Source organism: Ostrea edulis, chromosome 10 (genome assembly GCF_947568905.1).
Source record: "Ostrea edulis chromosome 10, xbOstEdul1.1, whole genome shotgun sequence".
Taxonomy (NCBI): domain Eukaryota; kingdom Metazoa; phylum Mollusca; class Bivalvia; order Ostreida; family Ostreidae; genus Ostrea; species Ostrea edulis.
Genome location: NC_079173.1, coordinates 20,032,959 through 20,321,316, shown reverse-complemented (window position 1 = coordinate 20,321,316; position 288,358 = coordinate 20,032,959). Strand labels below are relative to the sequence as shown.

Genomic DNA, 288,358 nt, shown 5'->3' with positions numbered 1-288,358 from the left:
TAGGTTATACTTTACAGGGACTAGGTTATACTTTACAGGGACTAGGTTATGCTCTACAGGGACTAGGTTATGCTCTACAGGGACTAGATTATACTTTACAGGGACTAGGTTATGCTCTACAGGGACTAGGTTATACTTTACAGGGACTAGGTTATGCTCTACAGAGACTAGGTTATGCTCTACAGGGACTAGGTTATACTTTACAGGGACTAGGTTATGCTCTACAGGGACTAGGTTATGCTCTACAGGGACTAGGTTATACTCTACAGGGACTAGGTTATACTCTACAGGGACTAGGTTATACTTTACAGGGACTAGGTTATGCTCTACAGGGACTAGGTTATGCTCTACAGGGACTAGGTTATGCTCTACAGGGACTGGGTTATGCTCTACAGGGACTAGGTTATACTTTACAGGGACTAGGTTATAGTCTAAAGGGACTAGGTTATACTTTACAGGGACTAGGTTATACTTTACAGGGACTAGGTTATACTTTACAGGGACTAGGTTGTGCTCTACAGGGACTAGGTTATGCTCTACAGGGACTAGGTTATACTCTACAGGGACTAGGTTATACTTTACAGGGACTAGGTTATACTCTACAGGGACTAGGTTATACTTTACAGGGACTAGGTTATACTTTACAGGGATTAGGTTATGCTCTACAGGGACTAGGTTATACTTTACAGGGACTAGGTTATGCTCTACAGGGACTAGGTTATGCTCTACAGAGACTAGGTTATACTTTACAGGGACTAGGTTATACTTTACAGGGACTAGGTTATGCTCTACAGGGACTAGGTTATACTTTACAGGGACTAGGTTATGCTCTACAGGGACTAGGTTATGCTCTACAGAGACTAGGTTATGCTCTACAGGGACTAGGTTATACTTTACAGGGACTAGGTTATGCTCTACAGGGACTAGGTTATACTCTATAGGGACTAGGTTATACTCTACAGGGACTAGGTTATACTTTACAGGGACTAGGTTATGCTCTACAGGGACTAGGTTATGCTCTACAGGGACTAATCTATGCTCTACAAGGACTGGGTTAGGGTTTACAAGGATTGGATTAGATGCACGTGAACTGGATCATATCCTAATTAGTGTTAGAATAAGGCCCGTGAACTCAATCACATCCTAATTAGTGTTAGAGTCGGGCCCGTGAACTGGATCACATCCTAATTAGTGTTAGAGTCAGGCCCGTGAACTGGATCACATCCTAATTAGAGGCCCGTGAACTGAATCACATCTTAATCAGTGTTAGAATCAGGCCCATGAACTGGATCATATCCTAGTTAGTGTTAGAATCAGGCCCGTGAACTCAATCACATCCTAATTAGTGTTAGAATTGGGTCCGTGAACTGGGTCACATCCTAATTAGTGTTAGAGTCAGGCCCGTGAACTGGATCACATCCTAATTAGAGGCCCGTGAACTGAATCACATCTTAATTAGTGTTAGAATCAGGCCCGTGAACTGGATCATATCCTAGTTAGTGTTAGAATGAGGCCCGTGAACTCAATCACATCCTAATTAGTGTTAGAATTGGGTCCGTGAACTGGGTCACATCCTAATTAGTGTTAGAGTCAGGCCCGTGAACTGGATCACATCCTAATAAGAGGCCCGTGAACTGAATCACATCTTAATTAGTGTTAGAATCAGGTCCGTGAACTGAATCATATTCTAATTAGTGTTAGAATGAGGCCCGTGAACTCAATCACATCCTAATTAGTGTTAGAGTCAGGCCCGTGAACTGGATCATATCCTAATTAGAGGCCCGTGAACTGAATCACATCTTAATCAGTGTTAGAATCAGGCCCGTTAAATGGATCATATCCTAGTTAGTGTTAGAATCAGGCCCGTGAACTCAATCACATCCTAATTAGTGTTAGAATTGAGTCCGTGAACTGGGTCACATCCTAATTAGTGTTAGAGTCAGGCCCGTGAACTGATTCACATCCTAATAAGAGGCCCGTGAACTGAATCACATCTTAATCAGTGTTAGAATCAGGCCCGTGAACTGGATCATATCCTAGTTAGTGTTAGAATCAGGCCCGTGAACTCAATCACATCCTAATTAGTGTTAGAGTCAGGCCCGTGAACTGAATCATATCCTAATTAGAGGCCCGTGAACTGAATCACATCTTAATTAGTGTTAGAATTAGGCCCGTGAACTGGATCATATCCCAATTAGTGTTAGAATCAGGCCCGTGAACTCAATCACATCCTAATTAGTGTTAGAGTCAGGCCCGTGAACTGGATCATATCCTAATTAGAGGCCCGTGAACTGGATCACATTTTAATCAGTGTTAGAATCAGGCCCGTGAACTCAATCACATGCTAATTAGTGTTAGAGTCAGGCCCGTGAACTGGATCATATCCTAATTAGAGACCTGGTAACTGAATCACATCTTAATTAGTGGTAGAATGAGGTCCGTGAACATGATCATATCCTAATTAGTGTTAGAATAAGGCCCGTGAACTCAATCACATCCTAATTAGTGTTAGAGTCGGGCCCGTGAACTGGATCACATCCTAATTAGTGTTAGAGTCAGGCCCGTGAACTGGATCATATCCTAATTAGAGGCCCGTGAACTGAATCACATCTTAATCAGTGTTAGAATTAGGCCCGTGAACTGGATCATATCCTAGTTAGTGTTAGAATCAGGCCCGTGACCTCAATCACATCCTAATTAGTGTTAGAGTCAGGCCCGTGAACTGAATCATATCCTAATTAGAGGCCCGTGAACTGAATCACATCTTAATTAGTGTTAGAATTAGGCCCGTGAACTGGATCATATCCTAATTAGTGTTAGAATCAGGCCCGTGAAGTCAATCACATCCTAATTAGTGTTAGAGTCAGGCCCGTGAACTGGATCATATCCTAATTAGAGGCCCGTGAACTGAATCACATCTTAATCAGTGTTAGAATCAGGCCCGTGAACTCAATCACATGCTAATTAGTGTTAGAGTCAGGCCCGTGAACTGGATCATATCCTAATTAGAGACCTGGTAACTGAATCACATCTTAATTAGTGGTAGAATGAGGTCCTTGAACATGATCATATCCTAATTAGTGTTAGAATCAGGCCTGTGAACTCAATCACATCCTAATTAGTGTTAGAGTCGGGCCCGTGAACTGGATCACATCCTAATTAGTGTTAGAGTCAGGCCCGTGAACTGAATCACATCCTAATTAGAGGCCCGTGAACTGAATCACATCTTAATCAGTGTTAGAATCAGGCCCGTGAACTGGATCATATCCTAGTTAGTGTTAGAATCAGGCCCGTGAACTCAATCACATCCTAATTAGTGTTAGAATTGGGTCCGTGAACTGGGTCACATCCTAATTAGTGTTAGAGTCAGGCCCGTGAACTGGATCACATCCTAATTAGAGGCCTGTGAACTGAATCACATCTTAATCAGTGTTAGAATCAGGCCCGTGAACTGGATCATATCCTAGTTAGTGTTAGAATGAGGCCCGTGAACTCAATCACATCCTAATTAGTGTTAGAATTGGGTCCGTGAACTGGGTCACATCCTAATTAGTGTTAGAGTCAGGCCCGTGAACTGGATCACATCCTAATAAGAGGCCCGTGAACTGAATCACATCTTAATTAGTGTTAGAATCAGGTCCGTGAACTGAATCATATTCTAATTAGTGTTAGAATGAGGCCCGTGAACTCAATCACATCCTAATTAGTGTTAGAGTCAGGCCCGTGAACTGGATCATATCCTAATTAGAGACCAGTGCACTGAATCACATCCTAATTAGTGTTAGAATGAGGCCCGTGAACTCAATCACATCCTAATTAGTGTTAGAATTAGGCCCGTGAACTCAATCACATCCTAATTAGAGGCCCGTGAACTGAATCACATCTTAATTAGTGTTAGAATCAGGTCCGTGAACTGGATCATATCCTAATTAGTGTTAGAATCAGGCCCGTGTACTCAATCACATCCTAATTAGTGTTAGAATTGGGTCCGTGAACTGGGTCACATCCTAATTAGTGTTAGAGTCAACCCCGTGAACTGGGTCATATCCTAATTAGAGGCCAGTGAACTGAATCACATCTTAATTAGTGTTAGAATCAGGTCCGTGAACTGGATCATATCCTAATTAGTGTTAGAATCAGGTTCGTGTACTCAATCACATCCTAATTAGTGTTAGAATCGGGTCCGTGAACTCAATCACATCCTAATTAGTGTTAGAATCAGGCCCGTGAACTCAATCACATCCTAATTAGTGTTAGAGTCAAGCCTGTGAACTGAATCACATCCTAATTAGTGTTAGAAGCAATCCCGTGAACTCAATCACATCCTAATTAGTGTTAGAGTCAGGCCCGTGAACTGGATCATATCCTAATTAGAGGCCCGTGAACTGAATCTTATCCTAATTAGTATTAAAGTCAGGCCCGGAAACTGAATCACATTTTAATTCGTGTTAGAATCAGGCCCGTGAACAGAGTACAGCATCATATATAGGAAAACGAAAGTAGAAGGTATGACGTATGCAATTTGTGTGTGTTTGAGTGCACAGAGTTTCCGGTCGGATCAGTTCACGGGCTTATAGCCTTTCCCCTTCAATTTGTTTGAATATGGCGACTTCCGCCTACCCTTGGTCCGTTGCGTTCGTGACGTTACATTTCTCTCCTGTTTATAAATTTCACTTTCTGTAGGCCTACAGGATGTCTTTCACCTGTTTCACATTCCTGTTCTCGTTTCGCACTGCCTTATAATTTATTTATTTTTTTTTTTTTGCCGGTTTTATTTTTCTCAATTTCAGGACGAAACTGTACGTTGATTCAGAAATGAGGCCCTTCAGCTTCTAAGCAGCTCTCAGTCTCATAGATTCCCGGTCCTTAAAGGAGCTGAACTTTGCTACGATTGTACCTAGAGCGATGCTGAATTTCATGCCATGTACCCGTGCTCAAACGATATATTGTGATCAGATCAACTATCACCTTACCTCTTAAGAACAAGAACCTGTGCAAAACTTCCTCACAAATGTTTTTGGTTTTTTTTTTTGTTTTTTTTTAGTTTTTGTTGTTTTTTATTGGGTTTTTTTTGGGGGGGGGGGTATTCCGGTGAACATTTATTTATGTCTCGTTTACCGGGCTTTTAAATCAATAACCGATTAATGCATTTCAATCTCTTTTCTTACCTTTTTTCTATATTTTTTTATGGGTCTCCTTTTCTTCCTATCTTTATCTCTCTCTTTCTTTCTATCTCTTTCTCCCTTTCTTTCTATCTCTATTCTCTCTCTCCCTTTCTTTCTATCTCTATTTCGCTCTCCCTTTCTCTCTATCTCTATTTATCTCTCCCTTTCTTTCTATCTCTATTCTCTCTCTCCCTTTCTTTCTATCTCTATTTCTCTCTTCCTTTCTTTCTATTTCTCTCTCCCTATCTTTCTATCTCTATTTCTTTCTCCCATTCTTTCTATCTCTATTCTCTCTCTCCCTTTCTTTCTATCTCTATTCTCTCTCTCCCTTTCTTTCTATCTCTATTCTCTCTCTTCCTTTCTTTCTATTTTCTCTCTCTCTATCTTTCTATCTCTATTCTCTCTCTCCCTTTCTTTCTTTCTCTCTCTATTCTCTCTCTCCCTTTCTTTCTATCTCTATTTCTCTCTTCCTTTCTTTCTATTTTCTCTCTCCCTATCTTTCTATCTCTATTCTCTCTCTCCCTTTCTTTCTATCTCTATTCTCTCTCTCCCTTTCTTTCTCTATTCTCTCTCTCCCTTTCTTTCTATCTCTATTCTCTCTCCCTTTCTTTCTATATTTATTTCTCTCTCTCGTGTGTAATCTTACACACCATATGAACACGAGTCGACTTTATGCACAAACAGTCGTTTGGACCCACACTCCCTTTGATCCGCACCCTTGTTTGAAGTGTAAATATAAGTGCCCTACCAATGCATGGTATATTGTATATACTACGAGTAGATGACTTCTTTGCTAAAAATGACATTTTATTGGTTAAAAGTTCCGAAGAGAAAAGCGTGACAATGTCCCAGATCCACCCGGCTTCTGTGTTTATGAGAGTAATTCGGTATTTCTCAAGAGGGTGGGGAAGATCTCCAACCGGACATAAAGGCAACACTCAATGGACGACACCATTCGAAAGTATGAAATATTCAAATATACGTAAACAACAAGACACTTAAAACGATTGAGACCAATGACCACACACGAACGGCCACCAACAAAGTAGATGATGTTGTTATCCGGATTACCAGTCCGCTGAACCTCCCACATGATACTACCGTGAACCTGGAGTTAAACTTATCGCCAAGGAAATCTGTGGAAAAGTATGTAATACTTGCGTACAATAATAGCTGTATATTCTTTTACGGAAACGTAACAACACTTTTTGAGGAAAAGTAAAAACTACATTTTTCAAAATTTGCGAAAAAGTACTACGCCCGAGAATCTTTGGTTACGTTATATCTTCCACAGTCCTGTCTTCTTGCGTTATTTTCATTTTCAATCATCTCATCAAAATGAAGAGCATCTATAGTATTGAATATCTTATCATTACCACGGTTCTTTCTCAAATTATTTCAAAGCTTAAATTCAGTTCATTAAATAAAAGTTAATGAAGTGCGAATTACATCAGGTATTCGATACACGAGTCTCTGAGAAAAATAACAGCTTTCGTTCAAATTAAAGCAGGATGGAAATTCAGTTTATGAAAAGACGTCTGTGCCTTCCGTGCGATGTGTCTTAGATAAAGAAAACTTTCATTTTGGTCGTGTGGTTTTTTGTGGAGTTTTTTATATCCAATTTACTGTGTTGCTAGATCTCGTTTCATCATGGTCACGATGGTCCACGGTTATTGATTGACTGACTGATTGATTGATTGATTGATTGATTGATTGATTCTACATGTATATTAACGTCCCGCTCGAGAATTTTCCACTCATATGGAGACGTCACCATTGCCGATGAAAGGCTGCAAAATTTAGGCCTATGCTCGACGCTTCAGGCCTTTGAGCTGGGAGAGATGCAACATTATATTTTTTATGACCACGGAAAAAAGAATTCATGGTATAATATGTATATCTTCCGACTATGATTTTTAATTATTATATGATTGAATAATTCCTAGCTCTCTAATTGGCTGAGATCCAACAATGTAGAAATCATACTACGTTATGTTTACCTGCACGTGACCTTCCAGGTGAACATAAGGAATTATTTTTTTCCACATAGGACCAAAAATAGGTCGTTGAAACTTACAATTAAAGCAAAGAACAATCTTGAAGGTTTTTTTTTAATCATTTAATCATATAATAAAACAATTATTGCTGTTTTTGAGGTCAATACGATGATTTAGCCACCTTCGAAGTACGCTCGGGCTCGGTGAATATTGTACTCCTCAGGTGTCTAAATCATCGTATTGACCTCAAAAACAGCAATACATGTAATTGTATAATGTCATGATCTTTGCACTAGATGCATTTCTCATAGCGAGACATTCTATAATTAGAAGACAGAATGACGAGCGTATGTGATATAGACGCCACGCCATCACGCTGTAAGTACACGAATTGCACGAGAATTGGACACGGTCATAACATGTCAAACTAGAGCATTGCATTGAGTATCGAAAAAAAATTGCCAAGACTTTTATCAAATTGTTGGGTTGGGAAAAGGAGAGTGTTACAGCCGTATCTAATGTTTATTTCTGTCCAAGTTGTAATGTACAATATGAATCCCTAGAATTTTAGACTTCATGTAATCTTTAATAGACAACATACACCTGGAAAGAGGGAGGGGCAGCCGGAGAAGAAATTGGTTTCACAATTGTCTAAAAATTCTAATCTCTTAAAATTCAAAAATGAAATCAAAACTCTAAATCTAAAATTTTTGGTGTAAGAGGACAGGTGTTGATATTTCAATTCTTCGGTTAATTTGATTACATTTCCACTACAATTCACTACTACTATTCAAAAGAAATCTCACTAGCCAGCCTTCAATCGGAACTCCTCGAATATCTCGCGCACTTGACATAGATCTCGGATGTAATACGATGGCATCCATGAGTGAATTTGATGCATTGCGAGTGCGCGAGACATTCGAGGAGTTCCGATTGAGCCAGCCTTAAAAATGACCAACTTGGCCTGTAATAATAGCGGGGAAACAATGATGTCGGAAACGTGTGGAGCTAATCCCCACCTCCACCCCCTAATGCTAAGTAACTCAGTGCAGATCGAGCTGTTTAATGTATTAAAAGTTGAATTGAATAAGAAAAATATTTTCAAATTATTGAATCACACGTGAAAAACAAACTGAACCAAGATTTCAACGGAAAGATCGCATTAGATAACGGAGTCAATGCACATGTAATTGACATTGTTCAACACGGATCTAAAACATTTTGGGGGGTGGGGGGGTGTTGAACCAGAGGATTAAGTTGTTGATATCATGATTGATTGATTGAATATTGATTAACGTTCCTCTCGAGAATCTTTTAGTCATATCGAGATGTCACTATTGCCGTTGAAGGTCTGCAAAATTTAGGCCTATGCTTGGCGCTTCTGGCCTTTGAGCAGGGAGGGATCTTTATCATGTCACATATACTGTGACACGGGACCTCGGCTTTTGCGGTCTCATCCGAAGGACTGTCCCATTTAGTCGCCTTTTACGACAAGCAAGGGGTACTGAGGACCTATTCTAACCCGGATCCCCACGGGACTATCATGGTATGTATTTTCTTATTGTCTGCATTGGATTTTATAGGTTAGGTACCAACACTCTTTAAAACGAATTTGAAATGACAAACAAATTTACAACGTTTATTGCTAAGGGGTATGATCAGTATCTCAATGTCTGACAAAAAATACTAAATTCACATAGTTTTCATTAACACCCCACCCCACTCAATCTAAATTTGATGAATGTTGAATAATGATAATCAGTTTGTGAAAATCGATGTCGGATGACGTAAACTTACAGGAGTTTTTAACCCCTCTCCCCTAACTATTGAAATTTAAATTTTATCCTACAATCAATGCAATGCAGTAATGATGTTCCCGAAAAAATATAAATACCATATTCTGATATCTCTCTCTTTCTCTCGGACTCTTTTTTAAACCAAAATCAAAGGTGTGTGTGATGCAACCCCTGTACCTCCCACCCCCACCCCCCCCCCCACCCCCCGCCCTCTAGATCAGCTAATATAATGCACATGCGTTGGTTGTACTTTCTGCATATCTAATTGTGTATTGGTTGTCTAACATATTGAAGAAGTGATAATATGCTAAAGATATCGTGATCCTGATCTAAATAAGTAGATGACTAATATTTACAGAATTAGTTACATCATGACAGGGCCAACATTGCCTGCGTCTACAGTGGGGAGGGGGTTTATAACAATCAGGCAAGAACCAGCCCTGTAGCATAATAACAAATGGTCAGTGAATAAATGTGCCAAATGCATAACAAAAAGCCTTTTTTGCTTAATTATTGGTTAAAATTGTATTGGCACCAAATTTTGCATGTTATGCAGCATGGTCAGAAAACATGTCCTCATCTGATAGGAAATGACTGTACCATCAAGTTAGGGTTTGATCATGAGGGAGAAAGGGGCGTATATTTATACCTGTCCACCCATCTCGATTGCGTTTAATGTTAGTGCGTTTTAGTGCATGTGTCAGCCACTTTATTGTCTATGTAGAAATTAATACATTTGTATTGTTACATTTGATTTACATGTGGATTGATCCTTGGTACACATGTAGGTGGTACATCAAGGTTTAGTTCTTAGTAGGTTACTGTAACAAATACATGTATTTTCGCTTGGGTGTCTCTGTTAAGTTGACGAATTTGCGCCATTTTCTCATTGTATAGCCTTGATATTTCACGTGTTAAATCAGTAATGACGTATTATCTGTATTTAATAGCATCATTGGAATGGTTATCGGTACAATGTTCTACTATTATTCGAAATGGCATGTCGAGAAGCTACAGTTGTAGCACGTGAATTCATCCATGGTATCTGAAACACAAATATAAAATTTGGATTCAATGAGGGCTTAGATTTTTTAAATGTTTTCGAAAATTCAAATTTTTAGAAAAAAAAAGTTTTTTTACTCGATCATTTTATAACTTTACATTAATCCAAACTCCCTCTTCCTAGTATAAAATGTCCCATACCTTACATGTACTACCTTGCCATTTTGTCTGACAGCTAATCATACCTATGCAAATTGCCCGTGTAGATCTGGGTTCGAGTAAGTCCTCAGTACTCCCTGCTTGTCGTAAGGGACGACTAAATGGGGCGGTCCTTTGGACGAGACCGCTTAAACCGAGGTCCTGTGTCACAAAGTGTGGCACGATAAAGATCCCTCCCTGCTGAAAGGGCATAAGCGCCGAGCATAGGCCTAAATTTGGCAGTCCTGGTGACGTCTCCATATACGTAAAATACTCTCGAGAGGACCGTTAAACAACATTCAATCAATCAATCAAATTGTCACCAGAAAAAAAAACACTTTCATTTCCATTAGATCCATCAACTCGGTACCCAGCCAATGCGAATTCGAATGACGCAACGCAGATACTATGATTATAAATCTCTATTACTTCGTTCCGGACACTGAAGGTAGCGACGGATAGCAACCACGTGATCAGTAAAAATTGTGTATTTTCACGTGAATTCATTTTCCGGAATTCCTTACTCCGTCATAGAATAGTCGAAAAACAAAAAGGTGTTCCGAAAGTGTTTTGTTGCTGTGACTGACTCGCCTAGAGAAAATATGCACATACCACATAAGTATACGTCAATATCTGTAATAATGGTAGATCAAATGTTTCATCTGTGTGAAACTTTTTGCTAATCGAAATGTTAAACCAACCACCAATCCATGTACATAGATGCGCTACGTAAACAAAGTTGTTGATTGATGCATCGTAATGTCCGAGTGTAGCATGCTGCGAGATTAAATACTGTTTATACAGTCATTGAGAGGCTAAACAAAGTTTCTTGCAAGAAGAGGAAGTTGGTGGATGCATTCAACTTGGACAACGAAATCATAGTTTCGTTTGGTGAGTGAAAAAAATGCTATAAATTTGTATTCAAAAGTTCAACTCACATTTCCTCTGCTATTTCACAACGCGATTTATAATAACATCTGTAAGTTTAAACACACGACATACAGTAGATGTATTATTTTGTATGTATATATGTATTCCATGTGTGCTTAAAATATAACTCCCACCTGTGCATGTGATTGTAAACGAACGGATGTCATGTAAATGCATACCACATTTGTAAACATGGGCTCTCACAACTCTTTTATTAAGAAAATATCGTTATGAAAATAACCGTTACGAAAATAACATACCTTGAACTACATGTATAAAAGTAATGAAAAACAAATATCTGTATAGACCTACTATCTAGGGTATGAGGGAACCGGATAGAAGGGGGGGGGGGGGGGGGGGCATGTGTTGAATTATAATTCCCTAGACTATAGTATACATATACTATTACTTTGACATTTCAGTGACCTAAGAAATATATCAAACCTGAGGTTTCATGTAGGTTGGCAAAACCTTTTTAAAAATAATGTAAATTAATCACAAGTCTGCATATGCCCTCTCATAGGCAAATGTATGCACTGTATGTATAAGTAAAATATGTATACTACGCGTATGTCCTTCTCTTGACCCACATTTTGTAAATAAAACAGATATGATAAGTCTATGGCAGTTTATGAAAACATATATACATGTCATCTCATATTGCAATTTATAATTTTGAAACATCAGTATTTAAATTTTCACTGAATATGTGTTGAGACACAATTTTAAAATTCACATTGTCTCACGCAGTCTAATTACTCAATGGTATAATATAGACCTAACTGTGCAGATATCAATTATGATGATCTTTTTTCTAGGCATCAGCCTGAAGACCAAGGGAGGTTAGATAGGACCAGTGCAGGTTGAAGTGGATTTCGAGTCAACAAGTATAACAGCAAGAGAGGTACTATATTTTCTTTTGATAAACATTTGTAAAGACAATTCTGAGTATATCAGATATTCATCTTTTTTGCTATATCTAAATATATTTATCTATATTTTGAACAGGTACTCCATTTACAGTGATGATGACATATCCCCTGGACCCCCACAACTCCACAAATTTAAAAATGTTTGATCAAGTTCAAAGATTAAAGAACTACTGCAAAATTTGGGACTTGGATGAAAAACATTAATTCACTTATATGAGCTCAGAGCAGTGGATGTTGTACAACATACTTTAAACTAAATTGTGAATTTAAGGGAAAACAAGTACATGTACTCGTGTATTACATGTACATGTCTTTTGAAAGACAATAATATTGCATAAATTTCAATGTTGATTATTCTTTCTTAGATATATTAGTAAAAAATGTGCACATGATAGAATATCAATTTTATAACTTCAATCAATGTGTTTGAATTTTCCTTGTAATTCAAAATTTAGTTGAAACATACATCATTGATACATTAATGTATATCAAATTTTTAGAAATGTTTCATAATGGAACTAATTCACCACTCATAGAAACTTCTAGTATTGCGAGTTTGAATGCTCAATGTGGTAATTTGGGAATGCTTAATCATTTAAGGTCAATAGTTTATCTCTGCTGACTGTATCTCTTAAAATTCATTTTTAGAAAGGAGGGGGTAGGGTTACAAAATCTGACATAGTTTCAGATTAAACCTCATTTGGTATATTTTTTTCTATTCAATATTTTAGATACTACTTGACTTATTGTAAAAATGAAATAAAATCAGAAATTTTATGAGCAGAATTTTGTTGTTGTCAGAAAATGTATGCCTGATAGTATTTGAGAAACGCCATATTTAGGGTAAATTTGGCCAATTGCCAAGTCGAATCATCCCAATGTTTTCCTTAGATGCATTTAGAATTTCTAATCAATATTGATTTTTTATCTGTTTGTGTTTAATTTACACAACTATATATGACAAGCAATATTTCTGGTGTCAATAAAATTTTTATTGGCTTCTGTGTTAATTTGCTCAATTTTGGCATTTTTTGCCTTTTGGGGCTGTAAAAGAGGGGATTTCAATCTCGCTTTCCTCGAAAATTAACCTGATTACTTTTGTTGATTTTTTTATATGTTGTAGGATAAAGTCAAAATGTTATAATAAATAAAATTGAAAAAAATTCAATGAGCGGTTTTTTGGGGGCTAGCTATCAATAGCTACCTTAACAGCACGAGTTTCACGAATTTTCTATCACTAAAACACCAATTTATGGTCTAGTTAATGCTGTATAAAGTATTTCGAAACACGATGAAAACCTTATTTCCGATAACATATGGATTAATAAATTCAGAAAAACCGAATTTTCCGATAACATTTACGTACCTTATTGTCGATAACATGTTTTTATCCCACCCGATGTTTTTAATAAACTCTACTGTTCTCTTACTGTAAGTTTATTTCGATCTATCTTTTCCTGAAGGATTATCTAAGTCTAGAAATGCAAATGAATATCCCCTCTTGAATAAATACAATTCCTCACTGCTCTAGTATAACATTTTTGGTAGATTTTTACAGAATACATAACGAAATTTCTATTTTCGGTGCTGTTAAACTCTTAAACGGGAATTACTTGAAATGAGCTTTTAGCTGTTTAAAGGATGAGCAGATACCTAAGTAGAATTACAATTACCGTTGCACAGAATGTGTCTTTATCAATAGAAACCACGTATGAAATTACCCTATGTTTCCCAAACATACAACATCATTGAACCGAATGTCCGATAACAACCGAATAGCCGATAACGCGTTAACCCGTGTGTTTATTGATCGGACAAACGTATTTTTGTATCGATCGATCGGACAGGCGTTAACTCTATGCATACACTATATTTCCATATCTGATGACAAAAACAAAATGATATATTTTGCCGACAGCCTGCCGTTGTTATTAGACGCCGACTATTTATTAATATATGACATCCACTTATAATTCATATTCAAACATAACAGTGTCTATACATTGTGCAAAATTCATCTTCACAATTATTCTCGGATATTCTATGGGGAAAAAATTATGTAATATACGAAACCCAGGGGGAAAACAGAGATGAAACCCCTTAAATTTTGGGACCAAAAAACTCTGAAAACTGGGCATCCTATATTATTCCAAATCCTATTTCAGCACATTTTCATTATATTGAAAATAAAAAAAAAAATTGAGTTCACAGCTGGAAAGGCGGCTAGAGAATGACCACCTCATGCACACAATCGAACACTATGCATCACAAGCATTTTCATTGGCTGAAAATTATCAGCCCACGAATAACATACATCACATGACTAAAAACCCGTTTATCAATATTTTTCCGCTATATTTCGAAACGCGGAAAAAATTTAATAGCCTGCTGTTGACTTTGGTATTGTGAATTAATAAAATCTTATATAAGAATAACTGCATTTTTGAGCTTCCAATAAATTGTTACTTTTCACTTAGCTCGTTCATCTCCGGATTTGATCGAAATTTCTCTCAATTTTACCAGCCTTCGTGTTGTAATTTTCTTGCACTTGAAATAAACAATGTCAATATTTGAATAAGTGTTTTAATCTAAGGTACACCAAATTGAGAAAACAGAACAATTGTGTTTAATCTGAGATTGTGTATTATGTTACATATACAATGTATATATGCTGTACGCATCATGTTTGATAACCGTCAATAAATTTAAACAAAAGAATTCTTTGGAACGCCTATACTCTGAAAATATTTAGTTCTTACTTCCTTCCCAAAAATGTTCCGTACTTGCACCCATGTTTCTGGTTTGATTATTCTATGAAATCAAACAACAGTAGTATATGTAATCACGATAGAGAGAGGGCTGAAATAGACTATGCCTGCTGCCCAATCCCACTCACTTATTAGTGAATAAAATATTATTTGAATTAAGCACGAGTTTGATAGATAGCATCAATAATTTTCGGTATACGGAATCCGTTAACTCTCGCTGAAAGAGACAATTTCACTTTATGGTTTTATTTCAAGTAATTATTTTTAGTAAAATTTGTAGTATTCATTTTCTCTTTGTTGTTAGCTGCAGAACTGTAGCTCTCTGAAAAAATATTTTGACATAACAAAGAGCTACAGAGCCACCCCTTATAAAAACCTTCGATTTACGGCGCACAAAAAGCTGCGCACGGTTGAGACCTTATATCGTTGTATTCTTGAGTTGCTGTCTCATAAATGTAACAGGTTTGTAGTTTCATAATAAGCAACTCCTGTATGGGTTCAGGGAATTTAATATCGCAGTGAAGGATATCTCACATGCACATATTTTTTTTTTTTACAGCCCTGCAATACAGGTAAAATAACTAATATGATATCACAGAGTGCATTAATTAATAATTGACAATATTACTTATATGATTAATGAATGTAATTTCCATCAAGATAAATGTATTACTTGTATCAAAATCACAATAAAGGGAGACAACTCTTAAAGTTACATATACTGGTATGAACAGATTTCTCCCATAGTCATAAGAATACATTATCATTAAAACTTAAATCATATATTTACCATTCTATGGGAAGAGGCTTCCACATACAAGTACAGGGTATATATATCTATGTGGATATGTACATGGACTCTGTAATTTACATACAATAGTCTAAAAATACTATTTATTAAAGTTAGACTCAATTGCTCACTCCGAACAAGTTAATCAAATATTCTGATTATAAAATAAAGTGTAACTTGATAGATTCACCAATTTACTCTAAATATAAGCAATTGATTCATGAAATCAAAGAGCTTTAAACAAAACTATCATTCTTTGTAGATCTAGCCTTTCTCTCAGTTAATATTTAGTGCAAAAGGAATCTCATTAAATCTGCAAAAATATATAGACTGGAAATATTAATTGACATTTACCAATAAGGATAATTAGTAATGAATTACTTACCAGAAAAGAAGGAAAAGTCTTTATAGAAGGTCTTAGTCAATGTTGTCGATATGAAGTCTGTCCTCTCTCAAAACTAGACAAAGAATGCTCAATTTTGGCGGTAAAACCCAATGACCAAAACAATAAAAACCAACCAAAAGCAACTTCACAAAACACAACCAATGAAGTTCAAGAACACTACAAGACCTTTGACATATGCCTTAAGGTAATGACTATTAAATGTGTTCACCTATATATGTACATGTAAGGGCTAGAGAAATAAAGGAGTGGATCTAGGGTTTTCTAAAGTAAAATACATTGAAGCATATATCTATAGCAAAATTTATTCATTAACCCAAAGATCACTCTATTACATAAATTTAATATCAAAAAATTCTTAACATATTTTCCTACTATACTTGTGTCTAAACATACCTTCAAATATTCATTAAAGCCCCATACGACCTGAAAACTGCCAGCTTCAAATGATTTCGTTTGTTGACGTAGCCATGTCAGGTAGCCGGTCAATTCGTACCCTGTTGCTGTTGGTATCTATTCATAAAATTCGTTATATGTTATGTATTCGCTCTTCATTTATTATCAATACGAATAATTTATAGAAATTAAAAAAATAAAGATTTTCTAAAGGTAAAATAAGCTCTTGATTCATGAAAATGCTACTAAAGTCCTTAACACTCATGTAGCAGGGATGGAGAACGGACCAAACTAATGAAAGCCGCATTGACGCGAGTCTAGCTATTTGAATAATTATTATTTAAAGGCACTGGGGTGATATATTATTTAAAATATTTAGCTGAAATATTTGTGGGGATATTAGTTCACATCTAGACGTTATTGTGCAAGTATGGAAATTAACCAGGATTCGAATTGATCGGCTACCTAACATGGCTACGTCAACAAACGAAATCATTTGAAGCTGGCAGTTTTCAGGTCGTATGGGGCTTTAATAAATATTTGAAGGTATGTTTAGACACAAGTATAATAGGAAAATATGTTAAGAATTTTTTTATGTTAAATTTATGAGACAGCAACTTAAGAATACAACGATATAAGGCCTCAACCGTGCGCAGCTTTTTGTGCGCCGTAAATCGAAGGTTTTTATAAGGGGTGGCTCTGTAGCTCTCTGTTATGTCAAAATATTTTTTCAGAGAGCTACATTTCTGCAGCTACTTTGTTGTATGCTCTATTTTATTCTTCTTTTTTCTATATCCATACGTCACTTTTAAAAACAACACTATTCATTACAAACTGAAATACGTGTAGTTTTTTATAGTTAAATATAAATGTATTCTACATATGAGTATCATTTATTTCTTTAGAGATGAAATTTACTGTTAAATAGATGCAATGGGATATTATCTGAAATTAGCCTACCAGACTGAACTATATAGTGAAGAGGACTTATGCAGGAAAAAATAAACTTGGATTTAAAAACACAGAGGTGTCTAAATGGTTTGCTTAACATGGTTTTGATAAGTTACATGTAAAAGAGGAAGCTTACTCCAAGACCCCCCCCCCACCCCCCCCACCCCCCACCCCCCCGATAGGTCCATTGGGCAGTGTGTTACCCTACTCTTGATTTCGTATTCTTCCTGGTATTTATGAGATTGATCACTGGTCATTTTTATGATTTTTTCACTGTACATAGTTTGGATAGCGACAAAGCAGTTGTGGCTGAAATGGACTCTTGTCCAATGTTCAATAAGTTTTCTTGATTAATCTGTTAGACTTATAAAAACAATCTTATACGGTGATGTAGGACTGACTTATAAAAACAATCTTATACGGTGATGTAGGACTGACTGATAACAATAATCTTATACGGTGATGTAGGACTGACTGATAAAAATAATCTTATACGGTGATGTAGGACGCGGCACGTGTCGTCACGTGTGATATCACATTGTTGTCAAAATGCAGAACGACAAACATTGATGGTTTTAAAGCCAAGGCCAAAATGTTCAATTGTACACGACTCGTCAACCGCTAGGGGTTCAGTATTCATAACTATAAATATGCTGATTTTATGGTACATTTAAAATCAAGCGAAGCATTTAAATTCTATCGAAAGACGGGGATCTCAAACGCCGCGTCGGAGTCTTATTGCCCGAACTTTTCGTATTTTTACTGCGACTTACGTTGAAGGGATTCGATTGTGAAACTGTCGCGGTTTTGTGTGCAGGATAGGTATGTTTTAAACCTTTCAGATACTTTTCTATTTTTCTCTATATGTGTTCTGTTCTACTGAATATTAAGAGCGCTGTCGTCATTTTATTGTCAATGTTTTGTTTTAAGCTTTAATGTGTTCATCTAAATTTATAAATAGCACAGAATTCCGTGTCATAGTAAATTAAAGGCATAGAAGACAAAAACCGCATTTGCAGGCTGATTGAAGATAATGACGTACTTCGTGACTCCGCATGAGCTGGATTTTATTTATGGTGATACAAATCAAGACCATATGGCAAAGATAGTGACGTCGAAAAATAAATATTAACAACAACAAAACGTTATAAATACAACTCGTTTGAAAATTCTGTTTATTAAACCTAAATAAAAAATGTGTTTCCTATCTTCAACAGTTTTGGAGAAACTGTTCTACCTACAAATTTTTTTTATCACTGTTTCTCTTATTAAGAAGCAAATTATTATTGGTTTCAAAGATCGAAACAGTCACCTTAATGTTCAAAGTATACATTGTACCTAATAGTGATCATTGAGCCACTTATACATCAACAATGATAGTTTTCTTACCTACCGGTTGACAGGTTAAATAATGTAAATAGAATGTTGATGAAGATGGCAGCAGAAAGCAGGATGCAGCATGGCAAATAGAATAGATAAAATGGGTAGCTTGAGTGTTTATTGAAAATCAGTAGAAGGGTGGATGCATTCCCTGTTTCTCGTGTAGAAACTCGTGAGCTGCTGGAGCTCCTACCGTGTCTGTGTACAATATACGCTTAAATATATCGCATAGAGCGGCATGCTTCCAAACGCTGTGAATCCCGCACGTGTAACTTTTGAATGGATCAACACACTTAAAGATATACAGGTTAGTTCCTCCCACTGTTTTCGACATTTTCTTTTTCTTTTCTTCTAAACCAACGATCCCGTCGCGCCAATAAGAGGCGTAGATATACATGGAAGTTGTCAGGAGTGTTTGTTAATCGTCGTAAAATAAATAAAGTTTTAACTTAATCCAAACAGTAGCGTTCAATTCATCCCAAACAGATTTAAATGTTTCACACCCCGACATCTGATTTTTTACTTTCTGTAACAGAGAATGACCCCCATTTTATATCTAGGTGAAGTCAATGCGTACGTTTACACGTTGCTCACGCGTCCATTTAGTGAGAAAATATGCGAAGACGCGAGAGTGGAGAGATTTCCCCCCCGAGACCTTGCATATATAAATTGAAATGCTGCTTTGGAGACCCGAGATAACATAATCTGATTTGCCATCTTGACGTCTCTCTGCATAAAACATTTCCACTTTGATCTCCTTTTTGTTGGAGTTCTCTAGACACCTGAATTTCTGCATTTGTAAATAAAAAATGATATAATTCAAATTAAAAATTCTAACCATCTCTTGTGGGTGCCAATGACCTTAAATGTAAACATGTACCACAATACATTGTTACGTGTTTTAGAAATTGAATCGTACTGAATATGTTAAATGTATCGCGAAATGAATTGCATTGAATTACTATTGTGCAAAATTATACAACTCGTTTGCAGAGATATTTTTTTCTTCCTTCTGTTTGCCTATTCATTTAAGATATAATTTTTTTTCATTTGGTTTCATCACTTACTGTTGACAAACTTTTAATGTTCGCGCTGTAGGATATATATCGTCATGGTAACTGTAACTCGAAACTTTTGTAAATCGTCTTGCATACGTAGAAAAATATCTGTATAAACATTGTGTTTAGTTAAAGCCATTCAGTGGCTGTCATGTCCGTGTCCTCGTCGTCTCCAGAAATAAAACTGAAAGAGTTTTTAAAATGAGCCCTTCTCTTGAGAACTTGATCTCCTTTTAATCATGATCTGTATAGACCCGTCCTTTCGCATTAACTTTAGATCCGGAGCCTATGGTGGCATATTTCTGCCATCACTTGTCAGATAATTATTGACTTGACAGATATCTATGTCGACTCGCCAGATACTTATGTCGATTTGTCAAATATTCATGTCGATTTGTCAGATATTTATGTCGACTTTTCAGCTAATTATGTTGACTTGTCAGATGATTATGTTGACTTATCAGATAATTATGTTGACTTGTCAGATAATTATGTTGACTTGCCAGATAATTATGTTGACTTGTTAGTTGATTATGTTGACTTGTCATATAATTCTGTCGACTTGTCAGATACATGTAATTATGTTGACTTGTCATATAATTCTGTCGACTTGTCAGATAATTATGTCGACTTGTCAAATTATTATATTGACTTGTCAGATAATTATGTTGACTTGTCAGAATATTATGTTGACTTGTCAGATGATTTTGTCACTTTGTGACTAAATCAACACATCAAGTCTTCACCTTAATGCACCGAACAAGATATTTTTTCTTGTTTGAATTGTAACTGAATCAATATGATAACTTGTACATGTAGTTCATCGCAAAAACTTTCAGCCAATAGAATAATGGTCGTCCTGATTACCACACGACTTTTGAGAGATATTTGTTGTAATCCACCGAAAAAATGTTGACAAGTAAAGCTTTGCGTTGTTATGTATACAATTAATCTGTGTTTGGAATGTTTTGAAGAGGAATATTTCAAGTAGTCTCTCAAAAGATATCCTAAAACCAATATTTATAAATGAAGGTTTTACGTGCTGGAATTATTCAAATCAGAAAACATTATGCACAATTAAATGTTAATCCAATGTAAACAATATCTTATCAATAAAGTGGTGGAATTGGGCAGCAGGCTTTTTTTTTTTTTTTTAAATTCTTTTCTTTTTTTTTTCATATTCACATAATCACCAGTAAAAGTAATGCATGAAGATACATATTAATCATTTTATACATTCTCACACCATCTCGCACTCTTTCACACTAATATCATACAGCATAATTGGATAAATACTTCTTATTCTAGGTTACAGATCAAAAATAGTTTTCCAGTTTTCCCAAAGTTTGTCAAATTTCAAAACTTCACATCATTTAATTGTTACAAATTTTTCAACTTTGTATTTGAAAAAAAAGAAGATAATATATTAGCCCAGCAATATGAGAAGGTTTGTTTCGAACAATTGAAAATATATTGTTTGGTATACAGAATTATGAAATTAACAGCTTTATTACACAAACTGTTTCTACATTTTCTTTACACATCTGAAATGATACTGATTTTCTTGAGGTAATATTTCCTAGGAAGAAGCTTGTTAAGAATTCGGTACTGCAACCACTAAACTAATTGGGTATCAATGCTTGTTTTAAAACAAACTTTAACAGAAATATTGCTTTCTAAAGACAGCGATAACTCACTGTTCCATTTTTGAATTGAGATGGGTATGTGATCATTACTATTTATCATATCATTGGGTAGCAGACTTAGCTTATAAAAGTCCTCTCTCTAATGATAGAACAGTATATGTACATGTACATAGATATCGGTTTTACTTCAAAATTCGTTTTCACTGGTAGAGCGTTCGTTTCGTAAATGGTAGTTCGAGCCCCGCTTATGCCATGTGCGCGTTGAACAAGATTCGACAAACATGTGACATTTGGAAATGAATCCAGTATAGGTACGGTAACTCATATTCATTCAACCCATTGACTGGGATATTAAATCTGTCTAAAACTGAAGCATGATTTTGAAGAATTTCATCTTTTCAAAGGGCAGTTGGAGTATAAGCACGATTTCCAAACGTGGAATTAATACCAAGTTCGTTTAAATACAGTTGTAATAATGAGCCTTATAATGAGCCATATAAATCTCATATGACATCGTATTATTGAGATATAAACACCATGTGAATCCCATACCGATCCAGGTGGCGAAGCTTATTACATTATCTTTCTTTGGCTCACTATTACAACTGTATTTCAAACGAACTTCGCTTAAATTTGGTAAATCCTATTCATTCCTGCTAATACTCCAAGTTCTCTTTCAAAAGATGCTTCAGTTTAAAAACACAATTAAGGCACCAGGATGACCAGTGTATTGTCCTAGTTCATCAGAGGCAATGAAAGTCTTGGTGACCTTAAAAATCTAATAACGTTGAATAAAGGACATGGCATCTTTGCATATAACCTCATAACATCGATTTTTTTTTTCTATCGCAAAGTTCATGTAATAACCCGGTAAGTTTGAATAGGCATACAGAAAAGGTTATTCCTACATTGTATAAAACCCCACTTTACTTGCAGATGGTATAAGATAGTGAGACTATTTGTTGCGATCAATTAACTTTCATTTCAGGTATGTCGGCTTCCTTCGACTCCTCTACGACTTCTTTGACAACTTCCGCGCCCACCACATTCCGGAAGAGGCGTTCCTGGAATGATCGGATCGGGATCGGTTTCCTCGTGGTCACTTTCGTAGCCATCATCCTCGGACTAGCCATCGGACTCCCGCTTTCAAAAAGAGACACGGGAGGGGGAGGGGGAGCGCCCCCTTCTACAGATCTCCAGAAGGCGATCAATTTACTGGCAAATAATCCGCTCATTGACGGGTACGTCAATTGACATTTAGCTTTGACATCAGTCATCGGCTTTACAGATGTAAGAGAGAAAAAAAGAAATACAAAAATATGCGACGAATTTCTCGAAGAACCATTGATGCATCACTAGTACTCCCTATAGAGGAATGACACACCTGACCAGGGATCAGTCGATGCCCGGTTTTGAGTCATCTTGTTTGAAATGTAACTGGCGAATATCACTCAATCTCTTGCATTCCAAGCTTAAATATTCACCTGCTCAATCTTTTGTGTTTTGATATATTTACAAATTTTGACGATAACCATTTCTTCATGAATGCACTGAAGTTGTGAACAATGCGCGTATGAATCTTGATAAATACAGTACATGTACATGTACGTCAATTATAACAGCTAGGAATTTCAACAGAAATGAAAGTTGAATGTAAATATCCCATGTGTATATATGAAAATTTGTCATTAATTGCAGACATAACGACTTGCCCTGGCAATTCCGACAATACGCCAATAATTCTGTGTACTCCGTCAATCTCGGACAGGACATGCGCAATACCTGGACTGAAACGTCACCGATGGATGACACGAGTTTTCCCAGAATTCCGTCACAGACGGATATCGGGCGGCTCCAAGCTGGCAAAGTTGGCGCGCAGGTATTGCTTGTTCATTATCAAGTAGTTTCAACGAACTTTTTATACACCAGTTCTCAATTACTAAGCTCTGGACAAGACAAACATATTTATCTTTTAATTTTAAACAATTATAATTATTTTATTTGTAAATATACATAAAATCATTACATTATTATTAACATTATTATTTTATTCATTTATAAAGCGCAAAATTACATATATTATGCATGTATTCAGAAAACAGTAACAAGCTTTTATATGTATAAAAATCATGACTATCATAAGAATTACAGGCAGAAGATAATGTTTGAGGAATCCAGTGTTAATGATGTGAAATTTGAGTAAGGTCACTGATAAAATATGTTGTGTTTCCGCTAACCCGACCGACCCTAAATTATAGCCCCGACCCTAGAAATTTTTTCCGCTAATTTGAAAAAAAAATCGTCATTTTTCCGGAAAAAATATATTCTCGATTCTTGGTTTTCTTTTTAGTTAGACATTGAGATGAAGTCATTCAAACGCTTTAACGATGTACAAAATTGCATGGTATTGTGTCAAGCGTTTAAACAACATTGATAATGTTTGTAACTAACAGCATGGCATGATGGTTGACTTAGTACTGTACCTTCATGCTTGCCTCACGCAACGGTGCTTTGACAATTGAAGTTAACAGACAGCCGAAAGACTTTGCCAAGTGTCATGTTTCCATAGAAGACTTTCTTTTGTTAAAATTGCCAACTCCTATGGTGTTTTTATGGAGGTCATGATGCAGAGTGACAGACATTATATAGTGCACTTGAATGTCCAGTCTATCAAATTTGTATGCACATCCATGGTTTCTGCTGCAGTTCTAACTGAATACACTATGAAAAAGACCACAAATAAAGCAGTGAACGCATCCGAGTTGTTGATGGCTGTTGAGAGCCGAGGGGGAAAAAGATGTGCAGACTTTTTTTTTAAATAAAAATTTATGTCCGGTAAAAAGTTTTAGCTGGAAGAGAGTTGGATCCCATTAGGATAAGTGGGATCTGCCCAAACTGTCTTCCTACCCTTGTTCCATTTAGATTGTGAAAGTACATTCAGAAATGAATTAATAAACTTAAAATATGTTAATGATGTTGATATTTTGGTGATTTTTTAATATATTTTTTTCAAAATCATCATATTATTTTCCTGTCAAACATATCCAATAGTAGTATTCCCATGGCAACCAATCTAAATGTAGAAACAATATAGCTGGTACTTGTTTAGCATAGGGGCATAAAGGAGTTGACTTTAATTTGTGTTTTATGCTATATGTTTCATTGAAAAATATTGTTTCTTCTAAAACATCTGGAAATAATCCTCAGCCAATAACAGGTGAAATGCTAAGATTGAAAGTTTACTTGCAATGCAATTTAAGCGAATTTTATATTGAAAGTATAACATTCAATAGATCATTGAACTTGTTAGAGTTTACAATGTTTTCGCATACTTTGAAAAAATAAAATTTATTTCCTACCTACCTACCTTATTTTTTTCTGGAACGTTAGCGGAAACTCAACAATTTTTGTCGTTGGCCTAAGGCTTCAGTTGTTTCATTATCAGTTGTTTCTTCTTTTTTTTTGTCATGATTTTTTTTATGTTTTATGATTTTTGTGCCATGATGCTGGGCTGGGGTGAGGGAGTGAGGTCGTAATTTGTTGTCATGTAGTCGTCGTTATCATAATTTATGATTTTTGTTTTGTTTGTTGTTGCAGTTTTGGGCGGTATTTTGCAGCTGTGCATCCGTTGATAAGGACGCCGTGAGAATGGGTTTCGATACTATGGATGTCATTCATAAATTCATTGAGAAGTACGACGTCTTCGAACTGGCCACTACTGCACAGGGTAATATTGAAAGCACTCCAGCAAACATACAGCATAAAATGGAATATTGTGGTTTCATTTATTTTCACGGACATCAACTTTCATGGACTTGCCATTAAATACAAAATCGACAGCATGTCATTAGCAGGCTGTCCAGCGGGCCTAAAATTCCTAAAAATTCCTAATTTTTTTCAGTTTTGCTAAAATTCCTTAAAAAAATGTAAAATTCAAGGGGAAATCCTAAAAAAGCCCTTATTTTTCATGTCAATTCCTACTTTTTTATCAGTCTTGAAAAATCAAAATGCATTCATACAAAATGTGTGTTATTAACGTAGATTGCAGTTCTTATTCAGATAATGCTGATGCAGTGAAAGGCAGTTGACCTGTGGATCCATGTGTCAAGCTTGTTTATTGGTTGTGACTTTGTGATAAAGAGTTGATATTTTAGGTATGTAAATAGTATAGCCAATAATAGCTGAGACCATGGAACACTGGAATACGCCCTTCCTGTACTTACATCTTATTTGTGTGTCATGTGAGTTTCTTTATTGTCAAATTTGACAAGGTAAGTCCTTTTAAATAATTAAAACTTCCGCAATTTGGTTAAAAATTCCTAATTTTAGTCCTAATTGTTTAAAATTTTACCCCTAAAATTTGCCCTTATTTTTTGTCCAAGGGTGCTGGACAGCCTGCATTAGGTACTAGATATTTATATTTTTCCTTGCAATTCTATTGCACTATAAAGATCCCTCCCTGCTCAAAGGATGTAAGCGCCGAGCATAGGCCTAAAGCAGCCCTTAACTGGAAATGGTAACGTCTCAATACGAGTAAATAATTCTCGAGCGGGACGTTAAACACCATACAATCAACCAACTTGATTCCATGGTCTCGTTAAACTGGTGTTCAACGAGTAATTATGAATCCCTCAGTACCTCAGTTTATTTAAGTTTGATTTTTAAAACTGATTTTGAATACAGATAACTCCATTTACCTTATCAATATATAGGGCTCACGGCGGGTGTGGCCGGTCAACAGGGGATGCTTACTCCTCCTAGGCACCTGATCCCACCTCTGGTGTGTCCAGGGTCCGTGTTTGCCCAACTCTCTATTTTGCATTGCTTATAGGAGTTATGAGATTGATCACTGTTGGTTATCTTCACCTTTCAAGACTCAAATAGGCCCTTCTCATGTTTCTTCTTTACATAGGTATTACCGATGTGTTCAATCGTGGGAAAATTGCGAGTTTGATTGGTCTAGAAGGTGGTCACATGATTGGAAATAGTTTGGGTACACTGCGCATGTACTACAAACTCGGAGTACGATACATGACACTGACACACAGCTGCGACACGTTATGGTAATGCCTTTATTATTTCATAATTCCAATGTTATTTATTACAAGTGTTTTGATTGGACAAAAATAAAGCTGAACAAGAGTTTATACATCAATAAATCCGAAAACGCGATGTATTCATACACGCCTGAAAACAAATAACATAGTGCGGGGAAACTATTAAAATTTTTGCAATTGTTAATGAAGTGAATGAATTGGAATTATAAGAATCAAACATTCTTTTTGAAGAATTTTTCGATGTGTAAACTGCGGCCATTTTACTCACAAACTTAACATAAAAGTGCTTCGCACTTTTATTCAGTTTGTGAGTAAAATGTCCGGAGTTTACACATCGATAAATTCTTCAAAAAGAATGTTTAATCCTATAATATGTATGTGATATATTTCGCTTGGGAATCACGTGATCTTCTTCTAGATTTTGAAGAAGAAAACCTTTACGTTTTCGTTGGCCATATGCCTATCGCTAGAAGTAGAAATGTATAGAATGAGTTTTTTATTTCAATTTGATTGAAACATAAACTGAGCAAGTTACACATAGTAATCAGGGAGTAAAGAAATATACATGGGGTCATTTTGCTTCTCTTTGGTGTGGAACGTCAGATTAACATGATGACGTCAAACCTAAGACGTTAAATTAGGTAGTGGCTGCCCCTTCGCCAAACGCTCGGCATTTAGAAGTAAGAATCACAGGTCTTTTGCATATGACCTTAAAAACGGAGATCCCGTGTCGCTGCAGGAGTTGTCATGTTAAAGAACCCTCATTGCTACGGCCCTGTGCTAAGCATAGGTCTAAATGTGGAACAGATGGAAACGTCTCAATATGAGTGAAAAATTCTCGACGGGACGTAAATCAATCAACCAAATTATGGAAATAATGATCTAAGGCATGGCGTTTCAAGGAGTTCAGTTGGACATGTAAAAACCATTTTGATAAGAGCTAAATTGTATCTGTCAAGTTTAAAGATTAATTATTGAGTAGAATGTAAGACGGCTGTGGAAATAATTTGTCACTCCTTTAGTTATGGGTATAATGTAAGAAGGCTGTGGAAATACTTTGTCACTCCTTTAGTTGTGGGACATTTCTTTATACTATCCGATATTGTTACATGTAGGTAAGTCATACCATGTGAAAGAAATTATCGGAATACATGTAATAAAATGAAAATGTTTTAAAGTATAATTTCTGTGGGAATTTGAACCATTGAAGAGATACATTGACAAGCCAATTGTAATGGACATCTCGACCCCAAAAATCTCCTTTAGTCATGATTCAATTACCATTGACTAGCAATATAGATTTACTTTGTAAGGAGTCGTATTCTCAATCGGGTTATTTTATTGTACCTTTAAATACCGCCATAAAATAAATAGGTGAAATCTTTGTACCAAAGTTGGCAGGATTTTGTCCCGTGTACACTCATCTGTTTAATGACAGATAAGCATCCGACGGGCGCTTGCGCTAACAGATCACTTTACTCCTATGTCAAACGAGTTATCGTGTTAATTTTTTAATTATCCTGTTGATTTTCTATACAATGAAGAGATTATCTCGCTAATTTTCATCAGCTTATCCAATGTTGGTTCCACAATCGCTTTTGATCGCCGGTGTCCAGATAGCTCAGTTGGTAGATCAGCTGACTAGAGATTCAGGGGGCCCGGGTTTGAATCTCGGTCTGGTCCGTTGCATTTTCTCCTTTCCTGTTACAAATATATAAAATAAATATTATGTAGAATCGGATTTTCTTGCCCTAGTCTTTAGCGCTCGCTATTATGTAGTTATCTTTCTGGGACATGTTGAAAATACTGGTAAATTAAATTTTCATTCGCACCGTGTTCCTTTCCGCGACTTAGTGAACAATGTTTTTACCTCTGCCATACATGAAGTATTGATTGAATTATTATATTTTTAGCTCACCTGAGCCGAAGGCTCAAGTGAGCTTTTCTGATCAAAATTTGCCCATTGTCTGTCGGCGTCGTCGGCGTAAACTTTTCACATTTTCATCTTCTTCACCAGAACCAATGGGCAAATTTCAACCAAACTTGGCGCAAAGCATTCTTGGGTGAAGGGGATTTAAGTTTGTTCAAATGAAGGGCCATGCCCCCTTCAAAGGGAAGATAATCACAAAAATAGGGTGGGGTCATTTAAAATTTTTCTCAAGATCCACTGGGCAAGAAAAGCTGAAAGAGGGTGTTGCACCGATGCGGGAACTTAACCTGATCGGAGCTCGGTGCCAGTACTCGTGAAGTAGAACTGACCTTCACCCATATACCTTTATTACGTATTTGCCATTTAAATACCTGTAGGATCCCCCCAGTACAAAGGGCAAGCCTGATACATTTTAAGTGTCAATACATTGATATATATGTAGTCTAAACAAGTTTTGAAATCGTGAAAATTAAATTGTAGGGGTTTTCTAAATATCAGAAACAATGTATACGGTTACATGTTACGAGTGTATCAAATATTTAATATTACATACATATGTACTATTGGTCTTATACTCTTCCTGTGTATTATTTTCTACAACCAACAGTTAGCAACTGTACATGACTCCGACTACAAAACAAAATATGGGAAGTTAAATACGCATTAATAAAGATCAACAAAATTATTTAGACATGCACCTGAAAACATTAATTCACCATAGCAATATGCTACTGGAATACATAACATCTTATCCACTCAAACTGTTTAACGGTTATTTACCTTGTTTGGCCTTAAATTTTTTCTTTTAGAGCTTTGCAAAGTTCATAACGGTTGTTCGTGAAAGACACCATATTATGCCTTTGTCAACATCTTTCACTCAGAAAAACCTACAAGTTCTCGTTAGCAACCTTCACTATTAAAACACGGGTATTACATACTGCATTCGGCACGTTTATAGTGAGTCCCATTTACAAACTAAACAGTGTCCAGGTTGGAAGCTTATTTCAAGTTTGTAAAAATCATTACCACTGAGGCTAGGAAGGGGCCATAATAGGGGATCAAAGTTTTACATGTCAAGGTATAGGGATCCAAACTTGGCACACAGCATGCTTAGATGAAATTTGTTAATATGAAAGTCCATATCCGTCTACAACGGCATATGATAATTGATGAATGTAGTCAAGTTTAATAATTAAGTTTGATAATTAATGAATTTTTATTCGTTACCTTTGAAAAGTTTTTTTTTTTCTGAACCAAGCTGTATGTATAATGATAGTTTTGCTAATTTCTAGGAACTGTTGCTCATGTGAGCGATGTGGCCCATGGACCTCTCGTTTAATCATTATCATCGTAAATTACATCTTAAATAATGACACACAGAAGCGTTGTAAATTCTTATAATTGTTTTACTTCACAGGGCTGATAGTGTAAAGGCAGATTCTGAAAACCCTCCGTCCACTAGAGGCTTGACAGAGTTTGGTGAGGTATGTAGGGGTTTAGAGAGTTGACAAGAGTTTGATGAGGTATGTAGAGGTTTAGAGACTTGACAGAGTTTGGTGAGGTATATATATAATTAGAGGTTTAGAGACTTGATAGAGTTTGGTGAGGTATGTAGGGGTTTAGAGGCTTGACAGAGTTTGGTGAGGTATGTAGGGGTTTAGAGACTTGGCAGAGTTTGATGAGGTATGTAGAGGTTTAGAGACTTGAGAGAGTTTGGTGAGGTATATAGAGATTTAGAGACTTGACAGAGTTTGATGAGGTATGTAGAGGTTTAGAGACTTGACAGAGTTTGATGAGGTATGTAGAGGTTTAGAGACTTGACAGAGTTTGATGAGGTATGTAGAGGTTTAGAGACTTGACAGAGTTTGATGAGGTATGTAGAGGTTTAGAGACTTGACAGAGTTTGGTGAAGTATGTAGAGATTTAGAGACTTGACAGAGTTTGATGAGGTATGTAGAGGTTTAGAGACTTGACAGAGTTTGATGAGGTATGTAGAGGTTTAGAGACTTGACAGAGTTTGATGAGGTATGTAGAGGTTTAGAGACTTGACAGAGTTTGATGAGGTATGTAGAGGTTTAGAGACTTGACAGAGTTTGATGAGGTATGTAGAGGTTTAGAGACTTGACAGAGTTTGATGAGGTATGTAGAGGTTTAGAGACTTGACAGTTTGGTGAGGTATATAGAGATTTTACATCCCATTCAAGAATTTTCTCCTGATAAGATACAGAGAACTGCTAGTAAATGTCACAAGTTTTGACCTTTGCATGGCGCTCAAGGTCGTAGAAGTGAGGATTCAATGTCGAACCAATGTCATCCGCGTCTCGGGACATTGTCTTTTAAGATCTCATCCAAAAACCCATGATTTTAGCTTTTGATGTCAGACTCGGAAATGTCACTAAAAGTGGCATTCTTGCCATTTTTTTTAAGTATTAAATTGGGACCAAATGACTCGTACAAGTCATTTCCTGTAAATAATACAGTTTTATGCATTCATCTGCATTTATTTCTAAGTTTCAAAGAATTATAATCTTTAAATTATATAATGTACTTCCCCTAAATTTTTGCTTCCTGGACAGAAATTCTATTTGCTTTATAACATGGCTCCCATCGTAACTTTTGATGGTCATACAATCATTTCAAAGTTGATAAATATCGTTCATTTATCTTTTATTAGAAATATAATATAAGATTATTTGAGATGAGGAAAAAAAAATTCACCAAAATGATCTATTCTATCCCTGTAAGGTTGGCCTTTTTTTCTAAACGCCTTGAGATACTGAATTAATTTTTTGTGTCCATGTGTATATTGATGAGTTACAGATCGAGTTTGAGTTTTGTTCGGGTTCGTTGATTTTTTTTTTTTTAGAGTTGTGCAAAAATTAATGTTAGGACCAGTTTTCCCGAACTTTTTTCCAAACGCCTTGAGATACTGAACTGATTTTTGCATGTAGATGTATATTGATGAGTTACAGATCGGATTTAGTTCCAGTTCGTTGATTTTTTTTATGAAGTTGCATTTATGTTATGACTGTTAAAACATATGAAGGATTGTTGTTCAATTCTTCATTGTAAATGCGTGTAACAGAGAATCTGAATGTCACACTCGATGCTATATGTATATATTTGCCTTTACTGCAGGTGGAGGCATTCGTGTCGTGCCGACACATCCAGTTTTCAATTTTGTATTTCACGATACAAGTTATAGAGACTCTGAACTAATTCAAATGTAAATTCATTAATTTGCTTGATATATTTTTCCAACTCGGAAAACCCTGTACATTAATTTAACGGAAATTTTGTATGGAAATGAAGTATTGTGGCCAATGATAATTTTTCCAAAAAAATTTGATCTATAACTCCCACCTTTTTAAAATTCCATTTTACATTTAAGGCAAATCTTATGTTTAGAAAGTGACAATACTCCTTAAATATTCTTTGAAACTTTCAAATTGTATGTGATGAATTTTTCGATATAGTAAGTGCAAAAAGACCATTATCTATTTTCAATTTCAAAGCATTAATTTTCTATATCTATATTGTTAGAGGACATGATGTAATGATATGTGTTGACTGTTGTTTTGACTCCAACAGACCAATCAAGTTTTTTGCGAAAAAAGAAAAAAATTGTTTTTTATGGTAAACTTTGTGAGTGCATAAATTCAAGTTAAACCACTGTTGCTCAACAGCAAGCATTGTAACCCCAGTTTGTCTTTTTTTCATAATTCTCTTCAATTTGGAAATTAAAAATATAATTGATAAAACTACAAAACTCTGGTGCGAACCTCCTTAAGGTGGGTAAAAGTTCACGTTTAATTTCTTCGAACTGAAAAATGATAAAATTAGTCAGGGAGTGCTATTGAATGAGAATGGTAAGAAAGTTAAAAGTTATCATCAGAAATTAATTTTAAATGAGAATAGTAAGAAATTTATCATCAAAAATTAATTTTCAATGAGAATGGTAAGACAGTTAAAAGTTATCATCAGAAATTAATTCTAAATGAGAATGGTAAGAAAGTTAAAAGTTATCATTAAAATTGATTTTAAATGCGAATGGTAAGAAAGGTGGGTAAAAGTTCACGTTTAATTTCTTCGAACTGAAAAATGATAAAATTAGTCAGGGAGTGCTATTGAATGAGAATGGTAAGAAAGTTAAAAGTTATCATCAGAAATTAATTTTAAATGAGAATAGTAAGAAATTTATCATCAAAAATTAATTTTCAATGAGAATGGTAAGAAAGTTAAAAGTTATCATCAGAAATTAATTCTAAATGAGAATGGTAAGAAAGTTAAAAGTTATCATTAAAATTGATTTTAAATGCGAATGGTAAGAAAGTAAAAAGTGATCATCAGAAATTGATTTTAAATGAGAATGGTAAGAAAATTAAAAAAATTATCATCAGAAAGTAATTTTAATTGATGATAACAAAGTTAAAAGTACTAGCAAGATTCTAGATTTGGTAATCATGAAATTTATGGAATCTTGTAGATATGCGCATCTCGTGCATCAAAATTGGTACCGTATATTAAGTTTTACATTACGACCCCCCTGGGTCGAGGCCTCTGCTGGTGGACTGTTAGTCCTCGAGGGTCTCTACAGTCCAGTAGCTAAGTACATGTACTTAGTTACTACCTTGAAAATACGGATGTATATTTAATTGCTGGGATAAAATTTAATTTAGAAATTTATTTCAAAATTAAGGATTATCTCCCTCATGCATAGCGCTATCCTTGGACGAATTTTGCTCCAGTTTTTGGCACTCCAGTTTTCCTTTTAGCTCTTACAAGTTTATTGTTATTTCGAATTTCCAAAATTTCGGCTTGAGCATCACTGAAGAGATATTATTTGTCGAAATGCGCATCTGGTGCATCAAAATTGGTACCGTATAAGTTTTACATAAATAACAAATCAAATTATAAGAATGAGGTCCACATGAGATTGACGCTTATTGTTTAACGTCCAATTCCAGATTTTATCACGCATGTAGAGACACGCCAGTTCTAGCTGAAGTGTCATTTTTACATACGTAGCACTTATGACTGTAGCAGAAAGGGTTTTTACCTTGATACGGCGCCGGACCTCTGTTTTAGGGTCGAAAAATCGGTGTCTCTTCTAATGGCGGTCACTTGACGAAGGAACCAGTCAAAGTATATAATAAAAACAATAATTCAGGAACTATGTTTTTAAAAGCTGTTTATATTCTAGAAAATGAAAAATTGAACATGCATTACTTCATGTTCCCGAGTAAGTAGGGAACGAATACGTTGGCTTTCAAAAACACTTATTGCCGAAGATGCACAGCTCTGATAACACCATGTGCAAAGTTTTCTCCCAATATAATTTTCGGAACCTCAAACCCGATTAGATATTTATCTCCTGGACACTTTATTCATTTACAAATTTACGCTACGGTGGTCTAGAGGTAGATCGTTTGCCCCGCATTCGGAAGTTCCGGGTTCAAATCCCGACCACAATAAACCTAAGTCGTTAAAACAGGTAATGACAGTTCCATCGCCATACGCTCGGCATCAGGTGTGAATGTGATGGGTCCTCGGAGATGACCTTCAAGGTTGCCTCGTGTCACAGTAGGTGTGGCACGCTAAAGAACCCCTAATGGCCGTAAGCACCGAGTATAGGCCTAAATTTGAAGCCCTTAGCCGGTCTTGGTGATGTCTCCATATCAGTGAAAAATTCTCGAGACGGACGTTAAACAAGATACAATCAATCATTTAGAATTTTTTTTTTTAATGCAGAAAGTCGTCAAGGAAATGAACCGTCTAGGGATGATTGTGGATCTTTCACATACTTCTGTACAGACACAGAAGGACGCCATAAGACTGTCAAGTGCTCCCGTCATATTCAGCCACTCGTCAGCCTACACTCTTTGTAACCACAACCGGAACGTTAGGGACGAAGTCCTGAATCTCACAGTAAGTAGTACCTGTATCTCACAGTAAGTATGATAGTACCTGTATCTCACAGTAAGTAGTACCTGTATCTTACAGTATGTAGTACCTGTATCTCACAGTATGTAGTACTTGTATTTCACAGTAAGTATGATAGTACCTGTATCTCACAGTAAGTATGATAGTACCTGTATCTCACAGTAAGTATGATAGTACCTGTATCTCACAGTAAGTAGTACCTGTATCTTACAGTATGTAGTACCTGTATCTCACAGTATGTAGTACTTGTATCTCACAGTAAGTAGTACCTGTATCTCACAGTAAGTATGATAGTACCTGTATCTCACAGTAAGTATAATAGTACCTGTATCTCACAGTATGTAGTACCTGTATCTTACAGTATGTAGTACCTGTATCTCACAGTATGTATGTATATCACAGTAAGTAGTACCTGTATCTCACAGTATGATAGTACCTGTATCTCACAGTAAGTAGTACCTGTATCTTACAGTATGTAGTACCTGTATCTCACAGTATGTATGTATATCACAGTAAGTAGTACCTGTATCTTACAGTATGATAGTACCTGTATCTCACAGTAAGTAGTACCTGTATCTCACAGTATGTAGTACCTGTATCTCACAGTATGTAGTAAATGTATCTCACAGTATGTAGTACCTGTATCTCACAGTATGTAGTACCTGTATCTCACAGTATGTAGTAAATGTATCTCACAGTATGTAGTAAATGTATCTCACAGTAAGTAGTATCTGTATCTCACAGTAAGTAGTACCTGTATCTCACAGTATGATAGTACCTGTATCTCACAGTATGATAGTACCTGTATTTCACAGTAAGTAGTACCTGTATCTTACAGTATGTAGTACCTGTATCTCACAGTATGTATGTATATCACAGTAAGTAGTACCTGTATCTCACAGTATGATAGTACCTGTATCTCACAGTATGTAGTACCTGTATCTCACAGTATGTAGTACCTGTATCTCACAGTATGTAGTAAATGTATCTCACAGTATGTAGTAAATGTATCTCACAGTAAGTAGTATCTGTATCTCACAGTAAGTAGTACCTGTATCTCACAGTATGATAGTACCTGTATCTCACAGTATGATAGTACCTGTATTTCACAGTAAGTAGTACCTGTATCTTACAGTATGTAGTACCTGTATCTCACAGTATGTATGTATATCACAGTAAGTAGTACCTGTATCTCACAGTATGATAGTACCTGTATCTCACAGTATGATAGTACCTGTATCTCACAGTATGATAGTACTTGTATCTCACAGTAAGTACTACCTGTATCTCACGGTAAGTAGTACCTGTATCTCACAGTATGATAGTACCTGTATCTCACAGTAAGTAGTACCTGTATCTCACAGAAGTAGCACCTGTATCTCACAGTAAGTACTACCTGTATCTCACAGTAAGTAGTACCTGTATCTCACAGTAAGTAGTACCTGTATCTCACAGTAAGTAGTGCCTGTATCTCATAGAGACGCAAAACATACTTTCGTCCACACGCGGTGGGTACAAATTCTTATCGCTGCCTTCATATATTGCCTAAAGGATGATTATCAGACATCATGCAACCACTTAAACTGCTGGGACACACAATTTTAGTAAGTTTACGATTATTTAATAATGAAATAGCTCAAATAAAAATCGATAATCACAATCTTTTTTGATTAAAGTATCACTCGTGCTGAAGAGGAAATAAATTCATATTAAATTTAATGCCTGATTCAAATCAATATCATTTATCATATGATCAGTTTAACATATACCAACGGCTGATATAAACAAAATTTACGCTTTCATAATTTTTATTCTTATTTACATTGCTAGTTTATAATATATGCGTATACATCTTGTACCTACCCAAGCGTTCAACAGAATACCGAACGTACCTTCATCACAGAAGAGCTGATATCTCGGAACTTGCGAATCACAACCTGTCATTAGGTCGACTGCTGTCTAAGATGATTCATACCAATTGCTATGCCGTTCTTTACACACTGATTTTGACTACAGATTTCTCCATTCAAGATAGAGGGCTAACAGAGGGTGTGACCGGTCGATAGAGGACGCTTTCTCCTCCTAGACACCTGACCCCACCTCTGCTTTGTCCAGAGGTCCGTGTTTACCCTGGGCTTGATTTTGGTATTCTTTATAGGAATTATGAGATTTATCACTGTTCGTTATCTTCACCTTTTTCATTTGAAGAAAAGCTGAAAATCAGAATGTTCCGAGGCTGCTTACACAAGCAAGCATTTGTAATCTCTCTTTTGAATTAATCTGTACCTCGATCTGGTGTCCGCCAAACATCGATTTTAATATTTGATAAGTTTTTGTCAGTTATTAAACCATATTTCAAGTGAGCTTTGCAGTTGAATCATTGTCCGTCGCTCTTGTTGTTGTAAACTTCGTACATTTTCAAATTTTTGTCCATATTAATTTTGCCAATTTCAAATAAACTTTGAAAAAAAATTACCTGCAGGAAGTTTGTTGAAGTGAAGAGCCATGTATCCTTATAAGGGGCGATAACTGCGAAAATAGGGTGGGTGTTTAAAAAAAGCTACTTTGTCCGAACAGCCAAAATTTGTATGAAAGCTTCTTTATACAATAATGATTAAATCGATTTTTCGAACCATTTTTCTTGGAGCTAGTGGGATCACATATGGAGTTTAAAATTGTATTACAGTAAATTTCTATAAGTCTTTTCTCATAGTAGTACAAAGCTAATGTAATCAATGTGCAAATATTCTCATGTAGTGCATGTTCAAGTTTGCTCAAGCCATGAAATTTGAGGTCAGAGTGTGGCATCAGTTCGGGAGACTGGCTTTACAGAGGAATATGCAGTAAATTCAAATTTACCAAATGTGAAATTAACATGTAAATACTCTCTAGTGTAAAATATATTAAAATTGTTCAAACCTTGAACCCCTGGTAGGGCGGGGACACAGTAGGGGTTATTAGTTATACTCCCTTTGAAAAAGAGGGGTCGTACTATTTTGCATCGGTCAGTCTGTATACCAAGTCTTCTTTGCTCAATATCTAAAGAAAGCCTGACACTTGGCACAGTTGTTGTCCCTAGAAAGTAGGTGATCCCTATTGATTTTCAGGTCATAAGGTCAAGGGCTGGTCTGCAGACCAAATCTTATATGCTTAATATCTAGCAAACCCTTTTGCTTGACAGTTAGCAAACTTGGTACAATGGTTGCCCCTAGAGACCAGTCGGAACTCCTCGAATATCTCGCACACTCGGCATAGATCTCGGATGTAATACGATGGCATCCATGTGTGAATTTGATGCATTGTCAACTATGACGTCACAGCCCACTGCAATGCGTCACGTATGTCATAGCTAGCAAGACATCAAATTCATTCATGGATGCCATTGTATTACATCTGAGATCTATGTTGAGTGTACGACATAGTAAGATATTATCTTCTAAATATCTCAAGAATGCTTGCTTGACTGACATAAAACTTGTTACACTGTTTCTACTTCAGAAGTAGACGACCTGTCTCGATTTTGAGATCACAAGATCAAATGTCAAGGGTGAAGCTGGACATGATAAATCTTCATCCACTCAATATCTCTAGAACCATATGCTTAACATAGAAATGACTATACTCACTTCTCCTAAGAGGTGTGTGATCCACACTGATTTTCAGGTCAATTATTGTTTGCCTCTGACGAGTAGATATCCCATATTTTTTCACTATCACTACAGACATCCTTTTTCAATATATTCCAACACGAGGGGCAAGTATGTTTCTAAATCGTTTCTTGTTTTGCATAAAAATATATTAGGGACAATTCCCTTAAAATATTCTCTACCACAATTCGATGATTTTTCGGATGAGTATACAGGTTTCCTTATGGAGTATAGATTCAGGCTGTTCAAACTATGATTCTCATTACCTGGTCAGAACAGAGCCACAATGGAGATTTACAATTTTGCATAGTAATATACAAATAAAATCTTTTAAAATCTTCCTAAGAACCACAATTTTGCAATTTATAAGATTTAAAATTGCAAAGGTAGATTGAAATTTGTTTAAAACCTGTTGTCCAGCCTAACCCTCCAGGTCAAGAAGACATTAAAATTTACAATGGTTTATTTCAAGAAATCAGCAATTTCTGTAATGTTTTTTCATGTTTTTGTCCCAAAATGATTAAAATATACATTTTTTGAAAGAAATAGCTAATATGGTATATACAAAGCACGATTTATTAAAAAATCGATAAATTATTGCTTTCAATGTTGGGCAAAACTTAACCATTATTTACCCTTGTTCTTTGTTAAAACAAAATTCCTTTTAGGGACCTCATGTTTACAATATGTCAAATTGATATGCAAGCATCCTCATGTAGTTCAGATTTAAATTTCTTCAAAACATGACCCTCTCTCCCCGAGGCCACAATTGGGTTCAAGGTTTAACAAAAGATTCGTGTGCAGTGCGGGCTAAATTTTACGTATAGCAATTTCGCTGAAATAGATCCACATCCAGATGAAATCATTGCTGACGTAGGAAAGATTCTTTGTTCATGCGATGATCTTGGTCTACAATAAGCATTAGTATCTATAGCAGCACAACCCAGGAGAGGGGTATGGTCCACATACCTCTTGCTTTGTTATAGCGCACATACGAATAGCACCAAAAGCAATGTTTTTGCTAGGGGTAGCTGAGTAATTTGCCATAAGTGGGTATGACCCGGGTTTCTATACGCTCGTCTTTAGACGGGACGTCTTATATCTGGTCTTCCGTCTGTCCGTCTAAGGTCATGTTTTCCGAAATTTGTTCTGTAACGGATGCATGCACAGTGTTGACGTTTGGTCACAATTTCTCCCTCAAGAATCGTAAGAGTGAGCTTGCATTTCAGCTGGAGTGGTGCAACGTGATCTACCATAAGGCTAAACGTAGATCAAACAGTTTTCAAGATTTTTTTTCGTTATGGATACAGGTATTGCCTTGAAAACAGTATTCAAAACCTTTCTTCTCAGAGAAATACAGATTCAGTTTACATTTCAGCTTAATTGGTGCACCATGACCTACTTTAAGGCTAGAAATAGGTCAAATACTTTTCTAGACTTTTTCTCATTATGGATACAGATATTGTATTGGATTTTTAACGTCACTGTCCGACGTTACCGTTATCACATCCTGCATTCGTAGAACATAGGTATTGAGATTTACATATTTTTACACCGAATTTGTGCACATAATCCGAAATTTCCAGAAACTTCTTACGAGGGGTGATTTAAAAAAGTTCGCAAATTTGCACAGAACACTAAAAAAATTAAGTGATGTATGGCTATAAGATTAATTCTGAGTGTATATAGGCTGACGTTTGACATATATTGAAAATAACTACAACATATACAAATTATTCGCAACTATTGGATATGCATAGTGTGAATCAATCATGATATTTTTATTTGTTTGTACGTGTACATTGAAGAATTTATCTAAGGTGCGTGCAGAATTTAATACCCTGCACTTAACATTTAGTTCACCTGAGCTGAAAGCTCAAGTGAACTCACATTTTGCCTGTCTGTCTGTCTGTCCGTAAACTTTTTCACATCCTCTCCTTCTGTTGAACCACTAGGCCAATTTCAATCGAGCTTGGCACAAATCATCCTTTGGTAAAGGCATCAAGTTTATGCTAAATGCTCTCCTTAGTTAACATTGTAACGATGTTTTAGGACCAATACGTTAAATGGATCCCTTGTTCCAACATTCAATAATTCATTTTTGGAAAATAAAAGATGATTTTATTTTACAGAAAGAAAACGGAGGCCTCGTCATGATTAACTTTTACAAAAAATATATCGACTGTAGTCCAGGCGACTCCAACGGCACGATTTCCGACATCGTCCGTAAGTACATGTAGCATCTTATAAAAGACGTGTCCCACTAAACCTCACCTATCCCTGTCTTCCTTCTGAATTTACACATTAAAATGGAAGTAGATATGCATGGAGTCTGTTCAAAAGATAACCTTACATCACGACCACTTAGAGAAAAAAACATGCCAAAGGAAATATTATCTTCCCCAAAAAAGCAAAACACCCTTCTTTGTAAAACCCCTTGCTGTATTTAAATGCAGTAGAAAGAAAACCATTTCTTGTCTACAATGTCTCAGAGTATCGTTTTATTTTTCGCTAGCAGATAGAATTCTTCCATATTTAAGGTAATTGGTAGCAGGTCAATGTAAGCCGTAAGTGCATTATATGTGCCTTTTCACACTCGTATGCATTTCACCAATTGACGCATTTGCTTCCATGTTGCATGTACTTGCACGAGATAAACAAACATAACAGTTGGCGCTCTCTCCCTGAATAATAAGATATCAGAATATCAAATAGCATGTACCCAGGAATAAAGAAAAAAGGGAGGTGATAATTGTTTCTTTAGGTCGTTAAATTTTTAATTACACAAGGAGGTTAAAGATCATAATATTGTACTCATAAAAAAGAAACACATAGTACAATTTCATATTCATTTAAGGCATGAATGATTTATAGTAACACACATCAGTCATTGGTCTTTTTCCTTTTTCCACGAAAGCCTAATCGATGTCGGGTGACAGAAACTTACGGGAGAGTTTACCCCCCCCCCCTTCCCCCTAACTATTTGAATTTAGATTTTTATCCGACATCGATCTTTTGATCTCGCCCCTAACACTACCCCTCCAAACCGGTCAGCCTCTTATATGCAATTTTGCGTAAAACGTTCACTTTGGTGCCTGTACACTTTTGAGTCTTCATCAAGCTTCTGCAGTAAAAATCAAAATTTCATCGCTGAACCAAACTGTTCACCAGCGTTGCCGCGGCCATACTCTAGAGTATGAGACTACTGAAGTCGGTTTGGTGATGTTGCAGGGTCAGAACAATGCCAAGTACAGGTCGGCACGCTCTAATCCCAGAATTCCGTAGTTGACTGCGAATCTCTGGAATGACAGATGCTGCATATGACATGGTTGTGATTTGTTGACGAAGATGACACAATTGGGTAAAGTGATCCTGTGCTCCTGACGTCACGTGTGGTCTACCTGCTCAATAACGATCATTTGTTGAACCATGCTATTGATATCTGCTCTAAAGGCGAGATAGGGTACTTTTGCACAACATTGAAATCTCTTGCAACTGCAAATTTTCACATCTGCTTCCTGTCGTCCTGTAAACACAACACAATCAAATTCGGGAATCAGTGCCTGAATCACGTGCATTTAGACTATCACGTGCATTGAGAACTTACAACAACCGAGAGTTACAGGGACCGATTTTTTGGATTTTTTTCAAACACATTTTACTGTACACAAATTCTATAGAATATCTATCCTGCATTCCAGTAAACACATAACTAGGAGTAACAATCAGGCGATTCATTCTACACAAAAAAATGTAGGAAAACATTATTTGAAACGATTCCGCGAAAAATAGTAATTTGTGACGTCACCTAAAAGGTTCAGCGAAAAATTACTGCTATGCGCTTTCTTCTCCTTCCTTTGATAAATGTAGATGTTGCACTTAATAACATGTGCAACAGATTAAAGAATCACCACTGCTGCGGCCTTGAACGTCATGCATCAAGCTTCCGCCAGAGTTCGCTTGCTTAAAAACCAATACGTGGGTGACATAATAAGGCCTCGACGGGGAGTTTACGTCATGCATAAGTTCTTTGTGACGCCATCTAAAGCTGGTGACGTCTGCACATGAATGAAAAATTATTGAATGGAATGTAAATCGTTAAAAAAAAAAAGTAAGAAAAAGACAAATATCTGATCACGCTTATTTGAGCATGATAAATTCCAATACGAGTACATGGTTTAATGGAACATGTTTAAAAACAATAGCCATCAGATAATTAGGACGCCGGGCTTGGCGAGTGTTCTGTTTGACTGATCATAGTATACAGTTTAACAAAAATTTTGGAGGAAAGTTTAGAATGCACACAATCACATTAGAAGTTCACATTTGATGGGTTGCTCTTTCCTTTGTACTCTCAGTGGTGATGTAATTGTTTCATTTTCTTCACGTGTAATGGCGGGTGAAGGTATATGATTGTATCTTACTTAACTTTCCTCTCGAGAATTTTTCACTCGTATGGAGACGTTACCAAGACCGGTGAGGGGCTTCCAATTTAGGCCTTTGCTCGGCACTTACGGCCTTTGATGTACTATAGTACACCCCATATCGTCGTCCATCCTAAATCGTCGCCTGCCAATATTCTATAATTGACGTTTTTAGGATACATTACACAGAAGTTATTTTATTGTACCCCTCCTATATGGGGGTACATAGGTCTCACGTGATCTGTTTGTCTGTCTGCCACTCATGTCTCTGGTGTTTTTCGATGTATTTGGATGGGGCGACGATTTGAGGTGTAACACTCTTAATGTTACCAACACTTCGAACCCTTAACGCCTACATTGTCTAATGCAAACGTATTGCGGACGTGGAAATCGAATACTGTAAACAGATATGTCCGTGTGTTGTTACATGCAATACTGTAAACATAGATATGTCCACGTGTTGTTACATGTACTGTAAACATAGATATGTCCGCGTGTTGTTACATGTACTGTAATGCTGTAAACATAGATATGTCCACGTGTTGTTACATATCCGCGGTGGCAGTGCCTTCAATTAATAATCTGCATAATCATGGGAATAGTACGTGCCGGGGGTGGGATGTTACATTGCGATCTTCTAATCGCGTATATAGGGTAGATACATGTAACTCCCACGTCTATAGTATAGGGGGTTTCCTAGGACTAGACATGAATTGTCAGTGGATTATTAATTCTCGCTACGCTTTATTCAGGCTTGTGATATGAACAAAATAAATCCCCATCGGCATGATCATGTTATTCGATCCGCGGACTTTACGATAGCAAAATGTGACTTAAAAACGGAATAAATAGCATGATTAGTTAACATGTGTAAAAATATAAAAGTACTAGTAACTAGTTAGTCCGTGTGCCGACTATCTATAATCATATATCTTTATACATATAACCATGATAACGATATTGTTAAGTCCGCGGATCGAATAACATGATTATGCCCTTTTGTTAACCCATGTGTATGTGGGCGTGTCTTGCAAAGTAGAGGTTGCTTGGAAAACTTTCGGAGTGAATGAACCGACATTTGCGTGCTTGGTTTGGTGTGCAAGAAAAAAATCAATGGGGACGTACTAAATACTTAACCTTGCAAGGACGCAAGAGGGGTTGGGGCTTTTATGTTGTCCAGTGAAGTTTGCGATGGGAACTGGGAAACGTGTAAATGCCGGAACCGGTGACGGTTTACGCTTCGACCGATACTTCGAATCAAATGCATGTATTGCTGAATTTAAGTAAAAGACAATTAATTTCCACTATTTTAGCATTAATGAAATAAACACTTACTCGCTGTTAATACATTTTCATGTGCTCTCTGTCCCGGGTTTAAATTGCGAGTAACCCATTTGTTTATCTTTATCGGTGGTAGAAAAAAATCCAAAATCAGAATTGGGAAAAATAAGTAAACACGCAATTTGTTTCTCGGAAAGGGGTTTGTCATTGTAAAAAAAGATTATTCTTACTCACATCAACAGAAAAATATGTTTGATAAAACGCGAAATTTTCAAAAGGTTTACCGAGAAACAAAATGCATGTTTAAATAGAGCCAATCTCTATCCAGGGTTATCGTACCTTGCATTCAATAAGATTCTTGTAAAACGGTAAAAATGCTCAAATAGAATAGAGTTTCGACTTCAGTTGTAAAAATATACGTCAAAGAATTAATGCTAAACAGATGTAAAATCTTTCTGTGATTCATATGAAGCAGAATTTATTCAAAAACTTATACGCGAGAAGAAGAAATATCTTGCTGTGGCCTTCAATTCGACATTTAGATATATTGACGACGTTTTGTCTATTTACAATGATAACTTTCATTCATATGTCGATTCGATATGTCCCTGTGAGCTCGAAATAAAGGACACCACAGAGTCGTCCACTTCTGCTTCATACTTAGATATTTTATTGAAAGTAGACATTAACGGCAAACTGACAACCCAACTGTATGACAAACGGGATGATTTCAGCTTCTCCATCGTCAACTTCCCATATTTATGTAGCAATATTCCATTATCACCTGCATATGGTGTTTATATATTTCAACTGATTCGATATGCAAGAGCTTGTTCTGCGTATAGTCAGTTTTTAAATCGAGGTAACCTACTGGCAAACAAGTTGATGGTACAGGGGTTTCAACAGTCTGGATTGAAGTAAGCATTTCGTAAATTCTATGGTCGTTATAACGGTCTAGTTCGTCAATACAACCTATCATTGGGTCAAATGCTGTCTGACGTGTTTCATACTGATTGTTAAGCCGTTCTTGGCACACTGATTTTGACTGCGGATAACTCCGTTTACCTGATCAGGATATAGGGCTCAGGGTGGGTGTGACCGGTCGACAGGGGATGTTTACTCCTCCTAGGCACTGATCCCACCTCTGGTGTGTCCAGGGGTCCGTGTTTGCCCAACTATCTATTTTGTATTGCTTGTAGGAGTTATGAGATTGATCACTGTTCGTTATTTTCACTTTTCACAAGAAGCATTGCATTGTAAACACGGATATTGTGTAATTGCACTACACACATGTAGGTAGGCATGCATTGTAATTAGAAATAAAATCAACAATATGAGATTGACCAGGGAACAAGTGAATATAGATTATTAACAGCGAATAAGTGTTGATTTTCTATCCATTCATTATTGTTAAAGTTGTGCAAATAACTTGTATGTTGCGTAAACCCAGGTATATTTGAGGAGAAACGTCGGTCGAAGCGTAAACTGTCACCGGTTCCGGCATTTACACGTTTTCCAGAATAAAAATAAACGTGAAGGTTTGCGAAGAAAAGTGAATGTAAGCTATACTGTCCACTTTTTAAGCAGAATATCTCCGCAGCTTCTTGTAACTTTATAGAAGTGGTAATGGGTGTTGATGTGTGCTGTATTTTTCAGGTCACATTGAGTACGTGAGAGATCTGATTGGCGTGGACTACGTGGGCATCGGCGCTGATTATGACGGAGTCGACGTGTAGGCAGCTAATTATAAACTATATCAAACATTGTAAACCAACAGTCTTGTTTAAAATCAGCATTTCGTAAATTCTTCGGTCGTTATTACGATCAAGTTTGCCAATACACCCTATCATTGGGTCAAATGCTGTCTGACTATTTCATGCCGCTTGTTGGGCCGTTCTTGGCACACTGATTCTGACTACAGATAACTCCGTTTACCTGATCAAGATATAGGGCTCACGGCGGGTGTGACCGGTTGACAGGGGATACTTACTCCTCCTAGGCACCTGATCAGGTAAACGCGTCAGACAGCATATGACCCAATGATAGGTTGTATTGATGAATACATTTTTGTCAAGCGAGACATGTTTCTTTCATACATTTATATGAAGTTCATTTGAACTGAAATCTCACAACTTTTTTATGTTGTTCGATAGTTTGAATGCATGTCTTGGTTTAAGTGTAGTGGGGGATATGATAAGGATCTTCAACATTAAAATGATTGAGTCGGCAGTTTAAAAATACGGACGTATACCACCCTGATGGTGCGTAGAGAAGTGTGATGTAAGTCAAAAGTTTTTATAACGGCTGTACCTGTCCCTTTCTGCTTTAACACACACACACACAACCCCCCCCCCCCCCCCCCAGAAAGCTGACAAGTTAGAAACCTGTTACACCATGAACTGAAAGTTCTGTGAGTGAGAAAGATAAAAATTCTAGATAAAATTTGCACTTAGGGGGTTGGGAGTTATAGTGTTTCTCACAATTGCGATGATAATTGTCAATGCTTATTCCATGTCTACAATGCTACCATGGTTTTATTCATCATCTTTCCTTATTGAATTACAAACAGGTTCCCGGATGGAGCAGAGGACGTGTCAAAATACCCGTATGTATTTGAGGTTCTAATAAATAGGGGCTGGTCCGACAGCGATCTCATTAAACTGGCTGGAGGGAATCTGCTGAGAGTGTTTAGGGCGGTAGAGACGGTGAGTATGCCTTATATCCATTCTATTTATAGAACAAAAGAATTAAGAGACATGCTTGTCGGATATTCTGTAAGATTTCACAGATGAAATGCTGGCCTTATTGAAAATCCACTTCCTTGGCGTTGAAAATTTGTCCATCTCATCAAACTTAACAATTGTATAAATAATATACTGTAGATGTATATCATATAGTCACACCAGTAGAATATCTTCTACATACACGTCATCGTGTTGATAAGGACTGAATCTAATACTCGGGCACATGTGTGATGTAACCAGGTTTGGGTCAGTTTACGGGGCACATCGTGTGATGTAACCAGGTTTGGGTCAGTTTACGGGGCACATCGTGTGATGTAACCAGGTTTAGGTCAGTTTACGGGGCACATCGTGTGATGTAACCAGGTTTAGGTCAGTTTGCGGGGCACATCGTGTGATGTAACCAGGTTTAGGTCAGTTTGCGGGGCACATCGTGTGATGTAACCAGGTTTGGGTCAGTTTACGCTCTGCAATCCGGATGTGTCCCCATACCAAAGCAGATTATGCCAAATAAATTGCATATACTAGTTTGCATTTGACCAATCAGAGACTAGAATACAATCAGAATAAAATTATTTTGAAATTAATGCTTTCTACAAGGAATGGTTTCGAATGTCATGGTGGATTTTTTAAATTATTATTTTAATTTATTTTGTCTTGCAGATTAGGGATGGTTTATCAAGTGAGAATCCAGAAGAGGATATAATTGATAAAAGTCTTCGGAATCAGAACTGCACGACAGGATACTAATGTCGAAAAGCAGTCCTTGTTTTATTATTCCACTACGTCCTAATAGGCGTACATTAATCAGACAGTATCTCATTACAAGTCCACGTCTTCTTTATACATATATACCTATAGGCGTACATTATCAGACAGTATCTCATTACAAGTCCACGTCTTCTTTATACATCTATACCTATAGGCGTACATTATCAGACAGTATCTCATTACAAGTCCACGTCTTCTTTATACATATATACCTATAGGCGTACATTATCAGACAATATCTCATTACAAGTCCACGTCTTCTTTATACATCTATACCTATAGGCGTACATTATCAGACAGTATCTCATTACAAGTCCACGTCTTCTTTATACATCTATACTTTCAGTGTACAAAGCTGCAGTTTTCCTCTCATTATCACAAGTTTAAGTTGATGTGTTCGTGGGTGTGAATATGTGATGTCACTATGACATTGTTTTCTGCTCTGTATGTATTACATGTTATATAAACAGTGATGTCAATATAACGAATATTATTTAGTTAGTTGATGATTTATGAAATAAAAGCATGCCTGGGGTATATACCCCCACTCTAACAACTTAGCTCCGGTGACTGGTCTCTGGGCATACCCTAATGCTAAAATCTACTGTCACTCCATCACATAGTTATGACCTTCACCTTAACCAAATGACCTTGGTTCGAGCACGCTGTGTGGTCACAAGCAACTCGTCTTTTATAACTTTAAAATCTTCAGTTGGCTAATTTGATCTTGGTTAAGGGACGGGCTCATAACTCGTTGCCTGTTCTTAAATCGTCGCGTGCTGAATATGTAAATTATGTAAAATTAATAATTCTTAAAGTTAGACAGACGCAAAATTTCGATAATTGTTTTGATGATCTTAGTCAATGGCTTCAGGATCAGGTTAAAAAAAAGTTTTAGAATGATAATGACTCTATGCCTAAAACAGTCTTGAGATCAAACATGACCTACTCACTAGAAAAAAACCTACTTTCTAAAAATACTGTACATAAGTTATTTTTCGGCCCGTGTTATTTTCGCCTTTCTACGCTTGCTGGCGGTTTTGCTCCGTTTTAAATTCACCCAGACACAGATATGTTATAAGAGAGATAATAGAAAAATCAGTTTCGCCCAGTCTTAAATTTGTCAACTAACAACGAGGGCGAAAATCAAACGGGGGCGAATATTTCCCTGTGTACAGTACATCTGCATTTAGAAGATTACACAACTCAAACATTTAGAAGATTATACAACTCATACATTTAGAAGATTACACAACTCAAACATTTAGAAGATTACACAACTCAAACATTTAGAAGATTATACAACTCAAACATTTAGAAGATTATACATCTCAAACATTTAGAAGATTATACAACTCAAACATTTAGAAGATTATACAACTCAAACTCTGTCTGCAGGCGTTACGATTTTACAGACACCCAGTCTACTCCCTCGATTTTAAACAGTAGCTATTTGTCTCTGTTGTTTTAAGTCCCATTCGAGAATTTCGCAATTAGATAAAGCCGTCATTTGCTGTAGATGATGTGCTACCTTTTTTTTTTCCTGCAACATGGTGCCAGAAATGAGTAGAACTGTTCATGCTAAAGAGGAAGCACAGTGCCACTCGTTGGATCGGTAGTCCAAGCCCTTAATATCTAGAGAATCCTTTGCTTGACAAACATCAAACTTGATATACCGAAAACCCTTAAGAAGAGGATAATCCCTCTAGAATTTGATGTCACAAGGTCAGAGGGGGTAAACTACTCACGGCATAAGAAAATATTGTCCGCTCAATATCATGAAGTATTTGCTTGATAAATATCAAACTTGGAATACATATAAACCCATTCCAATAAAAAAAAATCGTCGTTGATTCTGAGATCAGGATTTCTCTAAATAAGCTGAAGTCAAAATTTGGACTTAAGTTTCAGATTTTATCAAATTTTGACTGCTCAAATAAAGGAAAACTCAAACTTAAGTTTGAAACCAGGCCAGAGATCTCGCTTTTCTGTACATAACGAAATATTTTCCGCTCAATAGCTTGAAAACCGATCCCAGATAGACTTCAAAGGTATTCTTATACCCCCTATAGAGTAGACGACCCCAAGTTATCTTGAGGCTTTTCGATGTTGCCTAGCTAAGAGCTTGCATGGAATATGAACTCGGAACAAGATGTGTTCGTGAAAAACTGATATCCGTCCCCTACATGTACGTAATCCTGACACCAAACGGAAGGTCGTGACACATGACATACACACGTGACATATGAAAGCGCTAGCACTAACCGTTTAAAAATTATGTCAAGGTTAAAGTTTTTGCGGACAAACAGACAGATGTAACAAATGATATATGCCCCCCGAATCTCCGGCATAAAAACTACATTCTTAGGTACCTGACCCTACCTCTGGTGTATCCAGGGGTCCGTGTTTGCCCAACACTCTATTTTGTATTGCTTATAGGAGTTATGAGATTTATCACTCTTCGTTATCTTCACCTTTCATAACAAGGCTTGACAATGATTTACAGCAAATAGTAGCCAACAAATATGGAAGAGAGCCCTATATTTTCGAACACGATGATGGACCCTGTCATAGGTTATGGGCTATGAAAAGGCAAAGATAACGAACAGTGATCAATCTCAGAACGCCTACCAAGTATACAAAATTAAGAGTAGGGCAATCATGGACCTTAGGACATACCAGAGGTGAGATCAGGTGCCTGAGAGGAGTAAGTAGCCCCTATCAACCGATCTAACCCGCTGTAAACTCTATGTCTTGATCAGGTAAATGGAGTAATCCGTAGACAAAACCAGTGTGTAATAAACGACCTAGCCATTGATATGAAACACGTCAGACAGCATTTGACCCAATGACAGGGTGTATTGAAAAACTTATTGTAACGACCATAGCTTTGTGTTGGAAAATTAGATCGTTATATCTATCTTCCGAGGGGCCTCCGTGGCCGAGTGGTTAGAGCATCGCGCTCAAAATCACACGTGCTCTTACCTCTGTCGGCGCGGGTTTGAACCCGCTCGCGCCGATAAGTGAGAAAGTTTCCCAGTTTACTTTCGGACGGTCGGTGATCTCTTCCCAGGTACATTGTATCTGGGTTTCTCTCTTCCACCAATAAAAACTGGGCACCACCAGATAACTGTAAAATTGTTGAGTGTGGCGGAAAACATCAATCAATCAATCTATCTTCCGTAAAATTGTCAGATATGAAGCAGATATGGAGACTCTGTGATGTCTTTTATTTCGAGTTCACTGGGATATATCGAATCAACATATGAATGAAATTGAATATTGTTAGCAGACAAAATATCGTCGATATATCTTGAGTAAATGACTAGTTGAAGGCCACAGTAAGAATTTTTTCATCCCGTGTAGATGCTTTTGAATAAATTCTGCCTCATAAGAATAAAAAAAAAACAGGTATAGTGCTCCCAGCGGTTGTGAGCGGTCAACATAAGATGCTTGCTCCTTCTAGGCACCTTGTCACATCTCTGTGTTCCGTGTCTGTCCTTCACTGGATTTTGTATTCTTTATAGGATTGATTCATTTGTTCAGTAATAGAACTCTGACTTCGTGCTCCTGACCGATGATGATATTTTATGCATGCTTATAAGTTCATTAATACAACTGCTGAAATTGTCTGGAAATTTCTTTTATAAGATATAAATGATTAACAGCTTTGCTCTGTGTAACACATCCTTTGATGTTTGTAATCCCCGCAACAGGTGGTCTCAACACGTCATCGATAGCAACTGCAAAAATACCTTCCGAAACAACCCATGTAAGTAACTACTAAGATTTCAATACTGATGTGATAAAAAAACACAAGCCTTAGATTAAACAGTGAATTCAATTCATAGTAAGTAACTCTACACGTATATTTGTAAGAATAAGTGTTCCCGCTCCATTCTGTATATCCTTACATTCGCTGAGTGTTTTCTGCTTTTCTATTGATATCTATTGCTTGTCGTTTGCAACTATGAACACACATTCTGGTTCAGTCTAGTTAGATCCGGTTTCTTTGTGCTCTCTGTCCGTGTATGAATATTCCACGAACTCTGCGACTAGCTGCAATAATGTAGCCCTATCCAATTTTTTTTTTTATTCTGACGTTTTCGGGATAGGGCTACAATTCCATAGGATCTCCGTAATGGTGCAAAATAATTTTATGAATAACCGATAATAAACTTTGTGTATTAGTCCCAAATGTTGTTTACACCTAAAGGAGTACCAACTTTGTGCTCGGGCATGTCTAATAAAGGTGTTTTTCATTAAATATAATGTACAGCATGCAAAATTTCTCGTCTGCTCCGCCATGCTTGTTATCGCGAGATCTCGTAGGTGGATCTAATGAAAAGCCTAAACATTGACAATCAGCGCGAAAATGTAGTTACTCGAGCCACTTCGACAAAGAAAGGAAAATCATATTGTTGCAGAAAGAATTTACACTCTGCTGTTCGGTTTTTAACTTGATATTAAATTCAAACCTTTTCAATACCGACGAAATAGCTTTCGCCCCCATACTTGTCCATTAATGTAAATATTACCTTATATGGCATATGCAAATGACTTGACAACCGGAAGTTGAAACTTCAGTACATCAAACATGGCGCACAAATATGAATCGAGAAATTGGAATTTATCGAAATTGTTGAAAACGGTAGAATAGAGCCTCACAAATCTAAAGTTGCAGGTTGTAAATTTATATATTGACTAAGAAACATAGAATATCATTTATTTACGTAAAGAAAGTCAGGAAATGTTTAGAATGAGCGCAAATGTAGCGGGAGTGAATCACTCCCGCATTTGCACCATTACGGAGATCCTAAGGAGTTGTAGCCCTCTCCCTAAAAAAAAAAAAAAAAAAAATCAGAGAGGGCTACATTATTGCAGCTCTCTGCGACCTATTTCACGGCATTGTTGAAATTTTTGAAAAATGTTTTCTCATTTATTTTTTTACAATTTATTTGAAGAATAATAAATAACGCTTACCAAGATGTATCTTATACAATAGATTATTTTACAGGTATAGAGTTTGTCCTTGGACTATTTTGCTTTACCATCGTTCAAATACGGAGACAAGTCAAGGTCAAAGTCAGGTCATCATTCGTGCGTCAAAGTATTTTCTAAGAAATGAATTTTATTTTTGAAAATACACGAGGGACGTGAACTGCGACGATACACTTCATAAAGCGCGTTAACTCTGCACTCTAGCGTGAAGTGTTGCAGTTCATAACCTCATGAATGCATTTTCAAAATTGAGATTTACTTTTATATTTACATTTTACTTTCATTTCTGTCGGAATTCCCAGCCGTCAAAATAGTCATACTATATTCAGTGGCGTAGCAAGGCAAAAATTACGTGGATGCTTTTCTAAAAGCAGGTGGTCTGGGGACGGCATTGAGGCCCCCCAGTGGATCCAGGTCAGTGCCCTAGGCCTGGTGGGGCCCAGGGGGTGAAGCTCCGTGAATATTGGCGTGTAAAATGGAGTCTCCGAAAGTGAATTTATGTACAGGCATTACTATCTCAAAGACCTAAAATATTTCTTCGCAGAAGAATTTTTTCTATGAAAAATACTAACAAAGAATAAAAGTTCTAATTTGCAGCCCACTCCACTCCGCCCTTTATTATAGCCTGTTGTCAGTCCGACTCACCTCTCAACTTAATTCGAGTTGGGCTCATAACAATATATATATATATATATATATATATACATAAGGAATAGAGATTTGTTGCGATATTGTTTTTGTGTCTACTGACTCACTCTCGTGCGAGTCCTTTTGAACTTCAGCGGGCTGTGATTCTTTGAGCTTTCTTGAAAAATTTATTCAACTTTAAACGACATATTTGTCAACCGGTTTATATCACCGGAAATAATCGAGGGTATACTAAATGTGGCGTTCATACTGATAAGATTTAAAAACAATATGGATCTCTCTTTGTCTCTCTCTCTCTCTTTCTCTCTATCTCATTTTTTTCTTTACTCATCGTATTTATCTTTCTCTATTGAATTGATAGCCATTTCCTTAGGATTGTGAAAAATGTGCTTATGATACATTTTGCTGGTTATGCATTTTTTCTGCAATGTTTGAGATTTTCATCTTCCACAAACCAAAGAAAGAAATTTCATTCTTTACATTTTTAAAAATATTTTTTTAAAAATATACATGTATTTACATTTCCAATGTTTTTGCCTTCCATATCTTTCTCAATTGAATTGATAGCCATTTCCTTATGAATGTGAAAAATGTGCTTATGAATCTTAAATAAATATCAGAGGCGTAGCCATCATGCATGCTTATATTCCAAAGTATCCACACACAACCCTCCAAAAATAAATAAATAAAATCATAAATATCTGCCAAATGAATCGAAAAGTGAAGATAACGAACAGTGATCAATCAGAGAGTTGGGCAAACACGCATCAAATCAGACTGATGCCATGCAGTTGTATAATGGTTCAATTGTCTCATCAGTAGGATATGAATATTCATCACCGGGTGGGGTTTTTTTTTTGGGGGGGGGGGATTACTATTCTCTGGATTATAATCCTTCTTGTCTGGGCGAATTTAAAGCGGGGAGAACCCGTTTAGAAGAGCGAAAAATAGATGAGCGAAAATAACCCTGTATTCAGAGGCTCCGTGCCTAGGCTATTCATTTATTTGAATTGATTAATCTTATTACACGTTTACAGTTTTAAGCTTTGGGAAAGGATCGCACCAGTGTTGGGATGGTTTGGGTAGATTTTCCATGGCGGCATTTTGTTCTGCTACAGCTCGCCCTCAGTGTAGTTCAGTCCGAGGACCAGCTCTCAGTGGACGATATCGTAGCCAAGGCTATCGACAATGGCTACAGAAACTTGAAGTTCGAACGAACGTGCGCCAATACAGACGACCAAGTTAAGTGTCTTAAAAGTTCCGCGCCTGGATTTCTCGAGAGAAAATTAAGTCAAAATTTGGACTAAGTCTTAGATTTTACTCAAATTTTGACTGCTCAAATAAAATAAAACTCGAACTTAAGTTATAGCTTTTTTCGAGAAATCCAAGTCGGGTCTCATTGCAACATCGAAATCATGTCCCTGGTATGAGTGAAAAATTTTCGTCGGAACGTAAAACAAAACAAAGAAAGGGAAATTATATTTTAAAGAGTAACTTAAACAAATAAACCACAAAAATGATAAATGTATCATCTACCATGTTTTGTGAGTAGATTTGTTTTAATTTTTTTTTGAATTTGAATAATTAAAGGTTTATGTTTGGTTCTTGTAATGTTAGTTTTAAGTGTGTTTTGAATTATGAGTATAGGTTTAATTTATATACAAAATTACAATAGAATATCTAAAGTAAATGGGTTTATGAAAACAATATTTTTAGAATCTTTTGTCTCAAATTATAATGGAATTTTGAAGCAAAATAAGACGAGGAAATAAATTCTAAACGTGTATTCTGTATATATACTTAAAATGACAAATCCAACAAAAGTTGTGCTTAACTTTTAGTGCTGACCATTTACCCCAATTACATGGGGTAAGTGGACATTGTTTTCTTATTCATCTTCAAAGGTCATATTTTCAAAACCATTTGAAGTAAGATGAATTTGTAAAATGTTTTTAAATTACAAAGGGACAAGAGTGACCTACAAGTTTTTATAACTAAGGAAAAAAATATTCTAAATTAGAAGCCCACATAATCTAATTAAGCCCTTAATGTGTCCATTTACCCCAATTGCTCCTATACATATATAATTCAGGCACTATATAGAAATATTTATTTCCACGGAGACATAATTTTGCGGTTTCTCCGCTGCAGTACGAGATTTCGCTTCGTTGCGTATGGTTTACATGAACATACATGACATACTTTAAGTACGCTGGTATGAAAGTACGCGGATTTTATCTTGCCGCGTACTTAGCGAAAAAGTACCGTAGGGTAGGCAGGCCCATCCGGTGTGTTTATCTGTACAGTGTAGACAGAACATCCTGTGTGTTTATATGTACAGTGTAGACAGGACATCCGGTGTGCTTATCTGTACAGTGTAGACAGGACATCCGGTGTGTTTATCTGTACAGTGTAGACAGGACATCCGGTGTGTTTATATTTACAGTGTAGACAGGACATCCGGTGTGTTTATATGTACAGTGTAGACATCCGGTGTGTTTATCTGTACAGTGTAGACAGGACATCCGGTGTATTTATCTGTACAGTGTAGACAGGACATCTGGTGTGTTTATCTGTACGGTGTAGACAGGACATCTGGTGTGTTTATCTGTAAAACTATCATCATCATAGTCATCGTCTTCGTCATCTTTATCATCAAAGTAACATTTCATATACAAAGTGCATGATTAATATAGCGTTTGAGATTGGTAAATTTTAAAAATCTATAAAAGATATAATTACACGAATGAGAAATAAACATGCATGGGCAATGTCAGCCACAATACCGAAGTTGCCATGGTAACCATGACAATCTCAAAATTTTGTATTTACATGAAAACACTATCATATTCACTATCTATTTTGCAAAAAATTCTCTAAATCCCTTTGAATTAAAACGAAATTCGAAATGATCCTGAAAAACGAGTATCCATTTATATTCTTTAAATTTTAATCGTCATTGAAGTAAATAAAGCGACCAAACGGCGCTTTTGAAAGAACAGTATTTGAGAAAATAGGAGACGAAATTAGATGAAAAAATATCGAACAAATTGTGACGTTTTTCCTGAATGGATAGAAGAGATGTTCCGCTAACTGTGAAACGTTCCATCTTATGTCGTGCAAACCTCACCTCAAAAACTTTACATTACGTTCAGTTACCATTTCCTCATGATAAACTTCTTCCAAATAGGTCATACAGTTACCAAAATAAAAATCCAATTTTAGGCCCAAAAATTAATCAATTAATAAATAGTTTCTCAGGCCCCGTCGCATCCAATGAAAAGGTATCGCATGATTGTGTTTCTTGCAATTTTTATATATAAATGAGGTAATTCTTGTATTTATATGAAACTTCCAGAAGGTTTTAATAAAATTGAAAGTATCTTTTTGATCAAATAATTATTGAATGTATAATCATTTAAGAATAATTGGATACTCATTTAAGAATAATATTATATAGTTGATAGTAAGCAATGTCAAGCCATCATTTTTTTTAATAAAAATAAAAATTCCATTGCTTATTCTACATAAATATATACATGATAAAGAAAGGTAACTCATGCTTCATTCATCATAAAAAGGAAAGACAACTCGTGCTACAGTCGACAGAACTTCCAAAAGTGCTACAGTCAAAATGTTTGGCCTGAGAAACTATATATTGTTGTTTTTGGCCTTATCTTTGAATTTTATTTTCAGAACTTCCAAAAGACGAAGATAAGTTGTTTACCTTCATTAGAAAACAAAAAGCATTCGAGGAAAAGACATCAAACGCTGGAAGGCTATTTATAGAAGTCAACAAAGAGTTAGTCAAATTGTAGGTAATATTACTCACAGCTACAGTCCCGCCAGTGACATAAGCGTTGTTGGGGGTCATACAGGTTTAACATAAACTGGTTCTCTTTCGTTGCTTTCAGTCGCTGCCCTTTGGACAACAGTCTCGATTGAAGTCAGCATTTCGCAAATGCTATGGTCGTTAGTTCGTCAATATAACCTATCATTGGGTCAAATGCTGTCTGACATGTTTCATACCGATTGTTAGGCCGTTCTTGGCACACTGATTTGAACTACGGATAACTCCGTTTACCTGATCAAGATATAGGGCTCACGGCGGGTGTGACCGGTCGACAGGGGATGCTTACTCCTCCTAGGCACCTGATCCCACCTCTAATGTGTCCAGGGGTCCGTGTTTGCCCAACTATCTATTTTGTATTGCTTGTAGGAGTTATGAGATTGATCACTTCGTTATCTTCACCTTTCACTATGCAGTGGAGGGACCAGTTTGGGTTTAACCATGTCTTAGTATTTCTGTACGAAAATGTTGCACGTCAAAAATCTTTCGATTTAACACTTTTATTCATGTACATGCCCAACGAATTGTTACTTTGCAAAAAAAGGATGGAGGGGGGGGGGGGGTACCGTGTTTGCTATTACGTAGTCTACAGTCTAGTCTTGTGTTTTAAGTAAAACAACAACAATAATTCAGCGCATTTGTCCACAGATCCGGGAAAAATATTCATCAGTTGGTCAGATCGAAGGCTTATCGGGAATCTTTTGCTCGACAGTTTTGTCGGCGCACATCACTAAGGTGCTCGGATTTCGTGAATTCACCGTATCGTTCCGCTGATGGCCGATGTAACAATGTCTTGTATCCCACACTTGGCTCCAGAGGGTCGATACAGTCACGCTACCTTCCACCTCAGTATGAAGACGGTAAACAAAAGTCACGTGCTCTTTATAAAACAACACCAGCAGTTCACACCCTAGGCTTGCTCATGTCTCTATGTTGTTTTCATTACTTTATCTTTTCGTCCAAATTTTACTGTGTTTCAGAACTATAAATCTCTGCACTGATTATTAAACATAGAGACTTGAGCACTTTAACTTCCTGTTGGTACAGGTCCGTGACCAGGATCTTTCAGGGGGTCCGAATGTAGATGACTTCCGAGAGGTTGGTGTGAATATCTGGACTGGGAAGGGGTTCGATCCTTAACATACGAAACTGAGTTACGTGTACAGTAAAAGAGACTAAAGGTAGAAATACGTATGAAAGTAATGGGGTTCGATGTTGATTTTGTGTCGATATTGCCCGACAGATTTCAAAGGATGGGGCTGAGAACGCACCCTTCTGGTTACGGACCTGAAATGTATCAATCCCATTCAGTTTACGAAGAATAATATTGGATCATCTCAGTGATCTTAAAATGGAGTTCGCTAGAGAGAGAGAGAGAGAGAGAGAGAGAGAGAGAGAGAGGGGGGGGGGGGAGAGAAAGAGACTGATATGCATGAATAATCGTGATTTAATTAAGCTAGAGTAATTTTATAAATTCGATGTATCTGTAGGTATCACTGAACCCAGATCAAAGTCCGGAACCGGAAAACCGCTATTAAATCCACGGATAATTAGTAACGAGATGTTCCGGGGTTTAGGAGCCACGGAGGTCACCCCTAAAGACAACAAATTGTCTCTGATGACCTTTACTTGGGGTCAATTTACAGACCATGACATAGTGCTGACCCCTGTGTCAACAAGTAAGTGGAACCATATATTTATTTCACGTTACAAAAAGATTAAATATAAGTTTATAATTATTTCACGTCACAAAGTGTAAATTATTGTTAGGGTAACTCCATACTCGCAGTTTTATCTGATACAAATTTCAAAAGTGTATTTATTTCCATTCATTTGAGTTAAAACCAACAAATTATCAAATAAAATACATAGGTCATCACACTTTTTACGATGTGAGACATACATAAACAGAATCATATATCAACGTCAGAAAATTGCAATTTTCCTTAAACAGCGTTATCAAAATGTCATAAAAAAACAATAGCATTCATAACAATTTCATAAAAGTGTATCTTCACAAAGATATACAAAATGTCTGTAAAAACTAAAGGAAATCCATCGCACAATAACCTTGATAAAGAAATGAATAGAAAGAGAGTTATTACCCTTGGATTCAATATTTTGAGACATATCATTGATTATTCATCTGTAGCTTAGACTTTTGAAATAGTTTACTTTTAGCAAGATTTTTTACAATAACTATCTGAAAATACTCCAACAAAATTTATGTTCCTATCATGCATAAATCTAAATAAATCATTGATTTTGCAAAATCTGATGACATCATAGGAGGTTGGAATGACTTTAAATGTATATTGTAACTATAAAAAAGATTAGATATAAGCTTATAATTATTTCACGTCACAAAGTGTAAATTATTGTTAAATGTATATTGTATCTATAAAAAAGATTAGGTTTAAGTTTATCGAACTTGTTTCTGAATCCTGCTGCTATTGATTATCATAGACAGCTATTAAACACGTATAATGACCGGTTACATGAGTGTTGATTATTATAGACAGTCAGTAAACACGTATAATGGCCGGTTACATGTGTATTGATAATTATAGACAGTCATTAAACACGTATAATGGCCGGTTACATGTGTATTGATTATTATAGACAGTCAGTAAACACGTGTAATGACCGGTTACATGGGTATTGATTATTATAGACAGTCAGTAAACACGTATAATGGCCGGTTACATATGTATTGATTATTATAGATAGTCAGTAAACACGTATAATGGCCGGTTACATATGTATTGATTATTATAGACAGTCAATAAACATGTATAATGACCGGTTACATGTGTATTGATTATCATAGACAGTCAGTAAACACGTATAATGACCGGTTACATGTGTATTGATTATCATAGACAGTCAGTAAACATGTATAATGGCCGGTTACATGTGTATTGATTATTATAAACAGTCAGTAAACACGTATAATGACCGGTTACATGTGTATTGATTATTATAGGCAGTCATTAAACACGTATAATGGCCGGTTACATGTGAATTGATAATTATAGACAGTCAGTAAACACGTGTAATGACCGGTTACATGTGTATTGATTATTATAGACAGTCAGTAAACACGTATAATGGCCGGTTACATATGTATTGATTATTATAGATAGTCAGTAAACACGTATAATGGCCGGTTACATATGTATTGATTATTATAGACAGTCAATAAACATGTATAATGACCGGTTACATGTGTATTGATTATCATAGACAGTCAGTAAACACGTATAATGACCGGTTACATGTGTATTGATTATCATAGACAGTCAGTAAACATGTATAATGGCCGGTTACATGTGTATTGATTATTATAAACAGTCAGTAAACACGTATAATGACCGGTTACATGTGTATTGATTATTATAGACAGTCAGTAAACACGTATAATGGCCGGTTACATGTGTATTGATTTTTATAGATTATAGACAGTCAATAAACATGTATAATGACCGGTTACATGTGTATTTAATGTGTCTATCACATGCATGTAAGTTTGTGAAGCAATTTTTGAAGTCGGAGAAGGTTACCGTCTTGCCACACCCACCATACTCTCCAGATCTAGCCCCATGCAACTTTTTCCTTTTTTCCAAAACTTAAAAAGTTAACAAGTTCTTATCTGGTTGTTCCATAATTTTGTAATATAGTATGTCTGTCTGTCGTCTGTAAACGAACTCATCCTTCTGTTTACCAATGTTTAATAAATCTAATCTACCTACATGTATACTGTTCCATTCTATTGTACCCCTATCACAATCTTATAATATTTTGACATTTTAGATATCACTATCAAAATCTTATAATATTTTGACACTTTATATATCACTATCACAATCTTATAATATTTTGACATTTTAGATATCACTATCACAATCTTATAATATTTTGACACTTTATATATCACTATCACAATCTTATAATATTTTGACACTTTAGATATCACTATCACAATCTTATAATATTTTGACACTTTAGATATCACTATCACAATCTTATAATATTTTGACACTTTAGGTATCACTATCACAATCTTATAATATTTTGACACTTTAGATAGCATCATTATAGTCTTATAATATTTTGACACTTTAGATATCATCATTATAGTCTTATAATATTTTGACACTTTAGATATCATCATTATAGTCTTATAATATTTTGACACTTTAGATATCATCATTATAGTCCTATAATATTTTGACACTTTAGATATCACTATCACAATCTTATAACATTTTGACACTTTAGATATCAGTAATTCTCATAATCTTTTAACAAAGTTTGGATATGACAAAGGCTTACCTTGGGGGTTCGCCATAACCGTATTTTACTGTGTTTGTCTATTTTTTAAAGATGAGAACGGAGACGAACTAGACTGTTGTGGAAAGGATGCCAAGTAGTGAGTGTAACGTACATGTTTCTTTCATGCGCCCCTTAGTGTATCCCTTAATGTGCCTCTTAGTGCCCCTTAATGTGCCTCTTAGTGCCCCTTAATGTGCCTCTTAGTGCCCCTTAATGAGGAATAATACTCCAGAGACATTGATATGAATGAGAAGTGGAAGATGTGTACAATGATATTTTGCAGTTGAAAACTAACAAATTTACTTTATTCAGTCCAAAAAAAAAAAAATGCAAAGTAAATCTGAATTTTTTTTAGAGCCCCTCCTAAACTCGAATTCACGATTTACAGATCAGCAGTTGACGTGTTAACCGACTGACCTACCTAGCTAGGCGATTAAAAACGAATATACAAGTATTACTAATATCTATAGTTTCTTTCAAAGGGAAATAAGCCATGATGACGATGTAATATATCTCATTAAGGAGGTACTCTACATCGTCATAATGGCTGACTTCCTTTTAAAACATGGATGAAAATATGAATATCAGCAATATTTGCATATTCATTTTTTTTAAAAATCATCGCATAGCTGACTAGCTCATTAGCTTAACATGTCGACGACTGAACTGTATATCGTGGGTTCGAGTACTGTAGGAGTTTTCTATTTTTTCCCAGATTGCTTTCTGCTAAAACTACATTTTTGACTATATAAAGTAAATTTGAAAGTTTTTGATTTCAAAATATTATTTTACATTTCCTCCTCTTCTCATCCATATCAAATTTATCTGGTGTAACATACATCCTTAATTAAAGCGCCACTATTTCTTTCGGGTGCACACTAGATGTTTTTAGAGTTAAGTATAAGTGCATTTGCACTTCGAACATACGATCAAAAATATGAACCATATCTACTAGTTATCATTTTTTTTAGTCTCGACTGTCTCCCAATTTCCATACCAGCCAGTGACCAACATTTCAGAGGACGCCAGCGCTGTATGACCTTCTCAAGGTCGATGCCAGCGGAGTCATTCGATGGTTGTGCTCCAGGTAAAACTATCTAAATCACATCAGAGCAATACTCCCAGCACAGGTCCGGGTATATCGTAAAATAATAACACAATCACAGAAACGCTAACGTATAGACATATAAAAAATGTAAGGTGAAGATAACGTACAGTGATCAATCTCATAACTCCTATAAGCAATACAAAATAGATAGTTGGGCAAACACGGACCCCTGGACACACCAGAGGTGGGATCAGGTGCCTAGGAGGAGTAAGCATCTCCTGTTGACCGGTCACACCCGCCGTGAGCCCTATATCCTGATCAGGTAAACGGAGTTATCCGCAGTCAAAATCAGTGTGCCAAGAACGGCTTAACAATCGGTATGAAACATGTCAGACAGCATTTGACCCAATGATAGGTTGTACTGACTAAGTAGATCGTTATAACGACCACAGAATTTGCGAAATGCTGACTTCAATCGAGACTGTTGAAATCCCTGTACCATCATCTTGTTTGTCAGTAGCTTACCTCGATTTAAAAACTGACTATACGCAGAACAAGCTCTTGCATATCGAATCAGTTGAGATATATAAACACCATAATTATGTAGGTGATAATGGAATATTGCTACATAAATATGGGAAGTTGACGATACAAGCTTCTATTTTATTTAAAAAAACGAGTTTATCATGCGTAATACACATAATATACAATGTACCTGTGATGCATCAGGTTCAGGGGTCATGATCAATTTCATCATTTTAGTTTTATTATGAAAATATATACTGTAATCCGATACCTAGAAATGAATGTTGAATTCCTCTCAGGTTATGAATCCAGATATTAGAATCCTGGCTCCACCGCCATAAAACTTACTAGATGAACTCACTTTTAATCTCAGTCTTAGTTTTTCGCTATTTCTTTCTTTCATAAAATTGAAACCTAAATTACAGTTGAGCTCCTCTAAGTTTTATAATCGGGGAGTCTGATCACGTGTTTGATTGTGTCACCAAAAGCGCAGGCGCAAAGGAATAGCTTCATTTCGATCGGTATCAACGCCACGACTACAGCTTACAACAGAACATTTAGGCTGAAAATTTATACCTTGTATCAGATCGATACATGATTATATTTTTACAGGTCATCGGGAGCAGGTGAACCGTCTGACGTCATTCATTGACGCTGGGAATGTGTACGGGGACAGCCTATCATCTCACGCCTTGCTTAACGCGCCAAATGGTATATATTCAATATTTCCTGTTGTCTGTTTACATCGTAACAAAATTAAAACTATTCATGTTGGGATTTTCTCTTCTTTTGTTGGAGATCCTTTCTCTTCAGGGAACTTTAAGTTGATGTTGAATTTCTCTGTGTAGGCTGTTTAAACACAACGCAAAACAATTTATTGCCACCGGGAGGTGTCTGCAAAATTCTCACCAATGACCGAGACCATTGTCCAAGAGCAGGTTAGAAAAGTCATATCTGTTGTTTCTTTCTTCGTGTTCGAAAATCTATTAATTTTTTTTCATATTCACAATACTTTGCCGAGTCCTTAAAGGGGCATGGACACGATTTGAGCTGAAAATGTTCAACTGTTATTTTTCCATTTTTTAATGTTTACAAACATTGAAAAATGGAAAAAATAAAACATGAAAATGTTCACTTCAAATCGTGTCCATGCCCCTTTTGAGATAAAATAATCAAATCTTTGGTAGGGGACGAGAGAGTGAGCGAGAACCCTTCTTTGGGAGGGATGCACGTAATATGGGTTAGGCAGCACAACCAGATCGCTCAACACCTGACTAATACCACAGCTTGGTCTTCCTTTAAAGTTTTCCAAGAAACACGCAAAATTATCGGAGCAATGATGCAGCGAATCACATACGGGGAATACCTACCCAAGATTCTGTCACCAAAGACGATGACAAGGTAAGCATTTTTAGCGAAGGTCATAACAAGGTTGAGATTGGAAAAAAAAGATGATGAGGAAGATGGTACCATGAAGCATTACAAGAGAGATAGTACAACAGAGCATGACAAGGTAGATATTAAAAAGGAACATAACAAGGTAGATATCAAATGAATATCAACAGAAAGTAGAGATGACCAAGTTTGAAATTATACCGAAGTTTCTGACATAGTAGATATTACCAAAGAACGGTACCGTAAAGATTACCAAACATTATATTAAGTTTGAAATTTCCAGTTGTCATAGCAAAGTAGAGACTGCCAAAAGTGTAACAAAGGAAGAGATTACCTATTGTAAAAACAAGACAGAGGTTATCCAAGATCATGATATGGTCCAGATTAGGAGTTTGTTTTATGTTCCGTTTGAGAATTTTTCACTCGAGTAGAGATGTAATCAGGTTTAGATTAGTGAGATGGTGAAAAGGCAATGAAATGGTAGCGATGACCAAAACCATGTTAAGGTACAGGCTAATCAGAGGTCACGAAAATAAAGGGTTTTACTAACATGGACTCACGGCGGGTGTGACCTGTCAACAGGGGATGCTTACTTCTCCTAGGCATCTTATCCCACCTCAGGTATGTCCAGGGGTCCGTGTTTGCTCAACTCTCTATTTTGTATTCCTTATAGGAGTAATGAGATCGATCATTGTTTTTTAATCTTAACCTTTCATGGTAAAGGTTTACCAAGAACCAACGCAAGTGTACCAGAGACCATAACAAGGTCGGGTTTTCCCCTCAATGCTACAGTGGAGCTTACCAACAACCATAAAAAGGTACGTTTACCACTCAATGCTACGGTGGAGCTTACTATAAAAAGGTAGGTTTACAGGGGGAAAACATAGCAAGCTAAACAAGCTAAAAGGTGTAAAAAAGAAAAAAAAAAAAAACTAAGGTGGGGTAGACCAAAGATTAAACCAGTCGCGGCAAACTAGTGGTAGTGCGCTCGTTTGGCAACCGGGAGTTCAGGGTTTGAGTCTGCGCATGACCAATTTTTCAACCCGGACAGGCCACTGACAAAAAAGTTCATGTTACAGGGTATTCAACAGTCTAATTTATATTCAACGGTTTGCAAATTCTATCGATATAATTATCTTGTTTACAAATGCAGTTTGTCGTTGAATCGAATATTGTCTGACGTATTGCATACTTAGTCTAGTTGTTTGGCCTTTCTTTTCGTACTGAATTTGACTACAGATTACTCCGTTTTCCTTATCAAGACAGAGGGTTTACGGTGGCTGTGACCGATCAATAGGGAGTGCTTACTCCTCTTACACACCTGTTTCCACCTCTAGAGTTTCCAGGGATCTGTTTTCCGTGTTCATTTTCTATTCTCTGCAGAATTTATACTATTGATCACTGTTCCTTATCTTCACCTTTTCCCTGCTCGAACCTAATATGATGTTTAACATAGTGACTGTTTCTTCGCCAAGCATCCAGCATTAGACGTAAAAGGTATGGGTCTTTCGGATATGATCTTAAAGATGGAGGCCTCTTGTCATGATAGCCGTTGTTACGAGATATGCATGCTGTTACTTTTAAGTACAGTATAAGAAATTGGGGTGCCACAAAATACACAGCCTTCACCCCAGCAGATAACGAATAATTGTGTATTTTATTGAACTGATTGATTCATTTTTTGTTTCAGGTGCAGCCTCTACCTCAAGAAATCGGGCTACGAGACACAGTATGACCAGGAGATTGACCCTTCAGTCAAAAACGTGTTCGCGGCAGCTGCCTTCCGATTCGGACACTCACAGGTTTATTCTCCATTGCTAATATCATCACTTCATTTCCCAGGAAAAATTTAAAAAGTCACGTGAAAGACCTTCATGTAAAGGTTTTCAAACTATACCTACCAGGCAGATGAAAATATCGTTGTTGAATAAAATGACACAAATTTCTCCCGAGATTTCATAAAAAGTAACGAGAGATCTTTTCTCTAACATTGAATTAAATACCTTACGCTTGATATGACAAATGAAATCGCCAAAAGGAAGTCAGAATTAATTTAAAATTTTTACCTATAAGTGGTTGTTTTTTTTTTTTTTTTCGTCCTGGGCTTTCGTCTCGTAAAGAAATATAGAATTAAATATAAGGAGAATTATTTAAGCGTCATTTAGTGCTGTTCAATGTCGGTTAACAACGTGGAAAGGATGTAGGTCTAACTACGCATGACTAAAAATTCAAATGTGGAACGAATGTAGGTCTAACTGCGTGTGACTAAAAATTCAATGTGGAACGAATGTAGGTCTAACGGCGCATGACTAAAAACTCAATGTGGAACGGATGTAGGTCTAACTGCGCGTGACTAAAAATTCAATGTGGAACGAATGTAGGTCTAACTGCGCATGACTAAAAACTCTCGCGGTTGAACTTCGCCATACTTTAGATAGACTCCCATCTGAAGTTTGTGATTTTTGGGGTTTCTTTCACTAATTATAAACCACGTGGGTGTAGTTAATAATACTAGATACACCCAGCAGGGATAAGGTTGACATCAATTTAATAATGATTAAAAATTACGTCACACATGTAACTTTGGTCAGAATGACACAATAAATTGAAATTAACACAATGTAACTTTTAATAATAGAATTTTGAAACTAACATTTTTCAAATGGGCGGATCGAAGAGGTTTTGGTTCAACAAGTGTTTGTGGATTGCGTTTGGGGCCTCAAAGAGGCGAAGCGCTCTCCCCATCTAGAAGATTGAAAGCTTTAAAAAGGGGGGGGGGGGTCAATCCAAAGTTTATTCAGTAACATGACCCGTCCATTTTTTAGATTCCACCAGAGTATTCATTCAGGGACACCGCAAGTCTCTAGATACCACCAGAGTATTCATTCAGGGACACCGCAAGTCTCTAGATACCACCAGAGTATTCATTCAGGGACACCGCAAGTCTCTAGATACCACCAGAGTATTCATTCAGGGACACCGCAAGTCTCTAGATACCACCAGAGTATTCATTCAGGGACACCGCAAGTCTCTAGATACCACCAGAGTATTCATTCAGGGACACCGCAAGTCGATGTACTTAGTCTATATAGATATCCCACAAAAGCTTGACAACATGATATTCTTTTGAAACTATTGGCTACCCATTCAGTTCCTGTAGTGTCCTCTAGATCCTTCACAAGAGGTCTACAACAGGAACATGAAAATCTGATGTATTATTCTTTAGATACCACCAGAGATATGAAAATCTGATATATCATGTATTCTCTAGATACCACCAGACACACGAAAATCTTGTATATTATGTATTATTCCCTTGATACCACCAGAGAAACGAAAATTCTGTATATTGTGTATTCTCTAGATACCACCAGAGACACGAAAATCTTGTATATTATATATTCTGTAGATACCACCAGAGCTTGGCTACCTATTCAAAGACATGACAAGGCGGACCTTTAAGCTGGAAGACACCCTTATGGATCCGCACCTGGTGGTGACGGAGGAGGGGGCGTATCTATCCGATCTCGTTAGATTTGTATTACAGAACAGCTCCAGATTAGTAGATAGGTCAAGTATACAGATTTGCCGTACATTTCTCAATATACATTCCCTCTTCAATATTTAACAACTGATTATATTTTTTTTTTTTTGGTCTCAGCATCATTGTTAAATCAACGCTTTCATTCTGAGAGTCCATGCGTTGTTTGGGGGGATCTTTTTTTTTTTTTTTTTAATTAACGCATGTCATGATAAAATTGATGCAGATTTTCTATATAGTGGTATGGACCCTGTAGTACTAAACCGTCATCAATTTCAAGTCAGCATTTGATACATTACTGATCAGTTCATATTATTAAAACTTTTCTTTTCTTTTATAACAAAATACCAGACATATTGAACCAGCGGTCCGAAATACACTGTTCGTGGATTTCAAGGGACGTAGTTTTGATCTTGGGGCCCTGAACATACAGAGAGGGCGTGACCACGGCCTGCCCCCCTACACCGCCTGGAGGAAGCATTGCGCCCTGTTTGTACCTACTTCATTTGAACAATTGGTGGATCATGATGTCCAAACACGTGAAAAACTCTCCAATGTCTACGAGTAGGTGAAGATATTATTCATAAACATTTTATCGTGGAGGTATATCTGTACCGGTATGCAAACTACAAATTGATTTTAAGATTTTTAAAAAATCAAAGCCATCGAAGATTCCGCTACGCTTTTTACAAATTCCGTGATCTGCACGATTGTGGCTAGATTGTGGAACTTACTGAATGGGTTTTAAAAACATCAAGTGTATATGGTATACATATATATGATCTATATAATCAGGATATTTTGCAAGAGAAAATACATCTTCTCTAGCCAACGCTTTTCGGTCCACTCCACTCCGCTCCGCATTTACGGACCGAAAATGGAGAAAATAATCTGTAAGAGAAAGTAATTAACAGTACTTAAAAACAAAGATATTGAGTGTATATCTTTGACATTTCGTGCTAACTGATCAAATAGTGATACCGGTATACCGAGGGATTTGTACCACTGTTCTTTGTTGGCATGAAGGCGCATTGCTTGTTGGCGTGAGAGCGCGAAGGCGCGTTGCTTGTTGGCATGAGAACGCGAAGGCGCGTTGCTTGTTGTTGACGTGACGGCGTGTTGTGACTAACGCGCAGTCACGCTTTTGCAAATGGCCCTATCCGGACACCATAGTCTCCCCTCTTTCAGAAGAGACATGTTTTTGTACTTTCCGTCCGTCCGTCTGTCTGTCACTAAATCTTGTGAACGTTTCTCGTCCTATATGGCTTATCGGATAGATTTGAAACTTTTTACAATATTTCATTGCAGATGTGCATATTATTGGAATAGAAAGATCCAATTATTTTCCTAAAAGTTATAGTGAATCTAAGAGGGGTGGAGGATGTTAGAATAGCTTGTGGACACTTCTCCTATATGGCTTATCCGATAGACTTGAAATGTTATACAATACTTCAATGCCATTTGCGGATGTGCATATTGCAGGGACAGGAGGATGCTAATGTTGTCCTTAATATAATGGATCTGAGGGGTGGAGGGGGTAGAATAGTTTGTGAACACTTCTCCTATGTTTCTTATCGGAGTTCATAATGACTATGTTCCTGCTTATGCTTTCTCCACCATACCGTGCAGTACATTAAGGGGAGGAGCTTTCATTTGGAGCACTTCCAATTTGGGGGCTGGGGAGACATCTGTTTTTCATAAGAACAATCTCTAGTTATTTCAAGTACAATATGTAGATGCATTTCAGTGATATCATACGTCAAATGCGTAACTGAATTTTTTTCTGACGTTAAAAATATTGACTTGATGATTAACTATTCTCAATTATTAATGAATCACAATTTGCTTAGCTTCTTGGGAAAAGAAAATTCAAACAATTTTGCATAATGAAGTGAAACATCATAAAAATTGGATTAATATTGGCCTCACAATAAGTTTTTTTAAATATAAAAATTGGTTTTTCAGTGTAATACGTATATATCGAGAAAAAATGAAATGATTACTGACGGACTTTTAACACCCACAATATTGGATAATTTTCTGCGTTATTTGTCGATTCAATAAGTCAATAAATGTCAGCGGTATTAATCTTTAATATTCATGACAAAAGTCTCTTTGATTTCTAAACGTCATTGTTATTCCCTGAGAGGTTACATATGAAAAGAATGTCAAGAGGGGTGCGTCAAAAATGTGGTTTCAGTCACTAGTACTGGGTACGCCCATCATTAGCTTAATAACGGCGTGTCGATGACGTGTCATTGACTGATAGACATTCCGGATGGTCCTTTGAGGAATGTCCTGCCGCTTTTCCAACAATACCTCCTCTCAAGTTCTTGTAGAGGCTAAAGCGGGTGGCTGTTGCACACGTCTAGCTACATCTTCGCTAGTCAAGGGTTTACGATCCGATCCGCTTCTCTACACGCATTTTCATTGGTTGAATATGATGTAATCCAAACAGAGTTTGTTTTCTTCATCCGCTAGAGGACGCCATTCAAAGCTACGAAAAACGCACTAACACAACCAAGACTTGTAAAGAAGCGAAGCGGATCGTAAACCTTTGGCTAACGAAGATGGTCTACCAAGCTTGTCCCACAAACCAATTCGGGGCATAGCGAGTCAATCAAGAACGTTGGTGTCGTTCGTTTGAAGGAAATTTTATTCGATCTTGTTGTGTGCGTGCGCGCATTGTCCTACTGTACCGTCACACATTCTCTCACCGGAGAGCGCGTTACGCAAGCTTCCCTTACACCTCTGTCAACGCTTGGAATCACGTGATAATATAATTACATGATATAAACAGTTATTCTTGTTTCCTTTCCCTTTAAAAGTTCTGGCAACAGGTGATGCGCCAAGCTCTTTTTATAGCCCACTGGCACTTTTTTAAAGTAAATTTTTATAATTTAGCTGTTTGTCTTTTATTTTTCAAGTTTTATCGTATTTTTTACAGCCTTTCTTACTTTTGATTCCATATTTACATTAAATATCCACCATGTGAATGCCCTACATTCATACGCATATTACTAAGTAGTTTCAAATTTAGGATATGAAAACAGCGATTTTAATCTCTTTACAATAAGCATCAATTTAATGGCACCAAAATCATTTCATAATATGATTCAAAACATAAGTGTTCGATATTAGAAACTTTCAAGATTTCTGTAAAAAGCCGTTGACTGAGCGTTGACAAAGATATAGTGCGAGCAGCGCATGGAACTCTCGGTAGAGAACGGTACCGGCAGTGGTACGGTTTAAGTTGTAACCCTTTGTAAGGTCTTCGGCAGCGGATCTCAATAGTTTTTCAATGTTCTGGATACTGTACGTTCTAGGATGAATCGACCTACCATGACGTCTAGTCGTTTACCTTGGCAGCAACCGTAAACCTACAAGTAACGTTGCCGGAAGTCGGTTGTTGACGCATCTTCCCAAGTCAGGAGCGGATCAGAAACCCTTGAATTGGGAAGATGTTGGGGACGTGACGTTGTCACATACGGTATTCGGCATGCAGAACACCGACCGCTTGATTGAGCATTCCATTGTTTAAGCGCCGTTTAATCTTCTTTTTTTTTAAACTCTACTGTTGGTTTTGCATCTACAAACATCTGCAGAATTGTTTATTACGGCAGAAATTGGTTTCACCTTTTCATTACTTTTGAATAGCGCCCGAAAAAGTTCGTAAAAAATCATCGAGCATCGAGCAGGACGTTAAAACCGATTGCAACCGCAATAGATATAAAGATATCAACAAAAAATATTTGAAAAAAAGATGTGTTGCGTTTTTTAAATTCCACAACGTATAAGTAAACATCACATGCTATTAATGATCAGAATCACCAAAGCCCGTGTCCCGGACATTGTACTTGTATATCAAATGTGGCACTTTTAAATTTGTATGGTCCGAATTTCGACATTTTTTTTTCCACCTTGCAAAAACGCTGTTAAATCATTGCACGTGTGTATTTATAAGGCTGTATGACATGTCACATTATTTCAACTGTTTTCACCAGAATTCCATGTTTACAAACAACCTTCACGCGGCCATTTCAGGTGTCAGTCACGTGTCCAGTCATCGGTGGTCTTATCGGGTAGAAAGCTGAGTATTTTGTTACAACAGTACCGTACCATAAGTTTAAAAGAAATAAAAATATATCCTAGTAATTCATTGTTTTAGCTCTTTCAGCCTGAAAGTTAGACAGTTGCGTCTGAGTTATATACATGATGTTGGGATTTCTTTGACGTGCGTGGTCCCGTGTGGATCCGGGTTAGAATAAGGCGAATAAATGGAGTGGTCCTTCGGATGAGGCCTCATAAACCGAGGCCCTGTGTCACAGCAGGTGTGGCGCGATAAAGATCCCTCCCTGCTCAAAGGCCGTAAGCGCCAAGCATAGGCCTACATTTTGCAGCCCGTCACCGGTAATGGTGATGTCTCCATCTGAGTGAAATATTCTCGAGAGGGACGTTAAACAATATACAATCAATGAACTGACGCGCGTGAGGCTATTTATAGACGCCTAACAGACAATGTATAATTTATGCCTACCCGCTTTTATTTACTATTTAAATAAAAAAAATTTTTTTTTTTTTACAGTTTTCTTTTACATGCAAATGTTTTCAAGCTTGTAATTAAAGGAAAGTTAATAACTCTAAAAACTTCTTAACCTGCTTTAAATAAAAGTAATTTCGTACAAAAACAATACATGAAGTATCACCCTCAAGATAGCAGGCTCGCAAAAACACTTGCTGTCTGATTTATATATTTATATTATTCAATACTCTTATATCATATCATTTATAGGTTAGTTACCGACATTGACGTATTTACCGGGGGGATTTCGGAACTACCGGAGGAGGGCAGTATCTTAGGGCCGTTATTTAACTGTTTGATTGGGAAACAGTTCCGTGATCTGAGATTGGGGGACAGGTACTGGTTTGAGAACCCAGGCGTCGGTGGTTTTACTCCAGGTAAAGTTTATCTATGATTATAAAATAATTAGAAAGACAGACGATGTAAATTCAAGCTACATTAGTTTTAGATATATGCAGAATTATGAACAATTTCTTGTACATATTATCCCGTGGGGATCCGGGTTAGAATAGGTCCTCAGTACCCCTTGCTTGTCGTAAGAGGCGACTAAATGGAGCGGTCCTTCGGAAGAGACCGCAAAACCGAGGTCCCGTGTCGTAGCAGGTGTGGCACGATAAAGACCCCTTCCCTGCTCAATGGCCATAAGCGCCGAGCATAGGCCTAAATTTTGCAGCCCTTCACCGGCAGTGTTGACGTCTCCATATGAGTGAAATATTCTCGAGAGGGACGTTAAACAATATTAAATTAATCGATCAATCTTGTACATATTCTTGCTATCAATTATCATTTTTAAAAAAAATCACTTTCCTTACGGTATTTCTAGTGTCCGTGGCGTCCTAAGGAATCTCGACGCAATATGCGATGAACACTCGACATAATTCCGTCATAGTTAAAATTAGAAAAAGTATATATGTCACGTGATAATATATATATTTTCAAAGTTGTTGCTTTCGATATCTCTACCAGTTGAATAACCATTTTCTCATGAATGTAAACAATATGCGTATGAATCTTGATAAAAATAGTACGACTATGTTAACTACTGGGAATATTCCGACAGAAATGGAAGTAAAATGTAAATATCAGAAATATATTTCCTTTTTTTTTTTTTTAAATGCATGACGGCATGAACAAGAAAGCTTCATGCCAGCATACTTTTCATGAAGAGCGTATGTCCATGTCCTCGTGTGTTTTCAATAATGAAATTCATATCTGAATTGACTGCTAGTAATTTGAAATATTTCTGTATAATTACATGTTTCAACGGAAATCACTGCGAAATATCGATACTGTTCAATATAAATGCTCGATTCAAATTTCGATTAACTGCCTCGATCTTCGTTTCCATACGTTTTTTTAAAATCAGGTTCGGTAAAAATACTAGTACATCTGGCTTGACCTGTACTTTTTCAAACTTCCACCAGAGTTCGTTTGCACACAAAGAACTATGGGTAGTATTGTACTCTTCTTTTTATATGCACAAGGGACAAAATGGCATCCGATAACCATCAGATTGTCGTTAGCCTCGAGTCTGACAAAAACGATGACCTTCAATCAGTTTAGACTACAGAATCAGCAGGCATCTTACCGTTTGGTGCTTTGGAAACATTTTGATTTAAAAATTGTGACTGAATCATCGTAATTAAATTTTTCTTCAGTTATTGTTGGTTTCTTCTGTGAAGTGTATCGTATCGCAAATATTGAATTGTGGCATAAGTATTGCAATACGTATCGTATCGAGAAAGGGGGCGTATATATCGTTTCAGCCCTAGAATTCACAATCATACATTAAATACAATTATAGGTTCAAACGTTGCAAGAAATTTCAAAATCCATGCAGTAACATGTAAAAGCTTATAGGAATATTGGTTTTCAAAAAAAAACTAATTACATTTCAAATTTTGAACCATGGTTAAAATGAGGACAAAGAAATTTCAGCCTTGAAAAGTTCGGTCTTTGATCGAATTTTGTAAAAATTATTTAACACTTTCACGCAATGGATTATTTCCTTCAACACAATTATTTTTTGCAGGATGTTTAAATTCTAGTATGTCAGTGGTGGTGATTTTATATGTCATGAAATATAGGAAAGATGATGAATCGATGATAATGTTATTGTACTTTTTACAGGACAGCTGCAGGCCATTCGTGGCGTCACCTTGGCTAGCGTCATATGCAATGCTCTCGATATTGGCGAAATTCAGAAGGATGCCTTTGAAATTCCACATGAAGGGTTCGCATAAATATCAAGAAATTTTTATATTTTTAAGAGAAAAAAAATTAGTTAAATCGAAAGAAAATTATGGAAATTAATTGGGAGGGGGTGTAACCAAATGGTAAATAATAAGTTGAAATAGAAGAAAAAAAAACTTCACGAAGAGTACTCTAAACTTTTTATCTAATTTCAGAAATCCGCTCGTTCCCTGCAAAGGTATTCCGAAATTGGATTTAGCAGCATGGAAGACATAAAAACAACAAATGTTTCTGTTCGTGTTGATAAATAAAAAAAATTAAAAAAGATATTTTCTAAATCTGTTTAACAGTGATGTAAAATAGTGTTTTCTGCTTCATTACTACGTCACGTGTAGTCGTCCGTCGTCGTGCGTAACGTTGAACATTTTTAACTTTTCTAAGATTTAACTGAAACTACCGGTATTAGATAGTAGCCTTTTCCCCTAGCCATCTTTCTCCCCGGAAAAATGGCTATATAGTCGATCTTACCCCCATGGAAATGTGGCTATATACATGTAGTAGCATTTCCCCCTTTTATAGCCAGATTACCACCCCACCCCCCACCCCCACCCCCGGAAAACCTACTATATAGTAGATTCCCACCCTCTTTTCATTCCGGTTACGTTTACGGCGGACCATTTTCATACATATTTTTTCCATTCTGAAATTAATCCTTTACTGGCTATTCATTTCTTTTATATCCTAGATGGAGAGTTAATTTCCGCTACTAAGGAATCAACCCGCTTTCTTGCTAGACATGATTCTTAACACCTCATGGGGGATAAATAGGGATTTTTCAATTGAATTAGAGGTTCTTGAGAGGAACACCCCCCCCCCCCCCCACCAACTGTTCTCCGGTCATTGGTGGATTAATAGATGTGAACATGTTATCGATATATAATCGTAACTATTCCAGGCGGTGCAACTCCCAGCTGTACTGTCAGTACTTTGATTTATACATATTCGTTTACAAAATTTCTCGAAAGATGAATTTATTTTGAATCTGACAGATGGACAACGTCATCATACTTTATTCCCATACGAAAAATATTTTGGAATTTTTTTTTTAATTTTTAACATGCACTCCTAAAACTTTTTAGCTCACCTGAGCTGAAAGATTAACTATTATTCATTTTGCCATCTCAATTTATTACATATACATGTTCATACATGTATATTACATGTATCTGCTATCCTAAAAGATTCTAGATTATTTTTAAAAAATGAAAACGAAGACTCGGGGTAGTATTTCGTCCATCTTATATTAAAATCTTTTGCGCAGTAACCCCCCCCCCCCCATATCTATGAAATTTCAAATTTTACTATATATTTACACCCACAAAATGTTGGACCCCCCGGGAAAATTGGGTCCATACCTAAAATATTTAGACCCCCTTGGAAATATTACCTGGATGCACCCCTGACTTAGGTTGGTTTCGTTTTGTTCCTACGTAGGCCTAGGCTCGTTTCGATTTCGTGGTTTTGCAGGTGCTAATGATCAACATATACAAACGAAAAAACAAAATGACCAAAGTGTCAAAAGAACGGCCTCAAACCATTTGTTTCATCTAAAAATTCGAAGTAAACATGTTTTAGACAATAATAATGCATTGTACATTCATTATTTCAAAACATTGAAAATGAATCTTCATGAGAATATAAAAGGTACGTAAAATGATGGTACATACAATCTTTCTTTTTATATATTGCCTTTTGTTCTCCAGTTCAGACTTTGTGTTACCATGGTTATCAGGAAACGTTTTCTTTCTTTATTTTTGTTCTTACTTATAAGTTTTTCTTATATACATGAACAAATTCTTTGCTAAGAAACACTTCTAATTTACAAACGATGTGTTAAAATAGCGCAGTTGAAACGCATGTATAGCTACTTACAACTTGTGTATCCATACCGACCGCCTCGTGGAGGCCCGTAAAATTTTCCATTCATGATCAAAAATTCTAATAATTATATGCGCTTTTCATTATATGTGTTCAAACATGGATATAACATTAGAAATACCCATTACCCATAATACACACACCCATTACCCATAATTATTTTACACACTCATTACCCATAATACACACACCCATTACCCATAATACACACACACACTCATTACCCATAATACACACACCCATTACAACTTAATTATCGCAAATTTTCGGCGAACGAACTATTGGAATTAATTACTATAAGCATAAAGAAGACAAAATGCATGTAATTTTGTATGCTTTAAGAACATGGGATGTCCTTTAAGGATTTTTATTGTTAGAATATAAATGGTGAATGGCAGGGTTCTGAATTGTCATTAATTCTCTCTCTCTCTCTCTCTCTCTCTCTCTCTCTCTCTCTCTCTCTCTCTCTCTCTCTCTCATATATATATGGGGGGGGGGGGGGGTGTTTGCTTATACATGTGTACTATGGGATGAATTTAATTGTTGTTATATATATTTTTTTCCCGTATGTTTCTCTGTATAATACCGTAAAGCATATCTCTAAAATTTGTCTCTATGAAAATACATGTACATGTATCTGCATTCAAACTATCGGCCACATACACTTTCGCTCCCGTGGGGATCCGGGCTAGACTAGGTCCTCAGTACCCCCTTGCTTGTCGTAAAAGGCGACTAAATGGGGCAGTCCTTCAGATGAGACCGCAAAAACCGAGGTCCCGTGTCACAGCAGGTGTGGCACGATAAAGATCCCTCCCTGCTCAATGGCCATAAGCGCAGAGCATAGGCCTAAATTTTGCAGCCCTTCACCGGCTGTGGTGACGTCTCCATATGAGCGAAATATTCTCGAGAGGGACGTTAAACAATATTCAATCAATCAATCAACACTTTTCGATACTCAGATCTATGCAATATCAATATTTGTTGTACAAAGCCCGACTGCCTTTCCATAGTCTGTTTTCTAAAATCAAAACCAAAAACGTGAGGGGGGGGGGGGTGCTATGGGGGAAGATCTACTATATAGTAGTGTTTCCCCCTAGGGGAAAGGCTACTATAGCCATTTTTCCGGGGGGAAAGGCTACTATACAACAACGGTTCTATTTGATTTGTACATTTCAAAATTCAAATAGCCTAAAATGAAGCAGTGCACATGCGTAGACCTATGGTTGAGTTCGTATGTCCGGCTGTGAAACTCCCTCCCCACACATTTGATGAAATGTACATTTTTTTAAAAGTGTGTTCTTCATAAAATCGTAAAAACTAAAGCTTGTTTTGTAGAGAAATTATAAAAAAGGTATTTTAAAATATATTTGACATAACATGATACGTGTATAAGCGTGATAGTGCACGGTTTGTTGATACAATTCATTTACAGGAAGCCGAGGACCGTCACCACAGACACACCTACAAGATTCATTCTCACTTAGCTAAAATTCTGAAATTGTTATTCCCACTTAGCTAAAACTGTGATTTTCACACCTGAGTGGTCCCTGGGTATAGTCTGTTTTAGACTAACTACCTGTAATTATCAGTCAGGCCTATGAAAGAAAATCATATACATATATGTATATTGTAAGTATATCTCTTCTTATCAGTATGAAATGACAAAGATTTAAATAATGTTTTATTATATAAATGACATTGTCTGGAGATGTACAAATATAAGTATATTTTTAAAGGATAAGATAGTGTAATTGATTGATGGTTTAACATATGCTTATCTATGTATGTTTAGTGTAAACTGTATTTTATTTCAAAGAGACAAGAGCATGGTTAAATATATAACATTCAAATTGCTGATATTGGAAAATAAGTGCATATGCACTTATATTATTGTAACTTGCAAATGGCGATCACGTTTTGACAGGAAAAAAGTGTGTAAAACAAGAAATGAACAATGTTCAGTAAATAAAAGTGATTCAACTGGAATGTGGAATGATTACTAATTGTAATTGCAATTGAAATAATTTGGATCACACATGTTACAAAATGTAAAGCTAAAACCAGTCACCCGTACAGATTTCAGAATTTTAGCTAAGTGGGAAGACACTCCTTCAACAGGTGACGATCTCGATAGTTCTCGATAATCATCTCGTAATTACGAGACACATTTCCTTGTAAGTTTTAAATATTATCCAGTAATTTCGAGATACTTTCTAATTTCAAGAAAATTCTCTCAAATTTTGATATCTTTGATCGTAATTATCTCGAAATTCGAGATTTTGTTCTCATAATCTTGAAATAATTATCTTGAAATTTTGAGATCGTAATTTCGAGATATTTTCTCGTAATATCACCAGAAAATAATTACGCGGTTGAGTTAAGGCTTTCCCCATAAAATTTTTAATACCAGTGCTGTACATAAATCTACTTTACCGCACTGGCACATTGCACGACGTCACAATGAAAAATACGTCATGACGAAGGTCATGACGTACATATCTACAGTCCTTTTGTGGTTGGAAATGTCAAAATATTTTTTCGTTATTTACCACCGCTGTCAAACGGTAAACTGCAATCGCGTAAAAGTATCTGTAAAATGGGTTATATTAATTGTCTTTGATATTGAAAAAGTTTCAATTTCTTCTTTATATAGCATACATGCTAAAGTAATATCCATATTATATTGTGAACTTGATATCGCCCCTAATCTCACGTATAGTTACTTTCACAATGGACTCATTTGCATAAACAGGGTTTCCGTACATAAAAATTTCATCATTGGCACGACACCCCGAGGTTTTTAAGTGAAAAATGTTTGATTTATGTGACGTGTGAACTTCAGTGCCAAAGGAAAGTTAGGAGAGCAAGTTCTGGCTTCAACAGAAAATATGTTTTTCAGGCTAGATTCAACTTCGTATGTGCAAAATTCGCTGCATCTTGCATATTCAATGCAAACATTAGACATGTTAAAAGTCACAATAAACTTGCTCTATAGGAGAATTTTTTTCTGGTCTGATACTAATCGGCTGTCGTATTTATTTGCTTCGTGGAGAACTCGGAGCGATAGCATCTCACTGGGATATCCCACGCAGAGTGCCCTAGTGGACTTTTGCGAGAACGACTGACTTTCACAGTCAACGGCTGACTTGGACATTTAAACCTGGGTATTGTATGGAAGCACGATATCGTTAAATATATAATGTACTGTCGAATTGTTAGACAGTATTTAGGGAACTTTTGCCTCGCTTTTGAACTAGCCACGTGAACACATCTATTGGTAAAACGAAGTTATTTACAAAGCACCAAGTCCAAACATATAAAACTAAATTACCGTAGTCAATGATACAAACGATTACATGGGAAAATGTTATTTTTTAACGTACGTGACAAAGAATTGAAATCTGGGCATAACCAGACAAAATCTTATATTAATTAATTGGTTGTTTTTATTTTGAGCAAAGATACCTGAAGTAAGAATTGTTTAAATAATAGTAATAAGCTTTCTCACACATCTATATATTATGCTGACGATGCAAGTTATCAATATCTTATATATTAAAAACCTTTTACCATTATGTCATTGATCAAATCACTACTACACATCGGATTTTTCATGTGATACTCTGCCCAGTTCCAATTCCAATATTCTTTCAATCAAACGTAACTCATAAAGATAACGAATTCTAATGTGAAAAGAAAATTAACTTTATTTTTTCATCTTCAATGTATTTCAGACATTTAGTGTACGATACTGTCATTCTAAGTGTGACAGTTTTACTGACAGGACACAATGCTTATGGGGTACCAACTGTATCGTTTCATAGATAGTTTGGTTTTACGGGTCCACCCATAAGTAAATCCTTCCTCGCTATCTCCCATTATTTGCTTTATGACTTGCCCTTTCTTAACAATAAGTTCTATGCTACTTCGAGCTTTGTAACTGGTTGTGACGATTACTTTTACGTTGCGCATCTTTCCAATATCTTCGTTCACCACTAAGTAATCTCCTTCCGCTCTTCTGCTGGGATGGCTGTTTTCTATCGTGTTGCACGTGTTGGCCTCATCCACACAAAATTGCTTGACCTTGAACGGATTTCGTAGACGACAGAATGTCTCGTTTGGTAGTTCTAAAGTTTCTATGTCATCTTCCGAATATTCTGTCACCAACGGTGACGGAAATTTCATGATTAGTTTGCATTTTATCATTGTATCAAAATTGGCAGGAGAGTCTATTGTGTTTTGAGCTGTGTTAGTACTTTTCTCTAGCAGGTCTTGCTGTCCACGGGGTAAAGAATGTGGTGGGACCGTTTGTCTCTTCCTGGTCTTTGTTCCCTCCTCTGTAACATATAAATCTTGATTCTCTTGAACAGAAGGATTGGTCACCAAGAACATATCAACCCCCGTGATAAGTCCAGCCTTCTTGAGCCTCGCCCTTTCTTCTGTTTGTTTCCAATTCTGATTGTGAATTTCTAGAAGATTCTTGACGAATTCCGGATTCTCATGTATACTTTCACCAACTGACTTATATCGCGGAGTGATTTCTTTCACAAACTCTGAAACCACTTTACAAATCACGGAATATCTGTCTCTGTCCAATTCCTTGAGTTGTAGAAACATCATCTGTAGGGTCTTCTTATTACTGACGAAGGACTGTAACTTTGCCCCATCTTCCATACATGCTGCTGAGGTTGTTTTGATTTGTTGTCGGAGATCAGACATCTGCGTATTCAAGGACTGTAACTTGCGCACGCTCTTGGCAGAATGTCTTCTGCTCCTTTTGGAAATTTTTTCTTCCATCTCGATCAATTGGCCTTTCAAGTTGTCTAACGACTGTTTGTGGTTTTTGACAGAGCTTTCTAAATCATCTCGCTGTTTGTTGTAGAACTTAAATTCCTCCTCTATTCCTGTTAACCTTGTTTCCTGCTCCTGCTGGGTGAGTTTTATGATATTTTGATAGGGACCATTCTTGGCCATGAGCTTATCATAAATATTTCTGTGAATCTCTACCAAGCGGTCTACATCTCCAGACGGGGCAGATTGGAAGAATTGAAGAAGATCTTTTCCGCCAACTTCGATTTCTTGTATATACATTAATTCAGCTTGTGCACGAGTCTGTATCATCTGACTTATAGCCTTCTGAAAACGAACAGAATCTTTGTTCTGCTTAATACCTCCTCCTACTAAGTGAAAAGCAATGGTATCAGCCATGGTTAACAGCAACACTGGTAGTTCCATTCTCCCACCAGAGGGCGCGCTACGCAAGCTTCACTTGTGGAGCGTAGCGTAACGCCCTCTGGTGAGAGATTGTGGTAGTTCAGGAAAGTGGATGATTGTGACGATTCATAATATTATGACGTTGACTATCTATGACGTCGTTATCAAATAGCGATTCTCCAAACTGGTGATTCTCGATACCGCGGCCGCGTCATGCTATGAAACACCCTGTAAACGCGAGATCATTAACTCGGACGCGATCGAAAACCCGGATTCAGTCGTGCAGAACGACACTTTGATAGCGGGTAATTTCCGATGTTATTATATAATTTCAATTTCATCTCTTCTTTTTTCTTTAAAAGTTTGCGGGCATATATCGTGTGATATATGCCCGGAAACATTCCGGCCCGCAAACATTACGTCACAATCAATACAAAAGCAAATTACTACGTCGTTAATTTTCAAAGTTTTCGTGTTTTTCATCTTTTACTAGATAAATCAATAAAGAAATTGTTAAAAATAAATTACTGATAGTTTCTAAATGAAATTGAAAGTATATAATAAAAAGGTTATAGACTTTGTGTGGGAAAATATAACGACCTCGTTTTTTGGCGCGTAGACGGACCGAGCTTCCGTCTACGCGCCAAAAAACTCGGCCGTCATATTTTCCCACACAAAGTCTATAACCTATAATTATTTATGTGTCGATACTTGATCTAGCTTAACATTTTACAATATATTAGTATTATAGTAGTGACAATTTATGAGCATTACACTGTAATTTGAAGAAATTGGAATATAACTTCTACTACATGTATACATATTGATCGGATCATTGTCTAAAAAAGCGCCCCCCCCCCCCCCCCGCCCCCCCCCCCCCCATTTTACATGACTAATCTTTATTCCACCAAAGCCTGGTTAAAAATGAAAGTAAAGTGGATCTATAGTGAACTTAATGAGTAAAAAAAAGGTTCAATATGATACATGTACTGTAGTCGTCACAGCAGCATGTCGACCGTGAACAAAATTATAACCACAATTCCAGATATCACATGAAAACCACGTGTTTACTGACAACATACATTAACAAGCATTGTGTTATTTTCACAATAATTTGTTCTATATAACTGCATTTTACCTAGCTGCGGAAATAAAACTCTCTGCTGAAAACCTTGCGTTATCAAACCTTTCTGATTTAAAGGGCCCTCAAGGGGCAGCATGAAAATACATACAAATAATGTATACATATAGGCCTACATATACAAGTGATTACATAACACATAGTTATATACAAATACAGTGTCATATATTGTTCAAAATAAATTTTCCAGTTATACTAGTATTTAGAATGGATGGCTCTTCAGAACATAGTATGTAAATGAATTTTTGTTCATCATTGAGTTTGGTAAAAAAAAATTAACTGTTTTTTCTATAGCACCACAAAAAGATTTTCTTTCATCAGCAAACTTTTCACATTTAATCAAACAATGGATCTCATCACCTAATAAACCGGAGTTGCATTTGTTACATATTCGTTCATTCCTAGTAATACCAGAATATCTATCAACTTCAATCATTAATTTATGAGGTGATATCCGTAACTTACAAATAGATCGCCTAATATCAAAATTTTTAATTTTGTTAAGACAGTTCTCAAAACCAAAGTGCTCCTTAAGCTTAAAATAAGTGCACAGTTTCCCATCAATTAATTTATTTCGATTATTGTACCAGGTTTCAGTGTATTTATCACAGAGTAATTTCTTTACCATTTTCTTAAATCTATACTGACTAAAATCTCTTAACGGATATCCAATTTTAATATATTCTAAAGCTTTTTCTACTAGTGAGTACCATGACAGTTTGCTGTTTAAATGTAAAGATTTACTACATAGATAAGCATCCTTAAGTAGTTTAAATTCATTTTGGTTTTCAAGCCTGTACCAATAACAAATGATTGATTTCAAAATATCATGATGTAGAGGAAATCTCCCCAATTCTGATAGTACAGCAAAATTTGTACTTTTCTTATGTACACCCAGAATACATTTAGAATATTTATGATGAAGATTCTCACAGTGAAGTGATTTAAAAAGTTTGTCTGGATCAATTGTGATGATTTTAATTTATTCCATGAACCTATGTATCCACCCCATATTTCAGAATTATATAATAAAATTGGTTTTATTGTGTGGTCAAAGAGATGAGTACTTGTTTTAATTCCTGGTGCTAAACATAAAAAGTCTTTTTTCAATTTATAAAATCCTTTGAGGGCTGTGTTATATAGTTCAGATTTAGCGGTACTAAAACTGCCAGATGCAGAAAAAAAGGTACCCAAGTATTTATAATAAGGTGTACATTCAATATGTTTGTTCTGAAATTCAAATTTACACTGCAGTATTCTCCCAGCCTTGTTAAAGACAATAACTTTTGTTTTCTTAACATTGACATTCAAACATCAATCATTACAATATGTTTCTAAAATATCTATTCTCTGTTGTAAACCCTCGGCTGATGTTGACATTATTACTATATCGTCTGCATATGAGTGAAAAATTCTCGAGCGAGACGTTAAGCAAGATACAATCAATCAATCAATCTCTGTGCATGTTTCGCGTCATATCTGTCCGTATTTTTACATCGCTATCTTAATATTTGAATATCAAATAATACCAAACATATTTTGCAACTACACTAGTGTAAAATATACCTTCAAACATTTATCAAAGGTCCATTCGAACTGAAAGTACGCAGGTTCAATCCCCCCCCCTTTTTTTTTTACCTAGCCAATGTCATATTCTAAAGGTCGTCATATACTGAGGCAGCGATGTAAAATAACGAAATCTTGCATATAAAAACGTTATTTGAACATAGTTATGACGTTTTCTTATCTCGACTTCCCAAAGAGTTTTAAAAATTCTGCAGCTATTTTTAACTACAAAACCACCGAGTCTACCCGGTACCTTTTTATGCAATATACAATTCCTGGATTTCTGATTAGGTTTACAAGGAATGTGGAATTTCTCTTTTATTAATTGACCTTGAATTTCTCTTTTATTGGCCTTCAATTTCTCTTTTATTGACATTGAATATATCTTTTATTGACCTTGAATTTCTCTCTTAATGGCCTTGAAAACCTTTAGGAACCAAGACAGCCATACTTACCTCAATTCCTTAAAGCTTGATAGATGTAACTAAAATATTGTATTTTCCAGAGTTCGGAATTTTCCCCTTTTATGCAATAACCTAGATTTTCTACATTTGACTTAAAAACCGACACACGAGTTTAAATCTTGTACATACATGTAAGGCCGAACTAGATCTATCTGCAATTGCGTATATTTTAAAACTTTATACGCAGAAAGCTGACGATAACGATATTATTTACATTTTTGCAGTAGTTGAATTTACGCTGCGAAATGGATCCTCAAAATTAAACTGCAGCAAAAATAACACATAGCAATACTAGTATTTGGAATTATAAACTGTAAAGGAGTGACAAGATATTCCATATGGAAAACTTGATTTCAAAGATGTGTACAGTCGACAATTTGCTTGAGATTTACGAAAACTGATAACTTCTTCAAACTAGAGATCACATTCGCGGTTTTTCTGATACAGAAGATTCTGGGAGTGAAAGAAAGTTTTTAATTGTTTAGAATATAATACGGCGAGTCTATGAAGAAAAAAAATCTTCAGCTCAACCTAGGACAACCTGACGTACCTTCATTGTGTGTTGAAGTTGAGAGTATGTGTGGATGTACAACGTCTATATTGCTGACTGATAGTGATTTATATGTGATGACGTATATTGCTGACTGATAGTGGTTTATATGTGATGACGTATATTGCTGACTGATAGTGATTTATATGTGATGACGTATATTGCTGACTGATAGTGATTTATATGTGATGACGTATATTGCTGACTGATAGTGATTTATATGTGATGACGTATATTGCTGACTGATAGTGATTTATATGTGATGACGTAGATTGCTGACTGATAGTGATTTATATGTGATGACGTAGATTGCTGACTGATAGTGATTTATATGTGATGACGTATATTGCTGACTGATAGTGATTTATATGTGATGACGTAGATTGCTGACTGATAGTGATTTATATGTGATGACGTATATTGCTGACTGATAGTGATTTATATATGTGATGACGTACACGTACCAAGGAGTGCTTTATAATCAATTACCAAGTTTTAAATGCTGAGCAGTGTAGGAGAACTCATTCAATGTGTAAAGTGTCACAGTTAGTGACCTACAAAACAAGCACGAGGAATTTCGACAGCCAGAATAAATGAAAGGACACGTGTAAATGAAGAAGTTTTGAGACCACATGTACTTTACATTGGGATGCTTTTCTGTAGTCTGTTTAATCTTTATCACGTGTTTTACTGTCTACATTTTTAAGATATTAAATTCTCCTTTTTTGACACGGTACATGTATTTAAAAAACTACAGACAAGGAAATTCCCATAAGTTATTAAGGTATACATTTTGTAGTAACGTGAACTCTTTGTAAACGTGAAGATTTTAAACAATTATTGTGACATAGCAATATCAAAGTACGACTCATATATTGATTTTCAATGTGGCGAAACACGTGACTTTTGACATGATGAATTACATGGCAAAAAGGCGACAAAAGTAAAAAAAATTCATACGTGAAAGTTGACACACGGGAAAATTCAAACGTGAAAGTCAACACACGGGAAAATTCAAACGTGAAAGTCAACACACGAGAAAATTCAAACGTGAAAGTCAACACACGAGAAAATTCAAACGTGAAAGTCAACACACGGGAAAATTCAAAAGTGAAAGTCAACACACGAGAAAATTCAAACGTGAAAGTCAACACACGGGAAAATTCAAACGTGAAAGTCAACCCAAGGGAAAATTCAAACGTGAAAGTCAACACACGGGAAAATTCAAACGTGAAAGTCAACACAAGGGAAAATTCGGACGTGAAAGTCAACACAAGGGAAAATTCAAATGTGAAAGTCAACACAAGGGAAAATTCAAACGTGAGTCAATACAATTCAAACGTGAGTCAATACACGAGAAAATTCAAACGTGAAAGTCAACACACGGGAAAATTCAAACGTGAAAGTCAACCCAAGGGAAAATTCAAACGTGAAAGTCAACACACGGGAAAATTCAAACGTGAAAGTCAACACAAGGGAAAATTCAAACGTGAAAGTCAACACACGGGAAAATTCAAACGTGAAAGTCAACCCAAGGGAAAATTCAAACGTGAAAGTCAACACACGGGAAAATTCAGACGTGAAAGTCAACAGAAGGCAAAATTCAATCGTGAAAGTCAACACACGGGAAAATTCAAACGTGAAAGTCAACACATAGGAAAATTCAAACGTGAAAGTCAACACACGGGGGAATTCAAACGTGAAAGTAACACAGGGGAAAATTCAAACGTGAAAGTCAACATACAGGAAAATTCAGGTCTACGTGAAAGTCAACACACGGGAAAATTCAAACGTGAAAGTAACACATTATCACTATTGTCTCATTACTCATATTTACATTTGAAGAATTTTCTCTCAGGAACAAATCTATACTAAAATGGTAGTTCTACGTGCGATAGAAGCAGAGAACATTGACATAGTTTTATGGCGGTCGAAAAGTTTTTGACTGAAAAAAACCCACAAAAAACAACCTTGTGTTGACTTTTTCTGTGTAATTGATCATGTCCAAGTCACATGATTCGCCACCGTGTATATATATATAGCTATTGCTGGACTGCCACGTGTGTTCTCATTTCGTAATCTGATGTTACGAACACGCATTAAATCGATAACAGTCACGTGATGGATTTCTCACAATTCTTAAGAAAGAATAAAACAGAATTGAAAGTTATTTTTGCACAAATCTCTTGCACGACCGTGTTCAATCGGCGCAAGTTTTCATTACATGACGTCAGTCTTTGAAATTTGTGGAGTATACCGGTATTACATATGTGCTTCATGTTTGGCCCGAGGAACTGATGAAATTAGTACAGGAATAAACGATAATGGGGTCAACAATTTCGCATTCTCTCGAACTAAGTCATGTCCAGATGACCTTAGTTTGAAATCACAACACCTCCATTTTATCATTGTGCAAATCATGAGGTTGTAATGCCTTTAAAATACGAAAATGTAAAATGGACAAATATTTCTAATTTTATTAATTAAAAACCTTGACCCTAGCAAAATGATCATGGTTCACGGTCACTACACAGTAAACGACCTTTGAACCAATTATGAGCCTCTACGGTTTAGCAGGGATTATTTCGAGATATAAATCTTCTCTCGTAAATGTTCATGAATAAAAAATAAATAATATGGCCATATCTTTGGATTGTTGTGGAAATAGAAAATTTTAAACATTTCAAATTTTATCACACACACTTAATCCAACAGCAATACAAACTACTACAGTAACTACAGTACTGTTCCTGGTCAAGACTGCACATCCGGGGATTACAGCATGTGCCAGAAAGATGAGAACTAATATCCAGTATCTACAGAGGGAATTAAATTCTTCCGGAAAGATTTGAAATCAGTACCATGGTTCTCAACCATTCAAAATCCATACACATTGGAATGTCACAGGTACTTGTCCGGGTTCCAGACATATTTCTTTGATCGGGATCGGGATCGGGATTTTGGTCGCTCTGTTTTTTGAGGTTTTGGAATCGGGTTAGGATGCCAAGGTATAGGGTTATAGAAAGATGGTGCTGGGTATGCGCCAGTGTCGTGGTAACCTAAAAACAAAATTAATATAGACATTATTACACCTACCATATATAAGATGATATAACACAGACATTATTACACCTACCATATATAAGATGATATAACACAGACATTATTACACCTCCCATATATAAGATGATATAACACAGACATTATTACACCCCCATATATAAGATGATATAATACAGAGATTATTACATCTTACACCTCCCCCATATATAAAATGATATAACACGGACATTATTACACCTCCATATATAAGATGATATAACACAGACATTATTACACCTTACACCTCCCATAAATGATGATATAATAGAGATTATTACATCTTCCAACTCCCATATATAAAATGATATAACACAGACATTATTACACCTCAATATATAAGATGATATAACACAGACATTATTACACCTTACACCCCCCATACATAAAATGATATAACACGGACATTATTACACCTCCATATATAAGATGATATAACACAGACATTATTACACTTTACACCTCCCATATATGATGATATAATAGAGATTATTACATCTTACAACTCCCATATATAAGATGATATAACACAGACATTATTACACATCCAATATATAAGATGATATAATACAGAGATTATTGCACCTTGCTTACACCTCCGATATATAAGATCGTATAAAGTTTATAATTTCTTTTATAATATAATATCTTCAGCAAATGGAATATTAAATATTCATTTTCGCATATATATCTGTATAGATTGTTAATAATAATAAATAGGATTGTTAAAATAATAAAAATCAACACTTCCGGTTTTACAAAAAAGTTCTTTTTTAAAAATAGAAATGATGAAATATTTTGTTTGTATCACATGATTTGGCTTTCCAAATAACACAATTCATCAAAAGGAATCATATCGGATACGAAACCTGCTTCCGTCTGAGAAAAAAGGTCTTTAGCCAAGTAACATTTTAATGACTGACTGATGTACGGACGAACGAAATTTAATGTTCCAGGACTTTCGTGAAAGATGATGCAAAAAAAAAAAAAAAAAAAATACCGCCGAGTATTATCGAAAAGAGGAATGGAAAAATCCAAACTTCCTTGTGTCTGACTTCAATAGCAGGATAGCTACTGTTTGTATATGTACATTACAACATGCCCCGTTGTAAGCATTCTTTGTTAATTTGGACAATTATCCATGTATCTGTTACCGCCGTTTTAATAAATTTTTAAAAGCCCGTAATACCGAAACCTTGGTGAAAGAAAGCACCGTTACCAGTGCATTTGTCGAGTAAAAATACACAAGAAAAATTGCCAATTACTTCGAACGATCTTCGCCTTTTACATTTTTAGAAACCTAATTAGGGCATAGATCTTTATACAGGATTTTTTTTACTTCCTGAAAGTTTCATACAAAATTTGAATGAAATCTCATTTCATTTTGGACACAAAGAATTTCAGAATCTCCCATGGTGACCTTGACCTCATTAAATCAAAAGAAATTAAAAATTTCAATGCAAAGTACCAATCCTAAAAGCTGTCAATAATGGAGCTATATTCTTCCCCATAAAAAAATTCAAATTATAAGCTTTTAATGACCTTGACCTTTCGTCTGTAATCTTAAAAACAAATGACAACCATACATGTACCGTACCAACCAATGTGTAATTATGAATATATCCTAATGCCTGACGTTTTCAAGGTCGAAAATGAAGCATCAACAGGGGCGCCCCGCTTTTCGATCTAGAAACCTCAATAAGCAATCACAGTAAAGCTTTTCATCACATCAGTTAACCCATGGTACAAAACGTTCTCAAGAGAAGTAATTTGAATGGGAACTATCTGTTGATGCTTGCATCTGGATACGAGTAACCATGACACTGTTTCTCCTGAGATAAAGATTTTAAAGTTTCTCCCTGTATATTCCATTAAAGAAATGTTTACCCATTGTGGGCTCACCTTACACAACAAAATGTTTACCCATTGTGGGCTCATCTCACACAACAAAATGTTTACCATCGTGGGTCCACCTTACACAACAAAAAGTTTACCCATTGTGGGCTCATCTTACATAACAAGTCCATGATTACCTTACCCAACAAGCCCATGATTACCTTACCCAACAAGTCCATGATTATCTTACACAACAAGCCCATGATTACCTTACACAACAAGCCCATGATTACCTTACCCAACAAGCCCATGATTATCTTACACAACAAGCCCATGATTACCTTACACAACAAGCCCATGATTACCTTACACAACAAGCCCATGATTACCTTACCCAACAAGCCCATGATTACCTTACACAACAAGCCCATGATTACCTTACCCAACAAGCCCATGATTACCTTACACAACAAGCCCATGATTACCTTACACAACAAGCCCATGATTATCTTACACAACAAGCCCATGGTTTCAACAAACTTTAATTCAAGTTACACTACCTAACGATGCTTGCATATCAATATGACTATGATTCCCTTTTGTGGTTCCACTCATTCACCCACCCACACCCACCCCCAGAGGGCATATTTTGGATAATTTTGCAAATACTACATCCACACACTATAGTTATATCAGCAGTGGGCGTGATTTAATCTTTACAGGTCTTATTTTTACCTATAGAATGTTCATGCATATGAGGGGGTTGGGGGGGGGGGGGGGTTGTCATCTTGGTATACAATGACCAAATGTGTCTAAAGATAGGAATATCATCAAAATGAATATTGAAATTGAAATCAAATTTAATTACAACATAAGATTAATGATCAATTTTCATTTCCTCTATTTCTTGAATTCATTCAATCAATGATCACAGTTTGGGAGAGGGCTAAAACAGTCTATGTATGCTGCCCAATCCCTTTCACTTTCTGTGAATAAAATTATTATAAATTAAATGACCACAGTCTTTTTACACATCTAATTTTTGGTTTAAAGTCGCATGTATACCTTAATAATATGCAGGAAGCATAAAAATTAGAAATCATTATGATGGCAAGCATCAAAAGGGGACCCAGCTTTGTGGCGTTATTTAAGGGAGATAAAATTGATCTGTAAACCATTGATATACGTTCCTATAAAAAAAATTATTCAATAGCTGCAGAGATAAACAAATAAAAAGGTCCGGAAAACTGACAAATCTCTGAAATTTGCTAAGTTCAAAGTCCATAACTCTATGAAAATTAATCTGTAACCCAAAGATATCAGTTCATATATAAATTTCAAATTCAATGACTGCAGCTTTCACAAAAGTCCGGAGGAGAGTTTGCACTGACGCACGCACGCACCTGCCTATTGTTGGTCCCGGATGTAGGCAAACTTAGCTTTTGACTACTCATATAATGCTAGACAACTTGGCGTATTTCATGAAGAAGAAAAAACCACCACAAACACCGCCAACTTATAAATTTGGAATAGAATAGCTGCGAGCACGGCCCGTCAACAAGTTAACATGTAAAGATGCTTAAAGTAATCAGAAAATAGTTTTCTGACTTTCAAATAACAATTATTCGAAATTTTCGTTTCGTGAAGGGATTTTGGACTTACATGTACGACTTAGAGAAAGGTTCGCATACAAAAAAAAAAAAAAAAAAAAAAAAAACTATCCCGGAGAGTCTACCAGCCCTTTCAGGACCCTGACCAAGCGTCTGAAATTTGAAGACATCACTTATCTCAAGATTACAAATTTTCACTTTCTTACTTATGTCCGTAATTTAAACTCTAGTCACGTGTAAGTTTCATAAGAGAAATCGTATTACCACCCCCCCCCCCCCCCTCACGTTACCTACATTATTCAGCTACAGGGATGAAACGAAACGGTGCTTTTGAAAATTGTTTTACCATATCCCTTTAGCGCCCCATTTGAACGACCTAAACAAAGGTGAAAGTCTGTATTTCAACTTTTATTCTTTATTGATTGGTGATTTAAATCTCACGCTGTCTGTTAAATCTGCTTTCCCTGTTGTTGCTAAGGTAAACAATTTCCTTAGAGATTGGTGTGCTCTGTGTTACCACTTGCACAGGAATATTGTGTGTCACTGCTCATTGTTTAAACCCCCGGATTAATCGACTATTAATAATTCAGGTATGAAAGTTTTTCTTATTAATAACTTGTAAACAGAAAGACCATTTAATGCTTTGTTATTATGCCTCGTATTTCAGTAGAAACCGGAACAATACGATTGCACAAGTGTTTTTAAACACGGTGTTTATCTAATTCTGGTATCTGGTGAAATCGACAGCATATCAACAAAAACAAAAAGACACGATGTCGAATAGGCAATCTTTGTTTTTACATCAGAAAATAACGTTAAAGTCGGATACAATTTGCAGAAAATATGTCACGTTGAATTAATGACAGGGTAAGCCGAGCCATCATTTCATCGATTTTTTTTATCTATTAATTGCATTTTCCTACTCATTCATATATGTAGTACTTCTTTTGTTAGATGGCATCTGTTAGGGAGAAATTAACGGAGGCCATACAGTTGGGTAAAGCAGAGCAAGTGCGTGCAATACTAGAGGAAGCAGACGCCACCTCTCTTAGATCCGCCACTGGAGAATCCCCTCTTCACGACGCCGTCCGTCTCGGAGCAAAACCAGCTGTGTTCAAACTATTGTTAGAAACTACTGACATCTCCGCCCGCGATATCAATGGCCATACAGTCACCGATCTTGTGTTCTCCGACGAACAGCTCGATCCAGATTATGAAACGATGGTAGTAAACCACACCAAGGCGTGGATCCTGCAGGGGCGTGTGAAAGAACTAGAAAAACTTTTGCTATCTGGTTGGCTATTTTGGCCTGTAACCGTTGAGCAGGCAAAAAACGTGTCCACCGAATTAGCCGATTTCATCTCCAGAATCCCCGAATTTCAGGTCCGTACTAGATGTACACAAATATTTACCAAATTAAAAATAAAATTGATTTTTTTTTTTTTATTTTTTTTTTTTTTAATAAAATTAAGAATAATACTATAAGTCGAATTATGAGACATATGTTTAAAAATATATTTTTTAAATATTGAGAATCGGAACGTATCAAGTAAGCGGTTCAGATGATTTGATTATCAACAGACTTTGTAACGTAGTGTATTAAGTGAGCCGTTCAAATGCTCTATTTTAAAAAAAAAAATCCAATTCTTTCTCCCAGGAAAAAGTAGGACAGTTGCACAAAGCTATTCAGGACGAGAATATCCGAGAGGTCCAACAGATACTGGACCGGAAGAAGTACATACTAGCGGCCGACCGGACGGGACTTCCGCCTTTTCACAAAGCAGTTTTACACGGAAATGGAGAAATGGTCGAATGGTTCTGTGAAGAGTTTAAATTTGCCATCGAACACAAAGACAGCGTAAGACAATCTTACAATTGGAATTTGGTATTTTGCATACCATCTTTTAAAACTCGTGATTAAAGAAAGAGTTGGATTTTTCTAAATAAGATTTTAATTTTTTCTTGCTAAAGATCTACATCCTTGTATTGTTTTATTTTTTTGTTACTATATACAGATGGGAAGAACGGTGCTCCATTATGCTGCGGGACTACCGGATGCTGGTTATATCTACTCCATGCTCAATAACGCAGGCGCAAATGAAGACGCGATGGATTTGGTAATTCTATTTACAGATTACATACGATTACATTGATCAAATTGTGTTCCTTCATTTTGTGTTTATACATGCTCACTGCTTTATAATGCAGGCTGGTCGGACACCGCGCGATTACTATGACAACACAGAACTTCTAGCAGTTATGAAAATACGCCAAAGGATAGAGGAAATTCTAACTACTACAATTCCAGAACCCAAATTAGCCGTTTCTGGTTCGCATCAAATGTACATATCCACTGGTCTGAAAACCAAACGGGTTCCACCTCCCACTACAGTAGACGGAAGATATGTAGCAGAACACTTAGGAACGGCCTTGACCCTAGCCTTGGCCGAGATTGCTGAATGTCGACCTTGGGACCCTATAGAGTACCTAGGGCAGTGGTTATACAAGTATCGTGAAAACAGGAACCACATTGACCAGGTAGCACAAATTACGGCATTATAAATACACAATTCTGCTAGAAGATCAAAGGTCCGAGAGGGTCAATGGAAACTCCTTTTAACAAAGCTGTAAACATTAGTGTTTGCACTACAGTTTTAATTCAATTTTTGTCAGACTTGCAGATATAGTATCTTGTATAAAGACTTTATTATTTATTTGTTTTCAAAGTCAATTTACCAAGAACAATTCCAGAATTCTTTGTGTGTGCATTTTGTGTGTGCATGAAATCTATAATCGGATCTAAACTACCAATGGGTTTCAAAAACTGAAAATAATAATCATGGTTTACTTATTACCCACCCACCCACCCCCCCTTCCTGGTCCTGCAACTTATCATTCATTTACAAAATGCCAAAAAGTAGTTTGTATTAATTTTCAGCAAGAGAAACTAATGGCGGAGATAAGAGAAGAAGAGAAACAAAAAGCAGTGGAGGAGAAGGAGCGGGAGAAGATTAAGGAAGAGCAGGTGGCCATCATGGAGGCGGAGCGAAGAGAGCGAGAGAAGGCGGAGGAAGAGAGGCGAAGGAAGGAGAAGGAGGAACTGCAAAGACAGTATGTTTTACATAGTCCTCTGAATTGTGCTGATAGTATATATATATATATATATATATATATATCCCCAACAATATCTAAATAATATAGTCAAGTGAATACTGTCATTTTGGTGGGTTTTGTTTTGTTTTTATCAAAAATTGAAATGTACTCATCATTTGTAATTAAATAAATATAAACAATAAGTGCCAGGCTGGTGATTAATAAGCTTATCTTAGTCCACTTGGTGAATCTTCCGTACACAGAATATACCGGGCAATACCATGGAGTGTGAAACCGTTTACATTTATTACAGAGCGAGAGAAATGGATGCTCTCGCCCAGAGGCCCAACCTGGACACCGTGACGGAGGAGAGTGAGGAGGAGACTAGTGGGAAAGACAAGCAGGGACAGAGTGAATTACACAAACTGGCAGCTCAGGAGGGTAAGCTGGTCTTAAAAAAAAGGGGGGGGGGCTGTCATGTGGTAATGCCATTCTAGTATTACACCCGTAAAAATCAATTACTATGTAGGAAAAAAATATCATTAAAAATCAGTTTGTTTTAAAAATTGATGCTAAGTAATGCAGTCGTAAATGTTCTCTTGTCTGCCGGATCTGTTGACACCAGAAAAACAATACCCTACACAGCATTTTCTAGGGAAAAAAAGTTACCCACAAACAACTACCCTCAAATCCACGTGTTCTTCAGGGAGCAGCCTTAGCTACATCAAATAGTTCATTATTTCTACAAATTACACAAAATTTCCCAATCAGGGGTACAAAAATTAATAGAAAAGGATAGAGGGAAATGAGAAAAACTGTGCATGAAAAAAAAAAATACACTGTTAGTAATAGAACTACAACTGACTTAAGTTCAGGACCCAGTTACATAAAGGATAGTTAACTTTAACTAGCAGTTAATGACTTAAAGTTCAGAGCCCAGTTACACAAAGGATAGTTAACTTTAACTAGCAGTTAATGACTTAAAGTTCAGGACCCAGTTACACAAAGGATAGTTAACTTTAACTAGCAGTTAATGACTTAAAGTTCAAGGCCCAGTTACACAAAGGATAGTTAACTTTAAAAACTAGCAGTTAATGACTTAAAGTTCAGGACCCAGTTACACAAAGGATAGTTAACTTTAAAAACTAGCAGTTAATGACTTAAAGTTCAGGACCCAGTTACACAAAGGATAGTTAACCTTAACTAGCAGTTAATGACTTAAAGTTTAGGACCCAGTTGCATGATGGTTAGTTAACTATATCTAGAAGTTAACTTGTCATCAGCTCTTACATCTATATAGCACCTGCAGGGTCCAGTAACAGTGTGATAACTTCTATATAGCACCTGTAGGGTCCAGTAACAGTTTGACAACTTCTATATAGCACCTGCAGGGTTCAGTAACAGTGTGATAACTTCTATATAGCACCTGCAGGGTCCAGTAACAGTTTGACAACTTCTATATAGCACCTGCAGGGTTCAGTAACAGTTTGATAACTTCTATATAGCACCTGCAGGGTTCAGTAACAGTGTGATAACTTCTATATAGCACCTGCAGGGTTCAGTAACAGTGTGATAACTTCTATATAGCACCTGCAGGGTTCAGTAACAGTGTGATAACTTCTATATAGCACCTGCAGGGTCCAGTAACAGTGTGATAACTTCTATATAGCACCTGCAGGGTTCAGTAACAGTGTGATAACTTCTATATAGCACCTGCAGGGTCCAGTAACAGTTTGATAACTTCTATATAGCACCTGCAGGGTTCAGTAACAGTTTGATATCTTCAGGTACAACCTGGGTGCTTATCCAAGTGTGATTACATGTAAAATCAAAGCTGAGCTAAATAGATATATACAATTACTGACAGTTATCTTTTTCATTTACCTATTCTACATGTACAACAACCAGTTTTACCTGTACTAGTAGGACACTTCAAAGAAATGCATAATGTCCAATATACCCTCAAATTGACAAAATGTCCTACGTACCCTCAAATTAAACAAATGTCCTTTATACCCTCAATTAATAAAAATGTCCTTTATACCATGAAATTAACCAAAATGTCCAATATACCCTCGAATTGAACAAAATGTCCTATATCGTATATACCATGAAATTAAGCTTCTTTATATAGAATTGACCATACAAGAAATCAGTCAAAGGACAGGAGATGCTAAAGTACTCAAATCGACCCTGTCTCCAAATCCAACAAAATGAAGATGATCAGTATCAACTTTCCACTTTCTGTGATTGACAGCGTATTGGGGGTGGGTGGGGGGTGGGGGTGTTTCCTGGCTTTACGCCTTTGAATGAGTAAATAGACTATCTGTAACGTTTCTTTATAATGTGTAGGGGGGGGGGGGTGTTCTGGCTTCAGGCCTTTGTATGAATGAATAAATTATTTGTAACATTTCTTTATAATATGTATTGGGGGTTTCTAGCTTTAGTTCTTTGTATGAATGAATACACAATTTGTAACATTTCTTTATAATGTGTCTTGGGGATTCTGGCTATCTGTAACATTTCTTTATAATGTGTATTGACGGTTTCTAGCTTTAGTTCTTTGTATGAATGAATAGACTATCTGTAATGTTTCTTTATAATGTGTATTGGACAGGAGCAGACCTGACGGCGTTGTTAAACTTAGGGTACAACCTTGCAGAAAGAGACATCACCTGTAAAACCCCAAGAGATATTGCTGTAGAGAAGGGCATTCAGGACAATATTGATGCAATAGGTAGAGAAATAACACACGCACACCAACATTCATAATTCCCGGTAAAATACAGTTTCCTTTAATGATAATAACGATCTTAATGACAGATAACTACTTGAGGGGACTGATAGAGAAGGAAAAGTTCAGTTTGTTAGAACAGCTGCTATTGGATGGTTATACTGAATTCCAACCAGTCATAGACAAACTTAGTTCTGAAGGTCAGACGGAGGAGATCAAAAATTTCTTACAGTCCATTCCTGAAGTCCAGGTAAAAATCTCTCTTTTTTTTTTTTTTATCTCTTTAGTGCACTAAATGCTATTCATTGGTTCCTCATCCATCAAAACCCTCACAGGCTCCATTACTTTGTCTCATTTGACCGATTTCAACTACATATAAGTAATTATAAGAATGGCAACACAAAATTGAATTCTTTCCAGTCCAAGATCTCCAGCATGCTACTGGCAGCACAACAAGGCTCTCTGTCTGCAGTTCAGGAACAATTGGACAAGAAACTATCCATTGTCAAAGACAACAAAGGACAGAGTCCCCTCCATAAAGCGGTGATGATGCAGCATAGGGAGGTTACTGAACACATAGTGACAGCCTATCCCGACACACTCAAATGTAAAGACCAGGTCAGTATAAACACAGCATGAAGACAGCATACACACTCAAATGTAAAGACCAGGTCAGTATACACACAGCATGAAGGCAGTGTAGAACACCTTATTACAATGATTTACTGTTGAACAGAACACCCTATTACTATTATTTACAGCTGAACAGATCATTCTGTTGCAATGTTTTACAGGTGAACAGAACACTCTATTACTATTATTTACAGCTGAACAGAACACCCTATCATTATGATTTACAGCTGAACAGAACATCCTATTATTATGATTTACAGGTGAACAGAACATCCTATTATTATGATTTACAGCTGAACAGAACCTCTATTATTATGATTTACAGCTGAACAGAACACACTATTACTATTATTTACTGCTGATTGATTGAATATTGTTTTATGTCCCTCTCGAGAATATTTCACTCATAAGGAGACGTCACCACTGCCGGTGAAGTGCTGCAAAATTTAGGCCTATGCTTGGCGCTTATGGCCATTGAGCAGGGAGGGATCTTTATCGTGCCACACCTGCTGTGACACAGGACCTCTGTTTTTGCGGTCTCATCTGAAGGACTGCCCCATTTAGTCGCCTCATATGACAAGCAAGGGGGTACTGAGGACCTATTCTAACCCGGATCCCCACGGAACTATTTACTGCTGAATAGAACATCCTATCATTATGATTTACAGCTGAACCCTATCATTATGATTTACAGCTGAACCCTATCATTATGATTTACTGCTGAACAGAACACATTATTATTATGTTTTACAGCTGAACAGAACACCCTACCATTATGCCATGGGACTGTCAAACAGTGACATTCAAACATTACTTTTATCCAAAGGAGCTGACGAGAATGCAAAGGATGTGGTAAGCCAGGGAGACTTATTGTGACCTTCTCTTTTTTCACTAAATTGTAGCTGATTGTAATTTCAGTGTCACTTTTGTTTCAGTATCAGCGAGTACCCTCTTACTACAAAGAGAACCCTGCTGACATTCTCGCATTACCCAATGAGAGTTCGGCTTCTACATCTGACCCAGTAAATTCTTCAGAGCAAGCAAGAACTGAGGGCGGAGAGGACAAGGAGGAAGAACATGCAGCAACAACTCAGGAGGAAAAGAAGGAAGCAGATAACGGAACAGAACAGACGGTGGAACAGACAGCGGAACAAAAGGATATCACAGAAAATCCGGTTACAACAACATCATAAGCTGGAAACACAGGGAATGATCTATTTGTGTGAAAGGGAAAATAGTGAATTCAGAATGACTATTATATATAGACTTAGGGTCAATAGCTGTATACCCTGATGGTTTAGTTTTCAAAATCACATCACTCTGTGGGAAAGCCATGCAATACAAGTGATTTATAGCTTTAAGTTTCAAATTACATGTAGTTTTTAAGTTTCACTTATTTCAATTTAATTTATTTGAATATATGAATTTTATATATTGCATACAATATAAATGTAGTTTATATATATATTATTGATTTTTTCAATGTTCAATGACCATTTAATTGTAACTAGCTCAATTGTTTTTAAATCTTGTTACCATGATTACTGTGATTACAGGATATTAACTGCATCTAACAATGATTTCATGCAAAATGTTTCTATTCCCATAACTCGGCTATAGCACGTTATATGTTACAAATTTTATACATGAATATATGTTTTTTAATGATATTATTCATATATGAATTTGTATTAATATACCTCAACTGTACACCATATGTATTGTCTAAACCAGAGTAAGCCAAATAACAAAACTCTGCACCAAAAATCTGATCCTTTGCAATATTTTTTTTTCCATTCTATGTATTACTAAGTTTATATACATTATAATTGTCTCAATCGATGTGGACAGCAGAACATATTTATAGTGAATTAACCACTTATAACACATTGATTTTCACACACACACCCCCAAATTGAGATAACAAAAACAAAAATTAAATAAAAATTACTCAATGTGGATATAATGATTTATGCCAAAAATTAACCGAAATCGACAGTCCCCGGTACTTCACTATGACCATGTTTTACTGTATAATTTTCTTCTAATTCTTGCATTTAAGCTTTGTACAAAGTCTCTTCTTCTAGTCAGTTATAATCACCTTGTTCGCTACGCATTTAGAATTTTACAGGTACTTGTTTGATATTTTGTAACCTACTTAATTGCAGGTTACATGTGTTCCTTTAGTTTGTTGACACATTAAATATTTTAGCCTTTGTGTTTGTGTAAAGAAAACTCCATTGGCAACATTTTTATAAAATTTTGTTATGATAATCAGGGTACTCTTCCCTTGTAAGGATAGTTTCTGTTTTATTGTATACAGTCCTATTTTTGCTATAAAAGTTTAAAATTGTGTGAACTGTAGGCAATTATGAAAATTATCTATGGGAAATTTTATGTATACAGTATTTACTTCATTATTTTAAATCTATAAAAGAATTTTGAAAACATTTGTGTTAAATGATCTTTAATGCAATTTGTTTCTTGTCTTACTACAAAATGTAAAATGTTTTATATTTCAATGACAAAAAAATAAAAGTTTCTACAATTACTGAGTTTCAATTGCTTTCGAATTATTTCAATTTAAACACCTTCGTCACAGCATCTCTTGGAGAGAACAGTAACTTGAAGATCAGCCGTATATGCTGAAATGATGATAGGTGATTTTGGTTTTTATTCCATCCCATAAGGTGAGAACAGGTCGAAATACCCATCCCCACCACCATCACCAGTACCCTCCACCCAACACCACCACCCAACCCCCACCCACCCTTCACCACACATTTCACTGTTGGGGGGTGTGTGATAAATTCTTCTTTAATCCTCATCAGCAATTGATCTTTATGAAGTGTCAAATGTTAATTCCATAATAACAAGGTCTCTGTTTTGAAAGCACCTTGCAACAGGGCATCATTATAAGATGGACGATCATGCGAGCAAGTCTAAAGCACCTCACAACAGGCCATCATTATAAGATGGATGATCATGCGAGCAAGTCTAAAGCACCTCGCAACAGGGCATCATTATAAGATGGATGATCATGCGAGCAAGTCTAAAGCACCTCGCAACAGGGCATCATTATAAGATGGATGATCATGCGAGCAAGTCTAAAGCACCTCACAACAGGTCATCATTATAAGATGGCATCCATGCATCTAAGTCTGAATTCTGGACACCGAGAATATTGGAATTTACATTTCAGTGACTTTGTTCGTTTGAAGTAACCTTGAATATTAGCAAGAACCATGACAAGATAATGGGGAAAGATAGCATCCTAGCTTGCAAGTGTAATATAAAATACATGAAATTCTAGTTTCGAAAGAAATCAAGTCCACCCCTTCAATTTTCTAATGATAAAGAATAAGATTGAATGCAATTGCATCAATTAAATAATTATATCAAATGTTTCTTTGAGCACGATGCTAATTAAATGGTATAATCTTGTTATTAAACATAAATTACAGTTGAAATCACAGCCATTGAACACTTGCTACAATTTTTTTTTCAAAAATGATGAAACTAAATGTTTTTAAAAGTAAAATGAATAAAATTGACCACATGTATTTTTCAGTAACGTCCAAAGCAAAGTTTGTACAAAGTTTTATAGGGAGAGGTAAAAATATTTCAAAATTTGAACAGCATAGAAAATTTGGAAGTCCCTTAATATTTAGAAATTTAATATTTGTATTTCAATATTACAACCAAACTAAGTCAATATATATATATACATCCATTTTTATCATTTTTTTTTATCAAATGTCCTTAATGCAATAATATTCATCATTAAGCATTGTCTGAACAACACTTATAATGATATTTTTGTCATTGCCTGTACAACACTAATAAAGATATTTTTATCATTCATGAATCGTTGCTAGTGCACTTAGACCTCCAGTAATATCAGTAAGTCTAAGAAATTTATCAGTTAACACCCCCCACCCCCATATCTGAAATTCTGTGAGGATTTAGGACACTTCGTTAAGATGGCATTACCAGTACACCCCCCACCCACCTCAGTATCTGAAACTCTGTAAAAATTTAGGATGATTCATTAAGTCCAAGAAGATGGCATTACCATAACACCCACCCCCCTTCATTATTATAAATTCTGTGAGGATTTAGGACGATTCATGAAGTCCAAGATGAAAACTTACCAGTTAATTTTCCTCCCGAGTATCCAAAACTCTGTGAGGATTTCGGACGATTCTTCGCACTTCTCAGCCATTCTTCGTATTTCTGTTGTGCTTTAATTTGTTTACACTTTTCTGCTAACTCTATTTCTCTCTTCTTTTGCATTTCTTTTTCTTTCTTTTCTCTATCCATGTCTTCTTTTTTCTCTTTCCATTCTTCAAATTTCCTTTCAGCTTTCATTTTTGTTATCTACAATTTTGTTGTACATGTATGGATATACTATCAATATTCAGGAATGTTCTGTTAACAATAATCCTTTTACTAGATGTTTTTTATTATACAGTAAAACAAGTTTATAGCAAACCTCCAAGACCAGCGAAAAACAGTTCGTTATAACTAAATTTCATTATTATATTACAGGGGTATCAACAGTCTCGTTAAAAGTCAGCATTTCACAAATTCTATGGTCGTTATAACGATCTAATTTACCAATACAACCTGTCATTGGGTTGAATGTTGTCTGATGTGTTTCATGCCAATGTTGGGCTGTACTTTACACACTGATTTTGACAACAGATTACTCTATTTACCTGGGCCCAGTTGCACAACGGTTAGTTAACTTTAACAAACAGTTAACTTGTCATCAACTCTTACATTTATATAGTGAGAACTAGACGTTAACTGTCATTTAAACATTACTAACTTTTGTACATCTGGGTCCTGATCAGGATATAGGGCTCATGGTGGGACAGGAAGTTACCTCCTAGGCACCCAATCTCACCTCTGGAATATCAAGGGGTCTGTGTTTGCCAAACTTTTGATTTTGTATTCTTTATAGGAGTTATGAGATTGATCACTATTCGTCACCTCTTCATCCAATAGAATTTTCATTATTTTCCTCTCATAGGGGAATAAATATTGCTTCATAATAAGCTAAATCAATGGTAGAACACCACCCCCCCCCCCTCCCTCCCCCTCAAAACTTCCTGGATCTGCCCCTGGTCGAGACATTTTAAATCTCTTTCTCTCACCATATTTTGCTGGGCCTTTATTTCAGTCTCTGTTTGAATTCTCTGATTTTCTAATTTCTGTCGTAATTTCTCCTCGTAATTTTTCTGTTTGATCCACTCCCTTCTCCTCTCCTCAGCCCGCTCCTCCATTTGCTTTTTCTCCTTCGCCCTCTGTTCCTTCTCCTGTCGAACTTCCTGTTTGTGTTTCTTTATTTGCTGTTTCTTCACTCGCTCCTCCTTCGTTTTCTGAATCAGCCACTGTTCCCATGGAGACAATCCAGTGCCATTCTCACTGTGGTCTGTTGTGTCATAGTCCGAGAACCTGCACGATTTAAGTACACTTCATTTTACACATGTTCTAATCTAAAGAGACCACCTACATTTTACATCCTAAAAATACAAGTAATAAATTCATCATTCTTCGGTAATGTTTCAAGTTTCAAAATTTGAAATCTGTCAGGAAACCCATAGTTACACTTCTTGTGAAAGAAGTGTGACTGGCAGTGGGTGTCCGACTACGGAAACCTGTACAAAAAGAAATAATTATCAAATTATTAATCCAGGGCAGCAGTGCTGTATTTGATACTCAGATCAAAGTGCAAGCCAAGAACACAGCAATGTATGACACACTGTTCGTTAAGTCACTTAAACCAACCAGAACACAGCAATGTATGACATAAACCAATCAGAACACAGCAATGTATGACACAGTGTTAGTTAACTCACTTAAACCAATCAGAACACAGCAATGTATGACACCCCATTAGTTAAGTCACTTAAACCAATCAGACCATAGCAATGCATGACACATCATTAGTTGGGTCATTTAAACCAATCAGAAACCTTGCTAGGGACCTATTTGGATGGAAGATCCTGGCCACATACACGGGCACCTAAGGCATTGATACTACTCCCACCCACCCCCACCCACCCACTGATATTTGGGGGGGGGGGGGGGGGGGGGGGGCGCAACGATAATTTCTCCAATGTTTGGAATCTCTGTCTATCATCTCTCTTTCGATTTATGTAATCATTTCATGCTTTTTCTAAGCTTTAGAGATTTTATTATACCAGTAAAAGGCCAATCTCTAAAGCTTACAAAAAGCATGAAACGATTACATAAATCGAAAGATGGATGAGATAGACAAGAAATCCACACATTTCAGAGAAAATATGCCACAAAAACAAGAGGTCCATGGGCCACATCGCTCACCTGAGTCACCTTGGCAAATATCTGAAGACTTTCCGTATATATTTGCATGTAAAACCTTAGTCCCTATTGTGGCCCAAACTACCCTTTACAAACTTGAATCTACACTATGTCAGAAAGCTTTCATGTAAATGTCAACTTCTCTGGCCCAATGGTTCTTGAGAAGAAGATTTTTAAAGCTTTTTCCTATATTTGTATGTAAAACTTTGACCCCCCCCCCACTTGTGGCCCCATCCTACCCCCCTGGGGGCCATGATTTGAAAAACTTGAATCTGCACTATGTCAGAAAGTTTTCTTGTAAATATCAGCTTTTCTGACTCAGTGGTTATTGAGAAAAAGATTTTAACTATATATTTGTATGTAAAACTTTGAACCCCCTTGTGGCCCCATCCTACCCCCGGGGCCATGATTTGAACAAACTTGAATCTGCACTATGTCAGAAAGTTTTCATGTAAAAATCAGCTTTTCTGACTCAGTGGTTCTTGAGAAGAAGACTTTTAAAGATTTTTCCTATATATTTGAATGTAAAACTTTGATCCCCTATTGTGGCCCCATCCAACCCCAGGGGCCCATGATTTGAACAAACTTGAATCTGCATTATGTCAGGAAGCTTTCATGTAAATCTCAGCTTTTCTGGCTTAGTGGTTCTTGAGAAGAAGATTTTTAAAGTTTTTCCCTATATATTTGTATGTAAAACTTTGATCCCCCTTGTGGCCCCATCCTACCACCAAACTTTAAATTTGAACAAACTTGAATCTACAATATGTCAGGAAGCTTTCAGGTAAATTTCAGCTCTTCTGGCCCAGTGGTTCTTGAGAAGAAGATTTTTAAATGACCCCACCCTATTTTTGCATTTTTGTGATTATCTCCCCTTTGAAAGGGACATGGCCCTTCATTTGAACAAACTTGAAAGCCCTTCACCCAAGGATGCTTTTGGCCATGTTTGGTTGAAATTGGCCCAGTGGTTCTGGAGAAAAAGTTGAAAATGTGAAAAGTTTGACAGACAGACGGACAGACAGACAACGGACAAAAAGCGATCAGAAAAGCTCACTTGAGCTTTCAGCTCAGGCGAACTAAAAAAAACTTTGAAAAAAGGGGGAGGGGTAAGTAGTATTCATACTTCAGGTGCCTGTGGCCACATACATGTACTGACAGTGATCGACCCAAAATGTGGCAAATCCCTGTCTTCACGTGATAACAAAGTCTACAGCTGTTACAACCACGAAGTATTTTGCTCTTCTATAGTTCCAATGCTTCTGTAATTCTATTCATACACAACATTAACGATTCCGCTATCTTAAAAGCGCAACTATATTTTTTGTATTATAACATTGCATAAAAGTTTAGTTAGAAGTGTGTTGGTGGTTAAAATCTGTTAAGGAGGTATGCTACACCAGAGAAATTTGATGTAGATGAAAAGTGGAGGATAGGTACAACAATATTTTGAAGTTGAAAATATTCAAATTTACTTTATTTTGTCAAAAAATGCGGTTTTAGTAGAAGGTAATCTGGAAAAAAATTAAAACCCCTGCTGTACTCGAACCTGCGACCTACAGTTCACCAGTCGGTGTTCTAACCTACTGAGCTACTGGGCTAGGTATTTAAATGGAAAAGGAAAAGTCAAATATTGCTGATATCAATTTTTTCATCCACGTTTTTAAAGGAAGTCAGCCATTATGACGATGTAGAGTACTACCTTAACACATAAGCATGTGTGATTTGCTTTAAACTGACTAATATATACTGTAATACGACTATTTTGAACCCTCCCTAAAGTCAAAACCCCAGCCTGGAGTTGTGAAACATAATTCTTTTCTGCTTCTCCTATCAAAACTTGCAATTAGTTTTTATACGGGATCAGAAAAAATAGAGAAAAAGTCCTTCAAATGAAAAAGAATTTTGACCCCAATTTGGAACAAAATCACTTGCTCCTTCTAAATATGAAGTAATATAAGTGAGTATCAGATAGCCTAGCATAAAAGAAGATATTATCTATAAAAAAAAAAAAAAAAAAAAAAAAAAAAAAAAATTCACAAAGTTGATGCCAAGTTTGACGCACTGGCCCTGCCTTGGTGATGTCAGAACCTCTACCCCGGGAATCATGGAATTCATGATCCAAACGTCAGGTGTTTGCCAGGTATACAAATATAAAAAAAGTTTTAAAAATGTATCAATTTTACTTTATTAATCTCATTCTGCTCTCAAGCACAACTCGTAGATTGTACATAGATAAACTGATCTCAATATTGAGTCCATGTTACCCGTAGTGATTTAAATCGCAGTCTCATACGCGTCACGTAACGGGTTTGAACCCACGCTCCCTTTCGTCCACCCCTTAAAATTTATTTTGGAGGACATTTCAGTTAGTTATTTGTTTCTTATTCAATCCAGTAAAACTGTGAATTTAATAAGAGTTTGATAATTGTGCAAAATGCCCCCAAGAATCGAAAAATAAATTCAAAAGACATACAATCTACGAGTTTAAAAAGTTATATTATATTTATAGAGCGGGTGGATCAAAGGGAGTGTGTGTCCAAGTGTCGAAAGCCCGTGGAAACTTGTTACGAATCTGGTAAAGTATATTCACAGAATTACATTAATGGAAATCATTGTACATGTATTACGTAAAGCACAAAAATCGATCGACTGTGTAGCATGAAGTCGATCTACGCTTGGGTGAAATAATAATAATAAAAAAAATGTTATCACGTGACATGTAGGCATGCCGTTTGTCCACGGGTATGGATACTTGTTACATATCTTCAATTTACAGAGATATCTTAGTAAATAACAAACAACGTGTAACCTGTATACAGGCCCCAATATTTATCTTTGCATAACCTATTGATTGGATCTATAAATACGTTATTTTCACGTCGGTATTCATCGGCTCCATAGCTCAGTTGGTTAGAGCGCCTGTCTAGTAAACAGGAGGTCGAGGGTTCGACTCCCCCTGGAGCCTTTTTTTTTTTTTTTTTTTCCCAGGCAAGAATTCATTTTCAGACCTTTAATCAAACATTACATTATTTATATATTTTTAAATGGTTCTGAATTTGCAAATTCTACATTTTTGAAAAGTAGTGAGCGGGGACAAGGGCAAGAAAATCCATAAAAGCTACATAGGCCTACCTATTGACTTTTTAATGAAATTTGAAATTCTGATTTTCCAAGGATAAATTTTAACAATGTTTTATCTGACTTTCCAGCTAATCTAACTATATTCCAATATTGAAACTAAAAACCTGTAATTCATACTAAATCCATCACACTACTTCTGTTCATTCAATTTATTAAAGGACACTTCAGGCACATCATTTTTCAACCCCAAATTGGCCACCAGGGTGAAAATAAAAAATTCTGACACCTTATTGCACATCTATAGGACACCACCAATTACATTGCAATAGATGATTATAGCCTATAGAATAAAATATATGTAGAGTTCTGGGAACCTTTTTTTTTAAAGACCCCCCCCCCCCCCCCACACCCACACCCACCGCTTTTTTAACACCTGTTTGGCCCTCAGAGTAAAATTGAAAATTCTAAACAAATATTGCACATCTACAGGACACCCTATCATATTCCAAAAGATTAATTGGTTACTGCTTATATAAGAGAGGAGTTTCTGAGGAAGAAAGAAAGTGTACGAAAATTAATGAAAATCTTTCTCACGACATCATCCTCACATACCAATATGGTTCACCTATAAATCGGTTGTATGTTTCAATAATATACACTTAAGATGAATGAAATCATCAAAATATGTAAGTACTATATGCAAATAATCTAAGAATACATGAATCATTGATATAATATGTCCAGTCAACGTTAATCATGATAATTGTCGGAATACGAAGTGGTTTAAAAAATACTCTACATTACGCTGACCAGAAAAATGCTAATCTTCTTGGGACTCGCGAATAAGTCGGATATAGTCTAGAGTTTTGGACCAATTTTTAACTCCCAAAAATCTGACTTATAGGCGAGTAATACAGAACATGTATTTTTCTTAAAATGTACATTATTGGCTAGAATTCTTGATTATGGAAAAGTGTTGCTTAAGGGAGCCATAATTTAGCTACGGATTTACACATGGACTTAAAATCCTTGACACTACATATAAAGAGGATGACATTCATAGCTTAGATAAGAAAAATGGAGAGGGGGGGGGGGGGGAACCACCAATAAACACAGAACAGAGAGGAACGTCAGAGCACTTCATACTTATCTATGTGACATTACATTGAAAATGTATGTCATGACTAGTATTAAATCTAAAGCACACTAGCATGGCGCCAGGTCATGCCCTTTTTGATTGCACCATGCTCTTTTTTCTCTATAATTTTTTTTAAAAATATTTGTTAATATAAACCATTGTTCTTTATTTCACAAGGTTGACTGAAAAGTTTAAAATCAAGGCAGTAGGTATTTAAAACTTTTAAAGAGGCTAAATGATCATTTTATTTCTATCATAGTATGACAATTTGAAAATGAAAGTGCCCCGAAATTATCTTGCCACGACGAAAAGTGCCCTTTTGAACATATGGAATGTGTGCCCTCTCTAGATCCTAGACTTAACACAACATGACGTTCTTGTCTATTAATATATAGTCTTGTTGTGGGGAAAATGTCATTATATTTAATTGTCATTATTCACTACAGCTATCATTAGTTCTAAGCTACTTTTTTTTTTGGTGATATTCACCATGATAATTTTCATACTACACTTTGTCAAGTGATGTGCAGCATCCTTAATGCGAAACTCGCTCAGAGCAAGGAATTTTGTGAAGTGCTTCTCAAATCCAACAAAAACAGTCTTTGTTGCAGCTGCTCATGATGACTACTTGGGTTTAAGACTCAATGAAATTGGAACACTCAATACGTCCATAGAACATTGGCCTGCAAAGAACGAGACCGGCCAGATAAACTCCGAGCTAACGTGGTATGCACAACAGCAAGCCAGCAACGCAGTTGAGGAGCGGAACAGTAAAATGACTTTAAGACTTCGAGCTTGAGTTTTCTTAGAAAATATTTACAGGCACTAATATGGAAAATTTAAAAATCAAACCCCAAAAAATGTATAAGATATATTAGGAAAAATTATGTGTGTACGACTTGGCACAAATGCAAGTAAGAATTTTCCACTAATGTTCCCACCGATCAATGCGTGGCGATTTTCAATCCACGCTGATTAGCATCTGCCCGTCGCACTGTGACATCAAATGTTTTGACTGTAACAGATGAACATCACGAATGCTGTATATTTCATTTTTTGCCACTTGATGTGCCCCCGTCTTATTTTATGTGTGAAACCAGCAAAGATATGATCATGTGACACAAAAATGAGGGTTCCTCTCTGGTATATTAAATATTCCTAATGTTATCTAATGAGAATCTGCATATTGGCAACATGACAACACATGTATAAAAGTGTCACATGACAACACATACAAGTGTCACATGACAACACATGTATAAAAGTGTCACATGACAACACATGTATAAAAGTGTACCATTACAACACATGTATAAAAGTGTCACATGACAACACATGTATAAAGTGTCACATGACAACACATGCATAAAAATGTCACATGACAACACATGTATAAAAGTGTCACATGATAACACATGTATAAAAGTGTCGCATGACAACACATGTATAAAAGTGTCACATGACAACACATGTATAAAAGTGTCACATGACAACACATGTATAAAAGTGTACCATTACAACACATGTATAAAAGTGTCACATGACAACACATGTATAAAGTGTCACATGACAACACATGCATAAAAATGTCACATGACAACACATGTATAAAAGTGTCACATGATAACACATGTATAAAAGTGTCGCATGACAACACATGTATAAAAGTGTCACATGACAACACATGTATAAAAGTGTCACATGACAACACATGTATAAAAGTATCACATGACAACACATGTATAAAAGTGTCACATGACAACACATGTATAAAAGTATCACATGACAACACATGTATAAAAGTGTCACATGACAACACATGTGTAAAAGTATCACATGACAAAATATATATAAAAGTGTCACATGACAACACATGTATAAAAGTGTCACATGACAACACATACAAGTGTCACATTGTTAACTTTATAGGACCCAAGTAGCCTTAACATTGCAGCAGTGTTAAATCAAACCATCAAACTTGTTGACTTGGGGCATGGATTTGTGTAACATTTCACCATACAATATTATTTTTTTACCTGTCTCTCTGATGAGCTGTTATTCGATTTTTACCTATCTCTCTGATGAGCTGTTATGTGATTTTAACCTGTCTCTCTGATGAGCTATAATGTGATTTTTACCTGTCTCTATGATGAGCTGTTATGTGATTTTTTACCTGTCTCAGACTCTCTCTCTGATGAGCTGTTATGCGATTTTTTTACCTGTCTCTCTGATGAGATGTTATGCGATTTTTGCGTTGCACTTTGCCCCTATCCTGGCTTTTTACGGCAGCCCTTGTCTTGGCTGCGGCATTTCCCTTGTAGGAGGACCTGTTTCTTGCTGCCCTGCGATCCTGTTCAATCGTCTTCTCCTCGTTTTCCACATTCCTGCGGAGTTCCTCTCTCCCCCATTCATCTTCACTGATGTCTGGACTCTCGTAACTGTCGTGATCTAAGACAGAGGTCAAGGATGCTGTGGAACCATTAGATTCCAGTGACCTTGACCTTCGTGGTATTACATGGGGCTCCATCCATTTTGGCTTTGTTACTGTGGCAGTGACTGGTCGGGGACGGGTACTCATCTTCAGAATCTATCATTAAATGATTATTTTCCTGAAGAAAAAAATTCAACATGAACCATGCAGTGTAAAATTCCATGACATCTATATACTGTAGAAAATGGTACTTCACTTCAAACATAACATCATCACAGGGCTGTGACTGAATTCGTCAGAAATCAGAGGAAAACTGGTCAAAAAGAAAAGGAAAACACCACCCAACCAGAAAAAACATCATTTTCAGTCACTTTAGATTAAACCCAGTGTTTCATTTTTTCCCAAAAATTGAGCCAATCAGAGGATTTCCTATGAATAGAGAAAAATCACACCCCAGGTCATCAGCATGACTCATAGAGCTAGCATTAAAAGACTGCATTGTTAAACATTTTAAACATATATCTATTTAATTCTTGACTAAAAGTTTATTCAAAAGTCCGAGAAATCGTATGTCATTGCTAAACAGGAGATGTAACATTGATCATAAATATGTGATTATCAACTTAAATATGTGATTATTTTGGTGCACCGCAATTCATACCATTCGATTCGATGCACTGATTACAAATTCCGGATTTCGGTTTGGTTTAGATTTTACATATACCAAAACAACAATTATGGCTTCCAAGTAATGTGCAGAACATGTGGATTTTTATGCAACAGAGACTTAAATCACTACTGTGTTGAGATTTAGCATTTTCACCACTCAGACACCAACAGAATATGGTCCGTAAGATCTTAGCAGTTTATCTTTACATGACATATAGCATTTCTGTCAGTGGTGGAGTGAAATCAACATCGTAGGTATAATGACACAAATTAAATGTTTTGACAGTTGATATGAGAGAAGTAAATCAATAAAGGAGAGATTTTCAAAGACTCTCAATTGATAGAATTGTTGAATTTTTACATATCAATGAAAACATATATACATTTTAGATTGACTATAGATTTGTTTAATAATCAAAAAATTATGCAGCACATTAATATTTAAAACAAATTTTAATAGACTGTCAATGTTTTCTTTTTTCTATCAGAGTTATACAATGCCGTTTTAAATAGATATGATGTTTACAAATGACAACATATAGTTAAATACAACTTGAATAAAATTAAATCATATATGCAACTCATTAAAATTGTTAATTTTTGTGCTGTCATTAGATAAATTGGATCTAACAAGAACCAAATCGAAAATAATTGAATCATGATGTTCTGAATCGAAAATAACCGAATCGAGCTAACCCTGAATCGTCCCAGGCCTAGTGATTATCAACTTAAAAACATGATTATCAACTTAATCTCTAGTCTAACAATGTATTAATTAGTCAAAAACCTTGTCCTGTGATAACAAAAATAGAGATATTTTTTGCGAAAAACCATTTCATGTTTATCTTTGAAGAGGAAAATCTTACATTAATATTATAAACTGCCAACAGGAACAAAAATAGTTTTCAAAAAACTAAAGGAAAGTGAAAAAGTGTTAAGGTAACAACCCAAATTGAGACCAAAGCTTTTAAAATTTCCAGCCATCGTTCTTAGCAACCACATAGTGTGTAATATGTTGTATGGTGTGACCGTTGAGATGAGCGAAGCCCATTAACACCTTGCAACACAACTTATAGGCATTTTATCCGCCTCTTCATTTAACGCGGGAAATACAATGCGGTGGATATAAACAGTTACATTGTGACGTCATATTAGCTGCAATTTATTTTCTTCTTCTCTCAAACCAAGCAAAAACAAAATGTTTGAAGCTATGAGAAAGCTTGTCTGGAATTTAAAAAAGTTTATCATATGGTACTTTCTAAACAATCTAATTATTTCAATTATGGGACTGTCAACGAAGTACACCGCAGTGACGGCGGCATTTTTCCACGTAATACTCATCTTTTTTCAGCTGATGAAGAGCAAATCACATGACTCATATGTGTAATCATTGGAGCGAGCTCGTCGCGACATGAGCTTTGCTCGCTAATATGTTTACAATGTGACCATTGAGACGAGCGAAAACACAGAACATCTTAGAACACGACTGTAGGCAATTCATTTTACGCAGGAAATATAACGCGGTTGATGTAAACAGTGCATTGTGACATCATCATTAGTTGCGATTGTTTTTCTTTCAAACCAGTCAATTATCCACAACAAAACGTATGGAGGTATGGGAAAGCTTGTCTGGAATTTAAAATCATTTGTGATACTTTCCAAACTATTCATTTGTTTTATCTATGGGGTTGTCAATGAAGTATGCCTCAGTGACGGCGACATTTTTCCGGAAGCATTATGGGTAGTCCCCATCATTTTTCAGCTGATCAAGAGCAAACCACGTGACTCAATTGTGTAATCATTGGAGCGAGCTTGTCGCGTCGCTTTGCAATGTGAGCTTTGCTCTCTATTAGAATCGTCCTATCAAATTTATGTCCACAAAGTGAATGAAAGCTGTACCATTCAATTTTCATTCATGAAGAATGCAAAAAAATATTTTGTCCCATTTTAATCAACAATGTGTGCAGAAAGTGTTTTATTCCCAATTCATACTTTTCCATTCAGAAAACATACAATACTGTTCCATTCTAATATTGAGCAACAAATGTGTTAGAAGTAATTTCAGAGTCTGTATGTATACACTTTTTGTTTCAATCATTGCCGCAGGGGATTGCTCCTGGCTTGTAAAATTAAAGATATCATGTATATAGAATAGATACAAAATTGGTGACAAAACTATCATATGAGAAGAGGACAAAGAGTCTGGCGAATAGGATAAAAATCCTGTACTGAAAACTATTGCTAAGTATTACAGGTCCAGTCCAAAGACTATATCTACCTACGTAGGTACTTATAGCTACGTAGGTATTTAAACCTACTCCAGGTAGCTATTTTTACCTACTTTTTCCTTTACTTTCATTTCGTGGCCAAACGCAGAAACCGTGCAATATGGTGTGTACCAAATTTCTTGATTCATTTACACTGACGAATATTGGACAAAAAATGATTACTTTCTAACTTTTCAAATTTGCATCAATAACAGCACCCAGTTCCATTTTCTAGGAGCTTAGGATCATAGCTACGTGATAAAAAGTCTAGAGTGTCTTACAAATCGTATTAATTTTAAAGTTTACCTTCATGCATTTTTACATTAAAGGTTTTTGGGGCGAATTTTCATGCATTTCCTCTGTATTCTCCACCCTCATAAAGTATTCAAATTTGCACTCCGAATTTTGCATGATATATAAAACGACTAACCTGTTTAAAAGATGCGCCTTAATTATTATTTATTTATATTTTCAAAAATAGGTAAAAGTAGGTAGAAGTAGCTACTTTAAGTAGGTTTAAATACCTAGGTAGCTATTAATAGCTACGTAGGTAGAAATAGTCTTTGGACTGGACCTGTTAATTAAGATACATTGTTGTATTTTCCCACGGGCACTGGAAGTTAATGTAAATATATAGTATATGCATGTATAAAAAAAATGCTTTTTTATACATGCATGTATACTATATTTACATTAACTTCCAGTGCCCGTGTATTTTCCCATCTTTCCTGAATATTTCTGCAGCATGCGTACAGTGATCAGTGAGTGAGATACAGCATATAACACAAATAATGAATACCAAAACGAAAAAACATGGGGCACACATAGTATATGAATACACATATGTAAATAATCAACAACATGTAGTTTTGGTGAATTTAGTGTGACAAGATAACTATATAACTTAAATTATTCAGTGACTCGGAGCGAAGATACAATTCAACACTTGTAAAAAACGACCAGCAAAAAAACAACAACAAATAGTTTAAATTATTCTGAAAAGATGTAATGTCACATACCTCTAAAACCTTGTTATCATATGATCATAATGATGATCCATTGTATTCGCATGTCAAAACACAAAATTTACTCCGGCGCTAACGTAAACAGGAAGTCAAGTTTATTATTATTTCATTGGATAAAATTGAAACTTTGGGGTATATAATAAAAGTGCATTAAATACAACATAAAAGTGAATTAATTTATATATCTAAATCTCAAATTTTACCATATATATGATGATTTATTTGAAATTTATTTTCTGCGAACCTAATTACATTAAAGATGGCGACCCTGGCAACAGACGCAGTGTTGATTGAGAATAAAAAGTAAGTTTCTTTGGGTTAGCTTTCAATTTCAGTGAAAATAATTCAATAAGTGGATTTCGTAACAATAGAAGTATACATTTTTACACACAGATGTTTCCTATACGCTAGAGTTATCCCCCATAAGTTTCGGGCACATGCTACAGTACAGTATCTGTACATGGGCCTAGAGTAGATCATAATCACAGGTCACTGAGTAAAGTGCTTAGGTCTTGATTTGTGAATACATATATTGTCTGTACATACGTAAATAAACTAACCGTTTGTTTATTTACAAATGTATAGGCCTTGATATATGAATACACATATTGTCTGTACATACGTGAATAAACTAACCGTTTGTTTATTTACATCATAATGTATAGTCTATATGTGTACTGTATTCATATACTAAGACCTAAGCACATGTGGATATGAAATTCTCTATTAAATTTGTGTATTACTATACATGCAGATTGCAATCCTAACAGGTTGAGAACACTTCCCCATCAGCAATATCTTATCGCTAAAACGTGATTATCCCTCTTTGTGCTGCCTTCCATGTCACTTTTATTAAAACACAACACGGATTACATTCAGTTAACCAGTTCCATTTTATTTACTACAAATAGCTCACATATAGTCGCGGATCCTAAATAGGGTGTATGTGTCTCTGTTTTAGTGGGTATACGTATGTGTGTACATACGTATGTGTGTGTGTATATGGTAAAAAGCTACAATTATAAACAAATACAAGTATATAAATGAAATGAAATACAAAGCCATAATGAAAAAGAATTAAGTTAGGTTATATTGCTACTAAAATTAGATGCATGTAATTCACTACCCTAAAGTACATTTAATGAACTTTATTGTAACAATGGTATTTAAATTGCAGCTCTAAAAAACAAAGACATCAGAACTTGTAAAACTTATATCGTGATCGGCCACTGTTTCCCTAAATTATAACGTTTTGGATAGTTGATTGAAAGCCTTTCACAGGAATGAATTGTGTGCATGAAAGGCACACATGAATAGTCAAACTTAACACAGGAACCCGCATTGCATATTAAAAAAATTATAAGATGAATGCATGACATTACACTCTTAGATGATAAGCGAGAGTAAATGCTGTGGTGTACAACCAAGAAAAACACCCGTGGAGTACATCTCTTCGTATTTCATGTGAAAAGAAGAAAAAGTGCTAAAATGTCTGATAATTCTGCCAACATATAAATCAAAACAAAAACACTGGTAATTAGCGTAGTGCCACCCTCCTGTGACATCATCATAAGATTTTGCAAGGTCAATGATTTAATCAGATTTATGCATGACAGGAACATTAATTTTGTGGGAGTCTTTTTCAATAGTTATTGTGAAAACTCTTGTTAACCATAACATATTTCAAAAGTCTAACTTATATATAGATAATCAATTATATGTTTAAATATATTGAATCCAAGGGCAATAACTCTGTTTTCATAGAATCCTTTTTCAAGTCCATTATGTGATAGATTTCCATTATTTTTCACAAACATTTTGTATATCTTTTTCAAGAACAGTTTCATGAAATTGTTATGAATACTATTATATCGTTTTAACCAGTTTTTATGAAATTTTTATAATACTGTTTAATGAAAATTTCAATTTTCTGATGTTGCTTACAAGTGTACGTGTTCTAATTGATAAAGATTTCATCAATACCGCTTTACCGCAACATACTTATTTTATCCTTTTTTATTTGTTACTAAGAGGTATTATTTTAAGAATCAACAATCAAATATAAGATTGAACCTATAATTCTAGAAGGGTGAAATTACCTTAACTTTGTTTCTGTGGAATCCTAAGAAAGGCTTTATATGTGATGAAGTTGACATAAGTTTACCTTCATGATAATGATCTATTTCAGATAAATGATGAAATGAGTTCACGACTAGACCTGCCCCAAATGGGGGACCAGCCCTCTTCTCTTCCTGTCCTGAGAGAGGGTCAGAACAGCTTAGTGTCCCCCAGCAGAAGTTCCCAGTCCCTTACCCCAAGACAGCAGGCAGCAACATGGGCCGTTGATGTCAGAAAAAGGTACTACATATTTGTACTGTAGCTGAGTATCTACTACTGTAAACAGGGAAATATTCGCCCCTGTTTTATTTTTGCCATTTTCACCCTTGTTGTCAGTGGGCGAATTTAAGACTCGGGGCAAAATTTTTGTTTTTTTCTCATATCTCTCTTTTGACACAACTATGTCTGGGTGAATTTAAAATGCAGCAAAACCGTTAACAAGACTAGTGTAGAAAGACAAAAATAAGACGGGGCAAAAATAACCTTGTGTACATTATGTATATATAATTATGTAACTACATTTATTGTTAACTCGACAATTATTTGATTAGGATAAACCTGTGTATGGAGGCAGGCCAGGAGTCCAAACAAGGGGACATTGCTGAACTTAAACAGGAACTTGTAGGAGTCTTTATCACAGCCCTCCAACAAAACAGGTCTGTTACTGAAGTTCGGGTTTTATGTATTTCTTAGGAAATGAACGATATAGGGCATCCTTTGAGCTCTGGTTTAATGACTGTGAAATTTGTGTAATCTAAGATGTGAGACAGTCTGAAATATTGTGTGAACTATGCCTACATTTCGTCACTAAACGTTAAATTCTATTAAAGAAAAATTTCTGTATTTCCAAATGTTTTCTAATGCAAAGATTTTTTTCTGGTACCTGTATATCAAGAGAATCTCGATCCTATATGGGGAAATTTTCTCTATATTTTGATTGAACAGAATTCAGTTTTAGAATTTAAATTCTTTGTGTTATTTTTAGCCGACCAGGATGGGTGTACCTACATGAGGTTTTGAGTTTGGTGGAGCCCTACAAGGCTTTTCTTAATCAGCTAGACTTGAAGCTAGAGGTAAGAACTATGTCCCCTCTTTGAGGGGGAGACGTATTGTTTTTGTACTTTCTGTCCGACCGTCCGTCTGTGTGTCACAAAATCTTGTGAACGCTTCTCCTCCTAAATGGCTTATCGGATAGATTTAAAGCTTTGTATTATGCTTCATTGCCATTTTTAGATGTGCATATTGTCTGGACAGGAGGATAGAATTATTTTCCTAAAAGTTATAGTGGATCTAAGAGGGGTGGAGGATGTAAAATAGCTTGTGAACCCTTCTCCTTCTATATGGCTTATCGGATAGATTTGAAACTTTGTACAATGCTTCATTGCCATTTGCAGATATGCATATTGCAGGGACAGGAGGATCCAATTGTTGTCCCTAAAGTTATAGTGGATCTGAGGGGTAGAGAGTGTAAAATAGATTGTGAACGCTTATTTTATGTGGCTTATTGGAGTTCATATTGTCTATGTTCCTGCTCATACTTTCTCCTCCATACCATGCAGTACATTAAAGGGAGCTGGGGAGATATTTGTTTTTCATAAAAACAATCTCGAGTTAACCCTGTTGTACAATTATCCAGAGCTAAAGAGACGATGCATACCACAGAACTCGATCTGCAAGCTCTTGTGAATTCCACAGTGGGGTGTATAAAACGTGTGTCATTGGACTGTATGTAATGAGTTAACATAATAAATAAAACACACCCTTCATCTCACCCTATGTCAATATTCGACCAATATCAGCCCTTGATTGGGCCATTATATTGTGTTGATATTGGATGTGACTAAGAATAGGGTATGCATTATTTTGTATATATTGAATTCATGTAGAACCCTGATCAGGCCATCCTATGTATGAGACAATTGTATCATCACTTGTATATGTTGTACTTCAGTTCAATCACTACCTAGAGCGAATCCTCCAATCTGTTGATCTTCAGAAGGAGAAGCTGTTTGATTTGCAGTTAGGGGAATCACTGGGAAAAGTCTTCCCTGATGTAAGTTGGCTGTAAGCTTACAGTACATACCATCTAAAGCTCACAAGAAGTTTTCTTGTTGAACATATCGATCATAAATATATTCATACAAAAATTGTACAAGCATTTTGTTAATACTCTCTTGAATTTCTTCCTTTCGACCTTACTCTGCATATACTGACTTTTAAGTTTTGATTAGTTTTTAACGAAGCATTTCAATTTGCTATTAATTGTTTACAGGAAGTGCAGAGATTACGTCAGTCGGGGGCTTTCCCAGCACGGAATTATTGTGTGACTCCAGCAAGACACTCCATCAAAGCTGTCAGCCTCTGTCTCCCGCCCCCGAAAACGTCAATCCAGTCACCCAGGAAAAACACACTACCGGATGGAACAAATCCATATAAAACACATGTACCGGTATGTTATAAATCCATATAAAACACACATACTGGTATGTTATAAATCCATATAAAACACACATACCGGTATGTTATAAATCCATATAAAACACATACTGGTATGTTATAAATCCATATAAAACACACATACTGGTATGTTATAAATCCATATAAAACACACATACTGGTGTGTTATAAATCCATATAAAACACACATACTGGTATGTTATAAATCCATATAAAACACACATACCGGTATGTTATAAATCCATATAAAACACATACTGGTATGTTATAAATCCATATAAAACACACTGTATCGGTATGTTATAAATCCATGTAAAACACATGTACCGGTATGTTACAAATCCATATTAAACACACATACCGGTATGTTATAAATCCATATAAAACACATACTGGTATGTTATAAATCCATATAAAAGACATACTGGTATGTTATGAATTCATATAATACACACATACTGGTATGTTATAAATCCATATAAAACACACATCGGTATGTTATAAATCCATATAAAACACACATACCGGTATGTGCATTGTGTTTTACTGACTTTGTAGTTTTTTTCTACAAAGCTTATCCTTTTTCTGGTAATTAATGGGAAACATCAATGGAAAATACAACTATGTTGTCAATGTATATGAAATGCGAACATTGAAAATAAATTCTGAGTAGTTAACGAACCACACAATCCATGCACAGATGTGTACGAGCTGCTCGTTTTGTTATTTCATATTATAATTTTTTATATGCAGCATGATGATAGACAGATGTCTTTGTATAACCCGCTGACCTTGGGTGACCTTCAGAAATCCATCGCTAATGTGGCATCTGAGCTGGCAGCCAGTAAGTAACTGGAATTTTACATCCATGAAATAAATTTTGTTTAACATTGAAACTTTTGAAGTTTGTTTCAAAATACGTTGAAACCTGTCTAATCCGACATGTACTGAAAATCAGATTTTTGGTTGAAATACACAGTGCGTCAGAATAAAGAGTGTAAAAAGCACTGAAAATGTGAAATTGAGAATGAAAATGACGGTCGGAAAGCTCAGTGAAACGAATTGCGCAGGTGTCAGATTAGGCAGTTTTCACTGTACATGTATATTAGATGAAGATAAAAATTAGTATGCAGTTGTTTTTAATGTGAAAATTATCAACATTCTCAACATTAAAGGAGAACATATTTAATGTAACAATAATTTAAGTTGGATGCAGAAATCAATGAGATCCAGTGTAATGGTGATTTAAGTTGGATGCAGAAATCAATGAGATCATTTGAGATTTCACAATGGAGGATAATGTCTCCTGCTTGTTTTTCTGCAGGTGAATCCATATGGACCCAAAAATCAGATGGGGGTAGAGTGGCCTTGGCATTAAACACGGATCTTCCTCACGAGGTGACGACTCTAGTTGATTTATCACATAATTCTAGACATGTTCCTACAACAATTTAACTTTGCTGTTTTAGATTTTTTTTGGACATCAAATAAGTTTCATATTCTCCTTTTGTTTTTCATTAGGTAAAACCTAAACCTCCACCCTCGCAACAATCGACGCCCAGGTCCTCCATCAGTTCACTACCACCAAAGAAAGAGAAAAAGACGCCGAGAATACAGGTACACCGAAAATCAGTATCTAGTTACAAACATGTTGATTAATTGATTGTATATTGTTTAACATCCCTCTCAAGAATTTTTCACTCATATGGAGACATCACCATTGCCGGTGAAGGGCTGCAAAATTCAGGCTTATGGTTGTCGCTTACGGCCTTTGAGCAGGGAGGGATCTTTATCGTGCCACCCCTGCTGTGACACGGGGCCTCGGTTTTTGCAGTCTTGTTCGAAAGACCACCCCATTTAGTCGCCTCTTACTACAAGCAAGGGGGTACTGAGGACCTTTTCTAACCCAGATCCCAATGGGATTGAAGCATGTTGTTGTGTGATTTATTTAATTTTTACTATTTATGACTATGTAGTCAGCTGGTATAACTTTTTATGATTATTTGAAGAGAGGGGAGTGGTCATTTTACAGTATATCCTGCTCCAGGCTGGTCACGTTGTCTTTTTCATTGACCGTGTTGAGTTTGACAGGGTAGAGAAAGTTCCATTTTCATCAAAAGCAAGTTTTCCAACTTGTTTAGATAGTTGACCTGCTAGGAGATTTGGTTCAGCAGGTTCTGTGTTCAGCCCCGGCCTAGGGCAAGCAGAAGTGGGTATCCATATGTAATGAATCTCACTTACTCTCTAGCAGACAACAGAAATCAAATACATGTATCGACTAATAATGCTGATTCACTTAAATGTAAAATCGGCCATGCGTTGGTAACATTGTGTGACATCGATATCAACTTTATTTCAGCAACACATACCGTGTATACTCGCCTATAAGTCGGTTCGCCTGTAAGTCGGTTGTATAGTTTTTAGGTTATTTTGGAGGGAATTGCCATTGACGCACATATAAGTCGGTCTAACTTTTTTAAAAAATCGATTGATAATTTCAAATCACTGCTCTAATGTTTTTACCTGTGTTTCAAATAACATTTTGAGAAATGCGCCAATATTTGATATTTTTTCTCAACAAATCAATTTCATATTCAATACTCTCATGTATTTATCTGTGTTCCAATAATATTTGGGGAAATGACATCGATATTTCATTTTTTATTCTCAACAGTTATTACATGTATTTTGTTTATTTTGTCTATGTTTTTGATATTTAAAAAATACTAGGCTACACATTACGCCATCCAGAAAAATACCTATCTTTTTAGGACACTCCTATAAGTTGGACATAGAGTTTTGGACCAAAATTTAACTCTAAAAAATCCGATTTGTAGGCGAGTGTATACGGTAGTGCAAATTTGTTCATTAGACACACTTATACAGACCCAGAATGATTGTGCTGGGGTAACATTTAAACAATAAAATGTCTTTTGTTGGTGTTTTTTCTGGAGGTGAAGGTAGCTAGCATTGCAGAAAAAATTCTTCTGCAATGAAGGCTAACCGTCATCACCATGCAGACAAAACAACAAAGAAAGATATTTTATTGTTTATATTTTATATTTTTTTTATGTATTTTTAAACAAATTTAGATTTACATGTAAATACTGTTTATCACATCGCTGACCCATTCGTTTCTTTAAATGGAACAACCAATGCAACCTTTGACCTTGTTGATGCTCCATGATACGCAGACAGGTGGTACTAAAATTGAACTAGTTTGCAACGTCCAAGATGAAAGCAATGTCAATTTAAAAAGAACTATAATTATAGGTTATAGACTTTGTATGGGAAAATATGACGACCAAGTTTTTTGGCGCATAGACGGACCGAGCTTTAGAAACTAACAACAATTTTATTTCTAACAATTTCTTTATTGGTTTGAATGAGTAAAAGATGAAAAACACAAAAAATTTGAAAATTAACGGCGTAGTTCCGGCTTGTGTATTGAATGTGACGTAATGTTTGCGGGCCGGAATGTTTCCCAGCATATATCGTGTGATATATGCCCACAAACTTTTAAAGAAAAAAGATCTGAGATGAAATTGAAAGTAGTATAATAAGAGAAAAGATTCAGTGAATATAAATGTTATGTGATTATCAACATGAGAGATGGTTAGTAACAGTTCTCATCTGTGTTCCAGGAGGAACCTGTGTTAAAGCTGACCGGGAGGGATGCCGTGGAATACTTCGCCAAATGTCACCATATCGGTAAAATCCAATCCATCTACTTCAACCATGCCGAGAGTCGCCACTTCAGACCCTACGATCTTATCTCTGTCCACAAAAATAAAGTAAGTTGTCGCGGAGAGAATTACTTAAAAAGTTCATGAGAAATACCTTTTCACTTAGTTGTATGTCTTTAAACTTGTTTAAAGATTTATTGTCATAGTTACTGCAGATGGTAGACTTCATGTTCCTGAAATGAATATATTGTCATATATAGAAAAGGAGAAACTTTTGGGCTGGACTGGTAATCAAACCCGGGACCTCTGCATTACTAGTCAGGTGCTCTAACCACTGAGCTACCCAGGATGATATCCACGGTCCATATAGCCCTAACTACTACATTTCTCCCTTCTTGAATCAATCTAAGGAGGAAAGAAAATGAAGTAGTTAGGGCTATATGGACTATGAATGTTGGCCTGGGTAGCTCAGTGCTAGGGCATCTGTGTAGCGGTGCAGTGGTTAATGATTAAAACTACATGCATATAATAACGTAAGTGTATAATTTTGTTATGCTTAGTCTAGTATTTGTAAGAAGTACAAATCTTAGACTAATTATGATTAATTTTAGAATAGCAAATCATAAATAAACTGTATGACATTTTAAACTTGTGAATTTCTTGCCATTTTCTTTCATCTGACCAAAATTCACAATTTTTTTAAGGCTTTTTGGCTGCAAAATTTACAGGCAAAATGTGTCCACAGTGTAATCATTACTCCTTATATTGTTTTTGTCCAAAAATGCAGCCAATGACATACTGTGGATGTTCGTGGATTTCGTGGGTCACTCTTACCCACGAATTTACGTGTTCTCGGTCATTTTTAAACCAAGTAGAGTTATCTCTCTTAGTGACATCGTATCGCTTACCCACAAAATTGGGTCCCCACAAACTAGCAAAATTTTGCTTACCCACGAACATTGGCCCCCAGGAATTAAAGTGATTCTCCAGTTGATGAAAATCTGCCCAAAAAGTTGACATTTCTGACATCATTATCTATTTTCAAGGGATCATAAGGCTTGAATGTGTGAACAGGTATTTTTTTCATGAAGCGCTACCACACTTCATGGAGTACCAGCCGCTGTGAAGGCATAAATCATCATAGTTCATACCCTTATATTTTTCAAAAAATGAAATCTATTTCTTAAATAACTGACTATCCAGATATAGGACACAAATTTCCAGTTTATGAAGGCAGAGTTACCTGCAAAATATTGGTCCACCAAAAATCATTTGTCTGTATGACTATAGACATCTGGACTCTGAGTATCCGGAATAATGTGGCTGTATATACCGGTGTTATAAATAATGTAAAGTTGTCTTCCAGGCTAATCCATTTGTCTGGATGACTATAGACATCTGGACTCTGAGTATCCGGAATAATATGGCTGTATATACCGGTGTTATAATGTAAAGTTGTCTTCCAGGCTAATCCATTTGTCTGGATGACTAGACATCTGGACTCTGAGTATCCGGAATAATGTGGCTGTATATACCGGTGTTATAATGTAAAGTTGTCTTCCAGGCTAATCCATTTGTCTGGATGACTAGACATCTGGACTCTGAGTATTCGGAATAATGTGGCTGTATATACCGGTGTTATAATGTAAAGTTGTCTTTCAGGCTAATCCATTTGTCTGGATGGCTAGACATCTGGACTCTGAGTATCCAGTCTGTGGCTGTATATACCAATGTTATAATGTAAAGTTGTCTTCCAGGCTAATCCTGAACACTATGTGTTTTCTACGTTTGGAGTCCTACATGTGTTTCCGAACCGCCCGGCTGAGAGTCAGAGTTTGTCGGAATGGCAACGCGAGGCTGTCCTGTGGAAAGCGGTGTCCTCCATCCCATTCTTCAAAAACTTTCTAGTCCGTAAAATGTTCTACAGGTCAGTATTAAAACTTTCTAGTCCGTAAAATGTTCTACAGGTCAATATCAAAACTTTCTAGTCTGTAAAATGTTCTACAGGTCAATATTAAAACTTTCTAGTCTGTAAAATGTTCTACAGGTCAGTATTAAAACTTTCTAGTCCGTAAAATGTTCTACAGGTCAATATTAAAACTTTCTAGTCTGTAAAATGTTCTTCAGGTCAATATTAAAACTTTCTAGTCCGTAAAATGTTCTACAGGTCAATATTAAAACTTTCTAGTCTGTAAAATGTTCTACAGGTCAGTATTAAAACTTTCTAGTCTGTAAAATGTTCTACAGGTCAATATTAAAACTTTCTAGTCTGTAAAATGTTCTACAGGTCAATATTAAAACTTTCTAGTCCATAAAATGTTCTACAGGTCAATATTAAAACTTTCTAGTCTGTAAAATGTTCTGTTGGTCAGCATTAACTCTTTCTAGTCTGTAAAATGTTATGCTGGTCAATATTAAAACTTTCTAGTCTGTAAAATGTTCTACAGGATTAAAAATTATGCTTTGTGTGACACAAATGAAGCGTAAATATTTTCAGTCATGCAACGCAATATTGCTATCAGTATGAGCCAAGACATCTATGTACATAGATTATGAGAATATCTCACTGGACACTACATGTATCTAAAAGAATGGTTATGATGATAGTCTTGCATAAAATTGACTTTATTGTCAATTGGAAAGGAAAATGTAAACAGGCAGTGTATGTATACATAATTTAGTGCAGTAGAGTGTGTGTGTGGATGTTTATACTTCATATAAAGCGACTTCACTAGGGCCATGGCTCCACTCTGTACTGTACTTGATAAGGCGTACGGCTAATTTCGGTGAATATTTTGCTTGATGAGGCGTCCGGCTAATTTCGGTGAATATTTTGCTTGATGAGGCGTCTGGCTAATTTTGGTGAATATTTTGCTTTCAGATGGCGATACAATAAACTGCACCTTGACTTCTCCAGGAGACATGAAGACCTTGGAGCCAACTTGCTACAGGGTGTCCCAATATTTGGGGCAGCCCTACTACAGGTTTCTAGGTAAATAATGCTTTGGTGTTCAGTGTGCAATTCATGTATGGATGTGTGTAATTGCCACATTGCTTGTAGGTAACTTGACATTTTTATAAGTTATGTGATTTACCATTGTGAGTTTATGACATATTGTAGACTTCTTAAAGAGTTGATCACAGTGAAGTTTCTGCCATTCGAAACCGAGTAAGTACACACAAACGGGTGCTTTAATAATAAATCATATTTGTGTAATTCAGATTATATTCCTAATGATTGATTTACTCAATTCATTGCTTTTGATTTGGAATTCAGCAATTAGTTTATTCAGTGTTGAGGCTTTTGTCTATTCTGTAGAAGGGCAGGTTGTTCATAAATTGTTCGACTTTGTCAAGCCTCATGATCAGTACTGTACCAAAGATTTAATGGTCTTTGAGTAATATTCCACAATTTTCTTGTAGTAAAACATACCAGCTGTTGGATTTTGAAAATAGTGCTAACTACAAAAACATACAAGCAGAGAAGATTTTGGATAGATTCTTCGGGTAAGGACATTTCTAGGTCAACTGAGTTGCTCATGTGACCGTACAGCTATCGGTGCCTACTTGTCTTTCATCACCTTTCATCAAACATGCATTCTTTTGTTAATATTTGAACATTGTCAAGTTTTCCTCAGAAACTACTTAACCTTGTGTCACCAAAATTGGTATGTAGCATATTAGGGGATGGGGAATAAAAATTATGAATCTTGTGGTCTGTGACTGCCCCTTTTGGGCTTTGGGATGGGACCAAAACTTTGGGGGAAAATCAGTTTTCAAAAAAATTGTCTACCTTACTGTGATATATGTAACAGACAAACTAATTGCAAATTTAGTATGAGCTTCCAAATTTGTGAAATTCATGGCCCCAGGGGTGAGGCAGAATATGTCATGTTGAGAAAACATTTCTTAGTTTTACTAATTTTGTTTAATAGTGAATATTTTTCAGTCATTTGAATTGATTGATACATTACTTTTGGCAGGTTCTGTAAAATGATTTGAGACTTGCGTTTTACAGATTCTGTAAAAATTCAGGCCTTACTTTTGGCAGGTTCTGTAAAATGATTTGAGACTTGCATTTTGCAGATTCTGTAAAAATTTAGGCCTTAAATTACTTTTGACAGGTTCTGTAAAATGATTTAAGACTTGCATTTTGCAGATTCTGTAAAAATTCAGGCCTTACTTTTGGTAGGTTCTGTTAGATGGTTTAAATTGGACCTTACTTTTGGCAGGTTCTGTAAGATGGTGGTGGAGGTCACGGCAGAAGAATCCTTTAAGAAACTCCGTCACTGTGAAGAACAAGTCAAGAAAAAAACAGTTTTGTAAGTTTGACAGAAATGACCCGAGAAGTTTGGATGGACGAACGATTTACAGGACTGTAGAATTTCTTCTTTCTCATAGATTGTATATAATATTATAGAAATGAAATGAAAATAATTTATCAGTCTGACTTCATATGTAAACTCAAAAGTAGATGTGAAATTTACGCTCAATATTTAGATGCCTTTTGTGAAATATACACAGCTGACACATGTACATTGTAAATTTCTCATGCATGTTAAAATTTCTACATTATACACCAGCAAAAGGTGTGAAATATAATATCGTAAAGAGTTACATTTTTTCATCCGTAACATATCACTTGTACATTAGTAAATCGAGTTAATAGTTTACTAAACTCACTAATTAGGATGGTCTAATGTACTATACATCATGATTGATAGAATAGAACATTTTAGTATGCTGATCGACATTTTTTTTCACATTATAGTTCCAAAGACTCTTTGCACCTCCAAAAACTGAAGAAGGAAACTCGAGAGTATAATCTGAGGAAGGCCAAAAGTGAGACAGGGTAACAGGAATATTTAACATATCAACCAATCAGCAATTGTAAAGAATCTAGGGAGGGGGGGGGGCTTAAAGGGTCACAATTACTGGTCTTACTCCTCATCTGTTTTTGATGTTTTACAGTCGTCTTGGTAACTTTGTGAAGCTAGTGGATCAGCTGATTGTGGAACACATGTTTGATGTGTGTAAAACACAGGTCATGACCTTTGTGGAGAGGGTGCTTAGCAACCAAGAGGAATCAAGAGAGGGCCTATTCAGAGCCAACCTGGTCTTCACAAAACAAGGTAATGTATGTCCTACAAGTATTGATATCATTCATTCATTTTTTAGCTGTGTACACTGACTTTTGGCATTCTGTAACTGACCACTGTTAATGTCCTGTAACTGACCACTGTTAATGTCCTGTAAATGACCACTGTAAATGACCACTTTTGGTGTCCTGTAAATGACCAATTTTGGTGTCCTATGACTTTGAGATAATATAAAGTACTTTGAGTGCTTCTTACAGGACTTTACTTATTGTAAGTCTTGATCTGAAAAGTACATTTGAAATAGGAAGTGATTGTTTTCTTTTTATAGAGATACTGGGTATTTTCCCATCAAAAGAGAGATTTTCCAGTGTTCTAATGAACACCCTAAAGGGAATCCCCTCAGTGCTGTGCTCCAAGGCCATTCCCATGGACGGGTCAGTGATGGATCCGGACAGTGAAGAATCGGAGACCTCACCGCCCAAATCTGAGCTGGCCAAATCAACAGCTGAACTCAGGTAGGTGTATAGGTAATCATGTGTGCAGGCTATTCTTATTTGCATTTACAATCACCACCTACCTTAGTAATACTGAGACAATCCACCTTAGTAATACTGAGACAATCTACCTTAGTGATACTGAGACAATCCACCTTAGTAATACTGAGACAATCTACCTTAGTAATACTGAGATAATCTACCTTTAGTAATACTGAGACAATCTACCTTAGTAATACTGAGACAATCTACCTTAGTGATACTGAGACAATCCACCTTAGTGATACTGAGACAATTTACCTTTAATACTGAGACAATCTACCTTAGTAATACTGAGACAATCTACCTTAGTAATACTGAGACAATCTACCTTAGTGATACTGAGACAATCTATCTTAGTAATACTGATATAATCTACCTTAGTAATACTGAGACAATCTACCTTTAATACTGAGACAATCTACCTTAGTAATACTGAGATAATCTACCTTAGTAATACTGAGACAATACAACTTAGTAATACTGAGACAATATATCTTAGTGATACTGAGACAATCTACCTCAGTGATACTGAGATAATTTACCTCAGTGATAGTCTGAATATGGTCATTCAGTCGATTACAACAATGAATAATCAAGAATGTCTGAAGAAACACAATTGATATCTTTTTGAAATATTTTCTGATCACATAGAATTGATCATGATTTGAGAATTAGTTTTGTGATTATAACTCACTTCAGGTGAAAGTCCATGGACAGACCTCTTTTAAGATTCATTTTGACATTAAAAGTTTGAAAGGCCACCCCCCCCCCCCCATGACATTTTTTGGATCAGGGTGGGGCTTACTGTACAGTAGGTGTGATGACAAAGCCCTAGACTCCCTTGATTTAATTGTACAAATTTTCATTTGCAGTTGTAATATTCCTGGACGTCGAAAAAGCACTGCGGCCACAAATCTCAGTTCTATAAAACTAGATCAGATGACCTCTCAGGCTCCAGGGGAGGGTGAAAAACCATCAAGCTCAGGGGAGACAACTGAGGTGGATCAGGGAGAGGAGGAGTCACAGGTTGGGGGCGTGACTCGCTCTGTGGTGGGTGAGGAGATGATACCCGTGCCAGACATATATCGTCAGGGTGAGGATAGTCTCATTGTTTTGGGTTTTTTTGGGAGGTTTGAAGTGGGCTAAGTTTAGGTTGTACCCAACTCAAACTGGCTGAATTTCTTCTACACATCTTTTACTTCAATTTCCAAACCTGTACAATGTGTTAGTATTTTAAAAAATCTCACTAATCAAAACAAATACAGTCAAAATGCTCATTCTTATAATGAATTTACACCTATAACGAATTTATATTTATTGCAAAGTGATATTTATTCCCCTGTGAGAGGAAAATAATGAAAATATTATTATATATAATGAATGTTGGTTATGACAAACTGTTTTCCACTGGCCCTGAGGATTCTGTGCAGTTCATTGTACAAAGTAGAATATGTAATTTGCTGTTATAGTTGTGATTTTAAAAACTTGGTGTCCCTTTTACTCTGAAAATCAGATATTTAATATAAACATACACATTGCCTGTAAATAGTGAGCAAAATTGGAATTTGGACATTCCCAAAGTGCTGTTAGAATATTGCACTTTAACCTAGCTTTGTAAACTTCTGCTATTCTTTTAATAACCTATTATATAATGATTTAATACATATATTTCATCAAGAAGAAAAGTAGTCATGTTTTATGGTCCCTAAAACTTGATTTTTACCTGTAATGAATGATTTGTGTTGTAACTTAATTCTCTTTGGTTTGTAGCAACAGCCACTAAGGATGAGGATGAGCTGGGGGTCGCAACCCCTGACCTGATAATTCAGGGTGGGGATCCATTAGTGGTGTATGGAGAGGGCTTCATGGGACAGTACAGTCCACTGACCAGAGCAAATCTGGAGGAAAAACTGGACAAGGAGTAGGAACACTGACCACTCACTTTCTGATGAACACTGACCACTCACTTTCTGTCCACTCTCTCAACTTGTTTTTTGTCCTTAACTGTTTCTACATCTGTTGAATGTTTGCTCTGATTTAGAATTGTGTACCTTTAGAATTCTCTGAGATTTAATGCATACCTTTAGCATGGAGAAGGTTGAAGGGGGGAGGGGGATTTCTAGAACTCAAAAGAATTTTTTTTTAAAACATTGTAATATTGAACTATTTTAGACATTTTGATGTTGTTAATGGTTTCAGAGACCAAATCTCTAATTTTGATGTCATGTTTCACAGCATAGAGTACAAGAGTGCCCTGAAGCGAGAAGAGGACATTTTGAATGCTGCCCTGGACGAGATCGATAACTATTGCACCCTGAATAACTGGCTTGTGGACATTTATAAATTCTGTGTGAAATGGACAAGTGACTCGCCAAAAGAATACCGAGGGGCCCCAGCATTTACAATTGAGGTCAGTGAGGTTTCCCATAGATTCCCATGCTCCGGATTGACATGAAATGACCGAGATTTTGTCAGCCTTCTGGCAGTGTCATTAAATGGGCAACATATGTCCCTTCTACCTTTGTTATTAAATGGGCAATGAACATCCCTTCTGCCAATTTTATTTTAAAATGGGTGATGAAAGGGGACTTTTGGAAAAATACAATTTTAGTACAAGGTAGCACAAGCTATATTTAGCTTACCTCCATGGTATATTTTGTATTATCTATTTTATACAGAGAAATGAATGAAATAGGATCACTCTATAATTTCATCATACTGTACACTACACTTGAATACATTTAAATAAGAAATAAATAACACAGTTATTAGAAAACTTCACTATGGTTGGTCAATAGTCAAATTCTAGTGATGCCTGAAGGTTTGATCATTCATGAACGCAGGTCACAGTGAAGTTTTTAACAGGGTTCTCTATCTCATATATGAGAAAAATTTTCATTTAAGATCCTAACTGTCCGTCCTACATAATACCTATTATAGATGACCTATTGACCCTTTAGAAAGTTCATACAGAAATGAACTGGATTGATAGTTGATAGGTTCATGGAAGGAAAATTGCGAATGTTCATAATAAGTGCTATCTATATTTTTCACATAACTCTTATAGAAAAAAAACAAACTCCTTACATTAATGATACATTGACAATATATTGATGATACACTCCACATTTTTATTTCCAGCAAAGACTGATAGAGGTGCGACAATGGCAGGAGAAGGTCCGTAATTTTGACAAGAGCTTCATAACGGACAATGGAATATTCTATGTGGACTGCTCCAATGTACATGACAGTCTTATTCCACGCCTTTCTCAAATTGTCCATGATGTTCTCCAGTTTGTCTCCGACGAAGCGCGAAAATTGGCCACAGAATTCTGTGACGAAATGAAAGAAGTTCTCCAGGTATTCCCTTTTTGTTTTTATTATTGATATTGCTTATAGATTTATTTATGTTATTGATATTTTATGTTATTGATATTGCTTATAGATTTATTTATGTATGTTGAATCATGAAGGAAACATTGTTGTGAATTCTTAACTCTGTTGTATTTCCAGAACTTAAGACAAAAGGACTCCTCCATGGCAGGATTTGCAGTGTTTGCTAAAAATTACACGACCTACAAAAAGAACGGCCCTCAGTACCAGCAGAGGGTGTCCTATATCAAGTCCCTGTATGAGGTACTATATCAAGTCCCTGTATGAGGTCCTATATCAAGTCCCTGTATGAGGTTCTATATCAAGTCCCTGTATGAGGTTCTATATCAAATCCTTGTATGAGGTACTATATCAAGTCCCTGTATGAGGTACTACTTTAAGTCCCTGTATGAGGTCCTATATCAAGTCCCTGTATTAGGTACTACTTTAAGTCCCTATATGAGGTACTATATCAAGTCCCTGTATGAGGTCCTATATCAAGTCCCTGTATGAGGTACTATATCAAGTCCCTGTATGAGGTCCTATATCAAGTCACTGTATGAGGTACTACTTTAAGTCCCTGTATGAGGTAGAGACCCGTTAAACAGCTTCACTTACAATAAGAATGAATATTTATCATAGAAACCTGTAACAACTTCACTTACAATAAGAATGAATATTTATCATAGAAACCCATTTCACGACTTCACTTATGTTAAAAATGAATATTTATAATAGAAATCCGTTACACGGCTTCGCTCACGTTAAGAATGAATATTCATCATAGAAATCCGTTACACGGCTTTGCTCACGTTAAGAATGAATATTCATCATAGAAATCCGTTACACGGCTTTGCTCAAGTTAAGAATGAATATTCACCGTAGAGACAGAAAGTTTGATTGTAATGCAGATTACTACTCCGTGGTTTCAGTAATTTTTGTGATCATGAATTTTTTTGGTTTGTCTGACGAGTCTAATTTTGTGGACACGTAAGTTTGTTACAGCTGTTCCCCTTGTTCTGTCCTGTAATGTAAGAACTATGGTTTCTGCTTAATTTGAACGAAAATCAGTGTGCAATGCTGATGAAACCACGGATGTTTGTCAAGGACGAAGATTTAAAATTGGTGTGCATCTGTGTAATTAGATGGAGTCCTTGATGAATTGTCGTTAATTAACTGTTATTGATTAGCTGTCATTAATTAATTGTCGTTAATTAACTGTCGTTAATTACAGACGTCAGAAGAGGAGAAGTTTGACGAGGATGTACAAGCAGCCTGGGAGGCGTATCTCCTACAATTACAGGACGCATCGGAGTTTGTCAACACACAGACACCACTCATGACTCAAAAACTGGAAGATAAGTACCAGGTACCACTGACATATCATACAGATTTGAGATATCATAGTATCACTGAGATATCATACAATATCAAGATATATAATATCACTGAGATATCATACAGTATCGAGATATCATATAGTATCAAGATATCATATAGTATCGAGATCATACAGTATCATGATATCATATAGTGTCACTCAGATATCATATAGTATCACTGAGATATCATACAGTATCAGTGAGATATCATATAGTATCACTTAGATATCATACAGTATCGAGATATCATACAGTATCAGTGAGATATCATATAGTATCACTGAGATATCATACAGTATTAGTGAGATATCATATAGTGTCACTTAGATATCATACGGTATTGAGATATCATACAGTATCAGTGAGATATCATATAGTATCACTTAGATATCATATAGTATCAGTGAGATATCATATAGTATCAAGATATCATATAGTATCGAGATCATACAGTATCAGGATATCATATAGTGTCACTCAGATATCATATAGTATCACTGAGATATCATACAGTATCAGTGAGATATCATATAGTATCACTTAGATATCATACAGTATCGAGATATCATACAGTATCAGTGAGATATCATATAGTATCACTGAGATATCATACAGTATCACTGAGATATCATATAGTGTCACTTAGATATCATACAGTATTGAGATATCATACAGTATCAGTGAGATATCATATAGTGTCACTTAGATATCATACAGTATTGAGATATCATACAGTATCAGTGAGATATCATATAGTGTCACTCATATATCATATAGTATCACTCAGATATCATAGTATCACTCAGATATCATACAGTGTCACAGAAGTATCATCAAGAGATTCTTTTTATCAACATGTTCAGATATCATATTATATAATACAGATATCATATAGTATTACTGAGATATTGTATGGTATCCCATTTATATCAAATTGTACTTGTATCACACAATGACTTAATATTTTGCTTTATTGTATATCATATGATATGCATGAATGATATACATGTTTTAATTCTTATTACTTGTATTGCATGAGAAAAATGCAAGTTATTTTCATATCTTTGGGATTTGGGAATCTTTCATGAATATGATTTCAGTTCAGCAATGTTTAGCAGAGTATATAATGACTTGTATAAATCATATGATAAAGAAAAATAATCAATAATCAAAGAAAAATAATGAATACAAATCAGAATTGCACAGATTTACAGATAGAAATATTTGTTAATTAATACCAGTGTAAACCAAGAGTAAGTTTCAAGTTTTTATTTTTCTCATTGGCTGTTCACACAACATAGAGAACATATAAAAGAAAGTATTCAAAAACAGTATTCACACAGTATAAGACTTAAATGAAAGTGATGTGCACTCACAGATACGTTAAGCTTTTATTTCCAACGTGCAGTGTGTGATTTGTTTGGTAAAAATGGATGTTGTACTTCATGACAGAATTAAAATTATTTATCGCATATTTCATCAAGTAGTCATGACAGAATATAAGGTTTATTTATCACATACTATATCAAGTATCTTCAGAATTAAAGTACAGTCTATTGGGGCACATTTGTGTTAAACTCTGCCCTTCCCCTTTTCTGCCCCTCCCCTTTTCTGCCCCTCCCCCTTTTCTGTCCCTCTCTTCTTCAGTGTATTTTACTGTCCTTCCTGAATACTTAGTTATCTAAGATCCCTGGCTTTGTCCCTTGTAACATTGCTTTAGTATACAGATATATATCTAACCAACCAATATATGATTCCGCAATATTCATATTTATATTATGTAGCCTCCGAGTGTGAAGACTACTCCCAGTTATGAGTTTGTTTACTGTCCCTGAAGTGGGTAATTATCTTCAGAATGATTTTGTTGTAAAGCATAAATAATGTCTCTTCGTGGTACTGACGTATACACATTGTGCAGACAGAATGTGCATGTTACTCCCTGTCTGGTTGAAAATCGCATCAGTTATCTCCCTTCAAACTCACAGTATTTCACTGATTTTCACAAAGCAATTTGGTGTTGTAATGAATATAAGTCAGGTCGAAAAGGAGAAAGCCCTAATTTGAGGATAATCCTGCACAAAATGTTGATTGAAAATGTGTTATTTTGAATAAATATATTGATAATAAGTACTCATTTAAAAAATATTGATTAAAAATATGCTATTCTGAATAAATACTCCTGTATTGTCGATTAAAAATTTGCTATTCTAAATAATTAAAAATATGCTATTCTGAATCAATGCTCATTAACAAAATGTCGATTAAAAATATGCTATTCTGAATAAATACTCATTTACAAAATATTAATTAAAAATATGCTATTCTAAATAATTAAAAATATGCTATTCTGATACAATACTCCTGTACAAAATATTGATAATCTATAAATATTACATGTAGTTGAGGGTAATAACTCGTTGTCAAATACTGTTAGCCGTTGCTAGATATTATCACCCTGGAGAACATGCTTTCTGTTATCAGAGGGTAACAATATGCTATTTTGAATGCTTCTCGACCAATCAGATTTTAATATTTTACATGAAAGTTTAATCAAGAATATTTACTCCTGTACAAAATGTTAATTAAGAATGTGTTATTCTAAATGAGTTTCAAGGAGAGAGGGGGGGGGGGGGGATAGAGAGAGAGAGGCCGTACAACATGTATGTCAACAGTTCTTTATTTGATATGTCTCATATATCAAACTAAATGTTACATCTATAATTGCAAAACATCATCCTTTGCACTTAGTCTTCTTTGTTGCAGACCTGGGGTGCATTTTACAAAAGAACTAATACGACTTTCGACAAACTTTACATACTGGAATTTTCTTCTATATTGTAAGATCATTCACTCAGATGTAAAATAGTAAAACATATTGCTGAAAATTAAGTCTCAGACGTGTTTTAATTCATTCATTTAAACTTATAACTCCATGTGTAAAACGATTTCAGATTTGCGAATTTGTCGTAAGTTGTTTTGTAGAACGGACCCCCGTCTTTCAAACTTTACCTGATATAGTATTGATAGTTCTTTCTTTTATTTGTATACCTTGGAACTTTGGTCACCATTTTCAGTTTTGCCCAGTTCACCACCATCAAGGCAAATTCAAAAATTTAAATTTCATCACTATCAAAAAGTACCTGTAGTGATAAATAGTTTTGGGGCAAAATTTAAGCCAAAATGGAACAAAGTCATATTTCATTGCATCTGCGAGTAAAGAACCTGGGAGAAAACTTTTCTGGTATATGAAATGAAAGTCCTGTCCGAGTTCTCCCTCTGTTTCTGATTGTTTGTTTGTAACATTTCTGCACCATTGTCACCATTTTTTGCATGCACATTGAATATTCTCTCTTCAATGACAGCGATTGGCAAAAGCCAAAACCCTCAAGCAGAAAATAGACGCACTTAAAAACCCCAGCCTCTATATGGTACACTGTGTTCTGTGTGTTGTGTGATGGTGAAATCCGAGTGCTGTGTGCATCAAGCGTGTGATTTGTTGAAGGGTGTTAACTGTATATACTTGCATGCTTGTCAGTAATTGCAGTGGTGGATCCAGGGGGAGGGGGGGTTCTGGGAATTGGAACCTCCTTTTGTCAGAAAATTTTGCTAAAATTGTAAAAATAACGCATTTTGAGGGTGGAACACCCCCACCCCCCTTTGAAAACAAGAATTAAAAGTAGAATTCCCACTTTCAAATATTCCTGGATCCGCCCCTGAATTGATAAACCTTTGCACTTCATTATATTTTATTATACTATATAAACACTGTGAATTGCAATTGTCCTTTCTACCTGACACAAAATCTGATATTTATTAGTAATCATGTTTAGGACAATAAGCGACGTTTCTAGCAATGATATGTAATTTTTCGAGACCTAGGTTTCACGTACAATTCACTTGGGTTCTTCCTCATTTCTACAAAAAATCTTGGGGTATATTACCATGTCTGTTTCAGAGTTAGCATATTTTGATAGTTCCTGGTTGTTGCTAGTAAAAATGCAAAGTCAGGTTTTAAATGACATCACTGTAGCAAAGAAGGAGAGAAAAATCTCAAATTGAAACAATCACATATGGAACCTGGGACCTTTGCTTTACTAGTTAGGTGAACTAACCACTGAGCTACCCAGACCGATATACAATGTATGGTAATATTACTACGATATAAAATTTCAACCTATTTCAGAAATCCAAACAAGAATTCTTCATATCGAGGAGATGAAAAAAAAAATTTTATTAGAGAAATGTCTGAAACGTCGCGTACATGTATGTCCTTAAATGACAGAGATGTCAGGTCGCCTGAATGTTTGTTAGCATTACGAGGGCTATCAAAACGTTAGAGGTTTGAGCTAATTCCTGCTTTGCCTATTACGCAAATAGCGACGTACATTGTACTCCCATTGTTTTTTGTCTGTTCCTTGAAATCGGTGACATGCTTTAAATCGGTTGTATTTTCAGAATATTTTACAGGAATCGTGTACAAGTTGCATCAAAATTTTATTAGAATTGATTGTCAATTTCTGTTTAAGATTCTATCATATTATGACATTATATAAAATATACATATGTCCTTTTTTTCCTTTCAATAACAGTATCTAGAGATGCATGCATGAACTATATTTTGTTAACAATAAATTGTTTTACTATGATAAGAATCATATAGCATATTGTCATATTATTTTTTAACTCAATATTGATCCAATGTTCACGATGACCAAGCAATTAGAGTGCTAGCTTTACAATCGAAAGGTCTGAGTTTGAATCTCAATCTCAGCAACCCTATGGTGACTCACTACAGCTTGAAAGCGGAGTTTATCAAATTAAGTACATATGTTAAAAATATGCAATTTTGGAGGGGGGAAAACATGATTTTCAAAAATTTATTTCAATAAATATAAACAAAAGACACATGCGGATTTGAACTCTGGGTCTTCAAGTAAGAAGCCAGATACGATATCCACTGAGATATGTAGACAAACAAATCAAGCGATACAAATGATTTCACAAAACAATTGAATCGCTATCTTGTGACGTTGTGTCATAAAATGTTCAAGTTTTGGTGTAGTAAGCTACCTTAATTATCAACACCAAGATTGTTTATAGTGACTGTCACTGTGCCAATCACCTAAGTTCAAGGTCAAATAAAGATTCAATGTCACTGTAGGTGTTCGCACAATAAAGAATCCTCATTGCTGTGATCTTGAGCAACATGAATGGGTCAAAATTTTCACTTCAACTAAAGCTGGTGAAGTCTCTAATTCTCATATGGGACGTAAAACAAACAGATAGACGACCATGATCCTATTTAATCTGACCACGTTTTGTTGGCGAGAAAAATTCCCCGAGGCAGTACGTCACTTTTACAAGGCAGACATAAAGGGTTTTTTTTTTGTTAACCTAGATTAAATTCAACTCCCAAAAATCTTACCTACTTACAAGCTTGTACATGTGGTACTAATATTGCTAAGCTTTATAACATTTTGTGGATACAGTTCCTGTTGCGGTGAATGCTTTTGTTGGCATTTTCATAGTAATGTCCACTAACATGTCTAAATCATTTAGTGATGAAAGTTTCACTCAATCTAATTCTATATGAATTAGGACGCTGGTATGAGTCACTAACAGTTTTTGTAAGACGAGTTTTACATAGCGAGATAAATGCATCAGTCTGCAGAGTAAGAAGGGACACTAAGTTTTATCGAGGCAATAGTTGTCAACTACAGAGTGAAAGTTTTTATTCTTAAGCATGATTGAAAGGCTGGAATACATTTAAGATAAAGAAAAATTAATCTCATTACAAGTAAAAAAACAAATAAACTATCTTTGATCAAATTCATGAAAATTATGCAAAAATTTCTCCACATTCAATTATTTCATACGATGATATTTCAACATTGTTTTTAAACGAAAAAAAAATTTGTGTCAACTTGCAAGATGTATAAATCTTAATATGTCAATGGTAATGTTTATGGACTATAAAGCTTTTTAGACAAATTGGTAATAATTGACAAACAGTCGATTTTTGCAGGTAATATGCCCCTTCAATGAAGTGTGATAGTGTCGTTTGTTTTTGTGTATTTTCATGATCTTCATTGACATATTATAGAGACTGGAAAAGGAGGCCTTAGAGCTAGCAGATATGGCCACCACCAAACAATTCCTGGACCCCACACAGAACCCGACCAAAATACTCATCGAGATGCGCAGGGTGAGTATACATAAAAGTATATCAAAAGCATATCCTAAACCGTTGAATTTAACAATGAATGAGTGCATATATGCACATTATTTACAACTGTAACATGTTCATGAGAAAATGCCTATCATTAAAATTTATAAAAATATCAAAGGCAAAAATATTGGAAATGTGAATATCCCGTGCTTGATATTCATTCGTCTTTCATTTATTCTATCATTACATCCACATTTCACTCTGTGATCATATTTCACTCTGATCACATTTCACTCTGATCATACATGTATTTCACTCTGATCACATTTCACTCTGATCATACATGTATTTCACTCTGATCACATTTCACTCTGATCATACATGTACTTCACTCTGATCACATTTACTCTGATCATATTTCACTCTGATCACATTTTACTCTGATCATATTTCACTCTGATCATATTTCACTCCGATCACATTTCACTCTGTGATCATATTTCACTCTGCTGTCATCACAGGTATATGTTCTGGGTTATCGCTTCATAATCATTTTATTTTTATACATCTGACTATACTCAAGAACTCTTTTATGAAGACCACAAAACTGAACTATTGCAGGGAGCAGAAATTAAAAACCAACAAGTAAACTTCTTCAGATGGAAATATATTAAATAAGTTTCATCTCCATAAGTGTTTCCCCGGAATATTCATATCTTATTTTTAAAGGATATTTTGCAACAAACATTGTTTTCTATGTAGCGTGTAAAATTCGCTCATGATATTGTTACAGTGTACATAAAGATTGATTACAGTAATACACAGTTATAATGAACCTCTGGTCAGTGAAAAACAGTTCATTATAACCGAACTTCAATATATCCTATAAATGTTTTCTTATTTTCCTGTCATAGGAAATAAATATCACTTCCAACTTGCAATAAGCATGAATTCTTTATAAGCATGTTATAAACATATGATTTACTGTATACTGAAAAATTAGAATGAATTCACCATTAATGTCAAATTGATTTGGAAAATGAACTTCATTTCCATATATAATCTTTCCAAAGCCAAGTTTAAGGAGGTACTCTACAGGGTCATAATGGCTGACTTCCTTTTAAAACATGGATGAAAATACAGATATCAGCGATATTTGTCTATCCATTTAAAAAATCATCGCCTAGCTGATTAGCTTAGTAGTTTAGCACACCGACTGCAGAACTGTAGATCACAAGTTCATGTCCAGCAGGGTTTTTTTTTTCCAGATTGGTTTCTACTAAAACTGCATTTTTTGACTAAATAAAGTAAATTTTAAAGTTTTCAGTTTCAAAATATTGTTGTACATATCCTCCACTTTTCATCCATATTAAATTTCTCTGGTGTGGCATACCTCCTTAAGTGAAAAAAGATCAAATAATTTCCTTTTCTTCACATTCAAATAATAGAATCCATTTGAAGCAAATCTTCAAGAGATTGTTTGTGCTAGATCAATTACTCTATGTTCTATGGAGAATAAGCTCCTTGGAGATCAGAAAGGAGAACTTTTTCTTCCCTCATTGTTAACTTTTTGATTGTGCTCACAATTTACTAAGGAATGACTCTCCATTCAATCAGCTCAATAAGTTCTTTCTTTGATATTTCACTGCTTGTTTAGTTTCGCTCGGCAAGCACTCAATGATAGCCAGCTATTCACTCAGCAATTAAGTTTCACTTGAGGTTACAAATATCTTGTTTCAGGGATTGTAGGTCTGCCTTACAGCAAAAAAAAAGAATAGCAAGCATATTTTATTATACAGTTGAACTCCGCTATCTCAAACACCGATATCTCGAATATCATGGATATGTTGAAGTGATTTGGAAGTCCCAACCACTTATTATTTAAGTAGTTTACTCTCGATATCGCGAATCCCAGGATATCTCGGAAGTTTTTTATCGGTCCCATCGAGTTTGAGATAATGAGGTTTGACTCTATTTTGTTTTGATTTTTTTTTCGTAGATTAGGGACCGATTTTATGAGGTGGAGCATGGCCTTCAAGATGCCAGCAAGTGGCGAGATGCGATCTGTGGAGAGCCATACGATCTTGATTTTCTGAGCGAGATCAGCACCAAAATGGATGTCAGGCAGGAACTATGGAAATATGTAGAAGTTTCGATGCATGCCATCAAGGACTGTAAAATCATGCTGTTTAAGAAAGTAATTATTTACTCATTCAAAGAAAGTAATTGTTTACTCATTCAAAGAAAGTAATTATTTACTCATTCACTATGAACTCACGGCATTATAAATAAAATTTAAGAGATCGTCTCTTTACCACGATATCTACCATATACATATCTCTCGAATATTTTAGGTTTTGTAAAGAGCTAGATCACTTGATTTGCTTTATTTGTTTAGATGAACATCCGTAAGGTTTTGGAAAAAGTAACAGAATGGCAGGCTGCAGCTGGTCAATTAAAGCCCTACCTTCCCCTGGGGGACCAGGTGCTCAGCTACTGGTTTACATGTCTGGGGGAGTTCAAGAAGGACCTCCCCATACTGCACAAACTGGCTAACGATGCTCTCAAGGTAGTGAATAAGTTTTTCATTTGTGATATCTAATTCAAAAACTAGGCAACAGTTCTAGAAATTCTAAATCAATTTTTGAAGTTTACCTCCCTACTTCGGCATTCTGTAGAATTTGATTGTCGTATTTGGTGAACGGAAATTCGAATAGTTTAATTAAGACTGAATCACTCTATAACATCTACTTTCTTTGCTTGCAATACGATCTAATGAGACAACATTCTGTTTAGGAGCGCCACTGGAAAGCCATATTTGTTGGAATGAATGAACCCTTCGACCCTAATCGTGAGTTCACAGTATCTGACCTTTTGGCCTATGACCTTGAGCAGCACAATGAGTTGATCCATCAGGTCTATCTAGGAGCAATTGCAGAATATGATCTGGAGCTTCGCATTAATCAGATCAGCAAATTCTGGGAGGAGCAAGAATTCAAACTAGCCAAACACATTCCTGACAGCGTCATCACCAGCAAAGGTTAGCCCCACCTCTCTTCATCACAAGGGGAGCTAAATGCCCTCTCAGATAACGATATGTAGATTAGACAATGACACCCACACATAGCAAATTATTGAATTGCTTCTTTATCGTAGGACATAACAAAGCTATTTATATTTAAAATCTAACTTTTCTAGCTTTTTAAATTGATAGTTATATCATGATTGACTTCCGGATGCCACCATTTGAAATACTTTCTTCCAGAGAATTTCCTTGACTTTCTCTCAGACCTGTTTTTGGGGCTGTACTGTAGTGAACAATTTCCATTTATTTTGAAAATCCTCCCTCTCCTGCTAAATCTCAGTCTGACACTTGCCGGTGAGATAGCATTGTAAACACCATTTTAGGAGTAACATCACAATCTTTTATCACACACTTCGGATATGGTAGATGAGGAGAGGACAAGACCCATTGATATCTATGTCAAAAGGTCATGGGTATAGGTCAAGGTCACATGTTAGGTCACAGTCATTGATTGTTATGAACTATGGGATATGCCCACTTTGATGTGCTTTGGTCATTCATTTGATATTTGAAAAATTACTATGTTTTTTTTTCAATCTTCGATTCTTAATGTGTAACAAAATGATTACTACTGTACAATGATATTCAGATTTGAGTCATTTTTGTGATTTGACATCCAAAATGAAACATTTTATAATCTGCTATTCTTTATTCTATCCAAGGTATCGTATTAAACACATGTTAGTTGACAGTATTTAACATGTGTTAGCTGACAAGAGTTGAAAACTTATAATAAGTGAGCTTTTCTGATCTATTTAACACATGTTAGCTGACAGAAGTTGAAAACTTAAGTGAGCTTTTCTGATCAAAGCTTGTGTTTGTCATCCATCTGTCAAAGTTATTTCCAATATTTGATTAATCCAGATTCACAGAGCCAATTTCAACCAAACTTGGCATGAAGCATTGTTTGGTGTATGTGTATTTATAAAAGATTCGAGTTTGATAGATTGACATGCTAATTCATAGACTATACTGACACTGACGTTGACAGTTTTATTGTGTTTAATGTCAAATGATATGATAATGGTCATCAAAGAAATGGGCGGTATTTAAAATGGTGGCACTGGGGGCAATCATTATCTACGTATCCTGATAATTACATGATCATAGCATGAACTGCTTAAAATATATATAATGCATCATAATGATTTTAAAAACTAAATGTCTGTGATATTAGCCTTAACAATCTTTGATGTATTTAAGCCTTGTAGTGATTAAGACTTATCAATAATGATGAGTATATGCATGTATACCCCCCTCTCAAGCTTGCTATTATTAAACTGCATATCCTTGATGTCTCAGCTGTTAACGTATATTATCATCCTGTGTATATCATTTTACACAGAACAAGTGGAGAAGCACATGCTTCAGGAAGCCGAGAATGGTAAATCCGTCACGTGTGTCAGACTCCGTTGTGTGTAAATCCCCCTCTGTAACCTCTCAACCTGTAACCTTTAACCTTTTAACCTGTAACCTTAAACTGTATTGAGTTTTTAAGTCTGAGCTTTTTCAGAGTGTATGAACTAATGATTTATAAGCATTTACAATATAATCTAACAGTAATATTACACAAACCTTATAAGAAATACACAAACACACACAATACACATACATACACACACACACACACACACACACACACACACAACACACATACACACAACACACACACAATACACATACAGTGTGGAAAAGTTAACCTGTAATACACTGAACTGTTAGATACAGTAAAACTAGAATATAGCGAACATGGATATAGCGAAATTATGGCTATAGTGAAGTGAAATCGATTTCCCTAGCAAATTCTTTATATATTCCATATAAAAATCTGCATCTATAACAAACACTGATATAGCAAATTTAAGGATATTTAACGAAGTAAATTCCTTTACTATATATTTTGTACCGATTTTTTTTTCATTTTAAACTCGTTGTGATTTTTAACAATTGCTTTCCATTACCATAAAGGATCCACACTTATTACGAAATTCTTAGTTGTATTAATTTTTTCAAAAGAGGTTGTTAATGCAAAACAATACTTACATATACGTTCAGCAAATATATAAGTTTGATTGCATTTAGTTTATCGTACACACCTATATTTGTGTAAAGCAACAAGTAAATGACAACTGCGATAGACTGTTTGCATGTATTGCACATAATTTTGTTGACATTTTTTCTTTCAACATGTTCTTACGTGACTTAATAATCCATCAAGATAAATTATCATATATAAATCAGTGTGCGTATTTCTTGTCTAAAAGTATTTCTTCTTGAAAATATATAGGCTAATTTTCTCTTAGAGATATTACAAACACAAGTATATCGATTGCTGCTTTCTTATACAACTGATATACATGTAGAACAAATCAGTTTTATAACAAATTTGTATATTTGAATTATGAATTCGCTATAAACGTATAGCAAATTACGTTTATAGTGAATTTTTATAGAGTGTCTGCGGAAATTCGCCATTTCAGAGTTTTACTGTATTTTTTTTTTTTTTTTTTTTTTTGCTTTTAGGTTTGTTTTTTTAATTTGATTTAATTTTCTCCCTAGAGTCTTGTTGCCTAGCTGTTTGATTACGCAATTTAATATGTTACTTTTCAGATTTCAGAATCATTCATGCTCTAATTTTCCAGATATACAGATTTATGAAGATTTGAAGGATTATATGATAATAATCATAAAATTTATATAGCACCTTATATAAAACAAATTACTCAAAGGCGCTTTACAAACATAAGAAGGGGATTAAAACAATAAAACACAATTAAATGAAAATAATTTGATTCTTATTGTATTCTAGTCTCTGATTAGTCAAATTCAAATTGAGGAACGCAGGTTATTTTTGTATAACCTGGTTTGGTATGTGGACGCACCCTTGACAACCACCAGCCAAAACTTTTTTTCTTTCTCTAGATTTACAGACATGCAATTCGATTTTAAATTGACAGGAAAACTTGTGATGCAAAAGCATTGGTTGATATATGTATTTGAATTGAGAAAGTCTTTCAAGATGTGTATGGCTTTTGTATGACTGAATCAAAGTTTGAATATAACAAGTGATTTCCATTTTAAGGGGTTTTGTAGAAATGAAATTAATGATAAGGTAATGAATGATTTTTGTCCCCCACCGCAATGCGGATGGGGACATAGAAATATCGGTGTCCATGCGTGTATGCAACTCTTCTGAAACTGCTCAATGAATTTTGTTCAAATTTTGTAGGACTGTTAGTCACCATATTATGTAATTGATCAGATTGCATAGTCATTTAGATTCGACAAATTTTACAGAAGTTATGGGTGTTTTTTTGCGGTGTTAGATGGCCACGCATAGAAATCTGGTTTTAAATGCATTTCTTGCATGCTTGAGAAAAACTATGAATTATTGAATATTTGTTAATCATTCCATCTTAACATATTCTGTGTTATATATTAACACATGTAATATATTATTATATCACCATAATGTAACATCATTATTATTTCACAGTATATAAACAAAAATAGCAGGGCCTTGTACTGACCAAGGTTTATATGTTAATGGACCAAACACCATGATCTGTAGTTGTGGACGTTTGTGAGATTTCCGTTTCTAAGTTTTAAGATTACATGAATTATGGAAGAATCCTATCTCATTAAATCTTTGATCCCCAGTGTTGAATATCTTGGTAATGTGAAGTGCACTTTTAACAAATGCTTATAGTTACATGTTAAATTGATATAAAACCACCATATTGTGCTTGATTGGGTTTGCTCGATTGTTTATAAATTACAGATAAAGAACTTTGTTCAGCAATGACATCTTGTAAAAGACTTTGTGAGCTCTGTGACAGAGTTGGAGAACTGCAATTATATGAAATATAATGTTTATTTGGTCCATGACTTTGTTGGTTTTGTGCGTGTTTGTGTGTTTCGAAATTTTTTGTCTATATCCACAGAGCCCCCGAGAAAACCCAGCAGTCCTCGTCGTCGTACCAAACTTGAAAAGTATCGACAGGAAAGGGCTGCCGCCCAGACTGGGGCCCCCCAGGGGCTAGATGTCACCCAAGACGACTTCTTCATCCTTATTGAAGTAGATGAACTCAAATACCAGCTAGAGGTAATAATCACGTTCACTGTCTCCAAAATGATTTTTAGCATTGTGTTGCAAACGGGAACTGTTGCAAATTGTTGATTAATTGTATCTTGTTTAACATCCCTCTTGAGAATTTTTCACTCACCTGGAGACATCACCAATGGCAGTGAAGGGCTGCAAATTTAACACGTGATAATGGTTGGAGTGGATCTGTATCTCGAAAGTCCTATATTATATATCAAATTGATCAAATAGTATGACATATTTGTGAGACATATGACTGTTTTGATTTCAGGATGCTCGTATTAGTATCCGTTCAATGCTACAATCACCGTACCTAGGAGACATGAGACAGGAAGTTGAATTCTGGGATAGTGCTCTTCAACAGGTTGAGGAAATAACAGAGCTATGGTTTCAGTGCCAGAAAAAGGTTTGTCCATTTGTTTTTTGTTTGACTAGACAAGGTTATATTGGTTTTGGCATGGATAGCTTGCATGTAACTGTGCATTTAAGGTGCTACTACAACAGCTTTTGTTATTAGTTGAATTATCCTAAATTCATATTGTATCTGTGTAAAATTTACAATGAATAAGAATTTAAGTATCTGCAGATATATTTTATGTGATAGCAGTAAAAATGTTTCATCATTTTATCCTTATGCAAAAATCTGTTTCAGTGGTTGTACTTATTGAAAATCTTTGAGAGACCAGAAATGTACAAGAAATTTAATGGACAAGCCTTTAAATTTGAAAATTTACATACTAAATTCAAGGTTAGTGTACTTTTCATGTATTTGTTTATATTAAAGTCTGATATAATGACAATATAATGGTATATATCTAGTTTACAATGCTTTTTGTTACTACCTGTTAGCACTTACAGTACTTTGATTTTTTGCAGGATTGGATGAGAGTTGTGTCTAATAATTCCAAGGTGATGACTGTAGTAGGCAGAAAAAGGGGAGAAAAGGGATTCCGTCTTCTACAGGGGGATTACCTCATCAACATGTTCCTGGAACTTAACCAAAAACAGGTCAATAATATTCAGTTTTCTCTCCTTTCTCTGTATTTCAAGATTTTTAGTTCATCTAAACTGAAGGTTCACAGGAGCATTTCTTAGCAGTCTGAACACCATGTGGCATTGATCATGTGACATGTCATCAGACATTGGTCATGTGGCACTTATCATGTGACATCAATCATGTGGCATCTGTAAACTTTTTGCATTTTCAACTTCACCAGAGCCACTTTGCCAATTCCAACCAGACTTGCCAAATACCCTTGGGAAAGGGGGATTCAAGTTTGTGCAGATGAAGGGCCATTAACCTCCCATGGGAGATAATTAGGAAATGGTAACATTAAAGTGGGTTCTCAAGAACTACTGTGTCAGAATTATATGACAGTTTCCTGATATAGTGTAGATACATGTACAAGGCTGTTCAGATTGTGGTCTCCAGGGTTATTACCACAATCGGGGGGGTTGAAGGGAAACATCAGAAAAGAACAACAATTCTACAGTTTGTCAAAACAATATATGAACACCCTGGTGAACTGTATAGATTTAGGTTTCTTCAAATCATGGCCCTGGGGCCTGGTCTTTGTCACAATAGGAATTCAAAGTTTTATATAGGGTGATATATGTATGTGTGTGTTTTGTCATTGGATAAAATGTGTCCCGTTATTCATTTGATCATTTTGTTTGGTGTTTCACAGGAAGAGATCTTAAAATTCCTGCGAGTACTTTTGGAGAATTCACGGATGGAATTCCCTCGTCTGTATTTCTTAAGTGACGAGGACCTAGTTGAACTTTTAGGAATTTCCCGTAATCCGAAAGCCCTGCTACCGTTTGCAAAGATGTGTTTCCCCGGAATCGAAACCTTAAATTTCACCCTCCCTGATGGGATTTCTAGTATGAATACTGCCCTTGACTTTGCTTTGAATGGTAAGTATGTCTTTGATCAGCTGTCATTTTAATCTCAACTTTCTGTAAGATTTCTCCCAGTGCATCTTCTCTGGTGTATAGTGGAAGGGCATTTGAAACATTGCTTTGTAGCTGCTATATTTTTTCAGCTGACAAGCTTCAGGTCACGGCCTTGAAAGGAATTATGGGAGAGGAAATAGAACTTGTGGTCCGCGTACAGGCCTTCCCAAAGGCTTCCAAATGGCTGAAGACCTTAGAAAACGTGATGAAGAATACAACAGCCATGATATTGCAGGCTTGTGTTCAGACCCGCATGGAAGAAGGTATAAGCATCGTAGACTACAAGACTCAGCCTATTCATTCAAAGCAAATTTTATTATATATATATATCGTATACTTTGCTCATTTAGTGCACTGTAAGGCTAGAAAAAAAATATTCTTCAGATTCTCAGGCCAAAACTTAATGCAGCAAGTGGTTTTAAAAAAAGTATTTGTTTTTAGTCAATTGCTGCTCTATTGTAATTCTTCATTTGGTAAATTTCCAATTTTTTTTAGAGTACTTACATGATTTCAAACACTATGAACTTTAAATGATAAGCAATACTGTATAAATTTCAGAATCAGTCTTCTGATGCAGCACTGACTGAGAATTGGAAGATTTTTTCTTATTTTCTTATCCTAACGTCTAACAGAAAAAAATATAAACATTATTTTAGGATCTCGCCAGCCTATTCACATATTAGAGGAACTCTCAAAACTTGACCAGGATAGCCCCCGCCAACAGGATCTGACCAGAGAAATTCACCATACCTTCCGGCACTGGTTGCTACGGTTCCCAGTTCAGTATGTGATTGTTACTGAGGGAATTTTGTGGGAGCGCAGCATCAACAAGGCCCTGGAAAGGGGTACACTGGACGACATCAAGGCTATCAGGTCAGGCTGTGGATAATGAAAAAATTATCTCAAAGTCTGGATTTACATTTTCTCATTTGAGATTTATAGAATCCTTCATTAATAGTATGAGTATGGGTTAGGGAAATTCCACTGAGGGGACAAGATTTGCAGTCTAGGTCGAGGCTTTTCTGATCGAGTTCAAGCCAGCGAATCTTGTTCCAGAAGTGGAATTTCCCTATCCCACACGAGTAAATAATGAAGGATTATTTTTCTCACATTTTACCTATAGTTTAATGCATAAATTCAGGAACTTTGAGAAAATTCAAAATTATCAAAATCCTCATTTAAACTTCAATGCAAAAACTAATCAGACAGGTAGAAAGAACACACCTGAAAATGTTTACAGTTTACACTAAATGGTTTACACTATATGGTTTACACTAAATGTTTTACAGTTTACATTAAATGTTTACAGTTTACACTAAATGTTTACAGTTTACACTAAATGGTTTACAGTTTACATTAAATGTTTACAGTTTACATTAAATGTTTACAGTTTACACTAAATGGTTTACAGTTTACATTAAATGGTTTACAATTTACACTAAATGTTTACAGTCTACATTAAATGTTTACAGTTTACACTAGATGTTTCCATCAGTAAATCAATATTAACTATTAAAGTTCCATAGTACTGAGTGAATCAATGTTAACGATTAAAAGTTCCTTAGGAATGATCATATGTTTAATTGCTGCATATTTTCGATCTCTCAGGAATGAGAATTTTTTTAATTGCTGTGTATTTTGATCATTAGTTTAACTGCTCTGTATTTTGATCTCCCAGGAATGATCATTCTTTTAATTGCTAAGTATTTTGATCCTTCATTTAATACTATGTATTTCGATCTCTCAGGTCCAATCTTCAGTCCAAACTGGACCAGTATACAGACATACTGAGAGAGAGTCACAACTTCAACGGTAAAGTTCCACCAAGTACGAAACACCGCCTCCACACACTGCTGTGTGGATTAATCAATCAATGCTGTCACCATAGAGACGTGCTGGGGGGTAAGCGATCACAGTCATACAGGTCACGTAAATGTTTCTGTACAGTCATACAGGTCACGTAAATGTTTCTGTATTTATTTACACAGTCATACAGGTCATGTAAATGTTTCTGTATTTGTTCACAGTTTCAGACTAGATGTACACTCTGCTCCCTTTTGGGCCTCAAATTAGTGGAGTAAAATATTCTATTCTATTCTACTGGGTCATTGAAATATACACTATGAATTAGACATTTTAAAGAATTTTTGGTGTGTGTAATGATATTTATCTAGTCGCAAATTTTTCTCTGCTTTTGGCAGCTATGTTGGAGGCGTCTGTTGTGTCAGACGGGGGCTTTGAATGGCTCCGTGTTTTGCGGTATCACATGGACATACAGAATGTTTTAAGGGCAAAGACAGAAGCTGTAGAGGTCAAGGGTCAGTCACCAGCAGTGCCATCTGTCAGGTCAAGAGCACAACAGAAACGATTGTCCCTGGTCACCAAGATCCGCATGGAACCCACTCTAGGTAAATAGTGTGAATCCACTCTAGGTAATCATGTGAACCCACTCTAGGTAACCATGTGAACCCACTCTAGGTAACCATGTGAACCCACTCTTAGATTAGGTAATCATGTGAACCCACTCTAGGTAAATAGTGTGAACCCACTCTAGGTAAATAGTGTGAACCCACTCTAGGTAACCATGTGAACCCACTCTAGGTAATCATGTGAACCCACTCTAGGTAAATAATGTGAACCCATGCTAGGTAATCATGTGAACCCACTCTGGGAAATACTGTATAAGTGGAATATTTTGCGAGACACAAATTTAGTGATTTTTCCATAAAAAATGGGTATATATTGTAATCGAAAGGGAGAAAATGCAACAGACTAGACTGGGATTCAAACCCGAGCCCCCCTGAATCTCCAGTCAGGTTCTCTACCAACTGCATGCTGAGCTATCTGGCCATTGACAATCGAATCCAGCTGATGGCTACATTCCTCCCTCCTTAAATTGTCTTCACTCTCGAAGACACAACCCAGGTTCGAATCCTTGTCACAGCACCAAATGAAATAGGAAAGGAGATAATGCAACAGACCAGAACGGGATTTTAACCCAGGCCCCACGAATCTCTAGTCAGGTGCTCTACCAACTGAGCTATCTGGCCACCAGCGATCGAACCCGACTCACTGCTACAATATATTTATCGAGAGCTAATTTTAGCAACTTTATAATTCCAAGAAAGATAACTATTACCTATGATATGGAATAAATTGTTTAGCGATATTCAATTCTATCAATATCATTACTGACTGTTGCTAATAATAATGATAAGATATTAGTGAAATAATGTCTGTGAGCTTTATTCATTGTTTGACATAAGAGAGGGTTGGGGATGGGGGTGGGGGGGTTTGATTTATGATCAGCTGAATGATGTACCAGTAGATACTATATAGTGCAAGACCGGAACTACAATTAGTCCTTGACCTACAGTTGGATTTAGTTGGAGTTGTCAGTAACTTTTCAGCCCTGCGTTGGAGGTAGTGATATGCAACAGTGCTGAATATGAAACATATTTAAAGGTTCACGAAAGAAACCAGTCGATAATGCCCGATGTGTGGTATAGGTTTCGTACACTCTCATCAATTGATACTTTAAATCTGAATTTCACAATTAAGTTATCTAAGATGAATAATATATTTCTCTTCATTTCAACAGAAGAACCTCCAAGATTGACGAGAACTAAAACAACTGTGTCCACTGACTACCAGTTTAGTGCGTGTTACCTCACACAACTGGGGACCAGTTTTAATTATGACTATGAGTATCATGGCCCCTCTATGCGCCTTGTCCTCACCCCCCTTACAGAGAGAGCGTTCCTGTCTCTTACCCAGGCCATCAAAAACTTCCACTGTGGGACCTTAGTGGGACCCTCGGGGGTCGGGAAGTCTGAGACAGTGAAGGAACTGGCAAAGGTAACAGAAAACATTTAAACTTCAGGGTGTTCTCGTGCAGGGTGTTCTCGTGTGTGATACTGAGTTTTACACTTCTATAAGACTTAATCAAAGTACTGATAGTACTGAAAGACTTAAAGACTTTTAAAAAAGTGTGTTTTGTATTTACACTTTTATAAGACTTAAAGGGACTGGTTCACGATTTTTGATAAAAGTATTTTTAATTTTTGATGTTAATCATTAAAAATATAACTCATTTAATGTTGACAGCCAAAATTGTTACCTTCTGAATGCAAAAATAAAAGCAATATTTTAGCCTTAGATTTTTGTTATGTAAACAAAGACTCGAGTCTTTTTATGTATACAAACAAACAAGTGAAACATTGATTTTGTAATGTAAAGCACCTTAATTTTGCATGGTCACAAATTTTAGATGACATTTTACCTCAAAAATGCTTGAAATGTGAAAGATATACATGTAATAAACTTAGTTTGGTAGCCATTTCTTTTGAAAAGTTCGTAAACAATAACATACTGCAATCTTTGTTTACGAAACAAATAATAAACTCTCTAAAATGAGCTTCTGTGATAATGTATAACCTTAATTTTTATGTGAAATCTTTTAAACACATTGGACAGTAGATTTAGATCATTAAAAGTGAAATAGAAAATTTTGTGAGAAAAATCGTGAATCAGTCCCTTTAAGAAGTGTTTTGCTTTATATGTACACTTTTATAAGACTTAAGAAGTGTTTTGCTTTATATGTACACTTTTATAAGACTTAAGAAGTGTTTTGCTTTATATGTACACTTTTATAAGACTTAAGAAGTGTTTTGCTTTATATGTACACTTTTATAAGACTTAAGAAGTGTTTTGCTTTATATGTACACTTTTATAAGACTTAAGAAGTGTTGTGTCTTATATTTACATTTCTGTGTTGTATTACAACATATGGAACTATTTTCAGATGTTTGGAAGGAACCTGTTTCTGGTGAATTGCAATGAGGACATAACAGTGGGGGTGATGATGCAGTACATGATGGGGATGGCCCAGTCTGGCAGCTGGACACTGTTCGATGACACTGACCGATTGACCAAAGGTCTGCATTGTACACCTTATCACCACTGTCATCCACTTCAGTGAAATGTTCAAATTTGTGTCTGTCCATCTGTCTGTAACACATTGGTTTTCAGATGAAATCTCAGAATTTCATTCGATGTTTGGAAATAAACATCACAGGAGGAGCTATGACTAGATGAGTGATCCATATTGATGTTTATGTCAAGGTCCAAGGTGAAGGTCACTACATGAAGATCACATATTGCAAGACACAATCTCATGTACAGTTCAGGCATTAGTTACAATAATGCATGAAGTGTCTCTATGACTGCAAAATGACCCTTTTTGATTTTAAGGCCAAAAGACTAAAGGTCATGGTCACATAATTATTGTAAAACAAATATATTGTCTCCCATTTCAGCAAATCTAGGGGATAAACTTTGGGTCTGTCAATTCTTCTATTTGTCTGTCCATCTGTCAATCCTTCTATTTGTCTGTCTATCTGTAACATCTTGGTTTTTGGATGATATCTCAAACCCTAATAAAACTTTACATTCCATGACATTAAAAAGTCTTTTCACAGTTATCTTCCATTGTCACTCCCTGTGCAGTTAAAGTCTTTTGCAGTTCTCTCTTCTATTGTCACTCCCTGTGCAGTTAAAGTCTTTTGCAGTTCTCTCTTCCATTGTCACTCAGTGCAGCTAAAGTCTTTTTGCAGTTCTCTCTTCCATTGTCACTCCCTGTGCAGTTAAAGTCTTTTGCAGTTCTCTCTAGACTTCCATTGTCACTCTCTGTGCAGTTTAAGTCTTTTGCAGTTCTCTCTTCCATTGTCACTCCCTGCGCAGTTAAAGTCTTTGGCAGTTCTCTCTTCCATCATCACTCCCTGTGCAGTGAAAGTCTTTTGCATTTCTCTCTAGACTTCCATTGTCACTCCCTGTATAGTTAAAGTCTTTTTGCAGTTCTCTCTTCCGTTGTCACTTCCTGTACAGTTAAAGTCTTTTTGCAGTTCTCTCTTCCATTGTCACTCCCTGTGCAGTTAAAGTCTTTTGCAGTTCTCTCTAGACTTCCATTGTCACTCCCTGTATAGTTAAAGTCTTTTTGCAGTTCTCTCTTCCATTGTCACTCTCTGTGCAGTTAAAGTCTTTTTGCAGTTCTCTCTTCCATTGTCACCCCCACTGCAGTTAAAATAATTTTGCAGTTTTCTCTTCCATTGTCACTCCCTGTGCAGTTCAATTCATTTTGCAGTTCTCTCTTCCGTTGTCACTCCCTGTGCAGTTCAATTCATTTCACAGTTCTCTCTTCCATTGTCACTCCTTGTGCAGCTAAAGTCTTTTCGCAGTTCTCTCTTCCGTTGTCACTCCCTGTGTAGTTACAGAATTAAGTTTTATAAAACACTTGACCCACATGTAAGTATATGGCCTGCTCTGCTATCCAGAGTTAATATTGATATGAAAAAATTGCAGGTTTGATGTCTGTCACCGCCCAGCATTTAGACTACCTGAAAACCGCTCTCAAGACGTTGGAAGTCTCCAGTGAAAACCAGTATAAGATCAGAGGCCAGCCTCGGTTTGATAAGGTCAGTAACTGCTTATAGCCAGTTTTTGGTTCTATTAATAACCATAAATCAATGTGTGCTATCATTTTTATATAATGATTTTTTTTTTATGATTTTCAATTTGAAATATAGATCAGTGTATCAAATTATGAGCTTTTTTAATACATTAATCTTCATATAACTTGTATTAGGATTGTTTTAGCTTAACAATGGGATTTTTGTATTCACAATTTTCATAAAACAAGAAATTGTTCTCCTTATATTTAATCTAACTATTTACTGCTTCATCTCATCCATTATTTTCATTAATACCCATATTTTCTTATTATTTTTTATCCGGCTTACAGCAAAATTTAGTAGTGCAATCATTCCAGTTAAACACTACTGTATTGAGAGATCAATACTACTAAACTTTGGCAATAGTCTGAAAAATTCTCGGATCTTGATCAAAGTCTGCAAATACTTGAGGTTATTGGGAAAGTGAAAACCTGAAATGCATATATACAAGTTAAGAACTTAGCCATAGAACTTTTGTCTTAATTCTGAAAAAAATGATTCACTTAAGATAATATCATTTTAACATACACATATATTTCATAATTCATGTTTATGTAATGGACTTCAGGGTTTTTGAAATTTGACGAATTATTACCTATTTCTGATGTGTAAGTGTTGTAGATTTAACCTGTTTGTTCCTGTATTAACCCTTGTGTTGACCATTTTCAGATAATTTCTATGGTAGGTTTTTACTTAAGCTAGAGTAGCTCCTTTGGTTACAGAGTCTGGGGAATCACTTCTCATCACTGAAATTCTGTATCAAAAATGAATTGTGTAGTTAGATTGAAAAAGAGAATCTCTGTATTTACAATATATACAAACCTACAAAGTAGCCTGAACTATTCGGAGTAGCCTGAACTATTTGGAGTAACTAGCCTGAACGAAAGATTAGCACTGAAGATAGGACATGTTTATTATTAGTTATTAGGTTTGTTACTGACTGTCTACAGAAATATATTGGGTTGATTAAGCCTATAGATGGCAAGGTGGACTGTTTTATTTTGTCAGGGACTAGGTCACTAGTGATTAAATATTAAACAATATATCAAAAAGAGGCAAGTTAAAACACACCCTCTACTTCTTGTACATGAAATTATTGTTTAATGAAGAAACGGACAAAGAGTCACTACTCTACTTAAAAAACACATACCTGTAATGAATTTATGAAATTTGTTTGATTTCCATCATGAATTTTAGCTGTGTCTACCATATTGTCATCTATATCTTTGCCACCGACCAGCTGTAGAAAAATAGCTGGCACTGAACATGTGACATGTTCATCCAATCACAGAGCAACATTATAGACCCTGACAAAATAAATGTAAGGTCATTTTGCAGCCAAAATCAAACCATAGCACAAGCCTATAGATTTTTGTATTTAACTTTAAAAATATCTGAATGACATTTTTTTGTAGTATACTGTAAATTTGGAAATATACATGATGTGTTATAATAGCTATATATAACCGTAGCGGCATTGTTACTGATTACAGGAACTTTTTTCATGCGCGGTTATGCTTCATTCCTTTTCGCCCTCATTTTCTTTTGGTGAAATTAAATGTCATCGAAGCTCTTCAGAACATCCAAAATTAGACAGGGTGGATTTATATGATCCATGGCATGAAGTTATGTTTTAATTTATTCAATGCCTGATATATAATATTTTCAATGTGAAAATACGAAACATTAAAAACTGACAAATGGGAGGTTTTTCTATATTCTCGCATATTTATCTCAATATTTATTTCCTTATTTACAGAATCAGTGAAAGATAAAATTTAATGTAATACTGAATGTTTAAAAAAAAAACGACCTGTGGGATTATTTTTTTTTTATTATTTGGTTTAGGCTGTAAATTAGACTGCTTCTATAGACTTAAAAAATTAGCAATATAGTGCCTTGTTAATGGTATATAGTACTATCGTATAGTATTAGTCATACTATAGTGAGGCTCAACAGAATTATCTGATTTATAAGTACAGTTTATTGAATGAAATAGTACATGTAATTATAACAGGTAAATAACTATAGAAATACTTCAAAGAATTAGCATAAACTGCATTGCAGCTTTTAAAGTGAGAAGACTATAGCATGTTACTTTTGAATTGCAATTAGAAAGAAAAGCACATTGCAGTACTGAGTGATATGTGCACAGTCATTTGTGTCTGCTTTCCTGTTGGACAGGGAATTTACTATTGTTGACAGGGGCGGATCTAGAAATTTTCAAAATGGATGGGGTGGATGGGGGTTGTAACCCAAGGCAGTACCTTTTTCTGTTCATGCAGAGATAGGCATTGCACACCCCATAAATGGCAGAAAATTACTTTTTTTAAAAGTTAGAAATTAAGGAGGTATGCTACACCAGAGAAATTTGATATGGATGAAAAGTGGAGGACAACAATATTTTGAAATTGAAAACTTTAAAATTTACTTTATTTAGTCAAAAAATACAGTTTTAGTAGATAGCAATGTGAAAAAAATTTAAAACCCCTGCTGGACTCAAACTTGCGATCTACAATTCAGCAGTCGACGAGCTAACCTACTGAGCTACTCAGTTAGGCGATGATTCTTAAAAGGAATATACAAATATTGCTGATATTTATGTTTTCATACATGTTTCAAAAGGAAGTCGACCATTATGACGATGTAGAGTACCTCCTTAACAACCAAAGAGCGGTTAAATTTCTGTAACACCCCAAGACACACACACACACACACACACCCACCCCCCTTACACCTCTCTAGATCCGCCACTGGTTGAGATGAAGAATTGCTACACCAATATATGTATTCAAACAAAAAGAAAAAAGAATTTAATCACACTCTCTGCTGGTATTTCCTGTACTATATAATAGCTTTGCTGCAAACTTTGCTGTGGAGGACATGTTTTCTCTTGCTTGCGGTTGTTGCTGTAGTGAAGGCAACTGCATGCTGTGTGTCACCGGACCGAATCAGTTAAATTCAGTAACAAATATTACAGTACATGCAGATACAGAAATAAGCATGATGTACATGTATATTTTGAATAAAATTTTGTTTAAAGAAACTTATTCTGGATTGTATATTACATTATCTATTTTTGACTTTCTTAAATGACTGGGAATTCCCAGAATTTATTTCTGAGACTGAATCCAATTTTGATCATCTTAACATCTGTAGATTTCTTGATGAAAATGAATGATGTGTTATTGGAATTTCACTGAATATTGCATCACATTAAATGAACTCAAAATCTGATAATGATAAAGCCCACACTATATTGATTTCTCAACAAAATTTTCAGAAATGGATTTGGAATTTAATGGCTTCCATTAAATTGTATGTAAATTTTGAATTAGTCACGCAAGACTGAGTGCAATACAGTGAACCTTATGTCTTGTGTGTATGTATGTAAATGTGTGGTTGTTTGAATTTACAGAAGATGGGCTTGGGAGACAAGGTCATCCGTCGTAACTCCCTGACCACCTTACATCCGATGCCCACCCAGGAAGCCCAGCCCGGGCTGGAGAGGCAGAAGACAGTCCCTCATGGCTTTAATGTAAAATTCTGTTTTTAAATCTGTGATTTTGTAATGCATTTGATCGAGGTAGAACTCGAGATAATTGGAATTTATTAGATTAGTACTGATAACTGGTTATCGTGTGTTTGCCGTGCTTAAGTAAAAGCCTCGTTTAACGTCCTCGGAATTACATGGTAGTTAAAAATATATATTGAATATATGAAAAAAAAATGAAATGGGATAAGATAAAAATGAAATTGGATTTGTATTTAGATATAAAATATACATATACAAGATAATATAGGAGAAAAGTGTTGTTGATGAACTCTGGCTGGAGAAATATATGTATATAAATGTAAACAATGATAGTAATTATAATTAATTGATGAAATTTGGCAAACCAGGAGAAGGGCCTCGTGACCTACTTTGAGGACACCTGGGTCTCAGAGAAAGACCGCCGGCGGCGACACTCCATCGAGAAGGAGATTGAAATCAAGGAGTCAGAGTTCTACAAAAACAACAAACCCCCGCCTCTTTTCTATGGTTAGTCTGACCCTTTGTAAAGGATTTAATGTTTAAAAAATTGAAGTTTATAGCTTTAAATTTACAGTGCTATGGATGAGAAAATAATGAGTTTACTCTATATAGTTGATCTTGCATCTTCTATTACCTCTCTTTAGATCTGAGTTAATTTTGTTAAATTGATGATGATAGGATATGTTATTGGTAGATGGATGAAGCTCTATGTATGTTTTTACTTAGCTGTTTCATTATCAATGTCTAACTAAACAGATGATACACTGGGTAAGTACACAAAGGTTGTGTGGATTAATGTTTGTCATGAGATACAAAAACAGCATTTGTCATTCTAAATTACACATTATTTTTGCGGCACAAAATCATGACCTTAAAATTGACCATTAATTTACCCACTTGTACTGTTATCAACTTATGACTCGGAAACTGATGTTCCTTTGGCCTTGATTTTTGAAGTGATACAAGCATATCTTGCATCTACCCATTGTAATTTTTACCTTTGACTTTGTTATTTAGGTTTGACTTTGACCTTACTCCTCTGGCCCCTGTGACTGTCACCCATCTTGAACATAAGCTGATTCTTTATCCCCTCCCCCCTTCTTACATAAGTCCATGTAGAGGTCATTTGTAGAGGTCATCTGTAAGTACAACCGTGTCTATAGACTTTACAGTGTATCAGAGACAACACAAAGACTGAAGACTGTGCCATGATCTTATGTAAGGTCACAAAGACAAAAAACCAGTCACAGTAGCTTAAAGGTTATAGAGGGCTTAATTGCTTCATAACCAGGAGGCCCGGGTTCAACAACTAGGAGGCCCGGGCTCAACAACTAGGAGGCCTGGGTTCAACAACCAGGAGGCCCGGGTTCAATTCTCGATTCCGGTGCTGCATCAAACTGAAGATATCTAACATGAGTACTGACTGTTCTTTCGTCAAGCATTCAGCATTAGATGTGAAATTCATGAATCTTTCGGATATGATCTTAAGAATGGAGGTCCAGTGTCACAGAAAACATTTGCATGATAAGAGCCCTCACTGCGGCAGCAGTAAGCACCAGGCATAGGTCAAACGGCTGGTGATGTCTCGACATGAAGGAAAAATTCTAAAATGGGACGTAAAACGAGGCAAGCAAATCGGGGAGGGAAAAATATAAAATCTGCGATACTTGTAAGGAAAAAACAATATACATTCAGCACAAAAGTTTCTTATGATTTTATGGTGTGGCATGATCTTGATCCAAGTCATTTTGCATAAGCACGATGACATTGAGAGAAAATGCTTGAAACATGTGTACTTGCCATTTCTTTGTAACATTATACTAGACCTTCTTTATGGTCATACAAAATGGACATCAAAAGAAGTGCCTTTGGACAGGAGGAATTTGTCTTATTTTTGGACTTAAGGCATATTAATTAGGTCAAGGTCATTTGGAATCTTTAGAACAGCCTAGTAGGTGTCTAGATGATAAATATATCATATAGATATTGCCTTTATGACCTGTGTTTGAGTTATGATTTAACAAAAGAGCCATAGGGACAAATGTCAAGGTCACAAGGAGTTATACAAACAACTTACACATCTAAAGGGCCATTTACAAATCCTCTAATGAGGTCATTTGTGAAATGTCAAGGTCAAAATAGCGAAATTGTATTATGGTTTATACGTTCACCAGTGAGATATACAATGTCTTTTTAATAATCTTTTATTTGCAAATTAATGGTCGGAATAGAATGCACAAGCATATTTAATATGCAATACTGAGTTATCACCTAATGCCACAAAGTTGCTGTTTGTCAAGATTTGATCACAATTTTCATAGCTTTGTGAACTGATTGTAAAGCCTGTGTATGTACATCAGGACTGTGCATTAAATGTTTTAGTTTGAATTGGGTAGAAGGGTTTTAATCAGGCACATTTTTGTACGTATCATTTTTGTGTGTTCGGTGTAATTTTTTTTGGTTTTTTTGTTTACCATTGTAAATGCAATCTGAAGTTCTATGATTGAAGCTGATTGGAGCCTCTCTTTCATTTCTTGACAATGACTGCGGACTGTATGTTACAGAGCATGTAAAACTGAGAGGTGGAAGAAAATCAGCAACTCCTGATTACAGCAAGCTACTGAATGACACGATCTATGTGCACAGAATTCTGGGTAATATTATGTTTAACGGAAAACTCATCCAGGCCAGTACCAACTTTGGCTGCTTCATGACTCTCAGTAACGGCAGTGCTGTTGGTTCACAGATACCAGAGTCATTCAAGGTATGAAAACACAAGTTTAACAAAATAAAAAGAAAGATATAAACAGTTTGATAAAATACATAAGAGACCTTTCCAAAGGGAGGGGTTTCCTTTGAGTGAAATGTAATGATTTATTAAGTTTAGTGATAAATTCGCCATATTATTGGTGTATAAGATAAGTTTATTCCAATTTTGGGCCCAGAGGGCATAACGGTAAGACAGTTTATAGAGAAGGAAATTCAAAAAAGAAAGAAAGTATATATTGTGTCCATGCAATCGGTAAACAAATGTTTATATTGGGATTCGTGCAAGCAGTACACAAATGTTTATGTTTATATTGGGATTCGTGCAAGCGGTACACAAATGTTTATATATTTATATTGGGGTTCGTTTATTAGAAAATATTGATAGTACGTGTAATAAGAATATCTTGTGTTTTGCAGTTGTTGATGAGACCATGTGCCATGATTGTCCCCGACTTTAAATTCATTGTGGAGATGTTTTTCTGTTTCCATGGATACCAAGAGATTAAACTGTGGACCAGAAAGCTGACCTTCCTTTTTGAGCAGTTAAGGCTACAGGTAAATGAAAGGATCTTTAGATAAGTTTTGATTTTGAATAAAAAAGATATATTTTAACTTTGCTAATACTAATTTATCTAAATGCATACTGCATAGTTATTTTTCAGTCAATCAAAAAGAGGCTATTTTTAGTGCCTGGAAAAAAGCTTTGTTGTAGTACCTTTTTCTTACGCTTCATGATATACTGTAAATGCATTTACTTTCATGGGGGAAGGGGGTGAACTGTGTTTGAGATAAAAAAAAAAATAAAACTAGTTCACAGTTTTGTATTCCCATGGTTGTGAACTTACTCACCTTTAATCATGATTATTCACTTTCTACTGTGTGGTGGGGCCGGATTTCAATTAGTGGGAATATGCCCTGTCCACAATAGGAACATAATCAGGCCTCCACAGAGGAGAGTGCATCTGTTATATATATATATATATATATATATATATATATATATCGGAAAGGAGAAGATTTTAGGCTGAACCCAGGACCCCTGGATTACTAAATCAGTTGCTATAACCACTGAGCTACCCAGGCCGATATATATGGCTAGTATAGCCCTAACTACTACAGTCCATTAAATTCATTGATTTCAACGAGTTTGAAATAGTGAAATATCACCAAGGGGACAAGATTCATGGTCTAGATGGAGGCTTTGCCATGAATCTTGGCCTCACAAAATAACAAGACTATTTCAAACTGGACAAGCCTATCTTACATCAGTGGTGATGTCAGTGGTGATGTCAGTGATGTTGTCAGTGGTGATGTCAGTGATGTTGTCAGTGGTGATGTCCATAATGGTGTCAGTGATGATGTCAGTAATGTTGTCAGTGGTGATGTCATTAATGATGTCAGTGGTGATGTCAGTGATGGTGTCAGAATACAGTGTCTTATCTTATGTTCACAGCTTCCTAGGAGAGCGCTGTACCAGTTTGGCTTAAAGGACATCAAGCTAGTTCTGGATGTCGCTGCCACCAAGGTCAGAGACCAAAGATTTGCCCTCGACATCACAGCTGAAGGTGAGAGTCATCTGGAATCTATGTCACAAATACAGAAAAACATCTGGAAGCCTTTATAAATGTGGTTAACATATCGCAAATACAGAAAAACATCTAGGAGCCTTTATAAATGTGGTTAACAGCAAATACAGTAAAACTTGGTTATAATGAACATTCAGGGCCAGCAAAAAACAGTTCGTTATAACCAACCTTAGTTATATCCCATGCAATTTTCATTATTTTCTTCTCATAGAGGAATGAATATCATTTTGGAATAAGTGTGAATTTGGTATGAGCATGTTCGTAATAAGTGTGTTTTACTGTATTGTTTGAATCAACAGAGGCAGAGGCCCTACTGTCTTTGATATTCTTATCTACTGTGTGTAATGTGGTAAACCAATAGTCTTGCATTCGCTGAAACTATCTTCATTTCGGATTGGAATAAACACAAGTGTTGTCCAATATCTCGTCATAAAGGGTCCAAGATATTAACAAATGTAGCAATATCTCATTATAAAGGGTCCAAGATATTAACAAATGTAGCAATATCTCATTATAAAGGGTCCAAGATATTAACAAATGGAGCAATATCTCATCATAAAGGGTACAAGATATTAACAAATGTAGCAATATCTCATTATAAAGGGTCCAAGATATTAACAAATGAAGCAATATCTCATTATAAAGGGTCCAAGATATTAACAAATGTAGCAATATCTCATCATAAAGGGTACAAGATATTAACAAATGGAGCAATATCTCATTATAAAGGGTCCAAGATATTAACAAATGTAGCAATATCTCATCATAAAGGGTACAAGATATTAACAAATGGAGCAATATCTCATTATAAAGGGTCCAAGATATTAACAAATGTAGCAATATCTCATCATAAAGGGTCCAAGATATTAACAAATGGAGCAATATCTCATCATAAAGGGTACAAGATATTAACAAATGGAGCAATATCTCATTATAAAGGGTCCAAGATATTAACAAATGTAGCAATATCTCATCATAAAGGGTACAAAATATTAACAAATGTAGCAATATCTCATTATAAAGGGTCCAAGATATTAACAAATGTAGCAATATCTCGTCATAAAGGGTACAAGATATTAACAAATGTAGCAATATCTCATCATAAAGGGTCCAAGATATTAACAAATGTAGCAATATCTCATTATAAAGTGTCCAAGATATTAACAAATGTAGCAATATCTCGTCATAAAGGGTACAAGATATTAACAAATGTAGCAGTATCTCATCATAAAGGGTCCAAGATATTAACAAATGTAGCAATATCTCATCATAAAGGGATGGTTTTGTCCTGGCCTGTTTTATTTTAGAGTAGAGGGTATCTGATGATGTTTAAATGGGTGGATTTAAATCAGTGACAATATGAATTTATTCACCACTAGCTAAAAACAGCATTGAGCAAGTTTAAACCTCATAGAAGCATATACCGATGTAGTGGCGGATCCAAAGAGGAGGTTCTGTGGGTTGGAAAAACCCCCCTTTTTGTCAGAAAAATTTTGCTTAAAAATAAGATTTAAAAAACGCATTTGAAGAGTGGAACCCCACCCCCATTTGAAAACCAAAATTAATGGTAGAATCCCCCTCCCTTTCAAAAATTCCTGGATCCGCCCCTGCGATGTGCATAAGTAAAACTGTTACAGGGCAAATATTTCCTTGTATGTATATAGTGTATCATTATGTATGTACTTCAAACGTGACTTTTGGCAAACTGGCAAAACTTTGCAAAAGTATCTATCACAGGGACTGAACAATGAATTCATTGAGAGTTCTTTTTTAAAATAATTAACAGATCATAATGTTGAAGAAAGGAAGCAGTCGCCCACGTCCCCAGTAGAGGCCCCTCCGGTGGACCCTCGGCAGTGGGAGGAGTACACGCTCGTGTACGCCCTGAGGATGGTGGTGAGAGTGAGCATGGAGAATACTGAAGACTACTGCGTGTTTGATAACATTCTGAGGGACGTGTTCCCCAGCACGGCCAGGAAAACTCTACAACACGACTACGACAATCAACTGATGGAGGCCATTCATGATCAGCTGAAGGAGGACCACCTGAAAGACACACCAGGGATTGTTCAGAAGGTTAGAGGTCATGTGATTAATGCAGGGTTCAAGGTTGTCATTAGGATTATCTGAGACTTTGTGTAGGAGATACAGTGAAAAATGTCTAATCTGACACCTGTGCAATCCTTTTCATTAGGCAGAATGCCCCTTATTTTCATTCACAATTCCATATTTTCATTGTTTTTACACTGTTTATTCCAACACATTGTGTATCCCAACTAAAATTTAGTGCAGGTTTTAACGTTTTATTATTAGTTACGTAATTCATCATGTATTATTATTATTAAGCAAGTTTCCCAAGCAAATTTACAGTCCATGCATGATTGCAGGCTGGATGATGCAGGGATTGGATATGATCACATTAAACCAACATTTTGTTCATGCACATTCTGGAAATATCCCATTGATTTACACACAACCTTATTTTGTTTATAATTTGATTTTACTTGTTACATGCAATTTGATTGGTTCATTTGACTTTATCAACATTCTTTATATCATATAAACAAAGTTGTTCTTTAGTCCCGCTATATGACGACGTCACAATATGTTTGACCGTTCAGTTTCCATTTTGTTGCTATGGCGATATTGGTCCGCGTCATACAAAATTGATATTTTCTTTCAAATTATCCATCAAATAATATCAAACGCGATTTATTAAATTATAAGGAATGAAAGTAATTTTTATTTGTTTTATACGATATAAAGTAAGTTTGGACAGTTTACGCAATTTAATAAACCACTTCGTGGTTTAGAATGCGTAAACTGCCCCAACTTACTTTATATCGTATAAAACAAATAAGAATTACTTTCATTCCTTAAATATTTGTTGTTATGAACCATTCATTTATTGTTGTGAATGTGTGTCTGATCAATTATTCACAAATAAAAGTGGTTTACAGATGCTGGTAACTGTCCAATTTTCTCATTCTTATATTTATTTATTTCTTCTTTTTTTTTCCGCTTAGGTTATGCAGCTGAATTCTGCTCTGCAGCTAAAGAAGGCAGTGGTTCTGATTGGTCCAGCAGGCAGTGGAAAAACAACCTGCAGTCAGACGCTAGCCAGAGCAACCAATCGTCTCAACTTCCTGTTGTTTGCGCCAGATCATTCAAAGGATGAGCTTACCACAAACCGAGATCTCATTTACTATGCTAAAAACAAACTGAAGGTAATGTTGGAGAATGGCTTTTTTAGCTGGAATATTTCATATCTGTAGCATATAGAGTTAAATGTCAATGAGTACCTAGTTGTTAAATCACAGATGTGGTTAACAACCCACCCCCAATAAAAAGCTATCTTTAGGTAAAATGGTTGTAGAATTTGTTCGTCAAAATATCCACATCTATTCAATCATGCCTGTCCTTGCTGCTCTTTTGTATCTACAGTAAAAGAAATGCTTTGATAATGATATAGATTTATATAAATGTACGTATTGTGACATCATTGACGTAACACAGTGTTTAAAACTCTGTAACTCGTACAAAATTCATAGCTAGAGGTGCTCTGTAATGAAATTGTGCCAGTAACTCAATCAGAAAAATATTTCGCACTGAATTTAAAAATGTCCAATATGACAACAAAACCCTGATTAGATTTCTTCAAAATCTCTTGCATTAAATCTAACATGTTTTAAATGCTGCTGAAAAGAACTGTTAATGCTTTAGAAAAGCCACATGTTTTAGATTGGGAGGAAAAATTCCAATGATTGGTTATGTAATACTTTCTATGTGGGGCGGTTAACTGTATGACATTGATTCTATGTAGAGTAATTCTCTGTTTTATGTGAAAATTTAAAGATGTACAATGACCAGCTAAGTGTTATGGACAACACATACTTGTAACCTATAAACACCACCTCTCATTTCCATTTATATTTACCATGTATATCATTCTGTCTTGTTTGTCTTATGAAATTTTTTATCAACATTAAACTCTTTCGTTAGGACGTGGAAAATGAACCAGAATTGGCAGATGATGTAGTAAGTGTTTTGATTGGTCAATCCCAGATCATGTGACCTGAACAGAAGGGATTGACTGGATCGATAGCTGTGCTTTTCCTGACCTAATTTGTGTGCATTTTGTCTGTTTTTGTTGTACTATGCTAATCCATATCACTTGCAGGGTGACACTCTTGTAATTTTTCTTTAATGCATGTAACTTAACTTAACCACTACACCCATCATGTAACCATACAATAAAGAAACAGGATTTATTGTATATTCAGAAGAATGCTAAGCCTAATCATAAAAAATAAATTCCCAAAATGTTTACAGAATAAGCATGTGAATGCGTTTGTTTGACCTTCCCTATTTATAAGTTCGGATCGGATCTCCACCCCCACCCCCCACCCCACCCCCATTCTTTGGCCTATACTCTGTACTTTCTCTAAATGCCCCTTGCTCTTCATTCTCTGTGGTGTGGTCATTATAGTCAAATGCAATATGTTGCTTTCTGAATGTTTCATTGTAAATTTATGTACTATTGGCATGGGTGGAGAAAATATCGCAATCTCAACAGCTCTACAGCTGACAGAGAACTCTTAAGGAGTATGCAAGCTACTTCAGATTGCATGTTTGTAAATACTAACAGGAGAATTATATATAGATTGGTATATGTTTTTTAAGGAATATTAATTAATATGTCTTGTAATTCATATCCAGCAAGTCAATTTGTAACATGTTACCACTTCTATAAGCTAATTGTGTATGAGCTACAATGTAAATCATTAATTAATTAAGGCTGCTGTAGCTTATGCATATTAAATTTGCTAGCTTACAATAATTCATTATCATCATACATTTGTGTTTAATTACAACAATTAATTACAATAAACGAATGATATTATATAGTATTCACATGGTGAATAACCCATTCACTGATATGTGATGATTTACAGTCAAATTCAAGACTGGAAACTGTAATTTCTTTTACTTGCAGGGTATATATATATGATATTATATGTAGACATAATGTTGATTTCAAACCAGGAAGTTAAGCATGATATTACATGTAGGCATAATGTTGATTTCAAACCAGGAAGTTATGCATGATATTTACATATAGGTGTAATGTTGATTTCAAACCAGGAAATTATGCATGATATTACATATAGGCATAATGTTGATTTCAAACCAGGAAGTTATGCATGATATTACATATAGGTGTAATGTTGATTTCAAACCAGGAAATCATATATGATATTACATGTAGGTGTAATATTGATTTCAGACCAGGAAGTTATGTATATGATATTATGTATAGGTGTAATGTAACTTGATTTCAAACCAGAAAACTGGAGCAGCTTGCCTTCTTTATACAAGAGTTGCCAACACCTAGATTTTTTTTTGAAATAGAGGCACATATACAGTTGATTTTTCCTATGTAGAAAGTAGATTGAAAATTTTCTGAATTCTCATTGAGCAGTTACAACTTTGGTTTGGACATCACTTATTTTATGTATGAGAACAATGTGAATTGCTGTGTGGTGTCGATAAAATTGATCTGATGGTGGGTTTTTTTCCAATTTTTATAGTCTGAAAACTTTTTCCTTTAGTTTTTGGCTGCGATTGACCCGTCCGCAAAGACTGAAATGTCTCAGGCTGGCAAGAAGATGAAACGCATTACCACGATATTAGGGAAGGTTACGGAAGCCATTAATGAGATGCAACACCCCCCTAAACCACAAGAGTACGCAGAACACCCCAAAATCAACGTCGTGACACTCAATCCAACAGCCCTCTCTCCACAAGAGGCATGTGCTTCCTAAATATCTACAGATTTCTTTTTCTAATGTAAATCTTTGCCATTTAAAGTTTTCAGGCCTGGAGGTTATAAAACTTTTACTGTACTCATACTCAAACTCAGCCATGTTTGTTTTGAGTAAAACTCTGAGCAAGCTCCAAGCATACTCGAAAAATCTTGAGCAAGTACTCCATTCAAGTTCAAGAATAATTTTATAAGTTTTATAACCTCTAGGCCAGGAATAATTAAAACATCATAGTTTCTAAGGTTGATTAGAATAATTGATGTTTTCAGTTTCTCGGTTCTTATGACAATGGAATGTGGAAAGGCGGTTTGTTTCCGAAGATTCTGCAGGACTCGGGCTTTCTGTGCGAGGCAGTCCGTAACTACATTGCTGGACAGAAGGACCGCAAGGCCCGCGGGGGACAGGAGCTACCCTCCATCTTGCTGAGGTGGATCGTGCTGGATGGGGTGATGCATCCGGTGTGGACGGAAAGTCTGAACACGCTGTTCGATGAAGAATTAAAACTTTCCCTGGCCAACAGTCAGCATATCAGTCTCAGTGGTGAGTGTACAATCAGTATATCAATCTCAGTGGTGAGTACAGTCAACATATCATTCTCAGTGGTGAGTACATATCAGTCTCAGTGGTGAGTACATAGTCAACATATCAGTCTCAGTGGTGAGTACATATCAGTTTCAGTGGTGAGTACACATCAGTCTCAGTGATGAGTACACATCAGTCTCAGTGGTGAGTACAGAAATATATTGGGAAAGCAACATTTCTATAGTCATCCAATCAAAATGTCAAACTGTAAACAGAGACATAAATCATGATCACATTTAAAGGGACACAACTCTGCATTATTCTACTCATCAACATCTGGTGAATTTTTTCTAAAATGTGCATGTGTGTGTGTGTGTGTGTATATATATATATATATATATATATATATATATATATATTGTTGGGATCGTTTCAAAGATCCATGATCTTCTCAACTTGTGGGTGATGACCCCACCTTTGCACATTATTTTGTTGATATTCTTATTGGCTATTCACACACATGTTACCTCTATTTCTCTTAATACCGGTAAAATATGAGTATTGGATATGTGTATTTTTATGATGTAACAGGCCTGCCATTGAATTGTTGATTTGATCAATAAATACACTTTCAACAACATTGGAATCATCCTGTGTTTTGGCAAGGAGGAGACATAGGTATAGATAGATATATAACACACACATTTAATAAATAACTGATTGTTTCCTTTTCTTATTCAGACACTACTGCAATGATGTTTGAGACTAGTTACATCGGTAACATTTCTCCGGCGACGATCTCAAGGTGCACTATTCTGAACTTTGCTCCGGACACCGTACCCTGGATGAACCTTTACGACTGCTGGGCAAAGGATGCCAAAACTCGCTGGATGATTAACACCTCTGTGTAAGATAGTAGCTAGATTATTAAAACAACTGCCAGCATGAACAGACCTGTGACCCGTACAGACTGTGCACAAAATTCACGCTTTTTCCGCCCCATTCACGCTGTCACTCCTGTACATTAAAATTCAAAACTTGTACAGACGTTCAGATCTTAAATTCAATTCTTTATTCCCTCAAAACCAGGCCTCAAGACCATTAACTGAAAATATTCTTAAGTCTAAATTTCAAATAGTAACTTATGAAATATTTTTTATAAACAGATAAAATTTTCTGTACATGTTTGCATTTAATTTGATTTATAAACTAGTAATTCTAAACATGTGCTAGATATCAATCTTAACATATAAGTAATGAAAATGTTGACTTTTAAGTCTATTCTCAGTTTATAATCTTGAGGCCTGAACACTGGTACACGAGGTACAAACAGTTATATACATATACATTATGTATATATATAGGCTACAGGTAAGGGTCACATGATATACAGGTATGTATTGTAAAATAGATAAACATATAGTTAATTGTATATTACATTAGTTCTGGAATATATACACACGTAAAAGGAAAACAACCTTTGGCTATCGTTCTTAATTATAGTGATTTATTTTGAAAATTTTACAGATCTTATATTATATGGTCATTTAATTGTGTTTTATTGTTGCATTCCTTTCCTCACCCTTGTAAAGCACCTAAGAGTAATTTGTTTTATATAAGGCGCTATATAAATTTTATCCATTCATCATAAGTACCAGTAGTCGCAAAGACTTGAAATATCAATGAATATTAAACATTGTCCATCTTAATTTCACAGTATGAAGATCTTCGACGAGCTGGTGGCCGACGTCTTCCAACCAACTCTGAAGTTTCTCAAGTCAGACTGCTGCCCAGCCCTACTGACAGACGTGGGTCATGACACAGCGGCCTCTAATGAGGTCGCCCCAGGGATCCAAGAAGTGGGCACATTCCTGAAAATATTGACAGTGTTGCTTGATCGCCTGTATCTGAGGGAGGAGTTTGAGAGGCGACAGAAAACATTAGACCTCGGGGGTAAGCTTATACGAGGGATCGTCTGAATTTGCTGAAAGTGTCAAAGTTATGTCTCATTGTGTCTCAGAGGAGAAAAAAAGTAAAGGTTCACGTGAATTAAAATTGTAATGTTAAAGAAAATTATGGGTATTATTGATGAGTCCATTTCCTGATAGTATATATACTGTTTCCATTTCTGATTTTGATTTCTGCTTATTATGATGACTAGTTTACTGTAAAACTTGTTTGGATTTATGCGATGACAGATCCCGGTATCGACTCCCCTCGTAAGACGCCCAGCAGCAGTCTCTCGCGGCAGAGTGTCAGCAGAATGACCAGCAGTTCGCAGCTCGAACTCGTCTTTCCCAATTACATGGAAAACATGAAGGGCATGTTCGCTTACGCATTTGTCTGGAGCTTTGGGGGACATCTACATGAGAGGTGTGTGATCGTTACAAATGAAATTCACTATATTTGGTTCTGGAAGATATCTACTATAAAGTCATGCTCTGATGACATTTTTTAAAAAACGTCGGCAGCAAAACATTATTTTACTTTATATTTATCATCATGTCTGTCGTTAGACCTGTTCTTGCTAATTAAGTTTGAAAAGATTTTCTTTTCTTTTTTTTTTTTAATGTAAAACAAACTGTGTAGTTCGCACCTAAGTATATGAAATGAAAAATTATGTTCTGCAATTGGGCTGTATATTGAAATGAATTTTTCAGTACAATAATCATCCAATCCATTTTGACTTGATGCTCAATATTTCAATTCAATACATGTATCATAGACAAATGTTTCTTGATGAAAACAATCAACGCTCAGTCTACCAAACCAACAATCTCCTGTTGGTTTCTTCACTTCAGTAAAACAGATCAGATCAAAACTGATAGCAGGAAATTTGTATCATCTTAACAAATGAAATTGATTATCAAAAGAAAATATATCCTTTAAAAGAGTTTGATATGCCTTTCCACGTGTTTTCGAAATACCAATTCTTCATAGTGAGTGAACTGATATGCGCGGAAATACATGATATTTTCAATATATCAATATCAAGAAATGGAACTATTCTGTAGGTACAAAGAGAAATTTAGCAAGTTTGCTAATGACGTCCTGTATCGAGCTCGCCACGCCATAAAGGTTCCCATCGGAGCGTCGGTGTTTGATTACGTCCTGGATGAGAGTACAGGAACCTTTATTAGGTGGTCTGACAAATCCCAGGAGCGGATGAAGATTCTGGCAGGAGGATTCACTATTACTCCAGAGGTAAGGGGTGGATCTGTGAGAGGAGGAATAATTTTATGACATTACTGAAGGAGAGGGGTGGATCTGTGAGGGGTGGAATAGTTTTATGACAATACTGAAGGAGAGGGGTGGATCTGTGAGAGGAGGAATAGTTTTATGACAATACTGAAGGAGAGGGGTGGATCTGTGAGAGGAGGAATAGTTTTATGACAATACTGAAGGAGAGGGGTGGATCTGTAAGAGGAGGAATAGTTTTATGACAATACTGAAGGAGAGGGGTGGATCTGTGAGAGGTAGAATAGTTTTATGACAATACTGAAGGAGAGGGGTGGATCTGTGAGGGGTGGAATAGTTTTATGACAATACTGAAGGAGAGAGGTGGATCTGTGAGGGGTGGAATAGTTTTATGACAATACTGAAGGAGAGAGGTGGATCTGTGAGGGGTGGAATAGTTTTATGACAATACTGAAGGAGAGAGGTGGATCTGTGAGGGGTGGAATAGTTTTATGACAATATTGAAGGAGAGGGGTGGATCTGTGAGGGGTGTAATAGTTTTATGACAATACTGAAGGAGAGAAATGTGGAAGTAGAATAAATATCATTTAAAAATGAAACTAGATGTTTATCCAATGTATCTGAGTAGCATTAAAGAAGAGGTATGATGTGTAATCTATCATCATGAAAGTATCAGATGTTATCATTACATGAAATTAAGAAACAAACTGCAGATTGAGTAGACGCAGTTCATGTGAGGAAATTGTACAGTTATCGTGTTGAATGTTGCTGTTTACTGCAATAATTGGACACAAATTTATTTTTCCAGGTGGAAAAGTACACACACATGGTAGAGTTGATGTTGTCGGCCCACCAACCGGTCTTGCTCTCGGGAATGCCGGGGGTCGGGAAAACCTCGCTGCTGCAGGTAAAATACTGTCACATGTTTGTACATGATACTTGTAAGGCTCAGAAACAAGCTTAATTAAGCTAAATGCATGTTTTGTAGAAATGGGGGGGGGGGGGTAATTCAGAATGGATAATAAATTCTCAAAACGGAAGTCGGCCATTATAATGATGTATTAATTGTTCCTCCTTAACAAACACTATGAAATATGAATAATGGGAAGATCACTCAAACTGCTAAAAAATCTGTAGTTCTATTTTGCAGTGTATCTTGATCTCTGAAGTTCTAATTTTAACAAATACTGTGATTTCCTAGATGTACGCGAGGAATTTATTATCACTTAATTTTGCGAGAACCATCACTCACCAATTAGAATTATTCGATTTTATTTTTATATTGCTAAAATACATGTAAAGATTCGAATCTTGATCACCTGCGAATTTATGTTTTCGCCATTTGACGTAGACACGAGTCATTTCATGATATTTAAAAGTGCTTGCATGAAATAAGAATATACAAGCATCATTTTAACTTATCAACAGACCATGGTGCTGCCAAAACAAACCCACACACGAGTGGTTATGTCTCAAGCAATGAGCAGTCAACTCTTCCTCAACTCCATACTGGGGCAGATCATGGAGCTCAAACACCGGGCCACCAACACCCTCACGGGCCCCGGGCAAATTCCTCAGGCCCCGAAAGGCAAACAGTCACACTTGTTTTTTATTGATGACCTCAACATGGCAGCCAGCAATCCCGAGGGAGGTGGGTGTATATCAAAAGAGAAGAATACTGCTGGTTGTAACAGATATCTAAATGCAGTTTCATTGTTATGTAGAGGTTCATGAAGGATATCATTAAGCTCTGTGAAATTTTTTCAAAATTTCAAAATTATATGAAGTGCCAACATAAACTCAAATGATTGAAGATATTTTTAATTGTTTGAAGATATCATCAGTTCAATTATTGCACACATCAAATGAATTATTGCTCTCATCAAATGGAATTGATAAGAATTAAAAAATAGAAGATTCGATGCTTTAGTTCTACAGTTAAAAAAACTCATAAAGATTTCTCACATAGGGCGGAGATATATCACGGTATGTATTGTAATGGTTATGTTATATTGAAGGATACCAACCCCCTCTTGAGCTGTTGAGACAAATCCTAACACAGAAAGGAACGTATGACAGGGGGCGACTGGAATTCCAGTGCATGGACGAGGCCATGTTTCTGGCCTCCACCACACTGCCCAGTGTGCCAGGTTAGATCCACCCCTCTGATGATAATTTAACTGTGATTCTATGCACAATAGTGAACAATATTCCTGGTGTGTTCAGTTCCTGGAGATTTGTTTTTCACAATAAAGATAATTTTGCTGTTTTGTTCCATGAATTATAGAGCTTTTTCTGAGCCGGATTCATTAAATCTCAAATCTGTCTATATAGACAGCGTGACTGTAATTCTTCTTCTCTTGTGTTCAGGAGCAGGATTGGGTACAGCGTGTCATGTGATGTCTTCGCGTCTGACTCGTCTTTTTATCAACTTCACCCTGTTCACCCCGACGACGGAAGTCTTGATGTCCATGCATGGGCGAAACATCCAACACTGGCTGGAGGAGTTTCCCACGTACTCCATTGACCACCACTTTGAACTCTCCAGGGTAAGTTACTTGTATATTGTTTAACATCCCGCTCGAGAATTTTTCATTCATTTGTAGACATCACCATTGTCGGTGAAGGGCTGCAAAATTTAGGCCTATGCTCGGCACTTACGGCCTTTGAGCAGGAAGGGATCTTTATCGTGCCACACCTGCTGTGACACGGGACCTCAATTTTTGCGGTCTCATCCGAAGGACCGCCCCATTTAGTCGCCTCTTGTAACAAGCAAAGGGTACTGAGGACCTATTCTAACCTGAATCCCCACGGGATTCTCCGGGGTAAAAAGCAGAGGATGCTAAATATATGAAATCAAGGATAAAGAGATGGTCTGTCATATTTTGATGTGTATTAATTTGCCTGGTTATGCAGAGATTATTGAAATAGATGTTAACAATCGTCAGAAAAGAACAAAGCAAAAATTTACATTCACCCAATAATTCATTGTACTGCGAAAATGGAAATATATGTAGTGTATATACTTTAATATTCAGAATTGACCTATCATCTAGCATGAAAATGGTATTAAAACCAGTATTTGTGAAAGTTCTTTTTCAAAATTTTATAAGGACTTTTTTCCAGAAAATTTACCATCATGTAAAAAATATTATGATAACTGCATTATAATGAAAATATACCAACATGAAATAAATATTGACTGCATAACGTAAATACACCATCATGAAATAAATATTGACTGCATAACGTAAATAAACCATCATGAAATAAATATTGACCACATAATGTAAATATACCATCATGAAATAAATATTGACCACATAATGTAAATATACCATCATGAAATAAATATTGACCACATAATAACAAATATACTATCATGAAATAGATATTGACCACATAACATAAATATACCATCATGTAATAAATATTGACCACATGATAACAAATATACTATCATGAAATAAATATTGACCACATAATGTAAATATACCATCATGAAATAAATATTGACCACATAATAACAAATATACTATCATGAAATAGATATTGACCACATAATATAAATATACCATCATGTAATAAATATTGACCACATGATAACAAATATACCATCATGAAATAAATATTGACCACATAATGTAAATATACCATCATGAAATAAATATTGACCACATAATAACAAATATACTATCATGAAATAAATATTGACCACATAATGTAAATATACCATCATGAAATAAATATTGACCACATAATAACGTAAATTTTGAACAAGGACCAACCACACTGAAGCGTACATGTTTTACAAATTAACAGACGACGTGTTTGTTACAGGAGATAGGATGAAACAGTACTGTGAGTTGTTGTGTCTTCTCTTTGCAGGCAATGACGCTGGGATTATTAGAAATTTATCATAAGATTAAGGAGAAACTCAGACCCACCCCAACACAAGCCCACTACGTATTCAACCTTCACGATGTGGCTAGGGTCATACATGGGATTCTTTTAATGTCACCAAGGTCAAGGACAAGAAAAATGATGAGAAGAAAAAAAGGGGATAGTGACTCGAGTAAGTGTGTATTATCAGTATATATATACAGTGGAACCCCGTTATTACGTTCCCCCTTTATTACGTTAGTCCGCATATTACGTTGGAATTTCAAAGCACAAAACCATTTCTTAACAAACCTATATAAAATAGACCTCGTTATTACGTTGTCCTAAAATGCCGGGACTCGGTATTACGTTGTAAAAATTCCGACAAAAACGTAATAAACCCCTAATTATTCAATAATGATTCTCAAAATAATAAGCCATTTACACCTTGACTGCCCGAGGCAGTCACCACGTAAATTTCCTGGTCTGTTTGGGGATTAGAGACGCTCGACTGATCACGCTTCGATAGATCTAGTGACATCAATACAGGTGAATACCCCGTATAGAAGCCAGTGATAAACAATTAAATAATGTTTATTTAGAAATTGTACTCTATGAAATTTACTTCATTTTACATATTTTGATAATCAAAGAAATAATTTCTCAACCACCTGCGTGTTCAGCATAGTGTGATTACCTTCGCTATTAAAACTCTATTCACGGACAGCTTTGGTACCAAACAAGAAAGATTTATCGTAGCAATGTTACAACCGCTTGGGTAACTGCTTGGACATAGATGACTAAAGGTGTTCAATTAAAAAAATTGTTCGTTGTTTGGACATGCAGCTTTGGTGTTCGTAACTCTCGTCCATACATACACCAATCTATCGGCCGACTCGTGCACGGCATTTACTTCAGTGAATATTTTAAAATCCCTTGATGCGCACGTGATTTTAGTGCCATCATTTAGTGTTATAAATGAAATCTTCGTGCATCATTATATTTTTTTTTATGTGGATTGCGCTTAAATTGTTCTCCGTGCATGTTTATCGTTGGTGAGAAGTGTGTAAGTGTTGGGTATCGTGTGCGTTTTGTGTCTATAGTTTTGTTGTTTTTTGGGTGGGATTTTTTTTTATTGTGTTGTGTATTGTGTAATTAGAGAACTTAATAAAAACGATGTTTTGTTATTTTTTTAAATACGAATGTTGAATACGAACCGGAACGAGTTATTGAGAGAAATTTACATGAACGCATTGTTTTAAAGTTGAACAAAATGGCGGTCCAAACGAATGCAGAAAAAGCAACGTTTATCAAAACATCCTTATGTATCCTACACCGAAATAAAGAAAAGGGATAAGAACATGAAGAATTACGGACATTAATGATAAGATGTAAATAAAACAAAGTATCATATTCTTTTAAACAAAGAAACAGTAAAGATATATTCACACACCCCTTCACGGAGTACCAACGGACGATATACAATTTCCAAATGATAATTTTAACGGATTTCACTGGGAACGTTTATTACGTTGACCCCGGTATTACGTTATTTTATCGTGACAAAATGGAAAACGTAATAACGGGGTTCCACTGTAACATCAGTGAGATTGTGTGTATTATCAGTATATATAACATCAGTGAGAGTGTGTGTATTATCAATATATATAACATCAGTGAGTGTGTGTGTATTATCAGTATATATAACATCAGTGAGATTGTGTGTATTATCAGTATATATAACATCAGTGAGATTGTGTGTATTATCAGTATATATATAACACCAGTGAGAGTGTGTGTATCATCATTATATATAACATCAGTGAGATTGTGTGTATTATCAATATATATAACATCAGTGAGATTGTGTGTATTATCAATATATATAACATCAGTGAGAGTGTGTGTATTATCAGTATATATAACATCAGTGAGAGTGTGTGTATTATCAGTATATATAACATCAGTGAGATTGTGTGTATTATCAGTATATATATAACATCAGTGAGAGTGTGTGTATTATCAGTATATATAACATCAGTAAGATTGCACTTACATCAAAAATTTTCAATGCAGTAAATTTTTTTGAAATTGTTTTACTCTGAACAAACAGACAAAAATAAAACAAAGAAAGTAACAAAATTATTTGCAATCATCATGAGCATGATATACTCTATCAAATTGTGAAATTTACGATATGCGGGTCAGACCTCGCAAACCTCTTATTTTGTTTTAAGGAGGTATGCTACACCAGAGAAATTTGATATGGATGAAAAGTGGAGGATAAGTACACCAATATTTTGAAATTTAAAACTTTCAAATTTACTTTATTTATAAAAAAAAAAAAATGCAGTTTTAGTAGAAAGCAATCCGAAAAAAAATATAAAACCCCTGCTGGACTCGAACCCGTGATCATCTGCAGTTCAGCAGTCGACGTGCTAACTTACTGAGCTACTCAGCTAGGCAATGATTTTTTAAATGAATAGACAAATATTGCTGATATTTATATTTTCATCCATGTTTTAAAAGGAAGTCAGCCATTATGATCGATGTAGAGTACTACCTTAATTCAATTTTTACTTTGTGCTGAAGGAGGCAGCAGAAACAGCATTCATATGTCTCGCCAGGCCTCATGGGATTCCAAATCTCGGACTGTAAGCGTGTCTAGCATGGGACCAACGGCTGAAGTAGGACAGTCTGCCCCGATGATGAAGGTCATAGGTCAGCTGTGGTGCCATGAGGTCACAAGAACATTTGCAGACCGATTGATTTCTGAAGACGGTTAGTTTTAAAACAGTATTATTTCCATTAAAAAATACCAAATTTGAATTTTTCCTCATCAGATTTAGAGCTTGTTGAGAACATTCTGATGAGTTGTTTAATATTCTGAAATTAAAAAAAAAAAACGAGGAAAGAAATATGTTTGATTGAAATGACTGGTGCATTATTCTGTTGTACAGATGTGGCCTGGTATGGTCGTATTCTGGAGGAGGTGGTGACTAAATATTTCTGTATGCCCAGAGATGATCCCAAAACAGAAATGGCAGCTATCTCAGAGGAAACCTACTCTCAAACTGTAAGTTGTGTAGTAACATTCACATTCACTCTGTGTAATCTATCCTGCTTCATTTCTATTGCTTGTCATTTGCAACTACAGTGGAACCAAAGTGTCCGGATTAACAAGGCTCCACTGTATATGAAGACACATTCTTGTTCAGTCTAGTGAGATCCGGTTTTATAGTGCCGTGTATGAATATGCACATATTCCAGTACGAACTTCGTGACCTAGCTATTTCGCAGCATTGTTTAAATTTATGTTTTCTGATTTATTTTTTACCTTTCATATGAATTTAGAATAATAAATAATACGATGGTTTATTTCATGGGTTTAGAGTTTGTCTTTCATGGTCCCTTTACCATCGTCCAAATATGGAAATCATTCCCAAATATGAAGAGAGGTCAAGGTCAGGTGATTTTCAGCTGTTACGTTTAGATAACTTACCTACAGGTCAATGATATCTATTTTTCACGTACTTGAAAGTATTTATTTACAAAACAAAAATACAAATAAAATGTCTTTCCTTGGTTTTTAAATGGGAGAGGAAGAAAGCAAACATTGCATTAGCAGGTTAGTTTATAAGAGTGTTTGCTGTAACCATGTTTGATTGTATTGATATTTGATGGTAGTCTAAATTCTAATTTTAGGGTCGGATGACCCCCACAACATTGTCCCCTCATCCTCCGACACCTGACGAATCGGATGAAGATCCAGCGAAGGAGGAAGACGTCAAAGAGACAGAGATGGATGTTACGGATTCTACTGATGCCAAGTCTGAGAGCGAGGAGACGGGGCAGAAATCAGTCAGCACGGAGACTCCGCAGGGCTTCAAGTCCGTCAGCGTAGAGACTCCACAAGGGCAGAAATCGCAGTATGGGGAAACGCCCCTCCCGTTCAGAGAGTCAGCTGATACAGGAAAAGGTATGACGTGGATCTAACAGGGATGTAATGGCATGCACCTAAATGTAATGGATTAAGTGAGCTATTGTGAAAGCACTTATTTTTTTGTGGGATCTCATTTCCGATGTTTACATCATGATCTTATGGATGAGCTATTCTTTACAGACAGGAGAAAATTAACAAAGGGAGACAATTCCTTTATTCAACCATAAAATCAAGATTATTGATTTTTTCTCAGAACATAAAATTTGTCACTATAAAAATTGATGAATCTCAAGTATACTCTATCATGCTTGAAGGGAGGAGGGGGGGGGGGGCATATTGATGAAACATTATCTATCCAGAATCTTAGGCCGAGTATCAAAGCAACAAGGGGATGGGGCAGGGTGGGATGGGGCTTTCCCCCATATGGTGGTGGGGGGTCTGGAGGGCCTACCATGGAAAATTTTCAAAGTCTAAAGCAAAGTCATGCATTTCTGTTGCGAAATGACCTAATAAACTCATTGTATGCTTCAATTGCAGTGTTATGAGCTATATTTTTCTAAGGGCAGAATTGATGCGGCTGCGTTCAAGATCAGACATTAGTCCATTCGATTAGGTTTTTATTTTTTCAGTAGTCCACCAGACTACTCGTAACTAATATTCTGATAGTGCGGTGCAAAATTTACTAGCCTCGGGCTACTGGACTAACGTTGTCGAACCCTGACTTATATGTTTCAAACAAATTAATGCTAATAAGATTGAATTGATTTCAGTGACTGTAGGCTCTGAGGTAACTCGTCAGACTGAGACGGAGGGAATCTCGAGTGAGTACGAGAGCGAGGTTTCTGAGGAATCATCTGACGAGAGTGAAGTAGAAACCACCACCACAGAGACTGAATACGAAACTCCAATAGGTCAGTCCTGGCTCCGTCTGTCAATAAAGCTAGCAATTCTATATTTCACAAAGTGGTGTCCATGAAAATAGGAGATTTTGATTTTGGGTTTTATCTTCATATTCCATATTGTTTTTCAGAGTTGTCGAGTGGCCAGAATAGAACGGGGCCACATCCACAAGCCAGTGAATCCTCTGGTCTAACGGGTAAGAGTTTCTGTGGAATTTCTCCTCATATCTGTCCAGTGAAAATCTCGCAGTTTGTCATTATCAAATTTATGTTGTTAAAATGTTTCTGTAAAAAGATCTGTATATACTTCATAGCCATAATTATAAGTAATGTGGAAATTTTCTTTGAAACCCATCCCTTCATTGCATACCAATCTGTCTACATGTAGTGAGTAATATTGCAAATGGAGTAAATCACTTTACGATTTAAAAAGATGCACGTAGAAAATGGAGAATATTGTACATTACAGTTGAATGTTATAAATGTATGTCACACCATTTATTGACTGTAATTTATTCTGTACTGCTTCATGCATGGATTTCATAAAAAAAAAATTTCACTTTAACTATATAGATACTTGAAATTGACACATTTTTTCATTTATAAATATTTTCATATTTCTTTTAGTCTTACACTTTTAGCAGATAATCCAACACTAAGCAATTTACAATATGTTTTATGATATTTAGTACATTCAAACTTTTCACATATTTTCACTTTTTAGTGGTTTTTGTTAGAAGATTTTCTAATATTTGAATTTGCACTGGAAAAATGGCCACGTTTTACTATTCCCTGTCTAAGTTGTTTGAATTGATCACAGGAACTGGTAATTTTGTTTGTGATGATAATAGAAGGAGCCTATATCATACCACCCCCTAATAAAATTTATTATTACCCCTTATTTGGGGGGTGGTATGGTATAGACCCCTACTATAAATATTATTACAGACAAAAATTACTGGTTCCTGTGAGGTGATGTAGCTGTTGATAATTTGAAATAGATAAAACTAAAACTATACTGTCAATGAAAATAATACATTGTATAAAGTACCCAATTGAGAAAGGTACCCTGCCTCTTTTTTGAAAATCACGGTTACAGCGAATATGTATGAATTCATGCTTACAGCAAGGTGATTTTCATTCCCTGCAGTTTTAAAACACCTTGTACATTGTATGTCCAGGGGTCCATGTTTACCCTACCCTTAATTTTGTATTCTTTTAAGGAGTTATGAGTTTGATCACTGTTCGTTGTCTTCACCTTGTCATATTGTACATGCAATTATCGGATAAAATGAATTATATTCATAATGAATTAAAATTGTTTGTATTCTCAGTGGCCATTTTTCTGCAGATATCACCTTTTTTTAAAGATTATGTTATTAACACTTAATTCTTCACTCAGTAGCCTCAGTAAAAGTGTCCAGTGGCAAAAGTAAAGGTAGGTGGCAGTTAGATCCACCCCTCTAGAATCAAAATCTCCCAGTAGTTTTAGATCTGCATGCTCTGGCTAGAATACTGTAATATACATTGATGTTCATTTTCTGTCTTTGTACTGTGCTTTCGTCATTTTTCATTGAATACCGATTTTTGTTGTTTTCGTGGTTGAGCAATTACGACAATGAAATCAAATGACCATGAAATACAAACTTTGGAGGAATATTGAATGCAGTTTACAGTGCATATATATATATATTTTTTAAAAATTAGTATTAAGACTATTTACAGATGAATCCACCAAATTTGATGCCCAGGAAAATGGACGGAAGCACAGTATTTTAGAAATTCCTTTGTTAGTTTCTAAAGCATGTTCAGCTGATCTCCCTGTTCTAAACTTTTATCCCTTCATGAAATTAAATAAACTAATGTCAACGCAAAAAATCAGCTTTTCATTAATATCGACTTCGATTTGATTTCACTACTTTTGTAACAAACTAATTTATAGGATAAGAAATTAGTACAAGCAAAGAATAGACTAATTAACATTTTATACCAAAATTAGCACATTTACAAACCTATGACCACCTTGTTAATTGTGAGTAGCTGTTTTCTCTAGAATGCACCCTTTTCATCCTCCGTGTGTTATTAATCTGTTTAACCAGAGAGTTGTCCCCCTTGCACAGCCTCCAGTTCTAAAAGTGACACTACCAGTGAATTGGACACCTCGACTTTAACACCAGCTCGACTGGCACAGCACCAGGAATCCCTACGGTCTGACAGTGAAGGTAACACCCATGCCCCGCCCCCTACCACAATAAAAGGAGATCAACATGTTTTGTTATGAAAATAGTATATAAAAGTTAAGCATGTTTATTCCATGTCAAAAACTACAATGTAAGCTTGAAAGCATTGATAAAACATATTTTAGAATGATATCATTTGCTGATAAAGATGCATGAAGGAAGAGTTGCCAGTTAATGAATATTAAATAAGATGTCCCTAATCACATGATTAACATATATCCCATAATTCCCTATTGTGTTATATTTCCAGATTGTGTTTTATACCTTGCATGCGAATGGGCTAACTCGTTCATATAGCTCTGGTGATTTCATTGCAATCACATAAAACAATTGTAGGACATTTCTCTGACTAGCATCATTTTCTTCTGTGTTTCCTGTTCAGATCACTCCTCATCTAATCTTTCCAGCTTAAAAGAAAATCTTCAGAAAAAAATGTAGAATTCTAAATATGGGTGATTCTCGATGGCTCGAACTTCGATCTTTTGAAATTTTGATCTCTTGAAGAGAAATCATGGTCCCGGGGTTTTTTTTTCCAAGTAAATAAGCAAATTTATTCTCGATCTCTTGAACGTTCGATCTAGCTTTTGATGTTCTCGATCTCCCAAAGTGAAATTTGGTCCTGTAAAACATATTTCATTGTTTTTCACTTTCGATCTCTCGCAGTATTGATAGTATTTACACACCATCACCCAAACATATCATTATTTCCACTAGGACCTTACCTGGATAATGGTGAATGCCTGGGGCTAGCTTGGCCATGTTAATTAGATGTTTACATAGCTGATGACACCCCCCCCCCTTGCGTTTCCATGTGGGGTGGATATTTAATTGTTTATTTGGTCAATTTAATCCTCCACCTGTGCTTTGTTTTAGTTATAGAATTCAACTATAGATAAAATTTATGACTTGTTTGGACTTGACAGTAATTTTGAGAATATCATTTAGAGGCAAGCCAAGGAAACACCATTATTTATAAGAATTAGTGCTTTGTGTAAAGCAACTGGAAATTGTGACGATTATGTCAGTGATTGTGAAAAACTCTGTCATATATGAGAAATTTGTCTAGTAGTTATATCCATATATATATATATATATATATATATATATATATATATATACATGTATATACGTCTGTCTAAACATGAGAAAAGAGCAAAATACACAAACTTTAAAAATCTTTTTTTTTCTATGCAAGATAAAATATTCAGTGTTGTCAATTACCTTAAAAATATGAAGGACAATGTGTAAAAACAATCTCAGAATATTGTAAGTTACATTCTGTTTAATATAAAATCTTAAGCATAATGGTCGGACCTTTAATTTCCGAATCTAATTTAACCTACGATCTCTTGAACTCGATCTCTATCACTCAGAGTTTTATCAAGGTCCCTTGAACTTCGAGTTATCGAGAATCGCCTGTGTCTGTCTAGGTACAGACACTTGATTTTTGTATTTAGTATTTGTTTTCCTCAGGCTAGGTATAGACACTTGATTTCTGTATTTAGTATTTGTTTTCCTCTGGCTAGGTATAGACACTTGATTTCTGTATTTAGTATTCGTTTTCCTCTGGCTAGGTAGACACTTGATTTCTGTATTTAGTATTTGTTGGGAAGACTCTAGATTAAGGAGAAATTACACATTTTCACAATATTTTAAACTGAAGAATGGCATTAATTCCAAATCAAAAATTAAGGCATTAGACAGACATTCTGTCAGTCAGTTGTTCGTGTGTCACAGGGGTGGGGGGGATGCTAATTTCATTCTTTACAATTTTACTTTAAGTTGCAATTCTTCTTCAGGCAAAATTTTAAATTTCCGTCGAAGTCTATTACAAATATCTTTATTTTTTGTTTCTGAGGAATTTTGATCAGACTAAGTGTGTTAGGTCTCCGTGATGCGAGATTAATTTCTGCTCCCTGTTTTCACCGTCGTTAGAAGGAACAGATTCGATCCTTCCAGTGAACATGTTCCTGTTATGTAGAATTTATAATCTGCATTGTTTGAGCTAGTAAAAATGACTAGTCTGCTCTGAAATTACATATCATTGAAATTTATAATTGACATCTTCAATCTATCCATTAATGATATATGATTTTTGTGTCCTGATATCAAAGATCTGCAGATAGGGGTTGTTTTTTTAGATGTCTATCTTGCACATCTTTTATCTCTCAGTCAAAACTTTCTTGAACTATATGCAAGACAGTTTCCATATTGTATAAACTGAAAGGTCAATGTCATTGCTTACATTCAGGTTAAGGTGAAGGTTGTCAAGGACAAAGGTCATATTTATAGCAGAATAGCTTGGTCATATTTACTGCAGAATAGTTTGGTCATATTTACTGCAGAATAGTTTGGTCATATTTGGTCATATTTACTGTGGAAGAGTTTGATCATATTTACTGCAGAACAGTTTTTTCACACTCAAATTTTTTTTTTAAATCCTGTTTTGAATATCGTACCTGCGTACATCTTGTCGTAGCATTGACTCGTTCATTGTGTGATTAACAGCTAGTGCCCTTGGGAAGTCTTCCTCCACGCCTAACCTGAAGAACCGCGGTAGTCACGGCAATCTGAAGATGAAGACGGTGACATTTAAGGCCGGCCTCCTGGCTGATTGGGAACACGAGGCATACTTTGGACCCCTGATGAATCTGGATGAAGTAAGTTTCGTACTGTATAGACTACTCTTCATTTGAAATACAATTATAAATGATTTGTTGATGATGAATATTTTGTTACTTGCAGACAGTTATAAATATTTTGTCAGTTATAGATAGTTTTATAGATATTTTGTTAGTTGTAGATATTTTGTAAGTGTAAATATTTTATTAGTTGTAGATATTTTGTTAGTTATAGATGTTTTGTTAATTATAGATATTTTGTTAGTAATAGATATTTTGTTAATTATAGATATTTTGTTAGTTAAAGATATTTTGTTGGTAACAGTTATAGATATTTTGTTAGTTGTAAATATTTTGTTAATTATAGATATTTTGTTAGTTATAGATATTTTGTTAATTATAAATATTTTGTTAATTATAGATATTTTGTTAGTTATAGATAATTTGTTAATTATAAATATTTTGTTAGTTATTATAGATATTTTGTTAGTTATAGATATTTTGTTAGTTGTCGATATTTTGTAAGTTGTACATATTTTATTAGTTGTAGATATTTTGTTAGTTATAGATATTTTGTTAGTTATAGATATTAAATATTTTGTTAATTATAGATATTTTGTTAGTTATAGATATTTTGTTAATTATAGATAATTTGTTAGTTATAGATATTTTGTTAATTATAGATATTTTGTTAGTTGTAAATATTTTGTTAGTTATAGATATTTTGTTAGTTATAGATCTTTTGTTAGTTATAGATATTTTGTTAGTTATAGATCTTTTGTTAGTTATAGATATTTTGTTAATTGTAAATATTTTGTTAGTTATAGATATTTTGTTAGTTATAGATATTTTTTTTTATGATGAAAATCTCTGTATTCAGATCAAGGGCTCCAACGATTCCTTGATGGACATCATATTCTCAAAATTCTTCATGACAACATACACCGAGACACAAGGACTGCCAGTGGAGAAAGGTTAGTACATCTAGTAACAATGTACTTAGTCTAACATCAGTACATCTAGTAACAGTATACTTAGTCTAACATTAGTACATCTAGTAACAATGTACTTAGTCTAACATCAGTATATCTACCAACAAATGTACTAACATCAGTGCATATATAAAGTTAGTAGATCTACTTACAAAAATAGTAATGTTATTACATCCCCTAATAAATTTTGTAGATCTACTGGTGAATGTACTAATGTTAGTAGATCTGTGAATGTACTAATGTTAGTAGATCTACTGGTAAAATGTAGTAATGTTAGTAGATCTACTGATACATGTATTAATGTTAGTAGATCTATTCTGATAAATGTAATGTTAGTACAATTACTGGTGAATGCACTAATGTTAGTACATTTACTGGTAAAATGAAGGTTGAAAGTTTTGTCTTGGTTGTAGTTAGTAATGTACATTTGTGACATGAAGGTTGCATGCTTATAGCCGGCTTGTGTGACATGAAGGTTGCATGCTTATAGCCAGCTCGTGTGACATCAAGGTTGCATGCTTATAGCCAGCTCGTGTGACATCAAGGTTGCATGCTTATAGCCGGCTCGTGTGACAAGAACCTAAACCAATAGTGTTAATGTCACTGGCTAAAAAGTCGGAAACTTTTTATCCAGATAGTAATCCTGTATTGCAAAAAATTTAATGGCACAAAAGACTTTGAAGATAATGGTGGCAACAAAGTCAATATGAACAGCTAATGTGATGCTTGTGATATTGATGAGAATAGGTCTGATATAAAACTTACTAGTTGTAATGAACACAGTTAATTACAACAGTTACAAGTTAGTATGATAGTGATTTGATTTATGCACACGTATAGTCTCTTGATTTCCTTGTTCAGGTTGAAAGGTTCAACATCTTTATCTTTCTTGAGAAGGAATTTTGTATCCACCAGTATGACTGATTGTTGTTTTAATTCATCTCCAGGCTATGTGGAGGGGACAGAGGACAATCTGAGTGAAGCGCTGTCTACCTGTCTGTCAGTGTATAATGAGGGAACCTCCCAGAAGATGGACCTGGTCTTCTTCTCGGACGCTGTCCGACATGCAGCCAGACTCAGTCGAGTTTTGGTAACGATTTCACTCTTAATGATATAATTCTGTCTGTTTCGAAAATCCCTTGTCAATTACTCCACTGACAAAAACAAATCCAGAGGCTGGAGATATAAGGCTTTGTTAATCGTACAAATAATTTATAGTAATTAAACAGTTGGAGGTGTATTAGGCTTCGTTAATTGTACAAATAATTTTGTTCCGCTGTTGCTTTAATTGCTCCATAATACAAACAACAGAGATATTTTTTCCTTACCTTTATGCAATAAAGAAATAACATGAGATTGTTATAGGCACAAGGCAGACTCTGATTAATATTGGTACACCTAAAAACAGTTTATTGCTAACGACAACTATAAAAGATAATGCTAATTTCCCATAATGGTATGAAATATTAGTGTAATTAATTCAATTTTAGTGATCCAAAACCATTGCTATTAATGCTACGATTAGATGATGATTTAATTCTATCATACGAAAAGTAAAGTGTGAAAAGGGCACATCAGGTAAAAGCTACATAAATATTAAAAATGGTCACCAATGTATATGAGGGAGGGGAGTTCACACCATTGTAAGTTTTAGGGAGACGTTCCTGTGGGAATACTGCTGGACTTAAAGGCCCAGTGGGGTTCATGTAGAAAATATCTAATGGTCAGTGATAATGAGTGGAAACATAGTTCTGAATGATGTATCAATTATTACGGTAGCTCAGTGGTTAAAGCATTTGCTTCCGAGAGCTTGTGAGTTGGAACCCCGCTCATGCCATGGCCGCATCAAATCTAAGACATAAAACAATCAATTATCACAAGGCTCATTCACAGTAAAATGGCGGCCCCCATGACATCTCAGTATGAATGAGAAATCATTGACGGGACGTAAAACAAACAACCATTATGAGGCTCGGTTACAGTAAAACAATGTCTCCAGGATCTTGGGGAGGTCCTTCACAAAACAACAAGCAACACTTTTAGTTTTACTTTCACTTTGTGAAGTACAGAGAGATAACCATTAAAGGCCCATGCGTCATTTCTATCTTTAAACAAATTTCAGCTGTTTCTACCTTTTATTAACAATTAATTCTCATTGTAAAATATAATATTAGGAACACTTTTCGAGTACAGTGTAATTGTTTTTCAGGCAATACAAGGAGGGCATGCCATTTTGTTAGGGATGAGTTACTCGACCGGGCGAGCTACCCTGGCCCGTCTAGCAGCCTACATAGCTCACTGTAAGGTAAGGTTACTACGGCTCCAGATAGAAATTCTCACCTCCCTTCCATGTGTTACAAGTCAATTCCTCCTCAGTTTAGACATGTAATGTAAGTTTGTCCCGTGATAACCCATGTTTATGCTGGAAAGAAATTACTAGTTCATTGATCAGAAATGCAATGAAATGTTCAAAGAATACACAACTTCTGAGATATCAGCAACTTGGAAATTGCGTATTTCAACCAGGTATGAATGACCAGATTTTACACCCAAACTACCACACGCAAGTTCAGTTGACTAAACCAAAAAAAATATTTTCAGAAATTATCTTAAATCATGATTTTCAGCCAAAAGAAATTAAGAACATTCATGTTTTTAAGTCAATTTTCAAAAAATATTTTTTCTACATTTTATGATGTTATAGTGATGTAAACTATTTTTTAATGTACTCTGAGATCATAGATCAGAGATGTATATTGTTTTTTTGTCTGTGTGTCTCATTGTCTTGTCTGTTAACCTTGATCATAGCTTTTGAACTAGTTATGATAGAGACTTCATACTTTAAATGAACTGAAAGGTCAAGGTAAGAGCTATGTGATAGATAAGTTCATGGTCATACATCAAGGTCAAATGTACTTTGTTGAATTTGGCCACTCTCTGGGGCATAATGTTACTCAGACTTTTTAGATCAATGAAGTCACACAAGTGACCTATGGCTATCTACCAAGCTTCAGTTAACTTATGGGGATTTTTCTTTTAATTTTTATGGTAATCTACAAGGTTAATTTTGATACTAAAAGGTATTTTTGAGGCCCTTAGAGTAGGGTTGAAACCTTTAAAAGAAAGGTTCAGTGTGTGATGTTAACTTATGGGGATTTTTCTTTTAATTTTTGTGGTAATCTACATGGTCAATTTTCATCGAAAATGATGTGGATCGAGCTTCATTTAATTTGGGATGGGGGGACAAAAATTATGAATTTCTTGATACTACAGTGGAACCCCGTTATTACATTTTCCATTTTGTCACGATAAAATAACGTAATACCGGGGGCAACGTAATAAACGTTCCCAGTTAAATCCGTTAAAAATATCATTTGGAAATTGTATATCGTCCGTTGGTACTCCTTGAAGGGGTGTGTGAATATATCTTTACTGTTTCTTTGTTTAAAAGACTATGATACTTTGTTTTATTTACATCTTATCTTTAATGTCCGTAATTCTTCATGTTCTTATCCCTTTTCTTTATTTCGGTGTAGGATACATAAGGATGTTTTGATAAACGTTGCTTTTTCTGCATTCGTTTGGACCGCCATTTTGTTCAACTTTAGAACAATGCGTTCATGTAAATTTCTCTCAATAACTCGTTCCGGTTCGTATTCAACATTCGTATTTAAAAAATAACAAAACATCGATTTTATTATGTTCTCTAATTACACAATACACAACACAATAAAAAAATCCCACCCAAAAAACAACAAAACTATAGACACAAAACGCACACGATACCCAACACTTACACACTTCTCACCAACGATAAACATGCACGGAGAACAATTTAAGCGCAATCCACATAAAAAAAACCATAATGATGCACGAAGATTTCATTTATAACGCTAAATGATGGCACTAAAATCACGTGCGCATCAAGGGATTTTAAAATATTCACTGAGATAAATGCCGTGCACAAATCGGCCGATAGATTGGTGTATGTATGGACGAGATTTACGAACACCCAAGCTGCATGTCCAAACAACGAACAATTTTTTTAATTGAACACCTTTAATCACCTATGTCCAAGCAGTTACCCAAGCGGTTGTAACATTGCTACGATAAATCTTGTCTTTCTTGTTTGGTACCAAAGCTTTCCGTGAATAGAGTTTTAATAGCGAAGGTAATCACACTATTCTGAACACGCAGGCGGTTGAGAAATTATTTCTTTGATTATCAAAATATGAACAATGAAGTAAATTTCATAGAGTACAATTTCTAAATAAACATTATTTAATTGTTTATCACTGGCTTCTATACGGGGTATTCACCTGTATTGATGTCGCTAGATCTATCGAAGCGTGATCAGTCAAGCGTCTCTAATCCCCAAACAGACCAGGAAATTTACGTGGTGACTGCCTCAGGCAGTCAAGGTGTGAATGGCTTATTATTTTGAGAATCACTATTGAATAATTAGGGGTTTATTACGTTTTTGTCGGAATTTTTTCAACGCAATACCGAGTCCCGGCATTTTAGGACAACGTAATAACGAGGTCTATTTTATATAGGTTTGTTAAGAAATGGTTTTGTGCTTTGAAATTCCAACGTAATATGCGGACTAACGTAATAAAGGGGGAACGTAATAACGGGGTTCCACTGTAAAAGGTATTTTTGAGGCCCTTGGAGTAGGATTGAAACCTTTAAAACAAAGATGAAGATAACAAACAGTGATCGATCTCATAATGAACAGTGATCAATCTCATAACTCCTATAAGAAATACAAAATAGAGAGTTGGGCAAACACGGACCCCTGGACATACTAGAGGTGGGATCTGGTGTCTAGGAGGAGGAAGCACCCCCTATGGACCAGTCACACCTGTCGTGAGCCCTGTATCTTGATCAAGCAAACAGAGCAATCTGTAGTCCAAATTAGTGTGTCAAGAACGACCTAACAATCGGTATGAAACATGTCAGACAGCATTAGACCCAGTGATAGATTGTATTGGCAAACTAGATCATTATAACGACCATAGAATTTACGAAATGTTGACTTTAAACAATCATACAATCTTTAAAAATCTTTTTCATGAGAACTGGATGCATATTTACACAGAGCATGAAAACCTTAGTCAAAATTATGAAATTCATGACAGGTATAGGCCCCAGGACATAATTAATTGGGTCATGTAGTGAGAAAGCATTAGATTAAAACAAAACTGTACATAATATTCCTGAATATCTAGCACACAGATTACATATGTAGATTAATAGTTATCAAACCAATAGTTATCATGAGTTGGTAGCCTCTACTAATATTGTGAAATAAAGCGTTCAGGCTCAGGGATGGATAAAGTTTTTATTATATGATACTCAGGTGACTGTTAAGGCCCATGGGCCTCTTGTCTAGACTTTAGGGGATTATAAGTAGTAAATTGAAAAATTTATTTAATCTTAAATATCATGACTGGTTTAGAAATTTCCTGGATATTGTTGTCGCAAAAAGTGCCGAGGGGTAAGTCGGATGTTTGTTGGTTACGGGTTATGGTTCAAGGAGCACAAAACACAAATCAGATATAAGAAATGTGAAATATACCAATGCACCAAATATTGAGTGAGAAAAATAGCTTACTGTGTGGAAAATTCTCCCATCAGCTACAACTGTTCTAAGTCTATCTCCACTTCGCTGTTTTCTGACTGTATATCCAGGGAAGTTTTCGGCCTATGTTGTTTTCACATTGAAAATTATGCTTAGCATGTGTCAAATTCATCTAAAACTGCTCATTGCTACATTTACAGTAAGATCACGAATGTGACTTTGCGCAAGTTTTAAATTCTCCCTTTCAATCAGGACAAAATGTACGTTTTTTTTAATGTAAAGCTTTTAATACTGTAAATTACTAAATATAAGCAAGAAATATATTATTGCATGATTTCACGAGAAGCATCATTCGCTAATTTGAATTACTTGCTTTTATTTTTATAATTACTGAAATACATGTTAAGACTCTTGATCAACAGAGCACTCGCGAATTTATGTTCTCGCGATTTGACGTATATGAGTCATTTTGCGATATTAAGTACTCGTGTAAAATAATCTACAGTAGTCTACTGAAGTATCGATCTATAAGAAATTTCCGGTGTGATTTTGCTTGAAACTGATTAATTTTTACCTTTCACCTTTCAGTTATTTGAACCCAAGCCTCAAACTGACCCCAGCAAAAACCTTCAGATTCTTCGGGAGCACATTAAGCGGGCGTGTTATCACACAGGAATTCTGGGAAAACCTACCGTGTTACTGGTTCACGAGGATTTAGGCGAGGAGTGTCTGCAGGACGTCACCTGTCTGATGAACGAAGGTAAGGAGGATTGAGCGATTCTGTGTTGGTGTACTAGTTGTCTTCTAGACCAGGCTGGCTGTAAATTTTGGATCTAGGGTATACATGTATATCACAAGCTTCAACAACATCTGCCGGGAAGAGACAAGAATACTTGTTGTTGCTGTTAATCTGAGCTTATTGATGTTCCACTTGTTTCATCTGTACCAAGCATTTCTTATAGAAGAATGTGGAAGGGAAAGATTTGAAATCATACCTGGCCTGTCGATTGTCCGTAAACTAGATGTATCAGACAATACATTGAAATTTGTACTTGACAGGCACAAGTCCCGGACTGTACACAGACGAGGAGATCCAGAACATCGTGTCGGCCGTAATGCCTGGAGGCGTGACAACAAAACGTGTGGACAAAATTGAAATTGCTCTAGAACGTTTCCTGAAGAAGATTCGTCAGAATATACACGTGATTGTGTGTATGAACTACAGAGGTATGTTAAAGGAAACTGTAGGGCTGTAGAATAGGAAATCGTAGGGCTGTAGAATAGGAAACCGTAGGGCTGTAGAATGCTCTACCATATTATATCAGAACTGCTGCTAGTCTCTGTATCTTTAAATCTAAACTAAAGACTCATCTGTTTACAATTTATTATAACTAGTCTGTGCAGATGAAATCTAAGTCAAGATTACTATGTAATGCAATCATATCGGACTCCTAATCTTCACCTACTAGTCATTTGTTCTTATACAACTTGTTTTACTTATTTTATTGTTATTTAAATAGCGTTTAGAGCAATATGGATTTTACGCTTTACAAAATAAATTTATTATTATTATCAAAGGAAATCATAGGGCTGTAGAATAGGCAATTTTTAAGCAATTTTCTGACATACATGCCAAATAACGTAGAAGCAGTATTTTTAGTGAGACGCAAATTTAGCAATTTTTCCATAAATTACGGGTACATAATTGTATTTAGTGAAGGCTAATTTTAGTGACTTTATAATTCCAAGAAAGTTAGCTATTACCTCCAATATACATTGATGATATTCAATTTTAGCAACCTCAACACTATCGCTAAGGCCAATTCAACTTAACTGATAGATTATCAGCCCCGCCCGCCCCTAAATAATCGACCCGCCCCAAAATTTTCATTTCCGACTCCAGTATTTACACTTCTTGTTTACATTTCTAGTATAGCAACGTGAAAAGTGAAAAGCTACGTGAAGAAAATAGATAATATGGTTTTCTTAATTTCTTGCGTTCTTACGGGCGTAAATGAAAGGGAGGGATCACTGTTCTTCATATCTTGAAGAAGTCTCGTATGTTTCTGTGTTTGAAATTAAAGCTTAACCTTGAATTCGTCTGTGAAATAAGCATAGATTGATATCCATCTGGCATTAAATGATGCACTTCTGTTGACAAAAACTCGTTTGTCATTAATATTTTTCTCAGAAAATAAAAATTAAAAAATATAATCTTCCCACCCGCCCCATAGTTTTTGGTAACCCTAGATGATAATCTACTAATTAAGTTGAATTGGCGTAACAATGCCAAAATTAAATCCTTGCTAAGAATTCTGCTTATACGGTAATGTATTGTTGTTTGTGTTTTGTAGGTAACAGTTACTGCAGCGACTCCCAAGTATTCCATAACCGACTGATGAGGTACCCAGGACTGCTGAAGAATGCCAGCGCTATAGATACTTACAGACCATGGAACTACCAGGCCTACGTCAGGATTGCCAACGTGTGGCTCAGGGATCAGAAAACCGGGGTAAGTCATGTCGGGATTATTAGTGTGTGGTTCGAACAGGGATCTCATCAGGATTATTAACCTTCAGCTAGCTCAGGGATCCTGTCAGGATTACTAACTTTTAGCCCAGGAATCACACAGGGATCTTGTCAGGATTACTAACCTTTAGCTTGGGGATCTTGTCAGAATAAATAACCTTTAGCTCAGGGATCACACAGGGATCTTGTCAGGATTACTAACCTTTAGCTCAGGGATCTTGTCAGGACAAATAACCTTTAGCTTAGGGATCACACGGGATTACTAACCTTTAGCTTAGGGATCACACAGGGATCTTGTCAGGATTACTAACCTTTAGCTCAGGGATTACAATTGGCAGATTTTAGCAGAGCCGGCAATTGTCGTGTTGTCTGACTGCACGAAGTAGTCTCAGGTCTGTGAATTCACAGTGTCAGAATAAAAAGTGTATAATAAACAATCAAAATATGAAGTTGGGAATAAAAATAAGGATTGGAATGCCCAGTGACGGGTGCTGGATTTTTCTGCAGTGTGGTAAATCATCAAGTTATTTACAATGCCATGTATTCATGCATATATATACGAGAACCATGGAGATATATATATATATAATTAGGTAACTATGAAGATATGTATATATATTTAGACTGATATGGAGATATGTATATATACAGTAAAACTCGAATATAGCGAACACAGATATAGCGAAATTATGGCTATAGCGAAATGAAATCAATTTCCCCACCAAATTCTTTATATATTCTATAATATAAAAATCTGTGTCTATAATGAACACGGATATAGCGAATTTACGGATATAATGAAGTTAATTCCAATTCCCCTTGAATTAAAAATGAACGTAAAAATCATGAACATAAAAATCACCTTATATAACGATTTTTTTTTTTTTTAAACTTGTGATTTTTAACAATTGCTTTCCTTTGCCATAAAGGATTTACACTTGTTACGAAATTTCAGTTTGTATTTTTTCCAAAGAGGATGTTAACACAAAACAATACTTACACATACATATTTTATTGAGAAATTTATTAACAACCCCCCCCCAAAAAAAAACATACAGACTATGATTGACAGATATATTTTAAATAGAAATAGACTGTTTGTATGTATTGCACATAATTTTGTTGTCATTATTCTTTCGACATGTGCTTGTGTGGTTAAATAATCCATCAATATAATCATCATATATAAATCAGTGTGTACATATCTTTTATAAAAATATTTCTTCTCGAAAATATATTGGCTTAATTTCTCTTAGAGACAATGCAGAGTTAACGCAAGTTTATCGATTGCTGCTTTCTTATACAACTGATATACATTTAGAACAAATAATTTTATAACGAATTTGTTATAATTGAATCATGAATTCACTATGAATGTACAGTGTATAGCGAATTTTTATAGAGTGTCTGCAGAAATTTGCTATATCAGAGTTTTACTGTATTTAGATAACTATGGAGAAATATATATATATTTAGATAACTATGGATATATGTATATTTAGATGACTATGGAGATATGTATATTTAGATAACTATGGAGATATGTATATTTAGATAACTATGGAGATATGTATATTTAGATAACTATGAAGATACGTATATTTAGATAACCATTCCTTGGCACCCCACGCGTATGTTAGACCAGATCCTACAGACCAGTCGTGCGATGGCCTACATCCACATGTCTGCTAAGTCCGTGATAGAGAGGCAGTACTGTAACCAGAGAGAACCCCTCAGATTCTTCTCACCGCTGACCTTCATGGAGTTTGTCCATGTCTTCCGAGTCCTCACTGCTTTTATTGTGAAGAGGGAATATGTAAGTACAGATTAGTATGCTGTATTACAAGTTTGTGATGTGAAAAACAAACTGATAATGTACAAACATTGTTTCTGTTCCAACGTAGCAGTTAAAAAATCATACCTTTTAAAAAGAATAGAAAATGATGAGCCCAATGATGAACTGTACATAGTGAAATAAACCTAATAAAGAAGTTGTAACAGATTACATAAAGCTTACGCAGATATAAATTAGATATAAAGTTGAACTTCAGTATCTTGAAAACCAATATCTCGAATACATGGATGTGTCAAAGTGATTCGGAAGTCCCAACCACATTCTTTAAGCATTTTACCCTTGAATCCTTGGATATCTCAAAGTTTTTTCTCAGTCCCATCGAGTTCGAGATAACAAGGTTTGACTGTACATCTCTGTATCTATATAACAGATGAATTCCATAAGTATTAGATTTGGTAATGATAATAGATAATTCTATATTTGATTAACATCTCTCTGATGCAGGAAAACATCAGTAAACACGAACAGACACTAGGGAAGGTGAATGAAGCGTTCGGGAGTATCTCGGAGTTAAAGAGAGAGGTGTCGGAATTGATGCCTAAACACAAGGCCGCCATGGCAGAAATCAAAGAACTTGTGCAGCAAGTGGAGGAACAAAAACAGCAGTATATACAGGTCAGTGCAAAATCAAGTCAGTGCAAAACAGCAGTACATACAGGTCAGTGCAAAAATAAGTCAGGGCAAAAACAGTATATACAGGTCAATGCAAAAATAAGTCAGGGCAAAAACAGTATATAGGTACAGGTCAGGGCAAAAATAAGTTAGGGCAAAAACAGTATATACAGATCAGGGCAAAAACAGAATATACAGGTCAGTGCAAAATCAAGTCAGTGCAAAATATCAGTACATACAAATCAGTGCAAAAATATGTCAGGGCAAAAACAGTATATGCAGGTCAGGGCAAAAACAGTATATGCAGGTCAGGGCAAAAATAAGTCAGGGCAAAAACAGTATATACAGGTCAGTGCCAAAACAGAATATACAGGTCAGTGCAAAATCAAGTCAGTGCAAAATAGCAGTACATACAGATCAGTGCAAAAATAAGTCAGGGCAAAAATAGAATGTACAGGTCAGTGCAACAATAAGTCAGGGCAAAAACAATATATACAGGTCAGTGCAAAAATAAGTCGGGGCAAAAACAATATATACAGGTCAGGGCAAAATCAAGTCAGGGCAAAAACAGAATATACAGGTCACTGCAAAAATCAGTCAGGGCAAAAACAGAATATACAGGACAGGGCCAAATCAAAATATCTGTCAATCTATCTACAGTGATGGGTTGTAGATATTCTGTGTATCAGTAACATGTTGATTTTTATCAGTAACATGTTGATTTTTATCAGTAACATGTTGATTTTACAGGCTTTAGAGAGATGTAAGTCGCAGGAACAGAAGATAGAACACCTACAGGGCCCCCTAGAAGAACTCCGCAGGGAGGCGCAGACCGAGTTTGACAAGGTTAGTAAGTTGTTGAGGTAACGAGGAGTTGACTCAGGATATTTAATACCAAAACCTGAATTGAAATGAAAACTACCAAGTTGAAATGCAAATAGCAGATTTTACCAGAACTGTTATTTAACGATGGTATTTGTATAAGTAACTAGAATAAAATTTTGCAAATGTCAGATGGAATAGTTATTAATGGTAACCTTAAGATAGACTTGAATAAATGCCATTATATTTATTGCACAACAAGTTATTAATGGTGACCTTAAGATAGACTTGAACAAATACCATTATATTTATTACACAACAAGTTATTAATATTGACCTTAAGATAGACTTGAACAAACGCCATTATATTTATTACACAACAAGTTATTAATATTGACCTTAAGATAGACTTGAACAAATACCATTATATTTATTACACAACAAGTTATTAATATTGACCTTAAGATAGACTTGAACAAATACCATTATATTTATTACACAACAAGTTATTAATATTGATCTTAAGATAGACTTGAACAAACGCCATTATATTTATTACACAACAAGTTATTAATATTGACCTTAAGATAGACTTGAACAAATGCCATTATATTTATTACACAACAAGTTATTAATATTGACCTTAAGATAGACTTGAACAAATGCCATTATATTTATTACACAACAAGTTATTAATATTGACCTTAAGATAGACTTGAACAAATGCCATTATATTTATTACACAAGTTATTAATATTGACCTTAAGATAGACTTGAACAAATGCCATTATATTTATTACACAACAAGTTATTAATATTGACCTTAAGATAGACTTGAACAAATACTATTATATCCATTACACAATAATGTTATGTTCCAGTAGTATTTTGCAGTGTCATATACCCTTTCAGTCTTAATAATGTTAGACAATCATGCAGTTATTCCGGTTGAGAATTGTATTGTATTCTGTAAAAAAAAAATTGTTTCTCAAGAATAAACTCCTACACAAAGATGGCTTAAACAATAAATGATGATTCATGAAAAGTATGTTTCATAAGAAAATACGATCTACAATGGTTGGTAAATAATGCTTTAGTTAAATACCCTCACGTAATGTCACATGGAGGAGTAAGCACCCCCTGTCGACCGGTTACTGTTAAATACCCTCACATAATGATAATTGAGGAGTAAGCATCCCCTGTCGACCGGTTACTGTTAAATACCCTCACATAATGATAATGGAGGAGTAAGCATCCCCTGTCGACCGATTACTGTTAAATACCCTCACATAATGATAATGGAGGAGTAAGCACCCCCTGTCGACCGGTTACTGTTAAATACCCTCACATAATGATAATGGAGGAGTAAGCATCCCCTGTCGACCGGTTACTGTTAAATACCCTCACATAATGATAATGGAGGAGTAAGCATCCCCTGTCGACCGGTTACTGTTAAATACCCTCACTATAACTATAATGATGTTGACGACTGTGTTGTATAATTACTCAGCCTATAATGATGTTGATGATCATGTACAATTACTGGGCCTATAATGATGTTGACGACTGTGTTGTATAATTACTCAGCCTATAATGATGTTGATGATCATGTATAATTACTCAGCCTATAATGATGTTGATGATCATGTATAATTACTCAGCCTATAATGATGTTGATGATCATGTACAATTACTGGGCCTATAATGATGTTGACAACTGTGTTGTATAATTACTGGGCCTATAATGATGTTGACGACTGTGTTGTATAATTACTCAGCCTATAATGATGTTGACGACCGTGTAAGTACAATTACTGGGCCTATAATGATGTTGACGACTGTATTGTTTAATTATTCACCTATAACAATATTGCTGTAATTATTCAGCCTATAACACAAAAGAAATCCATTGTTAAGAGACGGCGCGGAGAGATCGAGTACTACACTCTCACTCAGTACAAGGTACAGAATCGCCACGATGTGGTGTGTGACACGCGGCAGTGGCTGCCTTATGCCTAATGTGGTGGCAGTGGTATGTGGTGCCGTATGATAAATTGTCTGCATATTGTACTAATGAGGTGAAGAGATCCATTCGTTATATATACTGATATCGTCATATTTGTTTATATGTGTATAATACGGCCAACACGTTCATTTGTTACTTCACAACTTACAAGCCTGTGGAGTTTTCTGGTGGAGGCAGTGTTCACATGTGTATTGCATTTATTGAATAAAGTGCCATCAAGAACCGAATCAAACCATTCTGGAAATCAGATTTTGTATGTAAAAATTAATGTTAGAGTAATATTTCAATTCATGGCAGATAAATGAAAGTCACTGTTAGTAGTGTAAATTAAATGTGAATGTTTTATCAGCATTACTATGTTGTGTGTTTCTGGGTTCAGGCGGCGTGAATTTAAACCAGTAGTGCTTTTGTTTGTGGTGTCGTTTTTTTGTGTGAGCAACATTATTTGACTCGTGATGGATATTCAAGACACTTAATACATTGTTTTTGTGTTTCTAGATGTATATGAATGAAGTTTTAGAAAGTTCAGACCCTAAAGCTTCACTCCCACTGAGGATCTTAGTGTTACCGGTCCATTCTCCTCTACAATCATTCTGTAACTCCCATCTAAAAATGTTCTCAGTAACGAATCATTTAGTGCAAAATAGCCAGAATCCGACCACATTAAAACATCTCTTTGTATCATTTGTATCTTGACGATAGACCTATGGTTTTTGCTTTTTAAAGATAAATAAGGTCTAGACCTTATTTAGAATATTCCACAGTGAAAAATTCCAGTGTGAATTTTATTTCTTTTCTTTTTATATATATATATTTTTTTTATTATTATTTTTCAACATTCCGTACATAGTTCGTGGTGTATATCTTCATAGTATATACATGTAATATAGAATTACAGAAGTGTTTATTTCTTTTAGAGAGAGAGAAAGGAAGAAAGAGAGAGAGAGAACTATGAAAATATTTGGTTCCATCTGTTCCAAAGGGCATCAAAATTTTCAGTATCACCATTTTTATAAGAAATGAATTTCTGTGTTTCATAGAATAACTTTAAAAATGAAATTGCAGAACGCACACTCAAATTTTTCTCTGTACACCTTTCTGTATAAATATAATACTTTAACCAAAGGATGAGAATATTTTGTATATTGACATAATAATTTATTTTCTAAATTACTTTAGCGCACCACATGCGTATCTGATTTCATTAAGAAAACACAAGTTGTTTTTTTTTTTTGTTTTTTTTTTTTTTATAAATAATCACCATTTCCTTCCACTTCCAAATGTTAATTGAACTTATGAAATATCTTTATTTGTAGAAAATATTTTCTTGATTTTACATTTCAGTATTTCTAAATTACCAAGTAGTAAATTTGAATTATTTCAAGTGAGAGAGTGGCCTATTAAGTAATTTTATACAGGTACCTTTGGGGTTGATGTGTACCTGGAGTAAAAAAGAATTTCTGATAAATGCATTTGATTTCATAAAGAAATTTTTCTGCTTATCATTCATTTTGACTACTAAAGATAACATACAAATGTATTTCATTTTGTGCCAATTTAACTAATTGTCAATTGTTATAAAAACAGTCCTTAACAGAGAGCTTGGAAAGCTGCACTCTACAGCCAATCCTTGTTAATAACTTCATATCTTCCCCTCTGTTTACAGCCAAGCCCTTTCTATCTTCATATCTTCCCCTCTGTTTACAGCCAAGTCCTGTCTATCTTCATATCTTCCCCTCCGTTTACAGCCAAGCCCTGTCTATCTTTATATCTTCCCCTCTGTTTACAGCCAAGTCCTGTCTATCTTCATATCTTCCCCTCTGTTTACAGCCAAGCCCTGTCTATCTTCATATCTTCCCCTCTGTTTACAGCCAAGCCCTTTCTATCTTCATATCTTCCCCTCTGTTTACAGCCATTCCCTGTTTAACTTAATATCTTCCCCTCTGTTTACAGCCATTCCCTGTTTAACTTAGTATCTTCCCCTCAGTTTACAGCCATTCCCTGTTTAACTTAATATCTTCCCCTCCGTTTACAGGTGAATCCTAACTACCATGCCGCGATGACTGCCTTGAAGTACCTCTGTAAAGGTGATATAGAGGAAGTGAAGTCGTACAGGTTACCGCCCGAATTGGTGGAGTTTGTCTTGAACTCCCTCTGTCTGCTGTTTGACGTACCTCAGGAGTGAGTATAAGTGACTCAATCTCAGTCTCAGGAGTGAGTATAGATCACTCAATCTCAGTCTCAGAAGTGTGTATAAGTGATTCCATCTCAGGAGTGAGTATAAGTGACTCAGCCTCAGGAGTGAGTATAGATCACTCAATCTCAGTCTCAGGAGTGTGTATAAGTGACTCGATCTCAGTCACAGGAGTGAGTATAAGTGACTTGATATCATTCTCAGTGAGTATAGATGACTCAATCTCAGAGTTAGGAGGGAGTATAAGTGATTTGATCTCAGTCTCAGGGGTGAGTATAGATCACTCAATCTCCGTCTCAAGAGTGAGTATAGATGACTCAATCTCAGGAGGGAGTATAAGTGACTCGATCTCAGGAGTGAGTATAAGTGACTTGATCTGAGTCTCAGGATTGAGTATAGATGACTCGATCTCAGGAGTGAGTAAAAGCAACTTGATCTCAGGAGTGAGTATAAATGACTCGATCTCAGTTGTTTCGAGGCGAGTCGTGCTAATAGCTGTACTACCTCAATATAGGCAAGTGTTCATCAAAGACTGAGTTTGAACATTCATCTTGTGCATATGATAAATAAGAATATACATTTTGCACAAATGAAAATAGTGTGCATGATTAATGAATTTACTGAATGATATGTTTGAATGATTGTGCACATTTTTAATGCATAAAAATTAAACTTACAGTAGCACAGCTGTTTTATTCCTCCATTTCATAAAAAATATGCAAAACCAAGAAATTAACTCAAAAGCCTGGATTATCACCTAGGTGTCCATACTTTGAAAGTGGATATTTACGCGTGGGGGAAATAATACACTAATTGGGCAGTATGTAATAAGCGCTTAAATTTCCCCCACTCATATAGTTATAAATATTCTATATAATATATTCAGATACTGTGTAATTTTTGTGGAAAAACACGTACTTAACCCCCAGTGTAAATAAACACTTCTATAATACTGTACCTCTCAGGTTTTGTGGCCTTGGAATTTTAGGAATGTTATGGTTTTTTCCTTAACTTCATTTTGTTTTGATTCTTAAAGTAGCAAATTTGGTTTTTGTTTAGGGTTACGAGACTAATCCCCAGTGGCTTAGTTTAATAAAATATACAATGATTTTCTCCGGAAGAACTTGATACCTGAGAATCATTCTCACAATTCTGTTGTAGCTGGGAGAATGCCAAGCTTCTGATGATAAAGGACAACTTCCTGGAGTCCATGATGTTCTATGACAAGGACAATATTCCTGATGACATTTACTTGAAACTCCGTCAGTTTATCAACCATCCAGATTTCCAAGTGGATCGCGTTGCCATGGTGAGTAAAGCTGCCGCAGGAATCTGTATGTGGGTCCATGCTGTTTACGAATATGCTCATATCCACCGCAACATGCAGCCTCGACTTCGAAATCTACTGGAACACGAGGACAAATTTACCCTGGCTCAGGCTAAACTAGGTCAACTTCGTGTGGAGGCAAATCGCATCAAGTCTGCCCTGGAGAGCAAAATCACTGTGCACAGGGCTGCCGTGAAGAGGGCCAAAACTATAGAAAAACACATGCAGGTAGGAATTAACACCAGCATAGACTAATCTCATGGCTGTGAAACTTGTACAAGTTTTAAAAACATAAACAGATTCTGTAAAATCTTTGGAAAATTAATCACTGTTCTTTTTCAACAAGATGATTCATTCGATAAAAATTGTATGTTTAATGAGGGACACCATCTAGACCAGCCATATTAGATTGCATCATAAGCAGCCACGTAGAATCAATAAATTCATGGAGGAATTTTTGTGGAGGGGGGGGGGGGGGGGGAGGGAGCGTGGAGGGGGGATTATTCTGGGTTTGGGGTTATGGTTTCTGTACATTGGGGGGGAAAATGTACAAATTGCGAATTGTGTATTCGTTGGGATTTGAAATTCATGGGATACGGGTATCCACAAAATCTACGGAAATTGAGCCCCCACGAAATCTAATGATTCCACAGTATTCAATAAATGTTATGTTATATAAGACACTAGTAATATATACTTATGTTGCAGAGTATCGAGAAGAAGATTGCACGTTCTGTAAATCTGATGGAACACATGTCCATGCAGCATTATCTGTGGAAGTCAGAACTCCGTAAAGCCAAACACAATGTGCTAACAGCTCCAGGAGACGCCCTCATCACCGCGGCCTGTGTACTCTACCATGGACCCCTATCTGACCGAAACAGGTCAGAGCTGTTGCATGATTGGCTGGATAGGTGTCGTCAAGGGAACTTTAACTACAACCGGCTGACAGAATTTGACGTCAATCCACTCAGCACAAACTTGGAAAGTCTGTACGAAGGGATAAGGGAGAAGGACTCGACCAGCACAGCGTCCAGTGTACGTTCCACTGAGACCGCCACGTCTGGACTTCCCAGCATGCCCGAAATCCGAACTTTCATGTATCTTCCTAGTATTTATGATACAAGCAAGTATTACAAGTCGGAGCTAAAGAAGCAGGGCAGTATGGAATACGAGACCATCCCGGAGGCTGACGATTCTGATGACGACGATGAGGCCAGTCCTCTGATTACTCGTAATGGCTACCTGCTACAGGAGATACTCAGCGACTTTGATGAATTGTCCGGCTGGCGTCTGACCAGTCTCCCCACCGACCTCCACTCAGTACAGAATGCCCTGCTAATGCGAGTCAGTTGTCATAATCGTAAACACTGCTGGCCACTTTTAATCGACCCTGACAACCAAGCAGAAATCTGGGTCACTGCACTACAGACCAGTAGAAATGTTTTTTCGGAACGCGATGTTAGAGACCACGCCCCTGAATATGATGACATGCCATTAGAGGTTAGTCCATCAAAGGACACTGCATTAGAGCCACCTCCCAGCCGAGGCACGGCGCTGACCTATTCCTCCGAGTTCACGTTGAATGACGACTACAGGACGGACACTACTGGATTTGTAACCGCAACATCAACTTATACCACAGCCACCAAAAGGTAAGTGGATATGAAGAAATTATATAATCAACTTATACCACAGCCACCAAAAGGTAAGTGGATATGTAGAAATGATATGATTAACTTATACCACAGCCACCAAAAGGTAAGTGGATATGTAGAAATGATATATCAACTTATACCACAGCCACCAAAAGGTAAGTGGATATGTAGAAATGATATAATTAATTCAGCTTTAAATTTTGAAATGACTGGGTATTTATTGAAAATTCCAGCAGTTTTACAGTAAATACTGAATTTGATTATACACTGATGGCAAGAGAATGGAATTATTCAAATTTAGTGACAGAATTAAGACAGAAAAGTTCGGATATTAATTGACCAGTAAAAGTATAAATTGTTTTTCTTCGTCCAATCTTAGTGTAACTGGACGACAGTCGCACAACACCTTTAACAGTGAGGAGCTTCGACCTTTAACCTCTGTGACTGCCAGCTGGGAGACTCTTAGTCATCTTCTCGTGGAGCAGGCCATAGAACGCCCAGAAAATAATCTGTGGATCATGGAAGCTGATGATCCTAATCTAGATAGCCGGATTATCACTGCTGTTGTACATGGTAATTGTGCTGCAATAAATGCTATTCATAGTCTTAGTTTGAAATGGATATGTTAAAGAGGTCATTTTAGTGGAAAACATTTCTCACCCAAAATCATCTTACTCCTTTCTGATATTATAAAAAAGATAAATGAACAATATTTATCGACTTTGCATGTGCGTCAAAATTTACATTAGGAGCCAACTTACATTTTATATAGCAGATTGAATTTTTGTCCAGGAAGCAAAAATTCAGGGGATGGAATTTGAAGATTATAATTGTTTTAAATTTGGAAATAAATGCATAAAATTGTTATTATAGAAAATGTCTTCTTTGAGTCAATTGGATTCATTTTACATGTAATTCTTTAAAATATTTTAAACAAAGCAACATATACTATCCCCTTAAAGTGTTATTTCTTTTTGTTGGGGTAAGCAGAATAGAACAAAGTTATTGCGAATTCTTGCTTACAGTGAAGAAATATGCTTTCCCCCTGTAGAAGACGAAATGAAATTCTGATAATACTGGTCAATGAAGGCCTGATCCCTGTACTGCAGTGTTTTATAATATGCCAGTAGTTTATGTACATGATACAATGTTTGGTGAAATGGACTTGTATGGCTATTCTCACCTGATCCTCACCTGCTGCCTGTGTTTTAGGGGTGACTGTTAACTGTGCCCCATTTTGCCTGTGTTTTGGGGGTGGGGGTGACTGTTGGTAACCCATTTTGCCTGTGTTTTAGGGGTGACTGTTGATGACCCATTTTGCCTGTGTTTTAGGGGTGACTGTGTTGGTGACACACCTAGAACGGAAGCCACTGGACCCAGTGTACAGAGGCCTGCTGTTGAAGCAGTTCTTTGTGGACAAGGAAGGACACAGAGTGGTCAAAGTGGGTCAACGGGAATTCAGATACCACCCGGAATTTGCTCTGTATCTCAGTACATCAGTGCCTTTGTTTCTCAAAGGTAAGAATTCAGATACCTTCCAGAATTTGCTCTGTATCTCAGTAAGGTAAGAATTCAGATACCTTCCAGAATTTGCTCTGTTTCTCAGTAAGGTTAAGAAATACTTTTAAGTTGTACTTTTCTTGTGTCCTCAGAGATGATTTTGTTGTTGTTGAATCATGTCCCATTTGAAAAATTTTCACTTAATATATAGGGACATCACCAGATAGTGTCTTTTAGTTCCATTGAAGCTTGTTTTTCCCCACTGTACTATTTCATACTTGATTTAATCACCATCATCATTTCAGCATCAGTAATTGTTACTGACTATGATATATATATTATATCAAATAGTTATAAATATATGCATATGGGAAATTTATGCACTTATCAATTGACCGCATAATTAGTGTAAATTTCCCCCATGCGTAAATAACCACTTTTACAATAAATTCTTTAAGGTACAAGACTTAAACAATATTCAATGATTTGCAAAAGTTATGTCTCATAAATAAATATTTAATTGAATACTCTCAAAAATAAGGTCTCAATAAATAAAAAAGATCTACGGTAATAAACTTAAGGTAAATTTGTTAGAAAAAACGAATATTATGATAGGAACAATTAACCTTCGTGAGAACATTCCCTGATAGTTGTTGATATATTGATTCCTCTTGGGTGATAAAAGCTCGGAGACTAGATTACATGTGGAACATCTTTATATCCAAGTGATTTGATTGAGTAATCAACATGATGTAAATTTTTGCCCTGCATTGGCAGACTTTTTTTGTGTTTTTTTTTTTTATATCCAGAAATCGTAATTTTTTACAGGAGATGGCATACACAGTATACCCCTACACAGAATGTGCATCATTAACATGAGCCTGAGTGACGAGGCCATCATTAACCACCTCCTGATCGAGACAATGAAAGTGGAAAGGAAAGAGTTCGAGGGACAAAAACGCTCCAACGAGAACGACATCATCCTTCACAGACAGCGTCTGGCCAAGGAGCATGTAAGTCTACCCCCGCCAGAGTGCAAGACATCTCTTAGGAATAAATCCCACCTAACTCTGTAGGCCCTGTATTTTCAGTCGTGGGGGAGGGGGATTAATCTTGTTAGGGTAGCTTTCGTTCCATTCCTGTTTGCTTTTACATCTACATCATGTATAAGTTATATCATTGTAACCAATTATAGCTCTCACTATACTTAGTATTTTGTTGTTGTTTGGTATGAGAGATGACATAATCTATTAAAGATAATGCATGTTCACTTTTGTAAAGTTCTTGCAGAAAATAAAATTCATATCAAAGAAGTAATGCATGCTAGGAAAATTTCACCCCCTTCCCCTCCCCCCATTTTATTTCATATCCTCTTAATTTTTGTCCCCAACCTTTCTTGGCAAATGTAAAACTGAGCTGATATAGCAAAAATTGTAAACATCTGAAGAAGCAAGACATTTGTAGCTCTGGGTGAAGTTAGAACGGACTTGTTTTTAGTGTTGACTGGGTGAACACATATTCCATTATGTCTATGCTTTTCAAAAGTAAATGAACCACCTTTAAATTGGTACTGCTTTTTCTAGGACATGATTCGTGAGAAGACCTTAAACTTAGAGGGCCCACTTCTGGAAGATCAAACAATGCTGAAATCCCTCCTGGAGTGCCAGGCCGAGGTGGAAAAGAACCGCCAGATCCTGGAGGAGACCCGCTTCATGGGGGACCACCTGGAAGAGAAATTCGCCCACTACATGCCAATGATAATGCAGTCCGCTGTTCTGTATAACATGATCCGGCGAATGTGCTCCCTCAATTCTAATTACTATCTACCATTCCACAAGTTTATCCAGATGTACACCGGAATCATTAGAACCAGGAACCGAGGAAAAGGCAGTAGTGGTAAGGAAGGAACTGTCATGGCTGATATTCATATTTTGATGAACTCAACATACTTATATTTTCACATTGCTTTTATTGTCCCCATGCAGTGAAGTTGGGGTGTGTTGTTAAGTTAGGGGTATGTTGTGTGTGTTGTGAAGTTGGGTGTGTTATTGTGTGTGTGTTGTGAAGTTGGGGGTGTGTTATTGTGTGTGTGTTGTGAAGTTGGGGGTGTATTATTGTGTGTGCATTGTGAAGTTGGGGGTGTATTATTGTGTGTGTGTTGTGAAGTTGGGGGTGTATTATTGTGTGTGTGTTGTGAAGTTGGGGGTGTATTATTGTGTGTGTGTTGTAAAGTTGGGGGTGTATTGTTGTGTGTGTTGACTACATGTAGCCCCCCCCCCCCTCCCCCTGTTTATAATTAGACATCTTTGTGTCATCGGATCTTAAAATAGCTTTCTCTGCAGTAGGTGCCCCCCAGGCCAGAGCCCAGGAGTTAATGGATGCCACGTCTAATGCCATCTTTAAATACATCTCCATGATGATGTTTGAACAGCACTTCACATTGCTGCAGCTCCTGGTGTCCATGGAGAGAATGAGAATGAGTCGAAAAGCTTCCACCAAGGAGCTCAGTCTCTTCATCAATGGCTTCGATAAACAGGGACTGGACGAACTAACCTTACTGGAATGTAAACCAGCTGGGATGACCAATCAGGTATTCTTTATGACCATTTGGTGTTGATTGACCAATAAGGTATTCTTTATGACCATTCAGTATCGATTGACCAATCAGGTATTCTTTATGACCATTTAGTATTGATTGACCAATCAGGTATTTTTTATGACTATTTAGTATTGATTGACCAATCAGGTATTTTTTATGACTATTCAGTATCGATTGACCAATCAGGTATTCTTTATGACCATTTAGTATTGATTGACCAATCAGGTATTCTTTATGACCATTTAGTATTGATTGACCAATCAGGTATTTTTTATGACTATTTAGTATTGATTGACCAATCAGGTATTTTTTATGACTATTCAGTATCGATTGACCAATCAGGTATTCTTTATGACCATTTAGTATTGATTGACCAATCAGGTATTCTTTATGACCATTTAGTATTGATTGACCAATCAGGTATTCTTTATGACTATTCAGTATCGATTGACCAATCAGGTATTCTTTATGACCATTTAGTATTGATTGACATTTTAAAATGTAAGAAATGTGATATAGAATGAAGCAGTGTTGTTGTAATAAGCAATTAAATGCTGAACATTTTAAAAAAAATCATGAGCATTGCCAGAAATTTTCCAAAAATGCCCCCCCCCCCCCCCCCCCCCCCCCCCCCCCCCCCAGCATTACATGTACCAAGCACCTGTTGTCATGTTGCAGGCATGGATTGACTGTCTAGTGGTAGAACAGCTGCACCACCCATTTAATGGTCTGCGACGGTCGCTGATCCAGAACTGGCGGCAGTGGGAGGAATACTTCAGCCACCCCATCACTCTCGTGAACCCAGTCCCCGGGAGCACTCTTCAGGAACTCTCAATCTTCCAGAAGTGTATACTGTGGAAAATCTGCAGGCCTGATAGAGTAAGGGTTGCTGAATGTACAGGACGAACTTATAGACTGTTGTAATTAGTGTCAAGAATTCCTCGATAAGGGTAATCCTAGACATGAACAAATGAACTATAAGATATATCAGCAGGAGTAAGGCCTAATCCTACTTCCTAAATGATTGAATATTGTTTAACAGGCTGTCCCATATAAAACGAGTATAGAGGAATCTCTTTCGACTATAAATTAAAAAGCCTTGTGACAGTGGTCATATTATTGTTCTTTATTTTGGCAGTTGTACGAGCTAGCCAGCATGATGACGTTGTACGAGCTAGGAAACGTACGCCTGGTGGCTGACCACTACAACATACGAGAGGTGTACAACTTTACAGAGAAGACCACACCAGTCGTGTTTATCTCCCCGAACCAAGTCACCGATATCGAGTCTTGTGACGGCACAAACGGTGAGCAATTTAGATTCAGAGGCTCGACATTATGTTGGTGGGTGAACAGACTCGCGCATCTGATAATCTAAACTACAGGAATGACATAATTGGATTGCCAATAATTCTAATGCTTTAATTTTAATTGTGACCAACACCCCACCCTGCTACAACTTTGTGATGGGGCTGTTATCAAATAGTAAAATTATACACATTCTTTGTATGTTGATGGACCTCTTAATTAAGAGGTCCATCAACATACAAAGAATGTGTATAATTTTCCTATTTCTATGTAGGTTCATGGATCTGTGGAAATCCTAGCAGTCGATGAAAACTGGTGTTTTAAAGTAATTTTCTATCATACAATACACCTACAGTTGGGCAGAAATTAATCTATCAGTTGTACAATAAAAGTTATAAACAGTTATACAATTAAGGTGGTTCATTACACCCAGAAATAGTTTCTCAAATCAGTACGAATTGATTTAATTATAAAAGATATGATATGATATACAATAAGTATATATGCCAAAAAGGCAAAAAATATACAAATTTGGATAAAAACATGATTTTCTAAAAAATATTTCAACACATATGAATAAAAGACTCTGTGGGATTTGAACTCGAGATCTGCGGTTCACCAGCCCACTGCTTTAACCACTGAGCTACGATGATAGACAAACAAATCGATCGATACAAATAATTTCACAAAACATTTAAATCGCCATCTTGTGACATAGTGTCATACAGAGTATAAGCTTTAGTGTTGTGAGCTACCTTAAAGTCACATTCTGTGAGTTGCATTACAAAATAATTTAAGTCACAGTCAGTCGTACCATTAAGATTATACAGCAGAATCAGAAGTAACCTACTTTCTTACTATATCAACTTTGAAAATCCTAATTCATTAATGGAAGAATTAGAGTTTTAGGGCTAGAAGTGGATATTTTTAAACCAAGTTCTTTAACAAGTCTTCCCTGCAAATTGTCTATAGTTTATAAAGGGAATTGGAAAGTTATGAATATTAAAAAAAAAATTCTTTGTCATGTTTATTGTTGATTTCACAGGTTACCCATACATTAGTCCGTCTCATGAAGTCAAAAGATTAGCAAAAGAGGTGGGAATGGAAGGAAGGGTCAAGGTAATGAACTTTGGTGTCAAAGGTCAGATAGGAGAGGTGACCCAGGCTATTGAGGACTGTATACAGAATGGTTACTGGCTATTGCTTCAGAACTATCATTTGTCAGAGGAACCTCACCCACAATTCTTCACACTGCTGAAAGTAAGTTTAGAATTTAGAATTATTTTAGAATTAGTTTAATAATAATAATAATAGTTTAGTTAGAATAAGTTTAGAATTACTCCAGTGCTCCCTGTATAATGCCTTTCTCTCAATGACATGATTATTGTTTTAACTGTTTTTGCACACCGCCTCAATGACATGATTATTGTTTTAACTGTTTTTGCACACTGCCTCAGTGACATGATTGATGTTTTAACTGTTTCTGCACACTGCAGGATATTGTGTACAGTAAGTGGATCGAACATGAACGTCTACGACAGCACACGGAGGTCGCTGACGAGGGAGCCAGTCTAGTCACTCATTCCAAACCTCCCGATGACCCGATGCTTCATCTCCGAATTCACAACACATTCCGACTCTGGATAACGACCCAAGCCAACTCCAAAAGACTCATACCAGGTTAGTTTGTGATATCCTCTATCATTTATTCATACAATTTAATGTGGCCATGCTTTACACAGAATTAACAATATGTTTCGTGTGGACATGCAATCTTTCTTCTTCGTTGGCAGGTGTTTTGGTACAACATGGGATAAAAGTTACGTGTGAGAAGACAGGAAACTTTAAGTCCACCCTTCAGAAATCGTATCGCTCAGTGGCCTTCCTCCTAAACAATTGTAAACTACCCAATGATGAGGTAGGTAACCCAGTATGGTGAATTCTAAATTTGCGTTAGTTTATTACACAGTATTGATTAACATGTACATTACTGCCTTAAACTGCCTACTTGTTGCTATGAATGCAATTGTTGGTATATACAGTAAAACACAGTTACAGTGAACTTGTTTATAATGAAGTCGCACTTACAGCGAAGTGATTTTCATTCTTTTTAGTATAAAACATACCAGAAACTTATAGGATATGTAAAGAATTACGTTTACAACAAATCAAAATTGTTTGTCCCCAGGACTTCGCTATAAGCATGTTTTCCTGTACATATGTAATAATTTAGATAACATGGCTGACAGAAAGCATTTCAACCATTGCTAGGGATTTTACCATCAACCCTTTTCCCTTTTCAGGTTGTCAGTAAAGCATCACGAATCACTTTTCAGGTTGTCAGTAAAGCGTCACTTTTCCCTTTTCAGGTTGTCAGTAAAGCATCACATATCACTTTTCAGGTTGTCAGTAAAGCATCACATATCACTTTTCAGGTTGTCAGTAAAGCGTCACTTTTCAGGTTGTCGGTAAAGCGTCACTTTTCCCTTTTCAGGTTGTCAGTAAAGCATCACGAATCATGCCCCTGGCCTTGCTTCACTCTCTTCTGCAGCAGCAGAGTTTTTATGGCAGGAACGCGTTTGTGCAGGACAATGACTGGACTCTGACTGACCTGGCTCTAGCCGTAGATGCCTTCAAGAAGGTGATGACAAAATGCCCCTGTGGCCCAGGGGTGTCCAACCTGGTGTCTCAAGTGTATTCTAACCACTGCACCGACCTTACCGATGCTCGAGTGGTAGAAGCTCACGCCAAGCTGCTGTCACAGTACGCTGCTGATCCCGCTAATCATGTAAGTTCTACAGAGCTGTCAAGTCCTATCTCTGCCTTATAGTAAATAGATTTCCTGTAAACCAACTTTTATTTGCTACGACTTTGTAATGCAGTGATAATGTAAAAACTTACAAAGTGTATTTAAATGGTGTTCAGATCGATGTTATTTTGAGGAATCGGTCCCATGGGAAGAAATCTAGTTCAGTGTTCTGCAGGTGAACTAGTTACTTCTGTAATTTCAGAAATTACCAGCCACAGACTCCCCCGTCATCACTCTGCTGTCAGAGCTTCTGAAGTCTGCGGATGAAAATTTTAATCTGAAGAAAGCTGTAGAAGCCATGGGAGAAGTGTCTGCTAAAACATATGGATTGTCTGATGCAGCCGACGCCAACATCATAGCACGTTACAGCAGGTATTTAGTCCGATATCAACAATATAGTAGGTTACAGCAGGTATATAGTCTGATATCAGTAACATCATAGCACGATACAGTAGGTATTTAGACTGATATCAGTAACATCATAGCACGATACAGTAGGTATATAGTCTGATATCAGTAACATCATAGCACGATACAGTAGGTATTTAGACTGATATCAGTAACATCATAGCACGATATAGCAGGTATTTAGTCTGATATCAGTAACATCATGGCACAATACAGCAGATATTTAGTCTGATATCAGTAACATCATGGCACAATACAGCAGGTATTTAGTCTGATATCAACAATATAGCACGATATAGCAGGTATTTAGTCTGATATCGGTAACATCATAGCACAATACAGTAGGTATTTAGTCTGATATCAGTAACATCATAGCACGATATAGCAGGTATATAGTCTGATATCAGTAACATCATAGCACGATACAGTAGGTATTTAGTGTGATATTAATAATAATATAGCATAATACAGCAGTTATTTAGTCTGATATCGGTAACATCATAGCATGATACAGCAGGTATTTAGTCTGATATCAACAATATAGCACGATATAGCAGGTATTTAGTCTGATATCAACAATATAGCACGATATAGCAGGTATTTAGTCTGATATCAGTAACATCATAGTACGATACAGTAGGTATTTAGTCTGATATCAGTAACATCATAGCACGATATAGCAGGTATTTAGTCTGATATCAGTAACATCATAGCACGATATAGCAGGTATTTAGTCTGATATCAGTAACATCATAGCACGATACAGTAGGTATTTAGTCTGATATCAGTAACATCATGGCACGATATAGCAGGTATTTAGTCTGATATTAATAATAATATAGCATAATACAGCAGTTATTTAGTCTGATATCGGTAACATCATAGCATGATACAGCAGGTATTTAGTCTGATATCAACAATATAGCACGATACAGCAGGCATGTATAGTCAAAATCAGAGTGCCAAGAACGGCCTAACAATCAGTATGAAACACTCAGACAGCATTTGACCCAATGATAGGTTGTATTGACAAACTTAATCGTTATGATAATGTGATTTATCTTACAGCTCTTCTTTTGGATAATTACAGCCTCTCCAGTATATCCTTGGTTTATAACATAATATGGTGCATCTGCAGCTTCTTTTGATGTTTATTGTATATATCAGATACCTGTACATCATAACTTTATCACATTGCTAAACAACTCCATTCCAGGGCCATGTCCAAAGATATAGTGCAAGTCATCGGTGCTCCGGAACTTTTGATGAAAGTAACCACGACAACAGCTGGTCTGACCTTGACTGCAGACTCTGTCTTCCCCGCTGTGTCTGCTGCTGTGCAGAAGTTAACAAAACTTCCAGACACTCACAAGAACCACGTCAGCCCAGTGGATACCTTTATCCACTCGGAGGTGGAAGGTTACAAGACGTTGGTGGAGAAGGTCCAGTCTGACCTTGCTGTGGTACAGAGGAGCAGTAAAGGTGAAGCTGTGACCGCGCAGACCTTACGGGGCGTCACACAGGGACTGAACGCGGACCAGGTCCCGGAGGCCTGGCTCTCCTCCACCTTCCCATCATGCATTTCTTTGACACAGTGGATAAAAGAAATTCCTAATCGCCTTCAGACTATCTCTGTCTACGTTTCGGAGCGACCTGGTGTATACAACGTGGCCAGTTTTCTCCGTCCTGATCGCTTCTTTGAGGCAGTGAAACACCAGTATGCACGGAAACATTTCAAGGATGTCAATTCTATTCAGCTGGAAATCCAGGTGAAGTAGAATATCAGTGTTCTCTAAGCAGTGTTGTGGGGATTATTCCCTAATTTGGCAATGCTTGTATTCAGATTGAGAATAAATTTCATATACCAGTATGAACTTCACCAATATGCAATATTTTTTATCATATACAGTAGATTTCTTATTTTACGCGAGTATCTGATATCGCGAAATGCCTCGTTGACGGATATCGCGAAATGCCTCGTTGACATCAAATCACATGAACATGAATTAACAAGTGTTCTATTGATTAAGAGTTTTAACATGTATTTTAGCAATATAAAAATAAAAGCGAGTACTTTTATTTCGCGTGTTGTGCTTCTCTCAGAATTAAACGATAATAAATTCCTCGTGTATAGTTAGGAATCTACTGTACAGTACAAACATGAAATGTACAATAGGACATCATTAAACACTGTATATTTAATGTAATGACTTGCCTACCTTTTGACAGGTGATGCCAGCAGGGTTATTTGTACATTTAATGTAATGACTTGCCTACCTTTAGACCGGTGATGCCAGCAGGGTTATTTTATTTGTACATTTAATGTAATGAGTTGCCTACCTTTTGACAGGTGATGCCAGCAGGGTTATGTGTACATTTAATGTAATGAGTTGCCTACCTTTTGACAGGTGATGCCAGCAGGGTTATGTGTACATTTAATTTAATGATTTGCCTACCTTTTGACAGGTGATGCCAGCAGGGGTTATGTGTACATTTGATTTAATGATTTGCTTGCCTTTTGACAGGTGATGCCAGCAGGGTTATTTCCATCCACTCCACCCAAGGATGGTGTATTTATTTCCGGTTTGAGGCTATACAACGCCCTTTGGGACACCATCCGTGGCATGTTAATGTCCGGTGCATCGGATAAACAAAGTCGCCAGGACATGCCCGTCATTTGGCTTAAACCCTATGATGTCAATTCTCCGTCCAAAGTTCCAGTCAAACACCAGCAGTACTCCTGTCCCCTGTACTGCTCCGCCGATCAACGCTGCCACAGCTATGTTGCCATGGTAACGGAACTCTCACTCCCTACACTTCTTGATCCGTCCGTCTGGCACCAAAATCGTGTTTTCTTGGCAACCATTATTTAATATGTGACTGAGATTTTCGATGAATTTTGAGTGCAACATTAAAACTATGGAATTTTTTTTTTTAGTTTGTATCAAAATACAACTGCATTATTTTATTTATTTCATGTTTGTATTGTATTTACATGTATTATATATGATACGAGTTTAAAACATACGAGTATGAATGTAATATATTGATGTGATAAATTGACTTGGAATAATACCGACAACAGAGTATATTAAAGCTGCACACACAAGTTGACTAGTACAGAGTAATGGTGCATTTGATGTACACAACACACAGACTGTGATATTTTCTGCCTTCAACAGATTTCTGTTAACAGAACAGTATATTAAACGTTGCCTTCAGATGTGTATATGGTACATGGATTGTCGGTTTATAAACTTATACATGCCTTTTGTGACCTGTATTGTTGTGAATATGATGTGCCAACTTGCTTTTTAAAAAAAACATCACTGCTGAACATTTTTTGTTACATTTGTACAATGTATGCGACTAGAATTTTTTCCCCTAATATTTTACAATTTGTATGACAACACTGCTGAAAAGATGGGTTTCTGTTTTCGTTCTATGCTGTACACTTTATATGATAGATTGATTTTATTTATGATACTGCTGAAATTGGAATGTTTGAACATACATGTACAATGTCTTTAGTCTCACTGCAAGATAAGTGGGATATTTGTTATAATAAAGTGTTATAAAATAAACAATTTTGTTTTCTTAAAGTTTATATATTATCCCTCAGTCTCCACTGAATAGTATATACTATTTCATGGATTCAATGTTGTATTGTCTCTTAATGAAGATTTAATGAAAGGTGAAAATATTACATTTTTCTCTAGTTCTTCTACATTGTACAAACATTCTGGAGTAATTTTGATGCAGATTCTTCAAATGACAGTCTCCTTAATGTATTACAGTAACATGTTAAGGAAAGGTGAAGATAACGGTGATCAATCTTGCAACTCCTTTATGGAATACAAAATAGTGTTGGGCAAACAAGGACCCCAAGGTATATATACCAGAGGCAAGATTAGGTACCTGGGTGGAATAAGCATCCCGTCGACAGGTCACATCCACCATGAGCCATAGCTATATCTTGGTCAGGTAAATTGAGGAATCCGTGGTAAAAATCAGTGTGCCAAGATCGGCCCAACAATAGAATTGAAACATAACAGCATTTGACCAAAAGATCGGTTGTATTGGCAAACTTGATCATTATAACAAAGAGAATTTGGGGAATGCCGACTTTAAACGAGACTGTTGAAACCCCTGCAACATCAACTTGTTTGTCAGTAGCCTGCCTCAATTTAACAAGAGGCCCACATGCTTTGTCGGTCACCTGAGTACTAGTGAAAAGTATCACTACTCCCAAGGGCTATGAAATCTAGAAAAAATTTCCCGTTCTGAATATCTAAGCTAAATTCTAATGTTCATCAACAGTATATAACAAGATGTCTTCTTAAAACTTCAATGCCCTCAAAAGTGCATACACTGATGAAAGACTTTACACATATAATATGTGCATCAACATCAAAAGATACGACTAATCTGGACCCATCCTACATTCAAAACCCTGGGTTATAAAATTCACCTTTTTTGTACATCCTCTTCTGCTATTCCTAAGTATGCATTTAATAGATTTTACACAGCATCAGCAAACATAAACCAAGTTCTTCAAATCATTAATATGGACACCACCCCAAAACCAAACCCTTACCGCTAGGATCATGCAATTTACAATTTTGGCAAGACTACCTACTCCTTCTAAATATCCATTTAGTATCAATAGCACTAAAGAAGGTGTTATTTTTAAAAGTGTTTTACACATAAATACACTATATACTAAGTTTGACCCCACCCTGGGGTCAGAACCCCTACCCCTGGGATCATGAAATTTACAATTTTGGTAGAGGCCTTCCTGCTCTACATCATTATGCATTTAGATTTCCTTAAACACATGTCCAGTTCTAGAGATTGATTGATTGTATATTGTTTAACGTCCCTCTCGAGGAATATTTCATTGCATTCTTGTCAACTCGGCCCCTGGAAAACTATTTCACTCATATGGAGACATCACCACTGCCGGTGAAGGGCTACAAAATTTAGGCCTATGCTCGGCACTTACGGCCTTTGAGCAGGGAAGGATCTTTATCATGCCACACCTGCTATGACATGGGACCTCAATTTAGGTGGAAACCTTCCTGCTCTGTATCACTATGCATTTAGTTAACGTGCGGTTCTAGAGATTTTAGAAAATTGGTCAATTTTGGTCCCACCTCTAGGGCCCCAGGAGTCCTGAAATTTACAATTTATGTCCCCCCTGTCCCAAAGATGCTTTATACCAAAGAGGTATAGCGCATTTGCTGACGAAACGGCCGACTCAGAAATCTAAATGGAAAACACCTGTTTAACATTACTGACATTTATACGAGTCGTTCTTTAATTACTAAACCATTTTCCTATTTGGAATGATGAACAGTACAATATTTTCATAGGTGCATTCATATTACACAATAACCCTTTTACATATGGCATTACTTAACTCGATGTCTTTTTCGGACATGACTGCTGCGCCTTTAATAGATGTCATCAGTTCATTTGCCTTTGGTTGATAATTCGAGTGTTTAGCTTTACCTAAATACCATATGACAGTTGCTACACGAGTTTTTTTTTTATATTTTCTTTTGAGAAGTCAAACTGTATAACAGTTCTTTTCCTCCCTTGACCTATTTTTACTTATTACATGCTGTGCATTTGTGTCCTTTTTCTTGTAGTATTTGTTTAGATTTTCGTCAGCCACATTACGGTTTGAAAATCCTGTGCACACAGGAACATGTTTATAGTGTAAACAAACAGAGCCTATAGTGATCTCGGAATAAATTACCTTTCTTCAAGTCGTAACTTGCAAATATTAGAAGTTATGATGAAAATGACTAATATTTGTTATATGTATCACATTTAAAACACACGCACCCCTCAAGAAAACAACCCCCAAAAAATGAAAAGCGCAAAAAAAAAAGGGAGGGGGGGGGGGAAATATTGGACTTGAACTCGGAATGTATTGTTTAAGTGCAAGATTACCAAGCACCTAAACCACTAGGCCACCCAGCCATGTAAGTTTAAAAGTTTAACGTTTGTCAGGCTGCTAAATCTCAAGGTAAATTTTGTGAACGATTTCTTTATATTTTATCCATTTTCAACAAGAGAGCCACCTTAAATCAAATTTCCTCAGTCGGACTTATATACAGTCATAATCAAGTAAAACAATTTCAGTGTTTTATTTCTGGTTTATGGTGGCCTTTTGCAACAGTTTGCAATTTTTTATGCCCATTACATTTACTATATACTCTATATAATCACGGTGATGTTTATGTTTATCAAATAAATATACTATCAACATATAGATATCTTTATCAAGTAATTTGGGTAAACACAAGTATAAACTGACATTGTATAGCAGAATATTTGTAAACAAGATGTGTTTGTGAAACAAAGATCTTGTCAAAAGAAATGCTCATGCATAATATGAAAGCTCTAATATTTACCATTTAGAAGTTATGACCAATGTAAAAAAAAAAATAAAAGTTAAATGTCAAGGTCAAAAGGTTTAATACCAACAGAAAGGTCTTGTCACAAGGAACACTCATGTGAAATATCAAAGCTCTATCACTTATTGTTCAAAAGTTATTAGCAAGGTTAAAGTTTTCAAAAAGTAGGCCAAACTACAAGGTCAAGGTCACATGGTCAAAAATGTTGGTACCCACGGAAAGGTCTTGTCACATGGAACACTCATGTGAAATATCAAAGCTCTATCACTTACTGTTCAAAAGTTATAAGCAAGGTTAAAAGTTTCAGACAGAATGACAGACAGGACAAAAACAATATGCCCCCCAATCTTCAAGGCATAAAAATGATATTCAAGAAAAGGGTATTTATGTAGGCGAAATTGCATTACCAAGTGCGCTATACCCCTTTGAAAAGAATTGGATAATAGTTATCAAGAACAAGTTAAAAATGTTCAATTGTTCATGCACGACAACCAATACTTTGCAATGTCACCAGTTTACTCAGGCGACCCAAAAACTGATCAGACATACAAACTCTTTTTGTCGACTCTTTGTGCGGATTCAACATTATATTTTCTTTTGGTACAAATTCAATATTTCATTGTCACTTTGCAATTACAAGAGGCCTATGGGCCACACCGCTCACCTCAGCCCATATTTAGACTCCACTATATATTCACATACAAAACTTTAATCCCTATTGTGGTCCCACCCTACTGCAAAAGGTAATGATTTTGACCAACTTTAATCTGTACTGCATCAGGAAGCTTTCATGCAAATTTCAGCTCTTCTGACCCAGTGGTTCTTGTGAAGATTTAAATCACCCCACTCTAGTTTTGCATTTTCAAGATTACCTCCCCTTTGAAGAGGACTTTCATTGAACTTTACAGCCCTTCACTGAAAGATGCTTTATGCCAAGTTTGGTTGGAGGAGAAATTCCCCATTTGACCAAGGATGTGTTGTGACAAGTCAAAAATACGAAGTTTACTGAAAAATTAGATTTATCGAGGTCAAAATAGTTAAAATTCTACGAAGAGACAACAAACTTGGATCAAAAGTGAATTCGATTGTTTTTATGTCCCGTCGAGAATTTTTCACTCCATTGAGACAATACCTGGACACCAGCTGTAGGCGAAGTACCACAAACTTGAACCTATGCTTAGTGCTCAGGCCTGTAGCAGCGATGGTTTTTTATTGTGCCAACATCCAAAAGACCCTTGAATCTCGCGTCTATATGCCGAGCGGGGCTCACTCAAACTCCCGCTTACGAAGCAAACGCTTTACCACTGAGCTTCCATGATCAGCAAAAGCTCATCTGAGCTTTCAGCTCAAGCAAGTTAAATGTAGTAACCAAGTAATAAATAGTAAAATGTACAAATGTTTATTTCAGCATTCAAACTGCATTCATGACAGTGAAACCTCTGCAACAATATTCTTGACCACTAAATACTGATTTCAAAAAAAAAAAAGTTACTATTTACAGATACCTTACAAAACTGGCTGCAAAAATCGCGTTTTTTTTCTACTCGTACACTGTAACCAAAAAAATGTACATTTCAGATCACCCAACATGAACACAAGTTACAATGGAACACAAGCTTCCAAGTTTCACCAAAAAAAATACAATGGTACATGTATTAATATCAGAAATGTCACAACCACAGCACTCTGTACTTCAGATTCACAACAAATGATCAGCATAGACAATATACAATTATAATAATCAGCATAGACAATATACATAATGATTAATATGACCCGGTGTGCCACAGTATTTAGTAATACAAATGCAGAATGTCTTCCATGTGCCTTCCAGCTTTTGTATCCAGGACACAAACTCAGTGTAGCCAGTTACTTAAAAATCTACCACTACAAGCATCTTTATTCTTATCAATGAATAGAATCTACTAAAGTAACTATCAAGGACACCAACTCAGTGTAGGGAATTAAAAATCTACCACTACAATGCATCTTATCAATGAATACAATCTACTAGGGAAAAACCCTACTCTTTTAACAAAATATTCTGCAGAATATATAGGCAATAGGGACGTCTTTGTCACTTGTAAGAAATGATTATCTTACAAAACTAATATATCAATGCATTCCCATTATAGATTTCCGTTCTTTTGGGATCAATTTTCATTCAAAAATTCACTTTTTTTCCCTTTTATTAAGGTGCACAACCCCTATTCATCCTTAAGCTACATGCAAATCTGCATTCTATTGATCTACAAGTTGGAAAATACACATTACATCACATAATTACTTCACCATTGACCTCGAAAATGGACTCATTGAAAAACACTTCTGGTGTGCATCTATCATTTTTCCGTTATCACCGAGGACACACTATTGCATGAGAAAATCAAACATTGATTTATTACTAACAAGCATACACACAACATACATACGATTGAGAAAAAAAAGAAGAGAGATCTCCCTCTTCTAGGAGCACTTATGATGAAGGAATGGATTCCAAAAAAATACATGTGACTTTCCCCATGCTCTGATAACCAGCTGTCATGGTGTTGCTCTCACATTAAAACGAGCCTGTCTGCCTTGTACAGCACGGAAAAGAACACAGTCAAGTTTCATACAAAATTCAGAGTGTACTAATCTCAGGAATCTGTACTCCATTACCAAATACAGGGTAGTTTCAGCACACTGGCTGATGTACAAACTCGTATTTCCAAAGCCTAAAGATGTAGCATCACCTGACTGATCGTTCAGCTAGTGTAGCATCACCCGACTGATCGTTCAGCTAGTGTAGCATCACCCGACTGATCGTTCAGCTAGAGTAGCATCACCCAACTGATCGTTCAGCTAGTGTAGCATCACCCAACTGATCAATCAGCAAGCGTATGTACATTAAACAAATCATGGTGTAAACAAATCATGGCGCCTCATATTATATATACAAAGAAACAGATCTCCACATTTAGACGGAAAAATAAGGCACATCTTATCAATATACTAAACATGTCATGTATCATAGAACAACATTACTAATAGGTACCAATCTACAGTGTACCTTCACTTGTCGAAAGTATACCCACAAATCTGTGCACATGCTACACCACTACAATTCAGAATCAATATGGAGATTCTATAAAATGTCAATATCAACAGTTTTCCAAATTTGATTACTGTGAAATTCTACTATTCCTAAATATTACACCTTTACACACAACCTTAGAAAATGTGTAAACTTTGCTGCAATGTAAATATTCAAAACAACTATAGGAATTTTATCAAGTTTTGAGAGTGGGAAACACCAAACTTTTTCAATAAAAAATATCATTATGTAGTCAGAAATTCCTTCATAAGAATTTTATGGTTGTTGACAATTTAACTAGAGATCTCCAAAAATAAAATAAGGAATAAGAGTTTGATAAATATTCTGGACAACAAAATATGGAAAGATAAACATAAAAGAAAACAACACCCAAACAAACACAAAGTTCTTAAAACGGACAAACAAAAACAAGTATGGAATGGTAATGAGAGAAAAAAAGGAGAAAACAATGATAATATTAGATATGGGGACTTAAATATAACAGTATATTACATGGATGTAACAGTTGTATATACAATACAATATCAAAACAGGTTTTTCTACTTCTAAATTTCCTCATCTTTAAATAGTAAATAAACCAACAACAAAACCAGCCTAAATATAATTTTCAACAAATACCCACAAGGTCAAACAGATACCCACAAGGTCAAATAGATAATATAGTAATATAATATATATGTAAATATATAGTCTACAAACAGGGAATTCACAATTTAAAACATCTTAAATTTGAAGTGTTGGAAGATTTACACTGATCGATAGAATATACGATGAGCATTTTATACCTCTAGATCTAGTTTCACGTTCTCAAAAGAATCACTGTGGGATATAACAAACAAATGGGTCTATAAATATTGGGGAAGCATGTATTTATAGATACATATACAGATTTTTCAAAACTGACTTTAAAAACTTTTTTCTCTATTCAGCCTATGCAGTGATGTCAAACACCCCAGCCTCAAGATCATAAACTGAGAATCAACTGAGAATCGACAAGTCAAAATTTTGATTACTTATATCTGAAGATTTTGTCTAGCACAGATGTTTTAAAAAAAAAAAAAAAAAACCTGCAGGTTTATAAAAAATTCAAATGCAAACACATACTGAAAATTATATTTATGAAAACCTGGATTTGAAATTTAGACTATGTCTATTCACAGTTTATGGTCTTGAGATTGGCTTGTTTTCAGGGGGAGGGGGTTCCCAGAATCCCTCTTATGCTAGCAGATGTTAAGAGCTACAGGTAAGGGCGATTTTGACCTAAGCTAACTAGGTGTTTAGGGCCAATCAACAACAATGGCAGATCTTATACTGTGCCAAATGTCTCAATACGAGACCTAAATATCCATTACGACAGACCTTCAACATTTACTTCACATGTCAAGTAAATGCACACCCAGTTGCTATTTTATACCTCAGAACTAGCAGGACCCGGTATTTAAACAATGGAAATATAGAATACTTTCTCTAAGTCACTTTACTACGTGTCCGTGTACAAGAAACCGGTCTTGCAAAAAAAAAAAAAAAAAAAAAAACACCATGTTTTATGTTTTGCTGAAATAGGGCTACCACCTACTAGGATTGAAAACAGGCTGCTCGAACAGAATATGTTTGTTTTAAATCAACCTGCACTTACCAAAATTAAAATTAAAAGTAAAGGTTTAGCTTAATATCAAAATCACTCAAGATGGCTATACATGATCACAATTAATCCCCAGATTTATAGGCCCATTCCTTTGTTGTGTAAAGACTAGTGAAGTGATCCGTTTATATCGATAGCTAATGGAGGGGGAAAAAACGCCTTTAATAAAATATACACGTCTATCTACTTTCTAATTCTCAATATATCTAGCTACAACTGGGACAAATGACCTTGGCAAGGCAACACTATGTTAACATGCAACTATTAAAGTATTTTATCCATGCTAACGCTATCATTATAGTATTGGTAAAATCGCACTTTTTCATCATGCATAGAAAAGCTTTTGATACCTTGTCATCGGATGAAAATTTACATTTCACGTTACTTAACTTCGTATAAATCCATGTATCCAGCTATTTAACAAAAAATGTCCGTCATAACATGCAGCATGAATCAAATTACTCGGTCACTAAAATTGATTCCAATTTATATTTCTTAAATACATTAAAAGCAGTTAAGACACACTTGCAACAAACCCTGCTGACAAACAACACATCCCATGGTGTGTTACAAACGCTGACCAGAAGAAAACAGACTGAATAGTGAACTAACACCAAGGGCATCTTGTCCACCATACTCAAAAACTATCATTTCACAATCAAACCACATTTTAAAAAAAGAAGATAATAAAATGTTTTAACAACAGAAATACAAACTAGGCATCAAAACTGAAAGAAAAAAATCCTTAGTGCCTATATGTCGGGAGCAGGGGTAGGTATTAAACCTTTGTGCCTACACGTCGGGAGTGGGGGGAGGGGTCAGTATTGTGTGCTTGGTCTCTGCACACATATCGCCCCCAGCACCAAATTCGTTGCGTAAATAAGTGAGCTGCCCATTAGCCGTTACTGCTTTAGTGGGCATCATAACGCGCTGAACCTTGTGACCATGCTTGACAAGAAGGGCAGGATTGGTGTAGGGGCGACGCAGGATTGATGAAGAACTGCCCTTCTTGTGGTAAGGGGCCACAGAAGCTGATATTGAAGGGAAGGTTAAGGTGCCCTGATTGGCAGCTGTTACAGATGGTGGATAAGGAACTAAGCTAGGTGGATATGTTCCACCAACATATTGTGGGGAGGGGTTGGGCATGTACAGAGGTCGTGTAAAAGCCGAGAGGGATGTAGATGGATTAGATGAATCGCCCAGGTTTCCTACAGAGCTGATGGGCATTGTCAGAGGTTGAAGCCCAGTTTGGGCCCCAATGCCTGTCTGGGAGGTGCTGGGATGCAGTATTTCGGTGGAATCCGTGACAGCGACATTTTCTGTGAGGTAAGGGTGGGCCGTCAGAATGGGTGGCTCGATCGGCTTTGGAAGCAAACCTGCCTGAAATAAGTGGGTTCAACTATAACATGCACTAATGGAACTTCGTGAAACTCGAAACAATCCAGGGGTTTCCCTAGCCAAGTTTTTGCCAACAAGAAAATGTTGTACATATCAAAATGAATTTAGTATCATTTTAACATTTAGTTTATCTTCACAAAATCATTATATTTCATTTTCTGAAGAAATCTCAGATAAATGTATATTATGAATTTGGTTTCATCTGAATTGTTTCTGTTTTACAAACATTACTAGAACATGCAAAGAACTTCCGAAGGTCAATAATAAAAATGCCTCATAACAAACTCTCCCTCCCATTTGTTATGCTTAGTAATATTTAAAGATGAATTTCTATTGATCAAGAATTTAAATAAATCATCTTCAACAATTGAGGAGCAAGTTCATGGGTGTGATGTTAACTGCAACAAACAGTAATGAAATAATATCAATTAAAAGAGCAATTCTCAGAAACATATTCAGTGCATTTGATTCAAAGGTGCAACAAAACTTCAGCAATTCATAACTAACTCAACAAGTGTGATGAAGGAACGGAGTAAGAAGATGCCACTTAGCAACACTCCACTCGATTCTGACAGTAAGCAGGGTATCAATTTAACTATACACTCATTTAAAATGGTTTTCATTGTCACATCACCTATGCCTAGGACATTAGTATTTTGGGGTCCCAATAGTGTAGTTTTTTTTCTGTGGACAAGTTTACACAACAAAAGGCCCATGGACCACAATGCTCATCCAAGTCACCTTGCTGATAAATGGATCAAGTCTCATACATTGTTGGTTGTTGGGGGGGGGGGGGGTTGTTTCCAGCCCTAAACACTATATGAGGATTAGGACACTTGCAAATAAATTTAACAAATAGTGCCATCAAATATTTCTATGTAAAACTGAAAATTCCTATTGTGTCCGAGGTTGGCAGTGTCGTCATGGTTTAAACAAAATGGACAATTACTTCCATACTTAATAAACATATGAAATCTCAAACTAATTTTTTTTCTATAGTTCAAGAAAATATAACTTTAAAAGTGTTGTAAATTCACATAAAATGCTCATTTGCCATTTGAGAACAACATGATTCAATACATCAACAATTTTGCAATTTCAACAACAAAAATACCAAGTTTCAACTTTCATGTTAGTTTTTTTTTAGCAAGAAAATGGAAGTGCAGACCTTGAGCAAAATTATTCATATATACATGTATATATATGTATATATATGTTACTGTGCCTTGTATAGTGCAAATATTATATACAACATATACATCAACTTTGTGTTGCTCAATGCCAGTGCTTACCTTCTTAAGCCAACTTAAAATCATTCATTTTCAAGTCAACATACAAATTCCACCAGAACTCTTAATGTCCTAAATTCCTCACAAAATGCATGTATTATTGTGGGGTATCTATGGTGAATTCTATTTAACAAAGGGTACTTTGCGCAATGTTTCAAAGAAACATGGTCCTGGTTCCGATGAAGCAGTTGGAAAATGTGAAAATTAATGATGACAACCCACAATTTGATCAAAAAAGCTCTGCCTATCAGGCGATATGTGCTGCGAGAGATCCGTGCCCAAGAAGAATTTCACACACTAAGAAATTAGAGAGCTTTAGCTGAGGTTATGGGGGGATGAACACTGCTTTCTCACTTTACAATTTCTCACCAAAGATTAAACAGCAATGAAAACAAGGCTGTGTACATTACCTACCATTAACGAAAGGAAATGCAAATCCCTCGAAAACTTTGTTCTGTATCATGGGATAAAGTACTCTAAAGTACTCCCCCACCCTTTTTTTTTTCTGCACGAAAAATTAGTAATTTTATGTTTCATTCAATGTATTCCCTTTAACGACCATTTCGTTTGGAGGGGTTAATAGCAAACTGATCTATATCTCAATGACATGGTTCCTTAAACAAAATGGTATGCGTTAATTTGTCAGCAGGGTCTGCCTAAACCAAAACATATACTGGTAATGAAAACACACAATGCAATATTCATTATATACCAAAAAATGCCCAATAAAAATTGATGTTTTGTTACATGCATTAAAATCATGATTTTCTCTCGATTTTAATAATAAAAACAAGATGCATTATCATAAACTATCCAAGCCAGCTGGTCCACACCCTAAAACTTGTCATTTTTCCTTTTAAAAATTCCATGATTATAACACAATAAGATTATCTAACAAGCAAAATGATCTTCACAAAATTGTCACTTCCAAGTTTTTTCTCTCAAAATTTCAATTTTGTCTCTTCTTTTCACTCCAACTTTTATCTAATACCAAAATTTACTGCAAACACTTCACATGACTCCTAAATTTTCTACAGCATGCTTCAAAGAAAAAAATAGCCCTTCCACAAAAAGTTTATCAAGGCAAAACTTCCAGTAGACAGCATGCAGACATGGTGAGAATGTCTTTGAGCTGGTTGAGTGGGTGGGGAATTACTTCTTAATGACAGCAGCAGAAGGGGTAACAATGCGATAGGTTAGAGCCGAAGCTGGCAGGGATGCAGATGGATAGGCCAGCAGGTAGTTGGATGAGGCGGATTCTTCGATCTACAAAATAATCTCAATACTCCTAGTCAAACGTTCTCTAATCTCTACACTAGCAGCTGTGTCAGCGCAAGCTTTATTAGAATCAAACCAATGAAAAAAAAGATGACTATTCAACACGAGAATTGCCACTGGTGATTAGTATATGATGCAAAATATTCTAATTAATAGACTGTTAATCATGATGATGTATATATATGAACCCGGTGTTACTTCTAATAATCATGCGAGCTTCCACTACATCACACTTGTCAAGATCATTATGTCAGCTGAAAATATCGACTAATTAACAGAGATAATTGCTAGTTAGAATAGAGTAAATAAAAATATGCCCTCTGCCAGAGACACACTAAACTGTGAACTGGTACTTTTTCATTGATATAATAGGTTACGATTCAGGTGGTTTACACCATAGAAATATTTATATCACTAGCACTAATCTATATAGTCCGCTATTTTAACAGCACTCACTCATGTAAAAACAAAAATCATTACAAAAAAACCTACATAAATCACAAGAAATGGAATGATCAGTGCTCTGTTAAGGGGGCTGAATTCCCTTCTCCCATAATATACTGTCAACCCAGGGATCTACAAAGCCTCACAAGAAAGTCAACTTTGGAAATATGAAACACAACAATAGGCCGATCTCTTTTCCATCATCAACAATGACATCAAATCAAACTGCAAAGTTTCCATAGATGTTGAAAACTTCTCCCAACTCTGCACTCAAAGGCAAAAACCCTCTCCACCAATACAAAATGCAATGTCCTTTGATCAACTTTGGCTCAAGTTTGTCGACTTTAGCAACATGACATTTGCCGCTGTTTGTTTACATATATGGGGTGATTACCTCCATAGTTTGCTGGCCGTCAGACATCAGGGATGGGTCCCCATGATCTGCAGGGTAGCCATGAGGGGCCTGGGCATACATTAGTTCTGGGGAGCCATGCATGGTGGTGGCATACACATAGCCTGGAGATCCAGTAACTGCTTGCTGGGGACTCTGTATCAGAAAAGACGGACCAAATTATGCATTTGTATTCAATGATCCTACAGAAAAGATGGACCAAATCACACAACTGTATTCAATAGTCCTATCTCGAGTTTACGACCAAATAACCACACACGACCCAACATGTTGACAGTTTGGGTATAATAATTGATTCAGAGGGCCGACTAAACAATATCACCGCCTAACTATTACCTGTGCATTTTAAACGAAAGTGTTAGGGTTCCGTTAATAGTCATGCTCAACCGAAATCAAAAGTAGGAATAGCGTTGTAATTGAAAAATATACAGTCATTAAATAAAGGTAAAATTTTGTGAAATTACATGAAAAGGTTGTAAAAATCATGGTCATTGGTTGCGTCAGACAGGTGGTTGTTTAATACAGGTAAAATAGATAAGGTAACATTCGGGGGGGGGGGGGGGGGGGGGGGGGAATTTTTACGGTCACATAAAACAGTGAGTCGCTTAATACAGTGGGTCGCTATGGCAGTTTTGACTGTACAATGAATTATGGGATGAAGTTGTTAAGATAGAGATTGTTTGTGTACATATTATAGCACTCTCCTAATATCAAAAGAGCCGATATTTAAAATTTTGCGTCTCAGAATATCAGAAGGAAATACAAAGGATGATATAGAAAATGGTTCGGTACGGTGATATTAGATGGACAGAAATACACAAATGTGCGATAATAGATTAAGTGGAACCCTCTGTACTAGAGCACCTTAATCAAAAAAGTTCTGATTCAGCGTATTACCTGAGGTGCCGTCCATCTCCACTGTCCACCAGGTGAGCTCCACTGTGGAGTAGTCTACAAAAAACAACTCTATACAGATCCACAATGAAATACAAGAGCATATAGCGCACAGCACGAGTTTTAGGTGTGTTCAAAGCAACACGTAGATTTTTTTTTTTTTTTTTTTTTGCATAATCATAAGCTATGGCAACGCCAAAGAAAGAAATCTCACCAGAACTCTCTATGCATTTGTGGTTAAGGCCAAAAAAAATAATATGATTGTTTCAGGTCGCCTCCGATTTCAAAAAAGGGTTGGTAGGTAGGCTTTTTATTTTATTTTTCAATATTTTTTTTTTTCAAATAAATATGTACCTTCAATGAAAATTTGATAGTTAAAGTTGTTTAATGGATAAAAAAAAATTGGTTCAGAGCACAATGTTTAATTGACAATATGCACAGTATCTGATTGAGTTTAGATATACATTTACAATAAATGTCTTAGCATATTAAAATTGTCAGACATCATATATGAAGCAGAAACCGTACGCATTTTTAAAGGTGGTACAGATTATGATAAATAGTTTATTATTCATAAACATTGTCATTTGTTTGTAATCAATGTGTCAGCTACTTCTACCCAAAACACAATATTTCACAACATACACAATACATTTGACAAAAAACATTGTATAGTATATAGTTTATACAATGTTTATTAGGCTAAAGACTACCCTTGCACTTGGTTTGAGTGACTTTGTACATGTACATATTCTCGTGGAAGTCCTATACTTCCACCGAATAGTTTTTAATAATTACTTACATGCTTTGACATACTACAAGTAATATATAAACATAGTTTAGGCGTTCAGTTAATTTCGTTTTTGAATAAATGATTCGTGGCTTTGAACACTCTGTACAAGTTACCAGTGAAGGGATCTTTTACGCCTTGAATCCAGGGGCCAGGGTCTTCAAGTTTGGGGAAAATAGCGATATTTGATTGAAATTGGGAAATTTGTTTTATACAAATGAATAAGAAAAACAAGCAAAAAGTTAACCATTTGATATTTCATTATCAATGTGGCTGGCTAAAACAAGCTTTCATTTCCGGTCTTTAGCAAAGAAAAAACTGTCACAAATGTTTTGCAACAGAGTGACAGAGGTTGGATGGCCCCTCATGGTATATTCTCATCAAACCATCCAATTTGGGAATTTTTTGGCATCATTTTGGGGAAAACATCTACTTTTCAGCACTGCCCATGATTAGGAATGTGGCCAAATTTCGGCACTCTACCAGGGATTTATCAGCCTATTTTGGGAAACGCCATTTTTTCATTATTGGGAAAATTTAATCGACAATTTGCTGAAATTGGGAAAATATATTAAATTCCAACATAACCTTTAATTTTTACAGAAACACAACACAGTGTTAACATGGTCAGACCGCATCAGTAAATTCTAATAATACTGTCCAAATATATGTGTTTACAAGTCTATTAATGCATGGAGTGCAAATAATATTCATTGAGGAAAAGCCTCTCTCTACAGAGGCAGTAGAGACATGAACAATGCAAAGAAGTTCCAGGAAACAGAATGCACGATTTGCGATTAAAAAACAACACAATTTTTTCAAAATTTTATTTTTGGGAAGTTTTACCCGCAAATTGGGAAAATTTGAGCCTACTTTCGATTGGGAAGGGGGCCGTGAGAAGGTACTGATAAATCCTTGTCTACAGACCCTAAAAAATCCCGCAATGCACGGACGTTTTAGGTTCAAAAGAGTGAAGGATCATTAAATTTTCTTCATATGTCGCAGGAACTGCTACTGGATCCAAGTGTGAGATAAAGAATAAAAACGTTCGTCTACGAACAGGGTCTCCTTTGGTGCTAGCCCTCACTTCACGTCCGCACGACTGTCCACCTTAAAATCTGCGCCTTGAATAGGTCGCTTAATATCAATTTGTGCAAGACAGTTGTCATAATATAATTGGGGTTCTGATACTGGCATTTAGGTAACTTTATTGCCGACACCGAAGCAGCTTCTAATAGATGTGCCGCCATTGTTGTCGTCGGTATTGTTAACTCGTACCAAAATGATTTCGGGTAATAGTTCGTACATCGATAAATTGAAATCGGAAAATTGAAAAAAAAATATATAGGGTCGGTCGGGTGACCGGAAACAAACATATTTTTTATTTTGGCCTAATGTCAAATAAAAATTAAGTGTATGGTTCTTATTACATGGGATGGGGGGGGGGGGGGGGAGAGAGAGAGAGAGAGAGAGAGAGAGAGAGAGAGAGAGAGAGAGAGATAAACAAGATATTGAAAAAGTGTGTATTTCCAGTGGATTATCTTCCAATAAATGAGGAACATGCACACTGCCATACTAAAATATTGTGTAAATGTCACTCAAAACAATGCCATCCAAACTTTTCAACTTCTTAAATCAACATTTTGAGGTAGCTACGGGTAGGTAATTCAGTTACGATCATTAGTTCCCTATCTTCAAAAATTCAAAAATTAGGCGGGGATTGAAACAGGGTAGGTTGAGGAAACCAGTACCATACAATTTTTATGCCCCCCAGATCGAAGGGGCATATTGTTTTTGTCCTGTCTGTCTGAAACTTTAACCTTGCTAATAACTTTTGAACAATAAGTGATAGAGCCTTGATATTTCACATGAGTATTCCTTGTGACAAAACCTTTCCGTAGGTACCAACATTTTTGACATCGTGACCTTGACCTTGGAGTTTGACCTACTTTTTTTGAAAACTTTAACCTTGCTAATAACTTTTGAACAATAAGTAATAGAGCTTTGATATTTCACATGAGTATTCTTTGTGACAAGACCTTTCCGTGGGTACCAACATTTTTGACCCTGTGACGTTGACCTTGGAATTTGACCTACTTTTTGAAAACTTTAACCTTGCTAATAACTTTTGAACAGTAAGTGATAGAGCTTTGATATTTCACATGATTATTCCTTGTTACAAGACCTTTCCGTTGGTATTGAACCTTTTGACCTTGATATTTGACCTACTTTTAATAAAAAATTTTACATTGGTCATAACTTCTAAATGGTAAATATTAGAGCTTTCATATTGTACATGAGCATTTCTTTTGACAAGATCTTTCTACTGGTACCAAGATATTTGCCCTTATGACCTTGGCCATCTTCGGAATTGGCCATTATCGGGGGCATTTGTGTTTCACAAACACATCTTGTTTATTTTTTTTTTTTTGGCATCTAAGGATACTCACAGGTGGATATGTATACTGAGGAGCAAGGTACATGGTTGGTGTCTGGGGAACCATCATAGCTGACAGGGAAGCCTGTAAATATCAAATAGTAACCATCATAGCTGACAGTGAAGCCTATAAATATCAAACAAGACGTGATTATAGCACTGACAGGGAAGCCTGTAAATATCAAACAAGTCGTGATTATAGCGCTGACAGGGAAGCCTGTAAATATCAAATAAGTTGTGATTATAGCGCCGACAGGGAAGCCTGTAAATATCAAATACGGTAAAGCCAAGGATGCTTTTGGCCAAGTTTGGTTGAAATTGACCCAGTGGTTCTGGAGAAGAAGATGAAAATGTGTAAAGTTTACAACGACGCCGATAAATTTTAATCAGAAAAGTTCACTTAAGCCTCTGGCTCAGGTGAGCTAAAGTCATGATTTCAGTCAATACATGCATTTCCCCGTGATTTTAGCCCCGACAGGGAAGGCTGTAAATATCAAATAGTCATGATTTCAGTCAATACATGCATCTCCCATGATTATAGCGCTGACAGGGAAGGCTGTAAATATCAAACAAGTCATGATTTCAATCAATACATGCATCTCCCATGAATATAGCGCTGACAGGGAAGGCTGTAAATATCAAATAGTCATGATTTTAGTCAATACATGCATCTCTCGTGATTATAGCGCATTTTGGTGTGAGAGTGTGTTTGTGTGCATGCATCCGTGTTAACAAATTCCTACATAAGACATATTTCAATCAAAAGTTTAACAAAGTTATTTTTTCAAAAAACCTATGATGTCACTGGAGGACAGAGTTACTTTAATTTATCTATCAATAAATATCTATCAAATCAATGAAAATATGAAAGTCATGACTGCTACTAATACAGACATTTCTGAAAGGTCCATCCGAGTTTGAGAATGTCCACTGAAGATTTTGGGCCTGTGGTGTTGGGACCTTTAGTTTATGTATAACTGTAAGGCCAATTCAACTTAATTAGTATATTATCATCCAGGGTCAGCAAAAAGTATGGGGCGGGTGGGAGGATTATATTTTTTTTATTTTTATTTTCTGAGAAAAATATTAAAGACAAACGATTTTTTTTTTTCAACAGATGCGCATCATTTAATGTCAGGTGGATATCAATCTATGCTATTTTCAGACGAATTCTAGGTTAAGCTTTAATTTCAAACAGAAATATACCTAACTTCTTCAAGATTTACGCCTGTAAGAACGCGAGAAATTAACAAACCATATAGATATATTTTCTTCACTTGGCTTTTCACGTTGCTATACCGGAAGTGTAAACAAGAAGTGTAAATATCGGAGTCGGACATGAAAATATTCCGGAAATCGCAAGTTTCGCAAAATAAAAATTTTTGGGGCGGGCCAATTTTTGAAGGGCGGGCGGGGATGATAATCTATCAATTAAGTTGAATTGGCCTAACTTATAGCTAGGCTCAATTATCAAATAACAAGAGTCAGGTTTTTCTAAGGTCTTAATTTCAAGGCCTTACCAAAATAGTGGCATTTCGATGAAATTGAGAAAAATGTTCCATGGATAAAAGAAATTGGAAAAACCAAACCAGTGCACTCAGGAATAATTAAACTCCTTTTGCCTTGCATTTCGGTCAAAGCTTATCTCATATAAGTAAGTAGAGGCCAAAAACTAGGTTTACTTACAATTTTGAAGCAAAAATTATGATTTATGGGCTTTTGATGATTTATGAACAATAAGGCTATCCTGCTTTGATTTGTTTTCATTGTTTGGAAATTTGAAAATAAAAATTGGGGAAAATACCTACTTTTTAGCATTGGGAATAGGACCTTATTTTGGGCCCCTACAGACTCTAAAAAGAATCCGAGAGTACCGCAAATGGTACATAATACGCCTGTAAAATTGCTTACATAGGGAGTTTTTCTTATGCCATAAATTGTACAACTTTGGTAGTATCAGCTATCACCAGGCTGTGGCATACTTTCTTTGTAGGTCTGCAACAGGTATCCGAAATAACTGAAAACCGCGGGTCGTGGTGTTTGGGTCGGGTTCGGTTCCATTTTTCCGTATTTCGGTTCGGGTCCGGTTTTTACGATAGAATCATTATTAGAAATCCGTTTTAGAAAAAAGGCGTCAAAATCCTCACGTGGCTGTATTTTGATCAATTGTTAAATGACGCCATTGTGGACAAAACAATGAAAGTATCTAAGATATGTCAGACACATTTAAAATACGCCACAGGATCAACATAGTCAATGACAAAACATTGAAAGCATGGAATGGAAACGAGTAGAAGTGACAATGCTGTTTCTAGTACCATGGATGTCGAGTCTAAACCAGAGTCCACGTCCACGAGTAATTATTGTGACAAAATACAATTAAAGTTTTTGATTTTAACTTGTATATTAATTTTCAAAATAGCTATACAAACCCGAACCAAAATACGCAAACCCGAATTTAACAAGAGGTACTGTGAGCAATGCTCGCTAAGAATACCCCCCGCTTACCCCAATCTCCCAAAGAGTGTTGGTAATAGGTAAAACTTCAGTATTATGATCCAAAAGGTATCTAGGAACACAGCATCTCCATGCGATGAAAAAAGCCATTAAAGAATTTAAATGGAAACCATATTGCTACTTCGATGTCCAGTGCGCTTCACCTTTGACCTTAAAATCGATAGGGAACATCTTCATCCCATGGGTAGTCCATATGTATGATATGGTGACTGTAGGTGGAAAGGATAACGCTTTAGAGCCCGGAAACCATATTGCTACTTCGATGTCCAGTGCGCTTGACCTTTGGACCCCAAAATCGATAGGGAACATCTTCATCCCATGGGTAGTCCATATATATGATATGGTGACAGTAGGTGGAAAGGATAATGCTTTAGAGCCCGGAAACCATTGCGTCTACAGACGGACAGCCCGATTCCAGTAATCCCCCACTCAATATGCCTCAGACAATATTGTAACACTTAAATGTGGGATTTATATTTACGAATCAGATTGATCTGATATCTACAGATCGAAACATGCCAAACGTGTGTATAAAATTTCATAAAAGCATATTTTCCAAAATGATGCTTTAGAAAATTAACCGTCCCATCCGACTGACTAAAACAAATGTCAGTCAGTCTGCCAGACTTAACCAGTCACAGACTGACGGGCATATGTCAATTTTGAGCCTTATTAACGAACTTTAATCTGCACAATGTCAGGAAGCTTTCATGTAAATTTCAGCTCTTCTGGTCCAGTGGTTTTGGAGAAAAATTTTAAATGACCCCACCCTATTTTTGCATTTTTGGGATTATGAAGGGGACATGGCCCTTCATTTGAACAAACTTGAACGCCCTTCACCCAAGGATGCTTTTTGCCAAGTTTGCTTGAAATTAGCCCAGTGGTTCTGTAGAAGAAGTTGAGAATGTGAAAAGTTTACAGACAGACAACAGGCGATCATAAAAGTTCACTTGAGCTTGGGTGAGCTAAAAATTGATGGAAATCAAATACATGTAAGCAGTATTGAGGATCCTACATCAAATCAGATTTGATTTAAAATCATAAGATTTCCTTTGACCAATAGTCTGGTCCATGCAGAATTTAAATGTACTTGTCAGTAATATGTGATGGCCATCAGGTAAAGTTTCTTCAGTCATAACTGTAATAGTACACAATTATTTCATGTCTATTTGGGAAAGAGTCAAAACTATTGTTCCGTGGTAGTGGCAAAGACCCAGGAAACTGTTGTCAGAGGCCAAAGGCCGAGGACAACAGTTTCCCGGGTCTTCGCTACTACAGGGGGGCAATACTTTTGACTGTTTCCTAAATAGGCATGAAATAATTGTTTTATCATCTAATCTGCTAATCAGGCAATAGTTTGTCAACTGACTAGGAAACAGTTTGTCAGGTGACTGGGAAACAGTTTGTCACATGATCGGGTAATAGTAGGTCAGGTGATGAACTGTTTCAACCCTGCTCATTTTGTGTACCTTTCTCTGCTGGTTATAGTTGGAAAACAGACAAAAAAAAAAATGCAATATAAATTCATATAGTAGATTAGGTAATAATAATGGTTGGTGCATATAATTTGATGACTAGTTTTGACTACTGATAAAAAGGTTCTCCATGTGGTCTACTGAACAGAATGTGAATATCAAGCAATATGTATAACATCCTCCAAGAGAGTCACTTTGCTGAAGACTTACAGAATTCATCTGTGGCTGGGCTATAGGATAGCCTCCTTCAGGAGCATGGAATATTGCCATCCCATTTTGGTACGTGTAAGGTACTCCATTGGCCAACAGCATTGTTCCTGCAGGAATAGCCGCATCTACAACACAGTTCAACATGTTTACAAGTACTTGAAAAGCATTCTCCAATGTTTTATACTTCATATACACCAATCGAAATTTTTATCATTAGTGTTAATACACAGGACTCCAGAATCAATGCAAAGCACCATAAAACAAGAAAATATGACCCGCTATTAATTTTAGCTGTTTTGGTGGCATGTCTTGGGAGCACAAATGCAAAAGCCTTTTCAAAATTTTGGATGACTCAATTTTTCCAAGTTTCAGGGGAAAGGTGAAGATAAAGAACAGTGATCAATCTCATAACTCCTATAAGCAATACAAAATAAGAGAGTTGGGCAAATACAAACCCTAAGTGTTGTTGAGAGAGTGGATTTACTAAATCCATGCAACAGCCACAGGTGAAGAGTTACTATAAATAAACAGATCACATCACTGTGTTCATCTTAATTCATTTATTATAATATCATTACTGACCCTGACAATCCTCCAGCGTTACAAGCTCTGTAAGGACTGTCACCATGTAATACACCTCAAGGCACCCCCCCCCCCCTTCCTCCAATTTCATCAAACCATATAAACATTTCTTCATGCAAAGCTTTCCCTAATGTACAAGAAACAAAATAACTCTCAAGGAGAGAATAAAAAAATGGGTCCCCAATCTTCCCAACTTTACAGGCCCACATCGAGATCATGCCAGTTAAAAATCTCCCTCTATCATTGTGCTCCAATCTGGTAGTTCCCTCAATCTCTCTATCATTGTGCTCTGAGCTATCATTGTGCTCTGAGCTGGTAGCTTCCTCACTCTATATCATTGTGCTCTAAACTGGTGTTGGTAACTTTTTCTGTTGGCACTTCTTTTCTGGACCCCTTCTGAGGTATGCAAGAAGTTTCAATTTACCTGAATACCAAAGTTACAAATTTCAGAGATACTCCCAGAGCAAAATCTCTCTTTGAAACTAATCACTGGTGCATTAAATATTTATACAGGCACCCATATTTTGCCACTTTTATTTGGTCACTAATTTTCTTGTTTTATAGAACTGGCCAAAATAAAAAAGAAAATTGGCTTGCATAATCTTACCCACCTCTTCTAGCTATCACTTTCTAATACAAATGTAAGTACAGATGCTAGTTCAGTGTACAAGAGCATGCTTTTCAAATTCCAATGTTGTATTAGTATTGTTCTCTGCAATTATTCTAGTTAGTGGCAATGTGCACATTATCCAACCACATACTGTATCACCACCTCTTACTTTATCATATGCACCAGTCATTCACAATCTAGCTTACATTTGTATATATATACACGTACTAAATGCGTAAAACCCACAGTAACAAGGACTGCTTACTTACTTGCAATTACATGGTTCTCATGCACGTTTTACTAAAATGGGGTTATTTCAGGGTGACATGGAATCATGGATTAATAATACCGTGTAGCGGGTTTTTTCCGCCGTGTTATAATTTTGGCTTATTTTTGTGGTTAGAGAGCTTTTCACCAAAAATTTTGATCGCTAAATATGCACTGAATTGTGGCTTCAGTATTTGAAAAAGAGAAAACTTCCCTGTCTGCCAAAATTTATTCCGCTAAAATTATTAGCATACCTTTGAGCAAGTAAATCGCCAAATTTTAAACCCGCGGAAAAAGCCTGCTATACGGTATACCGGGGGCCATGTACAAAGAAGCTTGTTTGAAGGAAAGAGAAAAATTCAGAAAGTAAATTACATGTTACTTTAAAAACAAAGTAAGGTTTAAATGCTCCAAACAAAAGTACAGCTAAATGGCCAAAGTCTCAGTAACATTTAGACAAGAGGACCTGTCTAAATATATACACACACGTAAATTAAGTAGATTTACGTCCCTTAGTAAGGACAGTTTTCAATAAGAAAACTGAAAGGGCAATTATTCTAACAAAATACCAAAAATATAATGCAAAGAGCTGCAATAGCTAATAACAAAAGTTACATGATGTGAAGCTGTAAATTGTCAACTCCCCCCTCCTTCTTTCTTTACAGTAGGACTCAGTTTTTACCTCTGTGACCTTGGCCATGTTCACTCCACATTTTCAAGTCGTATGTGAACTTTGTGTGCAAAATATTTTGCAACCTGCTTGGACTGTCAGTCAAGATTAAAACCATTTCCCAAAACCATCAAAATTAAATATAATCTGTAGTTCGATCAGTTATTAAGACTTGGTATTAATTATACACCATAGGAAAATTTTAAGATGGAGTAAAACAAAACAAACAGTTCCTTCATCAGCTGAAAGCAGAGGCTACATTCACAAAACTGCCTGCATTAAATTGACATATTTCATCTCTGTCAGATGATAGTACAACCAAGTTTAAAATATGTGCAACCTTAGTTTGTTAAGCCACACCAGCCCATGCACTCAAGTCGAATAAAACAAAACTTGTACCTAATGTATCGGAAGTCAGGGATTCCACGCCTGAAAGAAACAGTCTTGCTTTAATGAAAAGGCATTAGTCATAACTACATTTTAAACAGCCTTTTTCAAAAATCATTCAACAAAAATATCTAATAAAAACAAGATCTCGCAGTAAGGCCCTGGTAGCCATTAGAATCTCATTTCACATTAACATTTTGACAGTGTACAAGTTGTCAGGGGAAAAAAAAGAAATATTTTGAGAAAGACTGCCACATGCTCTTGAATTATTTAGATAATTGTACAGTTAAGTTCTGAAACAAGGTCAGGAATTATCAATGCTATGTAGTTCAACTGAAAAATGCACAAAATTTAATGACAAAAATGTAAATCATCGTTATCCACAACTACAAAGAATTTCCCCCAAAGGCTGCAGAATTACAGGGTTAGACATACAATGCACATTCTCTTGTAAGAAAAATATGGTTCCATAAATTTTGGCCACTGTCCGAACAATAATGCAATAATTAAAAAAAAAAAAAACTTGTGATTTTACAGAGCAGAGATTTCTAAAAGCTCCATCAAAATTATTTTTTAATGCTCATTTTTGGTACCAGTCAAATTTCAAACTCTGGGGAAAACCCACACATTAAACACTAAAACACTATTTAAAAAGTTTATCCTGCTTGTGCACCCGTCATGCTGAAATAACAATAGTGCCAAAATACAGAACAATAAACATGGAACACGTTGACAGGCCGAATAACAAGACTTTGTATCTACCTCATCCAGTCACACCTGAAAAAGTCAACAACAACAAGATGTGTATCTACCTCATCCAGCCACACCTGAAAAAGTCAACAACACCTCAATGCACCGCAGAATACCGCGTCCACCACAAGCAGCAGGAACCTGTCTAAAATTAATGAACTGGCGAAAGTAGACTATTTGTAGCTTCACACTTTTGGCAGAATATTGGTGGATTGTGGAGTTGTCTACATCAGTGGGTTTGGACCTTTCCATCATGCAGGTGTCTTTAATACTTTGTAACAGTGTTATGATGGCTATGCTCTTTAACACAACAGCTGTGCACATAGGCTTACTAAACCAGTCAACCAATCTACCTATTTCACATTTTCATTACAAAATATGCAATGATAAACTCGTAATCTAAACATTGGTGTAAATTAGTTGACCTATAATATGGGCGTTGTTGGGACAAAATGGGCCGTCATTTTTCTGGTAAATAGGCCATGTATCCTACACTTGCTGTTTTCAATCCAAAACCCTGCAAACATTCCATCCAAATGGGCTCTAGTCACATACAAATGTTTCAACATTCATTCACATTCAACAACACCCGAATGTCGAGTATCCACACAAATCCAGTAAAATTAGGTACACGTGTTATCAACATCTTCAGTGATATGTAAACCATCCAAATGGAAGAGAATTTAATCACGCATCTTCCCATATCACTGGTATTAAACTGATGATGGTAACGATCGTTACTATCATTCCAAGATGGCGGAAGGAAATTCCGGAAAGACCACGTTTACTTATTATATCTATTTGTATTGTTTATTTGCGAATGATATGTAGGTAAGATATATCATACACTAGCAACAATTACGATCAGGTGTTATTTTATCTTTTATACGGCTCATATGAACAGAAAATTCGTCGTTGAAAAAGCAGCGAGGATGATAGTAACGAAATGAATGATGATAGTAACGCAAGAACTTTCGTTACTATCATCCTCGTTTTTTCAACGACGAATTTTCTGTTCATATGAGCCGTATAAAAGATAAAATAACACCTGATCATAATTGTTGCTAGTGGATGATATATCTTACCTACATATCATTCGCAAATAAACAATACAAATAGATATAAGTAAACGTGGTCTTTCCGGAATTTCCTTCCGCCATCTTGGGATGATAGTAACGATCGTTACTATCATCAGTTTAATACCAGTGCATATACTGTATAAAATCTCAGAGGAAAAGGTATACACAACAAAAGCTTTATCTTGTGATCTACATAAGCTGCAATCTGTAAACTGGTTACTTACGACAGATTAACAATACAACACTTCTACACCTTTGGAATGGCTTAATGTTTTAACCTTCACCTTGTATAATGGTATTAACAAGAGGCCCAAGGGCCTAGAATCGCTCTTCTGATAAATTGTACAACCCCACCATTTCTATTCTTAGCCTCTTAGTATTCTAAATCTTTAGTTAAATCATAAGAATTCAAAAAAAGTAGGTCAATGTGACCTACTTTTTGGTTTACACATTTTGAGAACCCAAGAAATATCAACTGACAAAGTTTGATGATTTTAAGCCAATTAGTATCTGAATATTGAAATATAGCTGTCAAATTCCAATCGTAGGTCATGGTGACCTACTTTTTGGTCAGCGAACTCCGAACATGCAAGACCCATCAACTGACAAAGTTTGATGACTGTAGGTCAAATAGTATCTGAAATATATAAATATAGCCGTCAAATTCCAAAAGTAGGTCAAGGTGACCTACTTTTTCGTCAACACCTTTCGAACATGCAAGACCCATCAACTGACAAAGTTTGATGACTGTAGGTCAAATAGTATCTGAAATATATAAATATAGCCGTCAAATTCCAAAAGTAGGTCAAGGTGACCTACTTTTTGGTCGACACACTCCGTTGACTCAAGATGCATCAACTGTCAAAGTTTGATGATTGTAGGTCAATTAGTGACTGAAATATATAAATATAACTGTCAAATGCCAAAAGTAGGTCACAGTGACCTACTTTTTGGTCGATACACTCCGAAGACTCAAGGTGCATCAACTGACAAAGTTTGATGATTGTAGGTCAAATAGTGTCTGAAATATAGTAATTTAGCTGTCAAATACCAAAAGTAGGTCACGGTGACCTACTTTTTGGTCGACACACTCCGTTGACTCAAGATGCATCAACTGTCAAAGTTTGATGATTGTAGGTCAATTAGTGACTGAAATATATAAATATAACTGTCAAATGCCAAAAGTAGGTCACAGTGACCTACTTTTTGGTCGATACTCTCCGAAGACTCAAGGTGCATCAACTGACAAAGTTTGATGATTGTAGGTCAAATAGTGTCTGAAATATAGTAATTTAGCTGTCAAATACCAAAAGTAGGTCACGGTGACCTACTTTATGGTCGACACAAACCGAAGACTGAAGACGCATCAACTGACAAAGTTTGATGATCCTAGGTTTTACAGTGCCCAAAATATGCATCTAAAATTGAAAATGTGAAATTTGAATATCTGCAAAATTCAAAAAGTAGGTCACTGTGACCTACTTTTTTTATAAATATGTTTCAAGGTCTCAAGATGCATCAACTTACAAGATTTGATGATTCTAAACCTCTCGGTATTTGAAATAACAATTTAAAATATATCTATAAATGATAAGCCATAAAATTCAGAAAGTAGGTCACGGTGACCTATTTTTCAGTTGACGCATTTCAAGGTCCCATGATCCACCAACTGACAACTTTTGATGATCATAGGCTTCAAAGTGTCCAAGATATGCATCAAAATTAATTTTAAAATAAATACCTGCAAAATTCAAAAAGTAGGTCACCGTGACCTACTTTTGAGACAAACTTGACAGAAGGTCCTAAGATGCATCAACTGTCAAAATTTGATGATCCTAGTCCTTATAATGACTAAAATATCTAAGATTTAAGGAATTTAAAATTTTTTTAAATTTAGGTCAACTTTGAAGTGACCTTGAGACCACGCCCTTTGCCCCAGGGTAATGACTTGAACAATTTTTAATCTACAACATATCCTCATCCTTATGTGTAAGTTTGGTGATAATCTGCCCTGTGGTTCTTGAGAAGATTTTTTAGCAACCACTACTTTTGTTTGTATTTTCCTGATTATCTCCCCTTGTTAAAGGGTCACATCCCTCTATTTAGTATGTATGAAAGCCCTTGGGCCAATGATACCCTGTAACAAATTTGAAAAAAATTGGCCAAGGGGTTCTTGAGTTATAGCCCTTTTTCTAAAAAGTTTACGCACACCGCACAAATGGCCATAGCATTAGCTCTTTGAGCCTTTGGCTCAGAAGAGCTAAAAATGTATACCAGTACATTTTATATACCAAAATTTATGCTGCTTCCCAATGACCTCCATATCATTGCTAGCCTAGTGATGAAGCAACACACATCACATATCAACAGTTCTGCTTTCTGCATATAGCATATGTACAAGTACATTGAGGATTGTAACTATCCCTTCTTCTTTTTTAAATTCCCTCCCATTTTTAAATCATTGATACATGTATACTTAACACATAAACTTTCATAAGCAAAATTCTAGGTTCATTTAATGGATATTCATCAGGAATCACAAGTCCTTGAATCTGTGAATGTGTATATGTGTGTGTGTGTGTGTGTGTGTGTGTGTGTGTGTGTGTGTGTGTGTGTAGAGCTGTGGAAAACTGCCGGTCATGCCGGCAAGACCGGCTTAATTTGGCCGTGACCGACACAAGTTCGTTAAATGTCGGACTGCATTTTCACTATATAATCAATCAGCCCAGCCTTTGCACCAGAACTCCTGACCCAGGGGCCATAAATTTCAGTTTTGAAAGAAGCATCCTTGATCATCATTATCATACTATTAGTTTGTCTACTTAATACCCAGCAGCAGAGGAGAAGATTTTCAAAGAAATAAAATGCATTTTCACTATATGATCAATAGGGCCCCACTCTAATACCAGAACCCCTGACCCAGGGGCCATGAATTTCACAATTTTGAAAGAGGCATCCTTGCTCATCATAACCATGCTATTGGTTTGTCTACTTAATACCCAAGGACAGAGAAGAAGATTTTCAAAGAAATAATGCATTTTCACTATATGACTTGTAGAAGCCCACCCTAGCACCAGAACCCCTGATCCAGGGGCTATGAATTTCACAATTTTTAAAGAGGCATCCTTGCTCATCATTACCATGCTATTAGTTTGTCTACTTAATACCCAGAGACAGAGAAGAAGATTTTCAAAGAATTTCTACATTTTCACTATATGACCAATAGAGCCCCACCCTAACAACCAGAACCCCTGATCCAGGGGCCATGAATTTCACAATTTTTAAAGAGGCATCCTTGCTCATCATTACCATACTATTAGTTTGTCTACTTAATACCCAGAGACAGAGAAGAAGATTTTCAAAGAATTTCTACATTTTCACTATATGACCAATAGAGCCCCACCCTAACACAAGAACCCCTGCCCCAGGGGCCATGAATTTCACAATTTAGGTAGAGGGCTCAACGTTCATTATAATTATGCCCACAGTTTGGCTTCTTGATGTCCAGGAGTAAAGAAGATTTTTTAAAATTACACTCATTTTGATGGTTTTTGCCCCACCCCTCAGGCCCCAGGGGGGCAGGGACCACGAATTTCACAACTTTTGTTCCCCTCCACCCACAGATGCTATATGCCAAAATTGGTTGAAATTGGTTCAGGGGTTTCAGAGAAGAAGCTGAAAATGTTCAAATGTTAATGCACGACGACGGACAAAAACAGATAGCAATAGGTCACCTGAATGATTCAGGTGACCTAAAAACACAAAATGCCACCGCGTAAACAGTCTTTATCCAGATTTGTCGTTTCTTATGCATCGGTAATCCTCGGATGACTTCACTACGCGATGCTTTAGGCCTATACAATGTGTGAGGCGACGATCTCCAAATGAAACCTTTGTCTGGTTCCCTAGCTCACTAACGACGCATAGTAGGGACAGGGAACCAGGCAAACTAAACCGCGTGAAAGTATGGTGTCGTGGCCGATCAAATAGTGAATGAAAGTGAATATGAGAGAGAGAGAGTGACAGTGAAAGTCAGAGCAGGATTAGATGAGAGACAGAGTGTTAGGGATGGAATAAGAGTAGGTGAGAGAATGGATGATGAAGAGAGTGAGTGTGAATCAGAGTGTGAGCAAGATTTTGATGAGAATGAAAGAATGGTGAGAGAGGTTGTGAGAGAATTAGAAATTGAGTTTGAAAACTAGTGTAAGACATGTTATAATAAACTTCTAAAACCTGCGATCTGTGTGTTACTTCAGTTTTATAAATTATGTTAATTTTAACTTTTTAACTCTTAATATTCGGACAGGCTTAAATCTGTTCGGACAGGCAAAGTTGATAAACATGTCTGTCCGAATGACAGGCTTCTGGAAAAAAATTTCCACAGCTCTGTGTGTGTGCATGTGTGTGTACACAAAGCAAATTTCATGTAAAAATGTTATGCAATTTGGTGAAAATCAACCCAGTGGTTTCCAAAAAAGTTTGAAAATGTTCAAATGTTCATTCAAGATAAGCACGCAACATTGGACAAAAACAGAACGCCATCGATTACCTGTGCATAAAAGGCTCTAAATTTAAATCATGTTGCCTAACTTGAGAATTACTTACCAAAGGTTCGAGGAAGCACCTGCTGAAAGAAATCAAACCAGAACTAATTAACAGCTTTTCAACAACAAAAGTGAAAAACAATATCTCCAAAAAAAAAAAGGGGGGGGGGGATATAATTCTATGTCATAAGAACTATCTCAAAATTCTTTGCATAGATTGTATTAATCTGGTCCATGGACCACATCACTAACGTGAGTTACTTTGGCCCTACTGTTGTTCAGCTGTTGTGATTTTAAAAGATTTTTTATTATCTTTATTCCCATGAATGATTTCAAAAGGTCCAAGTAAAACTGAATTCACACAACATGGGGATGCCTCAACTCCAACATGACCTTGCTGTTCTAGGAAAGGGTCAAGGTCATAGATCACTGCATGGAACAGAAGGTCTTGCCATGAGAAATCTATATACTCAATATTAAAGGGACTGGATCACGATTTTTGATCAAAATATTTTTCATTTTTGATGTTAAACATTAAAAATATAACTCATTTAATATTGACAGCCAAAATTTTGACCTTCTGAATGCAAGAATAAAAGCTATATTCCACGCTTAAATCTGTGTTATGTAAACAAAGACTCGAGTCTTTTTATGTAAACAAACAAACAAGTGAAATATTGATTTTGTATTATAATTCATCTTAATTTTGCATAGTCACAAATTTTAACTTTTAGATGACACATTCTACCCCAAAAATGTTTGAAATGTGAAAGGTATATAATAAACTTAGATCAATATCCATTTCTTTTGAAATTTCGTAAACAATAACAAACCGCAATCTTTGTTTACAAAACAGATAATAAATTCTCTAAAATGAGCTTCTGTGATGATGTATAACCTTAATTTTCATTTGAAATCTTTGAAACACATTAGACAGTAGATTTTGATCATTAAAAGTGAAAAACCAAATTTTGGGTAAAATCGTGAATCAGTCCCTTTAAAGTTCTGATTTCCTTAGTTGAGATTTTGAACGAGACCTTTCTTCAAAGTAGTCAATACTCCAAAGTTTAGGTCACAAAACTTTCAGTGTATAATATCTGTATCCATGAAGAGAAAAAGTCCAGGAAACTATTTGACCTACTTTTAGCCCAAAAGTAGGTCACAGTGCACCAATCAAGTTGAAGCTGATTTAGATATTTTTCTGATAGGGGTTCATGACAAAATTTGAGGGCAATACCTGTGTTCATAAAAAAAAAATGATTTCGCAGACCTGATTTTGCAAGTAAATAAAGAAAGCTGATTTAAAGATCACCCCTATAGGCCGGGGGTCTGGGGACCGCTTAGGCCCCCAGAAGCTTTGGGGTAAATGGTGCAAAATCCTGCATTCTGAGCATTTCCTGGCACTTCTTTTCACTTGCAAATTGTCTATTTCTTATACAAAACTTTTATGTTACATATATTTTCTTAATTCTTACATACGTTTTCTTTACCCCTAGATTATTACAGCAATAGTAATTGATATGAATTCATGTATCAATGTAAAAGGGGATTTCAATCAACATACCTTGTTACATAGACACAATTTACATTCATTTACAAATATGCGCGACTGTATTAATTCTTGCAGCAATCCAAATTCTTAATTACGGTCTTCCGTAACAACGGAAGACCTTCTACTAATTGTGCTGGTTAAGATTATTTGATTTGTATGTATAAATAATTCAAACTATATGAATTATTCTCTTCAGTCTGAATATTATGCTATCATAATTTTGTTGTATGATAAAATATTGGTAACAGCTATAAACCTTTATTGTATGTCCTGAGCCATAAATTTCATAAATTTAAATAGTAATTTTTTCTTCATTATTGGGACTGAAAAGTTATGTCACACAGCTCCGACGGCAGACCTCTCGTTGCTTTGCAACAAGCTTTGCTCTAGTTCACTTTCTATTTTGTTTCTTAATTTCAGCTACTGTCAGTACAATGATCTGACATGTTTGACGCGAGTCAGTCTAACCTTTTTTGAAGCTTTGTTATAGTTTCTTAGCCTTCCTCTTGGTTTAGAAAACTCTTAAGTTAACTGAGAAAGTAAAAATGATATCATGAGCTATCTTGATAGCAATTACCATAACAGAGGAAATTAAGAAAAGTTGGGAGATGTTTACATAGTGCATTTAGGCCTTTCCTCAGCACTTGTGGCCATTGAGCAGTGAGGGTTCTTTAGTGTGTCACATCTACTGTGACGTGGGTCATCCGATTTTAAGGTCATCTCTGAGAACCCGTGACATTCACACCTGACGCCGTGCGTTTGGCGATGGAACTGTCACTACCCGTTTTAACAACTTCAGTCTGTTGTAGCCAGGATTCGAACCCCGACCTTCCACATGTGGGACAAACGCTTTACCTCTAGACCACCACCGCAGTTCCTTGACCTTAGGACCTGAGAAACAATAGGCATCCTCTGCTTGGCATGTGGATGTGTACCAAGTTTGACAGTCTCAGCTCCAATAGTTCAGCCTATATTCTGGCTACAAGGTCTTCCAATTAACTGATACTACGACCTTGAAAAACAGTTATCGTGTTCAAATGCACCAAGTTACTGATTCTGGGGCTTACAGTTCACTTTGCATTTTCCCTATAAGATCTGGACAGACAGATGATGCCATACCATAATAGTCCTGAATAAAAAGTGAATGAATACCTGCATCATGCTATACATTACTTATAATTAACCATTACTATCACATATATGCCTACTACAATGTATATTTCCACTTACATCTGATTGGGTTACCTGTTTACGGACTGCAGGCCCAATGTTCAGCTTCCTATCTTTGAATACCAGATTATCTGACTGAAACACACAGGAAAAGTTTGTACAAAAACATTACTATTAGCTCAATACTCAAACTCCAGTAAACAAGAAAATCAGTGAAAGCTGATAGATATTCCTCCAAACTACACCTAATCAATGAACTCCTTCATAATTATGATGAATGACTTGCTTAATGATATTATCATTAAGCGAGTCATTCATCATAATTAAATAACTTGAAATATTGACGAAACAAGGGTTTTTCTTTTTCATATTTTAGGTAAATAATCTGAGCGACTTTTACAAAATGACCTTGAGTGACTTTCTCTGAAATCCATTTGGGTATTTAATAATTATTAGTGTGCTAAATGAGCAATACATGATGTTCTCCCTTATTTCAGACCTTTGTCCAAAAGTCATTCACACTATACACATTTGTGTGATTATAATAATATAAAAATAAATAATAATACCATACTTATATAGCACCCTTTTTATACACTATGTATGCTCAAAGGTGCTTTACAATGCATATATACCTTACTACAGAATGTTATACACAAAAAACATAGAAAATAAATAAAGCATTAAAAAGCAACGATGTAAAAGGTGTTATCATAATATGTAAACAGTCCGTAGCTTTACCTATCCTGATTGTACACATAAAACATGAAAACACAAAATACCATATATATCACTAACTGTTGAAATATTGTTGAATTGAAGAGTTTTTTCATCTATAATGTATGCTGACCTTTACATAAATGATTTTGAGTGACCTTTAACCAAAAGTCATTCAGTGACATTCACACAATGATCAATAACTTCAAATATTGTTGAATTGAGATTTATATCTGTATATAACATGTTCTTAGTGACCTTGACCTTTATAAATAACCTTGAGTGACCTTTGACTGAAAGTCTTTTACCTGTTGATCAGGTTTTTTTTAATATGTTCCGAGTTACCTCTGCAAAAAGACCCGAGATCTTTTTTTCTGATAGCCCTTTTTCTCATGAATATTTATTTGTGTGATAGATGATTATTACCTGTTTAAAAACTGTTGAAAGAAAGAACTTTTTGCCAAATAATACTTTTTTGAAAATCATTTGTACAGTACATATCTATGCGATATATCCCCGTTTCAGGTCATGCACGAGTGCTTTTGCATTTAGTATATATATACTACTTAGTACTACTGATCGGCTTTTAGGCAGTGCATACTTCGTTACAAGCAACAAAGGTCTACTTGGAATTACTGTGCCTTGGCCTTCCCTCCTATCCATTGTCAGTGAAGAATCCAGGTTTTAAATTTTTGATGTTTGTTTATTACAGCAATCTTATAATGAATGCAACCAACCAATCCATAGTAAGAAGATAAACATTCCCATGTAAAACTTGGATCCCCTATTGTGGCTCTACCCTACCCTACCCTACCCCCTGGGGAGCACAATTTGAACAAATCTGAGTCTGCACTACCCAGGAATGCTGACTAACCATGGCCCAATTGTTCTTAAGACGGGAGATTTTTAAAAATTTATCCTTTATATCTCCATGTACAACTACGATCCCCATATTGTGGCCCACACTCTACTCTTGGATGCCATGATTTGAACAAACGGTAAACTACATTATGTCATAAAGCTTTATCGCAATTCACCTTTGAATTAGAACGCTTTGGCCGATATAGTATTGCGTTGTGTGACGACACAATTGAATCTGTTTGTAATACAATTGCGAAATGCAACAGAAACTCTTATTGGTCCATATGTATAAGTCCGCCCAAATTCCCTTATACGGGAGTAGTGAGCATTTGAAAACATGACGCCAAGATGCTAGATGGAAAAAAAACTTCAAAGGAAGAAAGAGAAAAAGTTGTATTCTTGTGTTGTTGTATCATAAATTTAATATAAAAAAAAATTCCTAACATATTTTCCTACTATACTTGTGTCCAAACATACCTTCAAATATTTATTAAAGCCCCATACAACCCAAAAACTCGATCACAGCTTTTGATGATTTCGTTCGTAGACGTAGCCAGTCAATTTGAATCTCGGTTCATTTCCATATTGGCACAATAGCGTCTAGATGTGTACTAATACCCCACAAATATTTTAGCTAAATTGTTTAAATAATATACCGCCCCAGTCCTATTAAATGATAATTATTCAAATAGCTAAACTCACGGCAGTGCGGCTTTCATTAGTCATGAGCGGCCGCGCCGGCCGGTCTCCATCTAATGTCCTAATGTAGCATTTTCATTCATCTAGAGCTTATTTTACCTTTACAAAAATGTTTTAATTTCTATTAATTATTCGTGTTGATAATAAATGAAGAGCGAATATATAACTTCCAACCGATTTTATGAATAGATACCAATAGCAAGAGTTCGAAGTGACCGGCTACCTAACATGGCTACGTCAAAAAACGAAATCATTTGAAGCTGCGAGTTTTCGGGTGGTGTGTGGCTTTAATGAATATTTGAAGGTATGTTTGGACGCAAGTATATAGTAGGAAAATATGTTAAGATTTTTTTATATTGAGTTTATGAGACAGCAACACAAGAATACACCGATTTCAGGCCTCAACCGTCCGCAGCTTTTTGTGACCCGTAAATCGAAGGTTTTTATAAGAGGTGGATCTTTTCAGAGAGCTATGTACAGTTCTCCAGCTACACTGAATCCGCTCAAGAAAGTGGGCGGGCTGTAATCAGCCAATAAAAACTCTTATTGTATTACATCAAACATGTCATTCAAATTGTTCAATCATCTCATTCAATTGTGTTGTCACACAACGCAATACTATATCGGGTAAAGCGTTCTAATTCAAAGGTGAATTGCGATAATGCAAGTTTCAACTTTTCTGGTGTGGTGGTTCTTAACAATTTTTTTTAATGACTCCATCCTATTTTTGCATTCACTTGATCAATTCCCCTTTAGAGGGGGCATGGCCCTTCATTTGAACAAATTTGAATCCCCTTTACCCACAGATGATTTGTGTCAAATTTGTTTGAAATTGGCCAAGTGGTTCTTGAAGACTATTTAACAATGCCATAAATTTTTTTTAACCGAATTCTTGATTATTTCCACTTCAAAAAGGGCATGACACTTCATTTTTAAACAAACTTCAATCCTCTTTACCAAAGTATACTTTGTGACAAGTTTGGCTGAAATTAACCCTGAAATTCTTCAAAAATTAAAACATGTAAAGATAACTTGCTTTTATACCACGAACTTGCTTTCCCAGAAATCATAAGCCAACTCCATGTGTGTGCGTTCAATATTGTGCATGTCATTCTACTTCTGATTGTGTGGCCTATCAAACGGTTGAAAAATCGTAGTTCACACGACGAAAAGAAAGTTGAATGTGTAAACACAGGTGCTTGAACAGTTTGTCAACATGATTGCATATCCCCCTCCCCCTTAGTTTACAACAAAAGGTTTTTAAAGTAAATTTAACTATTCACTTCCATGGCGGTAGCTCTTCATTTTCGTCAGTCTAATGAAAATTTAAGCAATAGATTAGGTAAATGTTGGCCGACTTTATGTTGCGTAGTTCAAAGAAGTTTTATTGTAAGGTTGAGTGAGTAAACAACTACATCACATAATATTTACCTTTATTTAGCATTGCATGGAGTTTTCCAAGGGGTAATCTACTTTCATTTTTAAAGTTACTTTGAAGATACGTCAAAAATGGCAAGTTTTACGTTTCATGGTGAATATGCATAGTAAAACGAGTAATTAAACGAAAATGGTTACATTTATGCTATGAATTTTTTTTTTTTGTAAACTGGGTGTGTGTGTGTGTGTGTGTATGGTTATACCCAAAAGTACCTATGAGTTAAAAAGGATGAAAATCAAACTACAACAAACTTGATAAGAAAGTTTAATTCCTATGTGGTCAAAAAATAGAGAGCTGTTAAAAACAAGTTATGTTTTCAACTGTCACACTCAAGGCTTGAAAATAAAAGGTGAAACAATCTCATGTTTTTTTTACTCTGTCTGATAAATTGTTTACTTGTCTGGTAGATTTTCTAAATTATCCCTAATCTACAGGACATAATGTCCTGTGGATTTGTATGCTCTTTCGCCAACTCTGCCTCTGAAGAAGGTTAAATTTTAAATCACCAAGATATTTTTATGACTATACATAACATAACTAGTTTATCTTAATTAAGCTCTGGTGGTGCAGGAGTCCTGACATTTACAATTTGTTTCCCTTGTGTCCAAGATGCTCATACCAAATTTGAAAAGAATTGGAATGGTAGTTATCAAGAAGAACTTAAAATTGTTCAACTGATAATTCACCACTAACGATGACGTCAGTCTAATAGCAATTGGTCAGCTGAGTGACTCAGGTGACCTAAAAAGGAAATCACTAACCTCTTTCTTAATAATCCTGTCTGCATCTTCCTGATTTTCAAATGTGATAAATCCATACCTTCAATACACAATAAAAATGACTGTGGTGGTGGTATATTGTTTTAACATTCAGCATGAGAATTTTTCACATGTATATGCATACATCCCCATTGCTGGTAAAGGGCTGCAAGATTAAGGTCTTTGCTCAGCACTTACAGCCTTCGAGCAGGAAGGGATCTTTATCGTGCCACACCTGCCGTGACACAGAGGTACTCAGTTCTTAAGGTCTCTTCTGAAGGACCGCCCCATTAAGTTGCCATTTACGACAAGCAAGAGGTACTTAGGACCTATTCTAACCTGGATCCCCACGGGACAGTTATGAACTTTATCACAAACTCATCTTCTTAGCATCTGTCATTCTATCTACTTTAAATAATACACTTCAATGTTGATGATACGATTGGAATCCTAGCTATCATGTAAACAATGCAATAACATTTTGAAAATTTTAAATTGTAATGGATAACTTAAAGGTCTAAGATATTGGTAAAATTTTGCATGTTCCAAAAAGGTGGCAAAATTAAAGATCATAATTAGAAAATCACAAAAAGTTCTTCAGAATGTTTACAAACACATTGGATACGATAGTAATTAGAAAATAATTCCCTGTTCTAATTGGTCTAAACTGGTACCCTGTTGACTTTGCATCTCTTATGTTTGTGTGTAGTCACCATTCAGTGGGGTACCAGTTTAATATAGTGTCCTCCAGACAAACATTTTATACAGGGCTAAAACGTCAAAATGACTTCAATTTCAAAGCGCTGCAGCTATAGATAACTCATAATTAATACTACAGATTTGTTTTTTAGTGTTTTTCTTGCAAAATATTGCGATGTCATTTTTGAGATAAAAGATAGATCCTATGCCTTTAACTATCAATTCATTTAAGAGAAATTCTAGCATTTTACAATCCAGGAATTCACAATAACCTAGTCTTTTAGTATTTTCACACTAGCCTACAGTACCATGTTAAATGTTGATCCTTGAATAGAGATGGAGAGATTATTTCTACATGGTACGTATGTTTGTGTGCATGTATATACCAAATAAACATTCATTTATTTATTTACATACCCTTTCGACACACCAGCGCGGTCTGCAATTATCTTAGCATCTTTGACAGCTCCATAGGCTGTGAAGAACTGTTTCAATTCTAATTCTGATGTCTGAAAATCAGAGAGAATTCATGCAATACAGCATCATATGATAACTCACATCTACAGAAATACAGAATCAATACACTCAAATACTGCAGGCCCGGCTTGAAACTAACTTTTTAAGTCACCAGTCCAGTAAACATATTTTGTTCATGTTATTAAAATGAAACAAGCATTCTGAAAGTATTGCATGGCAATACATAGTCCCCTACCGGATGCAAATATCACTGTACCACAACAATATTCAAAGTTTATTATGTAGGTTATGGTAAAAGGGAAAATTGGGGAACCAGAATAGGAATGGTTGGAAATCAACTACTATTCAAGTAGAGACTAGACCAAGAAAACAAACAAATTTATAATTAGGTTTAGGTCTTTAACCAAGTCAATAAACTATGACATGTAGATGATCATGAATAATTTAGCTATATTGTAGTATTACTATGCTAGAAGTTTTAATGAGTGTAGTATTCTTAATTCTTATCTACAGAGATAAGAAACTTGGATGTAAACTAACAATATATTCATGCTATTTTTCTACGCCCAAGGGCCATAACTTAATGGAAAATCAATGGACCAAGATGAAATTCAAACTCGATTTGTAACTTGTTATGGCAAAGCAATGTACCAAATATCAAATGAATATCTGCAAACACAACCAAAAAAAGTCCGGAAAACTGATAATTCATGCTATTTTTCCAAGTCCAAGGGCCATAAGTGATAAATCAGTATATGCACCCAGGGGTGCATGAGCAGAGTTGCATGGGATACATTGTAAAGCCAGGAATGATGTGGCATATCTATAATTGTGAAGAACTAATTTCAGTTTTAAACTTTTCGAGTTACTGTCCAGAAACCATATTTGTCTGAAGTTTTCAATCTATATTCGGTCACTGTGACTTTGACCTTTGTTCTCCAAAATCAATAGGGGCCTTGCTTTGCTGGTATCCAAAATGGCCGAGTAGTTCCGGTTATCCACAGAATTCTGTACAAGGGAAATAACTCCAAGGCTCAAAATAATATGCGGAACGATTCCGGTCAAGATCCGGTTAAAAAAACAAGAGGCCCATGGGCCACATCGCTCACCTGAGTCACCTTGGCCCATATCTGAAGACTTTCCATATATATTTGCATGTAAAACCTTGGTCCCTATTAGGCCAACGGTAAAAATTGTTGAGTTTCCGCTAACGTTCCAGAAAAAAATAGGGTAAGTGGGTAGGAAATAATTTTTTTTTTTTTTTTAAATTTTATTTTTTCAAAGTATGCAAAAACATTGTAAACTCTAACAAGTGTAGTATAGGAAGGAGGAGAAAATCTTTGGCTGGACTGGGAATCAAACCCGGGACCCCTGCATTACTAGGCAGGTGCTCTAACCACTGAGCTATCCAGGCCAATATCCCGTCCGTATAGCCCTAATTACTACATTCCTCCCTCGTTAAGATCAATTATAACTTTATAATTGTCTTTCAATATCAACCCAGGTTCTTTTTGCCCCTGACAGGCCAACCTGCACCTGCACCAAATGTAGTATGGGAAGGAGAAAATCATTGGCTGGACCCCTGCATTTCTAGTCAGGTGCTCTAACCACTGAGCTATCCAGGCCGATATCCACGGTCCGTATAGCCCTAATTACTGCACAAGTTAAATGTTCTATTGAATTTTATACTTTCAAAATAAAATTTTGCTTAAATTGCTTTGCAAGTAAACTTTCAATCATAACATTTCACCCGTTATTGGCTGAGGATTATTTCCAGATGTTTTATAAGAAACTATATTTTTCAATGAAACATATCTTATTATCTAGCATAAAACACAAAAGTTAACTCCTCTATGCCACTATGCTCTACAAGTACCAGATATATTGTTTCTACATTTAGATTGGTTGTCATAGGAATACTTCTATTGGATATGTTTGACAGGAAAATAATGTGATGGTTTTGAAAAAATATATTAAATCATCACCAAAATATCAACATCATTAACATATTTTAAGTTTATTAATACATTTCTGGATGTATTTTCACAATCTAAATGGAACAAGGGTAAGAAGACAGTCTGGGCAGATCCCACTTATCCTAATGGGATCCAACTCTCTTCCAGCTAAAACTTTTTACCGGACATAAATTTTTATTTTAAAAACAATCTGCACATCTTTTTTTCCTCTCGGCTCTCACCAGCCATCAACAACTCGGATGCGCTCACTGCTTTATTTGCGGCCTTTTTCATAGTGTTTTCAGTTAGAACTGCAGCAGAAACCAAGGATGTGCATACAAATTTGACAGACTGGACATTCATGTCTGTCACTCTGCATCATGACCTCCATATAAAACTAGGGTCCCCGTCTAATGCCCGTTGAAATGATAGTATAAGACAGTGCATGGCTATAAATAGCCACCGTCTAAAAAAAACATAGGAGTTGGCAATTTTAACAAAAGAAAGTCTTCTATGAAAACATGACACTTGGCAGAGTCTCTCGACCGTCTGTTAACTTCAATTGTTAAATCATCGTTGCGTGAGCACGCATGGAGGTACTAGCCACTGGGTCAACCATCATCCATGCTGTTAGTTAGAAACATTATCAATGTTGTTTAAACGCTTGACACAATACCATGCAATTTTGTATATCATTAAAACGTTTGAATGACTTCATCTCAATGTCTAACTGAACTGAAAACCAAGAACCGGGAATACATTTTTTCCGGGAAAATAACGATTTTTTTTTTTAAATATCAAAAAAAAATTCTAGGGTCGGGGCTATAATTTAGGGTCGGTCGGGTTAGCGGAAACACAACACATTTTATCAGTGGCCTTATGGCCCAAACTACCCTTTGCAAACTTGAATCTACACTATGTCAGAAAGCTTTCATGTAAATGTCAACTTCTTTGGCCCAATGGTTCTTGAGAAGAAGATTTTTAAAGATTTTTCCTATATTTGTATGTAAAACTTTGACACCCCCCCCCCCCCCCCCACTTGTGGCCCCATCCTACCCCGGGGGCCATGATTTGAACAAACTTGAATCTGCACTATGTCAGAAAGTTTTCTTGTAAATGACTCATTATTTGCTTTACATGATTTTATCCCCAAGGGTACTAAAACTGTGTATATATCATGCAAATCAATTATTTTCCTATTGATTATGGTATTTTCCTGTTTATTATAATTTTGTTCAATAAAATAAATAAAATTATTGTTGTGACTTGAATTGTCTTAATTTAATTAACACTGGAAGTTCAATTTCATCCCTTTCTGGAAGCCATTTTTTGGGACATGGTTAGTGTCACAAACTTTCAACAAAAATCTCCCTTTTATGTCCCAAGTTGTGTCATAATTGTCTGTGATTTTTAAAATATTGGTATTGTGTCTTAAAAAAATCATATTTTCAAAAAATTAAATTTTCTTCCGTATTACACGAAATTATCGACTTTAGTAAATGGCTTATTTGACGTGCGAGTCTGTCAATGCCGGCATACAACTTTCACACCTAATTTCTATTCATTAAACCCTCCTTAAGCCGTATTTTGCTTGTAACATTTCGAAAACAACTTGTTTTCTTTATATATGTACAACGGTATGATTATCCAAGGTCTAATTCGAGTATTTTCTCGTTTTGAAAAAGTATATACTAATTATCTGTCCGATTTTCGTGTTACGTGAAATCTACTTTCATTATGCAAATGACATAGAAATGCTATAAATATTCGGGGAAATCCAGTTGCTCAAGCGCAGTCGGTATATCCGGGTCTCTTTTTAACTTAATTACGTCACACTCTTCATCGACAACAATTTCAAGATCAGCACGAAATATGTCTGTCCTAAGAGTTACGTGATGTTACGTGAAGAGATGAGTTACGTGAAAACAGAAAAAAAGTTGGATTTATTTCTGAACAAGTGATTACAAATTCAAAATGACAACATTATACATAAATGTGAGGTCCATGGTAATTAAAAAGAGCAGATTTTTTGTTGGCCAATCAATGGATTTGACTGTTCCCAGAATATATCAAAATTGACAGACATGCTAAAAATAGACACGTAACAATTACAGACATCAAAAACTTAAAGTGGAAAAATACGACTTAAGCGTTTTGAACCGCACAAAATTGTACCGATCATTGCTTTAACTATGAAAATAGAATGTTAAAATTATTGTTTTGTTCTCATATCTGACGGAATCCCATTGTTTTTATATAGATTTTGTGCATCACGTAACAGTTCCAGACATTTCACGCAACTAAATGTTTTTTATCAACACAAAACATTCCCTGTCGCTATATAACTTTATGTGCATTGGTGTTCAAGCACCGATGCTTTACAACATTGTTTGGGTGTTTGTTGTTGGTGGGGGTGTCTATTTTATTGCCCCTCAATTTATTTTACTATACTTTTGTCAATTTTAAAAGCACAAGAAAAAAATTACAGGGAGGGGGGGGGGTTGCAGGATAGTTTTTTAAATATAAACCATAGAGAATCTAATGGATGCTCCCTTATTCAATATTATTTCTAAACATTTTTTCCCTTTAAGCCCATAAACAGTGACCAGAATGGTATACATATAAAATGTCAAACATAAAGATTCTATATCATTGTAAATGTGGATCATGTACAATGTAACCCTCAAATGAGTACTGATTTTTCAGATTTTGTTACTCTTGTCCCAATCACTGGAATTATTTCAATCAAAATGTCCAGGATATACATGACTAATGTGTTAGAAAGTGCCCAATTTCAAAAACACTTGTTTCCAGCTCCTTAAATTAGAGATCTTACCATCTGTGCTTGTTAATATTTTGTGTTTTGTATATTTTTGGTTTTCTGTATATGTTTCTCAGGTTATTCATACCTGTATCTTGGATATGAGTTAACTGTATCATGCCTCCTTCATATCCTTGGTACTTCTTTATTACATATCTTAGACTTTTAAAATTCTTTAAACATAATGTGAGATTGCCTTACAAAAAAAAAAAAAGAAGAAAAGACAATAAACATGATAAACGTCTGTCTTGTTACGTGATTATATTTCCGATTACTTTGCTTTTTTCCATTTATACCAAATATCTACCACTCACCATGTAGTTTCAAAGATAGATATGGTTTAGCAGCTGTTGTCAAGAATGAAACTATAGCCATCATGTACAACATTTTGACACTATTTTGAAACTGACAGAAATATACTGCTAGTGTCTGCATTTAAGACTATGTTTAACAAGTACGATTACCAAATAAATATAGAAAGTTTAAATACCATTGGATATGTCATAAAAAAGAACACTATTATTTGTCATTATAAAGTATGATACGTGTGAAATAAGTTTCTTGGTTCTTTGTATTAGTTAAAAATTCTTTCTTATGTCTGTCCTGTTACGTGAGTTTTTCGGTACATACAACATGCAAAAAATGGCCTCTAAAATTAAAAATAAAAGTTAAACTATCTTTGCATCATTTTTTCTTGAAAATATAGGTATCATTGATTATAAAACAAGCAATTATAATGCTATAAAGCAAAGTTTAATTTTCACACTGTATGTCCCACCTTCTAAGACGTAAAGCAAATAATCAGTCAAATATCAGCTTTTCTGACTAAGTGGTTATTGAGATAAAGATTTTAACTATATAGTTGTATGTAAAACTTTGATCCCCCTTGTGGCCCCATCCTACCCCCGGGGGCCATGATTTGAACAAACTTGAATCTGCACTATGTCAGAAAGTTTTCAGGTAAAAATCAGCTTTTCTGGCTCAGTGGTTCTTGAGAAGAAGATTTTTAAAGATTTTTCCTATATAAATGTATGTAAAACTTTGATCCCCTATTGTGGCCCCATCCAACCCCCGGGGCCCATGATTTGAACAAACTTGAATCTGCATTATGTCAGGAAGCTTTCATGTAAATCTCAGCTTTTCTGGCTTAGTGGTTCTCAGTCTATGCGAAAGACATCGGACCTTCGGACCTGACCACTGTGCAGTGCCTCAGGTCCGATGTGTCATTTTCTACACCAGACTGGAATGTCCGATGTCTCTGTGCCCGGTTTTGAGCTTTACTATTTTGACGTGGAGTCATTTAAATGTTTGTTTAAGTAAACAATATCGCACAAATCCAAATACGCATGTACCATCTAAAGTATGATGATAATATGTGTCAGAGTAGGAAAATTGGAAGTCTGTTGAATACTTTGTCAGAGAAGAATAAAATATCAATAGCATTACTAGTATAATAAATAAGATTTCCTTGGTTCTGCATTTTCACTTTTTTACATTAGGTTTTTCAGACTGATAAAATTTGGTTCGGTCCGGTGTGTTCATTGGTTACACAGGACCGAATGTCCTGTGTGGTCCAAACAACTTTCGCATAGACTCGAGAAGAAAATTTGTGTGTAAAACTTTTGATCCCCCCTTGGGGCTCCATCTTATCCCCGGGGGCCATGATTTGAACAAATTTGAATCTGCACTATGATCCCCCCTTGTGGCCCCATCCTACCACCGGGGGGGGGGGGGGGGGGGGGGGGGGGGGGGCAGCATGATTTGAACAAACTTGAATATGCATTATGTCAGGAAGCTTTCATGTAAATCTCAGCTTTTCTGGCTTAGTGGTTCTTGAGAAGAAGATTTTTAAATGACCCCACCCTATTTTTGCGATTATCTCCCCTTTGAAAGGGATATGACCCTTCATTTGAACAAACTTGAAAGCCCTTCACCCAAGGATGCTTTTGGCCATGTTTGGTTGAAATTGGCCCAGTGGTTCTGGAGAAGAAGTCGAAAATGTGAAAAGTTTAACAGACAGACGGACAGACAGACAAAAAGCGATCAGAAAGGCTCACTCAGGTGAGTTAAAAAACAGAACATCCAATGACCAAAAAAAAAAAAAAATTCGCTCGCAACATTTTCACACGGTCGGTCGGGTGCGGGAAACAAAGCTATTTTTAATTTTGGCCTAATGTTGCGGTCTATGCCACTTCAGTGAGGTCTATGTCATCTTGTTTTGGCATAGACCCGTGGTCTATACCAAGTTTTAAACCAATTTCAAACACTGCTAGTGGCAATGCACAAACACAAACAGAACATAGGGTGTTTAAAATCTGTGTACTTACATTGGCTGCAATTCCCCCTACAAAAATGCGATTAGGAATGACTGTGCCGTATTTCGGTGCATGTGTACTGCTAAGTGGCGTGGAAGAAGGAGTTACAGATGGGGAAACATCAGCTGACAGAGACTGAAACAAAATTCATTACAAATTAAATTTACAGTGCACATCAACATCATAAATTCAGATAATTAGCATTAATTTCAACTCACTTAAATTTATGTTCAAATAATTAAAAGCGCACACTAACATTTACTCCAATTCACAAACTTGTGCTATTCAACAACTTTAATGTTGCTACAGCAGAGCTGCCAACATTATAAAATGGAAAATAGTAAGGCGGGGGTCAGGGGGGCGGCGCCTAGGACGCTGGAGATCTTTTCTGAATAAATATGTAACCTGAGCAATTTTAGGCACATTTCAAATCCAAATTTAATGAATTTAGACATACTAATTGTTATGCATTTTACAACTGCAAAAGATCAAATACATCTTTCATTGATTTTACTTTCTAAAACTTGTGTAAAAAATATTGTTACATTAGTATAATGATATATAATTTTACAGTTACTCTGTCAGTTATTCTGGCAATTTAAAAAAAAAAAAATTTTAGTTACTGAATCAGTTATTCGGGCAATTCTTTTTTTATGTCATTTTTGCCGCCGTGAGAAATGTTGAAGTTTGTCAAACAGATTGTACACTTTTACAAACTCCCCCTTTCTGTTTTTGAAACGAATACACATGTAGATGTTTACAGTGTACTTGCATATTGTTCTTTGAATTTCTAGCTTCATTAGGTTTTCTTCTTTGGGGGAGTATTGTTATTTCCATCAACACATGCTTTACGTTTAGTAACAGCTGCCATGTTTATTTCAAAGCATTAAAATGATCGAGACTCTGTATAGATATAGACTATGCAAACAAACGTAGTAACGACTATTGCTTGTTTATTATAAAAGTAAAAACCAATGACGGACAGTTCTAAAAATTTCGAAATGTCAAATAAGCGAAAATCGGACGATGTACAGTGAAATCGTAAGGCGTATTTTCGGCCCTAAAATCGTAAGCCTTACGCCAAAATCGTGAGGGTTGGCAGCTCTGCTACAGTGTGCGAAATTAACCATGGACCGATAGACAATGTCTATAGAAATTCTGAGTAAATAACTGGTTCCCCGCCGCTTGGGCCACTGATAAAATGTGTTGTGTTTCCGCTAACCCGACCGACCCTAAATTATAGCCCCGACCCTAGAATATTTTTTCGATATTTAAAAAAAAAAAATCGTCATTTTCCCGGAAAAAAATATATTCCCGATTCTTGGTTTTCGTTTTAGTTTGACATTGAGATGAAGTCATTCAAACGCTTTAATGATGTACAAAATCGCATGGTATTGTCTCAAGCGTTTCAACAACATGGCATGATGGTTGACCTAGTGGCTAGTACCTCACGCAACGGTGATTTAACAATTGAAGTTAACAGACGGTCGAGAAACTTTGCCAAATGTCATGTTTCCATAGTAGACTTTCTTTTGTTAAAATTGCCAGCCCCTATGGTGTTTTTAGACGGTGGCTATTTATAACCATGCACTGTTTTATGCTATCGCTTCAGTGGGCATTGCTGTATATACACGGCAGCGATTTTTTTCTAGGTACTGGTACCGGTACCAATTCGATTGGGAAAAATAGTGTCAAAATCAAACAAATTGGGAATTTTCTACCAATGTATCATCAAATGATTTCGACTAAAAGAAAAGGATAAAAAGAACAAAACAAGAAGTATTCATCTCTTTAAAAACTTTTTACGGTAATATTTGCTGTTGTGAGACATAAGGAATCGTCGTAGGCTCGTTTTAAAATAATCGTAGCTCTACAACATGTGTACATGTTTTGTACTTTTGATTTAATACCGGAAGTAAACATTTTAGTTAACTCGTACAACTTTTCGGACTAAGTAAATTACGATGTCAAATGTCTATTTCTCGGCAATTGAATTGGAAATTTTTAGTCTCAAATTTGGGAAAAATCTACGGTTTTTGGCATTGGGAATGGTACCATTTATCGGTACCAGTTATATAAGGGGGAAAAACGCTGCACGGGGACCCTAGTTTTATATGGAGGTCATGATGCAGTGACAGACATGAATAACCAGTCTGTCAAATTTGTATGCACATCCATGGTTTCTGTTGCAGTTCCAACTGAAAACACTATGAAAAAGGCCGCAAATAAAGCAGTGAATGCATCCGAGTTGTTGATGGCTGGTGAGAGCCGAGAGGAAAAAAAAGATATGCAGATTTTTTTTTTAAATAAAAATTTGTCCGGTAAAAGTTATAGCTGGAAGTGAGTTGGATCCCACTAGGATAAGTGGGATCTGCCCAGACTGTCTTCCTACCCTTGTTCCTTCTTAGATTGTGAAAATACATTCAGAAATGTATTAATAAACTTAAAATATGTTAATGATGTTGATATTTTGGTGATGATTTAATATTTTTTTCAAAACCATCACATTTTTTCCTGTCAAACATATCCAATAGAAGTATTACCATGACAACCAATCTAAATGTAGAAACAATATAGTTGGTACTTGTATAGTGGCATAAAGGAGTTAACTTTTGTGTTTTATGCTAGATGTTTTATTGAAAAATATTATTTCTTATAAAACATCTAGAAATTATCCTCAGCCAATAAGGCGAAGTAAAATTAATTAGTAGATTATCATTCAAACTTCACAAAAAAATGGGGCAGGTGGGAGGATTTTATTTTTTATTTTTCGCCATGGTATTCTTGACCTCGAAAATGCCTTCTCTCATTGAGAAAAGGATTTATAAATCATAATTACATGCATTTGTATTTGGGTTTCTAAAAGGCAAAGTGAAACAAAGTACGTTTACGATACCGGACCGGACATAAAAATATCTGGAAATCGTAATTTTGAAAAATAAAAAAAAAAATCGGGGCAGGGCGAATTTCGAGGGACGGGCGGGAATGATAATCTACTAATTAATTTTACTTGGCCTAACAGGTGAAATTTTATGATTGAAAGTTTACTTGCAATGCAATTTAAGCAAACTTTTATTTTGAAAGTATGAAATTCAATAGAACATTCAACTTGTTAGAGTTTACAACGTTTTTGCATACTTTGAAAAAATAAAAAAAAATTAAAAAAAATTTCCTACCTACCCTATTTTTTCCTGGAACGTTAGCGGAAACTCAACAATTTTTGTCGTTGGCCTTATTAAACATATATGAGAAGCGGAACTAGTTTATATGTATTATGCTGATGTTTCTTTTTACCCCTAATGTTTCACAATGTTATTACAACTCATTCGAATCAGATTATTCCATTTTCAACAGGGGGGGGGGGGGGGGATCAATTTCATATTTACTTCAATGTACACCATTTTTTGTGCAAATTCAGAATGTCCCTTTTGAACGGTTAAAATATGTGGAAGGTGCACGCACTGGAATCAAACTGAAAGCGGTCAGTACAACAAGTTTCAGCAAGGCTAAAGTCGCAGAAAATCATGAGAAAACGAAACGTAGTAGAAGTGACTTAGATGAAGAATCAAACAGTGAAACTGCATGAGCTGGAACAAAATGAAAAAGAAAACGAACTTCTAATTGAAAAGCTTGTGCATGAAATTGAAAAAAGAACATAATTAAACTATGCAGGGTTTGACATTTACCTTTTTGAGCACTAGACCAGTCGGGCTACTTCAAATGATTTTTGCTAGACCTGACCTTACATCCACTAGCCCTGACCAACTTTCCAGAAATTGATAGTTTTTCCATATTTAAATGTACTTAATTCAAATGACAAACATTAAGTTTGCATGAACTAAAACGTACTTAATTGTCTCAAAAAAGAGCTCTAGTCTCACCATTCAATTTAATGCTTTCATTTTCAAACACATTTTCTGTTTCTTTAAATTCTACCCGGCATGGAAATTCTCTAGTCTATATAAAATAAATGACCTCAACCGCTTTTTATAATCTCTATTTCATAAGCCCTGCTTTGTTTCTTCCCAACCTTTTACTTTTTTTCTCTTGGAACATCTTTCCTTGAGGACGAGCAGTTGTATTTGAATATAGGCATTCCTGCACATATGTCAACACCGACAAATGGCTTTTTATGACGTAATTTATTAATTTCATAAATACTTTCTTATATTTGATTCAAATAAACTGGGTTTTTTTTTAAACAAAATGAAAATAAATTCATCTACATGTAAAACATAACTTTACATACATCAACATCGAGTAGATTTCATAAAACATTACATCCAACCGCGACTTATTTATTCAATGATTGAGATAAGCAAATTGCTTAATGTGACAATGGCGCGTTACCAGCTATTGTCAATGTTATATTTCTAAAATGAATGCGCCAAATTAAAATTTTTAAGAGACATTTTAAAATGACAAGTCCGAGAGACCAGTAAATTATAATCTAAACACTACTGACAGACTGTAAAACCGTGGATAACTTTAGTTTTATTATTTGTGTTAAATTTACGTTTTGTTAAAGTAAGGATTCTCGTCGTGATTGTCCGCGTCATCATCTCCTTCTGCTCCTGCATTGTCTACTGCCAGTATTGGCTGATCATTAAGGCGAAAATTAATGTAAGTTTGCCCTTTGTCAGGCTTCAGAATTTTTTTTCGTGGCATTTCCAGTCCATGCACATTGAAATTGCAATTTAACGGTATTAACCAATCAGATAACTTTTTACTGTTTGATTAGACACTGAGGAAATCTAAGTCATACTTGCGCTTAAAAGAACGTAAAGTTGAACGATTACTAAAGCATTAAGTCTCAATATACCTGGCGAATTGCCAATACGAAGCTAAAGTGACCAGGGTTAAAATGTAAATATGTTAAAAGAGTACCCCTGACTTCGCTGATGGAAGGGGAATGGTTTGTTGTTCTATTCTTCCAAAGGGTGTTATTTAAATCAAAGTTAAAATGTTTCCTCTTCCCCCTCCCCCTTCGTTTTGCGGTAGGATTCATTAACTCACTCATCCCAGTATTTCATCTACACAGACTAGCTCAATTAGGACGTCACAATAGACAGTTATGACGTCATCATTGATTGGGATGCTTGCTCTGTTTTTTGGGGTTTTTTTTAGCGTTATAGTCCTTGGTAAATTTAATTCCTCTCACTCCCCTCTCTTATTTTGGCCTACATTTACTTATTAGGTAAAAGTAGGATATCAAAAGTCATTTATTAAAGATGTGATATTATAGACAAAGCAATTTTTAGGGCAAATTCCTTATTGAAATAAGTTTGATTGACTTGAAATAACACAAAAGGTAGACTCTCCAGGATTGCTCATGTTAACATCCTTAGAGGCCATTTCAGTTTGTTTTTTTCTACAACTTCCTTTTTATTTCACATCAGATTTCTTAAATACAATTTGGTAATATTTTTGGGAATCAAAATTATGTGTTTTTCACTCAATTCTGGGACTTTATTTCAATTTTCAAATTTACCAAGGGGAAGAACTCTGCTGGAAACAGTGATGTGAAGAGGGCAATTTTTGTTCACTCATTTCAAGACATAATTAACAATAACTCCCCATGTATGATACATCATTTTATTCGGAAAAACTTCAATTTTTAAACAGTGAAGGTATTTCATAATGTAGAATTTCCGCAGTCTTTAAAGTCTCAATATATCTGGCGAATTGCCAATACGAAGCTAAAGTGACCAGGGTTAAAATGTAAATATGTTAAAAGAGTATTTTATAGAATTTAAATAGTTTCATTGTAGTTGATATCTGTATTAATATAGGGAGGTGACCATTCTACATTGATCTGGTGCCTTTTAATGGGATTCGAAACTGTGACTGTGAGATGTAGGAGAGTTTGACTTGTAGATGGGTACTTTTACTTTCACTTTAAATGGTAAGTTGAAAACAGCACGATACATCTTTGATGCAAAATATCTCGAAAAGTAATCAAGGACCCTATTGCAAATTTGGCCTTGTTGGAAATGTTAGGATTTTTGCTAAAGTTGAAACCTGTCATTATACTGTGCAAATTTTTTTTTGGGAATCACGAGGGCTTGAAAATGGGTCGATTATCGTCATTTTTGGGCTTTCTAGACGTTCCGTCCCTTAGTCGATTCATCCAACTACCGATCCGTCCCTAGACTATCCGTCCCCTAGTTAATACGTCCCCTAGTCGATCCGGCCCAGAAAACATATTTTTTCAAGTGCTATTTACAGTACTGAATTGGTTTAATTCATCTGCCTATTTCATCTTCATGGTGTGTGTGCTGCTGATATCTTCTGTCATGAGGTAGTCATCCTTTAATATGCTCTATGGTATTTATGGCTTGATTGAAAACTAATTATCTTGATCACACGTAATGTATATTAATCTTCTTGAGACTATTTATCAAAACAAATGTCTCTTCTTTTATTTGTTCCTCCATATTGAAATAAGCTTTCAGTATTTCCCCAAAAAAAGAGATGTTTTGATATTTGACAGCTTTTTCTAAGACCATTATACGCCTAACAATATTCGATAAAGTGGGCTTCATTTTCAATACAAAGAATACCTTTTGTTTTTAGACAAAATTTACAGTCTCATTTCTTGGAATATTTCTATACCTGCCACATTCTACTTCCAAATCATGAGTAATTCTTTGAACTCCTGGAGTTTAAAAAAAAAAAAAACAAAAAAAAACACAACAAAAAAACAAACATAACTTCTAATAGTTAGCTTACTGTAAGCTGGTAATTATTAATCAAAGGTTGCACAACAATGCAGTTATAAAAACTGTTTTCACTAAAATAAGTGTTTTCACAATGATCAGTGGATATGGAACATGCTTTTACATTGATTGCTATACATAGTTGAATAACGATGTTTTTACAATAATTAATGAGCACATATTTTCATAACCATCACACTTCTAACAAAAATTATAAATCCTAGTTAAGGGTTGTATAAACAATTTTATTTACAAGTCTAACTTCGGCAGTTATCTAATTTTGATAACTATAACTGCAATATATGTGCAAAAACTTCCCTTTTTATTAAGTAATAATCATTTATTATATCTTTGATCCAAAAAAAATTGGAGGGGCCGGATCGACCAAGCAAAATGGGCCGAATCGACCATGGGACGGACTGTCTAGGGACGGATCGACTAGGGATGGACCGACTGTGGGACGGAACGACCTGCTACCCATTTTTGGTGACATTTTACTCTCAGGATGACAGGTGCTCAGGGTTGGGTGGTTTTAACCAGCGGTTTTAACCGTCCCGGTCAATACTCCCTAAGTGGTCAATACTGGTCAGCTGAGATTTAAACTGTCTTTTTCCCATTTTTGTATATTTTTTGCAAAGACAAGTTAAGCCTTTTCATTATGATATATGGATCAATTGGTTATCAATAATTTTCATTGATAATTAGATGTAATTTCATAAGTTTAATATATTTGGTTTGCTGAAACTGTGACCATAATATCTTCAGAACTATAAAAGAGGGTAACTATAGCATAACTGGACAATAGGATCTGCTTATACATGTACATGGACAGATTAAGAATAACAGGTAGCTGGACATTAAATAAACACAGTGATTTAATATGAATTGGGTGACAGATGCTGTAGATAAACAATGTGTTGCAATGTACAGAGCAGGAGATGTACCTGAGCACAGGAAACAGAGTTGACAGGTGTTAATTAGCATACTCTGGGACCATAGAGAACCAGTGTACATGTTATTGTTATGAAAACATCACCAACACACACCCTAAAATATTTATTTAACAGTTAAATGAAGATTTGAAACAATAGGTAGTTCTTGATAAACTAAAGAATTTGAACAGAAATAGAAAACACTTCCCCCATCATACTATCTAAAGCTTCAACAAAACATTTGGAATTTCTATGATATTGTTGAGGACAACAACAATACCACAGCAAGATGTAAAGACTGCAATGCTGTTGTCATTGCCAAAGTAATACAGCCACGAAACAGTTTTTAATTTTTACAATAAAATTTTACATCTTCCCCTATTTAATTGAGTCATTTACATTATTTATTTAATATTATGACTTGCAAGTATATTATAAACTGATAGTGCATGTTATGAGTTACAGTATTTACCATAATGGCCACTGAAACATTTAAAATAACCAACAACACAGACTATAATGACCAAACAATTTTCAATCAACCAGTATTGACCACTATTGACCGGTTTTAACCAGTATTGACCACCGGCCCGGTCAATACTCATATTGACCACTTTTTTGCCAACCCTGCAGGTGCTTGAGTGTATTTCAACCCATTACCAGGCTAGCAGCAGGTGTCATCATGGACCTTCAAAATCTTTCATATGTGTACTTTCAAGATGCATATACATTATGTGAAAAAATTGGTTGCCATGGTAACAAAATATGAAATATAAAAAAATGGTCTCATGGAGGCGAATTTTCCTCCATTTTCTGGTAGTTTGAGACCTTAACAGAGATAAAGATTTTTCAAGCACTTAATCTATATAGATTTAGTGGGGGATCAGCTCAAAAGTTAAAAAGTTTGGATATCTACTACGTCAGTGGGGAAAAGCTCAAACTAGGTATATCGACGATGTGCGCCACAACGGCGCAGTGTTTCAATATTCTATGCGCCATTCTTTGATTTAATGCAACTATGGCGCAGGGCGCGTGCTTATCCCAATCACTGTTTATTAGAACTAAAAATAGAGATTGTGTCATCATGTGGTTCAAAATTGCTCGCAAAGTCTACAGTTATTCTTTTTTAGTTAAGAATAAAATATCTTATGGTTTAAAGTAAAGTTTCTTGTTTATTTTTTCAACACGACCAGTCGGACCAGTAAATCGACATTTTACCCGACCAGGCCTATCATTTAGTAGACTCAGTCGGTCGGACGTGCCTTAGTGTCAAACCCTGCTATGAATGAATTACCAAATCAAATTTGTGTCTATCAATATTTATTTTTTAATGATTGCATGTTAAATTTTGGTCTATAGAAATTTGTTGTGGTCTACAGGAAATGAAATGACTATGTTAGTTAGTTTTGCACACTGTGCTAGCAATATCAGATGAAACACGAGTAAAGAAATCTTTGAAACTAGAGGTGGGAGAAAATATTGATACCTGGCGATTTTTCTCATTAAAATATGATTTCAGCGATTTTTTCCCTTATATAACTGGTACCGATAAACGGTACCATTCCCAATGTCAAAAAACATTGATTTTCCCCAATTTTGAGACTAAAAATTCCCAATTTACTTGCCAAAAAATAGACCGCCGACATCGTAATTTACTTAGTCTAAAACGCTGTACAAGTTAACTAAAATGTTCACTTCCAGTGTTAATCGAAAGTACAGATCATGGCAGTGCGCGTTTTGTAGAGCTACGACGATTCTAAAATGAAGCTACGATGATTCCTTATGTATCACAATAGCAAACATTACGGTAAAAAGGTTTATAAAGGGATGACTACTTCTTGTTTTGTTCTCTTTTTTCTTTTCTTATAGTTGAAATTATTTGCCGATACATTGATAGAAAATTCCCAATTTGTTCGATTTTGACGCTATTTTTCCCAATTGAATGGGTACCGGTACCAGTGGGTAGAAAAAAATCGCTGGATTTATTATATAAGCATTGAATTGTCAGTACAAAATGATGAGGCCCATGGGCCACATCACTCACCTGAGCCCTGCCGTTGTTCAAATGCCTAAAAGACTAGGATATAAATGTTTTAAATAGAAAAAAATATTTATGAAAATTGAAAACTTTACATGTCAATTCTTATGAACAAACTGGAAAAGCCTTTCACTCAAGAATGGTTGAAACTGAGCCCACACAGAAATCCATAAAAATGGAACTATTATAAAACTGAGCCCAAACCGAAATCCATAAAAATGAACGAAACCAGATATAAACAGCATGACCCACAATTTTGGTCATTTCGGGTACCAAGGCCTTCTGTAGCAGCCTTACTTAACTACAACACTTCAAATCAATCATTGAACAGATTCTCAAAGACAGAATCCAGGGATTGTTTTAGGGTCTGTAGGGGGTCGAAATAGGACCCCATTCCCAATGCAACAAGAGTACCACAAACAATACAGAACCCCTACCCCAGGGATCATGAAATTTACAATTTTGGTAGAGGTCTTCCTGCTCTACATCACTATATGCATTTAGTTTTTCTTACATGTGTGTGGTCCTTGAGAAGATTTTTGAAAATTGGTCAATTTTAGGCAGTTTTTGCCCCACCCCTAGGGCCCAAAGGGTGCTGAAGTCCTGAAATTTACAATTTATGTCCCCCTTGTCCCACTGATGCTTCATATCAAATTTGAAAAGAATTGGACTTGTAGTTATTAAGAAGAAGTTAAAAATGTTCGATTGTCAACGCATGACGACGGATGAAAACCAATAGCAATAGGTCACCCGAGTTTACTCAGGTGACCTAAAAAGTTCTAAATCTGCTTGATATTACAGTTTCTGTTTCATCCAATATACCTTCTATTTTTATACTCTTTTATGTGTATTTCAATTTATAATTTATGATACAAGTAGTTGAGACTTGGAACTAGATCAAGTGTTGTAATTTATCAATTTGGTTCATATATTTTTCCAAATAGAACACCATTTCTTAAAAAAGTTTGAAGTAATTTACTCACTAATAATTCAAAAATTTGGTCTCTCACCCCCTCTTTTTTTTAGTTCCATTTTAAATTTTAAGACAAGATCTTGAAAATTATGTGAAATTTTAGAAATTGACATTACTCCTATTATGTATTTTTAAACTCTCAAATTCGATATCATGAATTTTTTCATATATCAAGTGCAAAAAGATCATTATTTATCAATTGTAATAAACTTTTTTAAAATTATTATCTTTATTGTTAGAAAACAAGATTATGAAATCATTGATTTCTGTTGCTTATATTGTGTTGACACCAACATACATATCAAATTTAATTGAATGAATTTTAAGAGCAAAAAGGTCATGTTTAGAACACTGTAGCTCAATAACAAGCATTGCGACTCCAGTTTCTCTTTTTTTCAATTTCCCAATTCTCCAACATAGAAATTAAAAATACACTTCCCAAAAAATTGACATTACTCTAAATGTCAGGTGCGAAATTCTTTAAACAAATTTCCCATTTACAATGAAACATCACTATTTTTCCCAAACTTGAAGGCCCTAGCCCCTGGATTCAAGGGGTAAATAAAAAAAACACTGAAAGACAGGTTGGTTTTTTTTTTCAATTCCCAAACATGAAAACAATATTCAAAGCAGGGTAGCCTTATTTTTTTTTTTATAAATCATAGGCCAACAGATTACAATTTTTGATTCAAAATTGTCATGTAAACCCAATTTTTTGGCTTTTGCTTATTTAAATGAGGTAAGCTTTGAGTTTGACCAAAATGCAAATCGGAAGAAGTCCAACTATTCCTTTTAAAAATGCACTGGTTTGGTTTTCTCCCTAGATCTACTTCTTTTAGCCATGGAACATTTTTCCCAATTTCATGCAAATGTCACTATTTTCCCCTATTGGAAAGGCCCAGGCCAGCCCCTTGAAATCAAGACCTTTAAAATTCGAATTAGAAACTTTGATTTCGAGTCTTGATCTAAATATATTTTACACAAGGTATTTGAAGTAAATACCTTTTTTCAGAATTGAACAGAATTAACCCATGACTCAAAACCTTGCAATGCACACTTTAGTATGTGATCTAGCGTTCTAGAACCTTGCGTAGGAGACGATGCAAGTTCGTAACATCAGAGACACATCTATGGTTGTTCGTCATGTGGTACTATCTCAACTAGGCCTACACGAGGTAAATTTAAAATATATTTCCACGAATATTAAAACAAGACCGAGACTGCGAGAGGACCTTTGGGTTGCTTTCAACTTGCGCAAAGACATCTCTGTCATAAAACACGTTTTCCTAACTGAAACCTGATGCGGGACATGATGTGCTAATTTTAGCTTTTGTTGTGCCTTCCTATCTCTGCACGATAACCATGATAACTGCTGCATGCTGTTCAGAATCACTTACCTTAAATACATACGCTAGGCTGTAAGGTACAAATTTTACTCACCATTCTGTGGGAGACCAAAAGCACTCTCCTACCATATATATAAAAATAACAAATCTATACGTATATATATAAATAATACAACGGATACTCCTTCTCCACGAATGATCTTTGCAGCCGAAAGTTTGATGAGTCGGAGAGTGTGCGACTCGTCCATTGATGGGGGGCTCAGGATGTGTTGAGTGTACGACTAGACATAAAACATCATGAAATGATATATTTCATTAAGATGGGTAGCATTGTATTTATTATGTACATAATTTCATAGAGTTCTGTTCAATTGAAATGAGTCAGCTTACAAAACACCCAAAATGTAAATTTCTGGGATCTTTCCACCCCTATAACTTGAAATCGTCCAAGAACTTCTTCCCGCCTGACAAGTGCTCAACACTTCGTGACGTTTGGTGACGTACCCGAGATGGCACCATCTCTCTCTCTCTCTGTTTCTCTCTCTCTCTCTCTCTCTCTCTCTCTCTCTCTCTCTCTCTCTCAAATTTATAATATATTAGTTTATTTTTCACAATTTCAAATGTATAAATATCGTAGAAAAATTCTTTGTCGGTTTGTTTTTCTCTCTCTCATGTCTTATATATCTTTTTTGCTTGTGTGCGATACTAGCTAGCACGAACGAAGTTAATCAGTAAATTTTATGCCCTCTTTTTATATGAATTCATTTTATGAAAATTTGTGCCATGAAACCATTTTTCATTGTTTGCATTAATGTGTCTCTGCCTGTTTATAATATGTTATATAAAGTCCGTTTTTTGTTAATTTCTACATCTAATGAAAACCACCCGTCTTCTTAAAGTAGACTGTGAAAGTATTGAATGTTGTAACATATCGACTTTGACAATAAGGCATTAAATTAACAACAACGACGACAAGAAAATATTCGCATATGAATTCTAACAATGTTCATCTTATAAAAGATACAATCACTGCTATAAGTTATTTCCCCTCCCCCCTTTTCTCTGTTTATATAGGCTAGTCTAAGGATAAGGCGGCGGGTGATTTTAATCCTACTGAGATCTTGAGGCCTATACTTTATTTTAATATGAGCCCCGAGGAGCCATTTAACACATTAGATATAATATCTAGATAAAACAATCTCCCCGAGGGGCCATTTAACACGGTAAATAATGTCTAAAAACAATCTATAATGAAATTTTTAAGATCGCGATGAGTGCAAGAAAATATTTTTTACAATGAATCCCGCTGTAGTAGTTAGTGGAATCTTCTCATTTGTTGTTTGCATGCAGCCGTTTAACGGTCACAAAGTGAGTTTTGCCGGCGAATTTTAAATATCATTCTATAAACATAAGCTAGGGATGTAAATGATTATTTTCTTCGGTACCACCGACGTTCGATTTTTATTTTTTTTTTTTCATTCGAATAGCTGGTAAAAAAAAAAAAAAAAAAAATGTCTGCAGGTTTACTTGTATCAAGACTACGCAACTTAAACTCAATATTTTTTTTTAAAGAAAATTAACTCTGTATAAAGTGTATTATTAAAAGCACCATTAACAAATATGTTCTTTCTAAATATGTACATATATCTGTCTATGTATGTGCTCTGGACAATGGGTGAAGGTATTAAATTAAATGTCATAATTTGCATTTAATTTGAAATAAGCAGAGTGTCATGCATGCCGTCTAAATTAATATGACATAATGGATTGGGGTCTACCGGACGGGACTTGTACGGTTAACTGAGCACTAGTCGGTGAGAATTCACACCTCACTCACCGCTCACAGTCATGCTGTCAAAGCCTTTATACTCTAGGTGTTTAAATCAGGTTTATCCAATACATTGATACACGATATTACGTGACAAATTTATTTCATTTTTAAAAATATGACATCAAATTTAAAAAAACAAAAAAAACAATATCCTGAGGGGGGATTCAGGTTAGAATAAGTCTTTGACACACTCATTCCAGAAAAAGGTGCATTTTGAACAAAATCAGTGTCGCCGGATTTAAGAACTTAATACAGAAGAAAAGAGAACCAATGAAAAACAAACAAAAAAAATCTCTATTTCAAGGCAGTTAAATAAACTTTTAAAATATATACAATTTAAAAGGTCTAGTTTCACTAAATCCCCATGATTCAGTTTGTTGCTGAACCAAAATATGGTTCCAGATTTTGTCAACTATAGCTACTTCAAATAAATAGCTTTTCGGAAGAAAAAAAAAATATTTGTAGGCCTAGGCCTACAACAATTCATTGTCCGTAAAAAAAAAAAAAATAATTAAAAAAAAAAAAAATCATATGTATAATGTATTAGACTTGCTCAAGTCTCTATGTTTAATAATCATTGCTCTCTTTAATACTTTTTTTAAAATGATGCCAAACATAGAGACTTGTAAACCCTGCAAAAAATCACCGACCAGAATACGGTCGGTAAAGGGGTCATATTACAATGCTGCAGTGTGGTGCTCCAGAATCCCTGAGAAGTTGACAGGTGATGTATGGCTATGGGGATTTCCAAAATGTTACAAAGTTGAACAATTAAAACTTCTCTGAATAAAAATGAACACAGAAATATCTAATATTCTAAAGCCATATCAAAAGGATTATATCAGTTGTCTATAAGTGACTTAAAATTTAACCAGAAACTAATCTCCGAGATGTTCTATGTCCATAGGATTGCAACAAACTTCCTATTGTTCACTTACAGTTTGTCTTAAGTTTCAAAACACTTTCATTCACCTAGTTATTGACTTCTCTTGGACATATGTTTCAATTAACACAAAATATTCTGTCTTTGATGATCCTTGGAATAACTTTGCAAAATTCACCATGTAATAATTGTAATTAGTTCTGTTTTACTGTTACTTTATCACAAAACCAGAAAAAAAAATCACAATTTTGAAAATTCAGACAGACAATTTTGTATACCTTATTTATAGTTTAGGCACAATCATAAGATGAGTTACTAATTAAAATATTTCTGTTGTATCAAACACACCCCATTTGCAAACGTTGGACTGCTCCATTGTTTCCGTATAATGGAATTTCCAACTTCAGCAAAGTTTTCATCACCATTCTTTAATATGGTGATAGATATTCCCTTTATCCTGACAGGGCAGACCTTCAGAGCATGGGAACTTGTCACTTTTGCAATGAATATTGAAACTGAATTATGAAATCAAGAAAGAAATATTTATAATACATCATATCCGTTTAATCAACATTGTTCATTCACGTAAAGTATAGATAAATGAAGACTAAAATACAAATCTAAAATCCTTAGATCATTGGCTAGTATCATTATCCAAGCAAACACTTCACTATGTTTATTTTGATTTTTTAAAAATGTCATTTATCATGCATTGGAAATTAAACAAGTAACACTAAATGTGTGGTATTTGCACACTGAAAACATTAAGACCACATGCTCTGTTCTGAATGTGCGCTGCTCATTATAATGACAACACAATTGTAAGACTTTCATAATATGTAAATTGATATCAAATTGAATTCTATTGAATAGGATACAAAATATATCAATAAATCAATCCTTTCATCAGTATACTTTTTGGTGTACTAGTACATAAGTTAGGAAGGGAAAAGCAACTGATTTTGTCAATAAAATAACCAATAGATAATCAATAAAATCAATCAGATTGGTAGTATTTCATGTTTATTCTATTGTACATATATCATTTTATTTCTACAACTTTGAAAAACTAACACCAATAATAAATCAATGAAATTAATCATAATTCTGAAACAAAATCAATATGCCAATTGTTTCATAAGTTGTCCAATCGGTTTTGTTGTGTACTAGTATATACACATATGAAGGGAAAAGAAAATGATTTATTCAATACACTGATCAAAAGATAATCAATATTATTATATACTTTCAATTTTATCTCTTCTTTTTTCTTTAAAAGTTTGCGGGCATATATCACACGATATATGCCCGGAAACATTCCGGCCCGTAAACATTACGTCACAATCAAATTTCTACACCGTTAATTTTCAAATTTTTCGTGTTTTTCATCTTTTACTCAGTTAAACCGATAAAGTTATTGTTAAAAATAAAATTATTGTTAGTTTCTAAATGAAATTGAAAGTATATAATAAAAAGATTATAAACTTTGTGTAGGAAATATGACGACCTCGTTTTTTGTCGCGAACGGACCTCGCAAGCTCGGTCCGTGTACGCGTCAAAAAACTCGGTCGTCATATTTTCCCATACAAAGTCTATAACCTATAAAAATCAATCAGATTGGTGGTAGTTCATGATTATTTCAAAGTGCACATTTAGAAAACAACAGAAACATATAATTTATCTGCTATGACTTTGAAAAACTAAAACCAATAATAAATCAATGAAATCAATCAAAATTTTGAATTAAAAATTTTTTTTAGGTTGAGGCCAAAATTTGGAATGGAGCATAATTAGAGGCCGAAATTGGGGCCAGGCCAATTTTGAGGCCAGGCCAGGCCAGGCCAGGCCAATGGGACCAGGCCAGGTTTTATAGTATGGCCTCTAATTATGCTCCATCCCAAATTTTGGCCTGGCCTCAATTTTGGCCTCTAAAAATTTTGTTGGCCTCAACCAAAAAAAAAATTTTTATTCAAAACTGCCTAAGTCTTAAATTTTTAATCTAAACTATTATTGTCACCCGTTAAATTTTACTTTTCCAACTGTGTTAGTGCTGTGTATCTTACCCTTGATTCTTCTACATGTATCTGTGTTTTATATATATAGTCCCTGTATATCTATGCATGTTTTATGTTGTTTCCCCATCTGTATTAACGCTGTGTGTCTGACCCCCTTCTTATCCGTGATTCTTCTGTTTGTATCTGTGTTTTTTAATAAGTCCCTGCATATCTATGCATGTCTGTTTCCCATCTGTATTAATTAGTGTTTTGCTTCTTACCCCCCCTCTTTTTTTTTTCTTTTCTTTTTTTTTACCCCTGATTCTTCTCTTCTGTGTATATCTGTTCTGTTTTATCTATATATTTTTTATTTTTCTTTTGTTCATATAGTATGTGTCTTTTGTAAATTTTTATTCAAAAATGTGTTTGTTTTATGCCTGTGCATGTATATACCATTTGTGCTCTGTGTTTTATGCTATATAGTCAGTTAAAGAGCTTTTTCAGCTTAGGTTGCATGTACTTGTTTATTGTAAATAGTTCCGATTTTAAATAAAAATTACTAACTTACTTAGATTTACTTACTTAGACGTCATTATTGCCGATGACGTGTAGAACACTCAATGTAGCATTTTCAGTCAGATTTAACCCTGTCATGTCAGCGCCACCTGCTACTTTAAATAAATAGCTATTCGGAAAAAAAATATTTGTTGTTGATATACATTATTAGACTTGCTCAAGTCTCTATGTTGTTTAATTTTATTGCTTTATCATTTCGTTAAAAATGTTCTGTGCTTCAGAAGTCTAAATATCATTAAACGTCACCAAACATAGAGACTTGTAAACCCTGCACAGGACCTATCAGGCTCCTAATTAAATCTGTCATCGTGTATCCCTCTGTAGGGTGTTTTATGGGCATACTATAAAACCTGACCTGGCCCCATTGGCCTGGCCTGGCCTGGCCTCAAAATTGGCCTGGCCCCGATTTTGGCCTCTAATTATGCTCCATCCCAAATTTTGGCCTGGCCTCAAAAGTTGGCCTGGCCTCAAATTTGGCCTCTAAAAAATTTTGGCCTCAACCAAAAAAAAATTTGCTATTCAAAATTTTGATCAAATTCATTGAATTATTATTGGTTTAAGTTTTTCAGTCATATAGCAGATAAATGATATGTTTCTGTTGTTTTGTAAATGTGCACTTTAAAATAATCATTAACTACCACCAATCTGATTGATTTTATTGAATATCTATTGATCAGTTTATTGATCAAATCACTTTCTTTTCCTTTCATATCTGTATGTACTAGTACACTCCAAACACGTATACACAACTAATGAAACGATTGGCATATTGATTTTTTTTTTCAGAATTATGATTGATTTCATTGATCTATTATTGGTTTTGTTTTTTCAAAATTGTTGAACATAAATGATATGTTTGTGTTGTTTTGTAAATATGCACATTGAAAACTCTCATTTTACTAATGATCCACTTCACGTATTGATAATGAATTTTAAAAAAAACAAATTCACACTAGTTTAATGATGAATCATCACACTTCACACACTGCAATGTAGTGTACCGCCTTAGTCACTCTCATTGATAAGAACAATGAGTTTGATATCTACATATTGTAGGTATAAAAATACTACCATAAATCATACAAATCATAAAATATAGATAAATGAAGACTAAAATACAAATCTAAAATCCTTAGATCATTGGCTATTATCATTATGCTAGCAAACATTTCACTGTGTTTATTTTGATTTTTTAAAAATGTCATTTATCATGCATTGGAAATTAAACAAGTAACACTAAATGTGTGGTATCTGCACATTGAAAACATTTTAGTCTTCATTTATCTATATTTTACCTTAAATGAACAATGTAGATTAAAACGGATATGATGTGTTATAAATATTTCTTTCTTGATTTCATAATTAATTTTCAATACTCATTGTAAATGTGACAAGTTCCCATGCTCTGAAGGCCTGCCCTGTCAAGATATCACCATATTAAAGAATGGTGATGAAAACTTTTGCTGAAGTTGGAAATTCCATTATACAGAAACAATGGAGCAGTCCAACATTTGCAAATAGGGTGTGTATGATACAAGAGAAAATTTTAATTAGTACCTCATTTTATGACTGTGCCTAAACTAAATAAGGTATACAAAACTGTCTGTCTGAATTTTCAAAATTGTGATTTTTTTCTGGTTTTGTGATATAGCAACAGTAAAACAGAACTAATTACAATTATTATATACTTTCAATTTCATCTCTTCGTTTTTCTTTAAAAGTTTGCGGGCATATATCACACGATATATGCCCGGAAACATTCCGGCCCGCAAACATTACGTCACAATCAAATTTCTACGCCGTTAATTTTCAAATTTTTCGTGTTTTTCATCTTTTAATCAGTTAAACCGATAAAATTATTGTTAAAAATAAAATTATTGTTAGTTTCTAAATGAAATTGAAAGTATATAATAAAAAGGTTATAGACTTTGTATGGGAAATATGACGACCTCGTTTTTTGTCGCGAACGGACCTCGCAAGCTCGGTCCGTCTACGCGCCAAAAAACTCGGTCGTCATATTTTCCCATACAAAGTCTATAACCTATAATTATTACATTGAATCTATCCACCCTCTTCTTATTTTATATCAAAGCCTGCATTAATTAGTTATAACAACAAAATCGTTTGTACTTCTATAACCACTGCAGCAGCTATATCTAAGCAAATATCAGATACATGTAATACTCATAATATTGTCTTATAATGGAGAAAAAAGGTTTATGCATCTACAAATTTACAAAGTGCAGCTTTAATTGTGTGCTTTACTTCTTAACGTTTTTAGACTGTCATCAAAATCATCTTTCATTCTGATCATTATTGAAAATAAACATTCTGTGCAGAGCTGTGTGACATTTCAAACCGTATCTCATAGATCAACCTCAACCTTGACTTCCTGTCAAGACCCATGCTGTAGAATAATATGTTGTAAATAATCTGATATCCCATTACAGTACTAGTGTTACATGTTTATTTCAAATATGAGCATCCTTAATTCATCAAAGTTGTAGTTTCCATCTGTATGATTTATGGTAGTATTTTTATACCTACAATATGTAGCTATCAAACTCATTGTTCTTATCAATGAGAGTGACTAAGGCGGTACACTACATTGCAGTGTGTGAAGTGTGATGATTCATCATTAAACTAGTGTGAATTTGTTTTTTTTTTAAATTCATTATCAATACGTGAAGTGGATCATTAGTAAAATGAGAGTTTTCAATGTGCATATTTACAAAACAACACAAACATATCATTTATGTTCAACAATTTTGAAAAAACAAAACCAATAATAGATCAATGAAATCAATCATAATTCTGAAAAAAAAAATCAATATGCCAATCGTTTCATTAGTTGTGTATACGTGTTTGGAGTGTACTAGTACATACAGATATGAAAGGAAAAGAAAGTGATTTGATCAATAAACTGATCAATAGATATTCAATAAAATCAATCAGATTGGTGGTAGTTAATGATTATTTTAAAGTGCACATTTACAAAACAACAGAAACATATCATTTATCTGCTATATGACTGAAAAACTTAAACCAATAATAATTCAATGAATTTGATCAAAATTTTGAATAGCAAATTTTTTTTAGGTTGAGGCCAAAATTTTTTTAGAGGCCAAATTTGAGGCCAGGCCAACTTTTGAGGCCAGGCCAAAATTTGGGATGGAGCATAATTAGAGGCCAAAATCGGGGCCAGGCCAATTTTGAGGCCAGGCCAGGCCAGGCCAATGGGGCCAGGTCAGGTTTTATAGTATGCCCATAAAACACCCTACAGAGGGATACACGATGACAGATTTAATTAGGAGCCTGATAGGTCCTGTGCAGGGTTTACAAGTCTCTATGTTTGGTGACGTTTAATGATATTTAGACTTCTGAAGCACAGAACATTTTTAACGAAATGATAAAGCAATAAAATTAAACAACATAGAGACTTGAGCAAGTCTAATAATGTATATCAACAACAAATATTTTTTTTCCGAATAGCTATTTATTTAAAGTAGCAGGTGGCGCTGACATGACAGGGTTAAATCTGACTGAAAATGCTACATTGAGTGTTCTACACGTCATCGGCAATAATGACGTCTAAGTAAGTAAATCTAAGTAAGTTAGTAATTTTTATTTAAAATCGGAACTATTTACAATAAACAAGTACATGCAACCTAAGCTGAAAAAGCTCTTTAACTGACTATATAGCATAAAACACAGAGCACAAATGGTATATACATGCACAGGCATAAAACAAACACATTTTTGAATAAAAATTTACAAAAGACACATACTATATGAACAAAAGAAAAATAAAAAAAAAAATAGATAAAACAGAACAGATATACACAGAAGAGAAGAATCAGGAGTAAAAAAAAAAAAAGAGGGGGGGGTAAGAAGCAAAACACTAATTAATACAGATGGGAAACAGACATGCATAGATATGCAGGGACTTATTAAAAAAAACACAGATACAAACAGAAGAATCACGGATAAGAAGGGGGTCAGACACACAGCGTTAATACAGATGGGGAAACAACATAAAACATGCATAGATATACAGGGACTATATATATAAAACACAGATACATGTAGAAGAATCAAGGGTAAGATACACAGCACTAACACAGTTGGAAAAGTAAAATTTAACGGGTGACAATAATAGTTTAGATTAAAAATTTAAGACTTAGGCAGGAGAGGCTGGAGTCTGTATGAGCTACATTTACAATTTACTTCCCCACACCAATTTAGGATATAATTTGAAAACTGACTGTATGATGAAAAATTTCTGACATTATTTGGCAGAGAATTCCAGAGCTTAATTGCTGCCTCCTATCTGAAAGATTTAATCCCATACCAGCCGGTTGTTCTTGATTTGGGTATTTCAGGTGTACTTGTGTATCTAAAACTATATGAATGGGTTTTTATAACAACCAAATCTTGTAGGAAAACTGGGCTAATTTTGTGAATGATTTTAAAAGTTTCTAGAGCTAATGTTAGCATTCTCCTGGACTTTAATGATGGCAATTTTGATTGATTTGATAAATTTTTATACGTGCTTTTGTAATTTTGTAATCATCATAAATAAATTTTAAAGCTCTCTCCTGTATCTTTTCAATTTTGCAGGTTTTGCTCAGTTCAGAAGTGCCATGTCAATGGACAATAACTAAAACTGGACATAATAAAAGAATGATACATGTATATTGTTAATGTGCCTAATTTGCTTAAATGTTTGCCTATCCGTTTAAGAACATTTAATTACCTTGCTGCCTTCTTGCAAATATTGGTGATATGTGTGTTGAAAGAAAGCTTGATACCCAATAGTTTTAACTCATCATCCCAAGAATTTTTTTTTCCATTTAGATCAAAGACAATGTTTCCCTTTGTGTTTTGCTGTCAATAGAGAGAGCTTAAAACTTTTCTGGGTTTGTCTGCATTTTGTTTGAGGAGAACCATTTAATCAGAGATCTACTGTCATCTTGAAGTGCTGTTATAACCTGGTTTAAAGATTTTTCTGATTTTGATAAAGTTTTATCATCTGCATAATTGTAGAGATTGCATTTATTTACAAAGAAAAAGAGGTCATTGATGACAGATGTTAAAGAGTAAGGGGCCAAGAATTGATCCTTGTGATACACCTTTAATTATATTTAACATGCCGCTGATGTGCTCTCCTACTTTTACACATTGTTTTATTTGTGAGAGAAAGCTACTTAACATTTCTTGGGCTTGGAGATGTTATATATATGCTTTTAGTTTTAGAAGAGGTAATTCATGAGGAAGGCAATCAAAACTTAAAACTGGCATAGAATATACAAGTTCGCACGGGCCATTGATTCATCCAGATAGTTCCGATAAATGTTTGACGGAAAAATCTCTACTGAATATATAACGAAACGCGACCAAACTAGAGCGTTCGCTTCGTAACAGGGAGGTCGTGAGTTTGAGCCCCGCTTTTGCCATGGCCACGTGAAACTTAAGATGTTAAAATGGGTAGTGATTGCTCCTTCGCCAAACATTCGGTATTTAGAAGTGAGAATCACGGGTCTTTCGTATATGACCTTTAAAAACGGAGATCCTGTGTCGCGGCAGGCGTTAGCACGATAAAGAATCCTCACTGTTACGGCCCTGAGCGCTAAGCATAGGTCTAAATTTGTGGTACAGTTAACTCTCGAATTATAGCCTCTCAAAATTCATCGCCATTTTCGTTATAACGCCAAATTTTTCCAAGAACATTTTTCCTATTACTTAAACTTCTCGTTAAAACGCCAAATTCGCGATCGGCGTTTGCCACAATGTTTTCATTACAAAAATCCATTCCCAGGTCCAATTATCTCGATAAACATTATCTAAAGCTAAACAAGGGCTTGTGAACAGTTAGCTTAATGGAGAAGTTTTCCATATATTTTGGACTCAAATTAAGTTTCCTGAACTTTGCTGCCTTGGAACAATTCAGCATATCAACCCATCCGTTCTAAATGCTTACGACGCATCAAGCGCAACCTCACGATACTGTGAGCGTCAAAGAAAGGAAGTTTCACTTAACACGTTCTATACCGCTGTTTGTGAAGAGGCAACGGATGTAACAGGAAAAAACCCAGAGATTCTAAGATATCGTCAGATACCTAAAAATAAAAATAAATAGGATGAGGGTTCCGTACCTCACAGATCTCAGACACCAAAGGCATACTATCGACAGCAATACTTTGATTGATTGATGTTTGCTATTTTTCGCCACACTCAACAATGGCGCCCAGTTTTTATTGGTGGAAGAGAAGAACCCAGATACAATGCACCTGGGAAGAGACCACTAACCTTCCGAAAGCAAACTGGGAAACTTTCTCACTTACCGGCGCGAGTGGGATTCGAACCCGCGCCAACCAGAAGTGAGAGGCCGTGTGATTTTGAGCTCGATGCTCTAACCACTCCAGCACGGAGGCCCTGTTACGGCACGTTTGGTCGCCTTGGCACGTTCGGTCGCCCGGCGACGATACGTGCCGCACGTATCATCGCCCGGCGACCGAATGTGCCGTGAGGGTGGACACGAATGGTCGTCAATTTTAGGCCATACCCGAGCACGAATGGTCGCCATTGAAGACCCTTGTCCCAAACCCCAAACTTTGCTTTTGTTTTGCAAAAAGGGTGTTTGTACGTGTTCGTTCGTGCGTATCTGTGTGTATTTGAGTGACGGTGTGAGTGTGTGCGCGCGTGAATGTATACATGCATGTGCGTATACGTGCATGTATGTATATATGTGCGCATGTGCATGCGTGCGTATGTGTCCATTCATGTGTAATAAAGTTTGTTTTGCATTACATACACTTTTGTGACACAAGTCAAGTACGATACAAAGCCAACAAACAAAAAACTGGACATTTCTGGATGGAATTTGATGGGAATTTATTTCGCAAACACACGAGTTGCAACATTTTAGCAACACTATACTCTTACATGCCATCCTTATGGCACGCCGTTTTTACATTTATTCCTCTTCAAAGATATCTCATAAATCTTATAAAAGACAAGAAATATCTTAATATGTTTTTTTTATACGAGATATCTTATATAGTATATAATATATCTCATAAACTTTATAAGATGTCTTATTAACGTTTTTGATTTAAGATATTTCATTTTATAAGATATTCTATGACTTTTATAAGGTATCTTATAAAAGACATTTTATAATATATGTCATAAATTTTATAAGTTATCTTGTAAAACATATAAGATATCTTATATTTTTATAAGATATCTCATAAATGGTTTCTTATAAGATATCTTTTAAACTATATAAAGTATCATATTGTTGTGTAATACTTGCACCTGAGTGCTACTTATGACCTAGATTGTTCTAGAGTTCGATGTTTATCACGTAGTAGAAAGATGACGAACTGTGTCTTTCAAGAATGTACCAGAAAATTCATTCTGATTATGAATACAATGTGAATTTAGCCGAGTGTTCTGGTTAGACAAGCACTTAAGGCATTTTGGATTATTCTATAACTGGGACTAGGATTTAGGAATTTCGT

The 288,358-nt window shown here is 35.7% G+C and overlaps 5 protein-coding genes, 1 long non-coding RNA gene, 1 other non-coding gene and 1 pseudogene across 15 annotated transcripts; 6 read left to right on the top strand and 2 right to left on the bottom strand.

Moving 5' to 3' along the window:
- Positions 1 to 10,633: 10,633 nt before the first annotated feature.
- Positions 10,634 to 12,528, top strand: LOC130051032 (uncharacterized). The gene is made up of 3 exons (XR_008799432.1): positions 10,634 to 11,049; positions 11,907 to 11,992; positions 12,097 to 12,528. It is a non-coding gene; the product is annotated as an uncharacterized LOC130051032 (long non-coding RNA).
- Positions 12,529 to 17,935: 5,407 nt separating this feature from the next.
- On the top strand, positions 17,936 to 47,767 carry LOC125665460 (dipeptidase 1-like). 2 transcript variants are annotated; one of them, XM_048898096.2, is made up of 11 exons: positions 17,936 to 18,150; positions 22,401 to 22,653; positions 23,111 to 23,291; positions 25,010 to 25,139; positions 26,325 to 26,475; positions 29,817 to 29,883; positions 34,151 to 34,327; positions 40,122 to 40,215; positions 45,351 to 45,426; positions 46,264 to 46,399; positions 47,099 to 47,767. In XM_048898096.2, the coding sequence occupies exons 2-11, from the start codon at positions 22,403 to 22,405 to the stop codon at positions 47,183 to 47,185; spliced, it is 1,350 nt and encodes a 449-aa protein (XP_048754053.2). In that variant the 5' UTR covers positions 17,936 to 18,150; positions 22,401 to 22,402; the 3' UTR covers positions 47,186 to 47,767. The 2 variants fall into 2 exon arrangements, with proteins under 2 accessions (XP_048754053.2, XP_048754055.2); XM_048898098.2 differs by lacking the exon at positions 17,936 to 18,150 and adding an exon at positions 18,883 to 19,015.
- Positions 47,768 to 53,928: 6,161 nt separating this feature from the next.
- On the top strand, positions 53,929 to 74,634 carry LOC125665271 (myeloperoxidase-like; annotated as a pseudogene).
- Positions 74,635 to 87,660: 13,026 nt separating this feature from the next.
- Positions 87,661 to 115,258, bottom strand: LOC125665463 (coiled-coil domain-containing protein 34-like). Its single transcript, XM_048898100.2, has 5 exons — positions 115,156 to 115,258; positions 110,989 to 111,378; positions 103,365 to 103,665; positions 102,357 to 102,582; positions 87,661 to 88,256 (listed from the first exon to the last, which is right to left on the bottom strand). Exons 2-5 carry the CDS (start codon positions 111,345 to 111,347, stop codon positions 88,099 to 88,101), a joined length of 1,044 nt encoding a protein of 347 aa, XP_048754057.2. The 5' UTR covers positions 111,348 to 111,378; positions 115,156 to 115,258; the 3' UTR covers positions 87,661 to 88,098.
- Positions 92,153 to 100,753, top strand: LOC125665462 (uncharacterized). Of its 2 annotated transcripts, none has more exons than XM_048898099.2 (12): positions 92,153 to 92,332; positions 92,697 to 93,125; positions 93,400 to 93,600; positions 93,758 to 93,859; positions 93,951 to 94,280; positions 94,681 to 94,853; positions 95,149 to 95,276; positions 97,453 to 97,572; positions 97,659 to 97,819; positions 97,990 to 98,187; positions 98,956 to 99,054; positions 99,138 to 100,753. In XM_048898099.2, exons 2-12 carry the CDS (start codon positions 92,697 to 92,699, stop codon positions 99,393 to 99,395), a joined length of 2,199 nt encoding a protein of 732 aa, XP_048754056.2. In that variant the 5' UTR covers positions 92,153 to 92,332; the 3' UTR covers positions 99,396 to 100,753. The 2 variants fall into 2 exon arrangements, with proteins under 2 accessions (XP_048754056.2, XP_056008159.1); XM_056152184.1 differs by lacking the exon at positions 92,153 to 92,332 and adding an exon at positions 92,410 to 92,609.
- On the top strand, positions 107,442 to 107,515 carry Trnat-agu (transfer RNA threonine (anticodon AGU)). Its single transcript has one exon. It is a non-coding gene; the product is annotated as a tRNA-Thr (tRNA).
- Positions 115,259 to 115,393: 135 nt separating the features above from the next.
- On the top strand, positions 115,394 to 218,462 carry LOC125665464 (dynein heavy chain domain-containing protein 1-like). The gene is made up of 96 exons (XM_056152183.1): positions 115,394 to 115,464; positions 117,350 to 117,519; positions 117,831 to 117,935; positions 118,265 to 118,352; positions 119,231 to 119,332; positions 119,552 to 119,728; positions 120,490 to 120,580; positions 121,061 to 121,134; positions 121,258 to 121,353; positions 123,381 to 123,530; positions 125,180 to 125,349; positions 126,304 to 126,414; positions 126,544 to 126,591; positions 126,846 to 126,929; positions 127,655 to 127,744; positions 128,194 to 128,274; positions 128,394 to 128,554; positions 128,850 to 129,036; positions 129,930 to 130,150; positions 130,828 to 130,978; positions 131,293 to 131,467; positions 132,199 to 132,417; positions 132,571 to 132,693; positions 133,664 to 133,798; positions 137,174 to 137,239; positions 139,915 to 140,016; positions 141,980 to 142,177; positions 142,379 to 142,549; positions 142,777 to 143,020; positions 144,411 to 144,449; positions 147,010 to 147,170; positions 147,442 to 147,576; positions 147,823 to 147,918; positions 148,047 to 148,178; positions 148,859 to 149,087; positions 149,216 to 149,389; positions 149,783 to 149,999; positions 150,874 to 151,028; positions 151,328 to 151,534; positions 152,728 to 152,984; positions 153,931 to 154,063; positions 155,487 to 155,599; positions 159,054 to 159,173; positions 159,539 to 159,677; positions 161,735 to 161,934; positions 162,357 to 162,494; positions 163,393 to 163,504; positions 165,312 to 165,601; positions 166,552 to 166,752; positions 167,528 to 167,563; positions 169,138 to 169,335; positions 169,620 to 169,890; positions 170,614 to 170,779; positions 171,590 to 171,825; positions 172,071 to 172,245; positions 172,887 to 173,076; positions 173,879 to 173,977; positions 174,499 to 174,721; positions 175,089 to 175,220; positions 175,441 to 175,619; positions 176,959 to 177,145; positions 179,545 to 179,733; positions 179,913 to 180,028; positions 180,658 to 180,931; positions 181,666 to 181,806; positions 181,926 to 181,991; positions 183,197 to 183,232; positions 183,915 to 184,016; positions 186,543 to 186,694; positions 187,536 to 187,629; positions 188,595 to 188,737; positions 189,857 to 189,952; positions 193,820 to 193,991; positions 194,291 to 194,458; positions 195,586 to 195,743; positions 197,367 to 197,576; positions 198,060 to 198,230; positions 198,978 to 199,073; positions 200,937 to 201,011; positions 203,111 to 203,256; positions 204,431 to 204,824; positions 205,305 to 206,251; positions 206,634 to 206,827; positions 207,587 to 207,772; positions 208,583 to 208,767; positions 209,338 to 209,650; positions 210,097 to 210,344; positions 211,032 to 211,232; positions 211,492 to 211,660; positions 212,707 to 212,921; positions 213,158 to 213,341; positions 213,455 to 213,579; positions 214,156 to 214,449; positions 214,673 to 214,842; positions 216,095 to 216,647; positions 217,404 to 218,462. Exons 2-96 carry the CDS (start codon positions 117,362 to 117,364, stop codon positions 217,749 to 217,751), a joined length of 16,449 nt encoding a protein of 5,482 aa, XP_056008158.1. The 5' UTR covers positions 115,394 to 115,464; positions 117,350 to 117,361; the 3' UTR covers positions 217,752 to 218,462.
- A 4,227-nt stretch (positions 218,463 to 222,689) lies between these two features.
- On the bottom strand, positions 222,690 to 275,788 carry LOC125665466 (protein boule-like). 7 transcript variants are annotated; one of them, XR_008799430.1, is made up of 13 exons: positions 275,643 to 275,776; positions 263,553 to 263,675; positions 256,390 to 256,481; positions 255,277 to 255,334; positions 250,861 to 250,935; positions 248,140 to 248,161; positions 241,718 to 241,747; positions 239,190 to 239,314; positions 235,001 to 235,072; positions 231,764 to 231,817; positions 230,849 to 231,001; positions 224,073 to 227,425; positions 222,690 to 224,041 (listed from the first exon to the last, which is right to left on the bottom strand). XR_008799430.1 is itself a non-coding variant. In XM_048898103.2 (12 exons), the coding sequence occupies exons 1-12, from the start codon at positions 275,643 to 275,645 to the stop codon at positions 226,838 to 226,840; spliced, it is 1,392 nt and encodes a 463-aa protein (XP_048754060.2). In that variant the 5' UTR covers positions 275,646 to 275,788; the 3' UTR covers positions 222,690 to 226,837. The 7 variants fall into 7 exon arrangements, 6 of the variants coding, with proteins under 6 accessions (XP_048754060.2, XP_048754059.2, XP_048754063.2 ...); XM_048898103.2 differs by having other exon boundaries at positions 222,690 to 227,425; positions 248,140 to 248,158; positions 275,643 to 275,788; XM_048898102.2 differs by having other exon boundaries at positions 222,690 to 227,425; positions 275,643 to 275,785.
- Positions 275,789 to 288,358: the final 12,570 nt, after the last annotated feature.

Bases quoted from the DNA above. Each gene is read 5' to 3' on its own strand.
- LOC125665460 (XM_048898096.2), top strand. From the start codon at position 22,403: ATGTCGGCTTCCTTCGACTCCTCTACGACTTCTTTGACAACTTCCGCG. The intron at 29,884-34,150 runs GTATGTAGGGGT...TTTTTAATGCAG, and splicing joins GCTTGACAGAGTTTGGTGAG to AAAGTCGTCAAGGAAATGAA. The intron at 40,216-45,350 runs GTAAGTACATGT...TGTATTTTTCAG, and splicing joins CACGATTTCCGACATCGTCC to GTCACATTGAGTACGTGAGA.
- LOC125665462 (XM_048898099.2), top strand. From the start codon at position 92,697: ATGGCATCTGTTAGGGAGAAATTAACGGAGGCCATACAGTTGGGTAAA. The intron at 93,126-93,399 runs GTCCGTACTAGA...TCTTTCTCCCAG, and splicing joins CCAGAATCCCCGAATTTCAG to GAAAAAGTAGGACAGTTGCA. The intron at 99,055-99,137 runs GTAAGCCAGGGA...CTTTTGTTTCAG, and splicing joins ACGAGAATGCAAAGGATGTG to TATCAGCGAGTACCCTCTTA.
- LOC125665463 (XM_048898100.2), bottom strand. From the start codon at position 111,347: ATGAGTACCCGTCCCCGACCAGTCACTGCCACAGTAACAAAGCCAAAA. The intron at 103,666-110,988 runs GTAAAAAAATCG...TAAATCGTGCAG, and splicing joins ACATCTCATCAGAGAGACAG to GTTCTCGGACTATGACACAA. The intron at 88,257-102,356 runs GTAAGTTTTCAT...TTTTGTTTTTAG, and splicing joins CTCGGGAGGAAAATTAACTG to GTTACCACGACACTGGCGCA.
- LOC125665464 (XM_056152183.1), top strand. From the start codon at position 117,362: ATGAGTTCACGACTAGACCTGCCCCAAATGGGGGACCAGCCCTCTTCT. The intron at 151,535-152,727 runs GTAAATAGTGTG...TCATTTCAACAG, and splicing joins CCGCATGGAACCCACTCTAG to AAGAACCTCCAAGATTGACG. The intron at 159,174-159,538 runs GTAAAATTCTGT...TTGGCAAACCAG, and splicing joins CAGTCCCTCATGGCTTTAAT to GAGAAGGGCCTCGTGACCTA.
- LOC125665466 (XM_048898102.2), bottom strand. The intron at 250,936-255,276 runs GTTAGTGATTTC...TGTGTGTTTCAG, and splicing joins ACAGGATTATTAAGAAAGAG to TCAGATAATCTGGTATTCAA. The intron at 239,315-241,717 runs GTACAAGTTTTG...ACTGTGTTGTAG, and splicing joins CCTGACTTCCGATACATTAG to ATGCGGCTATTCCTGCAGGA.